This window comes from Meriones unguiculatus, chromosome 1 (assembly GCF_030254825.1).
Source record: "Meriones unguiculatus strain TT.TT164.6M chromosome 1, Bangor_MerUng_6.1, whole genome shotgun sequence".
Classification (NCBI taxonomy): Eukaryota; Metazoa; Chordata; class Mammalia; order Rodentia; family Muridae; genus Meriones; species Meriones unguiculatus.
Genome location: NC_083349.1, coordinates 158,218,580 through 158,506,937, shown reverse-complemented (window position 1 = coordinate 158,506,937; position 288,358 = coordinate 158,218,580). Strand labels below are relative to the sequence as shown.

Sequence of the window (288,358 nt, the reverse complement as noted above, 5' to 3'; positions counted from 1 at the left end):
TGTCATTAGTAAATTGCAGAAGAATTTGTGGAATGTCAGATTCCCAGGTAGTATCAAAGTCCCTCAGAGAGGAGCACATGTTACTGTCTTAGTCCCTAGTCCTTCAAATCACAGCATCCCTGGAGCACATGTTACAGAGAAGACACTTTCTCCTTGGGGCCTGGGGTCCCGAAGAGGGTTGAGACTTCCCCCAGATAGTCCAGAAACAGAGGTTTTCACACACACACACACACACACCCCCCACATTTCAGCAGTCAGGAAACAGTTAAACATCAGTAAGACTGTCCACAGAGCACCTAAAATGTCGTGAGAGAAAAGAAAGAGGAAATTTTCTTTAGAAATGTGTAGATTCTTGACTGCCTAGCAATAAGATCCTCAGTTCTTTCTTGAGAACAAAAGTAGGTCTTCCTAAAGAGTAAGTTCAGGTTTAAGCCTCTTTTTGTCTCTCTGTCTCTGTTTATCTCTCATTCCCTGTCACAGTCTCTTTCTCTGTCTCTCTCTCTTTGTGTGTGTGTGTGTGTGTGTGTGTGTGTGTGTACCTACATGAAGATGTGCTAGTCTAGTGCTATCTAAACCTGAGGAAAACGCTTATATTCTTAAGTGCTGAGTCTAAATCTAAAAGCTGTATTTGCTAACTATGGAACACTTTCTTTCTGGAAGAGTAATTCTCACACAGCTATAATACGTCATTTTTTACCCTAACCATTCATGTTCCATGGTCAAAGGAGGCTGCCAGATATTCTGTAGTCAAACTCACAGTCTTAGGAAGTTATTCAAGATACAAAAGTGGTGTTTTGAAACTTTGCTAGACAATCCTATAAAAAATGATTTTATAGTATTGTATTTGTTAGGAAATATAAAAGATGTGGAGGTTACACGCGGGTCCACAAATCACACCACGAGATCGGTTCCACTCGGGAGGTTTATTAAGGGAAGGGGGGTTACAGAGAGGGAGATAGAGGGAGAGAGAGAGAGAGAAAGGGACAGAGAGACACAGAGAGAGACAGAGCCAGAGAAAGAAAAGAGGAAGGAAGGAAGAGAGAGAGAGAGAGAGAGAGAGGCAAAGGGGAGGGCCCCCGTTCTCTTATAGGGTGACCCAGGGACATGCACAGATAGCTTAGGTGTCTTCACAACTGCCTGATATCAAATCCCTTGGGGCTGGCCATAGAAGTGCCTGTTTACTGATCCCAACAGTATTTCCCTGTTACTTTAACTGAGTTCTCTAACAAAGCTTCCAGATGCTTGTTTCTTATAAAGGAGTCTCATACTTACATTTTAATGTGTAGGCTTAAGGTTATCGTGTAGTTCAAATGCTGATTTCTATAACCCCCATATCTGGTTGTAGTCCTTGTTCTGAGAATTTCCTGTTTCAGTGTTGTATAAACACTGCTCCCAATAGTCCCCTGATATGCCAGTAAAGCAGCTTACAGACAATCAGACAATCGCTGAGCATGGGAGAGAATGCGGGCTGGACTTCCTACCAGCTGGGGATGGAGGAGTGAGAGGAGGAAGTAAGGAATTCAGCCCCAGGAGAGGTCCAGGCAACATCAGGAAGACTAGGAAGATTCAGCTGGAGCAAGGAAATCTACAAAGTGCAAGTATCTCTGGGATGTATGGTGGGAGGAAAACAAGATAGCTTAAAGGGATAAGAATAGAGTAATAACTGCTCAGTTCTTGTGCTGTCAAGCTTGTTAAAATAATATGAGTGTCAATCCTTTGTGTGATAGATGCGTTAAAAGAATACGTGGGTTAAGAGAGAAACTGAAAAACAAACATAATTTTATAAAAATAACTGTAACATTAACCTGTCTTTTGAATGTTTGATTTAGTGTACCTAGCTCCCTTAAAATAATGAAACTTCCTCCTATGTGTAAACAGGAGTGTTCCCTGTAAGTTACCCTTCTTGTTCTCAGCCCACAACAGCTCCATTTGTTGCTGATACATTGGCAAGAAGACACTTGGGGCATTGTGGAAAATCTCTGGCTGCAAGGAATATTCATTCCTTTCACCCAAATCCACATATAATTTTTATATTAATCTTCTACTTCCTCCTGCTCTTTTTCTTCAGTGTTCTGAAGCCCCTGTTGCTTTTTCTAGCTTCCTTTGCACTCCTGGTCATGTGACTAGCCACTAGCCCAAATGACTGGACATAGAAGAAAACACTTGTTCTAGATTACTTCACCTCTATTGTACTACAATCTTTACCTTCTACTCTTACCTCTCCCTTCATCTCTGCACAAGAGAGCTGGATATCCCTCCTAAACAGAATTGACTAGCTCTCAAAGACAGTCAGTTCCACTCACTCACTCAACTGCTGGATCCATCTGTACACTGAGGTCCAGAACTCTTGTCCCCTCATCATTATGGATCCACACTCCTCTCAAGCTACATCTTTGCATAAAGACTGACTCCTTCTCATGTCTTGTACCCATGGCAGACCTCCCAAGATGGCTCTGCATTTTTCAGCTTCTTACCGTCCTCTATTCTCTCTGTAATCCTAAATAGGAAGCCACCATTTTTTCTTTAACCTATTAATTCTACTGTTGTTCTCCGTGTTCTGACCCAACTCATCGCTGTCAAAACCCATAGCCCTTGAAGACTTAATATAAATCCTTTTCCCAACAACTATTAGGGACCCTATCTACGGACACCTACCTCTTATGACTACAATCTGTGTTTCCCACTTCAATTCCTCTCCTTTCCCTTCCACATTCCTGGGCAATCTCTCAGTTTTACTCTGTAATCAAACCATTCCCTTGAAGCTCTTTAACTTTATAGAGGTTTCTCTAAGAGTACATGACATAGAATTAAGCAAAAATTCTCCTCCTGCTACACGAGATCCACCTGATTTATTCCCCTTACAAAAGCCAACTTCACTCCCACTCAGTAGGAAACAGACAGATGAACATGGCACTCATTCTCTCCTCTTTGCTCTCAAGGTCTGAAATAAATGGGTCTGTGGAGCACTGTGGAGCATGCCTGTAATTCTAGCACTCTGGGAGGCAGAGGCAGGGGAATCTCTGTGAGTTCAAGGCCAGCCAAAGCTACACAGAGAAACCCTGTCTTGAAAAGCAAAAACAAAAACAAATAAAACAAACAAAACAAAAAAGGTAATAGCCCAGAAGCTTAAGGTGAGCTAAAAAACTGGGGCAGGAATTTTGGTATGTTCCTATCACCTACAGGCTGCTAGGCTTCGGGAAGCTCCTAAGAAGTCTGAAATGGTGTGGCCTCCTAAACCAAGGACACAATGAGACACATGATTCTGTCTGCAAGCTTCTAGAATATGGGAAGCTCCTGACAAGGGAGCCTAATGGCATGATCTCATCAACTAAGGAATCTCCCTACTATCAGAGGAATATCTTTCCTCATGACAAGGCCACACCAAACTCTGTTGGTGATTACAACTTTAAGACCACAGGGGAAAAGACCTGTGGATGGAATCTTCCACCCCAAGAACCTTGTCTGCCCATAAAGCTCCTCAAAACCATTGTGCCATGCATCATGATCCTTATTCCCATGGTGAAACTATTGCTCCTCATTGTTCTGATTAAAGAATAATCTATGCCTGTTGAAAGTCAGTTGTTTTTCTTTCTTTTATTTCCACATTACCTCAGTCAATTCCAATCTCACACCAGGTCTGTGGAAGTTGCAGGAATTAGAAAGGAAGGTAACTTGTGGGGATGGGAATGATTGAGAGGGAGAATAACTGAGTTCCCAAGGAAAACTCATTGGTGGAGTAGCTGGTTCAGTAAAATTTTGCAATCTATAAGAATTGAGGTTTAATGAAAGGAAATTAGATCTTTGGGTATATGCTTCCAAAGAGTATATTGGGAATTTTACACTCTCACTCTAGTTCTCACATTCATGCCCTCTCACTCTCTCCTCACCCTTGCCCTATCCTTCAGTAGATCTGATAATCTGAGACAGCCACTAAATAACTAATAAGGAGATGGTATATACTGCATAGATATCAGCCAAGAGGATGATTCCCATTCATATAGGATGAATGAACATATAAAGCTATTCAAAATAGCACATGATTTAAAACTCATCAGCTGATTATTTCTTCCATTTTCCTGTAATATCTTGGACTGAAATTAATGCAGGTCACAGAAAATATGGATTGGGGGAAGAATATATAATATATTACATTGATTTTACATTTAACTTATAATGGGTTTTCAATAACAACTTAAGTGAAATACATTTTAAAGTTAATTTTAGTTATCTATTCATGCTTCATAAGTCTAGATCCTAGAAAGTTTTAAGTAACAAATATAAGTTATGTTAAGTTCTATTGGGTAGTATTGAATTATATATTTCTTTTTTCATAAATTTGAGTATATTGTGGAAATACAGTCATTGGATTGTTATAGATATAAAAAGTATACCTTTCTGTTGAACTTGGGCGATCACTTTGTGGTTAAATTGATGACAATGATAGCATGAAGACCTGAGTTCTCGTGGCCAAACTTGGAAAACAGCTAGCCTGAAGAATACCATGGCTAACATCAAAGAGACTTATTTCAAACAAGGTAAAAAGCAAGGACACCCGAGGTACCTTCTGGTCTCCACATCATTATGTGGCATGTATGTGCCTACACACACATCTACAGACATATCACATACACATATACACACACATACACACACATGCACATTCTACTGTGCCACATCATTATGAGCTCAGAGCCGCTTTTTCTTATCCAGAAAATGAGTTTGGACTAGGCTTTATAAACCCTAAAGTGTGGTTAGAAGTCCTAGTATGTCTTCAGGAATAGCAGAAGGATGGGTGGTATTGGATCCTTTTGGGCTTGCTATTTGTCTATTATAACATGCCCATAAAGCAGAATGGATCTGAATAATATACACCCCTAATGTATATGCACAGTCCCACCCTATAAGGCAAGTGGTCTATATACTCCTGAGCAATTAAAAAAAAACAAAAAAACAAAAACCACAAAACTGAAGCTCAGATAGGCTGCATAGACTGTCCCTCGTCACACAGCAGCAGATGTCCAAGTAAAAATTTTAGGTCAATCAGACCCAGAGCTCAGAGAATGCACCAGTCTCCAGAAAACTCATTCATTTGTAAGTGTATGAACTGTTTTTATCTTGAAACATGTTTCACACACACACACACACACACACACACACAAACACAAACATGGGATGAGACAACTTTGTACATGGATTCAATATGTAATAATCATGGTAGGTAAATAAACACTTCCATGTCTTCACATACCAGTCCATTCTCTATGCAAGGAAGAGAATCATGTGTAACCTTGTATATATATTCATATGTGCACATGTAGGAAGGTGTGAGCATGTGATGTAGAGCATAGAGGTCAAACAACAGTGATGAACCAGTCTGCCTTCATCTTAGGCTTGAAAGTCATCTTATAGTAGAGATAAACTCAGTTCGTTCCCATTTATGATTAAATCTCTGTTTCTCCAGGACTGGACTATGCCGCTTGTAATCTTAACTAAAAATGGTTCTGTACTGCCTTTTCCGGGAAATTTCAACCATGCCTGTGTTTCAAAAGGTTATTATGGTCACCTGTTGTTATGACTACTTCACCACCACCTTGGTATCATGTCTGTGTTTCAAAAAGTTGTAATGACCATCTTTCAGCTCTATTTTTGTTTCAAGGATTGTTTTAACCACTTTGTTATGTTCTGCTTCGGTAACCCACCTATTTTGCCCACCAAATTCCCCATTTGGAAATCCCCTACTCCTGAACTATAAATACCTTGTCTTCTTTGTTTCCAAAGTTGACATCTCAAATTTCACCTTAAGGGAAGGCACCCCATGTATTAAAAAAAAAAAAGGCTTGCTTTAATTAATTTGGCCATGATGACGTGAGTCAGAGGTCTTTCTCCTCCCATATTTGGGGTTGACAACAGCCTGTAGGACTTCTTTCTTACTTATACAATGTAAGTTCTAGGAACAAAGTTGGGCAATAAACCCCATTTCTGCTCTGTTCCAGAAGACAGATTTGTTTGAATAAGTTGGTGAGGACATGCAGTATTCATCTGTCTGGCAATAAGCTTCTGGCAGATTATTGGTAATCATGACACTTACCTGAGGAGCACTGTGTGGTTTAAATACTCCTAGAATTGGACAGACACACCCAAAACCTGGAAGCTCATTTTCCTCAACTTGACCATGAGATCCACTTTTATTGAACACAGACTAGGTGGGGTTATTGAAAAGAAATATTAGTAAATATATTCTGATTATCCTTTTCCCTTCCCCAGCTCTTCCCTGATCCTCACTCCTCCCCACCCAAAAAACTCTAGGCACTAATTTTTTATAAGATGATAACACAAACAATTACAAAAAAATAAGAAACTGACACACACATACAAACACAAAAACAAGACCAAAAGAAGAAGCAGAAGCAGAAGAAGCAGAAAAAGAAGCAGAAACAGAAGAAGAAGAAACAGAAGGAGAAGAAGAAGAGGAAGAAGACAGTAAAACAAAACAAAATCCCCAAAGATAAAAGAGCCAAATGGACTACAAAAATACCATTGAGGTGTGTGGTGTGTGTGTGTGTGTGTGTGTGTGTGTGTGTGTGTGTGTGTTGTGTGTGTTGTGTGTGTGTTGGCTAAGTACCTCTGGGCATGGGAACTACTGTGAATAGACCCCGTGAGACTCCATTGAAGGAAACGCCCCCTTCTGCATGCTGGTAATGATTGCAAGTAGCTTTTTAGTTAGTAATGGGAGCCCATACCAACTTCTCCTCACGGTGCTGGGACCCCATCTGGCTTGAACCTGCACAAGCTCGTGGATGCTGCCATGGCCTCTATGATTCATGTGTGTATCAGTTCTATTGTATCTGGGAACTCTGTTTTCTTGGAAAACTCTGTTTTCAGCCACCACCTGTGGCTCTTAGAATATTTTTGCCTCCTCTTCTTCATACATCCCTGAGCCTTGAGGGAGGGGTTTAATGAATACATTCCATTTAAGAATGAGTATTTTAAAATCTCTCTTCAATGCACATTGTCCAGTTGTGGAATTCTATGTTAGTTCCAAAAAACTGAAAAGGAAAACAAAAGGCTTCTCTCACAATGGCTGAGTCGAGGCACTGAAATGTGGTGTAGCTGAATGTCGTTAGGAGTGATTATATTGCTATGTTCAGACTAGGCTTTAATCTCACCAACAGCTTTGCAATGACAATCCATCTCCTCCACTCTCCTGAGAGAACAATAAAGTGGCATCTTAAGAACAAAAGGACAGCTCAGTTACTAATGCCGCTTCTGGAGGCAGGGGCCAACTTTCAAGTAGGGTTACAACATTCCTGCTGGCTCCAGTGAGCTGGAGGTAACAGAAGTTAGAGCCATAATGTCTTCTCAGATTATGCAGGCTGTGGGGCTGAGATGTCTCAAAAACTATTACCTATTGGGTGCAGCTGAGTGTTGAAATGCATGCTACAAATACTGAATTCAACTCCCATAATCTCATTCTCTCTCTCTTCTCTCTCTGTTTCTCGCTCACACACATACACACACATGATTTAATTTAATTTTTAAAATATTTTATTGTATATACTTATTGTGTATGGTATTGTTTTATGTAACAATATTTTTATACAGTTATATACTGTGTGTTGTGCAAATTCCCTCTCCACAATACTTCATCTCTCATTTTTAATGTCCGCCATCTTTTATTACCTTTCTTCATTTCTCTAGCTCAGTGGTTCTCAACTTCCCCAAAGCTGTGACCCTATATTCCTGTTCTCCATGTTGTGGTGACTCCAACCATAAAATTATTTTTATGTCTATTTCATAACTGTAAATTTTATACTGTTATGAATTGTACTAAATATCTGCATTTTCTAATAGTTTTAAGCCGCCCTGGTAAAAGGGTCGAATCGACCCCAAAGAGGTCACAACCTACAGGTTGTGAACCAGTGTTCTAGGGTTTTATTAATTATTCATATTCCATGCATAAAAGTTGGAACATGTCACAACTATCTTCCTGGATCTGGCTTTTACCTATTTCCTCTATTTCATCCTTGTCAAACAAAAAAGATTTCTTGAACAACATCTTTGTTGGAGGGGTTCCTTCTTCTATGTGCAAGATTCAAAGCAATGTGATTAAAAAAAAAACAGACAAGAATTCCTTTATAGTGAGGAGACAGAGCCCAAACAAGCAAACACATAAGCACAGTCACTTCAGATATAGCTAACTATGAAGAAAGGAATGAAAACTAGGCCACGGCAGTGATTAATAAAAGTAGGAGCTTTGCATAGGGAACATAGTGTAGTCAGGGACACAGAACACATCTGAGGATGAGGAATGATCAGATGACAAAGATTTTAAACCCATGACACACCTGGAGGAGAACATTGCTGAAAATAGCAAGCACAGAGTTCCAGGTGTAGGTGTGTTCTTGTAGCTAATATGATTGAAGAACAGGGACTGAGAAAAAAGAAGCAAACGATCAGAACTGAGATGGGATAGTACTTTTGAGATAAAAACTCTATCTCAATTTTTATCCTCAGAACTTGAAATTTTTGTAAACTGGAGTGTTGATGTACATACGGATAGCTGGATAAATGAATAGGGTGGGTGGGTGGACGGATGGATGTGTGATTGGGTGGGTAGATGGGAGTATGGGTGGGTGGGAGTATGGGTGGGTGGATGGATGTATAGATGAGTGGATATGTGGATGAATTAATGGGTAGATGGATGAATAGCTAGGTGGATGGATGTATTCATACATGCATGCATGAATGAGCAAGAGGCAGGAGTATCACAAGTTTGAAGATAAGGTGAGGACATAGTCTTTTCCAAAATAACAACTTACTACTCTTAAAATTATCATGCTGAAGTAATATATACATAAACAAAAGAGTAAGGTAATGCAACGGATACATGAAAACATTCAATAAAATATAGTTGAGGAGAAATAAGGGTTATTCCAAGGAGACTCTGGAATACTTTGGGTTAAAAAAAATGGGCTACTTGGAGCTGGCAGTATGATTCAGTATGCAGAGGTGCCAGTCTGTAAGCCTAAAGATCCGAGTTCAGATCTTACAAGGCAGGGGGAGAGAACCAACTCCAGAGAAATGTCCTCTGATCTCCACATGCAGGCCATGACACACATATACCTATACTTAACAAAATAAACAAATAAGCACACATGTATTAAAAATGATAATTTACTTCATTTGTATGGTAAAAAATAATTAGTTCTCAAAGATATGTGTGATGTATTTGAAAAATGGGGCCTTTGGGAAGTTACAGGGATTAGATGAGGCCATGAGGGTGGGTCCATCATTGTGGCATTTGTGACTTTATAAGAAGAGGAAGAAATATTCATGCTGGCATGCTTAATCTGGCTCATGATATGATGCTCCGTACCAAGATAAGATTCATCAAAAGATGGGCTCTGAAAGATACTACTGATCAAGGAATCAAAGCAGAGGCTGAGACTCATAGCCAAACTTTGGGCAGAGAGCAGGGAATCTTATGAAAGAAAGGGGAGATAGAAAGACCTGGAGGGACAGGAGCTACAAAAGGAGAGCAACAGAACAAACAAACAAAAACAAACAAACAAACAAACAAACAAACAAAAACTGAGCCCTGGTGGCACTGAAGAGAATGATACCCCATCCAAAGACAATGCATGGAGAGGACCTAAAACCCCAGCTCAGACGTAGCCCATAGACTCAGTCTCCAAGTGGGATTCCCTAGTGAGAAGAGTAGGGACTGTCTCTGGCATGAACTCAGTGGCAGGCTCTCTGATCACCTCCCCCTGGGGGGGCAGTGCAGCCATGCCAGGCCACAGAGGAAGACAATGCAACCAGTCCTGATGAGACCTGATAGTCTAGGATCAAATAGAAGGAGAGGAGGACCTCACTCATCAGTGGACTAGGGAGGGGTATAGGGGGAGAAGAGGGAGGGAGTGTGGAATTTGGAGGAGATGAAGGAGGGGGCCACAGGGATACAAATTGAATATATTGTAACAAATGATAAGGAAAAAAAGGAATAAAAAGGCTATCATTGAAAATGAGAGATGGAGCATTGTGGAGAGAGAATTTGCATGAAATTTGTATGAAAATATTGTTAGATAAAACAATGCCATAGAAGTACACATAATATATTTTTTTAAATGTGTGTGTGTGAGAGAGAGAGAAAGAGAGGAGAGAGATTCTGGGAGTTGAATTCAGTGTTTGTAGCATATACTTCAATACACAGCTGTATCCAGTAGGTAATGGTTTCTAAGATATATCAGCCCCCCAGCCTGCAGGATCTGAACACTGCCTCTGACTTCTGCTCCCTCCAGCTTGCTTCAGGATGGAAAACAGACTGTGGAGGTTGGTTCTCATGCCTGAACCTGGCAGCTGATCTCACGAACCCATGGGTACCTGTCTTCTTGGGAATCCAGAAAAACTATAGCAAGGTTCTAATACCCAATCCGGGCCTGGGAACAGGCGATGGAATCTTTTCAAGCCCTGCCCAGCCTGGAGGGATTAGAGCAATTGTGCACATTTGATATCAGTGGAACTCAGCCACCTGGATGCCCTACCCTGGGAAAGGAGTGTCTATGTGCCTACAAACAGGAAGCTGGGCTGGGGTCAAAAGAAGGCTCCTGCATCTTCCTGATGTGGTGAATGGCCAGCCTGCAGCAGGACCCCGGCAGTGGACAGCAATGGCTGCTGGCCCTGCTGCTACTGAGGCTCCTACTACCCACAGGTAAGGGTCTCCTGACGTCTCTGTCCTTGGGGAAGGAGGGAAGCAGTGCACAACAACTCAGGCTCATTCTCTTTCAGCCATAATCTTTACCCTCACTGGATCTCCATTTCCAGCCAGTGCCACCACCTGCCTGCTACTTCCCTGTGTCTTCAAACATCACATCCGAAGGAGTCCACACTACTCTCTCTTTTGTTTTCTCGCTACCTCATATTCCACATTTATTTATCTGCTTGTTGTTTGATCTCTCTTAACTTATGAGCTGCATAAAGACAGGGTTATAGATTTGTCTAGAGTAAATATTTTTATTGCATAGGTGGGAATGAAAAACATGGTGGTCAAAGACTCACCTTTGGGGGTTTAATTTCATCATTGGCTTTTACTGACTACAATGCCCTCAATTACTGACTCAGTCATTCTAGGCCTCTGTGTTCTTCACTTGTAAAATGTACATGATAGTCATGTGGTATATTGGGAATATTCAATGGAATTGTTCAGATCATGGCTAACAATTTATTACAGTTATTAATGCATATTCATTATGACATTTTTATACATGTGTATAACATATTTTGGTCATATTTGCCATACCTCCTACATCCTTTCTCCATGCTCTTCAATTCCTTATCCACAGAGAGGCTTACCCTGAACCAGTCTTCAGTCCTATTCTCCTATTCCTCCTTCAGTCTATTCTTCCTATTACTCACAGGAAAATCATCCATGTATGGAGGGCCAGAAGTCGGAAGAGGAAGTGTTACATACAGATTCCTGGGTCCTACTTACTGATTCCAGATTTTTCAGAAAATACCTTGAGCATATCTCTCATCCATCTGCACTTCAGTTTCTTCACCATTAAAATGGGCTTGTTGGAGACTAAGGAGAGAGGTTCAGTCAGTGCTTGCCACATAAGTATAAGGACCTAAACTCTATTTCCAGCAACCACCTGAAAATTTGGGCTTTATAGTATACACTTGTAACCCCAGTGATAGTAAAGCAGAGAAAGAGAGTCCCTGGGATTAACTAGCCATCACATCTAGTGAACCAGAGAACCACAGGTCCTAAAGAAAGACCGTCTCAAAAGTGAAAATGGGTAACACCTTAGTAATGGCACTGTTTGGCTTCTGGCTTCTATATACATACTACAAATGGACTTGTGGATGTTAGGGGTATAGCTCAGTGACAGAGCACTTCTCTGGTAGGCAGGAGTTCAATCTTTAGCTCATCAATCAATCAATCAATCAATCAATCAATCATCATATGTTCCAGGTGTTTTACCACTAGATGTACAGGTAAAATAATAGCAGAATCTCAATGAGATATTTATCTGTACACATATTCATAGGGATGTTATCCACCACAGCTGAAATCTAGAAGAAACTAGTAGCAGCTTTCTTTCTTTCTTTCTTTCTTTCTTTCTTTCTTTCTTTCTTTCTTTCTTTCTTCCTTCCTTCCTTCCTTCCTTCCTTCCTTCCTTCCTTCCTTTCTCTTCTTCCCTTCCTTTCTTTCTTCCTTTCATTTCTTTCTCCCTTCCTTTCCTTATTTATTTATTTCAAAACTTTCTCCAAAAATTCTGAGTGTGAATGTATTAACTACAAAATTCCAAGGAAAACGAACAAATTTTTAAAGGGGTAGAAGGAATTGAAAATACTTCCCAGATCTTATGACTTGACAGTTTTAATTACTATGTATTAGGAGGTTTCCTACAAGCCATTGTTCAGCAGTTTAATGATAAATGTGATGGGGGGAAAAATAAAGAAGTACCAAGATCGACATCTGGCTGCAATTAACCTGGTGTCACTGGCTGATTTCTCCGGACACAAATTTGGCAAGAATGATAAAAAGAGAAAGTACAACCTAACAGATGAATGTTATTTTCAACTGTTATGCTTAAAATCTATGCTCAGCCACATCTTCATTTTTTTTTTCCTGAAGCCTAAACTCCAAAAGGCCCAACTTAATTCCTGCCTTTTCGTTCTGAACTAAACTTTTGCTTCTACGTAACAGTGTTTTTCTTCCCTATTCTTTTCTTTGTTTTTGTCACTTGCATGTATAAATACATAAATACAACTTGACAAGCCACTAGTGTCACTCATGTGTATATGATTTCAGGGCTGACCACCTATCAAAAGGATCATCCCTGGATGGTTGAGGCTAGTCTGTCAGCAGTCATTAATTGCCTGTAGATCTTCTTCTATGGGTGGAGCCTTGTGAAACTCCCCCATTCACACTGGCATCTCAACTAGCGTTATAATTGTGCAAATCTTATTTAGGGGACCACCTCATCGAAAATTCATGGTGCAGCTTTTCTGTCTTATGAAGGGAACACTATCTAGCAACAGACATCCTTGTCCTCTGGGTCTTACAGTCTTTCTGCCCTACCTTCCCCAATTTTCTCTGAACCTTCCAACTACGATTTGTAGTGTACATGTCTTAACTGGAGCTTCCGACCCCGTGTCCACTTCCTCTCTGCATTTTGAGCAGCTGTGGATTTCTGTAATGGTCTCCATCTGTTTCAAAAAGAAGTTGCTTTATGAAGGATGAAAGCTACACTTTCCTGTTAGTATAAGAATAAACACTAAGAACGTGGTTAGAAATTACTCTGGTTAAAAAAAAAAACGGCATTAGCTGCAGAGACTGATGAATCAAATGAAGACCATGCATGGAGAGGACCTAGATCCCCTGCTCAGATGTAGCCCATGGGCAGCTCGGTCTGCATGTGTGTTCCCTAGTAAGCGGAGCAGAGGCTGTCACTGGCATGAAATCAGTTGCCTCCCCTGGGTGAGGTGGCCTTACTAAAGAAAGAGGATCCAGGCAGTCCTGTTGAGACCTGATAGGCTAGGTTCAGATAGTATCAGTGGACTATGGAAGGGACAGAGAGGTCAGAGAAGTAGGGAGGGTGAGACTGGCAGGAGATGAGGGAGGGGGCTTCAGCCAGGATACAAAATGAATAAATTGTAATAAATAATAATATTAATAATAAAGAAAAATCAAAAAGGGAAAGAAAATGACATTACTATGTGCCTCTCCAGATTCCATGGCCTCACCTGCCATGGGTAGTTGGCTAGGTTTACAGTAATAAGCATACATTTTCTTCTATTGATTGAGCCTTAAATCCAATTATTCAGATGTCAGTTACCCCAAAGATAGAAATGCCACTATTGCACCATTAGGAGTGTCTTGTTGTGCTTCATAAGTGTTACAACTGGTTCAGACTATTGAGTGCTTTCCTCACTTGGCATATACATACCAGTACTAGTAGCCCACACCCTCATGGACAAGGCTTCCTTGCCAGCTCAAGTTTGATTCATTCAATTACTGTGTCTGTAGTGAAAGGCAAATCTTCAGCAATAGGCATGACGTTTACATTCTGGGAGGTAATCAAGGGCAACATCATTAGCCTGTATGTTTTGGAGGTTTCTTGGACTCTTCTGACCAACAGCTACCATAGCTAATACTGGAGGTTTTGTTAGCCTGTGGCTCCTGTGAGAAGCACTATCATCTCAAGTGGCATAAAATTATATATATATTTGTATATATATATATATATACATGTGTGTGTTTGTGCACATGTGCAATTATATTGTATTTTATATATTATACTTATATATAATTATACAACATACATAAAACTTTAGGTAAATATACTAATCCCTATGGCATTTTCAAATATCCTCAGTATTTTTATCTCTCCTCCCTCCTATTTCTTTCTCTCTCTTTTTAAAACAGGGTCTCACGTAGCCCAGGCTGGCCTCAAATTCGAATTCACTGTGTAATCATTAATGATTTCTGCTCCTCCTGTTAAGAGTTAAGATTATGGTCATACACTACTATGTATTGTTTATGCAATTCTTGGGCTGGTACCCAAGGATTCTTACTGTGCCAGGTAGGCACTCTACCAAATGACCTATATCCTCACTCTACAGTAGCCACCAAGCAACAGTTAACAGATGGACAAACAGATATGATAGATCCACACAAAACAAAAACAAAAACAAAAAACAAAAACCCATCACTTAGCCTTAGAAAGGAAAACAATCAAGGCACACAGTAGGATGTGGATGGACTTTGACAGAATCTTCAGTTAAAAGCACTCCAAGAGTGTGTTCAGGAGAGGTCTCTAGTGTGGCCAGATCCACAGAGAAAGGAAGTAGAATTGTTGCTGGGGAAACTAAAGTTCACTGTTTTGTATTCACTAATAAAAATATGTTAAAACATACTTAAATGGAAGCTTGAAGGGAGATTTGACAGAGTGTGAGCGCCAGGAAGAGGGAGACAGAGGCAAAGTCACACGTTCTTAGCTCCGAGAGGTCAGAGAACTGGCAAGAGAGGGAGTGTTCAAGATGTGCTTATTAATGTCTAGCTGCAGATTTGGGTTCAGAGGGCTCCTAATCAGTCCCAGGAATTGGTATACAGTGTGGGCAGAGCTTTAGTTTGGGCAGATGAGAAAGTACTGGAATGGGTGGTGATAGCTGTGCAAAACTGTGAACACACTCACTGCCCTTGTACCACAGAGGCTGAATAGTTGACACAGTAAATAGTACAGCCTACATATTTTTATCTAATTAATGAATTAATTATTACAATTTACTCACTTTGTATGCCTGCTGTGAACCCCTCCCTCATTCCCTCCCAATCTCACCCTCCCTCCCTCTTCTCCCCCTATGCCCCTGCCCTAGTCCACTAATAGGGGAGGTCCTCCTCCCCTTCTATCTGACCCTAGCCTATCAGGTCTCATCAGGACTGGCTGTATTGTCTTCCTCTGTGGAATGGCAAGGCTGTACCCCCTCCCCCAGGGGGAGATGATCAGAGAGCCTGGTACTGAGTTCATCAGGAGCTCCAAAAGATGACCAACAGAACCAAAAAAAAACTGGGCCCTGGGTGCCCTGCAGAGACTGATATCCCAACCAACAACCATGCAAGGAGAGGACCTAAAACCCCTGCTCAGATATAATCAATAGATTCAGTCTCCAAGTGGGTTCCCTAGTAAGTGGAGCAGGGGTCTGACATCCTATGTATTTTACCACGATTTTATTTTATGTTATTATTTTAGTTTCTGAGAGAGGCTGTCATATAGCCCAGGCTGGTCTCTAAATCAGAAAAAATGACCTTGAAAAAATGACTTCTGAACCTTCTGCCTCTTCCTTTGGAGTTTTGGGGTTGCAGCTATGTATTCACCACACAAGGTTAAATTTATTGTAGTTTTTTAAAAATAAAATATTGATTCAGGATTAGAGTTTGTAATAAACCTTCTCAATCCAATTGTCCTAGCAAAGATTTTTCCAATTAGGTATTGCCCCATAATAACATAATAATACTAAAGAGCAAACCCAAGCAAAGACATTGAGTGGCTTGCCTTGAGCCACACAAGATTTGAATTGAAACCTAGGCTATGTCTTTAGCTGTCTTGGGACTCTCTCTCTCTCACACACACACATCATTTTCATAGTCAGCAGTTGTAATCACCTGCACACATGTTATAAACATTAGCCCACATTAGCCCTTGTACAAAGGAATTGATAGCATTTCTCTGTCACAGCTTGTTCTAGATTCCCCTGGCTCAGTGCTGACTGTGTGTGTGATAACTACCTTTATCTAGAAGGAAAATAATTTTTTCATGGTGGGAGGAGGAGGTAGTTTGAAGAAAGGTACTTACTGAAGTGAGATTCTTAGCCTCTGAATTGCCTCCAAGACCCTCATAGATCAGCTTCCTGATTGCTAGGATTGCTATCATTTGCTACCACATATAACCATTCTTTCTTGTAATGGGTTTTAAAATTATTATTGTCTGTGTGTGTACAATATGTGTGTGTGTGTGTGTGTGTGTGTGTGTGTGTGCAGGAGCCATAGTGTATGTGTGAAGGACAGAATAAATCTTTATAGAGTCTGCTCTTCCCTTTTACTTCTATTTGGGGTCCATGGATTGAAGTCAGACATGCAGGCTTGAGTGGCAAGTTTCTTTGCTTGCTGAGCCATCCAGGCACTATGATTTTTAACTTGTATTTGTTCAGGCTTTGGCAACTCCTTGAGATTCAGCAGAACATAGTAAATATAGAACATAAAAGGAAGAATTGCTGAAAGCTTGATTTTTTAATTTTATTTTTTTAGCATCCAGAGGCACAGCAATGCCCTTGCCTGACTAATTTTCTGTAGAGAACCAGGAAAACAAGGATTTTAGATGTATGGCAACTGAGATTTAAAGGTTGTCATACACCTAAAATCCTTGTTTTCCTGGCTTCCTACAAAAAAATAGTTCAACCAATGGAACACACACATTCTCTCTCTCTCTCTCTCTCTCTCTCTCTCTCTCTCTTTCTGTTCTCTCTCTGTCACACACACAATAATAATTTAAAGACCTGCTTGCTTTAGGGTTAATGTTGACAACATATTCAAAAGACTCTATAATGTGAAACATAAACTGGTCTCTTTCTTCAAGCTTGTCTCTATAAATGAATGAATTACATTTGTACTTACCATGACTACAAACACAGTTCTGAGCATATTAAAGAATTTGATCATTTATAAGATAGCCGATCATTTATTTATATGTTTTAATTACATTTAACAGTTTACAAGTAACTTTTACAAGAATAAGGTTTCACAATTTTATCTCTGTTCAGTTTGAGTCTTAAAAATTATAATTTTGATTGAAGCTCTTTCGTATGAAAATTAATTTTAAACCATAGATACAGTCCACAAAGAGACTAAGAACACACACACACAAACACACACACACACACACACATTCTTTTGAAATGTATATAATTTACCTTTGTTCATTCAAATGCTGATTTCTCTACCCTGTTATCTGGTTTCAATCTGGACATCGAATTATTCTAAGCATCACCTGTCTCAATTTTGTGTAAATATGCCATCATTTTTTCTCTATATTGTCAGTCAGCCCCAATGTTGTGCAATGGAGAGGATGGAATGGGACATCCTGTGGGAGGGGGGAAGGCAGAGAGGAAGCAGCAGGAGAGGCACAGAGAATCGGCAGGAGAGATGGACCGGATCTAAGATATGACTAAAATCAAGTATAGTGGGTGAAATCTGAACGGTAGGAAACTATGTGGGCTTGGAGCTTTAGGATGGAATAACTATTGCCCAGCATTATGCTCTAGGTTAATTAAATAAATCCCCCGTCTCTGTATGGTGATTTGGGTCTACAGCTGGTTTAGGACTAAAAGATATATCAATAATAAATATTAATAACCACAACAAATGGCTTCCAACTAATCTAATTATCCACACCATTCAAATCATTCTTTAACGTAATTTGGTGGGGGAAATAAGCTCCCAGTGATACAACCCAAACTTAAAACCTACCAACTCCCTTCTGTCTCTTTAAGACAGACTCTTAAACAGGCCCTGGAGCAAAAGACAGCCTACTGTGGGCAGACCTAAGACTTAACATAACAAAACTGGCTACAGTCTAACAGGAGGGGTACAAAACAAGGCTTCCTTAAACTATGACTGGCTCAGAGCAACAGCAACAGCCAAGGCTGGAAGAAAAGGAACTGCAGTCATACTGACCTCTAAACAGAGTTTGGCCTGAAACTGCAGCTAAAATAAAAAACGCCATGGCAGAGGATGTTTTAATCCCTTTTGGCTTTGTTTTGGTTGTCATAGTCATGGATCTGGTTGCAGTATGTTTAATGCTGATGGTTCTTCTCCATGCCTTCTCCAAGAAAGTTCAAGGAGAAAATGGGGGAAAAGCCAAGGAATGGAATACTAAGTTACAGACAATAGAAAGGGCACTCTTCCTAATAAAAATTAGATTAATAACAGCTAAAATTCAAAGCTCTCTGGTTACAAGATGCTTGTCAACTCTTTCTGGTAAGGGTCCGCCAGTTCACTGAAACATCAACTAAATTCCAAAAAATAACCAACTGGGCTTTGCTTGTTACAGCATAAATTGGCACAACTGACCCAAAACTTAAACTTTTCTTGTCTCTTTGCTTGGTTTTCATTTAAAGGCTTTGAGTTACAATGATATGGATTTGAGAAAAAATATTTGAACAAGTTGGTGAAGGCACATGCCTTTAATCCCAACACAAAGTAAAAATAAACAGGCAGATCTCTAAATTCGGATCAGCGTAATTTACATAATTAAAGCCAGGATGGCAATTCCTGCTGTTTAGCCACTTCCAGAGATACTCTAAGATTCAAAATGACAAAATTTTCCTTAAGGTTACCATTTAAGTTCTTTTTTTCTTAAGTATGTCCTTACTGTTCTAAAGATAGATCCACATCAATTTAAAGTTTATGCAAAGAGAGATGATGTCACACTTCTCTAAAAAGGTGAGCCAATCTCAAAAACTGATACTTCCACAGAATTGGTATAAAAGGCATTTTTGCTTAAGAAATATGTTCTGTTGGTCAATGTAAGGACTCAGTATTAGCCTGGGAGACAAACACGCAAACTGCATGCCTCCCATGTCAAAAAACTTTTAAATGCTAACCAAATTAAGGTGTCACACTGTTCTGGAAGTGGGCTTATCCTTTTTAACATGAGACATTTTCACAGGGAACAAATGTTGGTCATGCCTGATGCAAAAAGGACACATTTCACAGGAAACTTACAAATGGTAAAGTACATGCCAACTTGGTTAAGTCCTAAAAACTCAAAAGTTATAATTCATATGTTTAAAAGGCAGAGCTGTCCATCCCATATCAAAAAGGGAACAAACCAAAGATAGCGAAAACAAATATAAAAACCTAGGTACAAGATGCCTCGGAGATGCTTTAATACTAAAAATAAAAGGGAGTTTATGTAAAGGTTGGCTATAAAGGCATCACTGCCCATTCTATATAAAAGGCAGCAAAGCTCTTTTTCTATGAAAATTACTTTTAAACCATAGATACAGTTCATAGAGAGATTAAGAACTTATACACACACACACACACACACACACACACGGGTATATACATATGTTTACATGTATATATTCTTTCATATTATACTTTTACAAAATAGCAGTCTTTTTGTATGACTCAGTTATTTTGAATAGCTAGCATTTAACAAAGTTATCAGAGATATAAGTGATTAAACATACATCCTTAAATCAGATTTTGTTAACATGACTAGGTCATCATACCTTAGAAATTTATATGTGGCATGTTGTAGGAAGCTGAGTTTACTTGCACATGGATTTTTTACTATTAACATTTTTTGTTGTTGTTTTTAGGTTAACCAGAATCAAGAAGAAGTATTTAGAGAATTAGACATTCATAACTGCATTTAGCCATTTTAACATACACACACTCACACACACACACACACACACACACATATATATATATCATGAGACATAATACTAACAAATAAAACTCATCATTTACTATATGAAAAATCTTTTAGAGAAGATGTTAGGCGATGTTTGTGGCCATTATTTTGTATACATAACAGGTTTTTGTTGTTGTTGTAGTATAGTTGGATCTTTTTCTGACTTTTAGCCAATACACCAAGAAAACCTTGTGGTTTCATATACATAGGTCCTAGTTAAATGCAACCAGCTGGGAGGAATGACTGGCTGCTCAGTGAATGGCCAATGACCTTATCTAGCTCTTCCTTATTTGAGGAAATATTAACATTTGACATGTGAGGTTGTAATTGTTTGAAGCAGGCACAGTTGGAGCTCTGAGGACGGCCATCGTTTAGCTTAGAAGGTATTACACATTACCTTAACAAGAGAAGGCTGAATCCAAATTACACACATAGAGTGATGCTACAAATTAATGTTACCTGTGTTTGTAGTGTAAAACCATCAGGCCTTGTAAGCTTCCAGGTTAATGTCACAGAAAACACAGGGCAGCCTTTATAACTTATGTAGCATGCAGAGTTTTGTATCACAGCCATTGTTAAATTTATGTTTACCTCACTTAGAAGAATTTAGCTGAGGAATCCCTGTTAAAACTATGATGTTGGAGTTATTTTTGAAAGATTTTAGGCAGAGGGTTCCTTTTATCCTTTTCATGTATGAGTGTTCTGTTAACTAGTTTTATCATAGACATTTTTTATACCATGAAATAAGATAAATTATAGTGGTTTCTATTGGAAATAGTTTACCTCTTGGTTGTTTTAAAGTGCACAGATAGACACTTCTATACCATGACATAAACATTTTACTTTTTAGCTGTTTTTAAGTATATAATGTCTTCAGGGGTGGGATGGGGGAGCTTTTTAGTAAAATAAAACAATCTGTGACATTTTTTATACACAAAAGATATTTGAATCTCTGCATCCAATGACGTACATCTGAATAAACAGTTTGTGTATTTTTGCAGGTGGGGGCAATCTACCAAGTCACTGAAAAGCAGAAATAAAAGAAAAAGCATAGGTAAAGAAGTCCAAGAACAAACAAAAACAAACCAAACCAAACCAAACAACAACAAAACTTCCTATTTACCCTAAGTTAGGGAAAACGATAGAAGCAGTAGGCATTAGGACCCAGTGTAGATTGTATCTCTAGTTTTTATTTGAGTTGTATTATGTTTGGACTGGACCAGGCTATAAGCTGGAGCTGAGTGTCAGGAATCAGAAAGGTTAAAATGAGCTGGGGGTAGGGGGTACAATGTCTTCCTCAGATCATTTGCTGTTTCCTTTCAGAAGGTTGTTTAGATCTGTAAGAATGCCAAAATTGAAAATTTCAAAAATTGGGCCAGGGATGGCCATTATAAGAGTGCTATGGCCGGGTTTGAGCAGGTAATTGAGTTTGGTGAGCTGAAGCTCACTGAGAAGGAGCTTTCTGAGTCCTCAGTCATTGGGCTGAGGTATCTGTCTTTCTCAAAACAAAACATCGCAGAGCTCAAATTAGGCAACTACTTGCCAATGGGGCTTGATTCTCTCATAAAGATGATTTTTTCACTGGGTTATTAAAAACTGCTAGGCCATGCAGACCCTGTGAAACAGCCATGTCAGGCATGGATTAGTGAGTGGGAGTGAGTCAGAGCTGGGCTGCCAGGAACTTTTATAAAGTCCAGGCCTCCAGCGCCTCAGGGCTCAAATTCCAGTGGAAGCAGAGACAAATAACAGGACCTATATACAAGGCAAGATGATTCTAACAGCACTCAAGGCCTAGGGAAGCTTCCTGTGAAAGAACAGAGTGGAAGAGAAGGAGGGGGAATGGTATAGGAAGAAAATGAAAGAAAAAAGAAGAGGGAAGAGAGTTTAAACTGGGCGAGAAACAGGGAGAATGAGAAGGAAAGAGGTGAGAGAGAGAGAGAGAAGAGGAAAGAAGAGAAGAAACAGAGATATATGTGAGGGAGAACATCCAACAGGAGAGAGGTTAGTTAGAGAGGAGAAGGAGAGAAACAGAAAAGGAGAAGGAAAGATGAGAGTTGTTGGTCAAAGGGGAATATTTTGAGTGAGAACAAAGGTTTTGAGAGATACAGAGATTCCTAGAGAAACTGAATAGATAACTGGAGAGTGCAGGGGATATGAAGAATAGGAGAGAAGCATAGAGGAAGAAATTTTGAGAGAAAGAGCAATTTAGAGAGATCTTAAAATAAATATACTGGGGCTGGAAAGATGGCTCAGCCGTTAAAGGCTTGGCTCACAACCAAAAATAGAAGAAACATACTGAAGAATGGTTATAGGGAGAGTGAAGGAAAGAGACAGAGGAAGAAGAAAACACAATTCAACTCTATATGGGAAGGGCAAAGACAAGGTTTCAAAGAGAACAAAATGCAGAGGAGAAAAAAACTGTGGGAAACAGAAGGGGAGACCAGGAATTGGGTAATATTAAGGAAGAGACATAGAGGCAAATAAACCAAGACTGGAAAGAGGAGGGATGAGAAGGTAGGAGGACTTAGGATGCAATTCAGTGTGGAACCATGGTCCTGATGGCCATTAGAAAAGAACCCTTATGTTTATCCCTGGGTAGGCCTCGGAGACACTTCTTGCCTCCAGAGATGCCTATACTCCTCATACCTATACTCACACACACAGAATTTAGAACTAATGAAAATAAAGAAATCTCTTTTTTAAATGACATAAAGTTCCAACCAGCCTTGGCTCACACAGCATACATGTTTGGATGTTTTGTTTTGTTTTTGTGGAATAAAATTTATGGAAAGGCAAAATATTCACCCAGATTGAGTATCTCCAAGAAAAATGGGGAATCAGAAGAAAGGCTTCAAATTTCCAGAGCACAGAAGGAAATTCAGAGAGGCTCTGTATTTTCAAGCTCTGCATCAGAAGAACTCAGAAAATGTTCTGAAAATTTTAAATAACATTGCAACAATAAAAATAATACAGACAATGAACCAATGATTTGCAACTTGAGTTTAATCCCTGGGACCCAGGGGCAAACAGAGAGAACTGACTTGAGCAAGTTGCCCTCTGACCTCCACGAATATGCTGGCACCCACACATTCTCTCTCACACAGACATTTTTAAAAAGGTTGTTAGCTGCAGGAGAGGGCCTGAGAAGGTCCCTGTGCATCAGCATTTGTCTAGCCTGCAGAAACTCTGAGTTCTTTCCCCAGCTCTGTTAAAAAATAAGATTAAGTCTACAGGAGCACGTATAAATATTAACTAAAGAGCTGATGAGATGCCTCTGCTGCAAAAGGTGCTTGCTATGTAGCCTAGGCCAGCTTCAATAACGATCCCAAGCAGACCCTTCATTCAAGATCTTTCTGCCCTAGCCTACCAAGTGATGGGATTCCAAGAGTGTTTTTACCATGACAACTTTGATGGTATCTTTTTTTTTCTTTAAAAATTATCAAATTAAAAAAATGTTTATCACTGGGAGAAGAAGAGCCTATGTCAAAACACATGTGTGGAAATGAAAATGTCAGTTCCCTCTTTTCATCTCTATGTTGGTTTCAGTAATCAAATTCAGGTCATCCAGCTTATGCAGCATGCATTTTTGCCCACCGAGCTTCAAGATGGCTGGACTATAGTTTGCGTGTGGGTGTGTGAATTATTTACTTATTTGTTTATTGCTGTTATTCTTAAGTGGTACATACATGAGAATAACTTGTGAGTCTCATTCCCTCCTTTTACCACCCGAGTCTTAGGAGTCAAAGTTAGATCATTAGGCTTAAAAGCAAGTGTCTTTACCTGATGAGGTGTTTCACTGGCCCAGCTATAGTTTTTATAGTTCTTTTAAGGACTCCCTTACATTACCCCTGCATGAAAATTCTAGTTCCTGGTTCATTCCTTCAGAAAGGGTCTGTGGGTGATAATGTTACCATATGATGGGGTTGCTCCATGGTGATTATAAGTGACACATAGTGGTTAGTGACTGTATTAATCATAAGTATTACTCATGTTTAGAAAAGAAATATGTCTGCAGCGGCTCATTTCACTGCTCATTGTTGACATTGTAATATCTGGTGCTGACAGCTTGACATTTATATTTAAAGGTAATCCTCTCAATAGCTCCAGGATAGACAGGGCCATGAGAGGAGAAAAGAGGAAGAAAGTAGGCCAAGAGGATCAGGAGAGCACAAGAGGACCAAGAGAAGCAGGAGCAGAACCAAGAGCCAAGAGAAGAGCCAAGAGAGCATGTAACCAAAATGGCTGGTCCATGTAGGTTCAGAAGCTAGCATAAGGGAAAGAAAGCCCAGCCCTTGGGCTGGAGAGGTTTAGGGTAGGAGGAGGGATGAGAAGTACTGGGAGGAGCCATAGATACTGAGTAAGACTTTTCCTGGGTTTCTTTGAGACTTAACAGTCAGATCCTCTGGAGTTGGAGCTATTGGTTATGAACAACCTGATATAAACACTGGGAACTGAAATTACGTTTTCTACAAAGCAGTGTGCATCTTTAACCACTGAGCTACCTCTCCAAACTTTGTTTTCCTAGTGCTGGGGATGGAACCCAGGGCCTCATGCTTGCTAGGCTAGGGCCATGATATTTACCTAAATCCCCATTCTTCTGTCCTTTATACAGATATTTTGCTCACTAATTTCTGAAATCTCTTATTATGTTGTGTAGGGGATTAGTTATTTTTAAAAAGACATTATTGGGACTGGAGAAATACTTAATTTTTTTTCTTCAAGCATAAAGACCTGTGTTTAAGCCTCTAAACCCATGTTTAAAAATGGTGAGGGATGATTCATACTTGTAATCCCAACACAATAGGGTCAGACACAAATGAATCCCTAGGGACCACTGACCAACCAGATGTGACGGTTGGTTTTAATTGTCAGCTTGACACATGTATAATTATGCGGGAGATGAGGAATTGTCTAGATAGCATGGGCCTGTGAGCATACCTATGAGGAAATGAATTGTTTTATTTGACGTGAGGAGGCTCAACCTGTGTGAGTAACACATTCCTTTGGGTTGGGCCTCTATAGGAGGAAAAGGCTAGCTGAGCACTTACAAATAAGCAGTAAGTAAAGCATTCACTTTGGTCTCAGGTCCATATATCCAGAAATGATCTCATGCTGGACTATAGAAGGACTTCTGGCAGTTAGATAAAAGCCCAAGTCAACATTCCTTAGAGACTTTTGAAACGAGTTCTCATATGCCAAAAGGAGTGTAGCATATCGAAGCCTATGCTGGCCTCCAGGCTCTCCTTATCACAAGTGTCTGTTGTACATTTAACACTCCCATCCTGCCCCACCCCAACTCCTCCTCCTCATAACCAACATGACTTGTCCACCTCTCTCTCTCTCTCTCTCTCTCTCTCTCTCTCTCTCTCACACACACACACACACACTGTGCTTTATTATCTATCTCTTGCAGTCTCCACTATACCCTCCTGCTTCCCTAGCCCTGGCCGGGTCAAATCTGCTTAAGTTTTGTCTGCTCTGGACTCCTCCAGGAGCCTCTGAATATTGTCTCTTTTCTCTTAATAGTGAAATGGTCATGCCCACTGCATTATGGCAGTTTCTTTTCTGTGCCCCCTCACATACACATTTGTGGCATGATATGACCTGATGTCTCAAGCTTCTGCTGCTTTGATTTTCCTCAGTAATGGGATATAACCTGAAATTTTAAACCAAATAAGCCCTTTATTCTCTAAGTTGATATATTTTTGTCTGGACATTTTATCACAGCAACAGAAATGAATCTAAGACACCAGTTTGGCTCCTTTTTCAGTGGGAGACCACACTTCAAAAACAAACAAACAAACAAACAAAAACAAAAACAAAACAAAAACCTGAATGAAATAAATTCATACAGCTTCTGCCTTCCTGCCTGAGAAATGACATCTAAGGCTGTCCCTGAACTCTATGTGCAATGTATACATGATCATGATCTCCCACATATAAACACACAAATATAAATGCTAACACACACACACATACACAAACACACACACATGAGAACACAGAAATCAATCCATTGTATAACTTGACCGATGCTGGGTGTCTCAGTGTGAGAGAAATTGATTCACTTAATCACTGCAAGAGTATCATAAGTCTGATTTTAGTAATTTATTTCTTTGAGAACGATGCAGTTATGGGACAGATAACTAGTACTATGCTCCTAAGTGACACAGTATGGGTAGACCAGGCAGTTTGTGTGCAGACTGTCGGACTGTGATTTTTGAGTCTATTTTACTCTGTGAGACATCCTGGTAGGGAGTGAGTACTTGACTGAGAGTGATTGTGTCTGGGTGTGGACTGTAGGTCTGGGACAGGTGGGTCAGTGTGAGTCACTGCTGCCACAGACCATTAGTATTAATGATATGGGAATTTAATTTCTTACACTCTCTTCCTTGGAGATGCTGGCCCCTTGGGTTTCAAGAAGGGGGACAACTTGAGTCCCAGTGACCCTGAACAGCTGAAAGCCCTTTGTCTGCAGACACTGGGTGGTGGTCTCAGGTTTAGCATTCTCAGAATGAGTACTTGAAACCCAACCATGCAAAACACAATTATGCTTGTTACACACCTTACATTTTTTTCCGCCTCGTGCTTACAAACATTTCCTTCTTCTTTGTGTGATGGGGTTGTACACTCAGAAGATAGACATCTACCTTGGAGCTGGTGAAATGGCTCACTCAGCAGGTATAAATGATTACCTGAGCACGATACACAGAACCCACACAATTAATAATTCCTGGAAGCTGTGCTCTGATCTCCACATGTGCACAGTGGTATGTGAATGTGTGCACACACACACACACACACACACACACACAAATATACAGAGAGAGAGGAAGAGAGAATAAAATGTAATTTTAAAGTAAAAGTGAAATTTCATTTTAAGAATCTATTTGTCTAGAGGACCTTTTGATGTCCTTAACACTCTGAAATGATAACTATTTGACATCCATATTGATGGTGCTGATCTAATCCTGACATATTGTAAACCTATCTCTGAGACGCCTTTTTATAAAGAACAACAAGACGAACATGTATAGAACAGCATTAGGAGTCTATTAAAACTTTAAAATATATTTTCAGGCCTAGGATTGACACATAATCAACGGAGTCATTGCTAACCATGCACAGAGCTGTAGGTTCCGTTCCCACAAACATGAACTAGATGTGTTGGCACAAAGCTGTAACCCCAACACTCTATAGAAAGAAGTAGGACCAGTAATTGAAGGCCATTCTCTGCTACATGGAAAGTTCAAGGCCAGCATGTGCTACATGAGACCTTCTCTCTCACAAAATATTTCTTGAAGATGTTTATATGGCTAAGCATGTTGTCACAGTTTAAATACTTGTTCCCAACTTATTTTGATCACTGTGAAACCTTTCAAAGTTGGACCTAGCTAGTCTTAATAGGGTAATGATGGATTTCTAAGATCAAAGTCAGATCATCAGGCCTGGGTGCAAGCTTTTTTATTTACTGAACCATTTCAGTGACCCTAATACTTGATTTTTTAATTAGCTTATAGAGGGTGAATGGCCTAACCTAGTTTGTAGGGACAAGCTCTAACCCTAATCATTCTGGTAACAAACTGAACCATAGATACACTTTCCAAAAGCAATGAAATGCAGTGGTTTTTGTTGCTTTGCTTTTGTGGATATTTATGTCTTGTCAAAGGACAATCTGAGAGAGTCACTTTTATCTTCATACCTCGCTTTTTGCGCCTTATTCCAAACTTCGCTCACCATAGCAGTTCAGAGGTTATATAATCACCTCCAGCTTTTTTTTTTGCCTTTTAAAAATTTAATTATTTTTATTTTTATTAATTGCAGTTTATTTACTTTGTATCCTCCCATACCTCCCTCCTTCCTCCCCTCCTAATCCCACCCTCCCTCTTCCCCACCCAGGTCCCTCTCCCAGTCCACTGATAAGGGAGGTCCTCCTGCCCTTCCCTCTGATCCTAGTCTATCAGGTCTCATCAGGATTGGCTTCATTGTCTTCCTCTGTGGTTTGGTAAGGCTGCTCCCCCTCAGGCTAAGGTGATCAAAGAGCAGGCCAATCAGTTCCTGTCAGAGACAGTTCCTGTCCCCATCACTATGGAGGCCACTTGGACACTGAACTGCCATAGGCTACCTCTGTGCAAGGGTTCCGGGCCATCTCCATGAGTGGTCCTTGGCTGGAGTATCAGTCTGAGAAAAGAGCCCTGGGCCCAGACTTTTTGGATCTGTTGCTGTCCTTGTGGAGCTCCTGTCCTCTCCAGGTCTTACTATCTCCCACTTCAGCTTTTTTTTTTTTTTTTTAACATGGGTTCCAGGAACTGAACTCAAGTTCTTAGGCTTATGTAGCCATTGCTTTTACCCACTAGTCTATCTCACTGTTCCTTGTTTTTTGTCAGTACAGGGTCTCATGTAGCTCAAGCCAGTTTTACTGAATTTTCTGATCCTCCTGCCTCTGCTTCTCAAGTGATGGTATTATAGGCATGTACTACCATGTTTGGTTTATGCAATGCTGGGGATGGACCCCAAGACTTCATGTATCCTAAGCAAGTGTTCTACTACTGATCTACATGTTCAAAGCCTCTCTGACGTTTATTGGAATTGTTTTGTTGTTGTTGATGATGATGTTGTTTTTTTTAAAAAATTTTATTATAATTTATTCACTTTGTATCCCAGCTGTAGCCCCCTCCCTTGTACCCTTCCAATCCCACCCTTCCTCCCTCTTCTTCGTGCCCCTCTCCAAGTCCACTGATAGGGGCGGTCCTCTTTCCCTTCCCTCTGACCCTAGCCTATCAGGTCTTATCAGGACTGCCTGCATTGTCTTCCTCTGTGGGCCTGGTAAGACTGATGCCCCCTCAGGGGGAGATGATCAAAGAGCCTGGCACTGAGTTTATGTCAGAGACAGCCTCTGTTCCCCTTACTAGGAAGCCAATTTGGAGACTGAGCTATCATGGGCTACATCTGTGCAGGGGTTCTGGGTTATCTCCATGAATGGTCCTCAGGAGCCTATCACAGAGGGCCTCTGAAAGACCCTATCCAGCAGGGTATTAAAGCACATGCTGAGACTCATAGCCAAACTTTGGGCAGAAGTTTGGGAATCTTATGAAAGAAGGGGGAGATAGAAAGACCTGGAGGGGACTGGAACTCCACAAGGAGAGCAACAGAACCAAAAAATTCTGGGCCCAGGGGTCTTTTCTGAAACTGATGTTGATTTTTTAAGAAAGCTTTTTAAATGGCTTGGCACTCACTATGTATCCCAAGCTCAGTTAAAGCTCACAGCATGTATCCTGCTTCAGCTTCATGAACGGTGGAATCACAGGTATACAAAACCACACCCAGGTTGAATACTCCTTTAAATGATGGTAAAAGTAATTACAATCAGGAAGTGACACCAATAATTAGAATAACGGTATGCAGTGTTGAGCACTGATTACACTGTGTCCTTAGTAAACTGTGTTAATTGTCTCCCTAGACTATTGCAGTAGAGAGGAATGAACACAACATTCATATAAATCCAACCACTACGAGGTAAAAAGTATTCATTACAAAACAAATCATGTCTGCGCCAGACATATAAAGACTCTTTCTCGTCCCTATTTCCTAAATGATGCAGTTGGTATAATCACATAGCTTTTCATTGCCTCCAGTATTATCTCAGCAAGAGTAAACTCTATGCATAGATACATGTGATAAAGGCAAGTGATATTCTATTTTACATAAGGAAACTGAGCTTATACAGCGTTTGCTGTCTCCAGAACATTCTGAAATCCGTATCTGGTGAACAACAAAAGAAGACTGACTATACAGTGTATGAAGAGAGAGGTTTTTCATTTTTCTTTTCTTTTCCTTTTTTAATTCTAGTGTAGAGTTTCAGCTACAAAATGGCAATTCATTTGTGGTTCTTTCATTTAATAACCTCTATTTCTATTTTAGCTTTAATTATGTATATGTGTGTATCATGTTTTTGAACATAAGGACAGGTAGGTACTCATGGAAGCCACAAGAAAGTATCAGGTTTTATGGAGCTGGATTTACTGGCAGCTGTGAGCCACCTGACATAGGGTGATGGGAACCGAACCCAGGTCCTCAGCAGGAGCAGCAAGAACTCTCAAACGCTGAGCCATCTTTTACCTCCATATAACCACACTTAAAAGATAAACAACAACAACTCCCCTGATTCTTATGAGGATTGGGCAACCTGAAAAAAAAGTTAAAACTACAGAATTTAGGGCTCATGAGATGGCTCACAGGGTGAAGGTGTTTCTTTCAAAGGGCTGATGGACTGAGTTTGACCCTTAAGTCTTTATATGATGGAAGAAGACAACCAATCAAAGTTGTCCTCTGATTTTCAAATAGGTGCAGTGCCATGCCTGCACCCCCACACATTAACACAATAAATAAACACACAAACAACGAATCTTAAAAGTTACAGAATTAAGGAAAGGCAACAAACTAGGGTATCAGACAAGCCTAAGCTGATTGTTGTTAAAACCCACGCTTGATTTTGCCCTTTTGTCACCTTTTGTCAGCAGTTGCCATGGAAAAACAAGACAATTTCACCCTGTTTTGGGTTAGGGTCTCAGAAAATTGACCACACGTTCTGGAGCACTTGAGAAAAGCAAATGTACTGCTGTAAGCAGGTGCAGCATTGTAACTGATTCAAAAGGCCAAAAGGAACAGCCAGTCCCACTAGATTTTTACACTGTTTCTCCTCCCCCATAAGCTAAATGCTCAGAACTGGAACTTACATTCTTACGTGAACTGAAAAACAAAGAATAAAACATAACAACAACAACAACAAAACCAAACAACAAACCAACCAGCCAACCAGCCAACCAACCAACCAACCAACCAACTGAACAAACAAAAAACAACTTAAAAGGAACACTATCGTTTTATTTAAATTTATTTTTTATAATTTATTCACTTTACAACCCAATTGTAGCCCCCTCCCTCATCTCCTCTTGGTCCCAGCCTCCTCTCCCCTCTTTTCCCCTGTTCCCCTCCCCTATTTTTCAGAAAGAGGAAGCCCTCCTCCCCTACCATCTGACCCCAGACTATCAAGTCTCCTAAGACTGCTGGCATCCTCTTCCACTGTGGCATGGCCTGGCAGTACGCCTACACACACACACACACACACACACACACACACACACACACACACACCAGGGGGAAGTGATCACTATTGTAATTTTTTATTATTATTATTTACAGTTTATTCACTTTGTATCCCCCCATAAGCCCCTCCCTCCTCCCCTCTTGATCCCACCCTCCCTTTCCCTTCTTCATGCATGCCCCTCCCCAAGTCACTGATAGAGGAGGTCCTCTTCTTCTTCCTTCTGATCTTAGTCTATCAGATCACATCAGGAGTGGCTGCATTGTCATCTTCTGTGGCCTGGTAAGGCTGCTCCCCCTCAGGGGGAGGTGATCAAAGAGCAGGCCAATCAGATTATGTCAGAGGCAGTCCCTCTTCCCATTACTATGGAACCCACTTGGACACTGAACTGTCATGTGCTACATCTGTGCAGGGGTTCTAGGTTATCTCCATGAATAGTCCTTGGTTGGAGTATGAGTCTCTGGGAAGTTCCCTGTGTTCAAATTTTCTGGTTCTGTTGCTCTCCTTGTGTGGTTTCCGACCTATCCAGCTCTTACTATTTCCCACTTCTTATATAAGATTCCATGCACAAATTTTTAAGAACTAGATTAAGCTTTGAGTTCATGCTTTGAGGTTAGACAAAAGTTGTCAAATCTGTTGAGAATCCACAGTAAAGAGAGCTAACAGTTCCCTATTGAGAAGAGTAATTGGAGACAAAAGAGATGCAAATTGAGTCTGAAGTTTCTAACATTTTACAGGTAAATGTATTTTTGAAAGAAAAATAGCACATTTCTCTTAAGGTTCCCAATAGGGAACAAAGAAGACAGTACCTTAGTGCTCATCAGTAACAAAGTAGATTTCAAAATCACCTGGCCCAGGAGCAAGAAGAGAAAGATTTGGGTAATAGAAAGTAATTGCAGATGGGAACTTCCTGCCTCTCAGTTTGCTGTGGAAACAATGACCAATCATGAAACCACCAGCTTCTCCATTTCTCAGCTATGTGCCCAAGATCTTAACCTTTGTGTGCCTTTATGTGTGGTTTTTTTTGGCCTATAGGGTATTGCCCTGCAACAGGAACTGTGCTTTGCAAATGTTTAATTTTAAAAATGTTTTCCTCTTAGTCAAGTTTCCAGCATCTCAATGTCCACTGAAGCCATTAATCTTTCAAGTAAAGAGCTCCGTGTGTGTGTGTGTGTGTGTGTGTGTGTGTGTGTGTGTATGGTGTTGACAAATTCCATGATATGAATAGTAGATACAACTCAGTTAGTAGAGGACTTGAGTAGCATGCATGGTTCAGCCTCAAGCATCATACACAGGGTATGATGGCTCACATCTGTAACCCCAGTGTTTCAGAGGTGGGAGGAGGAAGAGCGGAAGTTGAAGGGCAGCCTCAGCTACTTTGCATGTTTGAAGCCAGTTTGAGCTACGTGAAATTCTTTCACAGAAAAAGAAAAGGAACGAAGGTAAAGAGAGGAAAAGCAAAACAGGAAGAAGAAAGGAAATCTATGTTAGGGGAGGGCCAAGAAAAGATTTATGGAAAAGCTTAAAGCTTTCTATCACAATGAGAGTTTTCCTTCTGAGCTCCAATATCTGTCAACCTGCTCCACACACACACACACACACACACACACACACACACCCCACTACCACAATCACCACCTCCTCTGCCACCACGGCGGCCACCACCACCACCATTACCACCATCACTACCATGTGCTGAGTCTATAGTTTGCAAGATCTGTAGTTGTTTGCCTGAGAAATTTCTTTGCTCTATATATGTGGAAATGATATTTGCCGACATTGATCAGTTATTACATCTACTCTGTACATAACTGCTTGTCCATTGCCCTGGGTTTAATTCTGTCGGCCTGGATATGCCAAGGCTTATCCAAGATGTTGGCAGTTTCTCAGATATATTTATATAAATGTTTCTCAACATACCATGGGGCTACATCCTAACAACATCATCATACACTATAAATATTCCAAGTTAAAAAAAAAAGCACTTTATATGGCTGAGGTAGGTGAGTAGGGAAAAGAAGAGACTTTTGAGAGGTTTCATAGTTAACGTGAGGTGTTGAGGAGATGGCTTACTTGGTAAGAGCTTGCTGTGTAAGCACAATGACATAAGCTCGGATCCTCAGCACTCGTGTAAAAGCTGAGCATTGTGATTTAGTCCTATAATCCTAGCACTTGAGACTGTAGGATCCCTAGGGCTTCCTGGCCAGCCTGGCTAATCCACTGATTTCCAGGTTACATGAGAGAACTTGTCTCAAAAATAGATAGATAGATAGACAGATAGATAGATAGGTAGATAGATAGATAGATAGATAGATAGATAGAGTGGGGAAGTGACTGAGGAAGATACTCAGTATTAACTTCTGATCTCTACTGATACACATACCTGCTTGTTGTCTACAAGTACCTTCACATACAGGTGCGTGCAGCACACACAAAGATCAACATATGAAAGAGCTAATGAAAAAGAGAAGAACTGGAAACCCTTTCACATCAAGGCTGATACTGAGCATAGCATGCATAGAAAAAGCTCCTGCTCTGTGACTGAACCAAAGTCTGTCATGCCAGAATGGAAAAGTACTGACCATTTGTACAGAATTGTACGGGCATAAGCACCTGAAAGTCAGAGCTGGAGCCCTCCAGATCCAGATGTCCACCTATGGTACACTGAGCCTCTCCAATGGCATGGCTTACCATTAATACTGTACAGTATTAATTCTTTCTTTCTTTAACAGCAGTCAGGGATGGGGCAAAGACACAGCTCAGCTCAGCAGTCTGGGCTGTTCTTTTCAGAGAACAGTCAAGGCAGACTGGGATTTAAAGCTTCAGTACTGGAAAGAATTTTAAAATGAGCCAGTATGAAGCAGAGTTGGTGATTTTTATTAAAGATAGATATATAATATCATCTTAAGAATGAGTGTTAATAGAGAAAGAGGAGCACTTGGAGAGAAAGGAGGACACATTTGGGAGCACTTGTGTGGATTTGCCTGGGAAAGAGAGAGAGAGAGAGAGAGAGAGAGAGAGAGAGAGAGAGAAACAGACAGACTGACTGACACAGAGCGACAGAGACAGACAGAGAAGAGAGAAAATAGGACAAATTTAGGAGAATATGTATGGGATTCCCTGAGAAAAACAGAAAGACTCAGAAACTAAGACTATGCCATAAAGTAGACAATATTACAATGCTTTATTGGTGGATCACAAATTACATTAAAAAAATTTAAGAAACATTTTTTTTTCTTATCTTTCACCCCCTTCTATCTGATTTGAAGTAAAAACCAGGGGTAATAGGGTTGCAACAGGGTTTAGGGTATGTACACTTCAAAGGGGGTTTCTGGTAAGGTTCATAGAGAATTGCGGCTTTAAGTTGAGAAGCTAGAAAAGCCTTAAGCATCTGTTAATACTGCTAGAACTCTTCCTTCTGAGATGGTGAATGGATTCAGCCTGGCTCCAAGGTGAGGGACTCCTCTCTTTTCTGTTGTCTTCATAATTTTTGATGCTTCTTTTTCCTGTCTCATCATGATCCTGAGTCTCACAGGGACCTTAGTTTCTTGCCTGCACCCATGTCTTCAAAGATTATTATTGAAGAGGCTTATGTTACCCTGACCTCACATCTGAGCCTCAACTTGCATGTAATCAAAATGTGTCTCCTTTCTGAAAAAGCATTTTTGTAAGGTGTTTTACAGAGTAATATATTCCTCTCTCCATGCTGGAAAAGGGTCTCTTTGTGCAACAAACAAACACACAAATAAACAAATCTTGTCCTGCACTTGGTGTGATATGATAGCAGCCTTTTGACTTTAAAAACTGTACAATGCCTTGTTTTCATACTGGTAGTCATTCTGAGGTTCTTGATCAGCTAAGTAAAAGACTCACTATACTCTTAATTGGCTTAATAAGTGTCCATGGTGTGTAACTTTCTTTCTTGGATTGTTCCAATCATCCCGAACATTGCGAGCCTAGGAAAAGTCTTCCATTTAAATTGCAGTTTCTACTGAATGCATATTGCTTTTGCAGTGATGCTGAATCCAAAGCATTGAGACTTGAGCCATCCTAAGTTCATCACCAATAACACTCTGGCACTTACTACCTGTGACATTCTGGTGTATCTGCTCTCCATGACTCAGTTTCCCTACCTGTGAAGTATCTGAGCAATCACTTAATTAATTGGTTATGAAAATGACTAAATGTATAAGATAAGAATTATATATATGATACATATATTCATCTAGAACATTGTTGCAAAGTTTCTCAAATGTACAGTGGCATTAACCACTGTTATCTAGGGATACAAATATCTTAGGAGCTAGATGAATTTAAAATTTTAATACATTGTGTGTGGGGTGTGTATGTGCATGTGTGTGAGCGTGTGGGTGCTTATATGCCATAGCACACTTGTGGAGGTCAGAGAACAACTTTTGTGTTAGTTCTTGGCTTTTACCATGAGGGTTCCAGGATTGAAGTCAGGTCATCAAGTTTGATAACAAGTGGCATTATACAGTGACTTCACCAGCTCATACACACACACACTATACATGTATATATATATATATATATATACACATGTATATAGACATAAATATAGACATATATACATGTATATGTATATATTACACATAATATAGTGTGTAATATATCTAATATGTATAATATATATTACAAAAATATATTATATATTACAAATTTGTTACAACTATGTTACAAAAGGGATCACTCATACTTTAAGGCCCTAGTAAACCTCAAACGTTATTAAAAAAATTTTACTGAAGAAAAATAAAAAAGGTTGAAGAGAAAAGAAAGAAAAAATATGTTTCACCTTCAAGTACTTCCTTGGGCAATGGTTCCTATAAGCTGATTACATTTCTCACATTACTTTGGCTCATGGCCATGTTTACACAGAACTTTTATTTACTACTAAAGCACCTTAGAGAAGAAATGCAAACATCAGCCTTTCTAAAGCTGTCATTTCTTTCTTTCCTTTCTCTCTCATTTCCTCTTTAGTTCCATCTGGTAGTGTCTCCTTTCACTTTGGGTGAGAGATATACAGGCTTTCACATCGTGTCAAGGAAATATCCTTTTTAGGCATTCTGATATGCATGTATAACAAAACAGATTAACTGAAAAAGAGTGTGATTTTTTTTTAAGTTTCATATGAATAAAAGATTCATTGAAAATGAAGAATCCAAGGAAACATGAAAGCCTGTGTTGTGTGTACATGGCCCTCTCTCTCTCTCATTCTTCTCTCTCATTCTCTCTCTCTGTCTCTCTCACTATCTCTGTATGTGTGTGTGTGTGTGTGTGTGTGTGTGTGTGATGAGGCAAGAGGTCATCATTATTCTTTTTGAGGCAGGGTGTCTTTACCGAACCTAGAGCTGAAAGATTCAGCTCAACTAGCTAACCATCAAGCCCCAGAAATCCTACTATTTCTCTTTCCTCAGCATTGGAATTATAGGCAAGTACAGCTGGAACCTGGCCTTTACATATGTTCTGGGGATCAACCTCAGATCTTCCATGCTTACACAGAAAGTACTTCACCAAGTGAGCCATCTTCCCAGGCCCAGACTGGGCATTTTTTCAGGTGAAATCTGAGGAATATGTGGATAATCATTTAGAAAAGCAGCAGGTCACAAAATATGACCCCATGGTAATAAAGTTGAGAACCTTTATAAGATCTGTTTCTACAAATTTTTCTTTGTGTCCCTGTGTTTTGATATGAAGAGGGTACTTTCAGAATATAGAAGATGAAATAATTTAGAAAGAGCCTGATTCTTGTCTCAGTTAGAGTTACTATTGCTGCAATAAAATACCATGATATAAAAAGCAAGTTTGGGAGGAAATGATTCATTTCATTTACACTTTCATATCAGTATTCATCACTGAAGGAAGTCAAGACAGGAACTCATAAACAGGGCAGGAACTGATGCCGAGGCTATGGAGGGCAGCTTCTTACTGGCTTGCTCCTCCTGGTTTTCTCAGTTTGCCTTCTTACAGAAGCCGGAATTACCAGTCCATGCGTGGCTTCACCACGATGTGCTCGGCTCTCCCAATCAACCATTAATTAAGAAAGTGCTCCACAGGCCTGGCTACAACCCAGTCTTATGACGCCATGTTCTCAACTGAGGCTCTCTCCTCTCTGATGACTCTAGCTTGTGAGAAGTTGACATAAAACAAACCAGGATTACTATAGGCTCTGAGATTGATGTGATGTATTGCTGGTAGGGCTATACATGGACTTCAGATTGTCGGTTAACTTCCTGAATATGAAATGATCGAGTGGGGACTGTGTGTATACCCTCGCCTAAAATTTAAGGGGTAAGTTGATTCTCAAGTGGATCTATTATGCTCCCAATATTATACACTTCTGCTCTAGATTGCGTACATTTATGACCTGGATCAGTTCATATTGTTGGAGCGATAGGATGTACCAAAGTTGATAGAGTGCTTGCCTAGCATGCAGAAAGCCCTGGATTCAATTCCCAGCACTACGTGAGAGCATCATAGTGGTGTACACTGTTATACCTGGGGGGAGGGTGGTAGAAATATTTCCACAACTGCCTGATTAAGCAGCTTTATTTACAGGGGCACAAGTGACTGGCCAAACAACCTCCTTACCCTAAGTTGGGATTTTAGAGCACAGCCCCTCACTGGCTTGTGAGGTCCTTTTCATGGGGAAAGGTTAGGGATGACAGAAAACAGGTATCAAGGTGCCTGTTAGCACCTGGACAGAAGAGTAGGGGTCTCAGGGCTTAAAGCTGCCTGTGGGGTGGGTAGGTGTGATAGAAGATAGCTGTTGGGATAATTGGCTTTAAGAAAGGAGGCAATAAAAGTAAGTACAAAAAATACACCATGTGGAAGGGGAGTCATAAAGGTCTCTGGAAAGATACATTTCCAGAAGGCAAAAGGGCAATCATATATCACAAGGCAAAAGGGTGGGCATACATCACAGGGTTATAAAATCCATGCAGACTGAGAAACATGTTTTATAGGATACATTAAGCTTAGGAAGTAGAAACCTGCCCCTGTAAGGTATTAAGACTAAGTAAAAATATATAACAATGTGGCTCCTCAACAACAATGTGGCTCCTGTTTCTGTTTCACAGCATCTATAGTCCCAGTGCTCAGGAGTTAAAGGCAGGAAGATTAGGAGTTCCAGATCATCCTCAGATACAAGGAAGACATTTTTAATATCTAGCCTTGTTGCTGTTCATAATACCTGGAAAGGAAGAAAGAATATCACTGACATCTGGTATGAAGAATTAAATCTATGAATACTCTTTAAGCATCCTGAATACATAAAGGGCCTTCTAAAGCCAAGATTAATTGCTCCAAAATAACACTACAAAAATTAGCCTTTATGGAAAACAATGTGAATACATACAAAGGAACTGAAGTAAGTATGTTGGAAGGATAGTTGCTCTCATGTTTACAGAAACACTTCCTAATAAAGACATAAAATAAACCCAAGTGCCCAGCCAATAGATGAATGGAAAATGAAAATATTGGATATGGACACACAAAAAAAGTTTTGAGCCATTAAATAATAATAATAATAATAATAATAATAATAATAATAATAGACCAGAGAGATGGCACAGATAGGAAAGATGCTTTTGGCCGAAACTGACAACCTCAAAATTTTCTCTCACTTCAACCACACGTGCTGTAGTATGCACACTCCTACTATAACACAATAAATAAAATGTAATAATTAAAAATTAAAATGCGTTCACTTGAATCAACATGATAAATATGAAGGAGATTACATTTAGTAAAATAAGCCAGACAAAGAAGGACAAATCTCACAGCCTCTCACTTGTGTGTGAATTGGAAGGGGATTGATTTCATCTATTGATAAAAGAACAGAGGCTGCCCGAGGTTTGGTTTGGGCATCCTTCACCACTTGAGAATAATAATAATAATAATAATAATAATAATAATAATAATAATAAAAGATACAGATACATTAAAGGAATAAGTTTTAAAAGATTTACTCCACAGCACAACTATAGCTAGTATTAATTATATTCTATTATTGATTTTGTTTCATTTGTTTGGTGAGATAATGGCTTTGTATATGACCTAAGCTGGTTGGTTATATACAACCAGCTGGTCTAGAACTCACTATATAGCTCAGGATTTCCTGCCGTTTTCTACTTAGCCTCATTTCCAGATTATTGGAAAGAAATCTGTGCCCTCCACTGCTCTCTCCCACTGTCTCCATGCTTTGATAAAGAGGGACATATTTGAGGTGTCAGTCTGGGAGTTGCAACCCTCCTATCTCAGCTTCTCAAGAACTGAGATGAAGGACCATGCATGGAAAGGACCTCGACCCCCTGCTCAGATGTGGCCCATTGGCAGCTCAGTCTCCATGTGGATCTTCTAGTGAGGGGATCAGGGGCTGCCTCTATCATGAACTCAGTTGACTGCTCTTTGATCACTTGTCCCTGGTGATACGGCCTTGTCAAGCCATGGAGAAAGAGGATCCAGCCAGTCCTGATGAGACTTAACAAGCTATGGGCAGTTGGCAATAGTGGACTAGGGGAAGGGGATAGGGGGAATAGGGAGGGAGGGTGGGACTGGGGAAACTTGAGGGAGGCGGTTTCAATAGGTATGCATAATGAATAAATTGTAAGGAAAAAGTAACAATTAAAAAAAAAAAGACAAATTTGTACTCTTTTGTGTGTGTGTGTGTGTGTGTGTGTGTGCTTTCTTTTTTTAAAATTTTTTATTTTAATTTTTTTTTGTGGTTCTTTTTTTTTTTTTTTTCAATGTAGTTTATTCAGGAACATTGAACAATCCTCGGACCCCGGGGAAAGCCAGCCCACAGCTTAAATAGCCTCTGGGTAGCCAACCCAGGCGTGCCACGGGGGCAATGCAGATAGACTCTCCAAATAGCTAGGGAATATTTTTGAACATATAAGAGTAAACCTGTAAAATTAATCTATTCTTTTAAGTACAAATGCCATTTGTGTGTGTAATGATAATGTGTAAATTAATCTTTTTCTTTTTTTAAGTGAGAATGTATACTATGAAGAAATTGAAAACATTCATCTCAAATTGTCTTTTCCTGTGATTTTATTTAAAGAAAAAAAAACAATGCAAAAACTCACGTTTGTATAGCTATAGATCTTGGAAATAAAATTTAATTTCAGTAAAAAAAAAAAAAAAAAAAGAACTGGGACTACAGATGCCCACCACCATCCCAGTAAACGCATTGTATGTTTTTAAAAACAGATGGTCTCACAATATCAATGGTGATGCATATGAACACATATGTCCATAGTAATGTACATTTGAAATAAATCAAATAATGTAAGTATGTACACACATGCATGTGTTTTTCAAACATATATTATATGCAACAAAAACTACTATTTTGTTATTCACTTTGACTTTTTAGTTTTTAAATTATTATTATTGTACTATTAATATGATAGTATGCTTTGCTTTATGTGTATAGGTGAGTTCCCTGTATGTGTGTCTGTATATCACATGCATACCTCGTACATGGAAAGGCCAGAAGAGGACTGTGAAGCCCCTGGAACTGGAGTAACAGATGGTTGTGAGCTGTCATATATACACCAAACCCATCCTGAATCAAACCCATCTTCTCTGGAAGAGCAAATTTAGGTTCTTGTGTTTGCATGTCTAGTGCCTTATCAACTAAGCCACTTCTTCAGTCCTTTCAACTACACTATAACAAAATGTTTCTATATGAATAAAAGGTAAATATTTGTGTTTTTCCAGTACTGAGAAATACCAGAAAGAAGAGCAAAATCAGGTCCAGTGAAGGATATTCCCAGGTCACTCAGTAAATGGTGGAACTGGGAATGGTCAATAGTTACTTATGCATCTAGGATTAAGATGGCTCTTTGTTTGCAATGTTGGATGTCTGTCATGTGACGACTATGAGGGATTGCCCCCATTTGTATTAAAATTCCTAAATTTATGAAAAAAGTACATAGATCTTCTTTTCCTTTCTCTCTTCTCCCCAGGAGGAATTGTATACTTGGACTCTGGTACTGTGCAAGGCCTCTTTACAACTACAGGAGTCCTGGGTGACAATCATGCGCCCATGTCTCAGCCTTTAATAGAGGGATTGTACCCTGATATGCTCTACTCTGGACGACCACCAACAAAATACTCACTGCTCCAAGTGGGAAACATGAATGGTTCATCTATGGATGGCAGCAAACAGATGAACCAGAGAAAACTCATCAGAAAAGCGGGATCCAGCCCACTTTCTCCAAAGTCATCTGGAAAGCCAGTAGTCCCCATGATACCATGGAAGCCAGGAACCAGAGACCAAGAATGGGATCCAGGAGGCCAGAGACCTCAAGAGCATCCCTTTCCACAGGATAAGCTATACTCAGCACTCTCATGGATAAGGCCTTGGCCAGACTCTTTCTCAAGGACCAGACAAAGTAAGTGCTTGTTTTTTACTTTTTCAAGTAGACATTTTTGATATTTAATTTTTTTAGCCATAAATTTATTTATTATAAAATTTGTAATATTAACCATTGGTAGAAAACTTTAGTATTTTTGTTTTCTTTTCTTCCTAAAAAAAAAAAATCTCAGCATTTAAAGTAGCAGGAAAGTTTCCTTTACTTTACTTTCTAATATCATTTTTGTACATGTTTAGTTTTGGTTAACTCTCCTCTCCCCAATCTCCCTTCCTCCTATGCAATTTCCTTTATTTTTAATATGTTTTTAATATTTTTATATGACATGTTCTATTCCTAATACTCTTCTGCTTTTCTTCCTGAAAACCTTTTACCATTTCTCTGGAAAACTTTCTGGCTTCCTGGGAACTACACACACAATTTAATATAATATATAATATTATATATTATAACATTATTATATAATATATGATATAATATTTCATCAAATATTATATATATTATATATTATATATATTATCTAAGATCTATTATATATAATAGATATATATTCAAAGTCAAGATTATATATACATAATATATATAATATAATTATATATATAATATATAAAAGTTAAGATGCGCATTTGAGAGAGAACATATGGTATTTGTTTTTATGAACCTGGGTAGGCCCACTTACATTTTCCTACATCTTCTGAAAATTTCATAGTTTTTGTGGCTGAGTAAAATTACATTGTATGTTTACTATTGTATTATTCATTCATTAATTGTTGGACATTTAGGCTGATTCCACTTTCTAACTTTCATAAATGAGTAGCAGTAAACATGGATTATTATTGTATATTACTGGTATAAAATAATCTGTTCATTGTGACGTTTTCATAGATATCACCCTCTCTTATATACCTCTTACATCTTTTCCTGGTTATTTTCATTTTTACAAATAATTTACTTTTAATTTCAAGACTTTTTTTTTGTAATTCTAGATTTCACATATGAAAGACATGCAATGTTTGTGTTTCTGAGTGTGGCTTATTTTATTTAAAATGATGAACCCCATTTTCCTACAAAACTTCCAAACAACCAATTTAATTTTTATTTAACAAAATAAATGTGCTTACTATATAAGTGTATCAGCCTGATGTTTTGAAGTAGATTGGTGATTCACTTCATGATGGAGCACATTCTGAAACATGCATCTTTGGTTTCATTGTGTGACCATCACAGTGCACACTTGATTAATTACTACTTGTGACTATTTTTTTTTCCTTTGAAGTGTAAAATTTGGGGTTATCTTTGAGTTCAAAGCAGGCAAACTCTAACTCAGGAATTAGGAACTAGGGTGCTCATGGTCACACAAAATGACTGCTAAAATTCAGTAAAATTCATGGACCATAAAGGGTGAATTTTATAGTTTGATTATAGACTCATAGTTGGGAATTCATGAGAAGGAGAGAGGGCAGAGTTCCTGTACAGAGTTGCAGGCTCCAGGAAGCTGAGGACCATCTACTCCTAGTGCAGGAGCTTGTTACAGGACTTGGGGTAGAAACTGGGTGTGGCACAGGGACTGGGTTGAGCTCGTCAGTCTAGTTGGCTGAGTAATGCGGTGTCCAGTGCATCTCTCAGTTTGTGTCACATTTTCACATACAGCTTCCCAGCAGAGATAAGAGACAAAATGAAACCAGGAACCAGAAACACTCCTCTGGCATTCCTGTCCTCCAGCAAGGACATTCTGAGAACTGCTGCTTTGCAGTCCCTTCCCCATCTGAGCTATTTTCATTCCTTATTCTCAACAACAGGGTCTCACGTGTCACAGGCTGGTCTCAGATTTGTTCTGTAGTTAAGGATGGCCTTGAACTTTTGGTCTTCCTGGATCTATGTTCAAAGGACTGGGAACACTACCGTTCCCAGTTTGTGAGGTGTTAGGGATGCAATTCGTGCTAGGCAAGCACTTTACTAAATGAGCTACCCGAATATCTCTCCACATGTTTAATTTAAATTTTTATTTTAAATAACATGTATGTGTTTGTCTGAATGTGTGCATACTACTATATGTGTCTACAGTGGTCAGAGATATCAGATACCCCCGAAGCTAGATTGACAGTTTTAAACTACTTGGTGTGGTTTCTTATATCAAAATTTATATCCTTTGTAAGCAGTGCACTCTCTCCGCTACTGGTACATCTCTCCAGGCTCAGGCACGTGGTTTCTCAATGTAACTGAGAAACGATGTTATATTAGTCAGGGTTCTGCAGAGGAATGGAACTCATAGAATTGGATTTACTTGACTGTTCAACAGAATGTCATTAAGCTAGTCCAACAGTAGCTGTCTACCAACAGAAGGTCCAAGAATTCAGTAGTCATTTAGTCTACAAAGCTGGGTGACTCATCTTATGGTCTTCAGTATGCTAGAATCCAGTAGTGGGCTCTAATGCCGGTGAAACAATGGACTTGCCAGCGAGATGGAGGGCAAGCAAACTTCGAATGGAAACTCCCTCCTTTCATAGCCTTTACTTAGGTTGCAACACAAAGGTGTGTCCCGGATTAAAGATAGATTTTTCTACCTCAAAAGATCTGGATTAACAGTAGGTATTACTACTTCAAATTATTTAATTAAGATAAAAATCCCTCAAAGATGGACTTGGGTTTTAGTTAATTCAAGATGTAGTTATGTTAGCAACCAAGACTAGACATCACAGATGTAAACAGAGATATATGAGGTTACTGAAAGAGTTACATGGTCTCTCCCTCCCTCCCTCTCTCTCTCTCTCTCTCTCTCTCTCTCTCTCTCTCTATATATATATATATATATATATATATATAGTCAGACTGGTGACCTTGAATTTTTACTCCTCCTCCCTCAGTCACCCTCCTAACTGGGACTACATGTGTGTTCAATAAGCTTTTATTACTGTTGCTATTGAAACAATTAAGCATATATGTACAAATAGAATGGCATGTGGCATATATCTGTATTCCATTGAGGCAGGGTGATTCTAAGTTTGAGACTAGTCTAGGTTACATGAAATCCTACATTAAAAAAGAAAGATTAAAATAACAAGGGCCTGAAAGATGGCTCAGAAGATAAAAGTCAATTGCCACACAAGACTTAAGTTTGATCCCTAGAGCGTACAACAGAGAATTGATTTCTGAAAGCTGTTCTCTGACCTCTACACGTACATACACATACCACCACCTCCACCCCATCACCCATCACCAATCAATAATAGTTAGAATAGCAACTTTTAACCTGAGCTGAGAGATGGCTCAGAAGTTAAAGCACTTATATGCAAGCATGAAGATAAGAGTAAGATTTATAGCCCCAGAACTCTATGGAAATGGCAGGTGGACACAGAAGCCACCTGTACTTCCAGCCTTGAACGGTAGGGCCGGGGGATCCTGAGAACAAGGTGCCTAGCAAGACTCACCATGTCTGTGAGCTTTGTATTTGACTGAGGGACCCTCCCTTAATGTGCAAGGCGGACAATCACTGCAGAATGATCCCCAACATTAATCTTTGATCTCTGCATGCATATCCTCACATGTACTTGTGCACCCATAGAAAACAGAACCAACACACATGAAAACATGAGAAAAGATAAGTGAACTTAAAAACGATGAATGATATGATATAGAAAATAGAGGAGACCACGAGCATAGAAGAAAAGTTTTGCTAGTTGCTCTTCTCCCTTCACCATGTGGATTTCAGGATTCGAATTCGGGGCATCAGGCTTGGCAGCAAGTGCTTTCTCCTGCTGAGCTATCTCACCAGCACTACAGGACACTGTTAGGTGAGGCTTGATTACACCACAAACTGGTGAAGAATGTGTTCAGATATCCAGGAGAACTTTTCAACTCCTTTATAATCTTTTAGGACCAGCGTGCTATATTTACTCCTCCACTGACTGAAACACTGTTACAGGAGCATGACTGTGCACACACACACACACACACACACACATACACACACCGGATTGACTAAATCTAGCTATTTCGCATATACCACAGTGTGCTGGTTACTTTTCTTCTTGCTGTGACCAAATGCCTGACAGAAGCAGCTTCAGGACAGACAGGTTTATTTTATCTCACGGGTGAATGGGACAGTGTATCTTGGTGGGTAAGGCCTGGAAGCAGGACTTTGAGACAGCTCATCACATTGTGTTCATAGTCAGGAAAGAGAGGTTGGGGAGGAGTTTCAGAGAAAAGGTGAGTTTCAGCTTGCTTTCTCCTGTGGATGTGTTTGTGGGAGTATATCCCACACATGAACAGGTGCCTGGGGCTGCCAGATAAAAGGATCAAATCCTCTGGAACTGGACTTACAGGTGAGAGTGAGCCACCCAGTGTGGGTGCTGGAAACTGAACTCCATTCCTCTGCAAGAGCAGTATGTATCCAACAGATGAACCTTCTCTGCAGGCCCCAGTCACTGAAACTGAAGCTGCTCTGATAAGCAACGCAACAAAAGGGGAGTGCCATGGATGAAAGAACCTTTTAGATATTTTCTTCCCAGTGTTTAAAGTCTCCTCATTCTTTGTTTTTCTCCTCTTTCCCCTGTTCTCCCTTCCTAGTCTCTCTCTCTCTCTCTCTCTCTCTCTCTCTCTCTCTCTCTCTCTGTCTGTCTCTCTCTGTGTGTGTGTTGCCCTGATTTGTATGTACCATGATGACCATGTGATCAGAAGTCAACCTGGACTGTTAGAACTACCTCCACAGCTGATGGGAGCTGAAATCACAGGAACTTATGCCGCTATGCACAGCTTTTACACAGATTGTTGTCTTTTTTTCTGTCCTAACTAAAGTTATTAGGCTCAGATGATGGGACTTGGCAAGGCTAACAGGCTCTTTCTACATCTAGGTCAACTGAACAATCAAGTAATTGTGAAAAGCAGAAAAAAACCCCTTATTCAATGTAGTCACATTGGGAAAAGGAACATAAAAGTCCAGTGACATCTTGCTCAGAGACCTGTGAGGTGAAGTTTAGATTTAAATGGAGAGGAAGTGAAGGAAAAACTAAGCTGCACTGGTCAAGATGTTGTCTATCCGTGACCATCATCTCAGCTCCAGTCTCTCTTGTAAATCGGTTTTAAAAGTTGTTAAAGATGTATGGAATCGTTTTCCAAAAGACTGCCTTCCCATCTGGCTGACTCTACTCGTAGCCTTTTTCTTCTCTCAGTTTGAGAATCCTCGAGAAATTACAGTTTTGAGCACACATCATTTAATAGTCTAACCATGCAGACCAGCGGGTCATTCTTTGGTGGTAGGTTCCTGAGAGAAACGACCAAAGAATCAGAAATAAAGAGGATAAGCACTGTGGGTTGAAGAGGCCTTTCTTCCCTGTTTTCATTGATTTCGTTCACTTCTTTCTTCCTCTGCTCTTTCTCCTTCAAAGTTACTTTTTTAAATACTGAATCTCACTATGCTGCTCAAGTTGTCCTTGCACTAGCTATGTAGCCCAGGCTGGCCTTGAACTACCAGTTATCCTGGTTTACATTCCTGGCTTCTAGGAACATGGAGCTGGCCAGCCAGTGTAGGCGTATCAGTGAGCTCCAGGATCTGTGAGAGACCTAGTCTCAGAAATTCAGCTGGAGGATATACAGAAAGATACCCTGCAAGTCACTACCTCCTGGGATGAATGTCTTCTTAAAAAGAGCCTCTTGGCCTGGGATCTTCTGGCTTATTTCCACAGAAACACTTCCTTGGAGCCTTTCTCAGCTACTTCTGTGAACATATGGGATTAGCAGACTGTCAGACCGGTACCTAAGCTGACAGATACTCACAGGCATGACCAGGAGACATTGAAAAGCAGTAGAGGGTGACTGCCATCAAACTCACTTTGCAGCAGGAAAAGATTCTCCTGTCATCTGGGAGCTGACACAAAATCTCAACTAGGGCTACAGAAAGTTCAGGCTGAGCCCTGTCCTGCCAAACATCAAGAAATGAACTTGGCATTGGAGATAGAGATCTAGCAGGACACGAAGCATGAACCCCTCCTCATCTCCTTTGTTTCCCAGATCAAATGATGAAGGAAACCTATCAGTCCTGTTCCCACCAGCTTCCCTCACTTATTTGCTCAGTTGTTCAGCAAATATTTATTGAGAACCTGCTGTATAACCATGCATATGCAGAGACCAAAGATTCACGGGGAATTATGAAGTTAGAACATCTGTCTTCTCGGAGGATTATAATTTAATATAGACTGTGAAAGAAGAGGGGAAATGCTGTGAGTGGTGTATGCTATAAATGGCATTCATGAACCCATTACAGCTGTGGTTATTCGCCAAAGACCTATACAACATTTATCAAAATAACTTGCCCTTGCTCCTGAGTAAATAACCCCATTCATGCTTTGGCAAGAAACTCTAAATAAATTCAATATATCACACACAGAAAGAAGAGATGAAAGAAGGACAGGATGGGGACTTGACCCAAAGAATTGAGGAAGAATGAATGGAGGTGGGTGATGGGGAGAAGGGAGGTGGGAGGGAGGGAGGGACCTTGAGGACAGGAGGGAGGAGAAACTTCAGTCAGGATGTAATTTCCCTGAAAGGGGAATCCGGGACTGTCTCTGGCATGAACTCAGTGGCTGGCTCTTTGATCACCTCTCCCTGAGCAGGGAGCAGACTGACCAGGCCACAGAGGAAGATGATACAGACAGTCCTGATGAGACCTGATAGGCTAGGGTCAGATGGAAGGGGAGGAGGACCTCTCCTATCAGTGGACTGGGGGAAGAGAGGAGAAGAGGAAAGGAGGACAGGATTGGGAGGGGATGAGAGAGGGGGCTACAGCTGGGATATAAAGTGAATAAATTGTAATAAATAAAAAATTTTTTGAAAGAACAGAAATAAAGGCTAAAAAAACCACAAATTTGAAGTAGGAAGAGTCTTCTTGACAAGAATCATTTGGTGGGATTGAAAAAGATGGGAGAAAGTGTAATAAGGGTGAAAATGATCAAAAAATTAACCTATATGTGTATAAAATTGTTAAAGAATAATCAAGTAAATAGAAAGAAAGGATGTATGGATTTGAGAGAGAACATGGGAAAAGGTGGAAAGAGAAAAGGGAAAGAAAATATGATATACTTATATTTAGATTTCCCAAACTTAAAAAAAAAATTAAAAGGGAGATAGGAGAATAGCCTACTCTACAAAGTACAAAGTATCTACAAAGTACAAAGAGGCTTTGTACTTTAATATAACAATTTTCTTGGAGTTAAAAATCCCAGTGAATCTGCTAAAGAGAACATGCCATCCTATGATTTAGCAATCTTATTCTTGGGTATCTACAGAAAAATAAGTCAGGATGCCCCCCCCCAATTTTTTTTATTTACATGATTATTTCAGCATTTTTGACCACAGCCAAGATATGGAATCTAACTACCTATGGATGAATAAATGGAGATGCATGTATAAACACACACTAGAACATTATTAGGCCATATAAAAGGAATAAATCACTACCTACGGCGCTATATACTTGCTGTTCCAGAATTCAGAAAGAGACAAGATTTCAAGTTCAAGCATCTTGGATTATATAAACTAAACTAAACTACCCATTGATATCTCTAATATACATACAGCACAAATGAAACCAACAGTCATGAACATATATAAATTTGGAGAGCCTGATACATAATATGGATGAACCAAAACGTCATTTTACTTAGGCATAGGAAGAAGAATATTATACTATTCTGCTTACATTGTACAAAATAAATAAACAGAGCAAAGAGTGAGATATTCATTATGAAGGCTGGATAGATGGCTCATCAGTTAAGAGTGCTTCCTGCTCTTCCATGAGTTTGGCTTCCAGCACCCATATTGGGAGTCTCACAAGCACCTGTAATTTCATCTCCAGCTTATCTGATGTCCCCTTTTAGTCTCTGTGGGCACCTGCACACACCTGGCATATTCCCTCTTTTACATAAATACACACACACACACACACAAACACATTCACATACATTTAAAAAACTTAACCTCAAGAAAAGAGGATTGGTTGCGAGGATCTGGGGTAAGAAACAACTTTCTTATATGTGTATGTGTACACATATGTGTGCAGGTAGAGGTTAGAAGTAGATGTTTTTCTATTGTTCTATGTATTTTTAAAAAATTTAGATTACTTTATGTATCTATATATCTACCTACCAACTTATTTATATCAATCTACCATCTTTCTATTTACCGTCTATCATTTATGTATTTATCATCTATCTATCATTTATCTCTGTATCAATATCATCTATCTACCTATCATCATCATCGTAATCATCTCTGTGTGTGTGTGTGTGTGTGTGTGTGTATGTGAGGGAGAGAGACACAGAGAGAGAGAGAGAGATTACATTTATGGAGGTTAGTGCACAACCCAGGGCTTCGTGAATACCAGGTAAGGCCTCTACCAAATGAGCTACAGCCTCAGGTCCTCATCTCCTTCATGTTATGTTTTGCATATACCTTCTGATACAGTGTGTATTCTCTGGATTTTGGCATATGGTTCTGATATAGTCTATGGATTTTGAAATGATACAGTCTGAGGGTCTTGATCAAGTCTGTTGTCCTTGAAAGTTAAAGAATTAAGAGGCAGGAAAAATATGAAGTATATCATGTAGCAGCAGAGAAACCTCAAGCACCTTAGACAGAATCAACCATTGAAGGAAGGTGTTCATCGGAGCTAGGAGACACACATGCAGCAGATGCACAGAGAAAAAGACCCTGTGCAAAACAGAGCGGGTACTTGAAAGGCTGAAAAATTCAGACTTTTCTGTTGGGCTGAGAGTTTTCAAGCCTCTAAAGAGTCTTCATCTTTAAGGTAGGATTGTCAGTTTGAAGACAGATAAGATGGTTGATTGGTTTGCGCTATGGTATGTAATGTCCTGATTCACATAAAAGCTCCTAGAAAAAAAAAAAAACTGGCTGCAGTAGTTCAGTCCTCACTTCTTTCTCTTCTTCTTCACATCATCACCAATTACTCTGCCATGCATCGGACACGTTAGCTTCTTGAGACTGATGTAACAAAATAGTCCTGGGTAAATTTTTTGTCTTTTGAGATCATATTTACACTTGATAAAATGCACAGATATCAAGTATACACATGCCACATTTGGACAAATACCTAACACAGCCCAAGCTCCTGTGGAGATACAGAATACCAACATCACCACAGAGAATCATACATGTTGTCTTCTTTTTTTTTTTTTTTTTTTACCACAGAAGACCTAATGTTTAACCAGAAAAGTTCACATGTTAAACATGTCCAACTCAACTATCTGTTTTTTAATGGTGCAAATGGAACTTGGGTTCGTACCTGCTCTATGGGCATTCTATCACTGTGCCATGTTCCCAGCACTTTACTGTGGAATTCTATGCAGGAAATCTGCTAGCTGAGCCACATTCCCAGCTCCTCACTGGAAAATTCTAGTCAGGAGCTCTACCTTCTGATACACACCCTAAGCCCCTTACTGGGGAATTCTAGGTAGGACCTCTATCATTGAGCCACACCCCTAGCACCCTGGATTCTAGACAGTAACTCTACCTGGTGATCTACAACCTCAGTCCCTTACTGGGGAATTCTAGGCATGAGCTCTACCTGCTGAGTCATGCTCCCAGGCCCATTCTAGTTATAGGTAGGTGTTCTACTGCTTAGCCATACTTCCACATCCTCAGTGGCGAGTCTAGGAAGTTGCTCTACTACTGAGCTACATTCTAACCTCTTTTGTTACTGTTCTTTTTTAAAATTTTTACATAAGTCTCTGTAGGCTGCTTATGCTGAGCTTCTCACGCTTTACCTTGAACCTTCTGGGTTGCTGAGATACAGAAATGGGTCATTATGCATAGCACTTCCCTGTTTTACAGCTGGATTTTGCTTTGGGTCAGATTCTACACTTCATGTGTATAAATCAGGAGATCCCAAATGTAAGGTTTCTTCTTCTTCTTCTTCTTCTTCTTCTTCTTCTTCTTCTTCTTCTTCTCTAGAAAGATGACAGATTAGGGTCTGGAAACAGTTTGTCACTTCTGCAGAATGGAGTGAGACTCACATCTTAAAGATAGAGGCAGAGGAAGCTCCTAAATATCCAACAAAGCCTAGGAAAGATCCCTCTATCCAACAGCAGAGAAATATCCAGCTGGAAATGCTGATAGTATCAAGAAGCAGAAACCCAGATGTCAAGAGACATTCAATCTTCTAACTCTCCCCACCTCTAAAAATGGCCAGACCTTTCTAGGTTTGAAACTAAGTAAGCCTAGGCTCTATGCTGGGTTGTACATACCACATACATGATTAGCAACCATGTGTCAAACTACACCAAAGTGGCATAGAAAATGCACATATAGTCAATTTTACTTGCTTTCCCAACAATATTTACCTTCCTTTTTTATCTCCATTAATTTATTTATTTTTAACTATTTGTTTATTAGTTTTGAACCAGGGTCTCATTAGGTAGAAGAACAAGAGTGTCCTCCTGCTTCTGCCCGGGAGTGCTGAGATTAAAGGCATGCATCAACGTGAAGTGGTTTAAAGAAATACTTAAACAATGTATTTTGGGAATTTTCATCCCTAACTGTCCCTCTCAGTCTTTCTCTGGAACCCTTCTTTCTAATACACCTTCCTCTTTTTCCTCCTCTTCTTCCTCCCCTTTTTCTTCCTCCTCCTTTTCCTCCTCTCTCTCTGTCTGTCTCGCTGTCTCTCCCCTCTCTGTCTTAAACAATGAGCTTAATTCATTTTAAAAATTAGGTTAATGAATGGCTTCAATTGCATGTGCCTAGGTGTGGGATTATGTTCTAGATCAGGGGTCATTTCTCAGTGTCAACATCTCTGAAGAAAAATGACTCCTCCCCAGCAGCCACGAACTACCTCAGCATACCCACACCTCTACATGCTGCTTCTCATTGTACGTTTTTACAGTCCAGGGTCCATTGCCCAAGGAATGGTCTCATTCACAATTAAGATAGGTCTTTCCACATCATTGACTATAATCAAGATAACCGCCCCGCAGGTATTCCCCCAAGCCCATCTCCCAGATGCTTTTACATTCTCTCAATTTAACAGTTAACAGTAATTGTGGCATACATTTATTGTGTGTCAGGTGTTCTTTGGTGGATCCAAAATTTAGAGTATATAGGAAGGCAACACATACCTGATCATATTGTCAAGCAAGCACCTTGTACACGTTCCATAAGCCCTCTGTTGATGACAGATAACCCCACCTCTTATTTTCCTCCTTTTCAGATATACATAGAATTTATGCATAATAATATACAATAGTAATATTCACAGTTGAGTGTGTAGCATAAAGCATTTACCCATACATCTCATAAAAATATAAAACCGTAAGTTGTTTTGGCAACAGCGAAGCAAGTTTTGTTTTCTTTCTTGGGGAAGCGTACAAAGCTGGGAGAATCATTGCGTTCATAATCACAGCTTTCAAAGTTATGCATCAGAGTAAGGGTTGGAGGCAGACCTGGTACAGGACAGAGCCTGATCCTAGGCATGGCGCAGAATGTAAGTTCTACTTTAGGCAAGCGAGGGAGCACCTACCTGTTCAAGGCAGGCGTTAAAGCAAGCTGGAGACTTCAGGCTTGAGCCTGAGAGTGGTGAGAAGGCAAAGAAGAATTTGTGCCAGGGGCGGGGGAGGCTAGTTTCGCATTTTTGAAAGGTCAACAAAGGTGTTGGCTGGGTAAAGAGGATCTCAGATAGGTCAGGGTGTTGGCAAGCAGTCACTGTCCACAAAGACAATTCTCAAAATCAGAGCAGAGAGGATGGTGTGAACTCGGGTGATGTGGCAGGTAGCTCAAGAATCACTCAGATAGGTCTCAAAAAAAAAAAAAAAAAAAAGAAAGAAAGAAAGAAAAAGAGATCCCTTAAAAGAAGAGTGTGCCCCTGAAAGCCTGGTTGTGGTTTTCTTCAAATATTTACTTTATACATTAGAGTTCCCCATTACCACCTTTCAAGGAAATCCCAAGGGTTTCAGATAATTTGATCCAATGGATATTTTTGTTTGTAATTACTGCTCTTTTGTTATTTTATTGTTAGTTTTAAATTTACTATATATTGAAACAATGTTTCATGTAGCTTGTGGTAGCCTCAACCACATCACGTTGCAGAGAATGGTCTAGATACCCTCTTTCTCTTGCCTCCACCTCCCCAGAACTGAGATGACAGCCTTACACCACCACATCTAGTTTATGCAATCCCAGGATGTCATTCTTGCACGGGGGCTATGCTAATCTGTGTCTTTCCAATGTTAGTAAATGTGCTACCTCTTTTGTTATGTTATTGGTCTCTATCTATGCTGCCCAGACTGGTCATTTTTGTTCTGTTTGTTTGTATTTTTCTGAGACAGGGATTTTCTGTGTATTTTTGGCTGTCCTGGACTCTCTTTATAGACCAGGATGGACTCGAACTCACAGAGATCTGCCTGCCTCTCCCTCCCAGAGTACTAGGATTATAGGCATGCACCCTCTCCCAGCTCAGACTGGTCTTAAACTCCTCAGTCCTCATGTGTCACAACCGCTTGATCAGCTAGGCCTATAGGTAAACTTGCTTGTATCAATCTTATCAAAATGTTTGGCATCTGTTGGGTGCCACAGACGAGGGATGTAACCTTTAGTAAGACAGATTCAGTCCCTGGTCACTTTAAATAGATGGAGACAATAAAGGATAATGAATGATAAAATAATGACACACATAGAACACTGGTGTGTTCCAGGAAGGAAGTAAGACAGCGAGACAGCAAGTGCTAAAGAAGGAAGGAAGAGCAGAGCTCTCTGAGGAGGTGATATTTAATGTGGAGGCTTGAGCGATAGAAAGTTCCAGATTTATAGAATGTCAGTCAAAGTTTCAATATGTGGGAAGATCTTAAGATATTAATGATTTGGAGGGGAAAAAGACATGATAAGGAGTAAAGAGAAACACTAGATGTGAAGATCCTGAGATGGGGAGGGGAGTATATATGCATGTGTGTGAGCGGCAAGTAAAGACCTGAGGTTTGATGCTGGGAATCATCAACCTTCCAACTCAGCCATTGAGAAAGTGTCACTCAATCAAATCCCTAGCTCACTGATGTGGCTAGTCTTTCCCCATGCTGGTTGGGGTCTAACCTCACATTCTTTCATGATTAGATAGTTTTAAAGGAACCGTCAAGAACAAATTGAGGAATGGGGAAAGAGGCCATCTATTCTGATCCAGTACTTTGTGAAAACAAACGTTTTACTGGGTGGGGGATATTAAAGGTAGAGTGATTTATGGAATATTGGCCCTTGATGAGCTGCTGCCTTTAATAGGGGGAAATAAACTTTCATAATAGGCCCACAAACATACACTACTATGCACAGTGGTTTATTTATTTATTTATTTATTTATTTATTTATTTATTTTTTCTGAGTGGATTCTGAAGATCAAATTCAGGACTCCATTGAACAGCAAGCACCTTACCATTTGAATCTTCTCCCCAGCCCATCTCCTGGAGAGTTTTGAGGGTGAAATGAGATCACAGTTTGGAGCAGAGAAAGATGGGAAGTACCCAGGGAATATGTACTTTAAATATTTAAATGAAAAATGTCATTTAAATGAGCCAGGGTTCAGTGCCAGGGTATCTTGGCATCTCTTTTTACTGACATTTGGGGTTGGATGATTCTCTTCATGAGAGGTTGTAATTTGCATCTAGGATGTTAATCCCTTGACCCTGATCTCAATCCACTACATAACTTCAATGTTCCTCTTCTTTCAGTGTGACTACTCCAGGCATTTCTAAATATCCCCAGGATAGCTCAGGTTGGCCTTGAACTCACTGTGTAGTTGAGGATGACTTTGCATTTCTGATCTTTCTGCCTTCGCCTTCTAAAACCTGCAGATGTATAGCTCCAATCCCAGTTTATAGAGTACTGAAGTTGAACCTACAGCTTCATATGTGCTAGCAAGTCCTCTATTAGCCAAAATACATCTATTGCCATTGAACATTATGTGAACACAAATTCAGGAGGCAATTGCGTAGTCTTGAGTTATATAACTTCTGTGTGGTTTGCATACAGAACATCATGGGGATTCAGTGAATCAGTAAGTTTTGTGAGGGGTGTGGCTCAGAGGAAATATTAAATAAGTGCCTTTTGTTGAAGCTGGAATTTAATGTCCAAGGCTTTGGCTCCTAGTATTCTTTTGTTTCCCTGCTGCCTTGTATCCCACACTTGGTAAACATTATTACAGTCATAATAGTAGTTATTATGGAGCTCAAGATATCCTCATATTCTCCATCATTCTCTCTTGACTTCTCTGCCTGACATTCTGACCTTTATTCATTCTTTTGTGGAAACTCACTTCACAATACTTCTTAATAGCTTCCTCTAACTCCACCTTGCTTGTGTGGCATTGAAGTGGGGGATACTTCCTTGTCTTTGAAATCTGCTTCTTCCACTGAATGACAACACTATGAGAATCTTTTCCTTCTTTTTTCAGTTTTATCACTTGATTTGAAATTTAAATGTTAGTTCTCATCTGTCCACCACATTGACAGTAGATTCTTTTTTTTTTTTAATGTGGTAACAGGAACATAGTTTACTAAACTATAGAATTTGGTGAATCCTTAATTTCTTTATGTTTTTAGACAAAACCATGTGGATACTGTATGGGATATTCCTTATTCCTTTGGTCCAGACAGATTTTTTTGAGCCTGTATCAATGTGCACATTTGGAATCCCCATATCTATCCTGGTAAATTATTTTGGATATATTTGATGCTCAAAAGGCCTACTTCTTGAAACCCTTTCCATGTATGTGTTTGACCAAAATACATTATATACATACACAAAATGTTTAAGTGACAAGATTGATGTGCGTGCACTTGCATACACATATGTACTCCACACACACACACACACAGAGGCGGGAGACTTTCAGGAGTGATACCTATAATTCTAACACTTGGCATGCAAAGGTACTAGAATTGTCATGTATTTGAATGACTGTCTGTAATTTTCAGTGAGGGACCAGGCAGGCAAACTTCTGATCTAGAGCCCTCCAGCTAGAGGTTGGAGGCATGGCTTCGTTGAAGAGTGCTTGCCCAGCTTTCATGAGGCACAACTGCCTATGGAAGAGGGGAAATCCCAGCATAGTGAATGACTAGAAATTATTTATAGCACCTAGTAGGTGCTCAATACACAGTAGTTGTTACATATCATAAAATCAAATCCATTAATCTGACCTGATTGCTCTGTATTTAAAAGAGTTATCTTATTTTTAATTGTGTCTGTGATGTGTGTGGATATGTGCACATGAGTGGAGTGACTGTGGAAGCCAGATGAGGGCAACAGATCCACTGTAGCTGGAGGTACAAGAAGTTGAATTACCTGACATGGGTGTTGGGAACTGAACCAGAGTCCGGCATGCTTTTTTTTTTTTACATGAGAGAGGGCAGCTTTTGGACTTGGGACACGATGACTGACAGCTGATAGTATGTGAGAGCCCTGTGGTTCCATCTTAGAGAAAGTGCTAGGACTGTTTAAACTCCCCAGTGCTGGCGTTGGGCGGGTGGCTCAGAAAGTAAGAATGCTTGCTGCACAAGTATGAGAACCTGAGTTAAAAGCCCAGGTAGGAATCCCTAGAGTGCGAGTAAAAAGCCAGGCATGGTTGTGTGTGTGCGCGCCCTCAGCATTGTAGAAGCATAAACAAGAGGATCGCTGGGCAATCTGGCTGCCAGCCTAGCTTCAGGTTCACTAAGAGAGCTTTCTTAAAGATAAAGGTATGGAGCCAGAGACCTACTGTCCTCTGCTGGCCTTTGCAATGCATGAGTACACGTGTGTGTAACACACACACACACTCACACACACACACACACACACACACTCACACACACACACTCACACACACACACTCACCTCTGGTGCTGACAGGGGAGTCTGGGTCAGAGGCTTTGACACTGACTTGAACATCCTAGTGTTTAAGGGGCACAGTTGTCTCATCTATCAGTTTGGAAGGTAATTAAACAGAGTGATCACCAAGGATTCCCAATGGCTTGGCTTCTGCTTCTCTGTGTTTGCTTTTGGGGGATGGGTGCCTTGGTAGGGACTGAGGTTAAGAGTTCAGGCAAAAACCAAGCTCAACTCTTTCTCCTGCTTCTCCTTTTCTCTACCTGCAGCTCCTGTATTCTCTTTGGAAAACCCCCTTCTTTACTCCCACCTCACCTGGTGCAGCCAATTCCAGCATGCCCTTCCACGATGGGTTCTGAGATATCCGGTTCCTGAGCTGATTCTCCATGCACTTCTATGTTCAAGTCTGAGGTCTCATACTGACTGACTGGCTACAGTTCGACCCTGTACTTGTTCATTTGTCCATAACCCTTGATGAGGGTGTCAAAATTACCAAGACTATAAGTGGCATAAGGAGGGCACGCAAACACATGGCTAAATCTGCAGGAAATTTGCAATAGGATGGTGACCTCAGGGACAGGAGGCAGAGGTTCCTGATAAATGTGGACCTTATGAAATTTAGTTTCAGGTACAAGATGTAAGAAAGTCTGAATCCCAAACTCTGACATCTTTACTCTGAGCATCTGCACGCACCCTGCCTCTTGGAGATGGGTGATCTTAAACTCACCACAACTGGCTAATGTAAGGCTGGAAAGATGACGATCCCCCAAGTGCCTGGACAAGAGGACAGAAGGATCAAGGAAATCCCATTTCTTGCCATATTTCATTTTTAACAAGAAATTGAGGAAGGAGTCTGAAGAGATAGCAAAGCCAGTAAAATGTTTGCATTGCAAGTAGGAGAACCTGAGTCAACGTTTTGGAAACCGCCTGTAAAGCCCTGTGGTGTGCTCACAGGATGTTTGTGTAGTTGTGTGGTGGGCTGTGCACTTGTAATCCATATGCTGGGGAGATGGAGACATACAGATACCTGGTCAACCCATTTAACCACATTAGTGAGCCCCAGGCTAGTGGAAGACTATCCAGATGGCTTAGTGAGAAAACACAGTTGTCATCAAGCCTGTGGACCTGAGCTTGATCCACAGAAGGAAGCCACGTGTTTAAAGGAGAAAACTGACCCCACCTGGTATGCGTCCACATGCACACACATATTAACAAGCAAACAAATAATTACATGTAACAAAATAATTAAAAATTTTGGCAACACTGAGGGGTTCAGAGATCCAACATTGTTTTCTGGAGTTCACACATAGATACACACAGCAGCACATGTATAGATAAATGAACACTCCCACACGAAACCAAGTAGAGGTCTCACCTAGAAAAATCAGAATACCCAAACCCAAACCTCCTGCTGGACTCTATTTTTTTCTTTAATTTTCATGTTTTATTTAATGTTTATGTAAGTGGGTGTTTGTCTGCAGGCATGTCTGTGTACCACTTGTTCACGGAGGCTAAGGCTGTCAGATCTCCCTAAACTAGGGTCATAGATGTTGTTAACCACTGCGTGGGTGCCAGAATTGAGCCTGGGTCTTCTGGAAGAACACCCAGTGCTCTTAACTACTAAGCTGCATCTCAGCCCCCTTGCTGCACTCTGCGGCCCTTTGCAAGCCTCCTGTCTGTCGGGATCGGCTGAGCTGCTCGGCTCAGAAGTGATACATTAGAGTCCCCGGGTAGTGGCAAGGCAGGGATCATGGTCCAGACAAAAGAAAGCAGGGTGGCTGTTGTGGGCTACTAAAAGACTCAGTCTTCATCTCTCCAGGCAACTAGGGAGTTCCCACCCAGGAATGCTGCCTCCCCTGCACTCCTACACATACCGAACTCAAGAGTACTCTGTAGGAGTTGTACCTTCCCCAGGGGAGGGTCCATCCAACTCATGTCTGGTGGTACCAGGCTCTAGGCAAAAGGTTTTTAGGTAGAATGTGGGAAAAAATTTTGAAAAGGATAGATGTGTACCAGAGGTCTCTCTGTCCTTCAAACTCAGATAGATTAGTGTAGATATTTTGGCTTAACACCAGAGTCAATCTTTGCTAGGGGCAGTGGTTTCCTTAGATCTTGTATTGGTCTATAAGGCGTTAGTCACTGTATGGTCTCTGGATAATGCCAAGTGACCTTTGCCAGAGGTGGCTTCCCCGTAGGGCAGGCCCTGCCCCTCCTGGGGAACCGAGAAAGGTGTGTCCTCTGCACCCTCCCTGAAGCTAAGCTGGGGCCGGATCATTCTGGGTTGAGACTCAGAGGAGTGAGAAGCAAAGCACAGCACAGCCAGGCAGGAGGATGGGACAGGAGGGACTGGCATGCTCTGCTCATCGATGCACGCACCTGCTGACTCTGGCTGCCAGTTTTCTGCTCACCTCTGGGTCAGGTAAGAAGGACTGGACTGGATAGACTCTGGGAGGAGAGGAGCAGGCACCATGGATGTTCTGGCTTTTGAAAGCCCCTCCAGAGGGTTGTCACTAGCAGCTGGGATCACAACTATCCATAGAGAAGTCCCCATCATAGACTCAGGCACTTCAATTTAGGTACACCTAGGTCCCTGACATCTCATGTAACAGAACTGAAGGACAAGTCAGACTGAACCCAGTCAGTGAGTGTACTGAATAACCAGAACAACAATAGAAATTTGAGGAGAGACAAGTGCAGTTCAGAGAGGGACATTTCTGAGTGTCTCAGCAATAGCTGTATATATGATTTCAGGACCTTCAAGGCTATTTTACCTGCAACAATTTGAGGTATCAGGAAAAGTTGGTATTGGTGTATTCCTTTTTCTCAACCATAGAATTTTGTCTTCAGAAAACAACTTGTCTTAGACATGTTGCAGTTATAGTTAGAAGAAAGCTGGTAGATATAAAATATTTATGGAGGAAAATCCATACTTAAATATACAACCCAGGAGATTGGATTTGTGGCACAGCTCATTAGCTATTTTGAAATCTCTCTCTCTCTCTCTCTCTCTCTCTCTCTTTGTGTGTGTGTGTGTGTTGTGTTTGTGTATTCATATGCCCTAGCACACATGTTAAGGTCAGAGAACACCCTCAAGTATCAGTTGCCCACTTTCCACCTTGTCAGAGACAGGGTCTCCTGTTCATCCTCTGCATACAGCAAGCTAGTTAGTCCAGGGGCACAGCTGTCTCCATAGTGTTGGGAATGCAGGCATACACTGCTCTACCTCGCTTTATTGAGTTCTAGGGATCTAAACTCAAGCTTGTATTGAAAGTGCTTTACCCACTGAGCCACTTCCCTGGCTTCATGGTAAGTATTACAACTATTTTTAATTACATGTATTCGTTCATTCATTCATTCATTCATTCATGTATAATTCATTATTTATTTATGTTTATTTATTTCTGAGGTTTGTATGTGTGTGGTTTGTGTGTGTGTGTGTGTGTGTATGTGTGCACATATACCATGATGTCACATGGACATTAGAGGGCAACTTGTAGAATTCTGTTCTCTTCTTCTGCCATGTGGGTCCTGGGGTTCAAAGTCAGAGCATCAGTTTTGGTGGTAAGCTTCTTTGCCTGCTGAGCCATCTCATCATGCCACATTAACTATTTTTAGCAAGCTTGTTTGTGCTTGGTTGAAATGGGTGTACAATTCCTCTTGCAGGTGGTCTTGTCAATTATCTGGAAAACTCCTGGGTGTCTACAAGTGTGAAATCAGAACCAGGGCAGTGGTGGAAGCAGGGTTCCTTTCCTTCATGGTGTCCCTACTCTTTGCAAGCCGGCTGTTCCACTCAGAGAGAGCCAGGACCAGGACACTCTCTTTTCTCTGTTTTAAGTAAATACTCTCTTTGAAGCCACCAGATAAGGCTGCATTTTCTGTAACGATTTGGATGAGTTCACAAACTGCTGTTCTGAAAAATCCTCTGGGCTCTGGGTGCATAGGACCAGGTACCCTTTGTTCACTAACTCAATCACAGCCTTATTTTGTGATAACTTTATAGAACCCAGGGCTTTTAGCAACTAAGAGAATCTCTCAGGGAGGACATGGAACCAGGCACAAGCCTGAGCCCCCTCAGGACTCTGTGATATTCCATCTGATGGGCAAGACAAATGATCGCCAACATTGGAGGTGCAATGCTGAACCAGTGACTTAGAAGCACTGAAGATGGGGAAGTACGCCTCTGCCTCACGGTAGCTCTGGGACTGGCAGGGAGCTTTTTAGCCGTGGTTCTTGCCAGGAGGAGAAGGCATTACTTTCAGGGAGACTAAGTGGGCAAAGGCACGAGTCAGCAACTCCCACTAAGTCTATTTGAGTAGATTTGGTGAGATGAGTGTAGCGTTGTGTGATATGAGCATTCAGAGGGTAGAGTACAAACATAAAGGCATTCTAAGAACCTCTCCCAAGACCTGTTTTTGGGTCAAAAGGATGAATTTTTTCATGTCTGTGGATCATTTAGGGAAATCTTGGGTCATGTTGCCTGACCATAGGAAAGGGCTTTAACCATGTGAACACTGAGCAGAAAAAAGCCTAACCTTTCCAGTATCTAAGGTATAATGAAGGTTGTGCAACACAGAGCCCTCAATACACCCAGACACCTAAGTGTCAGTTCAATTATTCTTTGTTTGGTACAAAGACATCTCCAAACCTCTGAAGAGGCGGGGGCAGGAGATCTTCAGCAAAATCCAAAGGTGGTCCTGGCTCCTTCTTTCTTGTTCTCTCCTTCCCTAACCCCAACTCATCTTAGCTAATATTGAGTCATTCAAGTCCTGGCAGCCAAGAGACCCTTGCAAAGCTTTGCAGTTGGATATCTTTGTGAGGCCATCAATCACACAATGCCCTAAATAAACAGATGCTGTTTAACTGCTTTTGTCGCCAAGGCTCATTCAGGGTCTGATTCTGATGGCTGTTGGTTTGGACAACCCCATTTCTGTCTCAGGGAAGACAGGTGGCCTGGGTGATAAGCAGCTGACACCTCCCCGAAACCTCCTGCATTTCCAGTTTTCAGGAAAAGCTCCTCAGGCCCTCTCCAAGGAGTTTCCTGAAATCAGTCCTGACACCCTTCAGATGTGAAATACTAGAAATGAATCTGTTGGGCTCTGAGTATGAAATCTGAGTCTATTGCTGTCAGGCAGAGTGAAAAGTCAGGTGCAAGTGATTATAGAGCATTGATTAATATACTGCTTGTTGTTACCAGTTAGCAATTAGAGTGCCTTGAACAAATCTCATTGGCTACAATACAGATGCTAGACAAAGCTATTATACTGTATCATTATACTATTAATTATTGTTAACTCACTGTGTCTCATTTATGTTCAATGTTATCATGTCTCTGTGTAGAGGTGAAAAAAATCCATAATGTTTTATACGTTTTGGTAATGCCTGTAGTACTGAGTATTGACTTAGAGTCTAAAAAGATCCCTCATGGATAAGAGGGTGTTATCATCCCATATTGGATCTGCAGGTACCTGCTGGGATTCCCAGATTCTTGTAATGTGGACTAAGAATTGGATAGTATCTTAGTTACTTTTTTATTGCCATGACAAAACATTATGGTCAAGGCAACTTATAAAAGAAAACATTTAATTCGGAAGTCAAGGGAGTTAGTGTCAAAGACCATCATAGCAAGGAGCCTTGCAGCAGGCAGACACGGCACTGGAGTTGTAACTAGAGTAGTAATCTTGAGACACCACCGTGAGGCAAAGAGTGAGGGAACTGGAATGGAGTGGGCCTTTGAAATTCTGAAGACCACCCCAGTGACAATCCTCTACAAATAAGGCCAAACATTTTAATCTTTACCAAACAGTCCACCAACTAGGGACCAAGAATTCAAATATATGAGCCTATAGGGCCTATTTCTCATTCAAATCACCATAGACAGGAGAGAGACATGAATGGTGGCAGAAGCAGAAAGAGGTTATTAAGAAGGAATGCACAAGGTAGGAATATTGGATCAGTATTAACTGCCTTAGCATAAGCAAGGGACCTTGAATACAAAGTCTCAAAACTTGTGTTAAAACCACCACAACAAAAATAGTATGAATATGCCCGTTACTACAGCACAGTAAGACATGGGTGCAGGAGGCTGGGGCTTGCTGGCTGCTAGCCTAGCTTACTAAGAGACCCTGTCCCAAAGGAATAAGGCATATAAGAGGACACCTAACATCCTTTATGGCCTGTGCAATGTACTGACACACATATGTGTACATACATGAAATGTACACATAGAAGAAAGACAAACAGAAGAAAGAAAAAAGAAAGACAGGAAGGGAGGGGGAGATAAGGAAGAAAGAAAGAAAGGAGGGAAGGAGGAAGGACAGACAGGCCTATAAGAGAGAAAGTGGACCAGAATTGAGAGGAAGGTTGAAGCTCAATGGCAAATGCTGCATGAAGGACTGGCACTTTTATATAGCAGCATCTACATATCTTCCATTACATGTTTGCTTTTATAGTGGTAGTTGTGGTAGTCCAGTATTCTGCCTCACCCAGAGGCTTCTTGTCTTAAGCATTTTATTGATTCCTTATGAATTTTGCATTATGCACCTCGATTCCACTCATCTCCCATTCTCTGTGCCCTTGCAACCTCTCCCCAAACAAGCAAAAAACAAACAAAATCTTTCTATGTAAGCTGTAGTAAGACACCATTTTGCCCAAACAGCTTTTTTTTCCTTTTTCTCATATTTATTAGTTTGTTGAGAATTACATACAATTACATACATATATACATACAATAATTATATATATAATTATATAGATAATATTCAACACTTCTTCCGGTTGCCCCCACTTTATCCCCTTGCCACACCCAGTTTCCCTACCCACTCAACTTTGTGTTCTTTTTAAAATACATATTTTATTTTACCCATCAAGCTCAGTTTCTGCTGCCTTTATATTCTTGGATGAGTGGCTTTCCACTGGGTGAGTGGCCTTCCTCTGGGTGAGTGGCTTTCCACTGGAGCACAGTTGACCACACTCTTTAAAAAAAACAGTAAATTTACTCAAATAAGGATATTTCAATGTAACAGAAATGAAAAACATCAGGAATCTATATACAATAAAAGGCGAATATAATTAGCAAACTCTATGGAAATTTTCATTAATAGAAACATTAATAGATATATATTTATCTTTTTTCCTTATGTAACAATAACACACAGAGTCTGAAAAAATAAGAGTTGCTGAATACTTCTCAAGTTTACCAAACAGTATAGAATATATTTGAACAATGACCTTCTACGTGAATATATGCCCTGATTTAATTCCGTGAAGTTACTGTGCTACAAGTGTGGTTTCTCTTGTTTTATATCAGCTTATCAAGAGTTAAGGTATTTTATACATAGTATCAGTGTGGAAAGAATTTAATGTTTATTGTATACAGTTATACTTTAAACTTTCGGTCTTTTCTATATTAAGAAAACAGTTGCATATATTTAAGCATTTCTTTATATAACAATTCATGAAAACTAGCATTTGTTATTTCTAGTAATAAGTTCTGTCTCATTTTTTGCATACTATAAATGATATTATTATGTAGGATGACATTAACACCTTGTAGTTCATAAACAATGTTACAAAGCAGCCATATAAAGGCTGCATGCAACAAAGGCGGTGGTCTTAGTACACATTTGCCTCATTGAAGCTGAAGGTGTTCTTTTGGATAGTTTTCATCTTTTATGTGCAGCAGATGGTTAGGATCTCTTTTTAAAAAATAATTTTATTTATTTAGTCTGCATTCTGATTTCAGCACACCCTCCTTTCTCTCCTCCTGGTCCTTCCCTCCCTCTTGACAGCTTCCCCCCCTTCCTTATTTCTCAGAAAAGGGGAGACTCACCCTCTTGCCAGCCTACCCCAGATCATCAAGTCTCATCAGGACTGAGTGCATCCTCTTCCCCTGTGGCCTGGTAAAGCAGCCCTGCTAGGGGAAAGTGATAGAAAAGCAGGCAATGGAGTCCATGTCAGAGACACCCCCCCCACACTCTGCTTAGTAGGGAACCCACATAAAGCCTGAGCTGCCCATCTGCTACATCTGTATAGGCGGTCCTAGGTCCAGTCTATGCATGTTCCTTGGTTGGTGTATCAGTCTCCATAAGCCCCTCTGGGCCCTAGTTAGTTGGCTCCATTTGTCTTTCTGTGGAGCTCCTGTCACCTTCAGGTCCTCCTATCCTTGCCCCCACTTTTCCACAAGACTCCCTCTGCTTCAACCAATGTTTGGCTGTGACCCTCACCGTCTGTTTTGCTCCACTGCTGGGTGGAGTCTCTCAGAGGACAGCTATGGTAGGCTCTGGTCTGTGAGTATAGCGGAGTATTGTTAATAGTGTCAGAAGTTGGCTTTCTCCCATGGGGTGGGTCTCAGATTGGGCCAGGCATTGGTTGGACATTCCCTCAATCTCTGCTCTATCTTTACCCCTGTGCATATTGTAGGCAGGGTAAATTTTTGAGTCGAGGTCTTTGTGGGTGGGTTGGTGTTCCCTTCCTCCATTAGGAGTCCTCTGTAGTTAGAGGGTGGCCTCTTCAGTCTCCATGACCCCTGCTAATAGGAGTTTCATATCCTCCCAGAATCCTACCCTCTCTTAGGTGTCCAGCTTGTCCCAGAGATGAACCTGCCCATGGTTTCTCTTCTCTCTGCAGACTCTCTGCCTTTCTGCCCGGACTCTCCCTAGGTCTGATTTCCACCTTCATTTCTCTCTGCATTCCTTGTTCCCTCTCTTCAGCCGTGGCCGCTGTCTGTTCTATTTTTCCTTCTGAATGAGATTTAAGCACCTTCCCTTCAGTCCTCTTTGTTACTTATCCTCTGTGAATTTTAGTATAGTTATCCTGCACTATATGGCTAAAATCTGCTTGTAAGTGAGTATATACCATGTGTGTCTTTCTGGGTCTGGGTTAACTCACTCAGATGATCTTTTCTAGTTTCATCCTCTTAATAAATCATCCCTATTTCTATGTTGCTGGTTTAATTCTTTGTTCTGGGACATGAGAAACTAGTTGCCTGTGAATTTTATGATTTCCTTTTTTTTTTTTCCAAAAATAGCTGAGTAGTATTCCATTGTATAAATGTACCACAATTTCTTTATCCATTCTTCGGTTCAGATACATTTAGGTTGTTTCCCAATTCTGGCTATTATGAATAAAGCTGCTATGAACATAGTTGACCAAGTGTCCTTGTTGAATGATAGAGCATCTTTTGGTAAAGCTGGGTCTTGAGGTATAGCTAGCTATTCCCAGTTTTCTGAAAAAGCACCAGATTGATTTCCAAAGTGGTTGTACAAGTTTGCAAACATTCATCGTATTGAGTGATTTTGGTCTAGTTTGAGGACTCTAGCTTCTGCCCCGCCATCAATATTGGATCCTCACTGGGACTTCTCTTGGATACCCTGTTGTTGCCCTGTGTTATGGAGTTCTTGCTGCTTTGTTCTTCAGGACCAGCCCCTTCAAGTACTCCTAAAGTTCATAGACAGTGTGGATGTTGGGCCAACTTGAAGCTCTGGATCTGGGACTGGGTGCAAGCTTGTTTGGTCAGCCTGACAGCTCTCCCTCTCTCACACAAAAGTACAAGCCCTTTTGCACCCATGCCACCTGGGCCAGCTCTTCAGCACTGCTTAGGCAAGCTGCCTGCTTATTGATCCCAACATTCCTCCCTTTTTGTTTTGTTAAAAAGTGAGGAGCCAGGAAGGGGATAATGGTGGGGGAAGCACACAGGGATGACTTTTGCTCTTCAAGCTACTTCCTGTGATTAAGGGCGTTGTCCTTTTCGGGATACAGCTGGTCCCCACCATCGGGGTCATAGTCATCTGGCTCTGTGGGCAGAGGTTGATAATCCTTTAAGAGTAACTGATTAATGGTTTGGTTAGAAATTTTTTTGCAGTTGTTGTTGGAAGAATGTAGAGAGGAAGTTAATTAAGCAGGGTGCAAAAAGCAAAAGCAGAAAAACTAGCATGAGAGGTGAGACAAGGGGCAGAATCCATTTCCATATGGGACTCTGAAAGGCCCAAGAGCTAGAGGCCTCAAGCTCTTCCTTTTGTTTTTGCAAATCTGTCTGGAGTTGTTGGATTTTGGCCTTTGCTATACCTGACTGGTTGACATAAAACAGCATTCCTCCTGGAGGAAGAGGCAAAGGCCACCTTCTTTAGCTGTGAGGAGATCCAATCCACGTTGGTTTTGAAGTACTACTGCTGCCAGTGAGTCAGTATGTCCTTGGAGGGTTAGTATTGTCTGAGCCACTTGCTGGAGGTCCTGGATAAACTGGGAAGAAAGCTGATAATACAAAGTTAGTGAGGTGGCTAGTCTGTTCCGGTCAATAGAGCTGCCATGATTCCTGCAAAGCAGCCAGCAGGGGAAGGATTTGAATTGCCCTCTTCTCCTGCTGGGCAGCTTTTGAGTCCACGACTGGGATTGGTAGGGGCTCTCTTTCGTTTATCACCCCCAGCTCAGGGAAGAGGAGTACCAGAGCGCAAACTCCTGACCAACAAGCAGGCAGACGATGGTAGACCTGAGTGCCACAAAGAATCGAGATATTATTAGCAGTAGGTCATTGGGGCTGAGATGAGGTATCAAGGATTATAGTTTTATTATAGTCTAAGGAACTTAGCATTCCTACAGAGTGTGTCTCAGATGCCTCGAAACAGCTTGCCATGCCAAAGAGAGTGATATGAAAAAGGTAGGGGGTTATGGCAACATCAGTCAGGGCAGTTAGTGAATGGTGAAGTGAGGTTGCTTGACAGAGTCACTGCAGAAGCTGTCAGCGGTACCTCTGACTTGGTCCCCTGTGGTACACATAGCCAGCAAGCTTTAAAATGGCCTGGTTAGGTCACATTAAGGAGCTTGTAGGCTGAGGTCAGTGTCTGAAGTAGGAGATGAAATGACAGGTTTGTGTTATTCATGATAGGGATGTTAGAGAGGTAATGACCTTAGAGGAGTATTTAATTATCTTTTCTACTTCTCCCATTCCCAGATTTTGGGTAATTGGGACATATTTTCTCTGGATATGGATAGTACTTATCAGCAGGTTGGGTGTGTAGTGGGGGTAGAGTTTTCCAACGACCCCTGCTTCCCATGTGGCATCCCCCGGGTCTTGGATGGATAAGTAGAGGGTCTTTTGATACAGGTGAAGGAGCTTCTTTTGTGCTGGTGAGTGGATTTGGCAAGACCAGTATGGGCAGCCTCCATATCTGTCTGGCCATTTTTTTGCAATAATCCTTTGTTTGATCAAAGATAAAGCAAACAAAAATTCTATCAAATAAGAGGGAAGGGATAGAAGTGGGGGTAATAGTTATTTCAACCGGCTCCCGACAGCCTCCCATAGAACAATTTGTCGACCTTATTTGGAGAGATTGTTTATTATCAATGATGGTTTCTTGAACCTCAAATCTCTATACATAGGGATTACCTTAAACAGAAATAGGCAAGAGCGAGAGGAGGAAAAATACATATCCAATTCAGTAGGGTCAAACACCGCTCCTGTGGTGAGGCCTCATTCTTCTGGAACTGGAGACAGGGTGGTTGATCTTGGTGTCTTTTGGAGCTTGAGGGAGCAAGGTCCCATTGGAGTTGATATGTAGGAAGGGGCATTATCTTGAGGAGGGGGGTGAAAGGCTTAAGGTGGGATAGATGAATCCAGCGAGGGAAGCCCTCAAGCTTAGCAGCTGTGGGGGTCACAAGAATCATCTTGAAAGGGCCCTGCCATTTAGGAGAAAGAGTTGGGGAACTTTGGTTTGGAGGGGAGAGAAGGACCTGGTCCCCAATGTTAATAGGAGATGGACAAGGGTTAATGTGTAGCCGTGGTTAATAGTGGTTCAGTAAAGACCCATAGAAGGGAATGGAGATGACAGAGTAAAGGAGTAAGTAGGTGATCAGGGAGAGGAGAGGATTTAGCTGAAAGACCAGGAGTTAGGACCGGTCTCTCATACATAAGCTCAAAAGGTGAAATAGACAGAGGTTTTTTTTTTTGTGGGGAGAGCTCGCAGCCTGAAAAGAGCAAGGGGGAGGAGTTTTACCCAATTGAGGTGAAGCTCTTACGATAGTTTAACAAGATTTTTCTTTAGGGATTGATTAGTTCATTCTATCTTTCCTGAGGACTGAGGACAGTATGAGATATAAAAATACCAAAGAATGTTAAGGGCTTTAGATAAGGTTTGGGAAATCTGAGAAGTGAACTCAGGGCCATTATCTGACTGAAGGGAGGTAGGAATTCCAAAACGTGGGATAATCTCATGGAGAAGGAGATCAGAAACTGTCTGAGCTCTTTTGTTAGTAGTGGGGAAAGCCTCCACCCATCCCGAGAATGTGTCCACCAAGACCAGGAGGTACTGGACACGTTTGACTGCTGGCATGTGGGTAAAGTCAAGTTACCAGTCCGTCCCAGGGAGAGAGCCTCTAGCCTGGTGGGTAGGAAAAGGGGGGCTATGATACCCTGAGTTAGGATCTGGGGTCTGGCAGATCTTACAAGAAGCAGTAATGGTCTTTAGGAAGTGCAAGTCCTCAGAGGTAGGCTTCAGGTGAGCTGTGATGAAGTTAGACAAAGCTTGACTGTTAGGATAAATGAGCTGGTGTAGATAGGACAGAATCTGACGAGTGTCAGGAGAGGGCGGGGGAGATGTGGGTTGTAGTGTAAGGATATTTTGTGGTGGGAGGGAAGAATCTAGGCCTTTTAGGGCCGCAGCCTTAGCTGCCTCGTCAGCCCTGCTATTCCCTTTGGAAACTATGGAATCGTCCATCTGGTGGGACCTGCAGTGGACTATTCCAATGGCTGTGGGAAGGTGGGAGGCTTCTAGCATGGCCATAATTTGGCCTGCATTGGTTACTGATCCTCCCTTTTCTATAAGCAACCCACGCTCTCTCCAGATGGCAGCATGGGAGAGAAGAATATGAAAAACATATTTAGAGTCTGTATAGATATTAAGGGATTGTTCCTGGGCTAATTGGAAAGCTCAGGTAAGAGCTCTTAGTTCGGCCTGTTGATTAGTGGTGTGGGCAGGGAGGGCTTGCGCTTCAACCACCTCAGTACCCAACACTATGGCATAACCTGCTTTTCGAGGTCCCTTGTGTACAAAGGAGCTGCCATCTGTGTACCAGGTATAGGCAGCCTGAGGCAATGTGCCCTCCTGTATGTGTGAGGGGTGGAACAATAGTTCCTCTAAAGTTTCAGTGCAAGAGTGAAATGGGGAATAGTCAGAGTTAGGTCGAGAAAGAAGGCTTGAAATATTAAGAGGTGGGCATGGTTAGAAAGTGAGGGTAGAGTCTTCTATTAGCGCCACGTGGAGGGAAAGGACCCTGGAAGGAGGTAAGGTTTGTAAGCTTTTGTATGTTAAAGGTGAGACAGATTGTGAGAAGGGAAGACAGTAATAGGTGACCTTTAGTTTTTTTGACTCTCGAATAAGGAGCTCTGCAGCTGCTAGGGCACAAATACAGGGTGCCTATCCCTGGATTGTCAGGTCTAATTTTTTTGATAGATATGCTACAGGTACAAAGGAGGGTCCCAATTGGTGGCCAAGGGCTCCAAGGGCATAGCCCTCTTTTTCTGTTACATAGAGGGAGAAGGGACGGGTTAGGTCTAGAAGATGTAAGGCCAGGGCCTCAAGAAGAGCCTGTTGGAGCCTCCAAAAGGGCTTAGTAACAGGTTTTAGAAGGGGTTCATGCAAAGGGCCTAAGCTGCCTCATATAAAGGGCAGGCAAGAAGGGAAAAGGAGAGGACCCAGGACAGTAAGAAACCGGCCATTCCCAGAAACGATAAGATTTCTACTTTATTAGAGGGAACTGCCAGAGATCATATTAGGTTTTTTCTGTCTAGGGTGATGCCCTTGTGTGTTGGGGTTATTGTTAGTCCCAGGTAAGTAACCTCAGAAGTGGATAACTGGACCTTGGAGGGTGAAACCCGATAGCCCCTGCTGGATAGGAAATTTAGAAGAGCAGAAGTGTTAGTTTGGCTAACTTGTAGGGATGGGCTGCAGAGGAGAAGGTCATCTACATACTGTATAAGTTTAGATTTAGGGAGAGATAAGGATGGTAGATCAGAGGCTAGGGCCTGGCCAAAAAGATGTGGGCTGTCCCGGAATGGAATCCCTGGGGTAAAACAGTCCAGGTAAGCTGAGGAGAAACCAGGGTGTCAGGGTCAGTCCAGGTGAAGGCAAAGATATTTTGTGACTGGGTATCTAAAGAAATAGAGAAAAATGCATCCTTGAGATCCAGAACTGAGAAATGGGAAGTGCCTGAGGGGATAGTGGATAGGAGGGTATAAGGGTTAGCTACAACAGGGTGGAGAGGAATGACTGCAGAATTTAGTAGCCGGAGATCTTGAACCAAGCGATAGGTTCCATTGGGCTTTTTAACCGCGAGGATGGAGGTGTTAAAAGGAGAGGAAGTGGGGTGGAGGAGTTTTTTTTTCTTAGAAGGTCAGAGATAATAGGCTTAAGTCCCCTAAGACTCTTAAGAGGAAGTGGGTATTGAGCCTGAACAATATACCAGGTGGGGTCCTGTAGTTGAATGACTACAGGAGAATGGTGCCTAACCACAGAGGGGTTTTGGATATCCCAGACTTGGGGGTCCACTTGAGAGGCTAGTAAGGGAAGCGATGTGTTAGAACTGGTAGGTAAGGTGGCTAGGAGGAGGAGGAGAGAGGACGCTGGCGAGCTTGGGGTCAAGTGGATGGTGGAGTAAAGGAAATAGAGGGTCCTACTTTGGCTAAAAAGTCCCTTCCCATTAGGGGAACTGGACAGGATGGCATACTAAAAAGGAATGAGTCAAGGTAACTCCCCTAAAAATACAATTAAGTGGTGGAGTCTGGCAAGGCTGTCCCTCTACCCCTACAATAGAGGAACTACAAGAGGTTGGTCCCCAATACTTCGTTAGGACCGAGTAAGCAGCTCCAGTGTCCACAAGGAAGGAGATGGCCCGCCCTGATACCATGATAATTACCCGTGGCTCCCTGTTAGTGATGGCAGTGGTCGGGTCAAGGGAACCCAGGCACCTTCAGTCGTCTGTAGCCAGGCCTAGGATATCGGCCGGAGGGCGATCTGGGAGTGATGCCCCCATATCATGGGAGAAATGGTGGCAATCAGCACCCCAATATCCCTCTTGGTGGCATTTTGGACATGGCCCTGGTGGCTTTCAGGGGTTAGGGCAAGCCTGGGCCCAGTGATCCTTCTGATCACATTTGGGGCAGGGGCGTGGTGGTTTCCTCGTGTGACAACTCCGGGCCAATGACTCATTTGACCACATGTGAAACAGGGACCCAATGGTCCTCGTGCCTTAGAAGGCAAGGGAGCCTGGGTAATGGCCGAAGCCAGTCGGATGGCCTCGGCCAGCATTTGTTATTTTTGTCTGCGGGCTTTTTCATCTCTCCCATGGAACACCTTAAAGGCCAGCGCTAAGATTTCTGCCTGTGGAGTCAGAGTCCCCTCTCTAAGGATTTAAGCTTAGCCCTGATTTTGGAGTAACTTTCGGAGAAGAAATAGGTCATTAGGAGTTGTCTGCCCTCTGTACTTTCGGGGTCTAGATTAGTGTGTTGTAAGAGAGCCTTTGTAAGGCGCTCTAAGAATTGAGATGGGTTTTCATTTTTGTCCTGAATGACCTTCTGGAGCTTTTCATAATTAACTAGCTTAAGGGCAGCCTTGCGGAGACCAGCCAGAAGGCAGGTTGAGAATTGATCTCTGGTTAAAATGTGTCCAGGAGTATTGTAATTCCACTGTGGATCCTGGTCGGGTAATACCTCAGCTCCAACAGGGTGTGAAGTATTTGTTTGGTGAACCTCATCTGCATGCATTCTAGCCTGTTCCCAAACTCTCCTGGGTTCCTCAGGTAATAGGTTATTGGTAAGGGTCATATAAATATCATGGAAGGTAAGACTATAAGGTTGAGTGAGATATTGAAATTCTTTAATGAAGGTAGAAGGATTAGAAAGTAGAACTTTTTACTTGAGAAAGTTCAGTTAATGAGAAGGGAACGTGCACCCTAATTAAGCCATTTATACCTGCTGCTTCCCATAGGGGAAGGACTGAGGTTGGCTTATGCTGAGTAGAGGGATTGGACTTTGCTGTAGAACACGGATGGGCTTCTCTTGAGCATGTTCCGTTTGTTGTATGAATGCCAGGTGGAGTATGACTTCCAGTTTTTCTCTGCCAATTGGCTTCCTTTATATGTTAATCTTGTATATTTCTTCAGTTTCTATTCTCCCACAACAGTATGGGTACGTTTGTAATGAGTGCCTTTCTCTTCCTGGAAGTTCTCAGTTTTCATTCCTGGTAGAATACCTTCACTTTGCTCACATGGGGAGTCAGTCCTTAACTCTCTGCTTCCAGGGCAGACAGCAGGACAAGTTGCTGCTTTTACGGAGATCTCCAAGGCCGCAGATACCTTTGTGAATTTAGAATGAGCCAGCAAGTGAGAATGCAGGGCAGTGACAAGTAGTTCTGTCTATTGTCTTCAGGAGGCAGATGGGTTTAACATTCTCCAGGCTCTCTGAACCCCTTCTCCTCTGTGCCTGGAGGCTGCCCAAGAAGGTCTGATCTCATACTTCTGTGGATCTTGACTTTCCTACTGAAAAGACAAATCATAGAATGCAGCAGGAAGGTGGGGTGGGTGAGCTTGATTGTTGGGTGTCCCAACACACTCCTAATCTTTCTTCCCATCCTCATCTAAATGCTTGCAATTGCTTCTGTCAGAGATCTGTTCTGGATTTTTGTCAGTGGTGTTTGCAACTCTAGCACCCTTCCACACTTCTAAAAAACACTCATTCCCACAATAATCAGTTTTTCTCCATATCCACAGAGGAATGGATCCAGGATGCTCTGGAATGGTAAAGTCACTTTTATAAAATGCTGTTGCTTTAGCATGGTCTACTCATATTCTCCCAGATATTTTTAATCCTCTCTAGACTACTTACAATATCTATTGTAATTCATCTGTAGCTGTAAGTGAGCTATAAATGGTTGTTACAAGGTGGTGTTTACAGACAAATAAGGACAAAAGCCTGTACAGTGTCATAAAAATATGCTTCTTTTTTCTAAATATTTCATCTTATAGTTGGTTGAATACAAAAATGGGGAGGAGTACATATGATAAAGTTATAGATACAGAGTGAAAGAGATGTTGTGAACTTAAATTTAAATATATCAGTGTTCATGTATGAGTGTGCATTGGTAAATATAGTGTGTGCAAATATATGCATAGACAAAATAGTTACAATATATGCTATATATTAATATATACAATATATCATATATTATATATGAGATATATTAATTTTATATGGTATATAGTAATATACATATCATCTATATCACATACATACATATACACACATGTATGTATATCAATACAATATATCATCATATACACATATATATATATCATATATTGATATGTATATACATGTATGTATATAAATATACATATATATTATTGAAAGAGTAAAGAGTACTACTGCAGACCTGCAGGAGGAGGGAGAGTGGAAGGAAAAGGGGGCAATGTATGGTAAATAGGAACAAAGCACAATAATAAGCATGAATGCAACATAAAGCATTACAAGAAAACAACAACAACAAAACAAAGACAAAAATACAGATGACTTTTAAAGAGAAGAGCAGATTCAGACTCTTGATCTCCCTTCTACATTTCTGACAGTTCCTTATTGATGATTCTACTTTCCAAAAAATAAAAAGGAGAACCTTGTTCTGTGATAGGCACTGTACTAGAAGGAGCCGGGATAATGATAGCAGACATTAGAAAGGGTGGTGAAGAATGCTTGGTGCCCTTCTGGAGGATTCAGGCTTGGCTACAAGCATCCACATCAGGCAGCCCAGAATTTCCTATAAATCCAGCTCGAAAGGGAACCAGCCCCCTCTTCTCGCTTCATGTGCACATACCCTCACACCAACATCTACATACACCCATAAATATCAATAAAGTAAACTCTCTTGTAAATTATAGTAAATAGTAAATATACTCTTAAATCTATTCTCTTTGAATATAGCATTTCAAATGCTATACTATTTATGTCATTTACATACATTTTTGATTATTTATCTTCAGCTACTTATAAAACCCAACACAATATAAACTTTAGTCTATATTGAAACTTAATAAAAATTCTTCCATTTGCATGAAAAAGTACAATAAGTTATGACAATTACCCCAGTGCAGGCAGCAGGTGGCTGATATAGCTACATTTTGAATTCAAGCAAAATAGCCCTAAGATTCCCAGAGATAGAAATTCTAACTGAAGACACCTTGTGGTGATCTCCTGGTGATAACTTCACACTGCAGAGAAGCAAAGAGATGGATTGTAAGAGATGGTTAGCAGGGGATAAGCTGTGATGACAAATTCAATAAAATGTAACAGTTTCTGAAGACTGAGCTCTTTGGTAAGGTATGTATTGAAAGTTGTGACAAATTTTGCCTATGTGTATGGAACAACTTGAAAGTTCTTTTTAGTTATGTGTAAACAGATTATGTATACAACCAGTCTCCAATATAGGTGTGTTCTACATCATTGGATTACATAAACAATGGATGGAAAGTATTTGGCGAAAAACATATCTACTGTAAAAGAATATAGAGGCTCTTTCCCTTGTCATTAGAGATCAGCACAGTGTAGCAATTGTGTCTTTACATTTTAGTTTATATAAGTAACGTAGAAATAAACCCTACAGAAGAGTATCTGTGAGTTCTATGTACAAAGCTATAGCATTAAGATTATTTTTATCATTTTTGTGTGTGTGCATATGCATGTGTGTATGCACACATGTGTGCGTGCGTGTGTGTGTGCACTTGCATGCGCATGTGTGCATATGAGTGTAATGTCCACGGAGGGTGGGAGAGTAGGTCAAGTTCCCTGGAACTTGAAGTTTCCCTGGAGTCACAGGAGGTTGTGAGCCACCTAAAGTTGATGGTAGGAACTGAACTGAAGTCCTCTCCAAGAGACTCCATAACCACCGACCTATCTCTCCAGCCCTTAATCTTCTGCATCCTATACAAATAACTAGAGGATCTGTGGATGTTGATATCTACATGAGACCTTGCAATGTGATATTTTAATGTGTATATGCATATATATATTTAATCACTGAATCATGTACTTAGTTTATGTCTGTCATCACACCCAGATAACATTTTAAAGCGGCATGAACATTTAAATTTTCTTCTCAGTTTTAAAATATGCAAGACATTGTTATGTATAGTCACCATGTTGTAGAGTGGCTGGTTTGTTTCGGGAGACAGAATCTTGATACATCTCAGTGCCCTGAGAGTCCCTCTATAACCCATGTTGTCTTCAAACTCAGGAAAATCATCCTGAATTAGCTTTCTGAATGCTGGTATTAGTTGTGTGAGCCACTGTCTTAATTACATTTCTATTGTTTTGATTGGACCCCATGACCAAGGCAACTTAAAAAAATGTGTTTCAGAAGGTTAGAGTCAATGATGGTGGAACAAGGTCATGGCAGCAGGAACAACTAAGAGCTTACATCTTGATTTGCAAGTAGGAGACAGAAGCACACTGGGAATGGTACAAGTTTTTGGGAACCTCAAAGATGGCTCCAGTGTCATGCCACCTCCAATAACAGCATACTTTTTAATCCTTCCCAAATAGCTTCACTAATTAGGGAGCAAATATTCAAACATATGAGCTTATCAGCATCATTTTCACTCAAACCATCACATCACATTCCACTCCCTGACCCCCATAGGCTCAAGCCATCACAATTTGTAAAGCCTTTAACCCAACTTCAAAAGATACCTCCTGAAGATCTTTTACTGTAGAGAATTGTTTTAGCAATTCTTAGAGAATTGTTTCCTGTTGTTCCATATGAAGGTGAGAATTTTTCTTTCAAGGTCTGTAAAGAATTGTGCTGGTAATTTGATGGGAATTGCATTGAATCTGTAGATTGCTTTTGGTAAGATGCTTTACAAAAATCTTTTTTTTAAAAATTTTTTATTTAACTTTTATTAATTACACTTTATTCCTTTTGTATCCCCCCATAAGCCTCTCCTTCCTCCCCTCCTGATCCCACCCTCCCCCCCTTTCTGCATGCATGCCTGTCCCCAAGTCCACTGATAGGGGTGGTCCTCCTCCCCTTCTTTCTGATCTTTTTTTTTTTTTTGTTGTTGTTGTTGTTCTCAATGCAGTTTATTCAGGAACCTTGAACAATTTTCTGACCCTGGGGAAAGCCAGCCCACAGCTTAAAATAGCCTCTGGGTAGCCAACCCCACTGTGCCTCTCATGGGCAATGCAGATAGGTCCACATACATGGAAGCAAGCCAGATCCTCAGCCTTAGCCAAATATGGAGTTGTTTGTGACAGAGAGCACTCACCATGGGGAAGGTGGAAGGCGGAAACCAGCTCCATCTTTAAGGCGCGGCTTTACACAGCTCTCTACAGTTTCCCCTTTTTGTTTTAGATGCATCAGGCAAGAGTAGAGGTCTGATCTCTGATATTAGAAATAAATTGGGACTTTGTACCAATGTTCATTTAGGTGTCATCCACCCAAAGAGCATCAGACCCGTCCGATACCTTTTTCTCAGAGGCAGGACCTGGGGCATCAACCTGCATGCAATCAGACATGCTCTTCTCTGGGTCGAAAGCGGCTGACCCTGAGTGCAGTGCTTAGCCTCGCATCCTGAGCATAACATTTTATCTTTTTATGGTAGCCAACCATGCTTGGGGAGACTGTCCTGCTTCAATGGCTGTAAAGGCCTGAATGATCATGGCTGAATTACACTGTTGTGAGACTCTAATCTTGCATATATACCACAGGTAAACCAAGGAGACCAACACCAGAAGGCCTGCTAACGCTCCCATGCCCGCCCATTCCTTCAGATGATTCATGGCTGCAGCAATCCATGATGATAATCCTGTGGCTAGTCCTGCATCCACTCTGGTAGAATTTGCCGTAACAATGGCCACTCTCAGCTGCTCCATCATAGTATCGAATTCTTCAGTCCAATTACCTAAAATATAGCTAGACAATTGTTTAGACAGATTTGCAGCACGGGAAAAATTCTCATATTGTATGCTAGTGACACAAAGTCCAGCATACTTCCATTGACAGCCAAGTTGAGCGATTTGCCATAGGGTATCAATTTGCTTCTGCAAGAGGTCACTCCTCTGATTGAACACCATCAAGTCTCCTTTTAGTTGAGCATTAATTCCTTTTTGTATATCTAAAGCATGAGCTACATTGGCTAAAAGATTATTTAGGGTCTGAGCAGTCTGCATAGTATGACTCATGGCTAATGCCACGGTGGTAGCTCCAACATCCGCCAATGAGATGGCAGTAACAATGGCGGCTGTAATTCCAAGATCCCTTTTCTGTCTGAAGAGAGTCATAGCGTGAGGGGCATCAACGGGCACAGGCACCCAGCGAGGCATGTGAGTAACCAGGGCATACCTAAATTCACTAGCATTCCAGCATTGGGCAAAAAAGCAAGTATCATTACCACAATTACTTGGCTCTATCTGGCTAACAATGAATAAAAATGGGGGATATAAACAAACAGGTGTGGACTTATAGGAAATGTTATGAGAAGCCTTAACCCCCTCGTTGGAACATCCTGCATCAGTTCTAGAACTAGCAGTGGTGGTGTCCGAGGTCTGAGTAGGTTCAGGAGACCATTGCCCCCAGGGGCGAGACATGCTCCATGTAAATTGACCAACTCCATGTTTTCCTCCACTTTTGAAAGTCATTTAAGGTTCTTAAATTATCTTTTCTTTTTTTTAATTTTTCATCAATTACACTTTATTCATTCTGCATCCCCCATAAACCCCTCCCTCCTCTCCTCCCAATCCTACCCTCCTTCTCCTTTCTGCATGCATGCCACTCCCCAAGTCCACTGAGAGGGGAGGTTCTCCTCTCCTTTCTGATCTTAGTCCATCAGTTCACATCAAAAGTGGCTTCATTGTCCTCTACTATGGCCTGGTAAGGCTGCTCCCCCCCAGGGGGAGGTGATCAAAGAGCAGGCCAGTCAGATTATGTCAGAGGCAGTCCCTCTTCACATTACTATGTAACCCACTTGGAGACTGAGCTGCCATGGGCTACATCTGTGCAGGGGTTCTAGGTTATCTCCATGAATAGTCCTTGGTTGGAGAATGAGTCTCTGGGAAGTTCCCTGTTCAAATTTTCTTGTTCTGTTGCTCTCTTTGTGGAGGCCCTGTCCTCTCCATCTCTTACTATTTCCCAGTTCTTACATAAAATTCCATCCACTCTGCCCAACAGTTGCCCATCAGGCTCAGCATCTGCTTTGATAGTCTGTAGGGCAGAGGCTTTCATTTTTACATATGTTGCCAAACCAACTGTTACCATATCCTGAAGGGTTCATGGCTGTATTGTTAATGGATTTTCTCCCCCAGGAAACTGCATAGCTACCATGGAGAAAACTTCCGTCAGGACCAGCTTGGTTTTTCTTATGACCAACGTGTTTTTCTGTTTGTTTGTTTGTTTTATTTTGTTTTTCAAAACAGGGTCTCTCTGGATAGCCTTGATTTTCCTGGACTCATTTTGTAGACCAGGCTAGCCTCAAACTCAGAAAGTTTGAGGCTCCCTGAGTGCTGGGATTATAGGTGTGAGCCATTGGGCCAGTTGTTTTTCTAGGTATTTTTGGTCTCTTATCATATAATTTTAGATGATAGTTTATATTTTGGGGGGATTTTCTAATCACCTGTTCTAGATCACAAATAAATGACAAAGAGACTTATGAGATTCATTAATCAGCTTTAGGCTCAATGACTGAGCAGATATGATCTAGTCTAATCCTCTAAACTAGCCTGGCTACTTCCCAGCCACATGCACCAAGTTACTCGTCATATTGGTCTGGCCTGAACTGTTTCTGCTCCATCAGACCACATCTTTACATCATGCCACATTTTTCTCCACATCATCTTCTTTATTCTCTCTCTTTCATCTTCTCACCTTGTGGTCCCTACCTGAGACACCAAGACTGGGAATGGAAATTCTGCCTACCTATCATCTCTGCTCAGAATTGGCTTTCCATCTTCTTCTTACCAATCAGAGATAGTTGGCGTACAACTATCATTGATCAGTGTACAACATTGATCACTGTACATGACAATAACTGTGTCTGGACTGCAACCAGATCTCAGGGCCCCCAATACAGAAGTCCTATTGCTCCTGAATTGTGAGGTGACGTCAGGTTTTGACACGTTTGAGAATTCAGAAGACATAAATTAACAGTAATATTTTCTTTCTTTTTTCTTTTTCTGTTTTCCTTTGAGTTGGAGTTTCTCTGTTTAGCCTTGGCTGCACTGGACAGTAACATTTTCAAAGAGACATATAGAAAGTAAAGTCAAAATTGCAAGATTCTGTTTTTTAATCAGTATTATTCTTTTGACAACTTCATATATGTATTAAGTACATTCTGATTACTTTTCTACCCAACCTCTTTTATCTCTTCCCCATCTTTATGAACCATTCCTGCCCTATTTGACCCTTTTCCAGATTCATGACTTCTGGTTTTGTCATATAATCCATTTAGCTTAGAAGTTTCCACTGGAGCTTGGTGTGGGAAGACCTATTTGGATCCCAGGGACCTTGTTAAAAATCAGGTGAGAACATGTACACATCTGTAACCCTAACACTAACACAGGTTAGCAAGACAAGGATGACCAAGGGGATGGCTAGACACCAGGTTAGCTCAAGTTTCAGTAAGAGACCCATTTTGTGGGAATGAGGTGGGAAGTAATGAAGCAGGACACCCGGTGTCTTTCTCTGGTCAATTTGTGGACATCCATGGGAGTGTGCATCTGCAACACATATTTTTCATATACCACATACATACACAGATGCATATATGCACATATATATACAATATAGCTGGAGCCTGATGGCAAAGACTCTCATTCTCCCTGAATCTGTTAGCAGTAAATAATTCATCAGTGGGGGGTGGTTTCCCCTGAGCATCTCCTCCTTTGATGCTTGACTGTCAATTGGTCCATTCTTGTACACACCCAGTAGAGGATGATGCCACATTTTTATCCTGCAGTTTAATAGTTATACTACTACCACTACTACCACTACTACACACACATACACACACACACACACACACACACACACACAAACAATATAAGACATTTAGGCACAGACCTCAAATATTTACTTTGAATATGTCATCATGATTCAAATAATAGTATCAGGAAGCCTTAGCATATAAACTGCTCTGGAACTGCCAGTGCCTGGATAGTTCGTGGTGCTTTATTTGTATTTGAGTGCTTGGCTTACTGCTTCTTGGACAGGTGAATAAAACCGGGATGTTAGAAATACATGGGATAGTACTTGTCCTCATCAATCCAGGTTCAGAGACAGAGATAGCATTGGCTCACAAATTATATGAGAAGTAGCCTACTGAGGATAAGATAGAAAACCCCAGAGAAATCACAACATGACCAGATACAGACAATGACTCCTGCACCCACCTATAGCTTTCCATTGAACATATCTTCACATCTAGAACCATAGCCAAATCCCTGCTAATATTTCACCAAGAAAAAAAGTCAGCCCTATACTTTATGATGGTTTCTTAAAAGGATGTAAGGTGAACATATCCCAATGTGTGTTTTGTGTGTGTGTGTGTGTGTAGAGTAGTATTTCTTTATCCATTCATTTAGGTATATTCCATATATCATTAAATAATGAAATTCAAGCTATACATGGTAATATTATAATTCTAATACTTGAGAGATGAGAGAGGAGGATCTGGAGTCTGAGTAAGTCAGGGCTACATCACTTGTCCGGGCAAACCTAGGATCACAGCAGGGATCATTCAAGAAAGAAAACAGAAATACATAGATAAGTGTAGGGAATGAAGAAGAGAAGAAAGAAAAAGAAAAGAGAAGGATGGAAAAGAAGGCAGAGAAGATATCCAATGATGAAATAGAAAAGTAAAACAAAACAAAACAAAACAAAAATGAAATGTAGAAAAGCCGGAAGGAAGAATAAAAGGAAAGAAAAGCTAGGAATTATGTCACCTGTAATAACATTAAGGATATGGAAGACATAATGCAAAGACAAAAACAGGCACAGAAAGATAAGTAATGCATTATTACATATTTCATCATATATGTGGAATGTTGAAAGTCAAATTTAAAGCAGTAAAAAGAATGGAATGGAGATGATGGAAGCCCGAAGATGGGAGAGAATTTGACCAGTCAGTATGGGGCACTAGAATAGCACAAATCTTTCACAGATACATCATCCAACAGAAATGCTAGTCTGTAGTACAGAATATAAAATCCTACAAATATGTGGGCAGTTTAGCTATATTGTATATATGTGCATATATACATAGGTGTATGTATATGGTATATGAAAATGTGTGCTGCAGATGCACACTTTTATGCATGCCCACACATTGACCAGAGAAAGACACCGGGTGTCCTGCTTCATTACTTCCCACCTCATTCCCACGAAATGAGTCTCTTACTGAAACTTGAGCTAACCTGGTGTCTAGCCATCCCCTTGGTCATCCTTGTCTTGCTAACAAGGATGTGTTAGTGTTAGGGTTACAGATGTATACATGTTCTCACCTGATTTTTAACAAGGTCCCTGGGATCCAAATAAGTCCTCATGCTCCTGCAACAACTGCTTCTACCCACTGAGTCACTGACTCTGCCCTATGTGTGTGTAGGTTTTTTTCTCCGTTTCATGTGTGTTTATATACATGTGTACATGGTGTATGAAAGTACATCTAAGCTTCTTTTGTATTTGTGTATGTGCATGTGGAAGCCTGAGATTGATGTCAGGATTGATCCTGAATTCACGTACCACCTGTTCATTGGGAAATTTCTCCATCAAACCCAAAGGTCTTTGATGTAGCTAGTCTTCCTAGCCAGCTTTCCCCAAGGAGCTCTGTCTTTACTTTCTGGGGATGGAATTATAAGCAGGTGCTGAGTCATCTCCCTAACCATAGGTGTTTTTTTTTTCCTTCTTTCTTTTTCTTTGTGAGAGAATTAACTGTATAAATACACCTCCCAGCAAAATCTAAAAAAATAATTTTTCAGGCATTCATGTACCATAAATGTACAAAGAGTATGTTTAACCTGTTACAAATTGAAAACTTCTTCAAACTGTCTCATTTTTTTTAAATGTGTTTACTACTGTATTTACTATTTGAGAATTTTCTACATGGAAATTATATATTCACGGTTCACTCCTGCTTCCAACTCCTCTCAAACTTTTTTATTATGTTCGCTTTCCAACTTCATGTCCTTTCCTTCTGTAAATAATCATTTTGTATTACATTTATTTTTAGATTTTATTTAGTGTGTGTGTGTGTGTGTGTGTGTGTGTGTGTGTGTGCATGTTACAATGTGCCTGTGGAGGTCAAAAAACAATTTTCAGAAGTCAGTTATTTTCTTTCACTGTGTGTATATCAGGAACCATGTTCAGTTTATCAGACTTGGCAACAGATGAATATATCTGTTGAGTCATCTCTTCAGCCCCTCTCCTTTTCCTTCTAGCATTTCTTCTCTTTTCTTTTTTGAAGAACTCAATGAGTCTACTTTATGCTGGCTCTATGTGTAAGGCTGTAGGGCCAACCATCCAGTGAGGCACAGACAACCTAGCAGGGGCCACATCCCTGGAGAGACACATCCCTGGAGAGAACTGACTCTCTCTTACCAATCCACAATCAACTGTCAATAAGTTTTTGGCTCTCCCACCCATTCTGGAATGTATTTGAGTTGATTTTGTGTAAGTCTTGTATAAACCAACAGATTAGCCATGAGTTCATGAGAACAATGGTCCATTATACCCAGAAGACATTGTTGTATAGTTCTGGTTCTTACAGTCTTTCCACTTCTTAGTCTAAGAGGATCCCTGAACATTACAGAGAGGTAGTATGATTTAGGGCTGAATGCTCCCTATTTATTTATTCTCTGCATTTTAAACTTACCTGAATTATTTTTTATAGTTGTTAGGTTATAAGTTTTATTTATAAGCCATGTTTCATGCAACCTCACCTGAGAAATAATACAATTTTATAAAGATTATTTTAATACATGCTTATATAGCCATAGAAATGGTAAGCAAAAAATGTTTATCTCCAAACAACATAAATGTAGTCCAGGAAAAAATTTCTCCTATTATATGAATATAAAAAGATATGATTAATATCAACAATAATATTATTCCAATTAGCTTATAGGTTTAAGAAGGTATATAAGGCTATTGCTGAGAGTATTATTGGATTATCCTTTTTATAATTATTTATTATTTGTCAATACTTTACCATGTCAAGTAAACACAAACCAACCTTGCTTTCTCATGTAGCATCAACATCCCAAGGATCACCTAGTTCTAGCCCATCTTTGGCTTCAGTGTTCAGTGCAACACCCCAGACAAGCACAAGAATGTGGGACACAAGCACACCAACAGAGACTGCTTCAACTTTGCATCAGAGAAGTAGCATTCCTTCAACTGTGGCCACTCTGAAAGGCACAAGAAACTCACAGGAAGCAGTGATCAGCATGCAGGCTACCAACTCTGCTCCCCACATATCATTTGAGTCTGTTGTACCTAAAACCACAGGAAAGAGCGCTGATTCTACTTCAATGAGTACATCTAATTCTACAAGGGCTGACACCCATATTGGAGTTGCATTAAATAGTACCCCTCTGTCAGACACATCCACCACTGTCTCTAGGGCAGAAACAAGCTTACCTGAGATGATTTCAACCACAGAACACACTCATAAAGTTACTGAAGTGCTCTTTACTAATTCTGTTCTTGTACCCAGAACAGAATCTACTACTAGCGGCACTTCTTCTCCAAGCACTAGTCAGCCAACCATGTCAGAAGAAACCTTCACTGGAATGTCCACTAGGCTTCCAAACTCTACTGTCAGTACAGAAACTAACACTAGTCAGATCAGACGTTTTTTGGGGTCCCCAAATATGACCTACTCTCAAGGTACACCAGCAATTTCCTCAGTGCCAGGAATGTCCTCTAGTGTCTCACAGAATTATCCACTCTTAGAGACATCCATTCTTCTCAGCACAAGTCAAAGCATCCCAGCCAGGACAAACACCTCACCACTGGAAGATACGAGCAATGGAAGTTTAACCAAGTTTTATGACTCCAACACCATCACAGAATCAGAAGAAATATCTACCAGCCAGATTGAGGATTCTGAAGTGACATCAAACATTGTCCACTCCTTCGAAACATCAACCATATCTTCAGTGTCAGATAATCGCATTAGTATCACTCCAAAACCCACAATCACAGAGACATCCACATTTCTAAGTCAAGGTTATGAAGTCCCATCAATAGCAACTTTTCCAACTCTAAAAGGAAGCAAACTTGCCAGTTCTTCAGGATATCTTGATGCATCTACTTTAAGTTCCCCTGTTACTTCTGCAATAGAAAAAAGCACCCCCTCTCCCAGTTCTGTGGTCTCTGTCCTCATCACTTCTAAGGAGGCAACCACAACCAGGTTGAATACACAGTTACATGATTTGTTTACTTCAGTTCCAAATAGGACCAGCAGTACCCATTCCAACCAAGAGGCTGCCCAGGTCACCAATTTTTTACAGACAAGCTCTGCTTCCTCTGTTAAATCGGAGACAATTGCGGAAGTCAGCATGTCCCAATCCAAATCTTCTATCACTCCTGCATTGGTTTCATCTAAAACTGCATTTTCAACCATGTCCCAGCATCCCTTAGTGGATAGCACAGTTTCTGTTTCACAGCCAACATTTTCTGATGCCTCTGAAATTGTGACTGACACAGCTTCTGTCCTGAGCCAGTCACTTCCACAAACTACTATTCTTGAAGAGACCACCTTTCCCACAGCACATCATCCTGTTTTTTCTCGATTAACCCCTAACATGTCTACTGGCCTCTCCATTTCAGAAGCCATCACAGTTGGTAGACTCTCCGCCAGAAGCCCGCTTTCCTCCTCAGCATCAGAAGATGCACACACTTCTGTAAATTCAACATCAACTATGAATGGGAAAACTACACCTTCACCTGTTACTTCTGTATCTCAAGGACAAAATATCTCCTCCCTTGATTCTGGGACTGCACTTGTAACTTCAATTCAAGAGATGACCTCAGGTGGAAAAGACACAAGTGTTGCTTCTGAGAGCACCTCAATTCAAAGCCTGGTTACCATAGGACTTTCAGCTACAGGTTCTTCATATAACAGAAGAAACTTGCAGACAAGTCACATTTCCTCAGAAAACCAAGCAACTAGAGCAGAAACTGATATACCTGGAGTGCAATCCCAGGGCACTCTCCTAGTTAATCCAGTCCCATCAATAATGACTGTAACTATGACCACACAAAAGAACTGGGACACAATTTCCACATCAATGCCCTTATCTAACCCTGCACATACAGAAACTCAGAAATCTTTATCCCCAAGTTCAATAGAACAGGAAACCGCCATGCCTGAAGATGCCGACTTGATGACAATACATAGTTCTAGTCTTATTACAGTGCCCACTAGCACTTCCACTGTGCTTTCAAGAACAGAAGCTAACTCAACTGATAGAACATCCATTTCAAACTCTGTATTCTTGACAAAGACAAAAGACACCTCAATGGAAAATACCTCTAGTGTCTCTACTCTTTTTTTTCCAAACACTGACATCAGTCAAGTAATTAATACTCGAGAATCACCCAACATTACCACTCTTTGGAACGCATCAGAAACTACTGCTCATACTGGGGCCATCTCTACTGTAACTCAGACATTTTTACACTCAGAATTAACTCTTCCCAGCAGTTCTGAGTCATTGTCATGGACAGACTCTTCACTCCACGAAGCAATTTCCTCTGCAAATTTTGCAGAAACTGGATCTGGGATAACATCATCTTCTCCTGCTACTTCTCCATCAAAAGGACAGAGTCTCCTCTCTACTGCTTCTGTAGCCACCAAATTCTCTTCTGGGGAAACAACTACAAAGGACCTAGACACAAACTTAACTTCCTTTACAACTTCATTTCCAAGTTGGAGCAACAGTGAGCAATCCACTTCACAGAACACTAGAACCTCACAAAAAACTTACACTTTCACCACAACTGAAGTAACCACTGTGGATACAACCACTCCTGGACTCCAGTCCCAATACACTGTATCATCTGAGACTGTTTCACCAGATGGTACTGACTCTTTTTTGTTGACATTACCAACAAAGATTTTACCTTCTGCTTCTTCTTTATCACCACAGAGCTCAAACTCCACATTTCTTCCTAAGACTTTATTCCCCACCTCTGAATTTATTAAGACAACACATACATTGAGCAAAAGCTTGGAAACTGGAACAAGTGTGCCTCCAAATTTGAGCAGCACCTCCCATGAAATGTTGGGCTTATCTGAAGGTACTACTGACACAGAAAAATTTCATGCTTCCTCAAGTTTCACAGTAACCAACATGAAGACCATTAGTGTGGGACAAGAGCTAAGCTTGTCTATTCCAATACCCTCTGAATCACCCAGGGACACCTATACAATGGGCACTTCATCCTCCAAATCATTGTCTAACCATTTAGAGACTACAAGATCTGATACTGAGCCATTTTTCCATTTGACTTCTGGATTGAGGGACACAAACATAACTTTACAAACAAGCATACCTTCAGCTTCTGTGTCCACTCTCCTTTTGCCAAGTTCTGAGACTGATGGCCCTTCTGCCATGAACATATCAACTCCATTTCAGACTCCACCTTCACAGTTTACTGAAGTGCCAGTAGAAACAATTTCTGTCTTAAATCCTTCTTCATCTACTGTAGAGTCTACTGAGATAACATCCTTCCCAGGATACAATATTACTCTGCCTTCACCAGAAAGTACTCATGTTTCAAGGACTGATATGCTGCCTTCAGCTGAGACCACTTTGATTGGCACAACACTTTCACTAACAAAGGAGATGGCTTCATTTGCCACAACTGTCATTCCAAAAGACAGTTCAGCTGTGACTTCCAGCAGTCCCCATTCTATAACCATTGTGAAAAAACTACCTTCATCAACTTCTACACCATTGTCCTTTCCAGCTTCCACTACCACTGACTCAACAGCTAGCTCAACTCTCCAGAGGATTACTACTCCTTCAGGTAATTTACAAACAAAAGGTAACAGTGTTATGATACTGAATGGCAGCTCTCAATATTCCATGGTCATGTTTAGAATCTTGAAGCCTAGAACCTAATGCATTGAGATAGCTTTATCACCCTTCTTGAAAAACCTGATGACTAAGAATGATGACTTGGGAAGGGTGATAAGTGCTTTTCAGATTGATAAGGAAAAACCCACTGTTCCTACATCCCCATTTACAGAAAGGGGAGGATCATAGGCAATAGCCCCTTCTTATGAGGTAAGGAGAAGATTAAGAGTTCATTATTGTGTTCATATTTATTTATGATTGCTACAGTGACCAATATTGAATCATAAAAGTTGTGCAAATTAATGAATTTCACTCTGGTATTCTCACACATGCTAAAACAATGCTCTCAATCTCTCCAATTCTTACTAAGAATTCTTCCCACTCTCTTCTCTACCTTCTCCTAGATTCCTTCCACTCCCTTTGCAGTCAAAGTTCTGTTTTTAGGTCTTTCATTTGTTTGTTTCCACGTGTTATAAATTCCATGATATTTATTGTGCTGTCTGCCTAATTTTGTTCAACACAATTATTTCTAGTTCCTAAAAATGACTTTATTTCATTCTTTTATATGGCTGAGTAAAAGCCTACTGTATATGGTATAAGTTTTCAAGTTCAGCCACCTGTTTAATAGCATAAGTCTTTTTGTGTGTGTTACTGGAGATGGAATCTAGGATGTTGTACATGTGAGGCCAGTGCTTTTCAGATGACCTCTACCCTCTACCCCCATGCTGGAAGCTTCTTTAGCAAACATTGGTTGAACTATTAATATCAATCAGTTCTAAGAATAGAGCTAGGCATAGGCAAAACATGGAAAAATAAGCAAGGTCAAGAGTAAGTGCTACAATGTAATAGATGTTCTAGTGTAATTATTAGTGATAATTAATGATGATGATAATGACAGGCTTACACAGCAATTATTTCAACGTTAAGCACTGTTTCATAGGTGTTTTAATCTTCACTGAAATATTATTTGTGGGTAATGTAGTTGAGATACCTAGAAGATGTGAAATAATTTTCTCACTATCATAAAGTTCAAAGTGACAGAACTAAGCTAAGAGTTTACCCAGGTGTGCTTGGTGCATGCCTGTTACCCTAGCACATGAGGAGCTGAGGCAAAAGGAACCTGAGTTCAAAGAGACCCCATTATATAATGAATACATGTCTAAAAATCCCAAGAGGTAAGGAAATAGCATAGTGCCAGAACACTTTCCCTAGCATGGATAATGTCATTGTTTTGATCCCCAGCACCCCCCAGACAAAAAAGAATTCAAACTATACCAGAGTAGAAATTCATGTTCTTAACAACTAATTCAAACAGGAGCAGTTAAAAATAAGAAAACACTTTGTACAGATGTTCATTTAGGTGTCATCCACCCAAAGAGCATCAGACCGTCCGATACCTTTTTCTCAGAGGCGGGACCTGGGGCATCAACCCGCATGCAATCAGACATGCTCTTCTCTGGGTCCAAAGCGGCTGACCCTGAGTGCAGTGCTTAGCCTCGCATCCTGAGCGTATCATTTTAGCTTTTTATGGTATCCAACCATGCTTGGGGAGAATGTCCTGCTTCAATGGCTGTAAAGGCCTGAATGATCATGGCTGCATCACACTGTTGTGAGACTCTAATCTTGCATATATACCACAGGCAAACCAAGGAGACCAACACCAGAAGGCCTGCTAACCCTCCCATGCCCGCCCATTCCTTCAGATGATTCATGGCTGCAGCAATCCATGTTGATAATCCTGTGGCTAGTCCTGCGTCCACTCCGGTAGAATTTACTGTGACAATGGCCACTCTCAGCTGCTCCATCGTAGTATCGAATTCTCCAGTCCAATTACCTAAAATATAGCTCGAACATCTGTACAAAGTCCCAATTTATTTCTAATATCAGAGATCAGACCTCTACTCTTGCCTGATGCGTCTAAAACAAAAAGGGGGAACTGTAGAGAGCTGCGGAATGCTATGCCTTAAAGATGGAGCTGGTTTCTGCCTTCCACCTTCCTGATGGTGAGTGCTCTCTGTCACGAACAACTCCACATTTGGCTAAGGCCGAGGATCTGGCTTGCTTCCATGTATGTGGACCTATCTGCATTGCCCCCGTGGCACGCCTGGGTTGGCTACCCAGAGGCTATTTAAGCTGTGGGCTGGCTTTCCCCGGGGTCCGAGGATTGTTCAATGTTCCTAAATAAACTGCATTGAAAAAAAAAAAATAAGAAAACACAAAAAATTCTGGAATTATGGTAGCCTAAGGAAGGCAAGATTTTAGAGAGAGATTGTAATCTCTGTCAAATACTACAGAAATTCCGTGTTGACATAGAGTGAAAGGTATTTTGGTAACAAGGGGATCCTCAGAAGATAGATAAGTGAAGCACAGGGGACTAGACTTAAGCCAAAGTGACATGCATGTAAAAGGGAGATATTTTGCTAGGGTTTGTTTTGGAGGTTATTCCATATGATTTGACACATGTATTTTATTCTTAACCCGCACATGCAGCCCTTGCTTTATATATATATTGGAGGCCCAGGCTGGCCTGGAATTCATTCTGTAAATTAAACTGACATTAAATATGAAATAATCCTGCCCTAGCCTTCTACACAGCAAAGATTATAGATATTATAATACCACCAGACCTGACTCAAGGGAGAGTTTCTGCCTTTGAATTTAACATGCTACTAGAGTTACGACAGAGTCAAAGAGAAGAATAGAATACTATGCAATCATGACAACTGAAGGAATAAAGTGCCCGGTGAACCCAGAAATAAAATCACACTTCCAAGAGAGCAGTTAAGTACAGCAAAAGACCTTTTAGGGATACTATCCTTGTGAAAGAATTAGATTTTATTTTGTGATGCAAGTCCAGAAATGTCCTTCAGCAACATTACTACCTTATTTGGCAATCTCTAGAGAAAGTGTTTTTGAGTCCTTATATGGATAGGTTGAGCAAGTCACATGAAAGGTAGAGATATTTGAAATCATTGACTCACTTTCTCTATATATTGTCTTTCTATGCCACTAAGTGAGCCTCAGACTCCTGATTCTTCTGACTCAGCATCCTGAATGTTTGGATTTCGGTCTACAGGACCATACTTTATTTTGATTTTAGTTGTTCATTCAAACTGAGGTGAAATCAAATCAAATCAAAGTATAAGAAAAATTTTAAGTATAAATGGAAGAAAGTGAGGGCAGACAGAAAGTAAAAAGTTGAGGATATTATTTATTTGGTAGAGTTCTGCTTAGTATCACCAGGCTCTTGGTTCTACCTCCAACATTGCATAAACTGTGCATGGTGATACACATCTATCATTCAGAACTCAGGAAGAAACAGGAAAATCAGAAATTCAAGGTTAGCTATGTATAAAGTCTGAGGTCTGCCTGGGCTGCATGAGACTCTCTTTTTAAAAAGAAAGTACAAAAGAGACAGAGACAGACAGAGAGAGCAGGAGGCAGGGACGGGAGGGAAATAGTAAAATTGACCATAGAAATCAAAGGGTAAAAGGAACAAAAGACTGTTAGATTGCAAATAGTCAACATAATGGACAAATTGATGCATTCATAGGGTGGTTATGGATGGAGGAACTGGCTAGTCATCCTTTATAGCTGCGGATCAAGGTCACTGTCACAGACTGTAGGAAAAGAATGGCATGTACTCAATGACATGATCAATTTAGATGGTGTCTTTCTTGAAGAGATAGTTACCTGCTTTGACTCTGTCGTAACTCTAGTAGCATGTTAAATTCAAAGGCAGAAACTCTCCCTTGAGTCAGGTCATTATTATCCACGTGTACCTGTGTTTCATCCAGGCATAATTAATCATTATCATTTTATATAGCCCTTATTTACATAAATTTTAAATACATATACTACATTTTAAAACACATATTGAAGTAAAACCTGGTGGTTCTGGGCAGTAATGCTTACACAAGCAGCTAAGACAGTAAGATTGGGTGTTTGACAATAACCTGGATAATAATGAGAACCTGTCCAGAGTATAATTGAAAAGAAGAGCTGGGGATGTGGCTCAGTGATAGAGTACTTGCCTAGCATGTACAAAGCTGTGGTTCTATGCTCTCCACCAGAAGACATGAGTTACTTAATTCACTTACTAAAAATATATTAAAAATTTAAATTATTGACAAAACTTTCAAGACACTTTATTCTGTATACTCTATACTATTGTATACATACAATATACCACTAACATATTTTATTCTGCATGTTAGAAATTACTATAGATGGTGACTATAATCAAAACACTGAACAATTTTCCCAAAGACTAATAAAAAGAAAAATAAAAAATTAATGTTTGTATGTCACTGAGATGGTTCTGTTGGTAAAAGTGCTTGTCACCATACCTCTCAGAATCCACACAGTAGAAGAGAATTGACTCCCATAATTGTCCTCTGATTTTCTTATGCATGCCTTCACATACACACACACACACACAAACTAAAGAAAATTAACAAAAATAATTTTAATTGCTATTGCTATTACACTACATCCTATTTCCATGATTCAGTTTTAAAAGTTTGCAATGGAAACGTACTGATACCATACAGAAAGCTTTATGGAAGAGGCAATATTTGAATTTGGCTATAAAAGATGAAAAAAGTTTGTCACAAAGGAACAAGCAGCTAATAAGGACATTCTGCATGTAGATCAGAGCAATCCATTACAGCCCAGAGAGGAGTAAAATCTAGGAATCACAGCATTTAAACTTTGCTCATTGTAAAATAGAGAAGAAGAGATGAAATGCCAGATGTGAGGGAGGAAAAAATGAATGTTTCAAAAAGCCTTGTTATTTCTGGGTGTCCTTTATCAAAATTACAAAAACTCAAATGTGTGGTTCCTTCTTTGAGCCATGACATGTGTAAACCTGTTAAAGGCACTGAAAAATCCTGCTTCAAAGAAATTTGTTTAGCTTTGTTCAAAACCATAATAGTTTCCACTGGAAGGTTCTTAACCCATGACAGTGCTGTTCTTTCTGCATACTTAAGAGCTGACATAGGGTGGAGACGCGGCTCACCTGCTATAGAATTAACTCATATGCATGAAGAACTGAGTTTTATCTACAAAACTACATAAATTCGGCTTGCCGATGCATGCCTGCTATCCCAGCACTCTGGAGGTGGAAAGAGGAGAACCAGACATTCAAGATCAACTAGAGATGCATTATACTTTTGAGGGCAGCCTGGGCTATGTGAGGTCTGGTCTACAATAAACATATATCTGTGGCTATAGCAAGGGGTCTCTTTACTCTGTAGCTTGATAACAAAGCTTCCCACATTCAAAAAAGTGTATTCATTTTTATGCATATGAGTGTTTTGTCTGGATGTATGTTGCACACCAACCACATGTCTGTGGAGGCCTGAAGATGGCACCTGATCCCCCTGAAATGGAATTACAGATTGTTGTAAACTGCCAGGTGAGTCCTGTGAATTGAACCTGGGTCCTCAGAGGAGCAGCCAGTGCTCTTCCTTTTGTTCTCCCTCAGGGAACCCAACTTCATATCTTTTCTTTAAAAAAAAAAAAAAAAAGAACTCACTGAGTTCAGTTAGTGCTGCCCCCTGCTCAGGGCACAGAAACATCCACTGGAGCATGGACAACCAACCAGGGACACAACCCTGACCAAAACGTCAGCCTCCCCTGGTGGATCCTTTGATGCCGCCTACACTTCCCACGAAATCGTCTTATACCGTGTCTTCTCTCACTCTTCCCACAGAATGCTTTTCTCTTGCTTAAAATTCTGTCTTGTATTTCAAACTGTTTAAAAACTTACTTTTGACATATTAGACAAAATTTGACATTTGTTTTTCTGAACTTAGTATGGTGGCTAGTTCTGTCCATTTTCCTGAAAATGATGAGACTGTGCTCTTTACAGCTGCTTAATAGTACATCGTGTATATATACATTTTTGGTACATCCGTCCCTACGTGGACAGCTAGGCTGAGTCCATATATTCCTTTCATGTACAAGGCCATAATAAACATGAAAGTGTAGATATTGCTTTGACATGGGGACCTTTTTATTTGTTTTACGTATACCCAAGAATGACATGGCTGCTGTAGTTTTTTTTCTTTATTATTATTATTATTATTATTATTATTAATTACACTTTATTCATTTTGTATCCCCCCATAAGCCCCTCCCTCCTCCCCTCCGGATCCCACCCTTCCTCCCCTTTCTGCATGCATGCCCCTCCCCAAGTCCACTGATAGGGAAGGTCTTCCTCTCCTTTCTGATCTTAGACTATCAGTTCTCATCAGAAGTGGCTGCATTGTCATCTTCTGTTGCCTGGTAAGGCTGCTCCCCCCTCAGGGGGGGTGATCAATGAGCAGGCCAATCAGATTATGTCAGAGGCAGTCCCTCTTCCCATTACTATGGAACCCACTTGGAGACTGAACTGCCATGGGCTACATCTGTGCAGGGGTTCTAGGTTATCTCCATGAATAGTCCGTGGTTGGACTATGAGTCTCTGGGAAGTTCCCTGTGTTTTTCTTGTTCTGTTGCTCTCCTTGTGGAGTTCCTGTCCTCTCCAGCTCTTGCTATTTCCCACTTCATACATAAAATTCCATTCACTCTTCCCGACAGTTGGCCATCAGGCTAAGCATCTGCTTTGATAGTCTGCAGGGCAGAGGCTTTCAGAGGCCCTCTGTGGCAGGTTCCTAGGTTGTTTCCTGTTTTCTTCTTCTGGCTTTCAGAGGCCCTCTTTAGCAAGTTACTAGGTTATTGCCCGTTTTCTTCTTCTTCTGATGTCCATCCTCTTTGCCTTTCAGGATGGGGATTGAGCATTTTAGTTAGGGTCCTCTCTTTTGCTTAGTTTGTTTAGATGTACCGATTTTAGTGGGTTTATCCTATGTTGTATGTTTATATGAGTGAGTATATACCATGTGTGTCTTTTTGCTTCTGGGACAACTCACTCAGGATGATCCTTTCCAGGTTCCACCATTTACCTGCAAATTTCATGATTTCCTTATTTTTCTTTGTTGAGTAATACTCCATTGTATAGATGTACCACAATTTCTGCATCCATTCTTCAGTTGAGGGACATCTGGGCTGTTTCCAGCTTCTGGCTATTACAAATAAAGCTGCTACAAACATGGTTGAGCAAATGTCCTTTTTGTGTACTTGAGCCTCTTTTGGATATATGCCCAGTAGTGGTATGGCTGGATCTTGAGGAAGCGCTATTCCTAGTTGTCTGAGAAAGCGCCAGATTGATTTCCAGAGTGGTTGTACAAGTTTACATTCCCACCAGTGGTGGAGGAGGGTTCCCCTTTCTCCACAACCTCTCCAGCATGTGTTGTCACTTGAGTTTTTCATCTTGGCCATTCTTATGGGTATAAATCTCAGGGTTGTTTTGATTTGCATTTCCCTAATGGCTAATGAGGTTGAGCATTTCTTCAAATGCTTCTCTGCCATTCGATATTCCTCTACAGAGAGTTCTCTGTTTAGCTCTGTTCCCCACTTTTTAAGTGGATTACTTGGTTTGCTGCTTTTCAGCTTCTTTAGTTCTGTATATATACTGGATATGAGTCCTCTTTCAGATAAAGGGTTGGTGAAGATTCTTTCCCAATCTGTAGGCAGTCGCTTTGATGACAGTGTCCTTTGCTTTACAGAATCTTTTCAGTTTCATGAGGTCCCATTTATTGATTGTGGCTCTTAGAGCCTGTGCTGTTGGTGTTCTGTTCAGGAAGTTTTCTCCTGTACCAATGAGTTCTAGGGTATTCCCCACTTTTTTTTCTGGCTGATTTAATGTATCTGTTTTTATGTTGAGTTCTTTGATCCACTTGGAGTTCAGTTTTGTTCAGGGTGATAAGTATGGATCTATTTTTATTTTTCTACATGTTGGACCAGCACCATTTTTCATTTTTCTACATGTTGGTCCAGTTGGACCAGCACCATTTGTTGTAGATGCTATCTTTTTTCCATTGTATAGTTTTGGCATCTTTGTCAAAAATTAGGTGTCCATGAGTATGTGGGTTTATTTCTGGGTCTTCTGTTTGGTTCCATTGATACACTGTTCTGTTTCTATGCCAGCACCATGTAGTTTTTATAACTGTTGCTCTATAGTACAGCTTGAGATCAGGGATGGAGATACCTCCAGAAGATCTTTTATTGTAGAGGATTGTTTTAGCACTTCTGGGTTTCTTGTTGTTCCATATGAAGTTGAGAATTTTTCTTTCCAGGTCTATAAAGAATTGTGTTGGCAATTTGATGGGAATTGCATTAAATCTGTAGATTGCTTTTGGTAAGATGGCCACTTTTACTATGTTAATCCTGCCAAGCCATGAGCATGGGAGATCTTCCCATCTTCTCATATCTTCTTCTATTTCTTTCTTCAGAGACTTGAAATTTTTTTCATACAAGTCTTTGACTTGCTTGGTTAGGGTTATACCAAGGTACTTTATGTCATTTGTGACTATTGTGAAGGGTGTTGTTTCACTAATTTCTTTCTCAACTCTTTTGTCTTTTGTATACAGGAGGGCTACTGATTTTTTTGAGTTAATTTTGTATCCTGCCACTTTGCTGAAGGTGTTTATCAGCTGTAGGAGGTCCCTGGTAGAGTTTTTGGGGTCACTCACATATACTATCATATCATCTGCAAGTGGTGATAATTTGACTTCTTCCTTTCCAATCTGTATCCCCTTGATCTCCTTCAACTGTCTTATTGCTCTAGCAAGAACTTCCAGCACTATGTTGAAGAGATATGGGGAAAGTGGGCAGCCTTGTCTTGTCCCTGACTTCGGTGGGATTGCTTTAAGTTTCTCTCCATTCAATCTGATGTTGGCTATAGGCTTGTTGTATATCGCCTTTACTATGTTTAGATATGTGCCTTTTATCCCTTATCTCTCCAATACTTTAAACATGAATGGATGTTGGATTTTGTCAAATGCTTTTTCAGCATCTAGGGAGATTATCATGTGGTTTTTTTCTTTCAATTTGTTAATATGGTGGATCACATTGATGGATTTCTGTATATTGAACCACCCCTGCATACCTGGGATGAAGGCTACTTGGTCATAGTGGATAATATCTTTGATGTGTTCTTGGATTCGTTTGGCAAGTATTTTGTTAAGTACTTTTGCATCAATGTTCATAAGGGAGATTGGCCTGAAATTCTCTTTCTTTGTTGAGTCTTTGTGGGGTTTAGCTACCAAGGTGACTGTGGCTTCATAGAATGAGTTTGGTAATGTTCCTTCTGTTTCTATTTTGTGGAATAGTTTGAAGAGAATTGATGTTAGCTCTTCTTTGAAGGTCTGGTAGAATTCTGCACTGAAGCCATCTGGTCCTGGGCTTTTTTTGATTGGGAGACTTTTGATGACCGCTTCTATTTCTTTGGAGGATATAGGACTATTTAATTGATTTACCTGGTCCTGATTCAGCTTTGGTAAGTCAAATCGATCAAGAAAATTGTCCATTTCATTTAGATTTTCAAATTTTGTGGCATATAGACTTTTGAAGTAAGTCCTAATGATTGTTTGGATTTCCTCAGTGTCTGTAGTTATGTCCCCCTTTTCATTTCTGATTTTGTTGATTTGGGTGGTGTCTCTCTGCCTTTCAGTTAGCTTGGCTAAGGGTTTGTCTATCTTGTTGATTTTCTCAAAGAACCAGCTCTTGGTTTCATTGATTCTTTGATTTGTTTTATTTCTTTCTAATTGATTGATTTCAGCCCTGAGTTTGATTATTTCCAGCCATCTACTCCTTCTTGGTGTGTCTGCTTCTTCTTTTTCTAGGGTTTTTAAGTGAGCCATTAAGTTGCTTGAATGTGCTGTCTCAAATTTCTTCTTGAAGGTACTTAGTGCTATGAACTTTCCTCTTAGCACTGCTTTCATTGTGTCCCACAAGTTTGGGTGTGTTGTGTCTTTACTTTCATTGATTTCTAGGAAGACTTTAATTTCTTTCTTTATTTCTTCCCTGACCCAGCTGTCATTTAGTAACAAGTTGTTCAGTTTCCATGTGTTGTAAGACCTGGGGTCTCACAGCTCAGGAGTTCAATCGCGCCCTTCCCAGAAACTCCCCCAGACCAAGACTCATTGCAAAAGCAAGAGGTTTATTAACCATTGTACAACGGAGTCACCCCTGCCGGTCAGCAAAGAGTGGCACCAGGAGACAAAGGCCTTTAGGTTTTTAAAAGAAAAATTGCGGGAAATTTGAAGTTGCAGTTTTGGCAATTTAGGATTGGATGAGGAAGTTATAAAGTAAGATAATTGGTTAGTCTTAGGTGCTCAAGCTTGGCCAGTCCTGCCAAGTGTGGATGCAGCTGCAATTTAAGTGGGGGTGGTTAGCTCATCCTTGAAGATTAGGGGCTACAGACTTTTGGCTGGAGGTCAAAAGCTACTCAGAAGAAGTCTAGGTTTGTTGCTAAGAAACGCTATCTCAAGGACAAGGGTCTGGTCCTTCTTTTGCTGAGTGAAGGTCATTGCTTGCTTGCCCTTTTTTTTATATCTGTCCTCACAGATAGGGTCACATTCCTCTGTTCTCTGGAAAGGTACTAAGAGGCTTTAGCTTAACCTGGACCTAAAACTCAAAACTATAGGCTTTAGAAGACATATAGGTTACAAAGTTAGTCTAACCCTTTCATTTCCCCCTTCTCCTTGTAACTGCTTCAATCATGAAGCAGCTGCAGAGTGAGAATTTTATTTTAAGAAAAAAAGTTTTTTTTTCTTTTGACTCAACATTTCAGCCTGTAGAATGGGACAATGGGCCGATGACCCGTCTTCTGGAATTTCTTCATGCTGATGATTGGATCGTTGATATCTCAGTTTGAAAGAGGCTGAAATACTGGTCAAAAGTTGGGGAGAGTACATGGGTAAAGTTTACTAGGAGCCAGTCAAAGGCTGGTCAATGAGGCAGTCCTTAACAGTCTCTGCTTAGTTGATCCAATTGAAGAGACAGGGAGCAGTCATGTCAGCTTCCAACAAGTCCAGATTTCAGTTTGCAGTCCAGAGTCAACCAGGTGAAAATCTGCTGAGACAAATTCAGACTAGAGACAGAAGTTAAGATTTGTCTGTTAAATGGAAAAAGTGAGGAATCCCAACAGCAGGGAAAAATTCTTCTGGGATCCATTTGAGCTATGCCAGAACTAGGTCTCATGACCTTTTTATTTTTATAAACTCATATGAATTTTTGGTACACAAAAGGATATATATATATATGTGTGTGTGTGTGTGTATTAAAAAACTCAGAAAAGTAACATATCAGCAAATCTAATACAGCAACATTTTGAGAGTAACAGGTAAAAACTATATCCAACAGAATTGGTACCAGTCAGCTCTTTGTTTTATATCTTTTATAAACAACTTAAGTGTGTCCATGTGGCAGCCTTTTTGGAGTTAACGGCATCTGAGCAGCGGAACTCAGCCTCTTGGCTATTTTCCAAAGTCCAGTCTCTCACAGCCCAACCTTGGTGGTCTTACAGCAGACTGTTCTGACCCTGAGAAACTCTGTGCAACCATAGTAACCAGACAGTAGGCTCTGTGCAACCTTGAGTAAACCCTCCTATATTTTGGCTAAGTAAAATTGCCTTCGTGAGAAACTGCTTGTACTTTTTTTTTATTTAAGTGTTAACCTGACATCCATTAAATTGACACTTTGATCAGTATGTAGACCAACATTTTTTAGATTTTTATAACCTGAACTCCTATATCCTCAGACCCTATATAAACTTTATATTTTTTTTATTTATCTATTATTATAAGACATTGACAACTGATGTAAAGCCTGTGAGCAGGGTAAATCTGTTTTTTTTTTTCTTTTACACAAAAGATATAGTACCTATTAGTTTTAACTAACTAATGAACTGTCCAATGAGCTGATAGTGAACCTAACTGTCTGCTCTTTAGCTGCCAAGTTACTGTTAACTAAGCCTAGCCTTTTAGCCTAGCTGTCAATGTGATCAGAGACCTGAGAAGGATAAATTATGAGCTAAGTAAATGTACCAATCAAAATGACAGAGATGAGTAGTTAGTCCATCACCTAGGCAGTGTCCCTGGCTCATGTGGTCTCCTGGCTTTCTGAGCAGAGGCAGTCCAGCCATCAGGCATAGAGGATGAGAAACTGCTGCTGTGGAAAGAGGCACAGGAGAGATTGACCTCACCTTGCCTCTCACAATGTGAGACAATGGCTCTTCAGGTGTCCCTTGCTTTGTCCGTAGTTTAGGCTGGGCCCTAGCAGTGGGCCAGTTGGGGCAGTATTGCCCAGTGGTTAGCATACCACAATCCAGAGTTGCAGTCATCTGTCGTTGTTCAAATCTTCTCGGAGACCTTGGGGAGCTACTGCCAGGATTTTGGGACTTTTTGACACAATAAACTTACATATGTTAAAATGCCATATTCATCAGATCTCTGATAAGCTTGAGGGCCAGCATATCTGAGTTACTCTTTGTTTTTATCATCTGTTTTAAACTGTGTCCTATAAAACAGAATGCTATTTAATCTAGTTCCAGCATATTTTTGACAAGTATGTTTTAGAACTATATATTTTAAGACAAATAGGCAAACTTTATAGTTACCCATCCTAGGCTTAACCTTAAAAAAAACCTATACAAAGACACTAGGTAGAGATCAACATCTTAACCAACTGCAGTCATTAGCGTAGCTTTAAGTCTGCTCTTTCTGAACTAAAATTAAAGTAAACCTTTTAATCAGATACAGTTTATAGAGGGGCTAGTAAATCTTGCTGATCCTACCACTTTGTATTAAAATTGAACAGTAAAAAGCTTTGCACTTAACACTAATTAGAGGACTGAACATAACTGAGAGACCTAAACAAAATGGTGGTAAACTCATGTCTCCACCCTCTTTATCTCCGGACCAGCATGGCAGCTGGCCACGTGTAACTGAACTCAGCTGGAAGTCCTAAACAAACATGGCAGCAAAACTACAGCTTCATGTGCTCTCTATCCCTGAACCATCATGGCAGCTAGCCATGTGTTAGCACAGGCTGTGACTGACAATACCAAACATAGCCATTAGGTGCTGTTGATGATACAGCAAACACTGTGGCGCATCCATAATCCCTCACAACCAAAAGTTTTAACATAGTGATCAAATAAGTTTTAGAACCAACTGTATAACAGAACAGTACAGAACACTTTTAAACTGTATGAATTATTTTAGCCATACCAAACCTATCAGCCAGAATTTTTTCCCCTTAAAAGAGCATAAAAAACATTTTGTAATGAAGAATCACCAGCTTTTTAAATGAATTATAAGATATTTAAATACAGTTTTTTTTTTTTTAAATCATATTAACTCTCTGGCTTTTTATAATACATCCACTAACCTTCTGCAACATCCTATATACCTTCAGGTTTTTAGCTTTCTTTTTCTGGCTTAACCGACATTTTTGCTTTAGACAAGCTATTTTTTTTAATATCTCTTGCTCACTCTCTTTTTTTTCAGACAACAGAAAAACTCCCATTAATTTTTTTTTGTTTTTTAATTTTCCCAAGGGTTGGGAAACTGTTTTAAGTTTGTTGTTAGACTGCCCAAGAGTTATTGCTTAAAAAAAATCTGATAAACTGTAAATGTTTTATCCTCTTAAACATCTAAACAATTTTTAAAACTCGTCCCTGCAATATCAAAGCAAAGTATCTTCTTTAGGAGTGAATTTATAAAGCATAACCATAATTTTAAAAGTCGAAACCAGATTTTAAGACCAAAATTTATCAGTGAAAACAACCCAACCTTCAGAACCAATATCAACTTAGAATAAGACTTTCTTCTTATCCTAAAAGGAAATAAAATCATTTTGACTCAGAGATTTTGCAACCTTTGTTCTTTTCCTGAGCCATACCATGTGGCAATTTACATTGTTGTTATTTAAACATATGCATTTATAGACCCTACAAACACATAGTCACATATACGTGTTTTAAACAAGAATTTGAATTTAACCTTAAAACATACCCAATTATTTTTTATCATATTAACCATTTAAGACCAGTTTAAAACAATCATATAATGGCCATATATTTAAACAGACAGACTCAGCTGCAATTCTAAACATTACAGCAAGTGCAGTTTTTTTTCCTAAATTACTGTTTGATCTGTAAGTTGCAAGCCCCCTAGGTGGGAGGAGGGAAGAGAGGAGCAAGAGGGCGTGGTGAGCTCCTGCTGCTCACTTCCCTGCTGAGCTGGCATGAAGGCAAGGGGGAGGAGTTTTTCCTCACTCTCGGCAGCCAGAGCAGCTCCTGTCGTGGAGCAGCTCTGGTGCCAATCCCCGCCTAGTCATGTCTAAAGACTTCCACCTAGCAAGCCCATGAGCCTTGCCTGCTCCCTTGGCTCCCTTGTGAGCTTTACTCTAGCTTACCTCCCCCGTAGGTCCTGAACCTGCTTTCTGGCTGGGCCTCTCCCCTTCCCCGTGCTCTTTGGCTGTCCATTGCAACAAGGGGCCGCATCAAGCTCATGCCCTGCTGGGTGTGCATTGTTATACCACAGATGCTCAAGTGCCTGAGCACCGCCTGCCCAAGCTCCAGCCTCAGCTCCACATGTCTCCCCAGCCACCCGAAAGCACTCCCTCCTTGGCTCCCTCAGGAGGGAGAGCACACTGCTTGGTGTCCTGCCATGCCGCCATATGCACTCCCAGGCTGAGAACTAGTTCTAATTTTAACTATCCTCTGTCTGAATTTTCATCAGTCCAAGTCTACAAAGAAACAGACACAGAAAAATACATACATACATGAGAAACACAGGATTTAAATTGCTGGGGGAGCAGAATCTCTCTGCTCCTCCCTGTTCACAGAAAGGAGCAAGCTGAGTGTCCTACAGGATGTCCTATGGACTTGGCATTAATGACATGTCTGTGTGCCTTAATGAAACCGTTCCAGGCGAGTGGCCTTGAACCATTCAGGGGACTTGAACCTCTTCTACAGATGCTCTCGAGCTAGACCATCTCTCTGTCAAAAGAGTCAGAGAGGCAACAACAACAGAAACACAAAGAATCAGGCAAGTAATCAAACAAGGACACCCTTGTGAGTGGTACCACAGTGCTCTGATAGAACGGCTGCCTGGTGGCGGTCGTTCTCTACGAAAATCAGACGGGAGGAGGACCGTCTCAGATCCAACCTCCCAAATGGAAATTGGGGCGTCCCCCAGTTCCCAGTCAAGTGATATTCTGACAACGTCTGTCAATCGCAATGACTGATCAGATGACCAAAAAGGTCCAGATAGGCGCCTAAACTGAAACAGATTGGTACTACAGAAATCTAATTGAGAGGCTGCCTCATGGCAGCCATCTCTGACAAGAAACAGATTGGTAAGACAGAAACAGACTAACCTGTTCCGAGCTCGACCTCCGAGTTCAGTCTGATGAGGGTTGGGGAAGGGGCACGCCCTTTCCCCGCCAATGCACCAAAAATGTAAGACCTGGGGTCTCACAGCTCAGGAGTTCAATCGCGCCCTTCCCAGAAACTCCCCCAGACCAAGACTCATTGCAAAAGCAAGAGGTTTATTAACCATTGTACAACGGAGTCACCCCTGCCGGTCAGCAAAGAGTGGCACCAGGAGACAAAGGCCTTTAGGTTTTTAAAAGAAAAATTGCAGGAAATTTGAAGTTGCAGTTTTGGCAATTTAGGATTGGATGAGGAAGTTATAAAGTAAGATAATTGGTTAGTCTTAGGTGCTCAAGCTTGGCCAGTCCTGCCAAGTGTGGATGCAGCTGCAATTTAAGGTGGGGGTGGTTAGCTCATCCTTGAAGATTAGGGGCTACAGACTTTTGGCTGGAGGTCAAAAGCTACTCAGAAGAAGTCTAGGTTTGTTGCTAAGAAACGCTATCTCAAGGACAAGGGTCTGGTCCTTCTTTTGCTGAGTGAAGGTCATTGCTTGCTTGCCCTTTTTTTTATATCTGTCCTCACAGATAGGGTCACATTCCTCTGTTCTCTGGAAAGGTACTAAGAGGCTTTAGCTTAACCTGGACCTAAAACTCAAAACTATAGGCTTTAGAAGACATATAGATTACAAAGTTAGTCTAACCCTTTCAGGACCAGGTATGAGAAATAAAAAGTAAAGAAATAAAGAAGGCAAATGTAATAGCTGGGACTAGGCGGTCTTACGTAAGCTGATGACTTATACCAAGCAAATCTATTAAGAAGTACAGCATCATATACTGTTTGTAAGGAGGGAGGGTGAAATGGCCAAAGTCAGCAGAGAGTTAAGTCAGACAATGTACACAAAGAGAATATGTGATACCTCAGATATAGCCGTGTGAGGGTTGTTAACCACGATCCAGCAATAAGAGTCAGGTTCACAGAAACTACAACCTTAACTCCTTCTAGGCACTGGATTAGCAGCAAACTGGCCTTGCTCAGTCCATTACTCCTCAAGGACTACTTACTCACAGAACTAAAGTTCCCTTTGTTCTTTTATCAGGCCCTCTGAGAAAGTCTTGGGTTGGTCTGGCTTGCCACATATGTCTGTGTACCACTTGTGTGCTTGACAACCACGGAGAGCATTAGATACCTTGGAAATTGAGTTGCATGTTGTTGTGATCTGCCATGCTGATGCTTGATGTCAAGCTCATGCTCTGGAAGGGCAACCCATGCTCCTGGCTATTGAAAAATTGTTTTATCTCCAGTTTTTTAAAGTTTTGCATATTTTTATCTTATATATCTAAGATATTTGCCTGCATGTGAGTCTACACCACATGCATGTCTGATGCCATGAAAGTAATAAAAGGCATTCAGATTCTTGGAACTGAAGTCATGGATGGTTATGAGTCACTACATGGGCACTGTGAACCACAACTGGCTTTTTTGCTGTTGTAGTGGTTTTTCCTCCTGGCTGTAAGCTCATGGAATAATGATTCATAAGACTAAAAATATATTTATACATATCTAAGCTGTATAGCTAGGCTCTTCTCTAACTAGCTCATAATTTAAAACAACCCATTTATTCTAATCTACATTCTACCATGTGGCTGGTTACCTGTGTCAGGTATCATGTGTCTGTTCTCCTCATGGGTGACTTTCCCACGCCTGACTATATCTCAGAATCCTTTCTGCCTGCCAGATGTCACATTCTACCTATGCTATAGGCCATAGGTTTTTAAATTAATAGGCAATACATCCATATAAAACACAAAATATTCTTTCAGCATTCTGCAAAAGCAGAAGGTGCTCCTAACCACAGAGCCATCTTTCCTGTTTTATGTTTGAAGTTTCTCAAAGAACCTGCATATATATTTTTTTCTGGAGTGGATAGACTCAATAGCTTATATTACCACCAACAGTATGTAAGTATATAAGCATTTGTTTTTCTGCTTTGTACATAAATGTCACTTTGACTAAGATGAAAGGTAATATAGGTGTAGTTTTGCAATTCTGTAATGGCTAAGGATGTTGAGCATCTTCCCCATAGCCTTAATGAGAGGCCAGGTTTTAGATAGCTTCTTTGGAGACTTTCAATATTTATATTTTTTTACAAAGTTACCATAAAAGCAGACTTATTGATTTTATTCTGTGCCTGAAGCATCTTAAGTGGGTATCTTAAGATGCAGTCTTTGAATCTAAGACACAGAGCTATATAGTTTCTCCTAAGGGGGGAGTGATCCGAGGAAACAATGGAATGTAAGACAAAGAAGAGAAGAAAAAGAGGTCAGTTCAAGATACCTTCATGTACAGATTCTAGTTTGGGTCAAAATATTTACAGGCATGCTTCACTATGCCCTGATTATGTAGCTCTACATATTGAACCTAGGACTCCATAATGCTAGGTAATTGTTATGCCCAATGTACTACCTGCCCAGCCCAGGTGCACTCTTAAAAGTATAAAGAGAACAGTATTGTGAAATGTTAGGTGTCTTCCAGAGAAATATCTTCCAAAGAGTATCTAATCAAACTTTGCTATTAAACATTGGTTTGAACAAAGCCAAAAAAAATTCATTTACATCCACATCTCTAGTAAAAAAGACAAAATCAGCACAGGACTGTCACATTACAGAGCCAAAACTTTCAAATGAACGACTCATTTCACCTCTTTCAAATCAAAGGAGATACAACCTTATCTTCTTTCACGTCTGCATTTATTCACTCAGTACTTTGAGCTGAGTGTATATCACATATCAAGAAGTCAAACATTAATAGATATTACCAACCAGGACTGCTGAAAATGAAAATTGTGGTAAGAAAATTAAAAAATAATAAATTCCCAGTAAAAGGTGGATTTAAGATTGCTCAAAAAATGATGAGAAATATTGGTGATAGATATATCAGGAGGAAGGAAGAGCTTAAATTTGGACAGAACAGAAAATAGAGGAGAACAAGGATTGGATTAGTGTAGTCACATATTTATGGAGAAGTTACAACCCAAAGGGATGCAAGAGGGCTAAAGCTGAAGATGTAGCTCACCTGGTAGAGTACTTGCGTAGAATTCACAGAGCCCCAAGTTTCCATCCTTAGCAAAATAAGACCTGGAGGGGACAGGAACTCCACAAGGAGAACAACAGAGTAAAAATAACTGGGCCCAAAGAGGCCTGCAGAGACCAATACTCCAACCAAGGACCATGCAGGGATTGGACCTAGACACCCTGTTCAAAGGAAGCCCATAGGCTGTTCAGTTTCCAATGGGTTCCCTAGAAAGGAGTACATGGCTGTCTCTGACATGAACTCAGTGGTTAGTTCTTCAAACACCTTCCCCTGAGAGGGGAGCAGTCTTGCCAAGCCACAAAGGAAGACGGTGCAACCAGCCTTGATGAGACCTGATAAGCTAGGGTCAGATAGAAGGGAGGAGGTCCCCCCTTGTCAGGGGACTAGAGAAAGGGCATAGGGGAAGAAGAGAAGGGGTAGAAGTGACAATGAGGAGAAGAGGGAGGGGGCTGCAGTAGGGACACAAAGTGAATAAATTATAATAAATAAATATGAAAATACAATAAAATAAAAACCTAAGTGTGGTGGTGGATGTCTCTAATCTCAGTACTTAGGCAGGCAGATCAAAAGTGTCAGAACACCCTGAGCGACACAGTTAGTTTAAGGCTGGCCTTGGGAAAAGGAGACCCCCATCTCTCATTTACACACACACACACAAACACACACACACACACAAACACACACACACACACACACCACAGCAGAAAATTTAAAAAGCAGAACTCATGAAAACAGATGATTAATGTAGAAAAATTCAGAGTACCTTTTGCAGCCCACACTGTGCCACCAATGTCCCAGGAAAACAGCACTATATAGGCACTTCTCCCCCTTCCATTACGTAGGTAAAAATGAAAGAAATGCCTACACAGAAAGGATAAACACTTTTACAATTTGCAATTTATATCTCAATTTACAGATCAAGCTGCATATGGAACAGTAGGAGCAGAAAGCACTGACACAGGAACTACAAATCTGGCTGGTTTTTCAAGTCAACGTGATACCACAGCACCATGGACGGCACATCCACATAGAGAAGAGACTTCAGAAAATCAAGCTACAAACATCTTGACTAATATTCGAGACATGATGCCATCAGTGACTCTGAACCACACGTCGTCTGAAACACAGACTACAATAACATTGGTCACAAATGGTGGGAGACAGCCCACTTTATCACTCTCAATACAGCCTATCTCTCCAGGTATAAAAGCAGTGACACCAGACCTACTCACTAACTTGGACACAGAAAGCTCTACAGTGACTGCTACTATGCCCGTTTCTCCTGGTCAAACAGCAACTATAGCCCCATTGGTCACCCATTCTGAAACAGAAGCTATTTCAGGGGTTCTAATTACAACACTTCCTTCTAGTGTTCCAGAAAGTTTGACCACACCAACTAACACTGCTTCTGAACCAGAAACCTCCCTTTCACTGGCCACCCATGGAGAACAGCCCAGTTCTGTCATGTCTACTCTGCCTGTCACTCCAGAGCTAACAGAAGTGATGTCATCATTCAGCCCTAGTTCTGGTACAGAAGGCCATTCAGGGACTTCAACTCTGGCTGCTTCTTCAGGTCAACTTGATGCGACAGCACCATGGTCCACCAACCCAGGAATGGAAGAGACTTCAGGGCATCTAGCTACAAACGTCTCGACTACTCTCCCAGACATGATGACCTCAAAGACTCTGAACCACACTTCTCTGGATACACAAACCAGAAAATCACTGGTCACACAGGGTGGGGGACAGCCCACTTCATCTCCCTTTACTCAGGCTGTCTCTCCAGGTATAACAGCAGTGACACCAACACTGTTGAGCAGATTGGGCAGAGAAACCTCTACAGCTGCTTCTACTCTGCCTGTATCTCCAAGGGTCACCCATCCTGGAAAGGAACCTATTTCAAGTGTTCCACACACCTTATTTACAACTAGTGTTCCAGAAATTATGACCTCACCAGTGCTTATTACTTCTGAACCTCATACAACAGTTTCATTAGTCACCCACGTTGGGGACCAGCTCAGTTCAGCCATGTCTACATTGCCTGTCTCTCCAGATAGAACAGAAATACTATCATCACATGTCACCAGCTCTGTCACAGAAAGCCTTTCAGGAACCTCAACACCCAGTGCTTCTCTGGGTCAGCCTGCAACCACATCCACAGGATCCATCCGTCCTGATAGAGAAGAGACTTCATTGGTTCTATCTACAGGCATCTCAACAAGTGCTCCAGACATGATGACATCAATGACTCTGAACCACACTTCTTCTGAAACAGAGCACACAACATCATTGGTCCCAACTGGTGGGAGACAACCCAGTGTATCTCTCTCTACTCAGCCTATCTCTCCAGCTGTAACAACAGTGACACCAGACCTATTCACTAACTTGGACACAGAAAGCTCTACAATGACTGCTACTATGCCCGTTTCTCCTGGTCAAACAGCAACCACAGCCCCATTGGTCACTCATTCTGAAACAGAAGCCATTTCAGGGGTTCTAATTACATCAGTACCTACTAGTGTTCCAGACAGTTTGTCCACACCAACTAACACTGCTTCTGAACCGGAAACCTCCCTTTCACTGGCCAGCCATGGAGAAAAGCCCAGTTTGGGCATGCCTACACTGCCTGTCACTCCAGATCTAACAGAAGTGATTTCATCATTCAGCCCTAGTTCTGGTACAGAAGGCCATTCAGGGACTTCAACTCTGGCTGCTTCTTCAGGTCAACATGATGCCACAGCACCATGGTCCACCCACCCAGGAATGGAAGAGACTTCAGGGCATCTAGCTACAAACGTCTCGACTACTCTCCCAGACATGATGACCTCAAAGACTCTGAACCACACTTCTCTGGATACACAAACCAGAAAATCACTGGTCACACAGGGTGGGGGACAGCCCACTTCATCTCCCTCTACTCGGCCTGTCTCTCCAGGTATAACAGCAGTGACACCAACACTGTTGAGAACGTTGGACACAGAAACCTCTACAGCTGCTTCTACTCTGCCTGTATCTCCAAGGGTCACCCATCCTGGAAAGGAACCTATTTCAAGTGTTCCACACACCTCATTTACAACTAGTGTTCCAGAAATTATGACCTCACCAGTGCTTATTACTTCTGAACCTCATACCACAGTTTCATTAGTCACCCACGTTGGGGACCAGCTCAGCTCAGCCATGTCTACATTGCCGGTCTCTCCAGACAGAACAGAAATGCTATCATCACATGTCACCAGCTCTGTCACAGAAAGCCTTTCAGGAACCTCAACACCCAGTGCTTCTCTGGGTCAGCCTGCAACCACATCCACAGGATCCATCCGCGCTGATAGAGAAGAGACTTCATTGGTTCTATCTACAGGCATCTCAACAAGTGTTCCAGACATGATGACATCAACGACTCTGAACCACACTTCTTCTGAAACAGAACAAACAACATCATTGGTCCCAACTGTTGGGAAACTACCCAGTGTATCTCTCTCTACTCAGCCTATCTCTCCAGCTGTAACAACAGTGACACCAGACCTATTCACTAACTTGGACACAGAAAGCTCTACAGTGACTGCTACTATGCCCGTTTCTCCTGGTCAAACAGCAACCACAGCCCCATTGGTCACCCATTCTGAAACAGAAGCCATTTCAGGGGTTCCAATTACATCAGCTCCTACTAGTGTTCCAGATAGTTTGACCACAACAACTAACACTGCTTCTGAACCAGAAACCTCCTTATCACTCGCCACCCATGGAGAACAGCCCAGTTCTGTCATGTCTACTCTGCCTGTCACTCCAGATCTAACAGAAGTGACTTCAACATTCAGCACTACTTCTGGTACAGAAGGCCATTCAGGGACTTCAACTCCGGCTGCTTCTTCAGGTCAACCTGATACCACAGCACCATGGTCCACCCACCCAGGAATGGAAGAGACTTCAGGGCACCTAGCTACAAACATCTCGACTACTCTCCCAGACATGATGACCTCAAAGACTCTGAACCACACTTCTCTGGATACACAAACCAGAAAATCACTGGTCACACAGGGTGGGGGACAGCCCACTTCATCTCCCTCTACTCAGGCTGTCTCTCCAGGTATAACAGCAGTGACACCAACACTGTTGAGCTCGTTGGACACAGAAACCTCTACAGCTGCTTCTACTCTGCCTGTATCTCCAAGGGTCACCCATCCTGGAAAGGAACCTATTTCAAGTGTTCCACACACCTCATTTACAACTAGTGTTCCAGAAATTATGACCTCACCAGTGCTTATTACTTCTGAACCTCATACCACAGTTTCATTAGTCACCCACGTTGGGGACCAGCTCAGCTCAGCCATGTCTACATTGCCGGTCTCTCCAGATAGAACAGAAATGCTATCATCACATGTCACCAGCTCTGTCACAGAAAGCCTTTCAGGAACCTCAACACCCAGTGCTTCTCTGAGTCAGCCTGCAACCACATCCACAGGATCCATCCGTCCTGATAGAGAAGAGACTTCATTGGTTCTATCTACAGGCATCTCAACAAGGGCACCAGACATGATGACATCAACGACTCTGAACCACACTTCTTCTGAAACAGAGCACACAACATCATTGGTCCCAACTGGTGGGAGACAACCCAGTGTATCTCTCTCTACTCAGCCTATCTCTCCAGCTGTAACAACAGTGACACCAGACCTATTCACTAACTTGGACACAGAAAGCTCTACAGTGACTGCTACTATGCCCGTTTCTCCTGGTCAAACAGCAACCACAGCCCCATTGGTCACCCATTCTGAAACAGAAGCCATTTCAGGGGTTCTAATTACATCAGCTCCTACTAGTGTTCCAGATAGTTTGACCACAACAACTAACACTGCTTCTGAACCAGAAACCTCCTTATCACTCGCCACCCATGGAGAACAGCCCAGTTCTGTCATGTCTACTCTGCCTGTCACTCCAGATCTAACAGAAGTGACTTCAACATTCAGCACTACTTCTGGTACAGAAGGCCATTCAGGGACTTCAACTCCGGCTGCTTCTTCAGGTCAACCTGATACCACAGCACCATGGTCCACCCACCCAGGAATGGAAGAGACTTCAGGGCATCTAGCTACAAACATCTCGACTACTCTCCCAGACATGATGACCTCAAAGACTCTGAACCACACTTCTCTGGATACACAAACCAGAAAATCACTGGTCACACAGGGTGGGGGACAGCCCACTTCATCTCCCTCTACTCAGGCTGTCTCTCCAGGTATAACAGCAGTGACACCAACACTGTTGAGCACGTTGGACACAGAAACCTCTACAGCTGCTTCTACTCTGCCTGTATCTCCAAGGGTCACCCATCCTGGAAAGGAACCTATTTCAAGTGTTCCACACACCTCATTTACAACTAGTGTTCCAGAAATTATGACCTCACCAGTGCTTATTACTTCTGAACCTCATACAACAGTTTCATTAGTCACCCACGTTGGGGACCAGCTCAGCTCAGCCATGTCTACATTGCCGGTCTCTCCAGATAGAACAGAAATGCTATCATCACATGTCACCAGCTCTGTCACAGAAAGCCTTTCAGGAACCTCAACACCCAGTGCTTCTCTGGGTCAGCCTGCAACCACATCCACAGGATCCATCCGTCCTGATAGAGAAGAGACTTCATTGGTTCTATCTACAGGCATCTCAACAAGTGCTCCAGACATGATGACATCAACGACTCTGAACCACACTTCTTCTGAAACAGAGCACACAACATCATTGGTCCCAACTGGTGGGAGACAACCCAGTGTATCTCTCTCTACTCAGCCTATCTCTCCAGCTGTAACAACAGTGACACCAGACCTATTCACTAACTTGGACACAGAAAGCTCTACAATGACTGCTACTATGCCCGTTTCTCCTGGTCAAACAGCAACCACAGCCCCATTGGTCACTCATTCTGAAACAGAAGCCATTTCAGGGGTTCTAATTACATCAGTACCTACTAGTGTTCCAGACAGTTTGTCCACACCAACTAACACTGCTTCTGAACCGGAAACCTCCCTTTCACTGGCCAGCCATGGAGAAAAGCCCAGTTTGGGCATGCCTACACTGCCTGTCACTCCAGATCTAACAGAAGTGATTTCATCATTCAGCCCTAGTTCTGGTACAGAAGGCCATTCAGGGACTTCAACTCTGGCTGCTTCTTCAGGTCAACATGATGCCACAGCACCATGGTCCACCCACCCAGGAATGGAAGAGACTTCAGGGCATCTAGCTACAAACGTCTCGACTACTCTCCCAGACATGATGACCTCAAAGACTCTGAACCACACTTCTCTGGATACACAAACCAGAAAATCACTGGTCACACAGGGTGGGGGACAGCCCACTTCATCTCCCTCTACTTGGGCTGTCTCTCCAGGTATAACAGCAGTGACACCAACACTGTTGAGAACGTTGGACACAGAAACCTCTACAGCTGCTTCTACTCTGCCTGTATCTCCAAGGGTCACCCATCCTGGAAAGGAACCTATTTCAAGTGTTCCACACACCTCATTTACAACTAGTGTTCCAGAAATTATGACCTCACCAGTGCTTATTACTTCTGAACCTCATACCACAGTTTCATTAGTCACCCACGTTGGGGACCAGCTCAGCTCAGCCATGTCTACATTGCCGGTCTCTCCAGACAGAACAGAAATGCTATCATCACATGTCACCAGCTCTGTCACAGAAAGCCTTTCAGGAACCTCAACACCCAGTGCTTCTCTGGGTCAGCCTGCAACCACATCCACAGGATCCATCCGCGCTGATAGAGAAGAGACTTCATTGGTTCTATCTACAGGCATCTCAACAAGTGTTCCAGACATGATGACATCAACGACTCTGAACCACACTTCTTCTGAAACAGAACAAACAACATCATTGGTCCCAACTGTTGGGAAACTACCCAGTGTATCTCTCTCTACTCAGCCTATCTCTCCAGCTGTAACAACAGTGACACCAGACCTATTCACTAACTTGGACACAGAAAGCTCTACAGTGACTGCTACTATGCCCGTTTCTCCTGGTCAAACAGCAACCACAGCCCCATTGGTCACCCATTCTGAAACAGAAGCCATTTCAGGGGTTCCAATTACATCAGCTCCTACTAGTGTTCCAGATAGTTTGACCACAACAACTAACACTGCTTCTGAACCAGAAACCTCCTTATCACTCGCCACCCATGGAGAACAGCCCAGTTCTGTCATGTCTACTCTGCCTGTCACTCCAGATCTAACAGAAGTGACTTCAACATTCAGCACTACTTCTGGTACAGAAGGCCATTCAGGGACTTCAACTCCGGCTGCTTCTTCAGGTCAACCTGATACCACAGCACCATGGTCCACCCACCCAGGAATGGAAGAGACTTCAGGGCATCTAGCTACAAACATCTCGACTACTCTCCCAGACATGATGACCTCAAAGACTCTGAACCACACTTCTCTGGATACACAAACCAGAAAATCACTGGTCACACAGGGTGGGGGACAGCCCACTTCATCTCCCTCTACTCAGGCTGTCTCTCCATGTATAACAGCAGTGACACCAACACTGTTGAGCACGTTGGACACAGAAACCTCTACAGCTGCTTCTACTCTGCCTGTATCTCCAAGGGTCACCCATCCTGGAAAGGAACCTATTTCAAGTGTTCCACACACCTCATTTACAACTAGTGTTCCAGAAATTATGACCTCACCAGTGCTTATTACTTCTGAACCTCATACCACAGTTTCATTAGTCACCCACGTTGGGGACCAGCTCAGCTCAGCCATGTCTACATTGCCGGTCTCTCCAGATAGAACAGAAATGCTATCATCACATGTCACCAGCTCTGTCACAGAAAGCCTTTCAGGAACCTCAACACCCAGTGCTTCTCTGAGTGAGCCTGCAACCACATCCACAGGATCCATCCATCCTGATAGAGAAGAGACTTCATTGGTTCTATCTACAGGCATCTCAACAAGGGCTCCAGACATGATGACATCAACGACTCTGAACCACACTTCTTCTGAAACAGAGCACACAACATCATTGGTCCCAACTGGTGGGAGACAACCCAGTGTATCTCTCTCTACTCAGCCTATCTCTCCAGCTGTAACAACAGTGACACCAGACCTATTCACTAACTTGGACACAGAAAGCTCTACAGTGACTGCTACTATGCCCGTTTCTCCTGGTCAAACAGCAACCACAGCCCCATTGGTCACCCATTCTGAAACAGAAACCATTTCAGGGGTTCTAATTACATCAGCTCCTACTAGTGTTCCAGATAGTTTGACCACAACAACTAACACTGCTTCTGAACCAGAAACCTCCTTATCACTCGCCACCCATGGAGAACAGCCCAGTTCTGTCATGTCTACTCTGCCTGTCACTCCAGATCTAACAGAAGTGACTTCAACATTCAGCACTACTTCTGGTACAGAAGGCCATTCAGGGACTTCAACTCCGGCTGCTTCTTCAGGTCAACATGATACCACAGCACCATGGTCCACCCACCCAGGAATGGAAGAGACTTCAGGGCATCTAGCTACAAACATCTCGACTACTCTCCCAGACATGATGACCTCAAAGACTCTGAACCACACTTCTCTGGATACACAAACCAGAAAATCACTGGTCACAAAGGGTGGGGGACAGCCCACTTCATCTCCCTCTACTCAGGCTGTCTCTCCAGGTATAACAGCAGTGACACCAACACTGTTGAGCACGTTGGACACAGAAACCTCTACAGCTGCTTCTACTCTGCCTGTATCTCCAAGGGTCACCCATCCTGGAAAGGAACCTATTTCAAGTGTTCCACACACCTCATTTACAACTAGTGTTCCAGAAATTATGACCTCACCAGTGCTTATTACTTCTGAACCTCATACCACAGTTTCATTAGTCACCCACGTTGGGGACCAGCTCAGCTCAGCCATGTCTACATTGCCGGTCTCTCCAGATAGAACAGAAATGCTATCATCACATGTCACCAGCTCTGTCACAGAAAGCCTTTCAGGAACCTCAACACCCAGTGCTTCTCTGGGTCAGCCTGCAACCACATCCACAGGATCCATCCGTCCTGATAGAGAAGAGACTTCATTGGTTCTATCTACAGGCATCTCAACAAGTGCTCCAGACATGATGACATCAACGACTCTGAACCACACTTCTTCTGAAACAGAGCACACAACATCATTGGTCCCAACTGGTGGGAGACAACCCAGTGTATCTCTCTCTACTCAGCCTATCTCTCCAGCTGTAACAACAGTGACACCAGACCTATTCACTAACTTGGACACAGAAAGCTCTACAGTGACTGCTACTATGCCCGTTTCTCCTGGTCAAACAGCAACCACAGCCCCATTGGTCACTCATTCTGAAACAGAAGCCATTTCAGGGGTTCTAATTACATCAGTACCTACTAGTGTTCCAGACAGTTTGTCCACACCAACTAACACTGCTTCTGAACCAGAAACCTCCCTTTCACTGGCCACCCATGGAGAAAAGCCCAGTTTGGGCATGCCTACACTGCCTGTCACTCCAGATCTAACAGAAGTGATTTCATCATTCAGCCATAGTTCTGGTACAGAAGGCCATTCAGGGACTTCAACTCTGGCTGCTTCTTCAGGTCAACCTGACACCACAGCACCATGGTCCACCCACCCAGGAATGGAAGAGACTTCAGGGCATCTAGCTACAAACGTCTCGACTACTCTCCCAGACATGATGACCTCAAAGACTCTGAATCACACTTCTCTGGATACACAAACCAGAAAATCACTGGTCACACAGGGTGGGGGACAGCCCACTTCATCTCCCTCTACTCAGGCTGTCTCTCCAGGTATAACAGCAGTGACACCAACACTGTTGAGCACGTTGGACACAGAAACCTCTACAGCTGCTTCTACTCTGCCTGTATCTCCAAGGGTCACCCATCCTGGAAAGGAACCTATTTCAAGTGTTCCACACACCTCATTTACAACTAGTGTTCCAGAAATTATGACCTCACCAGTGCTTATTACTTCTGAACCTCATACCACAGTTTCATTAGTCACCCACGTTGGGGACCAGCTCAGCTCAGCCATGTCTACATTGCCGGTCTCTCCAGATAGAACAGAAATGCTATCATCACATGTCACCAGCTCTGTCACAGAAAGCCTTTCAGGAACCTCAACACCCAGTGCTTCTCTGAGTCAGCCTGCAACCACATCCACAGGATCCATCCGTCCTGATAGAGAAGAGACTTCATTGGTTTTATCTACAGGCATCTCAACAAGTGCTCCAGACATGATGACATCAACGACTCTGAACCACACTTCTTCTGAAACAGAGCACACAACATCATTGGTCCCAACTGGTGGGAGACAACCCAGTGTATCTCTCTCTACTCAGCCTATCTCTCCAGCTGTAACAACAGTGACACCAGACCTATTCACTAACTTGGACACAGAAAGCTCTACAGTGACTGCTACTATGCCCGTTTCTCCTGGTCAAACAGCAACCACAGCCCCATTGGTCACCCATTCTGAAACAGAAGCCATTTCAGGGGTTCTAATTACATCAGCTCCTACTAGTGTTCCAGATAGTTTGACCACAACAACTAACACTGCTTCTGAACCAGAAACCTCCTTATCACTCGCCACCCATGGAGAACAGCCCAGTTCTGTCATGTCTACTCTGCCTGTCACTCCAGATCTAACAGAAGTGACTTCAACATTCAGCACTACTTCTGGTACAGAAGGCCATTCAGGGACTTCAACTCCGGCTGCTTCTTCAGGTCAACCTGATACCACAGCACCATGGTCCACCCACCCAGGAATGGAAGAGACTTCAGGGCATCTAGCTACAAACATCTCGACTACTCTCCCAGACATGATGACCTCAAAGACTCTGAACCACACTTCTCTGGATACACAAACCAGAAAATCACTGGTCACACAGGGTGGGGGACAGCCCACTTCATATCCCTCTACTCGGGCTGTCTCTCCAGGTATAACAGCAGTGACACCAACACTGTTGAGCACGTTGGACACAGAAACCTCTACAGCTGCTTCTACTCTGCCTGTATCTCCAAGGGTCACCCATCCTGGAAAGGAACCTATTTCAAGTGTTCCACACACCTCATTTACAACTAGTGTTCCAGAAATTATGACCTCACCAGTGCTTATTACTTCTGAACCTCATACCACAGTTTCATTAGTCACCCACGTTGGGGACCAGCTCAGCTCAGCCATGTCTACATTGCCGGTCTCTCCAGATAGAACAGAAATGCTATCATCACATGTCACCAGCTCTGTCACAGAAAGCCTTTCAGGAACCTCAACACCCAGTGCTTCTCTGGGTCAGCCTGCAACCACATCCACAGGATCCATCCGCCCTGATAGAGAAGAGACTTCATTGGTTCTATCTACAGGCATCTCAACAAGTGTTCCAGACATGATGACATCAACGACTCTGAACCACACTTCTTCTGAAACAGAGCAAACAACATCATTGGTCCCAACTGTTGGGAAACTACCCAGTGTATCTCTCTCTACTCAGCCTATCTCTCCAGCTGTAACAACAGTGACACCAGACCTATTCACTAACTTGGACACAGAAAGCTCTACAGTGACTGCTACTATGCCCGTTTCTCCTGGTCAAACAGCAACCACAGCCCCATTGGTCACCCATTCTGAAACAGAAGCCATTTCAGGGGTTCTAATTACATCAGCTCCTACTAGTGTTCCAGATAGTTTGACCACAACAACTAACACTGCTTCTGAACTAGAAACCTCCTTATCACTCGCCACCGATGGAGAACAGCCCAGTTCTGTCATGTCTACTCTGCCTGTCACTCCAGATCTAACAGAAGTGACTTCAACATTCAGCACTACTTCTGGTACAGAAGGCCATTCAGGGACTTCAACTCCGGCTGCTTCTTCAGGTCAACCTGATACCACAGCACCATGGTCCACCCACCCAGGAATGGAAGAGACTTCAGGGCATCTAGCTACAAACATCTCGACTACTCTCCCAGACATGATGACCTCAAAGACTCTGAACCACACTTCTCTGGATACACAAACCAGAAAATCACTGGTCACACAGGGTGGGGGACAGCCCACTTCATCTCCCTCTACTCAGGCTGTCTCTCCAGGTATAACAGCAGTGACACCAACACTGTTGAGCACGTTGGACACAGAAACCTCTACAGCTGCTTCTACTCTGCCTGTATCTCCAAGGGTCACCCATCCTGGAAAGGAACCTATTTCAAGTGTTCCACACACCTCATTTACAACTAGTGTTCCAGAAATTATGACCTCACCAGTGCTTATTACTTCTGAACCTCATACCACAGTTTCATTAGTCACCCACGTTGGGGACCAGCTCAGCTCAGCCATGTCTACATTGCCGGTCTCTCCAGATAGAACAGAAATGCTATCATCACATGTCACCAGCTCTGTCACAGAAAGCCTTTCAGGAACCTCAACACCCAGTGCTTCTCTGAGTCAGCCTGCAACCACATCCACAGGATCCATCCGTCCTGATAGAGAAGAGACTTCATTGGTTCTATCTACAGGCATCTCAACAAGGGCTCCAGACATGATGACATCAACGACTCTGAACCACACTTCTTCTGAAACAGAGCACACAACATCATTGGTCCCAACTGGTGGGAGACAACCCAGTGTATCTCTCTCTACTCAGCCTATCTCTCCAGCTGTAACAACAGTGACACCAGACCTATTCACTAACTTGGACACAGAAAGCTCTACAGTGACTGCTACTATGCCCGTTTCTCCTGGTCAAACAGCAACCACAGCCCCATTGGTCACCCATTCTGAAACAGAAGCCATTTCAGGGGTTCTAATTACATCAGCTCCTACTAGTGTTCCAGATAGTTTGACCACAACAACTAACACTGCTTCTGAACCAGAAACCTCCTTATCACTCGCCACCCATGGAGAACAGCCCAGTTCTGTCATGTCTACTCTGCCTGTCACTCCAGATCTAACAGAAGTGACTTCAACATTCAGCACTACTTCTGGTACAGAAGGCCATTCAGGGACTTCAACTCCGGCTGCTTCTTCAGGTCAACATGATACCACAGCACCATGGTCCACCCACCCAGGAATGGAAGAGACTTCAGGGCATCTAGCTACAAACATCTCGACTACTCTCCCAGACATGATGACCTCAAAGACTCTGAACCACACTTCTCTGGATACACAAACCAGAAAATCACTGGTCACACAGGGTGGGGGACAGCCCACTTCATCTCCCTCTACTCAGGCTGTCTCTCCAGGTATAACAGCAGTGACACCAACACTGTTGAGCACGTTGGACACAGAAACCTCTACAGCTGCTTCTACTCTGCCTGTATCTCCAAGGGTCACCCATCCTGGAAAGGAACCTATTTCAAGTGTTCCACACACCTCATTTACAACTAGTGTTCCAGAAATTATGACCTCACCAGTGCTTATTACTTCTGAACCTCATACCACAGTTTCATTAGTCACCCACGTTGGGGACCAGCTCAGCTCAGCCATGTCTACATTGCCGGTCTCTCCAGATAGAACAGAAATGCTATCATCACATGTCACCAGCTCTGTCACAGAAAGCCTTTCAGGAACCTCAACACCCAGTGCTTCTCTGGGTCAGCCTGCAACCACATCCACAGGATCCATCCGTCCTGATAGAGAAGAGACTTCATTGGTTTTATCTACAGGCATCTCAACAAGTGCTCCAGACATGATGACATCAACGACTCTGAACCACACTTCTTCTGAAACAGAGCACACAACATCATTGGTCCCAACTGGTGGGAGACTACCCAGTGTATCTGTCTCTACTCAGCCTATCTCTCCAGGTGTAACAACAGTGACACCAGACATACTCACTAACTTGGACACAGAAAGCTCTACAGTGACTGCTACTATGCCCGTTTCTCCTGGTCAAACAGCAACCACAGCCCCATTGGTCACTCATTCTGAAACAGAAGCCATTTCAGGGGTTCTAATTACATCAGTACCTACTAGTGTTCCAGACAGTTTGTCCACACCAACTAACACTGCTTCTGAACCGGAAACCTCCCTTTCACTGGCCACCCATGGAGAAAAGCCCAGTTTGGGCATGCCTACTCTGCCTGTCACTCCAGATCTAACAGAAGTGATTTCATCATTCAGCCCTAGTTCTGGTACAGAAGGCCATCCAGGGACTTCAACTCTGGCTGCTTCTTCAGGTCAACATGATACCACAGCACCATGGTCCACCCACCCAGGAATGGAAGAGACTTCAGGGCATCTAGCTACAAACATCTCGACTACTCTCCCAGACATGATGACCTCAAAGACTCTGAACCACACTTCTCTGGATACACAAACCAGAAAATCACTGGTCACACAGGGTGGGGGACAGCCCACTTCATCTCCCTCTACTCAGGCTGTCTCTCCAGGTATAACAGCAGTGACACCAACACTGTTGAGCACGTTGGACACAGAAACCTCTACAGCTGCTTCTACTCTGCCTGTATCTCCAAGGGTCACCCATCCTGGAAAGGAACCTATTTCAAGTGTTCCACACACCTCATTTACAACTAGTGTTCCAGAAATTATGACCTCACCAGTGCTTATTACTTCTGAACCTCATACCACAGTTTCATTAGTCACCCACGTTGGGGACCAGCTCAGCTCAGCCATGTCTACATTGCCGGTCTCTCCAGATAGAACAGAAATGCTATCATCACATGTCACCAGCTCTGTCACAGAAAGCCTTTCAGGAACCTCAACACCCAGTGCTTCTCTGGGTCAGCCTGCAACCACATCCACAGGATCCATCCGCCCTGATAGAGAAGAGACTTCATTGGTTCTATCTACAGGCATCTCAACAAGTGTTCCAGACATGATGACATCAACGACTCTGAACCACACTTCTTCTGAAACAGAGCAAACAACATCATTGGTCCCAACTGTTGGGAAACTACCCAGTGTATCTCTCTCTACTCAGCCTATCTCTCCAGCTGTAACAACAGTGACACCAGACCTATTCACTAACTTGGACACAGAAAGCTCTACAGTGACTGCTACTATGCCCGTTTCTCCTGGTCAAACAGCAACCACAGCCCCATTGGTCACCCATTCTGAAACAGAAGCCATTTCAGGGGTTCTAATTACATCAGCTCCTACTAGTGTTCCAGATAGTTTGACCACAACAACTAACACTGCTTCTGAACCAGAAACCTCCTTATCACTCGCCACCGATGGAGAACAGCCCAGTTCTGTCATGTCTACTCTGCCTGTCACTCCAGATCTAACAGAAGTGACTTCAACATTCAGCACTACTTCTGGTACAGAAGGCCATTCAGGGACTTCAACTCCGGCTGCTTCTTCAGGTCAACCTGATACCACAGCACCATGGTCCACCCACCCAGGAATGGAAGAGACTTCAGGGCATCTAGCTACAAACATCTCGACTACTCTCCCAGACATGATGACCTCAAAGACTCTGAACCACACTTCTCTGGATACACAAACCAGAAAATCACTGGTCACACAGGGTGGGGGACAGCCCACTTCATCTCCCTCTACTCAGGCTGTCTCTCCAGGTATAACAGCAGTGACACCAACACTGTTGAGCACGTTGGACACAGAAACCTCTACAGCTGCTTCTACTCTGCCTGTATCTCCAAGGGTCACCCATCCTGGAAAGGAACCTATTTCAAGTGTTCCACACACCTCATTTACAACTAGTGTTCCAGAAATTATGACCTCACCAGTGCTTATTACTTCTGAACCTCATACCACAGTTTCATTAGTCACCCACGTTGGGGACCAGCTCAGCTCAGCCATGTCTACATTGCCGGTCTCTCCAGATAGAACAGAAATGCTATCATCACATGTCACCAGCTCTGTCACAGAAAGCCTTTCAGGAACCTCAACACCCAGTGCTTCTCTGAGTCAGCCTGCAACCACATCCACAGGATCCATCCGTCCTGATAGAGAAGAGACTTCATTGGTTCTATCTACAGGCATCTCAACAAGGGCTCCAGACATGATGACATCAACGACTCTGAACCACACTTCTTCTGAAACAGAGCACACAACATCATTGGTCCCAACTGGTGGGAGACAACCCAGTGTATCTCTCTCTACTCAGCCTATCTCTCCAGCTGTAACAACAGTGACACCAGACCTATTCACTAACTTGGACACAGAAAGCTCTACAGTGACTGCTACTATGCCCGTTTCTCCTGGTCAAACAGCAACCACAGCCCCATTGGTCACCCATTCTGAAACAGAAGCCATTTCAGGGGTTCTAATTACATCAGCTCCTACTAGTGTTCCAGATAGTTTGACCACAACAACTAACACTGCTTCTGAACCAGAAACCTCCTTATCACTCGCCACCCATGGAGAACAGCCCAGTTCTGTCATGTCTACTCTGCCTGTCACTCCAGATCTAACAGAAGTGACTTCAACATTCAGCACTACTTCTGGTACAGAAGGCCATTCAGGGACTTCAACTCCGGCTGCTTCTTCAGGTCAACATGATACCACAGCACCATGGTCCACCCACCCAGGAATGGAAGAGACTTCAGGGCATCTAGCTACAAACATCTCGACTACTCTCCCAGACATGATGACCTCAAAGACTCTGAACCACACTTCTCTGGATACACAAACCAGAAAATCACTGGTCACACAGGGTGGGGGACAGCCCACTTCATCTCCCTCTACTCAGGCTGTCTCTCCAGGTATAACAGCAGTGACACCAACACTGTTGAGCACGTTGGACACAGAAACCTCTACAGCTGCTTCTACTCTGCCTGTATCTCCAAGGGTCACCCATCCTGGAAAGGAACCTATTTCAAGTGTTCCACACACCTCATTTACAACTAGTGTTCCAGAAATTATGACCTCACCAGTGCTTATTACTTCTGAACCTCATACCACAGTTTCATTAGTCACCCACGTTGGGGACCAGCTCAGCTCAGCCATGTCTACATTGCCGGTCTCTCCAGATAGAACAGAAATGCTATCATCACATGTCACCAGCTCTGTCACAGAAAGCCTTTCAGGAACCTCAACACCCAGTGCTTCTCTGGGTCAGCCTGCAACCACATCCACAGGATCCATCCGTCCTGATAGAGAAGAGACTTCATTGGTTTTATCTACAGGCATCTCAACAAGTGCTCCAGACATGATGACATCAACGACTCTGAACCACACTTCTTCTGAAACAGAGCACACAACATCATTGGTCCCAACTGGTGGGAGACTACCCAGTGTATCTGTCTCTACTCAGCCTATCTCTCCAGGTGTAACAACAGTGACACCAGACATACTCACTAACTTGGACACAGAAAGCTCTACAGTGACTGCTACTATGCCCGTTTCTCCTGGTCAAACAGCAACCACAGCCCCATTGGTCACTCATTCTGAAACAGAAGCCATTTCAGGGGTTCTAATTACATCAGTACCTACTAGTGTTCCAGACAGTTTGTCCACACCAACTAACACTGCTTCTGAACCGGAAACCTCCCTTTCACTGGCCACCCATGGAGAAAAGCCCAGTTTGGGCATGCCTACTCTGCCTGTCACTCCAGATCTAACAGAAGTGATTTCATCATTCAGCCCTAGTTCTGGTACAGAAGGCCATCCAGGGACTTCAACTCTGGCTGCTTCTTCAGGTCAACATGATACCACAGCACCATGGTCCACCCACCCAGGAATGGAAGAGACTTCAGGGCATCTAGCTACAAACATCTCGACTACTCTCCCAGACATGATGACCTCAAAGACTCTGAACCACACTTCTCTGGATACACAAACCAGAAAATCACTGGTCACACAGGGTGGGGGACAGCCCACTTCATCTCCCTCTACTCAGGCTGTCTCTCCAGGTATAACAGCAGTGACACCAACACTGTTGAGCACGTTGGACACAGAAACCTCTACAGCTGCTTCTACTCTGCCTGTATCTCCAAGGGTCACCCATCCTGGAAAGGAACCTATTTCAAGTGTTCCACACACCTCATTTACAACTAGTGTTCCAGAAATTATGACCTCACCAGTGCTTATTACTTCTGAACCTCATACCACAGTTTCATTAGTCACCCACGTTGGGGACCAGCTCAGCTCAGCCATGTCTACATTGCCGGTCTCTCCAGATAGAACAGAAATGCTATCATCACATGTCACCAGCTCTGTCACAGAAAGCCTTTCAGGAACCTCAACACCCAGTGCTTCTCTGGGTCAGCCTGCAACCACATCCACAGGATCCATCCGTCCTGATAGAGAAGAGACTTCATTGGTTCTATCTACAGGCATCTCAACAAGGGCTCCAGACATGATGACATCAACGACTCTGAACCACACTTCTTCTGAAACAGAGCACACAACATCATTGGTCCCAACTGGTGGGAGACAACCCAGTGTATCTCTCTCTACTCAGCCTATCTCTCCAGCTGTAACAACAGTGACACCAGACCTATTCACTAACTTGGACACAGAAAGCTCTACAGTGACTGCTACTATGCCCGTTTCTCCTGGTCAAACAGCAACCACAGCCCCATTGGTCACTCATTCTGAAACAGAAGCCATTTCAGGGGTTCTAATTACATCAGTCCCTACTAGTGTTCCAGACAGTTTGTCCACACCAACTAACACTGCTTCTGAACCGGAAATCTCCCTTTCACTGGCCACCCATGGAGAAAAGCCCAGTTTGGGCATGCCTACTCTGCCTGTCACTCCAGATCTAACAGAAGTGATTTCATCATTCAGCCCTAGTTCTGGTACAGAAGGCCATCCAGGGACTTTAACTCTGGCTGCTTCTTCAGGTCAACCTGACACCACAGCACCATGGTCCACCTCCCCAGGAATGGAAGAGACTTCAGGGCATCTAGCTACAAACATCTCGACTACTCTCCCAGACATGATGACCTCAAAGACTCTGAACCACACTTCTCTGGATACACAAACCAGAAAATCACTGGTCACACAGGGTGGGGGACAGCCCACTTCATCTCCCTCTACTCAGGCTGTCTCTCCAGGTATAACAGCAGTGACACCAACACTGTTGAGCACGTTGGACACAGAAACCTCTACAGCTGCTTCTACTCTGCCTGTATCTCCAAGGGTCACCCATCCTGGAAAGGAACCTATTTCAAGTGTTCCACACACCTCATTTACAACTAGTGTTCCAGAAATTATGACCTCACCAGTGCTTATTACTTCTGAACCTCATACCACAGTTTCATTAGTCACCCACGTTGGGGACCAGCTCAGCTCAGCCATGTCTACATTGCCGGTCTCTCCAGATAGAACAGAAATGCTATCATCACATGTCACCAGCTCTGTCACAGAAAGCCTTTCAGGAACCTCAACACCCAGTGCTTCTCTGGGTCAGCCTGCAACCACATCCACAGGATCCATCCGTCCTGATAGAGAAGAGACTTCATTGGTTCTATCTACAGGCATCTCAACAAGTGCTCCAGACATGATGACATCAACGACTCTGAACCACACTTCTTCTGAAACAGAGCACACAACATCATTGGTCCCAACTGGTGGGAGACAACCCAGTGTATCTCTCTCTACTCAGCCTATCTCTCCAGCTGTAACAACAGTGACACCAGACCTATTCACTAACTTGGACACAGAAAGCTCTACAGTGACTGCTACTATGCCCGTTTCTCCTGGTCAAACAGCAACCACAGCCCCATTGGTCACTCATTCTGAAACAGAAGCCATTTCAGGAGTTCTAATTACATCAGCACCTACTAGTGTTCCAGACAGTTTGTCCACACCAACTAACACTGCTTCTGAACCGGAAACCTCCCTTTCACTGGCCACCCATGGAGAAAAGCCCAGTTTGGGCATGCCTACTCTGCCTGTCACTCCAGATCTAACAGAAGTGATTTCATCATTCAGCCCTAGTTCTGGTACAGAAGGCCATCCAGGGACTTCAACTCTGGCTGCTTCTTCAGGTCAACCTGACACCACAGCACCATGGTCCACCTCCCCAGGAATGGAAGAGACTTCAGGGCATCTAGCTACAAACATCTCGACTACTCTCCCAGACATGATGACCTCAAAGACTCTGAACCACACTTCTCTGGATACACAAACCAGAAAATCACTGGTCACACAGGGTGGGGGACAGCCCACTTCATCTCCCTCTACTCAGGCTGTCTCTCCAGGTATAACAGCAGTGACACCAACACTGTTGAGCACGTTGGACACAGAAACCTCTACAGCTGCTTCTACTCTGCCTGTATCTCCAAGGGTCACCCATCCTGGAAAGGAACCTATTTCAAGTGTTCCACACACCTCATTTACAACTAGTGTTCCAGAAATTATGACCTCACCAGTGCTTATTACTTCTGAACCTCATACCACAGTTTCATTAGTCACCCACGTTGGGGACCAGCTCAGCTCAGCCATGTCTACATTGCCTGTCTCTCCAGATAGAACAGAAATGCTATCATCACATGTCACCAGCTCTGTCACAGAAAGCCTTTCAGGAACCTCAACACCCAGTGCTTCTCTGGGTCAGCCTGCAACCACATCCACAGGATCCATCCGTCCTGATAGAGAAGAGACTTCATTGGTTTTATCTACAGGCATCTCAACAAGTGCTCCAGACATGATGACATCAACGACTCTGAACCACACTTCTTCTGAAACAGAGCACACAACATCATTGGTCCCAACTGGTGGGAGACTACCCAGTGTATCTGTCTCTACTCAGCCTATCTCTCCAGCTGTAACAACAGTGACACCAGACATACTCACTAACTTGGACACAGAAAGCTCTACAGTGACTGCTACTATGCCCGTTTCTCCTGGTCAAACAGCAACCACAGCCCCATTGGTCACTCATTCTGAAACAGAAGCCATTTCAGGGGTTCTAATTACATCAGTACCTACTAGTGTTCCAGACAGTTTGTCCACACCAACTAACACTGCTTCTGAACCAGAAACCTCCCTTTCACTGGCCACCCATGGAGAAAAGCCCAGTTTGGGCATGCCTACTCTGCTTGTCACTCCAGATCTAACAGAAGTGATTTCATCATTCAGCCCTAGTTCTGGTACAGAAGGCCATTCAGGGACTTCAAATCTGGCTGCTTCTTCAGGTCAACCTGACACCACAGAACCGTGGTCCACCTCCCCAGGAATGGAAGAGACTTCAGGGCATCTAGCTACAAACATCTCGACTACTCTCCCAGACATGATGACCTCAAAGACTCTGAACCACACTTCTCTGGATACACAAACCAGAAAATCACTGGTCACACAGGGTGGGGGACAGCCCACTTCATCTCCCTCTACTCAGGCTGTCTCTCCAGGTATAACAGCAGTGACACCAACACTGTTGAGCACGTTGGACACAGAAACCTCTACAGCTGCTTCTACTCTGCCTGTATCTCCAAGGGTCACCCATCCTGGAAAGGAACCTATTTCAAGTGTTCCACACACCTCATTTACAACTAGTGTTCCAGAAATTATGACCTCACCAGTGCTTATTACTTCTGAACCTCATACCACAGTTTCATTAGTCACCCACGTTGGGGACCAGCTCAGCTCAGCCATGTCTACATTGCCGGTCTCTCCAGATAGAACAGAAATGCTATCATCACATGTCACCAGCTCTGTCACAGAAAGCCTTTCAGGAACCTCAACACCCAGTGCTTCTCTGGGTCAGCCTGCAACCACATCCACAGGATCCATCCGTCCTGATAGAGAAGAGACTTCATTGGTTCTATCTACAGGCATCTCAACAAGTGCTCCAGACATGATGACATCAACGACTCTGAACCACACTTCTTCTGAAACAGAGCACACAACATCATTGGTCCCAACTGGTGGGAGACAACCCAGTGTATCTCTCTCTACTCAGCCTATCTCTCCAGCTGTAACAACAGTGACACCAGACCTATTCACTAACTTGGACACAGAAAGCTCTACAGTGACTGCTACTATGCCCGTTTCTCCTGGTCAAACAGCAACCACAGCCCCATTGGTCACTCATTCTGAAACAGAAGCCATTTCAGGGGTTCTAATTACATCAGTACCTACTAGTGTTCCAGACAGTTTGTCCACACCAACTAACACTGCTTCTGAACCAGAAACCTCCCTTTCACTGGCCACCCATGGAGAAAAGCCCAGTTTGGGCATGCCTACTCTGCCTGTCACTCCAGATCTAACAGAAGTGATTTCATCATTCAGCCCTAGTTCTGGTACAGAAGGCCATCCAGGGACTTCAACTCTGGCTGCTTCTTCAGGTCAACCTGACACCACAGCACCATGGTCCACCTCCCCAGGAATGGAAGAGACTTCAGGGCATCTAGCTACAAACATCTCGACTACTCTCCCAGACATGATGACCTCAAAGACTCTGAACCACACTTCTCTGGATACACAAACCAGAAAATCACTGGTCACACAGGGTGGGGGACAGCCCACTTCATCTCCCTCTACTCGGGCTTTCTCTCCAGGTATAACAGCAGTGACACCAACACTGTTGAGCACGTTGGACACAGAAACCTCTACAGCTGCTTCTACTCTGCCTGTATCTCCAAGGGTCACCCATCCTGGAAAGGAACCTATTTCAAGTGTTCCACACACCTCATTTACCATTAGTGTTCCAGAAATTATGACCTCACCAGTGCTTATTACTTCTGAACCTCATACCACAGTTTCATTAGTCACCCACGTTGGGGACCAGCTCAGTTCAGCCATGTCTACATTGCCTGTCTCTCCAGATAGAACAGAAATGCTATCATCACATGTCACCAGCTCTGTCACAGAAAGCCATTCAGAAAGCTCAGCACCGAGTGCTTCTTTGGGTCAGCCCGCAATCTCATCCACAGTGTCCATCCCTCCCAATAGAGAAGGTACTTCAGAGGTTCTATCTACAGGCATCTCAACAAGTGCTCCAGACATGATGACATCAAGGACTCTGATTCACACATCTTCTGAAACAGAGTGTACAACATCAGTGGTCACATCTGGTGGTGGACAGCCAATTTTATTTGTGTCAACCTCAGCTATCTCTCCTAGAATACCAGAAGAAACACCAGTGCGATTCACATTATTGGGCCCAGAAATCTCTACTGTCACTTCAACTCTGTCTGTGTCTTCAGGTCAGCCAGAGACTAGAGCTCCATTTGTTACCCGTCCTGGAAATATAGCCACTTCCTTTGTTCTGCCTATCTCCCTCTCGTCTAGTGTTCCCAAAATGATTTCCTCACCAACTTTTGTTCCTTCTGAACCTCATAACACAATTTCATTAGTCACTCATGGTGTTCATGTTGTGGAATAGCAAAGTTCAGTCATGTCTACTCCATCTTTTTCTCCAGGTATAACAGAAATCATCTCACCTCAGGTCACTAGCTCTGGCACAGAAAAGCATTTAGGGACTTCAACTTTGAATGTTTCCAGGGGTCAGCCTGAACCCACAGCTCCATTGGACACCCATTCTGGAGTAGAAGTGACTTCTGGGAGTCTAAACACACCCTTCCCATCTAGTGCTCCAGATAGGATGATCTCAAAAACTCAGAATCACACTTCTAATATACAGACCATAACATCATTTGTCACTCATGGTGGTGTCCAGCCAAATTTATGGGTGTCAACTCAGGCTATGTCTCCAGATATAACAAATATGACACCAGTACTATCCAGTGACTTGGGCATAGAAAGCTATTCAAAGACTTCCCCTCCTGTTTCTTTAGGTCAACCAGAAACCAGAGAACCATTGTTCACCTATTCTGATACAGAAGCCATTTCAGTTGTAGCTATTAACATTTCAACTAGTGTTCCGGACATGATGACCTCACCAAGTCCTCTTCCTTCTGAACCTCATGCCACAGTTTCTTTAGTTACCCATGGTGAACAGTCCAGTTCAGCCATTTCTATTCTCCCTGTCTCTCCAGATATAACAGAAATGATATCATCACTGGCCACTAGTTCAGGTACTGAAAGACATTCTGTGCATTCATATCTGGCTGTTTCTACAGGTCAACCGGAAACCTCAGCCTCACTGCTCACCCACTTTGAAAGAGGAAGTACTTCAGTAGTTCCGTCTACAACCATTTCATCTAACGTTCCAGACGTCATTACCTCAAAAACTGAGAGTGAAGCTCTTACTGAAACAGAGACTATAAACTCATTGTTCATGAATGCCACTACACAGCCCAATTTAAGCATGTCCACCATGACAGTTTCTCCAGGTATAACCAAATTGACATCCTCTCTGAGTACAAACTTGGGCACAGATATCCATCCAACGACTTTAACTGTGGCTTTTTCTCCAGGTCCAGAGTCCACAGCCTCCTTGCTAACTCATTCTCAAAGGGAAGCCACTCTAGGTGTTTTAACTTCTACCATCTCACCTACTATTTCAGACATGATGACCTCACCATCTCCTCTTACTTCTAAACCACATAACACAATTTCATTGGTCACCCCTGTTGAGCGACATTTTAGTTCAGCCTTGCCCACACTAGCTGTTTCTTCTGGTGTTACAGAAAACATTTCATCAGAAGTTACTAGCTCTGTCACAAAAAGTCATTCAGCATCTTCAACTCAGGATGCTTTTCCAGGTCAACCAGAGACCCCAACCTCAATGGTCACCCCTCCTGAAGGAGAAAACACCTCGAATATTCTAACAACATCCATCTCATCTAGTGTTGCAGACTTGATGACCTCACCAATTTTTATTCCTTCTAAAGCACATACTACAATGTCACTGATCACTCATGTTGGGAGGCAACCCAGTCCAAGTATTTCTACTCTGGATATCATTCCTAGTGTAACAGAAACAAAGACATCAGTGGCCACTACCTCTGTGATAAAGACACATACAAGTGCTCCAACTCTGGTTGTTCTTGCAGATGAAACAGATACCACAGCCTCATGGGTCACCCATTCTGGAAAAGAAGCCACTTCAACAGTTTCCAGTGTCTCTACTATACCTGGCAATATGGAAAGAACGGAAACAGGGACCATTCTTTCTGTCAAGACTAGCACACCACTTCCCAGAACAAATCCCACATTTTCTTATAGTGAATCAGAAATCACTTCCTCAGCTTCAGGGGTAGAGACAAGTTCAGCCAGGATTTTTTCATCTAGTGCTTCTGAAGAAGGAGCCTCTTTCTCCATCCACACTAGTAGTGAGACAAGCACAAGCATTCTAACTGTAACCCCTTCTCCTGTATCACCAAGCAGCACAGAATTATGGGCTTCCAGCCCTTCAGCAAAATACTCTCTGACTATGTCCTCTAGTGCCCCTGGTGTCCCTACAACTAGTAAATCTAGCACTGCAACTTCACAGAGCATAGAAACTTCACCATCTCTCACTACACTTAGACTTTCAGATTTTGTCGCTAATGTCACAAGCCCCAACATGACCTTGATACCATCAGAGTCTTCAAAAAGCCCACTTCCTGACCTGGAAACTGCAAGTAAACCCACTCATTTAGCCGTCACAAGTTCAAGACCCACTGAGACTAAGACCACAACTACAGTACATGGAAGTTCTTTTGCCTTTCTGACCACATCTAGAATGTCCACATGGTCGCCTGAGAGTGTGACTTCAAGACAAAGTAAGCATAAGTTTTATTATTGTGGTAATATATAATATATATGTCCATAATGTAAGTATTTTTCCTTTGTATGTTTTAGGTGTATGTCCAAATCAGAACTGTTGTGTGTACAGTGTTATTCAACCACCACCCCTTTCAGTTTTCAGGCAGATTTTAGATTCCCCTTTGTTCTCGGCTTGCCAGAAATTCAGTTCAGGACCTCACATACTTTGCCAGAAATTCAGTTCAGGACCTCACATACTTTGCAACTGCTATACAATGAAGCCATATCCACAACCCTCCAAACAATTTTAATCATGCCAAACTAAAATTTTGTATACGTTAGGCAATAATTCCTCATTCTACATTCCTCCCAACTATTAGTGATTGCATCAGTTTACTTTCTATGTGCTGTATCTGTTAGCAGCTCTTACACAGATAATCACAGCTACAGTAAGTTCAAGACTGCAACAGTTATGCCATACTTTGAAGACACACTTTCATAACACATAACCCCTTCCTTTGACTCCTGTATTTTTTCTGTGCCCTCTTCCACAATGTTCCCTGAGCCTTAAAATGAGTAAACCATTGATTTTTTAAAATATATTAATATATTCATTTACTTCTTTATTTGTGTGTGTGTGTGTGTGTGGTGTTTACATTTAGACACAAGAAGAGAAGAGCAGGCATTTTCCTCTATCACTCTTCTATTCCCTTAAGCTAAGGTCTTACACTGAACTTGGAAGTAGACAGGCAGTGAGGAATCCCCAGAGATCCTCCTGTCTCTACCCACATCACTATTCTGGTATGGCAGATACACATATGGCCAAACCCAATTTTTGTTGTTGTTGTTTGTTATTTAATTTTATTTTTATTAATTACAGTTTATTAATTACAGTTTTAGTAATTACTTTGTATTTCAGCTGTAGCCCCCTCCCCCTTCCTCCCAATCCCACCCTTCCTCCCTCTTTTTCTCCTATGCACCTCCCCCAGTCCAATGATAGGGGAGGTACCCCTCCCCTTCTATCTGACCCAAGTCTATCAGGTCTCATCAGGAGTGGCTGTATTGTCTGTGGTCTGGTAAGGCTACTCTCCCCTCAGGTGGAGGTGATTAAAGAGCAGGCCACTCAGTTCATGTCAGAGACAGTCCCTCTTCTTATTACTGGGGAACTCTCTTGGACACTGAGCTGCCATGATCTACAACTGTGTAGGGGTTCTAGGTTACCTCCGGAATGGTCCTTGTTTAGAGTATCAGTCTCAGAAAAGATCCCTGCACCCAGATTTTTTGGTTCTGTTGCTCTTCTTGTGGAGCTCCTGTCCCTTCCTTTCCTTCCTGTCCTCCCCCTTCTTTCATAAGATTCCCTGCACTCTGCCCAAAGTTTGGTTATGAGTCTCAGCATCTTCTTTGATATCCTGCTGGGTAGAGTCTGTCAGAGGCCTCTGCGGTAGGCTCCTGTCCTGTGCCCTGCTTTCTCCCTCTTCCCTTGTCCATCCCCTTTGCCTTTCTGAATGAATATTGAACATCTAACTCAGGGTCCTCCTTCTTGATTAACTTCCTTAGGTATACAGATTTTAGTATGTTTGTCCTATATTATCATAATATCCACTTATATACCATGTGTGTCTTTCTGCTTCTGGGATACCTCACTCAAGATAATCTTTTCTAGATCCCACCATTTGCCTGCAAATTTCATGATTTCCTTGTTTTTAATTGCTAAGTAGTATTCATTTGTACATATGTACCACAATTTCCATATTCATTCCTCAACTGAGGGACATAAGGGTTGTTTCCAGCATCTGGTTATTACAAATAAAGCTGCTACAAACATGGTTGAGCAAATGTCCTTGTTGTATACTTGAGCATCTTTTGGATATATGCCTAGGAGTGGCATAGCTGGATCTTTAGGAAGCACTATTCCTAATTGTCTGAGAAAACACCAGAATGATTTCCAAAGTGGTTGTACAAGTTTACATTCCCACCAGCAATGGAGGAGGGTTCCCCTTTCTCCACATCCTCTTCAGCATGTGATGTAACTTGAGTTTTTGATCTTAGCCATTCTGATGGGTGTAAGGTGAAATCTCAAGGTTGTTTTGATTTGCATTTCCCTGATGACTAAGGATGTCAAGCATTTCTTTTAGTGTTTCTCTACCATTCTATGTTCCTTTATTGAGAATTCTGTTTAGCTCTGTACCCCATTTTTAAACTGGATTACTTGATTTATTGCTATTTAACTTCTTGAGTTCTTTATATATTCTGGAAATTAGCCCTCTGTCAGATATAGGGTTGGTGAAGATCCTTTCTGAGTCTGTAGGCTGTCATTTTGTTCTGACAGCAGTGTCCTTTGCTTAACAGAAGCTTTTCAGTTTCATAAGGTCCCATTTATTGATTGTTACTCTTAGAGCCTGTGCTGTTGGTGTTCTGTTCAGGAAGTTGTCTCCTGTGCCAATGAGTTCAAGGCTATTCCCCACTTTTTCTTCTAACCTATTAAATGTGTCTATTTTTATGTTGAGGTCTTTGATCCACTTGGGCTTTAGTTTTATGCAGGGTGATAAGTATGGATCTATTTGCATTTTCCTACATGTAGACATCCAGTTAGACCAGCACCATTTGTTGAAGATGCTATCTTTTTTCCATTGTGTGGTTTTGACATCTTTGTCAAAAATCAGGTGTCCATAAGAGTGTGAGTTTATTTCTGGGTCTTTTATCTGATTCCATTGATCCACTATTTTGTTTCTATGATAGTACCATACAGTTTTTATTACTGTTGCTCTATAGTACAGCTTAAGATCAGGGATGGATTAGAAGATCTTTTATTGTAGAGGATTGTTTTAGCAATTCTGGGTTTCTTGTTATTCCATATGAAGTTGAGAATTTTTCTTTCATGGTTTGTAAAGAATTGTGTTGGTAATTTGATGGAAATTGCATTGAATCTGTAGGTTGCTTTTGGTAAGATGGACATTTTTACTATGTTAATCTTGCCAAACCATGAGCATGGGAGATCTTTCCATCTTCTGATATCTTCTTCTAATTCTTTCTTCAGATTTGAAATTTTTTCATACAAGTCTTTGACTTGCTTGGTTAGGGTTACACCAAGGTACTTTATGTCATTTGTGGCTATGGTGAAGGGTGTCGTTTCCCTAATTTCTTTCTCAGCTCTTTTGTCTTTTGTATATAGGGAGCTACTGATTTTTTTCAGTTAATTTTGTATCTGGCCACTTTGCTGAAGGTGTTTATCAGCTGTAGGAGTTCCCTGGTAGAATTTTTAGAAGATATACTATCATATCATATGCAAATAGTGATAATTTGACTTCTTCCTTTCCAATTTGTATCCCCTTGATCTCCTTTAACTGTCTTCCAGAACTATGTTGAAGAGATAAAAGACAGCCTTACCTTGTCCCTGGTTTCAGTGGGATTGCTTTAAGTTTCTCTCCATTTAATTTGATGTTGGCTATAGGCTTGCTGTATATTGCTTTTACTATGTTTAGATAAGTGTCTTGTATCCCTGATCTCTCCAGGACTTTAAACATCAATGAATGTTGGATTTTATCTAATGCTTTTTTGGCATCTAAAAAGATTATCAAGTGATCTTTTTCTTTCAGTTTGTTTAAATGGTGGATTACATTGATGGATTTCTAAATATTAAACCATACCTTCATACCTGGGATGAAGCCTACTTGGTTATAGTGGATGATATCTTTGATGTGTACTTGGATTCAATTTGCAAGTATTTTACTGAGTATTTTTGCATCAGTGTTCATAAGAGAGATTGGCCTAAAATTCTTCTTCTTTGTTGGGTCTTTGTGCAGTTTAGGTATCAAGGTGACTCTAGCTTCACAGAATGAAGTATTGGTAGTGTTCTTTCTGTTTCTATTTTGTGGAATAGTTTGAAGAGTATTGGCATTCGCTCTGCTTTGAAGGTCTGGTAGAATGCTGTGCTGAAACCATCTGGCCCAGGGCTTTTTTTTTTTTTTTTTTTTTTTTTGAATGGGAGACTTTCGATGACAGTTTCTATTTCCTTAAGGGATACAGGACTATCTAATCAATTTCCCTGGTCTTGATTCAGCTTTGATAAGTGGAATTGATAGAGAAAATTGTCCATTTCATTTAGATTTTCAAAATTTGTTGTGTATAGGCTTTTGAAATAAGACCTAATGATTGTTTGGATTTTCTCAGTGTCTGTTGTTAGGTTCCCCTTTTTGTTTCTGATTTTGTTGATTTGAATGGTGTCTCTCTGTCTTTTAGTTAGCTTGGCTAAGGGTCTGTCTATCTTGTTGATTTTCTCAAAGAACCAGTTCTTGGTTTCACTGATTCTTTGAATTGTTTTATTTGTTTCCAATTTATTGATTTCAGCCCTGAGTCTGATTATTTCCAGCTGTCTACTCCTCTTGGGTATGTCTGCTTCTTTTTTTCTGTAGGGCCTTCAGGTGAACCTTTAAGTTGCTTGTATGAGATATTTCAAATTTCTTCTTGAAGGCACATAGTGCTATGAGCTTTCCTCTTAGCACTGCTTTCATCGTGTCCCATAAGTTTGGGTATGTTGTGCCTTCATTTTTATTGACTTCTAGGAAGTCTTTGATTTCTTTCTTTATTTCTCCAGACCCAGCTGTCATTGAGTAGCAAGTTGTTCAGTTTCCATGTGTGTGTAGGCTTTTTGATATTTTTGTTGTTGTTGAGGTCTAGATTTAGTCCATGGTGGTCAGATAGGACACAAGGGATTATTTCAATCTTCTTGTATCTGTTGAGCAAGCCCAATTTTTAACATGGGTGCAGAGGATTTGAACTCAAGCCCTCATACTTGCACAGCAAGCCCTCTCATAAAACTCTCTTCACACCCCCAATAGCTATGAGCTATTTATTAAAAAATTTGAAATAAGATTTTTTTCTTTTTCTTCCATTTTTGAAACTATAAAATAATTGTATCATTTTTCCTTTCCCTATTCTCTCTCCAAATCCACCCATAAATTTCTCCTTGATGTTTTTCAAGTCCATTGCTCTGTGTTTTAATTGTTGTTATGAACATACGTACAACATGATAAACATATATATGTATATATATGTATATACTTCTAAATACAACCTACTGAGTCAGTGTAATGTAGGTATATTTTAAGTACTGATATTTTGGTATTGTGCACCAAATTTGTGTGTTCTTTCCTGTTCCACTATGAATATTACCTGTTTTTCTTTGTGTAAGACTGAGGACTTGTGATCTTTGTCCATTATGTTGTCATTCTATTGTCCTGGCTTAGCTTATGTTTAAGCAGTCTTGGTGAGAATTTTGGGGTGGAGCTTCAAACATTACTAACACACACAATCTCACAGCATACTTCCTGGTCCTCTGGCTCTTAAAATCCTTCTGTCCACCATCTTTTTCAATGTTCTGTGAGCCTTAGGCACTGGAATATTTTGTAGATGCAGCCAAAATTCTGCCTTTTTATTGGTTATTTTCTTTGAAATTCTCTCTGTTGCAAAAACAAGTTTCCTTGTCATAAGACATTTCTCATAAGACAAATGTTTAGAATTTTGTTTGGGATCATACTGGTTTAACAAGTTGGTGGTTGTGTGTTTTCCTGGGTAATAGTTTCCGGTACTAGGTTTCCAGTACCAAGCATGATTTACCTCTTATTGAGTAGGTTGTAACTCTAACTAGAGAGCTATTGGTTACCACAAAGTTATCCATGCCACTACTTCCCCCATAAAGTTATTGTGCAGTGGTTGTAGTTGCTGCAGTTCATGGGCATTATAGCTGGGTAGCACAGCTTGTTGCTTTTCTCCTTGAAATCTTTCACAGTGCCTTCTGGTACCATGAAAGCTAGTCTTCAATGAGGAGATATCAAATCAACTACAGCTCAGGATTTTCTGGGCCCTGTGTCTGAAGGGCATGATGTCTTCAGCAAAAAGGGACTCACACATCTCAGAGCAACCAAAGGCAATAGCAATTGGTATCTGCTGAAATATTTCCATGCTCATTTTTGATTCTGTTTATCCAAGTACTCTCTTTCTTTCGGTGAGTTAGACCAGGGACTTTCTATTTTGTTTATCTTCTCAAAGAACAAGACTTTAGATTTGTTGAGTGTTTGTATTGTTTTCTGTTCTGATTTTTATTATTTCTAGTTGTCAAGTAGGGTGGGATGTAGTTCTCACTTTTACGACATTTTGAGTTGCATTATTAAGTCTTTTTTTTTTTCCTCTTTCTGATATTTTTAAAAGTAGGCATATAGAGCTATGTGGGACTATGGGACTGTTTTTACTGTCTCCCAGCTGTTTTGTTGTGCTGTTTTCATTTTCATTGCATTTCAAGACATCTTTTTATTTCTTTCTTGTTTTCGCCTTTGAACCACTTGTCATTCAGTAGTTATTTAATCTCCGTGGTTACGTACTTACTAGAAATTTGTTTGCTATACATTTTACATTTTATTGCATTGTGATCAGAGAAGATATGAGTTATTTCAATTTTTTTTTTAATTTTAAAAGGTTTGTTTTATGTCCCAGAATGTGGTCTATTTTAGAACTTTCCCATGTGCTTCTAAAAAGAATGCATACATATATATTCTTTGGTGTTTAGAGTGGCTATCCTGTAAATATTTGTCAAATGCATTTGTTGTATCATGTTCATTAATTCTGATGTTTCTCTGTTTTTAATCTGAAAAACGTGTATATTGGACCAAGTAGAGTAGTTAAATAACCCATTGTTAATGAATTGATGCTAGTCTGTGTCTCTAAATCCAGAGTAGTTTTTTGTTTGTATGAAATTTAGTACCCCAGGGTTTGGTGCTTATATGTTTGGAATAGTAACGTTTGCTTGGTTAACTGTTCCCTTTATTAGAATGAAGAGTCATTCTTTATCACCTCTGATTAATTTCAGTTTAAAGTCTATTTTGTCAGATATTAAGATAGCAATGCCTGTTTGTGTCCTGGTCGGATTTAAAAATGTAAATTTTTTCATCTTTTTACTCTAAGATGTTGCTTATCTTTGAAACTATGATACACTTCTTGTAGAGAACAGATAGATGGATTTTGTTTCTTGATCCATTCAGTCTCCCTGTGTCTTTTGAATGGAAAATTAAGGCCATTGATATTTAAAGTTATGATTAAAATTATTAAAATATGTATGTTAATTGTGGTCTTCACATTGTTGAGTTTGGTGGTGGTTGTGTTTTCAGTGGTACTTTGTACTTGTATAATTATGGCTTCATATTTCTTTCCATAGTCTCTCTGCTATGCTAATTCCTATATTTAGTCTGAAATAATTCATCAATTAGTCTGAAATAATTATGAAAATGAATTATGAATTCATAGCTTTGGTTTGTTGAATGTAATTCTTTTAGGCTATGTATATTGTGGAGAGTTTTTCTGTCTTCTTCAGTTATGGCAAAACATTTTGCTGGGTATATCTTTCTAGCCTTTCTATCAAAATCTTTTAGAACTTGCAATGCATTATTCCAAGGTCTTCTGGCTCTCAACGTTTCCACTGAGAAATCAGCTGATATTTTAATGGGTTTTAACTTGTAGTTTTTTTTTTTTCTCTTGCAACTTTCAATCCACTTTCTTTGTTATGTGGATTAGTGTTTTAACTATAATATGCATAAAGATTTTCCTTTTTGGTCTTTTATATTATGCGTTCAGTGTGTTTCTTGAATCTGTATAGCTTTGTCTCTCTTCGTTTGGGGAAGTCTTCATGTGATTCTATTGAAGATTTCTATAGAATTGACTTGGAACTCTTCTCCCTATAGTTCAAAGGTTTGGAGCTTTCCTGGTGTGCCTTATTCTCTTTCTGTCCTTTTCATTGTTTGTTTGTTTTCATATTCCTTGCTTAGTTTGTTCAGATTTTCTCCATTTTGAGCCCTAATATTTTACCTTTTGATTGATTCATTCTATGTGTAAGCTTTTCTTGGAATTTTCTAGTTGAGTCATTGGGCTTTCCATTTTCATCTTCATTTCAGTTTGAGTCTTTATCAATGTTTATACCTTCTTGTTGAATTTGATTTCCAACTATTAGATTGTCTTCTTCATGTCTTGGGTATCACTGGGATGTTTAGTCTCTTTAAGTATCTCCCTCTCTCTTCTCCTCCCAATCCCATTCTCCTTCCCTCTTCCCCAACTGTGCCTCTCCCCCAGTCCACTGATAAGGGAGGTCTTCCTCCCCTTCCCTCTGATCTAGTCTATCAGGTCTCATCAGGAGTGGCTGCACTGTCTTCTTCTGTGGCCTGGTAAGGCTGTTCCCCACTCAGAGGGAGGTGATCAAAGAGTTAGGGCAATCAGTTCATGCCCTATCCCCATTACTATGGAGGCCAGTTGGACACTCCATGTAGCCATAGGCTACCTCCTTGCATGGGTTCCAGACCATCTCCTAGAAACTAGAAAAGATCATCCTGAGTGAGGTATCCCAGGAGCAGAATGACACACAGGGAATATACTCACTCATAAGTGGATATTAGACACAAAATAAAAACATACTAAAATCCATATAGCCAAGGAAGCTAATCAAGAAGGGGTGATTTTTTTATTGGCAAATATTTATAGAAGACTGATAGGTTTTAGAGAGAACATACTAGTTTGATCTTTTATATTGTTTGTATTTTTGTGATGAGATCTGAGCATGTACACTTCTTTGGTTAGTTCTAAGTCTGATATGGTTAGAGAAGGAGAAAGGTGAATGGGAAGGGGGTTGGGTCTAGGGTGAAAATGGCTTTAGTGTAATGAAGTTAGATGGGCAAAGCAGATTACAGATTGTACCTCCTGGTTTAAGATTTGAGGGTGGAGTTAGATCTAGCTGAGAGAAAAAGATTGTCTATAGTATGAGAGGATCCTGTAATTTAGGAATCAGTAGGAAGAGTTCAAGGGAAGTATAGAGATTGATTTTGATGCAGGCAAGGCTGACCAGACTAGGCTAGATAACTCTATGCAGGATGCATGCTGGTGTGGCAGGTTGGGGAGGGTTCATGAGTGAAGAAGATCAGGTAAACTCGTGGGTTTAGACGCTAGAGAAGGATTTGGAAGATCTGTCTGGTTGGTGTTTTGGTTATGTTCTGTTGCTGTGAAAAGACATCATGACCATGGCAACTCTTATAAAACAAAGCATTTGGTTGGGGCTTGCTTACAGTTTTAGGAGTTTAATCCATTATCATTGTGTCAGGGAGCAAGGCCACATGTAGGCAATTGCTGGAGCAGTAGCTAAAAGCTACATTTTGATCTTCAGAGGGAGAGACTCTGGGTTTGGTATGATTTTTTGAAACTTCAAAGTCATCTCCAGTGACACACTTCCTCTAACAAAACCATACGTCGAAATCCTTTTCAAATATTGTTACTACCTGAAAATTGAGCATTCAAGCTTCTATTAAAACATTTTTATCTCCTGAACATAGAACTTAGTTCCGTTATGCTTCCTGGCCCTCTCTTTCTCCTCAAACTAAACACATTCTGTATTTTTTTTCTTGTTTGGATTGCTCTTTTTATTGTAGATCTGCATAAGAGTGACCACTGATAACCATAACAGTCACTAACAGGCTACCTGGAAATCTCCTCAATAACAGGCTACCTGGAAATCTCCTCAATAACAGGCTATCTGAAAATCTCCTCTGCTTACTTCTTTAATCTCAAATGCTTCAATTTAGCCTTAGGCATTTTTATTTTTTTGGACAAAGGTGGAAAGCAACTACATTCTTCACCAAAACATCACAAGAAGTCTAGACCACTTACTAATATTCTTCTCCTCTGAAACTTCTTGAGCAAGCCACCCACATATCACATTGCCCTCAGCACCACTGTCTTCTACGATTCTACTACTAAACAGGGCTCTGTTAAGCCCTGTTTAAAGTGTCCAACTAATTTTTTTAGTCCAAGGTCCAAAAGTCTCATGTTTATGGTCTCTCTCTCTCCTCTAGCAACAAGTATCTACCCAGAATTGGTGTCACTCACATTCAACTTCACACTTACCAACCTGCCTTATACAACAGAAATGGGGATCCCAGACTCCTTCCGCTTCAACCTAACAGAGAAGATCTTGAACCAGCTGGTAACGTGCAACATGCATACCACAGTTTACCTTTCTTCACCTCACCCATTCTCACAGACCTCTCTCACCCATCTTTTTGTCTTACCTGCAGCTCCAGTCTTTGTTCAAGAATACCAGCATTGGTTCCGGTTACTCTGGCTGCAAACTGACCTTGATCAGGTGATCCTTCTTTACTTTATATCATGGAGGACTTCTCCATCACAGGCAAATTCATATGGAGTTCGAGATAGGAGAATAAGAACAGAAAGGCAAATAGTATAAAGGACTGAGGCTCTCCAGGCATTCAGACATGGGAGGCACTCTTTTTGATTCAGTGCCTGAGAGACAGGACTTCCTGAAAGAAGGGGCTGCTCATGGAACTTATTTGCATGAAGACAGTTGTATGAAGCACTGAGGCTCACTGATCAGAAAAAAGTGGTATTGAATCACTTAGCAATAATAGAATGCATTATCTCATGCCAACTCTGTGACTTAGCAACCGTGACTTTCTTCCTGACAAAGTTGCACTATGTGGAGAGGGAAGCTGTTGCAAAAACCTGAAACCATGCATAAACCAGGTCAAAGAAACTATTAAACTCTACACAGAGGCTAAAAGAGCCCAGTAATGAAGCTTTAGCTTGACCCTGGGGAACTTGGTGGAAGCTTTGTACAGATCATGATACTTGAACCATACTTTGACAGTGAATGTATAGTAATCAGAGGAAACACAGGAAAATAAATTCTTTCATAAGTGGTTCATCAGAAGAAATGGGAGATGTAAAAGTTGAGAGTGAACTCATGTTACTCTTGCTTCTCTTCCTCCTTTTTACACGTCCTCTTTTTTTGCCCTCCTCTTTCTTCTCTTCTACCTCTTGCTTCTCCTTTTCTATCTCATCCTCTCCATGGAAAATCACTGTGATGGTGAAGAGTAGAGTGTAGCAGAGTAAATGAAAAATTAATGAATAAAAAGTAAATAAAGAAAAAGATTAATTAATAAAATAAAAGAAAAGAAGAGAAAAAGAAAAAGAAAAGAGGGAAGTATGTTATAAAGGAGAGGAATGGAGGAATGAAAATGATAGATAAGAATGGAGAAATGAGTTAGAAAAAAGTAGAAAGGAAGAATGGGAAAAAAGAGAAGGAAGATGGAAGAAAGAAATGTAGGAGTTGGGAAGGGATCCTCTGGTAAGTGTTCTAAGAGTCTTGCAGTAATTTTGAACATTATAATAAAAAGAGCTGGTCATTGACATGATATATGTTAACTAAATAACTGAAAAACTTGGGCAAGAGAAAAAAGTGAACAAACTTTTTCTAGAGGTTACTTACTTTACAAAGTAGGAAAACTAAAGAAAAGAATGGAACTAAGAAAGTAGACATGGTCTATTGAAAAGACCTAAATAAAGCCAGGAAGGACCCAAATTAAAAGAGATACTCAATTCTCTCGTATCCCTAAATGAAGCATTCCCGTATTTCCATCACTCTAGGTCTGAAAACAATGGGGCAGCCACTGGAGTGGACACTATCTGCATTTACCATTCTGCCCCAATGAGTCCTCCTCTGGACAGAAAGCAGTTATATCAAGAAGTGACACAGCTAACAAATGGTATCAGCAGGCTGGGTCCCTACATCCTAGACAAAGACAGTCTCTATGTCAATGGTGAGTATTTGTGTAAGAGAGTTCTCTTCCTCTGTTAGTTTTCATTGCTATTAACAAAGTAACAGAGACCAAGTTGAAAGGAGAAAGTATTTAGTGATTTAAAAGTATTTAGTGATTTAAAAAAAATGTCAATAGTCTCAAGGTTGGACAATATTTTACATTCTTTAAGAATTTCTTGTAACCCTGGTACAAGGCTAATATTTCTTACATGGCTAATTTTGAAATGTTCAGCCCACAAAAGAAGGCCGAGTCCTTTCTTACTTTACTTCTTAGGATTAAATATTTACTCCTGTTCCTCCTTTTCTTCTTCTTTCTGTTTCTCTTTTCTTCTTTCTGATATCTTTGTGATTCTCCTTCTCCTCTTCCTTTTCCTCTTATCCATATCCTTTTCCTTTGCATGTTCATCATCTTCCTTTTTCTCTTTGCCATTCTTGCTCTTTTCCTCTTCTCTGTTTCTCTTATTCCTCCTCCTTTTTTACCTTCTCTTTCTTCCCTCTTTCTTTCTTCTTTGCTGCTATTCATTTCTTTTACTTGTACCTCTTTATTTTCCTATAACCCATCTTTCTCCCCACTTCCTCCTCCATTACTGCTTATCATAAGACCTCACTTAGATTGGAAGAAGATGGGGGAAGTTGGGAATGATAGATGATTCTAGGCTTCCCACTTGCCTGGGAGTGTCTTCATGCTCCTTTCCTCTCATCATAAGAACTTAATTCCAAGGCTTCTTGAGGCCTCTCAAACAACTAGAGCTTCTGAAACCATTGCCACCCTTAATAAATACACACTGAATAGTGACTGTTGACATGGTGCCAACAGTAAAGCTCACAGGAAGGCTACTGCCAAGAACAAAAACATTAACAGCAGCTTATGTTTGTCAAAATGATCCTGTATGATGACAATTTTGTAATCATGTTAAGCTTATGAAAAACTTTGTTAATTGTTACACTCCTTTTTACTGAGAAACATTCTTTCAAGGTGGAAACAATTTGCCTAAGATAATATAATGATTATAATGCCAGAGTAAGGATTTCACCTACAGACACTCTTGAAAACCTCAGGTAACATGGTGAACCATTCAAACAGAGCAAACTCCAAACATCTGGACCAGCAGCCTTTAGCCTAATAATCTAACCTAATTCATAGTTAGGTATTTCCTTCTCTACATCTACTTGGAGATTACCTTTCTATAATATGAAATATATATCTCACTATATTACCTAAAGCACATACTGTTTTTTATCCAGAAGACACCTTTCTGTTACTGTGACAAAATACGCTGGTCCAGAAGAAGTAGACATCTGCAGCAAAATAGTATTTTCTAGATATTACAGGTATATAGCACACATGAACTCACAGTGGTTGTGACTGCATAGACATGACACTGAACAAAATAACAACAGCTGAAATGCAACCATGGATGGAGAGTCAAACTTCTGTTGTCCATGCACATGTGGGTGCAGGACCATTTACTGTGACATGGTTGACTCAAGAACCACATCCATACAGAAAACTGACTCTTATCCTTAGCATCCATCAACTGTCAATAGTGCCTCAAGTAGAATTTGGAGCTGCTGAGTTCCTCTCCCTTGAAAGGAAGGGTTTATTCTGGCTTACACTTCAAGTTACATCCCGACATGGCAGAAAGGCAATACAGCAGTAGCTTGAAGCAACCAGTTGAATCATATCTACAGTCAATATGTAGAGGGGGGGGGGAGAGAAGTAATGTTACTCAGCTAGCTTTCTGCTTTCTTTATGCTTCAGGATATGTGCCCAGGAAATGTAATTACCCAATTACCTCAATTAAGCTAATGGGATTACCTCAATTGATCTAATCAAATAATCCCTTTCAGGCATTTCAATAGGCTAACTCAATTACATAATCCTTAAGGCTTGTCTTCTACGACACTTTGACTTTCAAGTTGACAAATTACAGAAAGTATACTACAAAATTTGGACTAACACAAAGTATTTTTCTACAGTATGAATATTGTTGCCTGACAGAGTTGTTTTGTGTGATGATTGACAAGCCAGAGAAACCCTCCAGGCTTTAGTGTTCCATTACAGAAATGGATGAAAACAGATGTACAATTACTTTGAAAGTCAAAGTAAACAATACAGAAATAATTGGAAAATTTCAGGGCTTTGCCTAGATCTGATCTGTATTTTCATTTCTTAAAATATCAGAAATGTAATCCATGATTGAGAAAAGTAGTCATGGAAAGTTCTTTTCGTAACCTCCTCCTCTTTTTCTTCCTTCTGTTCTCCTTCCTTCTCTTTCACCCTCCTTTCCCACCATATCTTCTTTACCCTCCAGAGAAATAGTCAGGGGTAGTTCTTTTCTTAGATTTCTCCACCTTCTCCTCTTTTTTTCTCCTGTTGTGCATCTCACAGGTAGGTCAGATGTAGTATGCACAAGGCACTAGATTCAATTCCCAACACACACACACACACACACACACACACACACCTTTCTTCTCCAGTTTCTGTTGAAATCCAATTGAGAATGAACTAATGACAAGATGAAGCTATATTATATAAATGCAGATAAATGCAGGTTTATTGGGAGCAGTAAGGAAGGGGGAGGAGGAGGAGAACACACACGGGGAATGGAGAAAAGAGCGCAGCAAGGGAGCAAAAGAGGGAGAAAGGGTGGGAAGGGGTCTATGGAACTAAGATGTCTGGATTATATAGTGAAGGACCTTTGGGAGAGAGGCCCCCACCCCTAGGTAGAGGACAGGGTATGGCAGCCATATTTAACATTCCAGCCTTTGTTGATAATAAAAGGATAATGGGCAAAGAATCTTTTCTGGCTACTTCTGGCTGGCATTGGAAGCATTGATTTTTGGGGGTAGGGCAAAAAGCTGGAATGTTGGCCAAGTCCCAAGAGCAGGTTGTTCCATTTGCTATTCAGGATCTATGAGACAATCTGCAGCTAGAAAACTGCAGGTCCAGCTGATTCAGTCTATGAGGCTTAGGCCAGAGCACGTGAGTTCTGGATGCAGCTCTTGAGGAATCAGGATGCTGGAACATATACATGTTAGGGGAAAAAGGTAAAGTTAAGGAGTTTAACTTTTAGGCCAATGGACTTTTAGGCCCATGTTCCTAGTATTTGGGAGAGGGGAGTCCCAAAACCAGGAGAGGAAGCTCAACCTCTGGAATAGGCAGGCTGGGAAACAGGCTGTTGATTGGTAGTACTTGTCTGGAACCTGAACCTGTGGATTCCAGTGGATCTCCTAAAGCTTACAAGAATTTTTTTAAGTTTTCAAAAAGAGACAAATTGGCTCAGGAGACACTTTAAAATCTGATTAATGTTAAAACTCTGAACAGTCTGAATATAAAAACAATAGCATAGTGGGGGGAAGAGTTTTTATATGCATGAAATTACTTTCTTATCACCAACCTTAAAACACCTCCTAAGACCCTCAAACACATCAGAAGCTCAGACCTTACATAAACTATGTTTTTGAGAGGACAGCTGAAGCCTTGGTTTCTGCTGTTAACCTGATCTTCAAACCTATCAGAGAGCTGAGAATAAACCACAGCAGGAAGCATAGTCCAAGTGGCCTATGTATATTGACAGAGGTTTATCCATTATCCAGATGGCCCTCCCATTAGGCTCCTTTGGTGTCAGTGGCTCTTGTGGGCACAAGTCCTAGGGCAGCATTGCAGCATCACTCTTTGGGTGCTGGGCCCAGCAAATCTCAGAGGCTTTTCCATGGAAGAGGAATTTGGGAGAATGACCATCCTTATTTTTTTCTAAGTAAAATGGGGCAGTCATCTCTCCGGGTGTCTGTCCTGTTTGTCCACAGTTCAGGCAGGGCCTTATCGGCAGAGCAGTTGGGACAGTCCTGCCTAGTATTACAGTATCCAGGTAGAGTCATCTGTCATTGTGCCCAAATGTTCCTGGAGGTCTTGGGTTTAAATAGTACCTTTAAATGTACTATTCTGCAGATTTTCTGATAGATTTTGAGGACCATGATCTATTAAGTACAGCTGAACCAAACAAGCTTTGATTGTATAGTTACCCATCCTAGGCTTAACCTTGAAAACAAAACAAGAGACTAGGTAAAGCTTAATCAGTTTTTGTAGCATATATTTCTGTAAACATATTTAAATACATGTAAATTTATTTAATTAAATATATTTAATATGTAAATATATGCAAATGTGTTGTAAATATATTTCTGAACTAGTATCAAAGCAAAACTTTGAATCATAGATACAATTCACAAATTGGCAATCCTGCTGATCCAATCACACTGCATCATTACAGAGTCAACAGCAAAAGCTTAAAAGGTGGGCAGGAAGCCATACCTCCAATCTCCCTTATCTTAAACCAACGGGGCGATCAGCGGCTTGTTTTAAGTGATCCACAGAGGGAAATTCAAAACTGGATCACTGGTGCTGCACCACCCAGCCCAGCCCCTGCCTGCCACTGTCTCCAACCCGCTGAGACCTCGCTTGGGTGTGGGGTTGAATCAGGATGGGGTAGGGAGAACCTGGAGCCTAGTGTGCAGACACAGCCTCAGCAAGGGGAAGAGGGGGAGAGGTGAAAGCACACTTTGCAAAAGACCTGGACAGACAGTTTGGAAAATTCCCGCAGACACCCAAGAGGTGTCTGATGATCAGTTTTAGAGCCAGAAGTACCCATTTTCCCAGCCTTTGCTGGAATCCCAAGATTATTGAAAGTGGTGTCCCAAATCAGTAATCTGGAATTGGCATCTTTGGTGATGAACAGAAGTCTCTGAAATGTCAGACTACCTCGGAACACAGACCTGGCTTTGTTCCGGATGGACTCCTCTCTCCTCAAAATGTCTTCACAGAAGGGCCAGGGGGTGGGCGGTGGGGTTCATGAGCCCTGGAAGAGACGCCTGGTACCTCCTGACAACAGCTGGGGGACAGGGCACTTACTGAATCAAAAGTTGTCTCAGGTGAAGAGGGAGGTGGGGGCATGAAGTGGCTCCATGAAGTCCAGCTTGTGTGGCTCAACTTCCCCTCGAGCCACAGCACCAGACGATCTGTTAAATAAAACAGATTGAGCTAATGGCGAGACGAAGCTATATTATGTACATGCAGGTTTATCGGAAGCATCGAGGGGGGTTGGAGGAAGGGAAGCACACTCTGGGGTGGTGAGAGAGAGCAGGAATGGGGAGAAAGGCGGAGAAAGTGCAAAAGGGGGCTACAGAACCAAGATGCCTGGATTACATAGGGAAGGGCCTCTGGGAGAGAAGCCCCACCCCTAGGTAAAGAGCAGCATATGGCAGCCACGCCCTACAGTCTGTAGGACTTTAACAATATGCATATGTATATGCTTACGGATGTATGTACATGCTTGTGTACATGAGTATAGGTATTTGTGTTCCACAATACATGTGTGGAAGTCAAAAAACAACATTGGGTGTTAGTCCTTGCCTTCTCCTTGTTTGAGATATGGTCTGTTTATTGCTCACCACCATATATTTCAGGATAGCTGGCCCAAGAACTAATGGAGATTCTCCTGTCCCTGTTCCCCATCTCACCATAGGACACCGAGTTTAGAGACACTCAGGCTACATGTCCAACTTTTTTGTGGGATCTAGGCATATGACCTCAGGTCCACACACTTGTATTATTGTTCTGGTTTTATTTTTGTAACTGTTAAATGCCTTTATCAAAGCAATTTTAGGGAAGAAAAATGTCTATCTGTCTTAGAATTTCAGGTCACATTGAATCCTCCAGAAAATTCAAAACAGAAGTCGAAGTCAGGCCTCCTCTTCCTCTTTCTTTTCCTCCTCCTCTTCCTCCTGTTTCTCTTCCTTCTCTTATTCCCCCTCCTTCTTCTTCCCCACCTCATCCTTTTATCTTTTATTTTTTGTTGTCCTCTTCTAGAAAAATAGTCAAAGAAAGTTTTTTTTTTTTCTTGGCCTCCTCTTTTTCCTCTTTTTCCTACTGGTGTGAAGTTCAGAGGCAGAGACAGATAGCTTGCCTAGCATAGGCAAGGCTATAGGAATGGAGATATATGTACAACCTATGCTATAGGAGATATAAAAATGTATCATAGTGAATATCACTTTAGTTTCAATATATATATATATATATATATATTGCTATAATGATCTGGTTACTCTAGCCCTACACTCTCTCTTACCTCACTCCTACCCTTTTTCTTACTACTGTCTCCTTACAGATATCATTCCCACATTCATGGGTTTTTTTTTTGTTTGTTTGTTTGTTTTGTGATCCACTAATTTTAACCAGGGCCATATGTGCAGCTTCACCCAAGTTTGAGACTTTCCATTGGAAAGTGGGCTTACCATCTGTTAAACAACTGAAAGTAAAGACTATCCCTACCCCTAAAAGTATCAGCTACCAAAAGTTTATCAAGGCTCTACGAGCCTTTCCTTAATCTATGGTTGGTGTTGACAGGCCCAGTGTAGGCAGTCATACTACTGTGAGGCTGTATTATCAATAACTGTGTCCTGCCCTGAATTGTTAAATAAAAGTCACATGTATTTATTTATTTGTGTGTGTGTTCATATATGTCGTGAAATGCATGTTGATGTTAGAGCAATTCTGTTGGAGTCGGTTCTCTCCTTCTTCCATGAGAGTCTGAAGTAGTAAATGCAAATGGACAGGCTTGGTGGCAAGTACCTTTATCCAGTGAACCATCCAGCCTTATTATATTGTTCTATTAAAATTAATGGAGATGATATTCATCATGAATATTAACTTCAGGACAAGGCACATAATAAGGAACAAGTAAGATTCAGCCATTATTGTTTCTATCTAAATATGAGAATATTTCATAATGACTTTGACTTCCATGTCTACCCTGTTCTTCAGCTCTTTGTGGTTACTAACAGTCCTTTATTATTACCCTTTCTTTCCTGTCCGCAGGGTATAACCATCGGTACTGGACCTCTACCACCACCAGTGAGTAATCAAAGCAGTGATATCCCAATATTTTCAGGACCTCTTCTTCCCTAGAGTCAACACCAGAGAAGTGAAATGTTTATCTCTTATAGAGTTAATTTAATAATATTACATCCCCCAAGTACTCCAGAGAAGCTCCATCAACCCAAATTTTCCACAACCCCTATTCCAAGCTCTACAGCTAAGGAACATATCTCTACAATCTATGATACCTCAACACTACTTTTGTATGGTGTCTGTTCTCCATTCAGCCTGTTCTGCACTCTGATTGCTTGGGCCACCACAGACACTAGTTTGCCCTCCTAGTACCATAGCCTTGGTCCAACCACAGGGCATTTACTTTACATTAGCTGTTTATGGAGACCAACTATCTCTGATTTCTCAATTTCCAAGCCTTATCTCATGGATCAGAAAGACTTTCTCATACTACTTTATATTAATAGTCCTTTATTTACATTCAAACATGGCCAATGGCTTTTTTCACTCATCATCATAACTTATTCCTTGTTGTTTCTTCTATGAAATTTACTTCTATTTCATTTATTAATATTGCAAATATTTATTACCTACTTCAAACTACCTATTTATAGGTTGAATAGTTTAATTCATGTATGAAGCAATCTGTATCTGTTCATATGTGAATTCCATTTAAATATTAGAAAAGTATTATAGATCTTAGACAGGATTGTGATTATTGTCCTTTCTCTTGACTTTTTCCCCAGATGTAGACATAGTTTCTAATAAGATGATAGGTATCTGGCACAGAGGGCTTGATTTATATCACAAATTCTGTGAAACTGAAGCCCTGAAGCAGGTTCAGGGCACAAACACACAACCTATGCTATAGGAGATATAAAAATGTATCATAGTGAATATATCACTTTAGCTCCAAGAATAAATATCTTTGTCTGGAGAAATGTATTATTGGGTAAAAGCATTTACTATAGAAAGTCAGGTGTAAGCACATGGGACTGTATCCCCAGCATTATGGGAGGATCTTTGGGGTTAGCTAGATGCAAGCCTACCTCCAGAATCAGTGAGACCCTGTCTCAAGGAAATAAGTCAGAGAGTGATATAGGAGAAAGTCTTTTCCTAGCCTCCATGAGTTTCTAGATACAAGCATCTGCACACACACCTTGCACATATAATACACACATACAGCATACTTATATTTTCACACCAGTAAGTAAATAAATGAATGAGTAATTAACTCATACCTATGCTGTCTTATACATTATATAAACAGTCGAAATATATTAAGTGACCCTGGTGTAGTGAGCAGATTAGTGGGCTAACAAAAATACAATGTGTCCATGCAGTTGGATATTAACAGCCAATAAAAAGGAAATTCTTGCATTGATCATAGATTATACTGAGAATATCTTCACAAAAATGCTGTATAACTTTCTCGTAACAGAGCTATATACTAGTAATATACACATAAACAAAAAGGACCAGTAGAAGTTGCTGCAGGTTAGGGAAGGACAATTCCTGCTGTTTGATTATTGAGTTTTAGTTTTAAAAGATGAGAAGGTCTTGAGGACTGGTTACACAGAAGCTATATGTAGCCATCACTTTGACTATAACAGCCAGTCAAGGTTACAGTGTATACTCCTCACTTCTCTTTTTTGTTACAGGTACACCTCCATCCCTGGTACCCTTCACCCTCAATTTCACCATAACCAACCTACGCCATATGAAGGGCATGGGATCCCAAGGATCTGCAATATTCAACAGCACAGAGAGGATCTTGAATCGCCTGGTCAGAACTCTCTCTGACTCCCTCTGTGTTATCTCAGTCTTGTAGGCTTTGGCTCTTAAGGTCATCTTCTCTTTTTTCCACAGCTCCAGCCCATGTTCAGGAAGAGCAGTATTGGGCCTTTTTATTCTGGCTGCAGACTGATCTCTCTGAGGTAAGAACTCCAGAGTAGACATGGAGGGCATACAGAAGATCACCAGGGGCTGACTCCTATCTCACTGCTCCTAGTGTTAGGGGCAGGAGGACACCAACTCCTCTCTAGTCCTTTCCTTTTCAGAATAGGAAGTGTGGACTCCTTTCTCTTTCAGGAGACAATGATGTGTAATTCTACTGAGCATTTCCAGTTAATTTTTCTTATAATTTTATTTCTGTTGCTATGATAAAATACTCTGACAAAAAAAGCAATATGCATAAGGAACTATTTGGCCTACAGTTCTAGAGTACAGTCCACCATGTGGAGCATTTAGAGTGGAAAGGGCTTGAGACAACTGGTCACATCTTAGTCATATTCAAGAGTAAGAGAAAATTAAGGCACCCATTTCCCTGCTGCCTGCTTGCGAACTTCCTTCATTTTACAGGCTCAGAACTGGTGCCATTCACAATGGTCTGAATCTTCCTACAACAATGAACAGGCAAGAGGCATTTTCATAGACTAGCTGACAAACTGACCTTATCCAGAGAATTCCTCATTAAGACTTTTCCTAGCTGATGCCCCTCAGTTGAGGAATGGTTACAGAAATAGTGGTACATCTACACAATGGACTATTACTCAGAAATAAAAAACAAGAAAATAATGAAATCTGCTGGCAAATGGTGGGAACTGGAAAAGATCATTCTGAGTGAGGTATCCCAGAAGCAGAAAGACATACATGGTATATACTTACTCATAAGTGGATATTAGATATATAATATAGGATAAACATACTAAAATCTGTACACCTAAAGAAACTAATCAAGAAAGAGGACTCTCGCTAAGATGCTCAATCCCCATTCAGAAAGGCAAAGAGGGTGGACATCAGAAGAGGGAGAAAACAGGGGACAGGATAGGAACCTATCACAGAGGGCCTCTGAAAGGCTCTACCCTGCATGGTATCAAAGCAGATGCTGTGACTAATAGTCAAACCTTGGGCAGAGTGCAGGGAATCTTATGAAAGAAGGGGGAGATACTAAGACCTAGAAAGGATGGGAACTCTATAAGGAGAGCAACAGAACCAAAAAGTCTGGGCACAGAGGTCTTTTCTGAGACTGATACTCCACCAAGGACCATTCATGGAGATAACCTAGAACCCCTGCACAGATGTAGCCCATGGCAGTTCAGTGTCCCAAGTGGGTTCCATAGTAATGGGAAGAGGGATTGTCTCTGACATGAACTGAGTGGCTGGCTTTTTGATCACCTCCTCCTAAGAGGGGAGTAGCCTCACCAAGCCACAGAGGAAGACAGTGCAGCCACTCCTGATGAGATCTGATAGACTAGGATCAGAAGCAAGGAGAGGAAGACCTCTCCTATCATGCACTTGGGAAGGGCCCTGGGTGGAGAAGGGAGAGGTAGGATGGGAGGAGCGGGGAGAAGAGAGGGAGCTATGGGAGGGGTACAAAGTGAATAAACTATAACTAATAAAAAGAAAGAGAGAAAAAAGACTTTTCCTAGCTAACTCCAGTTTGTGTCACATTTACATTTAAAATTGGCCATTATAGGTCTGAAAATGGTGACTCATTTCATGCATAAAAATAAGCCACAGTGCTATGAAGAAATATATCTGTATCAACCAATAAACTTAAGCCAGTTGAAATTTTTACCTTATTTGCAGATTCCTTTTTTCAACCCCGTTGTTACATTTCTATTTTTAGGGCATTTGCGGTCATGTTATAGATGTCATATACAGTATAGCATAAATACTGACATGTTTAGGGTCTATGTCCTTTTTTCAAAGACATTAGTTCGCTTATTCACTCTCTAATTCATTGTCTTCTTCTGCCACGAAGGACATTAATTCATCAGTAGCCCCACATCTCTTCTCCCTCAATGAAAATTTTCTGAACCTCAACCTTAGAATCTTCATTTCATCATCTTTGTCACTTTTTCTTGCTAGGCCTGAGAAAGATGGAACAGCCACTGGAGTGGATGCTGTCTGCACTCACCACTCTGCTCCCATGGGCTTTCAGCTGGACAGAGAGAAGCTGTACTGGGAACTGAGCCAGAACACCCATGGTGTCACCCAGCTGGGATCCTTCACTTTAGAAAAGGACAGTCTGTACATCAATGGTGAGCAACCTTGTGGAACCAAAAGCTGAAGCAGAGAATGCTACTCTAAGAGAAGTGGGCTTTCTGCTTAATCACAGGACCCTTCCTATACACAATCCTAAATCTGCGGAACCACCAAGTGACTGAACAGCACACATCAACCTTGGAGTAACCAAGTCCTTCTCTTTTCTCTGCATCACTGCATTATGAAGGCATTATCTGAACACCTGTGTATCCTACAAAAGCCTTCTTCTACCACATCAAGGACCATCTCTGGCAGAAGCCAATGGTGGTTCAATAGTGGTTCCAATCTAAGGGTGTTTGTTGTTATGTGTATTGGTTTTTTTTCATTTGAGATACATTATGCTTATCTATCTGAAGCTGGCCTAGAGCTAACAATGCAACCTGCCTGGTCTGTTCTTAAACTGGTAACTCTCCTGCTTCAACCTCTCGTAAGTGTTGGGCTTAGCAGTATTTCCTCATATGTGTGTATCTCATATATCTGAGGAACAAAAATGTTACTATCATTCTTGCTATGCATCTCGCCATATTCTCTGAGCCTTAGTTCCATCATAAGCTTTCATGCGAAACTTGAATTCACCAGGAGTGGTGGCTCACGACTGTAATCCCTGAGTTTGTCTTGTATGTTCAGGAGTCTTGGTTTGATTATTAGTGCATTAAGGAAGATAAGAGAAGGTAAAGAACAGAGAAGGAAAGAGAAGGAGAAAAAAAACCAGAAGAAATTGGAGAAGCATTTCTCAGGTGTGGTAGCCTCTGTTCACAATCATAACACTTCAAAGATTAGATGGAAGGTTTTGTTTGAGTTTGTGCTCATCCTGGATTACATAGAGAATTCAAGGCCAGCCTCAGCTGCAGAATAAGACTCTATCTGAAACAAAACAAAGATTCCATCTCAACCCAAAGTTGGATCTATCATTTCCCTCCCCATCCATGCCACAAAGTCCCCGATGGACTTGGAAACAACAGTTTATAAGTGAATGTGGTAGAAACTGGCATGTATTTGTTTTACCAAGTAAATTGTAAATTCATGAGAACAGAGATGGTTCTCTTGATGACACCAAGACTTTAGGTGTTGCATTGTGTAGATTTGAAGTCTCAGCTGGAGAAAGGACTGATGGGTGTCAGCTATGTATTAAACATTTCTGTCCCTGCATCCTGATTTTCTCCTCTTTTCATTGCAGGTTTTTCACATAAAACAACCTCGGCTTCGACTCCCCACAGTGAGTACTTAAAAGCCTGATGGATGGATTCCTCATACCCTATGGGAACAGCAGCTGATCTATCTACCTATTGAGTCCAAGGTCATGAAAGAGAAAAATAAATTAAAAGCTGGAGGCTCACACCCACTATGTCCCAATTTGGGAAGCAAAGATGCTCTCTGGCGACTTTCATGTGCTACTTCTAATGCCATTTTTTACTCCAATCCTTTTCTTCTCAGCTCCTGTGACATCCTTTGTGTCTTACACAGAGACCTCCACCACACCACCCATCCACACAACAGGTAGGTCACCTGAAAGACAGGACTTTGGAGATGATGAAGACAACTCAGAATGAGCCAGGCAGGGAGACACACACCTTTATTCCCAGCACTTAGGGAGGCAAAAGCCAGGGGGATTGCTATAAATATAAGGACAGCCAGGATACCAGGAGACCAAGGCTACACAGAGAAACATGTCTCAAAAAAAAAAGTAACTCAGAATGTTAATGGGTGCTTATTGGTCTGAATTTTTCATAGGCAGGAGATAAATGACCCTCAAATCTCCAGTGCTATTAATCTTGGACAACTCATTTATTCTCTCAGGGCCTCAGTTTCCTCAACTTCCAAATGATATATTTATTTAAAACTTCACACTAAGACTGAAGTGGTCACTCTTTAATCCCACCACTTGTTGCTCAGTAGTGAAAACTTTACATTAATATACCCAAGCTCAGGGTTTTCAAGTACTTTAATTTGTGTGTATGTGTGTGAGTGTGTGTGTGTTCTGTGTTGTGTGTAGATATTTGTGCATGCATGCATAGATGCCACAGATGAATGATTAATGTCTTACTTAATTGCTCTCCATGTTCTTGGGTGTTGTGTGTGTGAGTGTGTGTGTGTGTGTGTATGTGTGTGTGTGTGTGTGTGTGTGTGTGTGTGTTGATGTCTACCTAAACTATTGCTTATCAGTTCAGCTTGACTATCATCTGGCCAACAAGTGTCAAAGAGCCTCTTGTCTCTGTCTTTCCAGTACTGAGATCACAGTTACAGAGTGTAACACCACACTCTGCTTTTTACATACTTACTGAGATTCTGAAATCAGGTCGTTATTTTGTGACAATCACTGGACTGACTGAGCCATCTCCACAGCCCCTTAGTTTTCAACAGAAGAAAACTGAGAACAGCATAGACCTGAGAAACGCCAGGTGGTGTGATGGTCTGGACCATGGACTGGCTCTATTTCATCTGAGGTGTAGAATCCCATCAGCACCCTTCTCTTACCTTGTATTGGCTTTCCTGAGGTTTGTGGAAGAGCAGACACCATCTTTATCTCATTATATTCTCTTGTTTTACATCATTGAATGTGCAAGGGTTGGAGGCTCAAGGGGAACACAGAGGCAGGTGGTGACTTGGGAAAAGAGACTTTTTAGAAGGCTAGTTAGTACTAGTCTTCTACTGGACAGACAGCATTGTGGTGGTTCTGAGTGGAGATCAGGCATGTAAGGCAGAGTGAGGATCCTTTCATATAGATCTCAGAGAAGGGAGGTGATTTCCTGTATTCAGGCTGATGCCTAATGTGAGGGAAGAAGGGACCTTGCATTTCCAGGAAGGAATGTGTGGCTCTTAGGATGTGGAGGAAGTGAGCAGGAGGGGCACATAGAGTTTCAGGTGTAGCAAGTATATGGGTTGAGTCACCACTAGTAGTGCTCTAAATGTTTTGAATGTGACATCCTGAGTTCAGAGACCTCCTGGAAATGGGGTTGGAGTGATGCCTGATACTCTCTTGAAATGACAGAACCTGAGGGGATTACAGATTCACAGACAGTGGGCTAGAGAGATAGCTCAGAGGTTAAGAGCACTGGCTGTTCTTCTAAAGGTCCTGAGTTCAATTCCAGCCAACCACATGGTGGCTCACAACCATTTATAGTAAGATCTGGTATGCAGGCACACATGGAGACAGAAAACTGTATGAATAATAAATAAATAACACTTAACGTAGAAACATAAAAACACACAGTTCCATTACAATGACTGTAAGAAAGAAGCTGCTTGAGGTGGGTAGAGCCTGAAGAGCAGTGTCGTCTGGATTCCAGCAAAGACCTTCTAATTCCAGAGTATACTGATCAGTGAACACTTTGGAAAATTGAGAAATCTCTATGACATGGACCTCATCATGGTCTCTGAAAAGGCATAAAAGAGGAAAGGCTGGGGCTGCAAAAACTTGGTTTGACTCAGGCTCTGCCATTTGGAGATTGTATAAGTATGTAATTTACCCTTGGCTCAGATCTATCAAATCATCTTCCTGAAGCCATTTCTCACCAAATTTGTATCTTTAATTTAAGAAAGGCATATAAAACAAAACATGACCCCAAAGTAACATACATATTTCTACAGATAATTTTCTCCTCTCTTGTGTGCATGTGTTAGTGTGTGTGTGTGTGTGTGTGTGTGTGTGAGAGAGAGAGAGAGAGAGAGAGAGAGAGAGAGAGAGAGAGAGAGAGAGAGAGCATACACGCATACACAGGGCAGAGCAGGATGGCTTATATGTATGGACATATGACAGTGGATGCTAAAGGCCAAACTTAGGTATTATTTTTGTGCATCATGAACAGTTCATTTTGAGACAAGATGTCTAGCTAGGCTTGACCTCCCTAAGTTGGAGAAGCCATTGTAAGTGAACCATAGAAATACACCTGATACCACCTCCCCAACACTGATTCAGAACTGTGTACCACAGCAATCTAGCCTTTTTTGGATAGATTTGGGATCATGCCCTGGCACTGATTTTTGACTTTAGTGATTAAACTATCTCCCTAGCCCACTCTCTGCCTTTGAACATATTTTTAAATTATTTTTATTTGTGGTGTGTACACACAGAAATGCATGTGCTTGAATCATGAGTGTTGAGATCAGAGGACAGCCCAAAAAGAATTGGTTCTTTATTTCTACTGTATGTGTCATGGGTATCAAACTCAGCTCATCAGGCAAATGACTTTCCTAATTTATATCACATAACCGAAATCCTATACCTTTATTTAAAAAAAAATCAATAAGTACATGGGTTGCAGAACAGCAAGTGTGTTAAGTGAATACTCAAACAAAAAAGATGTTTCTGTGAATTTTACCAACACAGGGTCTGATGTGTTTAGTGTCTGAACTGTGGTGTAGTAAAACCCCATAGAGAAATCCCAATCATGCCCAGAACATGACAAATGGTGCTTGATCTACTCACTGTCTTCCCTGGGAAAGATGGGTTGTTTGGGGGAAGACACTGCAGTGCTGGTAGATGCCCAAGTTTACAGAGAAACCAGCCTCTCAGAATATCTTTCTCCTACCCCTACTGTAGTGCCAGTCTCTCCTCTAGTGCCTTTCACCATCAACTTCACCATCACTAACCTCAAGTATGAGGAGGGCATGAGTCACCATGGGTCCTGGAAGTTCAATGCCACTGAGAGAATCCTACAAAGACTGGTAAGGGCTCTGTGCAGTAGATGCAGAATTCCCCTCAGAGGTAAGCCTCACCTATCAGCTTGGGCCACACCCTGCAAGAAGGCCACGCCTACCTCAACCTTGCTCCACACATTCCAGCATTGTATAGAGAGGCTAGCTCCAAACCTCTCAAAGACAGTCTCTAGAACTGTTCCCTCAGTTCTTGTATTGACAGCCTTCTCTTCCCCACAGCTTTGGCCTTTGTTCAATAAAACCAGTATCAGCCTCCTATATTCTGACTGCAGACTGGCCTTGCTCAGGTAAGTCCTAACAAGAACCATCCAGAGATCCTCAGGGTGTCCCAGACTCAAAGTGTGCTTGGCCTCCTTCCTTTTGTCCTGTCAGTACTTTGCCCATGTGGGTAAATCAGGAAGCACTGGATGCAGCAGCCAATGTGTCCCCTAGTCATATAAGCTCCACTTCAGTGACCCCCAAAGCCTGAAGACCATCATTAGGCTGTTGAACTTTTCTTGTTCATCCACTCTGAACTCCCACCTTCATTCCCTCATAGTGGAATAAAGGGGAACTTCCTTGGAGCTTTGAATTCTGTCCCTAGAAATTCTTTTACTGTATGTTATAGTATCACTTCCATCACTGTGATAAAAATAACCTGAATAAAGTCAAAGTAGGGGGAAAGTGGTTTATTTTAGGTCTAAATTTCAAGTGATAGTTCATAATTATTTTCTGGGAAGTCACAGCTAATCATTGATTGAGACAGTCACATTTCAGCCACAGCCAAGAGAAGAGAGAAATGAGAGCAGGAATACTCTCTCACTTGTCAGCTTAATTCTCCCTTTTTACACAGTCCAGGATCCCCTGCCTAGGGTTCAGTGCTGACTACAGTGGGCTAGGTATGTCTGTATTAATTACCTTCATTAAGATCTTTCCCCACAGGTGGACCCAATGTGGATAACCCCTCAGTGAAACTCTCTGTGTTGGTGATTCACGTAGACAGTGAAAGCTAACAAGCATGGCTTTAATGTGTTTCCTTTGCTTTGCTTCCAAAACCCACATCTGTCTTAAATATGAACTGTCTCTTCCTCACTCATGAGAATGTAGATGAGTGTCTTGCATTCAATAGAAAAACAAAATCTTTACTCTGTCTGCTCAGGTTCACAGAGTGCTAGAAGTCAGTACACTCAGAGAACCAAAGACTGATGTAAAACTCTATAGTAGTCTGTCACACGTCCCACCACTGCTCTTCCTTCCTCTCCTGCCCCATCATCCTAAAATGCTTTCTAGACTACCTCTCTCTCTCTCTCTCTGTCCTGATTGCTCAGTTTTTTTCTTTATTTTTCAGCATTTATTACCATATCTGAATGTCCTTTGTACTTAAACATTATATAAAAACCCAGATTATATTCAGCTTCTTATTTTCATTATTCACTTTTTAACTATTGAAAGTCTTTTATCCATTAATTAATTCATTTATTAACTTTATATCCTGATTACAGTCCCCCTAAAACCTCAACTGCCAGTCTCAGCCTCAAACCCTCTCCCTCATGCTCCCCTCTCATCAGTAAAAAGACATCCCCCAATCATGGATACCAAATTAACCGTGACACATCAAGTTGCAGCAGGACAAAATTAATTCTCTCTCACCAAGGCCAGACAAGAAAGTCCAGCTAGGTGAAAAGAATCTAAACACAGGCAACTGAGTCAGCGATAGCAACTACGCCAATTGTTAGGGGTCAGTATGTTTACCAAGCTGCATATCTCTTCAATATTTGTATGGCCTCTAGGTCCATCCCATGAATACTCTTAGATTGGTGCTTTAGTCTCTATGAGCTCCATGGGCCCAGGTTAGTTGGCTCTGTAGGTCTTCTTGTAGTGGTCTTGACTCCTCTGGTTCCTCAATCATTCCTATTACTCTTCCACAAGACTCCCCAAGTTTGTTCTACTGTTTGACTGTGGGTCTCTGCATCTGTTTCCATCAGCTGCTGGATGAAGCCTCTGAGAAGACAGTTATGCTAGGCTTCTGTCTACAAGCATAGCAGAGTATCACAGATAGTGACAGGGGTGTTGGCTCTCTCCTGTGGGGTGAGACTCAATTTGGGCCAGTCATTGGTTGGCCATTCCCTCAATCTGTGCTTCATCTTTTTTTTTTTTTTTAGGCTTCAATATTGTTTTAATTCAGGCTTAATAAATATTCAGTGGCAGGAATTGCATAAACTGGGTTATAGAAACTTGATTGTTAATATTGATTTCTAGAAGACCTATAGGTATATCAGTTTCTATATCAGTTTTAAACAATGTTAATCAAAGATAATTCTACAATTGCTTTTTTTTTCTTTTGTGTGTATATGTTTTTATTTTTTAAATTACACTTTATTCACTTTGTATCCCCCATAAGTCCCTGCCTCCTCCCCTCCCATTCTCTGCTCCATCTTTAACCCTGTACATATATACATAAAACAAATCTTGGGTCAAAGATTTTGTGGGTGGATTTGTGTCACCCTCCATCCTTTGAGAGTCCTGTCTAGGCAATCACTTTATCATCATTCTTCTCAACTGTCTTTCTCAGGCCTGAGAAAGATGGAGCAGCCACAGGGGTAGATGCCATCTGCACTCACCATCCAGACCCGACTGGAGCTGGAATAGACAATGAACGGGTATTCTGGGAACTGAGCAAGCTGACCCAAGATATCACTCAGCTGGGCCCTTACACCTTAGACAAGAACAGCCTTTACATCAATGGTGAGCCGTGGCCCTCTGTGCTTCAGTGCAGAGCATACATTTCCCCTCCCAGCCTCCACTTCTTCACCCTACTTTCTTCTCACTCTTTCATTATCTCTTCAGGTTATACACATCAGATCCTCTCCATCTCATCTACAAGTGAGTATTCTGAAGCTCACTAAGTCTCTCCTATGCTGTAAGGCCCAGCCCCCACAAAAGAAAAAGAAACAAAACCCCATCTTCTGCTTTTCATCCCTGAAGCCCCTCTCCAACTACAAGTGCACCAAAATGTATGTCCTAAAAAGCCTTAAGTCAGGCTGTAGTTATAGCTCAGTAAGGTGCTTGCCCTGGGAATGGAGTTTGATCCATAGGAGCTACATAAAAAGCCGGGCATCGTCATACATGTTTTTTGTTTCTTGCTTGTCTGTTTGTTTGTTTGTTTGTAATCCTCACTCTAGAAGGGGTACACATGAGGAGACTTTGGGTTTTCTAGTCAGCCACCATAACTGACTTGGGGATTCATGGGTCCTCAGAAGGACATTAAGTGGGTGTACTGGGCACTGAGCAAGCTGACCAATGTTACTGCCCAGCTGGACATATAGACTTTGGGCATAAAACACAAAGTGGACAGTGCTTGAGGAAGAACAATGCCAGAGGGACCAGAGAGATGGGTTGGACCTTAAGAGCATTAGCTGGTCTTCTAGAGCACCTGGGTTCTATTCCCGCTGCCCTCATGATGGCTTACAACCTTCTATAACTACAGTTCAAAGAACAAGATGCTCTTTTTTTAGCCTCCATGAGAACTTGGCATGACATACTACATAGAAACACATGTAGGAAAAACAGTCATAGTACACACATGAAACAAAATAATTCATAAAAAGGACATCAGCTGTTGTCTTCTGGCTTCCATACACAAAGCCTTGCATGTGCACACATGAGCACGAAGATGAAAGTTTCAGACATGCATACTCCCATCCTTTCAAAATGAAGGAATTTTTCACTCTATTCTTCAGCTTCTGTGGTGACCACCGTTTCCAGCAGGATGACAACCCCTGTCTCCAGCCCCACAGGTAAAAATGCTCTTTCAAAGCATGTTCTTAAATTGCAGCAGGCAAAAGGAGGGTTGGACTGGGCCGGTGACACATCCCAAAACAGCCTAAGACTGACTCTTGATGGATCTCACAAGGGAGTTTCAATTTCCCTGAGAATTCCTTAGATGTCAGACCCAATGTCCTAAGCCATTCTCAAATCTCATGAAATCCTATATTATATGTCTATATGAGTAAATATATACCATGTGCATCTTTCTGCTTCTGGGACAACTCACTCAGGATGATCTTTTCCAGATCCCAACATTTACCTGCAAATTTCATTATTTCCTTGTTTTTTATTGCTGAGTAATATTCCATTGTGTAGATATACCACAATTTGTGCATCCATTCCTCCATTGAAGGGCACCTGGGCTGTTTCCAGCTTCTGTCTATTACAAATAAGGCTGCTACAAACATGGTTGAAATTAGGAATAGTGCTTCCTCAAGACCCAGCTATACCACTGCTAGGTATATACCCAAAGTTTGCTCAAGTACACAAAGGGATACTTGCTCAACCATGTTTATAGCAGCTTTATTTGTAATAGCCAGAACCTGGAAACAACCCAGATGTCCATCAATGGAGGAATGGGTACAGAAATTGTGGTATTTTTACACAATGGAATACTACTCAGCAATCAAAAAGGAGGAAATCATGAAATTTGCAGGCAAATGGTGGGATCTAGAAAAGATCATTCTGAGTGAAATATCCCAGAAGGAGAAAGACAAACACGGTATATACTCACTTATATAGACCTATAAGATATGATAAACATAATGAAATCTATACACCTAAAAAAGATAATCAAGAGAGCAGACATGGGGTAAGATGATCAATCCTCGTTTAGAAAGACAGATGGAATGTGCATTGAACTTATGACAGGAGTCTACTGAGCGCATCTGCAAGACTCTAACTAGCAGTGTTTTCAAAGCAAAGACTCATGACCAAACCTTTGGCAGAGTACAGGGTATCATAAGAAAGAAGGAGAGTTAGTCTGATGGGGAAAGGATAGGAGCTCCACAAGGACCAAATATATCTGGGCATAGGGTCTTTTCTGAGACTGACATTCAACCAAGGACCATGTATGGATATAACCTAGAACCTCTGCTCAGATGTAGCCTGTGGTAGCTCAGTAACCAATTGGTTTCCCAAAGTGAGGGGAACAAGGACTATTTCTAACAGGAACTCAATGACTGGCTCTTTGGCCTCCCCACCCCCCAAGGGAGGAGCAGTCCTATTAGGCCACAGAGGAGGGCTTTGCAGCCAGTCCTGAAGATACCTGATAAAACAGGATCAGATGAATAGGGAGGAGGTCCCCCCCTATCTGTGGACTTGGAAAGGGGCATGGTGGAGATGAGGGAGGGAGGGAGGGACTGGGAGGGAATGAGGGATCGGGACACAGCTGGGATACAGAGTTAATAAAATGTAACTGATAAGAAAAAAATAAAATTCAAAAAAATGGGGAAAAAAACCAAACATGGTTGAGCAAATGTCCCTATTGTGTACTTGAGCCCCTTTTGGATATATGCCTAGGAGTGGTATAGCTGGATCTTGGGGAAGCACTATTCCTATTTGTCTGAGAAAGCACTAGATTGCTTTCCAGATTGGTTGTACAAGTTTGCATTCCCACCAGCAGTGGAGGAGGGTTCCCCTTTCTCCACAACCTTTCCAGCATGTGTTGTCCCTTGAGTTTTTGATCTTAACCATTCTGATGGGTGTAAGGTGAAATCTTAGCGTCGCTTTGATTTGCATTTTCCTGATGGCTAATGAGGTTGAGCATTTCTTTAAGTGTTTCTCTGCCATTCAATATTCCTCTGCAGAGAGTTCTCTGTTTAGCTCTGTACCCCATTTTTTAATTGGTTTACTTGATTTTTTGCTGTTCAACTTCTTTAGTTCTTTATATATACTGGATATTAGCCCTCTGTCAGATATAGGGTTGGTGAAGAACCTTTCCCAATCTGCAGGCTGTCGTTTTGTTCTGAGGACAGTGTCCTTTGCTTTACAGAAGCTTTTCAGTTTCATGAAGTCCCATTTATTGATTGTTGCTCTTAGAGCCTGTGCTGTGCTCTGTTGGTGTTCTGTTCAGTAAGTTGTCTCCTGTGCCAATGATTTCAAGGGTATTCCCCACTTTTTCTTCTAAGTGGTTTAGTGTGTCTGGATTTATGTTGAGGTCTTTGATCCACTTGGACTTTAGTTTTGTGCAGGGTGATAAGTATGGATCTATTTGCATTTTTCTACATGTAGACTTCCAGTTAGACCAGCACTATTTGTTGAAGATGCTATCTCTTTTCCATTGAATGGATTTGGCATATTTGTCAAAAAATCATGTGTCCATAAGTGTGTGGATTCATGTCAGGGTCTTCTATTCGATTCCATTGATCCACCAGTCTGTTTCCATGCCAGTACCATGCAGTTTTTAGTATTGATGCTCTATAGTACAGTTTGAGATCAGGGATGGAGATACCTCCTGAAGATCTTTTACTGTAGAGAATTGATTTAGCAATTCTGGGTTTCTTGTTGTTCCATATGAAGGTGAAAATTTTTCTTTCAAGGTCTGTAAAGAATTGTGGTGGTAATTTGATGGGAATTGTATTGAATCTGTAGATTGCTTTTGGCAAGATGGCCATTTTTACTATATTAATCCTGCCATGCCATGAGCATGGGAGATCTTTCCATCTTAAATCTGTACATCTAAAGAAACTTATCAAGAGGGAGGACTCTTGCTCAAATGCTCAATTCCTAACCAGAAAGGCAAAGAGGCTGGAAATCATAAGAAGGAGAAAAGGGAACAAGTCAGGAGCCTGACACAGAGGACCTCTGAAAAGATCTGCCCTGCAGACTATCAATGTAGATGCTGAGACTTATGGCCAACCTTTGAGCAGAATGCAGGGAATCTTATGAAAAAAGTGAGAGACAGTAAGATCTGGAGAGGACAGGAACTCCACAAGGAGAGCAACAGAACCAAAAAATTCGAGCACAGGGGTCTTTTCTGAGACTGATATTCTAAGCAAGGACTATGCATGGATAACCTAAGACCCCTGCATGGATGTAGCCCGTGGCAGTTCAGTATCCAAGTGGGTTCCACTGTAATAGGAACAGGGACTGTCTCTGACATGAACTGATTGGCCTGCTCTTCAATTTCCTCCCCCTGAGGGGGAAGCAGCATTACCAGGCCACAGAAGAAGACAACACAGCCACTCCTGATGAGACCTAATTGACTAGGATCAGAAGGAAGGAAAAGAAGTCCTCCCCTATCAGTGGACTTGGGGAGTGGCATGTATGCAGAGGGTGGAGGAAGGGAGGGATTGGGACAACAGGAGGGAGAGAACCACAGGGGAGATACAAAGTGAATAAAGTGTAATTAATAAAGAAAAATCCCTCATGAAATATGTAGATGGTGTATGGCTTTAAATCCCTTCCTAACCTATTAAAAACGCCAAACCAGAAGGAATTCTAGGTGAGAACTGAAGTGTATCATGGCCAAAAAGTATGAAAAAGAAGTAGCTCAGCAAACCATAAGCCTTACAAGCATGAGGACCTGCATTTTATTTCTCAAATCCGTGTAAAACTGCCAGGTGTGGTAGTTGGCACTTGTAATTCCAGTACTTAGAGGCAGAGATAGGCAGATCCAAGGAATTCACTGGAAGGATAGTCTGGCATAGGTGGTGAGCTCTAGGCCAATGATAGTCTATGTCATGAAAAGAAGATGTATTCCTGAGGGTGAAACCCAATGTTAGTTCTCTGGCTTTCACATCCATGCACATACATGTACTGTCATATATGCAACATTCATATTGAGATTCCATTAAAGATATTGTCACAAAAAGAGAAATGCTATATGATTTTTATCATAGCAAAGATATACACTAGTAAAATACACATAAACAAAAAGGACCAGTAGAAGTTGCTGCAGGTCAGGGAAGGAAAAACCCTGATGTTTGATTATGGAGTTTTAGTTTTGGAAGATGAAAAGGTCCTGAGGACTGGTTACACAGAAGCTATATGTAGCCATCACTTTGACTATAACAGCCAGTCAAGGTTACAGTGTATACTCCTCACTTCTCTTTTTTGTTACAGGTACACCTCCATCCCTGGTACACTTCACCCTCAATTTCACCATAACCAACCTACGCCATATGGAGGGCATGGGATCCCAAGGATCTGCAATATTCAACAGCACAGAGAGGATCTTGAATCGCCTGGTCAGAACTCTCTCTGACTACCCTGTGTCATCTCAGTCTTGTAGGCTTTGGCTCTTAAGGTCATCTTCTCTTTTGTCCACAGCTCCAGCCCATGTTCAGGAACAGCAGTATTGGGCCCTTTTATTCTGGCTGCCGACTGATCTCTCTGAGGTAAGAACTCCAGAGTAGACATGGAGTGTATGCAGAAGATCACCATGGGCTGACTCCTATCTCACTGCTCCTAGTGTTAGGGGCAGGAGGACACCAACTCCTCTCTAGTCCTTTCCCTTTCACTGGGAAGTGTGGACTCCTTTCTCTTTCAGGGGACAATGATGTGTGATTCAACTGAGTATTTCCAGTTATTTTTTCTTATAATTTCATTTCTGTTGCTATGATAAAATGCTCTGACAAAAAAGCAATATGCATAGGGGAACATTTGGCCTACAGTTCTAGAGTACAGTTCTAGAGTACAGTTCACCATGAGGAGCATTTAGAGTGGAAAGGGGTTGAGACAACTGGTCACATCTCAGGCGTATTCCAGAGTAAGAGAAAATTAAGGCACCCATCTCCCTGCTGCCTGCTTGCTAGCTTTTTTCATTCTTGCGGGCTCAAGATTGGTGCCATTCACAATGGTCTGAGTCTTCCTACATCAATGAAGAGGCAAGAGGCATTTTCATAGACTTGTTGACATACTGACTTTATCCAGAGAATTCCTTATTAAGAGGTTTCCTAGCTAACTGCAGTTTCTGTCACATTGACATTTAAAATTGACAATATTGGTCTTAAACTGTTGACTAATTTCACACATAAAAATAAGCCAAAGCGCTATAGAGAGATATATCTCTATCAATCAATGGTTGAATAAGACTTAAGCCAGTTTTTCAGATTCCTTTTTTTGCCACCATTGTTACATTTCTTTTATAATGAGGGCATTTTTAGTCATCTTATAGATGTCCAATTGCAGGATAGCACAAATACTGACATGTTTAGGATATGTATCATCTTATTCAAAGACATTAGCTCTCTTTTTCATTGTCTTCTTCTGCCACAAAGATAATAATTCATCAGTACCTTTCTTTTCTTCTCCCTCAATGATTCTTTTCATAACCTTAACCTTAACAATCTCCATTTCATCAACTTTGTCGTTTTTTCTTGCTAGGCCTGAAAGAGATGGAACTGCCACTGAAGTGGATGCTGTCTGCACTCACCACACTGCTCCCATGGGCTTTCAGCTGGACAGAGAGAAGCTATACTGGGAACTGAGCCAGAACACCCATGGTGTCACCCAGCTGGGATCCTTCACTTTAGAAAAGGACAGTCTGTACATCAATGGTGAGCAACCTTGTAGGAATCATAAGCTGAAGCAGAGAATATTACTCTAAGAGAAGTGGGCTTTCTGCTTAATCACAGGACCCTTCCTATACACAATCCTAAATCTGCGCAACCACCTGCTGACATAACAGCACATATCAGCGTTGGAGTAACCAAGTCCTTCTCTTTTCTCTGCATCACTGCATTACAAAGGCATTATGTGTACAACGGTCTATCCTACAAAAGCCTCCTCTAGCCACATCAAGGACCATCTCTGGTAGAAGCCAATGGTGGTTCAATAGTGGTTCCAGTCTGAGGCTGTTTATTGTTATGTTTATCGTTTTGTTTAAATTGAGATATATCTTGCTTATGTATCTGAAGCTGGACTAGATCTAACAATGCAACCTGCCTGGTCTGTTCTCAAACTGGTAATTCTGCTTCAACCTCTCTTGAGTGTTGGGTTTAGCAGTATTTACTCATACCTGTAAATCTCATATCTCTGTGGAGCAAAAATGTCACTATCATTCTTGCTATGCTTCAGGCCATATTCTCTGAGTCTTAGTTCCATTAGAAGCTTTCATGTGAAATTTGAAGCCACCAGGACTGGTGGCTTATGACTGTAATCCCTGAGTTTGTCCTGTAAGTTCAGGAGTCTTGGTTTGATCATTAGGGCATTAAGGAAGATAAGAGAAGGTAAGGAACAGAGAAGGAAAGAGGAGAAAAAAAAAAAACCTCAGAAGAAATGAGAAGCATTTCTCAGGTGTGGTGGCCTCTGTTCACAATCATAGCACTTCAAAGATTAGATGGAAGGTTTTCTTTGAGATTGTGCTCAGCCTGGATTACATAGAGAATTCAAGGCCAGCCTGGGCTGCAGAATAAGACTCTATCTGAAATAAAACAAAGATTCCATCTGAACCCAAAGTTAGATCTATCATTTCCCTCCCCATCCATGCCACAAAGTCCCTGATGGACTTGGAAACAACAGTTTCTGAGTGAATGTGGTAGAAACTGGCATGTGTTTGTTTTACCAAATAAATTGTAAATTCATGAGAACAGAGATGGTTCTCTTGATGACACCTAGATTTTAGGTGTTTCACTGTGTAGATTTGAAGTCTCAGCAGAGGAAGGACTGATAGGTCTCACCTATGTCATAACCATTTCTGTCCCTACATCCTGATTTTCTCCTCTTCTCATTGCAGGTTTTTCACATAGAACAACTTTGGCTTCGACTCCCTACAGTGAGTACTTAAAAGCCTGATGGTTGGATTCACCACACCCTAAGGGAACAGCAGCTGATCTATCCCCCTACAGAGTCCAAGGTCATGAAGGGGAAAAATACATTAAAAGCTGGAGGCTCACACCCACTATGTCCCAATTTGGGAAGCAAAAATGTTCTCTGCTGACATTCGTGTGCTACTTCTAATGCCATTTTTCACTCCAATCCTTTTCTTCTCAGCTCCTGTGACATCCTTTGTGTCTTACACAGAGACCTACACCACACCACCCATCCACACAACAGGTAGGTCACCTGAAAGACAGGACTTTGGAGATGATCAAGACAACTCAGAATGAGCCAGGCAGGGAGACACACACCTTTATTTCCAGCACTCAGGGAGCAAAGTCAGGGGGATTGCTATAAGTATGAGGACAGCCAGGATTCGAGGAAAGGCAAGGCTACACAGGGAAACATGTCCCTGAAAATTAAAAAAAATGAAAAAACAAAACCAAAAAAACAAAAAAGTAACTCAGAACATTAATGGGTGCTTATTGGTCTGTGAATTTTTCATAGGCAGGAGAGAAGCGACCCTCAAATCTCCAGTCCTGTCAATCTTGGACAACTCATTTATTCTCTCAATGCCTCCATTTCCTCAACTACCAAATGATATATTTATGTAAAACTTCACACTAAGACTGAAATGGTCACTCTTTAATGCCACCACTTGTTGCTCAGTAGTGAAAAGTTTACATTAACATACCCAAGCCCAGGGTTTGCAAGTATTTTAATTTGTGTGTATGTGTGTGTATGTGTGTGTGTTTGGTAATGTCTAGCTAAACTGTCGCTCACTAATTCAGCTTGACTATCATCTGGCCAACAAGTGTCAAAGAGCCTCTTGTCTCTGTCTGTCCAGTACTGAGATCACAGTAATATAGTGTAGCACCACACTCAGCTTTTTACATGCTTACTGAGATTCTGAAATCAGGTTGTTATTTTGTGAGACAATCACTGGACTGACTGAGCCATCTCCACAGCCCCTTAGTTTTCAACAGAAGAAAACTGAGAGTAGCATAGACCTGAAAAATGCCATGTGGTAGAAGGTGATGTTCTGAAGTGTGGACTGGCTCTATTTCATCCAAGTTGCAGAATCCCAAAGGCACCTTTCTCATTCCTTGTATTGAACTTGCTGAGGGTTCTGAAAGAGCAGTCACCATCTTTATCTCATTGTTCTGTTGTTTTACATCATTGAATGCGCAAGGGTTGAGGCTCAAGTTGAACACAGAGGCAGATGGTGATTTAGGATAAAGGACTCTTTAGAAAGCTAGTTAGTACCATGGAGGGATAGCATTGTGGTGGTTCTGAGGCGAGATCAGGCACATGATGCAGAGTGAGGATCCTTTCTTAGAGATCTCAGAGAACGGAGGTGATTTCCTGTATTCAGGCTGATGCCTAATATGAGGGAAGAAGGGACCTTGCATTTCCAGGAAGGAAAGTGTGGCTCTTAGGATGTGGAGGAAGTGAGCAGGAGGGGCACATAGAGGTTCAGGTGTAGCAAGAATACAGGTTGAGTCACCACTAGTAGTGCTCTAAATGTTTTGAATGTGACATTCTGAGATGAGAGACCTTCCTGGAAATGGGGTTCGGATAATGCCTGATACTCTCTTGGACTATAGGAACCTGATGGGATTACAATTTTACAGAGGGTGGGCAGGAGACATGACTCAGAATTTAAGAGCACTGGCTGTTCTTCTGAAGGTCTTGAATTCAACTCCCTGCAACCACATGGTGGCTCACAAACATTTAGAGTGAGATCTGGCACACAGGCGCCCATGCAGGCAGAATACTGTATAAATAATAAATAAATACATCTTAAAATAGAAACAAACAAATAAACATACAAAAAACACAATCAGTTCCATTACAGTGACTGTAAGAAAGAAGCTGCTTCAGGTGGGTAGAGCATGAAGAGCAGTGTGGTCTGGATTCCAGCAAAGACCTTCTACTTCCAGTGTATACTTATCACTGAACACTCTGGAAAATTGAGATCGCACTATGACCTGGACTTGTTCATGGTCCCTGGAAAGGGGTAAAAGAGAAAAGGCTGGGGCTGCAAAACTTGGTTTGACTCAGGTTGTGCCATTTGGAGATTGTGTAAGTATGTAATTTACCCTTGGCTCAGATCTATCAAATCGTCTTCCTGAAGCCATTTCTCACCAAATCCATGTCTTCAATTTAAGAAAGGCATGTAAGATGGAGTATAAGCCCAATATAACACATATATTTCTTCAAATAATTTTCTCCTCTATTGTGTACATGTGTGTGGATGTGTGTACATATGTGTGTGTGTATGTGTGTGTTTGTGTGTCTATGTCTGTGAGCATACACACATACACAGGGCAGAACAGGAAGGCTTACATGTATGGACATATGACAGTGGATGCTAAAGGCCAACCTTAGGTATTATTTTTAGGCATCATGAACAGTTCATTTTGAGACAAGATGTCTAGCTAGGCTTGACCTCCCTAAGTTGGAGAAGTCATTGTAAATGAACCACAGAAATCCACCTATTATCACCTCCCCAACACTGACTCACACGTGTGTACCACAGCAATCTGGCCTTTTTGTGGATAGATTTGGAATCATGCTGTGGCACAGATTCCTGACCTTAGTGATTATGATATTTCCCTAGTCCACTCTCTGCTTTTAAACATATTTTTAAATTATTTTTTATTTGTGGTATATATGCACATTAATGTATGTACATGAACCATGAATGTTGAGATCAGAGGAAAGGACAAAAAAGAATTAGCTCTTTATTTCTACTGCATGTATCATGGGTATCAAACTCAGCTCATCAGGCAAATGACTTTCCTAATTCATATCACATAACCTAAATCCCATACCTTTATTTTTTTAAAAAAATCAATAAGTACATGTTTTACAGAACAGCAAGTGGGTTAAGTGAATACTCAGCCAATAAAGATGTTTTTTAGAATTTTTATCAACGCAGGGTCTGATGTGTGTACTAAACTCCATAGAAAAATCCCACTCATGCCTGGAACATGACATATGGTCCTGGATCTACTAACAGGTTTCCCTGGGGAAGATTGGATGTTTGGGGGAAGACACTGCAGTGCTGGTAGATGCCTAAATTACAGAGAAACCAGCCTCTCAGAATATCTTTCTCCTACCCCTACTGTAGTGCCAGTCTCTCCTCTAGTGCCTTTCACCATCAACTTCACCATCACTAACCTCAAGTATGAGGAGGGCATGAGTCACCATGGGTCCTGGAAGTTCAATGCCACTGAGAGAATCCTACAAAGACTGGTAAGGGCTCTGTGCAGTAGATGCAGAATTCCCCTGAGAGGTAAGCCTCACCTAGCAGCTTGGGCTACACCCTGCAAGAAGGCCATGCCTACCTCAACCTTGCTCTTCACATTCCAGCATTGTGCAGAGAGGCTAGCTCCAAACCTCTCAAAGACAGTCTCTGTTCCCTTAGCTCTTGTATTGACAGCCTTCTCTTCCCCACAGCTCTGGCCTTTGTTCAATAAAACCAGTATCAGCCTCCTGTATTCTGACTGCAGACTGGCCTTGCTCAGGTAAGTCCTAACAAGAACCATCCAGAGATCCTCAGGGTGTCCCAGACCCAAAGTGTGCTTGGCCTCCTTCCTTTTGTCCTGTCAGTACTTTGCCCATGTGGGTAAATCAGGAAGCACTGGATGCAGCAGCCAATGTGTCTCCTCGTGATATAAGCTCCACTTCAGTGACCCCCAAAGCCTGCAGACCATCATCAGGATGTTGAACTTTTCTTGTTCATCCACTCTGAGCTCCCACCTTCATTCCCTCATAGTGGAATAAAGGGGAACTTCCTTGGAGCTTTGAATTCTGTCCCTAGAAATTCTTTTACTGTATGTTCTAGTATCATTTCTATCACTGTGATAAAAATATTCTGAATAATGTCAAAGTAGAGGGAAAGTGGTTTATTTTAGGTCTAAATTTCAAGTGATGGTTCATAATTATTTTCTGGGAAGTCACAGCTAATCATTGATTGAGACAGTCACATTTCAGCCAAAGCCAAGAGAAGAGAGAAATGAGAGCAGGAATGCTCTCTCACTTGTGAGCTTAATTCTCCCTTTTTACACAGTCCAGGATCCCCTTCCTAGGGTTCAGTGCTGACCACAGTGGGCTAGGTATGTCTGTATTAATTACCTTCATTAAGATCTTTCCCCACAGGTGGACCCAATGTAGATAACCCCTCAGTGAAACTCTCTGTGTTGGTGATTCACGTAGACAGTGAAAGCTAACAAGCATGGCTTTAATGTGTTTCCTTTGCTTTGCTTCCAAAACCCACGTCTGTCTTAAATATGAACTGTCTCTTCCTCACTCATGAGAATGTAGATGAGTGTCTTGCATTCAATAGGAAAACCAAATCTTCACTCTGTCTGCTCTTCACAGAGTGCTAGAAGTCAGTACACTCCGAGAACCGAAGATTGATGTAAAACTCTATAGTAGTCTGTCACACGTCCCACCACTGTTCTTCCTTCCTCTCCTGCCCCATCATCCTAAAATGCTTTCTAGGCAACCCCCCTCTCTCTCTCCCTTTCTTGATTGCTCAGCTTTTTTCTTTATTTTTCAGCATTCATTACCATACCTGAATGTCCTTTGTACTTAAACATTATATAAAAACCCAGATTATATTCAGCTTCTTATTTTCATTATTCACTTTTTAACTATTGAAAGTCTTTTATCCATTAATTAATTTATTTATTAACTTTACATCCTGATTACAGCCTCCCTAAAACCTCAACTGCCAGTCTCAGCCTTAAACTCTTTCCCTCATGCCCACCTCTTTCCTCAGTAAAACACCTCCCCCAATCATGGATACCAAATAGCCCTGACACATCAAGTTGCAGCAGGACAAAGTTAATTCTCTCTCACCAAGGCCAGACAAGAAAGTCCAGCTAGGTGAAAAGAATCTAAACCCTGGCAACTGAGTCAGAGATAGCAACTACGCCAATTGTTAGGGGTCAGTATGTTTACCAAGCTGCATATCCCTTCAATATTTGTATGGCCTCTAGGTCCATCCCATGAATACTCTTAGATTGGTGCTTTAGTCTCTATGAGCTCCATGGGCCCAGGTTAGTTGGCTCTGTAGGTCTTCTTGTGGTGGTCTTGACTCCTCTGGTTCCTCAATCATTCCTATTACTCTTCCACAAGACTTCCCAAGTTTGTTCTACTGTTTGACTGTGCGTCCCTGCATCTGTTTCCATCAGCTGCTGGATGAAGCCTCTGAGAAGACAGTTATGCTAGGCTTCTGTCTGCAAGCATAGCAGAGTATCACAGATAGTGACAGGGGTGTTGGCTCTCTCCTGTGGGGTGAGACTCAATTTGGGCCAGTCATTGGTTGGCCATTCCCTCAATCTCTGCTCCATCTTTTTTTTTTTTTTTTTAGGCTTCAATATTGTTTTAATTCAGGCTTAATAAATGTTCAGTGGCAGGAATTGCATAAACTGGGTTATATAAACTTGATTGTTAATATTGATTTCTAGAAGACCTATAGGTATATCAGTTTCTCTATCAGTTTTAAACAATGTTAATCAAAGATAATGCTACAATTGTTTTTTTTCTTTTGTGTGTATATGTTTTTTTTTTTAAATTACACCTTATTCACTTTGTATCCCCCATAAGTCCCTGCCTCCTCCCCTCCCATTCTCTGCTCCATCTTTAACTCTGTACATATGTACATAAAACAAATCTTGGGTCAAAGATTTTGTGGGTGGATTGGTGTCCCTCTCCCTCCTTTGAGAGTCCTGTCTAGGCAATCACTTTATCATCATTCTTCTCAACTGTCTTTCTCAGGCCTGAGAAAGATGGAGCAGCCACAGGGGTAGATGCCATCTGCACTCACCATCCAGACCCGACTGGAGCTGGAATAGACAATGAACGGGTATTCTGGGAACTGAGCAAGCTGACCCAAGATATCACTCAGCTGGGCCCTTACACCTTAGACAAGAACAGCCTTTACATCAATGGTGAGCCGTGGCCCTCTGTGCTTCAGTGCAGAGCATACATTTCCCCTCCCAGCCTCCACTTCTTCACCCTACTTTCTTCTCACTCTTTCATTATCTCTTCAGGTTATACACATCAGATCCTCTCCATCTCATCTACAAGTGAGTATTCTGAAGCTCACTAAGTCTCTCCTATGCTGTAAGGCCCAGCCCCCACAAAAGAAAAAGAAACAAAACCCCATCTTCTGCTTTTCATCCCTGAAGTCCCTCTCCAACTACAAATGTACCAAAATGTATGTCCTAAAAAGCCTTAAGTCAGGGTGCAGTTATAGCTCAGTAAGGTGCTTGCCCTGGGAATGGAGTTTGATCCATAGGAGCTACATAAAACGCCGGGCATCGTCATATATATTTTTTGTTTTTTGCTTGTCTGTTTGTTTGTTTGTAATCCTGACTCTAGAAGGAGTGCACATGAGGAGACTTGGGGTTTTCTATTCAGCCACCATAACTGAATTGGGGATTCATGGGTCTTCAGAAGGACATTAAATGTGTGTACTGAGCACTGAGCAAGCTGACCAATGTTACTGCCCAGCTGGACATATAGACCTTGGACATAAAACACAGAGTGGACAGTGCTTGAGGAAGAACAATGCCAGAGGGACCAGAGAGATGGGTTGGACCTTAAGAGCATTAGCTGGTCTTCTAGAGGACCTGGGTTCTATTCCAGCTGCCCTCATGATGGCTTACAACCTTCTATAACTAAAGTTCCAGATGACAAGATGTTGGTTTTTTATTTTTTTTAGCTTCCATGAAAACCTGGCATGACATAATACATAGAAAAATATGTAGGAAAAACAGTCATAGTACACATATGAAACAAAATAATTCATAAAAAGGACATCAGCTGTTGTCTTCTGGCTTCCATACACAATGCCATGCATGTGCACACATGAGCACGAAGATGAAAGTTTCAGGCATGAATACTCCCATCCTTTCAAAATGAAAGAATTTTTTGCTCTAACACCTGTAAACTTTTAATCTTCAGCTTCTATGGTGACCACCATTTTTGGCAGGATGACAACCCCTGTCTCCAGCCCCACAGGTAAAAATGCTCATTCAAAGCATGTTCTTAGATTGCAGCAGGCAAAAGGAGGGTTGGAGTAGGCCAGGGACACAACCCAGAACAGCCTAAGACTGACTCTTGATGGATCTCACAAGGGAGTTTCAATTTCCCTAGAATTCCTTAGATGTCAGACCCAACATACTAAGCCATTCTCAAAACTCATCATGAAATATGTAGATAGTGTGTGGCTTTAAATCTTTTCCTAACCTTTTAAAATGGTCAAACCAGAAGGAATTCTAGGTGAGAACTGAAGTATATCATGGCCAAAAAGTATGAAAAACAAACTCAGGGCAAAAGAAGTAGTTCAGCAAACCACATGTCTTGAAGCATGAACACCTGCATTTTATTCCTCAAACCCATGTAAAACTGCCAGGTGTGGTAGTTGGCACTTGTAATTCCAGTACTTAGAGGCAGAGATAGGCAGATCCAAGGGATTCACTGGAAGAATAGTCTGGCATAGGTGGTGAACTCTAGGCCAATGATAGTCTATGTCATGAAAAGGAGATGTATTCCTGAGGGTGAAACCCAATGTTAGTTCTCTGGCTTTCACATCAATGCACATACATGTTAACATGCACTGTCAAATATGCAACATTCATATTGAGATACCATTAAAGAGATTGTCACAAAAAGAGAAATGCTGCATGGTTTTTTCATAGCAAAGATATACACTAGTGAAATACATATAAACAAAAAGGACCAGTAGAAGTTCCTGCAGGTTAGGGAAGGACAAACCCTGATGTTTGATTATTAAGTTATTGATTATTGATGTTTGATTTGGAAATGAAAACATCCTGAAAACTGGTTACACAGAAGCTATGTGTAGCCATCGCTTTGACTATAACAGCCAGTCAAGGTTACAGTGTATACTCCTCACTTCTCTTTTTTGTTACAGGTACACCTCCATCCCTGGTACACTTCACCCTCAATTTCACCATAACCAACCTACGCCATATGGAGGGCATGGGATCCCAAGGATCTGCAATATTCAACAGCACAGAGAGGATCTTGAATCGCCTGGTCAGAACTGTCTCTCACTCCCTCTGTGTCATCTCAGTCTTGTAGGCCTTGGCTCTTAAGGTCATCTTCTCTTTTTTCCACAGCTCCAGCCCATGTTCAGGAACAGCAGTATTGGGCCTTTTTATTCTGGCTGCAAACTCATCTACCTGAGGTAAGAACCAGAGTAGACATGGAGTGTATGCAGATGATCACCAGGGGCGAATCCTAACACCCTGATCTTAGTGTTAGGGGCAGGAGGACACCAACTCCTCTCTAGTCCTTTCCTTTTCAGACTGGTAAGTGTAGACCCCTAAACCTTTCAGGAGACAATGATGTGGGATTCTACTGAGTATTTCCAGTTATTTTTTCTTGTAATTATATTTCTGTTGCTATGATAAAATACTTTGACAAAAAAGCAATATGCATAGGGGAACATTTGGTCTATAGTTCTAGAGTACAGTCCATCATGAGGAGCAGTTAGAGTGGAAAGGGGTTGAGACAACTGGTCACATCTCAGCCGTATTCAAGAGTAAATGAAAATTAAGGCACCCATCTTCCTGCTACCTGCTTGCTAGATTTGTTCATTCTTGCAGGCGCAAATTGGTGCCATTCACAATGGTCTGAGTCTTCCTACATCAATGAGCAGGCAAGAGACATTTTCAAAGACTTGCTGACAAACTGACCTTATCCAGAGAATTCCTCATTAAGACTTTTCCTAGCTAACTGCAGTTTCTGTCACATTGACATTTAAAATTGACAATATTGGTCTGAAACTGTTGAATGATTTCATACATAAAAATAAACCAAAGCCCTTGGAGAAATATATCTGTATCAAACAGTGATAAGACTTAAGCCAGATATGCAGAAACCTTTTTTTACCACCATAGTTACATTTCTTTTATAATGAGAGCATTTTTAGTCATCTTATAGATGTCATATTGCAGGATAGCACAAATACTGACATGTTTAAGATCTGTATCATCTTTTTCAAAGACATTAGCTCTCTTATTCATTGTCTTCTTCTGCCACAAAGGGAATATTTCATCAGTAGTCCCTCTTCTCTTCTCCCACAAGGATTCTTTCCTGAACCTCAAACTTACAATCTACATTTCATCATCTTTGTCACTTTTTCTTGCTAGGCCTGAGAAAGATGGAACAGCCACTGGCGTGGATGCTGTCTGCACTCACCACTCTGCTCCCATGGGCTTTCAGCTGGACAGAGAGAAGCTGTACTGGGAACTGAGCCAGAACACCCATGGTGTCACCCAGCTGGGATCCTTCACTTTAGAAAAGGACAGTCTGTACATCAATGGTGAGCAACCTTGTGGAATCATAAGCTGAAAGAGAGAATATTACTCTAAGAGAAGTGGGCTTTCTGCTTAATCACAGGACCCTTCCTATACACAATCCTAAATCTGCATAACCACCAAGTGACTGAACAGCACACATTAGCCTGGGAGTAACCAAGTCCTTGTCTTTTCTCTGCATCACTGCATTAGGAAGGCATTATCTGAACACGTGCATATCCTACAAAAGCCTTCCTCTACCACATCAAAGACCATCTCTGGCAGAAGCCAATGATGGTTCAATAGTGGTTCCAGTCTGAGGCTGTTTATTGTTATGGTTATCGTTTTGTTTAAATTGAGATACATCTTGCTTATGTATCTGAAGCTGGCTTAGAGCTAAGAATTCAACCTGCCTGGTCTGTTCTCAAACTGGTAATTCTGCTTCAACCTATCTTGAGTGTTGGGCTTAGCAGTATTTACTCATACCTAGAAATCTCATATCTCTGCTGAGCAAAAGTGTCACTGTCATACTTGCTATGCATCTCGCGATATTCTCTGAGCCATAGTTCCATCAGAAGCTTTCATGTGAAACTTGAATCCACCAGGAGTGGTGGCTCATGACTGTAATCCCTGAGTTTGTCCTGTAAGTTCTGGAGTCTTGGTTTGATCATTAGGGCATTAAGGAAGATAAGAGAAGGTAAGGAACAGAGAAGGAAAGAGAAGGAGAAAAAAAATAAAAAAAAAAAAAACAGAAGAAATGAGAAGGATTTCTCAGGTATGGTGGCCTCTGTTCACAATCATAGCACTTCAAAGATTAGATGGAAGGTTTTCTTTGAGATTGTGCTCAGCCTGGATTACATACAGAATTCAAGGCCTGCCTGGGCTGCAGAATAATACTCTATCTGAAACAAAACAAAGATTCCATCTCAACCCAAAGTTGGATCTATCATTTCCCTCCCCATCCATGCCACAAAGTCCCCGATGGACTTGAAAACAACAGTTTCTGAGTGAATGTGGTAGAAACTGGCATGTGTTTGTTTTACCAAATAAATTGTAAATTCATGAGAACAGAGATGGTTGTATTGATGACACTTAGATTGTAGGTGTTTCACTGTGTAGATCTGAAGTCTCAGCTGGAGAAAGGACTGATGGGTCTCAGTTATGCCATAAACATTTCTGTCCCTACATCCTGATTTTTTCTTGTTTCATTGCAGGTTTTTCACATAGAACAACCTTAGCTTCGACTCCCCACAGTAAGTACTTAAAAGCCTGATGGTTGGATTCACCACACCCTAAGGGAACAGCAGCTGATCTATCCCCCTACTGAGTCCAAGGTCATGAAGGGGAAAAATAAATTAAAAGCTGGAGACTCACACCCACTATGTCCCAATTTGTGAAGCAAAGATGCTCTCTGGTGACATTCATGTGTTACTTCTAATGCCATTTTTCACTCCAATCCATTTCTTATCAGCTCCTGTGACATCCTTTGTGTCTTACACAGAGACCTCCACCACACCACCCATCCACACAACAGGTAGGTCACCTGAAAGACAGGACTTTGGAGATGATGAAGACAACTCAGAATGAGCCAGGGAGGGTGACACACACCTTTATTCCCAGCACTCAGGGAGGCAAAATCAGGGGGATTGCTGTAAGTATAAGGACAGCCAGGATTCGAGGAGAGGCAAGGCTACACAGAGAAACATGTCACAGAAAAAAAAAGTAACTCAGAATGTTAATGGGTGCTTATTGGTCTGTGAATTTTTCATAGGCAGGAGATGAATGACCCTCCATTCTCCAGTCCTGTCAATCTTGGACAACTCATTTATCCTCTCAGTGCCTCAGTTTCCTGAACTCCAATATGATACATTTATTTAAACCTTCACAGTAAGACTGAAATGGTCACTCTTTAATCCCACCACTTGTTGTTCAGTAGTGAAAAGTTTACATTAACATACACAAGCCCAGGGTTTGCAAGTATTTTAATTTGTGTATATGTGTGTGTGAGTGTGTGTATGTTTGGTAATGTCTAGCTAAACTGTCGCTCACTAATTCAGCTTGACTATCATCTGGCCAACAAGTGTCAAAGAGCCTCTTGTCTCTGTCTGTCCAGTACTGAGATCACAGTAATATAGTGTAGCACCACACTCAGCTTTTTACATGCTTACTGAGATTCTGAAATCAGGTTGTTATTTTGTGAGACAATCACTGGACTGACTGAGCCATCTCCACAGCCCCTTAGTTTTCAACAGAAGAAAACTGAGAGTAGCATAGACCTGAAAAATGCCATGTGGTAGAAGGTGATGTTCTGAAGTGTGGACTGGCTCTATTTCATCCAAGTTGCAGAATCCCAAAGGCACCTTTCTCATTCCTTGTATTGAACTTGCTGAGGGTTCTGAAAGAGCAGTCACCATCTTTATCTCATTATTCTCTTGTTTTACATCATTGAATGTGCAAGATTCGAGGCTCAAGGGGAACACAGAGGCAGATGGTGATTTGAAATAAGAGACTCTTTAGAAGGCTAGTTAGTACCATGGAGGGATAGCATTGTGGTGGTTCTGAGGCGAGATCAGGCACATGAGGCAACGTGAGGATCCTTTCTTAGAGATCTCAGAGAAGGGAGGTGATTTCCTGTATTCAGGCTGATGCCTAATGTGAGGGAAGAAGGGACCTTGCATTTCCAGGAAGGAATGTGTGGCACTTACGATGTGGAGGAAGTGAGCAAGAGGGGCACATAGAGTTTCAGATGTAGCTGGTATATGGGTTGAGTCACCACTAGTAGTGCTCTAAATGTTTTGAATGTGACATTCTGAGATCAGAGACCTTCCTAGAAATAGGGTTGGGATAATGCTTGATACTCTTTTGGAATATAGGAACCTGGTGGGATTACAATTTTACAGAGTGTGGGCAGGAAACATGGTTCAGAATTTAAGAGCACTGGCTGTTCTTCTGAAGGTCTTGAGTTCAACTCCCTGCAACCACATGGTGGTTCACAAACATTTAGAGTGAGATCTGGCTCGCAGGTGCCCATGAAGGCAGAATACTGTATAAATAATAAATAAATACATCTTAAAATAGAAACAAACAAATAAACAAAACAAAAAAAAAACACAATCAGTTCCATTACAGTGACTGTAAGAAAGAAGCTGCTTCAGGTGGGTAGAGCCTAAAGAGCAGTGTGGTCTGGATTCCAGCAAAGACCTTCTACTTCCAGTGTATACTTATCACTGAACACTCTGGAAAATTCAGATCTCACTATGACTTGGACTTGTTCATGGTCCCTGGAAAGGGGTAAAAGAGAAAAGGCTGGGGCTGCAAAGACTTGGTTTGACTCAGGTTGTGCCATTTGGAGATTGTATAAGTATGTAATTTACCCTTGGCTCAGATCTATCAAATCATCTTCCTGAAGCCATTTCTCACCAAATCCATTTCTTCAATTTAAGAAAGGCATGTAAAATGGAGTATAAGTTCAATGTAACCCATATGTTTCTTTAAATAATTTTCTCCTCTCTTGTGTGCATGTGTGTGGATGTGTGTACATATGTGTGTGTATGTGTGTGTTTGTGTGTCTATGTCTGTGAGCATACACACATACACAGGGCAGAACAGGATGGCTTACATGTATATACAGTGGATGCCTTTAGCATATATGACAGTGGATGCTAAAGGTCAACCTTAGGTATTATTTTTAGGCATCATGAACAGTTCGAGACAAGATGTTTAGCTAGGCTTGACCTCCCTAAGTTGGAGAAGCCATTGTAAATGAATCACAGAAATCCACCTATTATCACCTCCCCAACACTGACTCACACGTGTGTACCACAGCAATCTGGCCTTTTTGTGGATAGATTTGGAATCATGCCCTGGCACTGATTCCTGACTTTAGTGATTATGATATCTCCCTAGTCCACTCTCTGCCTTTAAACATATTTTTAAATTATTTTTTATTTATGGTATATGTGCACATTAATGTATGTGCATGAACCATGAATGTTGAGATCAGAGGAAAGGACAAAAAAGAATTGGCTCTTTATTTCTACTGCATGTATCATGGGTATCAAACTCAGCTCATCAGGCAAATAACTTTCCTAAATCATATCACGTAACCTAAATCCTATAAATTTATTTTTTTTAAAAAAATCAATATGTACATGTTTTGCAGAACAGCAAGTGGGTTAAGTGAATACTCAGACAATAAAGATGTTTTTTAGAATTTTTATCAACGCAGGGTCTGATGTGTGTACTAAACCCCATAGACAAATCCCACTCATGCCTGGAACATGACAAATGGTGCTGGATCTACTCACTGATTTCCCTGGAGATGATGGGTTGTTTGGGGGAAGACACGGTAGTGCTGGTAGATGCCTAAATTACAGAGAAACCAGCCTCTCAGAATGTCTTTCTCCCACCCCTACTATGGTGCCAGTCTCTCTTCTAGTGCCTTTCACCATCAACTTCACCATCACTAACCTCAAGTATGAGGAGGGCATGAGTCACCATGGGTCCTGGAAGTTCAATGCCACTGAGAGAATCCTACAAAGACTGGTAAGGGCTCTGTGTAGTAGATGCAGAATTCCCCTCAGAGGTAAGCCTCACCTAGCAGCTTGAGCCACACCCTGGAAGAAGTCCACACCTACCTCAACCTTGCTCTTCACATTCCAGCATTGTGCAGAGAGGCTAGCTCCAAACCCCTCAAAGACAGTCTCTGTTCCCTTAGCTCTTGTATTGACAGCCTTCTCTTCCCCACAGCTCTGGCCTTTGTTCAATAAAACCAGTATCAGCCTCCTGTATTCTGACTGCAGACTGGCCTTGCTCAGGTAAGTCCTAATGAGAACCATCCAGAGATCCTCAGGGTGTCCCAGACCCAAAGTGTGCTTGGCCTCCTTCCTTTTGTCCTGTCAGTACTTTGCCCATGTGGGTAAATCAGGAAGCACTGGATGCAGCAGCCAACGTGTCTCCTCGTGATATAAGCTCCACTTCAGTGACCCCCAAAGCCTGCAGACCATCATCAGGATGTTGAACTTTTCTTGTTCATCCACTCTGAGCTCCCACCTTCATTCCCTCATAGTGGAATAAAGGGGAACTTCCCTGGAGCTTTGAATTCTGTCCCTAGAAATTCTTTTACTGTATGTTCTAGTATCATTTCTATCACTGTGATAAAAATATTCTGAATAATGTCAAAGTAGAGGGAAAGTGGTTTATTTTAGGTCTAAATTTCAAGAGATTGTTCATAATTATTTTCTGGGAAGTCACAGCTAATCATTGATTGAGACAGTCACATTTCAGCCACAGCCAAGAGAAGAGAGAAATGAGAGCAGGAATGCTCTCTCACTTGTGAGCTTAATTCTCCCTTTTTACACAGTCCAGGATCCCCTTCCTAGGGTTCAGTGCTGACCACAGTGGGCTAGGTATGTCTGTATTAATTACCTTCATTAAGATCTTTCCCCACAGGTGGACCCAATGTAGATAACCCCTCAGTGAAACTCTCTGTGTTGGTGATTCACGTAGACAGTGAAAGCTAACAAGCATGGCTTTAATGTGTTTCCTTTGCTTTGCTTCCAAAACCCACATCTGTCTTAAATATGAACTGTCTCTTCCTCACTCATGAGAATGTAGATGAGTGTCTTGCATTCAATAGGAAAACAAAATCTTTACTCTGTCTGCTCAGGTTCACAGAGTGCTAGAAGTCAGTACACTCAGAGAACCGAAGACTGATGTAAACTTCTCTACTAGTCTGTCACACGTCCCACCACTGTTCCTCCTTCCTCTCCTGCCCCATCATCCTAAAATGCTTTCTAGACTAACTCTCTCCCTCTCTCTCTCTCTTTTCTCTCTCTGTCTGTCCTCATTGCTCAGTTTTTTTCTTTATTTTTCAGCATTTATTACCATATCTGAATGTCCTTTGTACTTAAGAATTATATAAAAACCCAGATTATATTCAGCTTCTTATTTTCATTATTCAATTTTAACTATTGAAAGTCTTTTATCCATTAATTAATTTATTTATTAACTTTACTTCCTGATTAAATCCCCTCTAAAGCGACAACTGCCAGTCTCAACCTAAAACTCTCTCCCACCATGCCCACCTCTCTCCTCAATAAAAAGAATTCCCCCAATCATGGACACCAAATAGCCCTGGCACATCAAGTTGCAGCAGGACAAAGTTAATTCTCTCTTACTAAGGCCAGACAAGGCAATCCAGCTTGGGGAAAATGATCCAAAGGCAGGCAACCGAGTCAGAGATAGCAACTACGCCAATTGTTAGGGGTCCCACATGTTGACCAGGCTGCCCATCCATTCAATATGTGTATGGCTTCTCGGCCCAGACCATGAATACTCTTAGATTGGTGCTTTAGTCTCTATGAGCTCCATGGGCCCAGGTTAGTTGGCTCTGTAGGTCTTCTTGTGGTGGTCTTGACTCCTCTGGTTCCTCAATCATTCCTATTACTCTTCCACAAGACTCCCCAAGTTTGTTCTACTATTTGACTGTGGGTCCCTGCATCTGTTTCCATCAGCTGCTGGATGAAGCCTCTGAGAAGACAGTTATGCTAGGCTTCTGTCTACAAGCATAGCAGAGTATCACAGATAGTGACAGGGATGTTGGCTCTCTCCTGTGGGGTGAGACTCAATTTGGGCCAGTCATTGGTTGGCCATTCCCTCAATCTGTGCTCCATCTTTTTTTTTTTTTTTTTTTTTTTAGGCTTCAATATTTTTTTTTAATTCAGGCTTAATAAATGTTCAGTATCAGGATTTACATAAATTTGGGTTATAGAAACTTGATTGTTAATATTGATTTCTAGAAGACCTATAGTTATATCAGTTTCTCTATCAGTTTAAAATAATGTTAATCAAAGATAATGCTACAATTGCTTTCATTTTTTTTGTGTATATATTTTTTATTGTTTCTAATCACACTTTATTCACTTTGTATCCCACATAAGCCCCTCCCTTCTCCCCTTCCATTTTCTGCTCCATCTTTAACCATGTACATATATACATAAAACAAATCTTGGGTCAAAGATTTTGTGGGTGGATTTGTGTCACCTTACTTCCATTGAGAGTCCTGTCTAGGCAATATCTTTATCATCATTCTCCTCAACTGTCCTTCTCAGGCCTGAGAAAGATGGAGCAGCCACAGGGGTGGATGCCATCTGCACTCACCATCCAGACCCAACTGGAGCTGGACTAGACAATGAACGGGTATTCTGGGAACTGAGCAAGCTGACCCAAGATATCACTCAGCTGGGCCCTTACACCTTAGACAAGAACAGCCTTTACATCAATGGTGAGCCGTGGCCCTCTGTGCTTCAGTGCAGAGCATACATTTCCCCTCCCAGCCTCCACTTCTTCACCCTACTTTCTTCTCACTCTTTCATTATCTCTTCAGGTTATACACATCAGATCCTCTCCATCTCATCTACAAGTGAGTATTCTGAAGCTCACTAAGTCTCTCCTATGCTGTAAGGCCCAGCCCCCACAAAAGAAAAAGAAACAAAACCCCATCATCTGCTTTTCATCCCTGAAGTCCCTCTCCAACTACAAATGCACCAAAATGTATGTCCTAAAAAGCCTTAAGTCAGGCTGCAGTTATAGCTCAGTAAGGTGCTTGCCCTGGGAATGGAGTTTGATCCATAGGAGCTACATAAAATGCCAGGCATCATTGTACATGTGTTTTGTTTGTCTGTTTGTAATCCTGACTCTAGAAGGAGTGCACATGAGGATACCTGGGGTTTTCTAGTCAGCCACCATAACTGAATTGGGGATTCATGGGTCTTCAGAAGGACATTAAGTGAGTGTACTGGGCACTGAGCAAGCTGACAACTGTTACTGCCAAGCTGGACATATAGACCTTGGACATAAAACACAGAGTGGACTGTGCTTGAGGAAAAACAATGCCAGAGGGACTTGAGAGATGGGTTGGACCTTAAGAGCATTAGCTGGTCTTCTAGAGGATCTGGGTTCTATTCCAGGTGCCCTCATGATGGCTTACAACCTTCTATAACTACAGTTCCAAAGGACAGGATGCTCTTTTTTTAGCCGCCATGACAACTTGGGATGACATACTACATAGAAACACATGTAGGAAAAACACTCATAGTACACACATGAAACAAAATAATTCATAAAAAGGACATCAGCTGTTGTCTTCTGGCTTCCATACACAATGCCGTGCATGTGCACACATGAGCACGAAGATGAAAGTTTCAGACATGAATACTCCCATCCTTTCAAAATGAAAGAATTTTTCGCTCTAAACACCTATAAGCTTTTAATCTTCAGCTTCAATGGTGACCACCACTTCTTGCAGGATGACAACCCCTGTCTCCAGCCCCCCAGGTAAAAATGCTCTTTCAAACATGTTCTTAAACAGCATCAGGCAAAAGGAGGGTTGGAGTAGGCCAGGGACACAACCCAGAACAGCCTAAGACTGACTCTTGATGGATCTCACAAGGGAGTTTCAATTTCCCTGGGAATTCCTTAGATGTCAGACCCAATGTCCTAAGCCATTCTCAAAACTCATCATAAAATATGTAGATGGTGTGTGGCTTTAAATCATTTCCTAACCTATTAAAAAGGTCAAACCAGAAGGAATTCTAGGTGAGAACTGAAGTGTATCATGGCCAAAATGTATGAAAAACAAACTCAGGGCAAAAGAAGTAGCTCAGGAAACCACATGGCTTGAAGCATGAAGACCTGCATTTTATTCCTCAAACCCATGTAAAACTGCCAGGTGTGGTAGTTAGCACTTGTAATTCCATTATTTAGAGGCAGAGATAGGCAGATCAAAGGGATTCACTGGATGGATAGTCTGGCATAAGTGGTGAGCTCTAGGCCAATGATCATCTATGTCATGAAAACGAGATGTGTTCCTGAGGGTGAAACCCAATGTTAGTTCTCTGGCTTTCACATCCATGCACATACATGATAACATGTACTGTCATATATGCAACATTCATATTGAGATACCATTAAAGAAATTGTCACAAAAAGGAAATGCTGCATGGTTTTTTCATAGCAAAGATATACACTAGTGAAATACACATAAACAAAAAGGACCAGTAGAAGTTGCTGCAGGTTAGAGAAGGACAAATCCCTGCTGATTGATTATTGAGTTTTAGTTTTGGAAGATGAAAAGGTCCTGAGGACTGGTTACACAGAAGCTATATGCAGCCATCGCTTTGACTATAACAGCCAGTCAAGGTTACAGTGTATACTCTTCACTTCTCTTTTTTGTTACAGGTACACCTCTATCCCTGGTACCCTTCACCCTCAATTTCACCATAACCAACCTACGCCATATGGAGGGCATGGGATCCCAAGGATCTGCAATATTCAACAGCACAGAGAGGATCTTGAATCGCCTGGTCAGAACTCTCTCTGACTCACTCTTTGTCATCTCAGTTTTGTAGGCCTTGGCTCTTAAGGTCATCTTCTCTTTTTTCCACAGCTCAAGCCCATGTTCAGGAACAGCAGTATTGGGCCTTTTTATTCTGGCTGCAGACTGATCTCTCTGAGGTAAGAACTCCAGAGTAGACATGGAGTGTATGCAGAAGATCACCAGGGGCTGACTCCTAACACCCTCCTCCTAGTGTTAGGGGTAGGTGAACATCAACTCCTCTCTAGTCCTTTTCTTTTCAGACTGGGAAATGTAGACCCCTATCCCTTTCATGAGACAACCATGTGTGATTATACTGAGAATTTCCAGTCAACTTTTCTTATACTTTTATTTCTGTTGCTATGATAAAATACTCTGACAAAAAAAGCAATATGTATAAGGAAATATTTGGCCTACAGTTCTAGAGTACAGTCCACCATGAGGAGCAGTTAGAGTGGAAAGGTCGTGAGACAACTGTCACCTCTTGCCCATATTGAAGAACAAGAGAAAATTGAGGCACTCATCTCCCTGCTGCCTGCTTGCTAGCTTTTTTCATTCTTGCAGGCTGAAAATTGGTGCCATTCACAATGGTCTGAGTCTTCCTACATCAATGAACAGGCAAGAGGCATTTTCATAGACTAGCTGACAAACTGACCTTATCAAGAGAATTCCTCATTAAGACTTTCCCTAGCTAACTGCAGTTTCTGTCACATTGACATTTAAAATTGACTATATTGGTCTGAAACTTGTTGACTAATTTCACACTTAATAATAGGCAAAGCGCTGTAGAGAAATATATCTGTATCAACCAATGGTTGAATAAGACTTAAGCCAGATTTGCAGATTCCTTTTTTCACTCCCATTGTTACATTACTTTTATAATGAGGGCATTTGCAGTCATGTTATACGTGTCATATTGCAGGATAGCACAAATACTGACATGTGTAGGATCTGTATCATCTTTTTCAAAGACATTAGCTCTCTTATTGTCTTCTTCTGCCCCAAAGGACATTAATTCATCGGTAGCCCCACATCTCTTTTCCCTCAATGATTCTTTTCTGAACCTCAACCTTGCAATCCTTATTTCATCATCTTTGTCACTTTTTCTTGCTAGGTCTGTGAAAGATGGAACAGCCACTGGAGTGGATGCTGTCTGCACTCACCACTCTGCTCCCATGGGCTTTCAGCTGGACAGAGAGAAGCTGTACTGGGAACTGAGCCAGAACACCCATGGTGTCACCCAGCTGGGATCCTTCACTTTAGAAAAGGACAGTCTGTACATCAATGGTGAGCAACCTTGTGGAATCATAAGCTGAAGCAGAGAATGCTACTCTAAGAGAAGTGGGCTTTCTGCTTAATCACAGGACCCTTCCTATACACAATCCTAAATCTGCGGAACCACCAAGTGACTGAACAGCACACATCAGCCTTGGAGTAACCACATCCTACTCTTTTCTCTGCATCACTGCATTACAAAGGCATTATCTGAACATGGGTTTATCCTTCAAAAGCCTCCTCTAGACACATCAAGGACCATCTATGGTAGATTTCAATGGTGGTTCAATAGTGGTTCCAGGCTGAGGGTGTTTGTTGTTATGTTTATTGTTTGTTTTACTTGAGATACATCTTGCTTATGTATGTGAAGCTGGACTAGAGCTAACAATGCAACCTGCCTGGTCTGTTCTCAAACTGGTAATTCTGCTTCAACCTATCTTGAGTGTTGGGCTTAGCAGTATTTACTCATACCTAGAAATCTCATATCTCTGCTGAGCAAAAGTGTCACTGTCATACTTGCTATGCATCTCGCGATATTCTCTGAGCCATAGTTCCATCAGAAGCTTTCATGTAAAACTTGAATCCACCAGAAGTGGTGGCTCGTGACTGTAATTCCTGAGTTTGTCTTGTATGTTCAAGAGTCTTGGTTTGATCATTAGTGCATTAAGGAAGATAAGAGAAGGTAAGGAACAGAGAAGGAAAGAGAAGGAGAAAAAAAAAAAAACCTCAGAAGAAACAAAAAGCATTTCTCAGGTGTGGTGACCTCTGTTCACAATCACAACTCTTCAAAGATTAGATGGAAGGTTTACATAGAGAATTCAAGGCCAGCCTGGGCTGCAGAATAATACTCTATCTGAAACAAAACAAAGATTCCATCTCAACCCAAAGTTGCATCTATCATTTCCTTCCCCATCCATGCCACAAAGTACCCGATGGACTTGGAAACAACAGTTTCTGAGTGAATGTGGTAGAAACTGGCATGTGTTTGTTTTACCAAGTAAATTGTAAATTCATGACAACAGAGATGGTTCTCTTGATGGCACCTAGATTTTAGGTGTTTCACTGTGTAGATCTGAAGTCTCAGCTGGAGAAAGGACTGATGGGTGTCAGCTATGCCATAAACATTTCTTTCCCTACATCCTGATTTTCTCCTGTTCTCATTGCAGGTTTTTCACATAAAACAACCTCGGCTTCGACTCCCTACAGTGAGTACTTAAAAGCCTGATGGTTGGATTCCCCATACCCTATGGGAACAGCAGCTGATCTATCTACCTATTGAGTCCAAGGTCATGAAAGAGAAAAATAAATTAAAAGCTGGAGGCTCACACCCACTATGTCCCAATTTGGGAAGCAAAGATGCTCTCTGGCGACTTTCATGTGCTACTTCTAATGCCATTTTTTACTCCAATCCTTTTCTTCTCAGCTCCTGTGACATCCTTTGTGCCTTACACAGAGACCTCCACCACACCACCCATCCACACAACAGGTAGGTCACCTGAAAGACAGGATTTTGGAGGTGATCAAGACAATTCAGAATGAGCCAGGCAGAGTGACACACACCTTTATTCCCAGCACTCAGAGAGGCAAAAGCAGGGAGATTGCTGTAGGTATAAGGACAGTCAGGATTCCAGGAGAGGCAATGCTACACAGAGAAACATGTCTAGAAAAATAAAATAAAATAATAAAAAAGTAACTCAGAATGTTAATGGGTGCTTATTCGTCTGTGAACTTTTCATAGGCAGGAGATAAATGACCCTCAAATCTCCAGTGCTATCAATCTTGGACAACTCATTTATTCTCTCAGCCTCAGTTTCCTCAACTCCCAAATGATACATTTATTTAAACCTTCACACTAAGACCGAAATGTCACTCTTTAATGCCACCACTTGTTGCTCAGTAGTGAAAAGTTTACATTAACATACCCAAGCCCAGGATTTGCAAGTATTTTAATTTGTGTGTATGTGTGTGTATGTGTGAGTGTGTGTGTGTGTGTGTGTGTTAATGTCTAGCTAAACTGTTGCTCACTAATTCAGCTTGACTATCATCTGGCCAACAAGTGTCAAAGAGCCTCTTGTCTCTGTCTGTCCAGTACTGAGATTTTAGTTATATCGTGTAGTACCACATTCTGCTTTTTACATGTTTACTGAAAATCTGAAATCAGGTCCTTATGTTTGTGAGAGAAATACTGGACTGACTAGGCCATCTACACAGGCCTTAGTTTTCAACAGAAGAAAACTGAGAGTAGCATAGACCTGAAAAATGCCATGTGGTAGAAGGTGATGTTCTGGAGCATGGACTGGTTCTATTTCATCCCAGTTGCAGAATCCCAAATGCATCCTTCTCATACCTTGTATTGAACTTGCTGAGGGTTCTGAAAGAGCAGACACCATCTTTATCTCATTTTTCTCTTGTTTTACATCATTGAATGCGCAAGGGTTGAGGCTCAAGTTGAACACAGAGGCAGATGGTGATTTGGGATAAAGGACTCTTTAGAAGGCTAGTTAGTATCATGGATGGATAGCATTGTTGTGGTTCTGAGGAGAGATCAGGCACATGAGGCAGAGTGAAGATCCTTTCTTAGAGATCTCAGAGAAGGGAGGTGATTTCCTATATTCAGGCTGATGCCTAGGTTGAGGGAAGAAGGGACCTTGCATTTCCAGGAAGGAATGTGTGGCTCTTACGATGTGGAGGACATGAGCAGGAGGGGCACATAGAGTTTCAGGTGTAGCAAGTATATGGGTTGAGTCACCACTAGTAGTGCTCTAAATGTTTTGAATGTGACATTCTGGGATTAGATACCTTCCTGGAAATGGGGTTGGTGTGATGCCTGATACCCTTTTGGAATATAGGAACCTGATGGGATTACAATTGTAGAGACAGTGGGCAGGAGACATGGCTCAGGGTTTAAGAGCACTGGCTGTTCTTCTGAAGGTCTTGAGTTCAATTCCCTGCAACCACATGGTGGCTCACAGCCATTTCAATTGAGATCTGGCATGCAGGAGCCCATGCAGTCAGAATACTTTATAAATAATAAATAAATAAATCTTAAGATATTTTTAGGCCTCATGAATAGTTCATTTTTGAGACAAGATGTTTAGCTAGGCTTGACCTCACTAAGTTGGAGAAGCCATTGTAAATGAACCACAGAATTCCACCTGTTACTACCTCCCCAACACTGACTCACAAGTGTGTACCACAGCAATCTGGCCTTTTTTGGATGGTTTTGGGATCATGCCCTGGCACTGTTTCTTGAATTTAATAATTAATTTATCTCTCTAGTCCACTCTCTGCCTTTAAACACATTTTTTAAATTATTTTTTATTTGTTGATTGTATGCACAGAAATGCATGTGCATGAACCATGATTGTTGAGATCAGAGGACAGCCCAAAAAAGAATTGGCTCTTTATTTCTACTGCATGTGTCATGGGTATCAAACTCAGCTTATTAGGCAAATGACTTTCCTAATTCATCTTATATAACCTGAACCCTATATCTTTATTTTTTTTAAAAGAGTCAAAATGTACATGAGTTACAGAAAAGCCAGTTGAGCTAAGTGAAACATGGACAATAAAGATGTTTGTTGGAATTTTATCAACACAGGGTCTGATTTGTGTAGCGTCTGAACCATGGTGTAGTAAACCTCATAGAGAAATCCCCCTCATGTTTGGAACATGACAAATGTTCCTGGATCTACTCACTGTCTTCCCTGGGTTGATGGGTTGTTTGGGGGAAGACACTGCAGTGCTGGTAGATGCCCAAGTTTACAGAGAAACCAGCCTCTCAGAATGTCTTTCTCCCACCCCTACTGTAGTGCCAGTCTCTCCTCTAGTGCCTTTCACCATCAACTTCACCATCACTAACCTCAAGTATGAGGAGGGCATGAGTCACCATGGGTCCTGGAAGTTCAATGCCACTGAGAGAATCCTACAAAGACTGGTAAGGGCTCTGTGCAGTAGATGCAGAATTCCCCTCAGAGGTAAGCCTCATCAGCTTGGGCCACACCCTGCAAGAAGGCCACACCCACCTCAATCTTCTCAACTGTCCTTCTCAGGCCTGAGAAAGATGGAGCAGCCACAGGGGTAGATGCCATCTGCACTCACCATCCAGACCCAACTGGACTTGGAATAGATAATTGCTCCACACATTCCAGCATTGTGCAGAGAGGCTAGCTCCAAACCTCTCAAAGACAGTCTGTTTTCCCTTAGTTCTTGTATTGACAGCCTTCTCTTCCCCACAGCTCTGGCCTTTGTTCAATAAAACCAGTATTAGCCTTCTGTATTCTGACTGCAGACTGGCCTTGCTCAGGTAAGTCCTAACAAGAACCATCCAGAGATCCTCAGGGTGTCCCAGACCCAAAGTGTGCTTGGCCTCCTTCCTTTTGTCCTGTCAGTACTTTGCCCATGTGGGTAAATCAGGAAGCACTGGATGCAGCAGCCAATGTGTCCCCTAGTCATATAAGCTCCACTTCAGTGACCCCCAAAGCCTGCAGACCATCATCAGGCTGTTGAACTTTTCTTGTTCATCCACTCTGAGCTCCCACCTTCATTCCCTCATAGTGGAATAAAGGGGAACTTCCTTGGAGCTTTGAATTCTGTCCCTAGAAATTCTTTTTTTTTCTCTATTATTCTAGTATCATTTCTATCACTGTCATAAAAATACCCTGAATAAAGTCAAAGTAGGGGGAAAGTGGTTTATTTTAGCTCTAAATTTCAAGTGTCAGTTCATAATTATTTTCAGGGAAATCACAGCAGCTAATGACTGAATTTGTTATGTCACACTCACAGTCAAGAACAGAGAGAAATGAAAGCAGGAACGGTCTCTCTTGTACTCAGCTTGACTTTTCTGTTTTTGCACATTTCTGGATCCCCTGCCTAGCTTTCAGTGCTGGATGCAAGGGGCTAGGTACTCCTATAATAATTACCTTCTTTAAGATCATTCCCCATAGACGTGACTACAGGTTAACCCAAAGTAGATAAAACCTGTTTGAAAGTCTTCATAGAATTGACTTAAATTGACAGTTAAAGCTAACAAACATAGACTTTAATCTTTTCCTTCCTTTTGCTTTAATTTCTAAATCCACTTTTGTCCTAAGTATGAACTCTCTATTCCTCACACCATAAAAATGTAGATTAGTGTCTCGCATTCAATAAAGAAATCTTTACTCCATGTTTGTTTAGGTTCACAGACTACTGGAAGTTAGTACACTTGGAGAATCTAAGCCTAATGTATCACCTCCATATTAGTCATCTCATTGCCCCCTGTTCCTTCCTCTCCTGCCTTGTTATCTTAAGATGCTTTTTTTTACGTCAATATTATTTATCATCATTCTCCTCAACTGTCCTTCTCAGGCCTGAGAAAGATGGAGCAGCCACAGGGGTAGATGCCATCTGCACTCACCATCAAGACCCAACTGGAGCTGGACTAGACAATGAACGGGTATTCTGGGAACTGAGCAAGCTGACCCAAGATATCACTCAGCTGGGCCCTTACACCTTAGACAAGAACAGCCTTTACATCAATGGTGAGCCGTGGCCCTCTGTGCTTCAGTGCAGAGCATACATTTCCCCTCCCAGCCTCCACTTCTTCACCCTGCTTTCTTCTCACTCTTTCATTATCTCTTCAGGTTATACACATCAGATCCTCTCCATCTCATCTACAAGTGAGTATTCTGAGGCCCACTAAGACTCTTCTATGCTGTAAGGCCCAGCCCCAAGAAAGAGAAGAAACAAAATCCACCATCTACATTTCATTTCTGAAGCCCCTCTCCAACTAGGGATGCACAGAAATGTATGCACTAAAAGCCCTCAGTCTGGCTGGAGGTACAACTCAGTAATGTGCTTGTTCTGGTACTGGAGTTTGATCCCTAGTAACCACGTAAAAATCTGGGCATCATGGGACACACTGTAGTGCTGACTCTACAAGGAGTAGACCGGGGCAGCCTTGGAGCTTACTGGTCAGCTAACCTGTGAATCGGGGATTCACGGGTCCTGTGGCCTCGGAAGGACAATGAGTGGTTGTAGTGAACACTGAGAAAGCTGAGCAATGATCGCACCCAGCTGGGCCTTATTCCTTGGTGTAAATCACAAAGTAGACAGTGCTTGAGGAAGAGCGATGTGTGTGTGTGGGGGGTGCTGAAGAGATGGCTCAGTAGGTAAAAGTTCTAACTGATGTTTTAGTGGACTTGGATTCTGTTGATGGCCCACAATCATCTATAACTACAGTTCAAGGGGATCTAATGCCCATTTCTGGCTTTCCTAAGCACCAGGCATGGATATGGTGCGTAGACATGCATTAGGCAAGACACTCATAACATATAAAATAACTTAATTTATAGAAAGTATAATTCCAGATGTTGTCTTCTGGTCTCCATATGCAATGCAGCACATGCGTGTACTTACACACTAAAATGAAAGTTTCAGACATGCACACTCCCCTGTGATTGCGTCAAAATGAAAGGATTTCACTCTAAACACGTGGTAGACTTTTAATCCTTCTGTGGTGATGTCCATTTCCGGCAGGATGACAGTTTCTGTCTTCAGTCCCACAGGTAGGAATACTCTCTCAAAAGGTGTTCTTGTCATTGCATCAGGCAAAAGGAGGGATGCACCAGGTGAGGCATCCACCACAGCCCAAGGGTGACTCTTGATGGATCTCCCAAGGTCTTCTCAGTTCCCTGAGGATTCCTTAGATATTAGAGCCAATAGCCTGATCAATTTTCTAAAACTCATTTAAGAAACCTGTAGGTGCTTTGTGGCGTTGAATCCTTTCCTAACCCTTTAAAGCAGCCAAAACAGCAGGGCTGCTATGTGAGAACAAAAGGTATAGTGGTCAGTGTGTCAAAAACACACCCAGGGACAGAGGAGGTAGCTCAGTAAACCACATGCCCTGCAAGCATGAGGACCCGAATTGACTCCTCAAACCCATGTAAAATTGCCAGGTGTGGTAGCTAACACTTACAATTCCAGTACGTGGAGGCAGAGATAGGCAGATCCACAGGACTCAGGGGACAGATAGTCTGGCATAAGTGGTGAGCTCTAGGCCAATGACAGTCTCTATGCCAAGCAGAGTAGATAGCATTCCTGAGAGTGACACCCAAGGTTGGTCCTCTGCCTTCACATGCATGCACATATGTATGAACATGCACTGTCATATATAGACATATTCACATTAAGAAAAATCAAAACAGGTCTAATGTACTAGCACAGCCTTATAGATGCTGAGTGCCTAGAGAACACAAACTACAGTATATGTCCTGTGTTAACAGTGGGCCCTGCCACTTACAGATTGTATGACTTGGGGGCAAATCCTTAGTAATTTGCTTCAGTTTTACATTTGTATTCCATTTTCATACTACTTGCATTGCATTATAAAACTTTCTCCAGTCAAGCAATTAATCTAAGTAAAGAACTTCAAACACGGTCTGACATACACACGGCCACATATGGACTAGTGGGTAAAATGACCTACTGGGTAAAGATACCAAACATGATGAACTGATTTTTATTCCTGGGCCCTACATGGTAGAAGGACAGAACCAGTTCCTGATTTTTTTCAGATTTTTACACTCATGATTTGGCATACATACAAACAGTTATCAATCAACTAATCAATACCAACACATAGCTCACTGAAGAACGGTTGACTTCAGAAAAGCCTGGGCTTTCAGACGAAACTTCAGGAAGGCAGATATCCCCACACATCAATCTTTTGTAATTTAGTTGAAGCTGGTGTGAGGTCTCCATTCCATGGAAACTGTGTTCCCAACAGGAAAAGTCTCCTCAGTGCAAGAATATGAACACAGCTGACACCCCAAGCTGAAGTTCAGAGAGAAACAAAAGCCTTAGTGTGTATCTTTCTCCCACCTCCTCTGCAGTAGCAGGCCCTGTCCTGGAACATTTTACTATCAACTTCACCATCGTTAACTTGGAGTTTGAGGAAGACATGAGTCACCCTGGATCCAGAAAATTCAATATCACTGAGAGAACCCTGCAGAGTCTGGTGAGAGTCCTGTACATTGTGACTAGCACAAGTATAAACCATATCTACCTGCCATCCAATGCCCCTGAAAGAAAACTCTATCCTCGACCCCAAAGAGGAAATCTTGCAAGAAGACATCACCCATCTTAGCCTAAGCTCAAGGATGAAATGTTTCAACCCCTTGCCAGCCTCACTTTAACTGCACCTCTCCCTGTTCATCTCTCCTCAATCCTCTAACCTTCTTTCACAGCTGAAGACCCTGTTCAAAAAATCCAGTGTCGGTTCCCTGTATTCTGGCTGTAAACTGGCCTTGCTCAGGTGGGTTTTGGAATGTGTAAATGGGGTGCCAGACCTAAAAACACACTCAGTTTCCTTCTTCTTGCTGTCCATCCATATGGCTTTGGTTCTGGTGAAATGAAGAAACCTTGACACAAGATGTCTTCCTAAGCTACTATCTCTCCCCACACCCAGTAGACCAGCATCACAATTTTAAGTGTTCCTGATTATCCTGTCTGAATTCTTCCTCCCATTTTCTGCCTTTGGAATAAAAGGATGTTGCCTTACACATTCAAATTGTGTTCTATGATTGCTATGAAGAAAAAAAAAGTGCCTTTTCTATTTCTTGTTCGTCCCAAACCAAGTTGTTTTGTCTTGGATATATGAGCTCCTCAGATCCCAGGACATGAGAGTGGAAAATTGAGTCATGTATTTGATAAAAACTCATAATTCCATGATTTTCACTGTCTCAGTCTAGTAGAAATCAATGTGCTCAGAATCAAACTCTGGTTTCCTGTATCTTTCAATCTTCTTTTTTTACTTTTTTAAAAAAACTGTTTTTTTTTTTAAATTCATCTGTGGGTTTGTGTATGTGCATGCGTGTGTGTGTGTGTGTGTGTGTGTGTGTACATATGGATACCCATGTGTAGCCAAAAGACAATTTATTAGTATAACTTCTCTTTTTCTACCATGTGGGTCCCAGGGATGAAACTCAGGTTGTCAGGACTGGTGACAACTGCCTCCACTTGTTGATCTGTCTCTCTGGGCCTCTAACAACTCTGGTTACTTCCTTCCCTGTCCCAGAATTTCAGGATACATCTTTAAGGAATCCATTTATTATCTACTATCTCACCTGTCCTTCCCAGACGTGAAAATGATGGTACAGGCACAGGAGTGGATGCTGTCTGCACTTACTACCCTGACCCCACTGGCCTTGGACTGGACAAAGAGATGGTATATTGGGAGATCAGCAGGCTGACCTATGATGTCAACAGGTTGGGCCCTTACACTTTGGACCAGAACAGTCTCTATGTCAATGGTGAGAATTGGGCACTTTCACTTTGTTGTAGTAAGAGTCCACACTTTTCTCCTCTCTCTTGTCTCCATTTCAAATGCCTTGCTTTCATTTTCTGGGCAGGTTACACACATCAGATCTCGACTACCACCACCCAAAGTGAGTATATTCAATTTTCATAAATCTCCACCATACTTATGATTCCCAGGTCTTTGGAATGCTAGAAGTCAAAGGCCTAATCTCCATTTCACAAAATTTTTGAAACTTTTCCTGGAGAGACATGATACACAAACATCTGTTTATCCCAGATAGGGAACTGATGATACACCAAAATAGCAATTACACTATGATCTATCTTGGGTAACCAGTGAATTTATTAGGGTTACTCACTGGAGCAAGGAACACCCAAAGACAGCCTCATCACCCATAGCCACCCTAGAGTGGGTGACACCTCACAAGGGCTGCAACTTTGGAGCCCTCGGCTTGACTTGCAAACAGCTCAACCAGGTCAGAGAGTCCCTCCAAGGCATCTCATCTGGTCAGTCTTTCCCCTTAAAGGTTTCTCAGTGCTTCTATAACCTCTCAAGGATCTTCTAGTTTTAGCTTTCTCAGACTTGTAAGTTTAAGTCTGAGTCTCCCCTCTCCTTTCTGGGATAAATGTTTCAATTAAGAGGAAATTGCTAAACAAACCTACCTCATCTCTAGCCTGCCATAGACAGAGACTCAGAAACAAAAATAAGTCAAACATCTACATTCTCTCCCTGATGTCTCCAAGCTAATGATGTTTCTACTCCAATGATCTGACAATTTACCTCTGCAGCCTCTGTGATGACCACTGCTTCTACCGGAATGACAAGCAACCCCCCCAATCCAACAGGTAGGGATTCTCTCTCAAGGTGTTTTCAATGATTCTAGAATCTTTAGAGTCAGAAAAGGAGGTGGAGGAAGTGACATGTTTTGCAGGCGCCCAAGGCTGACTCTTGAAGACTGTCACAGGTTCTTCCCAAGCCACCAAGAATTCTTTTAATCCTATGTAGTCCCTGACAATCCGAATCTCTGGTACATGTTTCTGAAACTTATCCATGGCCACTGTCTTCTAAATCCTTTCCCAGCCGCTAGATGGATATCTGGAAGGAGGGCTGTTGCCTGAGGCTAGATATCTAGGGTGCAATAACTACTGTGCTACCAAACATCTTGGCAAATGATCAGATCCCTAGTTTATCAACTGAGCAATCCACCTCCAGCTTGCTTAAAGGACTCCTTTAAGCAGATAAGTTGTTATTCTGGATAATTCTTAATGACTATATTCCTTAATATAAATGTGTATCAGGTTCTTTACAATGTGTAAAAATTATAGTCATATTTGTGTTTTTTTTTATTTTGGTTTTATTTTGAGACAGTGTTCCTCTGTATAGCCTTGGCTGTCCTAGACTCACTTTGTAGATCAGGCTGGTCTCAAACTTACAGAAATCAACTTATTTTTCCCTTCCCTGAGAGCTGGTATAACAGGCATGTGCCTGGCTTTTAGTCATACTCCTTTGTCAGAAGATTTATCCAAAATTGATGAACTATGATGACTTACTCATCAATCAATGAATACTATATTTCCAGGTGCTTGTTTCTACCCCATATGTAACATTTTTTTATTGTGAGAACTGTGAAAATTTTCAGAATTGTAGATATGCTTCAGCGGGTGTTGTTGAAAATATTTGACACAGGACTAAATGTTGTTTTTTATTAGCCTTATGATTATCACAGTGGTATTATTTAACCTGCTATCATAATCAATAAGACACAAACACCTGTTAGATTTTATAATTGCCTTATAACATTTTGGGCTGGGCAGATAATCCCACCTACACTATGTCAATAACCTCCCAGCCCCAAATCCATGCCATCTGCCTTAACTATTCCACCCATAATCTTATAAATACTTGCTTATATTTTTCATTTTGATGTTTCTTTTTATGCCATTCCTGGAGTCCTTTCTCCTGGACCATGTAGTTTTTAATTCTAACCCATCATGGTGTCCTCCTTCTTCCTCTCTTTCTGTCTATCCATCTCCTTCCCATGATTCTTGGGTCCCTCAAAGCCCAGGAACCTTAGCCAATCCTACTTCCTTCCACCCCGCCCAAGTACAAGCCTTATTAACCAACAAGGAATAATGTCTTGGGATAGGGCAGTAACCAGATCTAGAGGGACAGTGATTAGCATCAAAATACAAGCACTAGACCAACCCCCAACAAGGGAGTAAAAGCTGCAACCCTGAGTTCAGTCCCTGGGTCCTACATGGTAGAGGGAGAAAAAAATTCTCTCCATATGCACGTGCTCACACAGATGTGCATATATTGCCCCAACACACAATTTTTAAAAGGTAAAAATGCAAAGTTGAAAAATTATCAGCAGTATCTCAACTTTGGGCAAGGAAAATCCACCTGTTACACTTTGGAATTTAATTTATGCTAGCAGGGATCAATACCATATGGTGATGTAAGCACCCTCTCCCCATTAATTGCTGTGCTAAATTATCATGGTTCAAAATCAAAAGGCTTGTCTACAGATATAGCTTACCTGGTAAACTGCTGGCCTTGACATTCATGAAATCCTAAGTTCCACCTCCAGCAGCACTTAAACTGGGTGTGCTAGTGGATGTCTATAATCATAGGACTTAGATGATGGAGTCAGGATGATAAGAAAAAATTTTCATCCTTTACTACATAGCTACAACATAGACACTGGCATAGGCTCTATGAGGGTTTGTCAGAAAGAATTATAGGATTTATGTAAAAATATTGAAATACTGTGCTTGAAAATGTCAATAAAATAAAGGTATTCAGAATCTAACACAATAGCATAAGCTCACATATGTTAAAAGAATAAGCAATATATAAATACTACAATAGTATGTCTGGTATTGAAGTTAGGTTTTGAGATTTGGGCAAATTATTTAACATTACATTGGTTCAAGTTTTTTTTATTTACATTCATTGAATGCTTAATTGGTGTGTGTGTGTGTGGTATTTACATCATTATAAATAAGTCAGAAGACAACTTGGAGGACTGTTTCTTTGTCCATCTACCTACCATGTTGGTTTCATGGATAGAACTCAAGTCATCAGGCTTGGCAGCAAGTAGCTTAAACCACTAAGCCATTTTTGGCAGTCCTCGTGGTGTTGGGTTTTGAATTTGTGAAATGGATATCATAGTAACTCTACTTGGCCCACAATAACAAGTCTATTATATGTAAGCTCTTTAAATAGAATCACACACATGAATGAGCAACATATATGTTTCTTAATAATAATAATGATGATGATTATGCTGATATGGTGTGATAGCTGAGTTCTAAAGTGCTTTCCTTCCAAGCTTGAGGATCAGAGTTCAATTCCCCAGAAACCATGTTAGAGGGAAAGGGAGGAAGGGGAAAAACAGAAAAATAAAATAAAAAGAGTAAAAATAAGGGGAGAGAGGAGGGAAGGATGAAAAGTATAGAAGGAAAGGCAAGTGTTAGTTCATGTACTTGTACTGGTTCCTGGGAGATTCTTGAGAACCACTGGAACTCACTGGACATTCATCCAATCTAGGCTACCTGATCAATCCTCAGCCAATGAAAGACCCTGTCTCAAAAAAAGCAAGATGGACAGTTTCTGAAGAAAAACTTCCTAGTTGTCATCTGTCATCCACATGCGTACACTCCCACATGCAATGTCCCCAAACATGTGCACATGGACACACATTTGTATACACACACGTGCACACAAACATATGTACATGTACTCCATCACAGATATATCCAAACACACTCTCTCTTCCACACACACATGTAATCAATGATAAGCAGATGCCAGAGAACACATTTTGTTTAAACAAGAATTCAAAATGGAGAGTGCTTATATGATATTTTTAGCCTTCTGTAAAGTCAGATTATTTCCTTTCTGCTTGATGGTATCTTTTTGCCAATCTAGAGTAACTCTATCCATCCTTGGTACCTATCAAGAGAGGCTGATGTTTGACTCTTTCTACAAGGAAACTGTCTACTTTGGAAAAAAATCTCCTTCTGAGTAATAGAAGACACATGTTGGTGATAATAATAATAATAATAATAATAATAATAATAATAATAATAAGTTAAATAACTCCAGAGCATGAGTCTCTGACATTCCTACTTACCTCCTGCAGTAGCAGGCCCTGTGCTGATGCCTTTTACCATCAACTTCACTGTCAGTAACCTGGAGTATGCAGAGGGCATGGGTCACCCTGGATCCAGGAAGTTTAACACCACTGAGCGAATCCTGCAGAAACTGGTGAGACACCCAGTCCAGTATATAATGGCCCCCACACAGACAAAAGCTGCACTCACCAGTCTATGTCATGAGCAGGAAGGAGGCCCCAACTACCTCATACAAATGAAAGGCCTTCACATGGATAACAACTTGTTCTTCTCACTTTTTGCTCTACCCTTAAATCTTCAGCATAGCTCTCATGCCTCTCCCCTTTCTCCACAGCTCAGGGTGTTGTTCAGTAAAACCAGTGTCGGCTCCCTGTACTCTGGATGCAGACTGACCTCTCTCAGGTGAGACCTTATAGTAATAGGCTTGGGGCTGCAGAGATAGTTCTGTCAATACAGTGCTGGCTGGCTAATCATGACGACCTAAGTTTGATCCCCAGCACCCACTGAAAAAGTCAGTCACGACGACCCATCCCTGCACTGGAGAAGTAGATGCTGGAAGATCCCAGTGATTGATTAGACAGTCAATCTAGCCAAATCAGTGAGTCTCAGGTCTCACAGTGAGAAACCTATCTCAAACAAAAACAAAAACAAATGGATGGCTCCCAAGGAAGAATAAACACTCTGACCTCCATGTGCATACATAAGCATGAACACAGACAGATATATGCATGTTATGGATTTAAACGTTTTTGTTTTGATCCCAGGATAGGAAACTGATTCAGACTGTCTATAGTAGCAAACTCTGAGAGGCTCTGAGAGCAAACTCACGTAGGCAAACTCATGAAAGGGGCTCTTTTCCAGCTGCAGATAGTTCAAATCTGAGGAGTTTGGAGAGGGAGTAAATGCCAGGGCCTGAGACAAAGAGGGCTCCCTCACCCTGCTGCTCCTGATTGCTGTTGATGCAGCTGGATGAGAAGTTGAAGATACCCTGAATTGAGGATTGGACTTGCCCTAAGGAACCCGATGACCCTAGCCAGCAGGAAGTAGCTAAGAAAAACTACTATGCCCCTTCTCCCCACTAACCTCCTTTCTCTCCTACCCAGTGTTGGGGTGTTGGAAGGGGTTGGGGTGGAAAAGGAAAGAAAAGGTATAGTTTTTCTTAGCTACTTCCTGCTGACTAGGGTCATTTGGTTCCTTAGAGCAAATCCAATCCTTGATTCAGGATATCTCCAGTTTCTTCTCATCCAACAGCAATCAGGAGCAGCAGGGGTGGGGGAGTACCAGCACCCTTCTTTTCTCTTGGAGCCCTCTTTCTCTCTCAGGCCCTGGCATTTATTCCCTCTCCAAAGTCTCAGATTTAAACTATCTGCAGCTAGGAAAGAGAGCTTCTCAGAGCCTGCATGAGGTAAATAGTTTGTTGTTGCTGTGGACCATCTGAATCAGTTTCATACCCTACAGCTGGGATCAAAACAAAACATGTTTACATGCACAACATACATGCATGCATTCGAGCACACACATACACACACCCTACAAGAATGGTCTTTCCTTAGGAAGTTCTAGGCCAGCTTAGTCAGCTTGCGCTCTGTGTTTACATCCTTAGCACTGGGGAATTTAGGACTCATTATCTCCAGTATCACATTACCTCCTGATCATACCATTTGTCCTCAGCTGTTCCCAAAGCCTGCAACTCCCACAAAATCCTAATACTCAGACATTCTTAATTCTTTTCTTTGACTTTGTAATAAAGGAGAATCGCAGGGTTAGGTTTTAATTTCTGTGCATCGAACTCCTCTTAAGACAAAATGATATTCCATTTGCTGTAATTCCCAGTATTTGTTTTCATCTATTATAAATAAAACATCCTCTGACATGAGGATGTAGGTTTCAATCTTGCATTACATTTAATGTTTCACGCCATGTCTGCTCAGGGCTGAAAAGTTTCAGACCTGGAAAAGTAGATAAGGTGCCTATTTAATATGTCAAAACAGACCTGGCCTCCAGGTTCTCCCAGCATCCCACAGTCCCTACCTGTTACAAAGTATGACTGGCATTCCTCACCCTCTATCCTGAACTTTCTAGCCCAGGGACTGGGCTTCTCTGACACCATAGGCTTTTCTCTATATAATCCAGACATTTTTTGAGCATGCTCTCTCTCTCTCTCTCTCTCTCTCTCTCTCTCTCTCCCTTCCTCCCTCTTTGTCTCCTCTCTATATATGCATTTCTCTCTCTCTGCATTCTCATGCTTTCTCTTTCTCTCTCTGTCCTCCCTCCCTGTCTGCATGGTGATTTTCCCTGGCCCCATTCCTTGGGACGAGTGAACCTGCCTGAGTGCTGCCCCAATAAACCTGCCTTTATACTTTAATTTGGCTCAATTGGATTTATGCATAGGCAGAGAAGCCATTCACCAGCCACAAGGTAGCTAGTGCAAGTTAGTGCATCGGTGCATTCCCAAAGTGTAAGCCTGACTTTTCAGCAATATACCAGATGTTCCATTTCTTCTGGCCCTTTTCCTTCCTCTACCAGACACCTCTGGATGGGTCTCTAGATAGTTCATTTAATGTCACTCTCCCTGCCTGTTTTTTCCAGGCCTGAGAACAATGGAACAGCCACAGGAGTAGATGCCATCTGCACCTACCACCCCAACACTTCTAATCAAAGGCTAGACCGAGAGCAAGTATACTGGGAGCTGAAAAGACTGAACAATGGTATCATGCACCTAGGGCCCTACACCCTGGATCAGAACAGTCTCTATGTCAATGGTGAGCTATATACTTCAGCGTCACAATTCTCTTCTCTCACACCCCTTCTTTCTCAATACTATCTTATTTTCACTCTTTTTTTCATTATCTATGTAGGTTATACCCAGCAGACTATGGCCACTACCCAAACAAGTGAGTATCCTGAGTCTTCATTATTCTTTGCTAAACCCCTGAGCCTGAATCTTTATTCCATGCCTGCAACTTACCTTTATTTAGGGATGACCGAGAAGTTATCACTTCCTTCATTCTCCTAATGGATGGGGTTTCAAAGCAAAATACTTGATTTTTTTTTTTCAGCATCAGTGATGGCCACTGTTTCTGGAGGAATGCCAAACACTTCCCCCACTCCATCAGGTATGGATTCCCCTCTGCTTAGATTCCCCTTAGTCATTTAAAAGATAAGCAGAGGGCTGGGGCTGATGAAAAATGCCAGAGGACACAGAGAGATTTCAGAGGGTCTTTCAAGGTTCCTGAGCAATCTTTGATTATCAGATACTTACCTAGAACCCTTCGTCCTAAAACATCCTCTAGAACCTGTTTCTGAATTCTTTGGCCCTTGGATTCTACATCATCCAACATCCATGACAAGGGTATATTCCATCAGGGCTAGTTGCTGAGAGTATTTATTTAGTCTGTAATAGTTGAAGTTTGAGGAACTAGCACATTCAATGTTCAAATTTCTGGTTTATCAAATAAACTATCAGTCATGAGTTTGTTTTAATAACAGTTTTTGGCACTGATGATGTAGTTTAGCTGTCAGCATGCTTGGTTAGCATGCACAACCTCCAACCAGCATCACATAAACTGAATCTTAAGTTTGTGCTTGAAACTTGGGAGGTGAGGAAAAAAGGTCAGAAGTTTTAAGGTCACTCTTGGCCACAAAGAGAATTTGAGGTTAGCCTGGGCTACACAGAGCTAGTTTAAAAAAAAAAAAAAGTAAGTTGATAAGAGGTTATTCTTGCTAATTATTAGTATGCCATCAGTATAAATGTGTAGTTTCTTGACCACAAAAGTATAATTAATCATAACTTTTCAGCAGAATTTTAAAGGTTTGATTTGTCTAAAATCTATCAACCCATCATTTCTGTGTTTCCTGCATTTCTTTCCCACCTATTCTGCAATATTTTATTTGTTAAAACTGCCAAAGGTACCAGAAAGGTTTTTAAATAGAGCAAGAAAAATCCATCTGTTCACCACTGGGATTTGGTGCTTGTAAACAACTTGTATTGTTTGACCACAGTAGTGTGAACTGTAAAATCTGGTGACATACAAGTTTGCATAAGTTCCTCTTCCTATCTCTGTGACAAAACAGGCAACAAGAAGCTACTTTGGGGAGGAAGGGTTTGTTCTGACTTGCCATTTGAAGTGCGTAATCTGTCATGGCAGAGAAGGCCTAGTGGTGAGAGCAGGATGACTCTCACTGCATCTGAAGTCAGGAAGTAGAAAGGAAGTAGAACTGAGCTCACTTACCCCAGCAAGGTTCCACATCCTAAAGGTTTGACAATTTTCCCAGGCAATGGAAACAGCTGGGGACCAAGAATTCAAACCCATGAGTTTTGGGGCAACATTTTTCATTCAAACTACAGCAAGATTCCTGAAACTTAAATGGCTACGATTGTCATATCTTGAAACTCAGGGTTTGTGTTGAAAGTGTCATGGAGAAACAACACTTGAAATGTTGAAAATATAAAAAGATGGAGCTGAGGATTCAGAGATTCAGAGGGATGCTTTTCCAGGAAACCCACACTCACCTTTAACCCCAGTTGTAGGGGATCCATTGCCCTCTCTGGCCTCAACAGGCACTTATAAATATATGACAAGCATTCACACACACACAACAGATACATAAAAATAATTTAAAAGTATTTAAAAATATGAAAAGAATCCAGATCTAGAATAACAACACAACCTCTCATCTAACAAGTGAATAATAAATTAATGTTATAAGAAGTAGTATGGTTATTATTTATATTTAGTCCACATCTTAGTGGCTGTATGAACTGGGACAAATTATTCAGCTTCCCATTGGCTCAGCTACATCTGTGAAATAGGAATTTCATTAACATACCCTAATCCTATTAAGTGAATTAAGACAGTCTCACTAGACTTTTCACATTTTAAAAGATAGGTTCTCACACAAAAGCTATAGCTCATCGATTCAATTAGGCTGGCTAACAGGTGAGCTCCAGTGATCCATCTTTCTCTGCCCCTTCAGAGCTATGGCTACATACCTACACAATAGTGCTTGCCTTTCTTCTTCCCCCTTTTAACATGGGTGCTAGAAATCCAAACTTAAATTTTCATGCTGTGCAGCAGTCACTTTACCAGTTGATCTATCTTTTTGGCCTCTCATTTATGAATTTTTTCTTAGTCCTTTCAGAGGTGGACTCACTAGTTGGTGGACTTCTAGCTAAAAATTAGTTTATGTAACAATTCAGTTATGAACAGCTGCTTAATTTCCATAAGAAACCAACCGACCAGCAGGTGGGTTAAGAAACATTTTTCTTGAGTAAAAGAAACGGAATTGGTGGTCACCTGCAAATATACAGATGTCTCAGCTACTTGACTGTTGATAAGGAAATCATCAATCACCAAGATTAGAAACCATGAGTCACTTTATACTGATTTTGTGTGATCCTGTCTATTCACTCTCCACTTTTTATTATAACAGGATGACTGTCAGAATGTCCTGGTTTCCCCCATGGTGGGATTAACGTAATTTACTACTCACAGTGTATGAGGGTTTCACATTGTAACACGACAGTTCGTTTTCTTGATGACCACCATTCTGAGAAGAGTGAAATGGAATCTTAGTGGAGTTTATTTACATTCTTCTGGCTGTTTATATTTGTGCTAATAGATGATTCTGTTGTAACACTCCTTTGTGTGTACCCATAAGACCCTAGGTCAACACGGCACAGAGAAACTTGTACATCAGTGTTTATGCAGTACTTTTTTATAATATCTGAGTTTTGGAACCAAACTCTGTGTCTACAGACAAATAAAGGGGTAAATAAAATGTGCTACATATACACAATAGAACATTTAGCAATAAACAATAAGTTATCTCCGTTGTAGGAAAATGTAATTGGCCATACATTCTGAATTGTTAGTCTTAGAAAGAGAAATATCTTGTTTTCTCTCATTTATGGGTCTTAGATTACATATGTGTTTATATATAATTGCACATGACTAGATGACAAGAAAGTTAAAGTGTTACTGTCTTAGGGAATGGAAATAATGAGTGAGAGAGGAGCAGAAAAGCAGAAGGAAGTTAGCTGTGTGAGGGAAGCATGTGCTTCAAGCACATTATAGGTTTGGGTGAAAGAGCCTCACATAACCCAGCACAGTAAAATAAAAAAAAATAAATAAATAAAGGAGAAAAATAGATTTACATTATAAAACTCAGAAGCCAGGGGTGAGTGTTAGCTTACAGAGAGCCCCACTAGCCTGCCTTACAGGGTCCTGGCAAGAAAATATGTTGTGTGGCATATTAATCATTATTATAACAGTGGCTACAAGCATGGTAGCTATCTGGGGGATAAATATTCTTCCATTCCATTTAAATGTGAACTTACCTGTAAATGGCAATCCTACTTATTTTTGGTGATTAAGTTGAAGCTCTGGTGAGGTTCTCCCCCCATACCCAAAAAAGAACCTGTGCTTCCTACAGGAAGAACCTCCTCAGTGCTTGAATATGCGCATATTTGTTGCCCAGAGAGAAACAATAGCATGGGCTTGTATCTTTCTCCCATCCCCTCTGCAGTGACCAGCCCTGTCCTGTTGCCTTTCACAATCAACTTCACCATCATTAACCTGGAGTTTGAGGAGGACATGGGTCGCCCTGGATCCAGGAAGTTCAATATCACTGAGAGAACCCTACAAAGCCTGGTGAGAGCCCTGCTCACTGCATCCAGCCCCATCTACCGGCCATGCCACACACCTTAAAGAAACCACTGCCCACTCCATCCTGACTATACATATGCAATTCCAAATCACCATTTCCTGCTTAGCCCACCTCACTTCTGTTCTTTTTATATTCCTCCTCCTCACCCCTCTCCTCTTTCTCCACAGCTCAGGCCCTTGTTCAATAAAACCAGTGTTGGTCGATTGTTTTCTGGATGCAGGCTGACCCTGCTCAGGTGAGTTCTTAGAATAGCATGCTAGAGTTGCTTAAAGTGCTCTCAGACCAAGGATTGTGTTCAAACTTCTTCCTGCACTTCTTCTGCATATCTTACATGCAGGAGAATTCAGGAAGCACCCTGAATGCACCAAATGTCTCCTTATTCTACCACTTTGTCTCCCAAACCATCAACAAAATTGGAACCTCCTTCTGTTCATCCAGTCTGAATTCCCTCCTTCCTCTCCTTTCTTAGAAGCAAAGTAACATTTCCTATGGACTTTATAAAGTTGGCCCATATGATTGCTCTGAAGACAAATATGCTCTTTCTCCTCACTAATTTTGACCTTCAGTGCTCCAGATATTATTCTTCATATGTATTATTTATGACTTCTCCCATAACATACAAGCTTATTAGATTCTTGTAATTGATAGAAGTTATTGATTCACTGTCTGCTCAGTGTCACACTGGAGGTTAAAAAGGTAGAAAATCTACAACTGGCTTTGAAAGTCTCTGTAAGATCTCTATCTGATATCAAATCTCTCTCAAGTCTCTATCAGTCTCTTTCTATTTTTCTGAACCCTTCATGTGTTTTTCCGGCATCTCAGGATCCCCCTTAGGCAATCATTTTATCATTATTTTCCTCATTTACCCTTTCCAGGCCTGAGAAAGATGGGGCAGCCACAGGTGTGGATGCCATTTGTACCTACCACCTGGACCCTGCAGGCCACAGGCTGGAAAGTGAAGAAATATATGGGGAGTTGAGCAGTCTGACCCAGGATGTCACCCAGCTGGGCCCTTATACCCTGGACCCAGGCAGTCTCTATGTCAATGGTGAGTACCGCCATCCTTGCTTTGCTATATTCAAGAACTCACACCCTCCTTTCCCAGGCCTCCTTTTTCTCAACTCTACTGCAGTTTTAAGCTCCTATATCTCTGTAGGTTTCACACCAGATCCTGACTACTACTCCCAGAAGTATTTCAGGTTCCTTAATTTTCTACCACTATACCCGGCTCCTTGAAACTAAAGAGAGCAAAAGTCTACTGTCTCCATTTCATTGGTCACCTAGCTTCCAGCCTGAGATGATCAGCAATTTAAACCCTACCAGACCCAGACTGGGACACCCTTTGAGGTGTCTATAGCTACACAGATGATGTCTTTACTCCAAATAGATGTCTCCCCCCGCCCCGTGTCTGTGGTGAACATTGTTTTTTCAGGTATACCAGCTCCCATCTCCAATCCTATCAGTAAAATTCTCTCTGAAAAGGCTCTGGTGGCTCTTGGAATCACAGGAGGCAGGAGAAGGGGTGGAGAAGTATGTCCCAGAGGACACCAAGGTTGACCCTTGATGGTGATAGAGGATCTTCACAGGTCTGAAAATTCTCAGAATAACATCCCCCACCCCAGCCTCCAGCCTCCAGAGCCATTCTCTGGTGCATGTTTCTTCAAACCCTTGGAAGAGTAACAGACCAGTTAGCCAAGAACAAATTTGTAAAAGAAGCAATGTATTAAACATCAGCTCATGAATTTATCAACCTGCTAATTTGACCCACTTGACCAAATGACCAAGAAGTCTGTGTGAATGTGTGTGTGTGTGTGTGTGTGTGTGTGTGTGTGTGTGTGTGTGTGTGCATGCTTGAGTGTGCTTATACTTGTGCAAGGCAGCGGTAAGTCTGTGTTGTTTTTCGTCAAGTGCCATCATGAAGCTATAGAGCTGGTGGGTGATTCAATAAATAAAGTACCTGTTACTTAAGCCTGAGGACCAAAATTTGGGTTTCCAAAACCCGCTTAAAAATCGGGGTGAGCACAGCAGCTTCCTGTAATCCCAGAACACAAGGGGTGAATACAGGAGCTCCTTGGAACAAACTAGAAAACCAGACCAGTAGGAAGGGCAAGCTCTGGGTTCCCTCCATGTGACTCTGCCTTTATATGTAAGATGGACTATGATTGGAGAAGACACCTGCTATCAACCTTGGGTCTCTAACACATGTACATGTACCTACACCCACATGTATGCAAATATACATACACACATAAATATGCCCAACAGATAAACTGTATGGATCTAAATGCCTCTGCTTTTTTTCAGAAAACTCTGACCCAAGGCTTTACTCTGAGCTGACAATTAATCTTGTTTGAAGAAATTAACCCTAGTCATCTGGGCCTCCTCCTCTAATGGGCATGCTCCATTGAGCTAACCTGGTAGTGATGCATAGCTAAAGCTATGTACAGCTGCTATGTTGTGGCATGAAGGCCTTTGGACAATTAGTCCAAAGCAGTGATAGAGGCATGTGCAGTCTACCAGTGGCTACACAACTGAAGAACATGTCTTTACCCTGCCCCCACCCCCCGAAACCATTACTTGCTAAAAAGCTCCTCAGAAAGGGATGGACTCGATGAGCCCCTCTTCCACCCTTGCAGGAATTTTTTATAGGTACCAGCTGCTGTGAGTGTAAGTGCAAGCAGCCACGTGATGTACTGAAGACAACATTCTATGGAGCTGCTTCTCATTTCTTCTTTATTTCCTTTCCTCTCCCCTTTCTGTGATGCTCTCTGAGCTTTGGAGGGAGGAACTATGGATATTCTGCTTATATCTAAGCACCAACAGTTTTTCTTAGCACTTTGACTAGTATGGGTCTCTGCAGTAACTGCTGTCTGTTGTGAAATGTGGTACCTTACCAAGACTGAGAGTGCATTGCTCTTAATACTTTAACTGCCATAAGTGTTTAGTTATGATTATTTGTATCATTCAAAATAAAGCTTTTTGTTTATTTCTTTGTTTTTAATTCTGGAAGAGACATCTTGAACTATTGTCCTAGGTATGAATACATGGATGCCAGTGATATGAATATAGAATACATCCTAAACCCTACATCTGGTTTCCATATGACTAAGGACTTGATTTCTCTTCTAATCTAATTGCAGCTTCAAACTCTCTTTTGCTGCTATGCACTCTTAACTTCACCATCACCAACCTACCCTACACGAAGGACATGTGGGTCCCAGGATCTTCCAAGTTCCACAAAGTGGAGAAAGCCCTGCAGCTTCTGGTGAGACTTCTGCCCACCTCCCTTGCCTCACCCACTCCACCTTTGGTCCTGCTTGCTCTTTCCAGCGATACCTGGCACCTGATTGTCCCACTCACCCACTCAAGCCCTATCCACTTCTCTTTCTTGTTTTACTTACCATCAGCCACCCATATCCCTTGTGCCACACCCATTGGTACCCTGTCTACTCATTGCCTCACCTACTTAGGGCTCACCTATTCACTCACCTACTTAGAGCTACACCTCTCCCTTGCCTGGCTCACTGGTGCCCTATCCACCCACTGTATCCCTGTCTTCTTCCCCCATTCACTGGTGTCTTTTCTGCATCTTACAGCACAGTCCACCTGTCTCTAGTTCTATCCACTGATGGTTGTTCCACCCATTCCATCCATACCCATGTCCCTCTGTTACAACAGCAACTAATGCTCACTCAGGTTATGTTTGTAATACTCATGGATTCTCCATCTAACTTTTCCAGATCTTCTCGCCTTTTCTTGCCCTATCTACAGAATACCTCCCCCTGCTACCCACTTGTACAACTTATTCACTAAAGCCCTGCTCAGCACCTTCCTATCTTGTTCTGCCATTTGTTTCAACCCATATTTCTCTGTGACCCTACATGGTGCCCTGCCCATCCCTCTCAGCCCCACCTACTTTTCCTGCCTTTCCCTCTCGTGACCTGCCCACCTCCCTTATCCTATCCACTGTTGCCCCAACTACCTAATTGTACATCTCACCTTCTGCTTGCCCCCTCCCATTCACTAAGGTCACAGCCACAATCCCCGTCCCCTTGTCCCACCTATTGATGCTCACTAACATTCTGGTGTCCACCCTCCTGTTCTGGGTCCTCCCATCTCTCTCTTACCATACCCACTTATTGCTTGTCCATTAATTCAAGACATGTTCACCTACCTTTCCTCACCCCTTTACTAAAGCCCCACTAAGACCCCCATCTTGCCATGCTTTCTGGTATCTACCACCACTTTTTCCAGCCTTGATCACCTCTTTCTTGCTTCATCAACTTATGGTCTGACAACCCACTCTATCCATGCCTTTATCATTGATGACCTACCCAGCTCCCTCACCATGCCCACAGTTGAAGTTTTCACCCTCCTCCTCCAGCCGTAACAATGTCTTGATTCCCAACCCATTCACTAAACCTCCCTTCAATCTAACACTGCCTGTGTCTCCCTCTTCTTTATTCTGCTGTCTGCCCACATCTCTCACATTGCATCAGTACTGGGCCCACCCATCCCAACCCTTCCTACTTTTTTCTTACTACACCCACTGGTGCCTCTTTCAACTCTCTTACCCCCATTCACCCCTTTCTTGTCACACTCACTGAAGGCCCACTAACTCACTTTAGCCCTGTCTACCTTGCCCAACATTCCCATTGAAACCCTGTCCGCTTACCTTTACTGCCCTGCCACTGGTTCACACCCACATTCTTTGTTTTCACACTCATAAGTGCCATTGCTACAAATGCTAACTGGTCTACATGTCTACTGCCTTTTTCACCCATTCAATCTACACACATCTCCTCCTGCCACACCCACTGTTGCTTCAACCCATCCTTTGCAATATTGCACTTTTCTCTTGCCCTCTTCCCCTTTCTTCTATTCAGACTCTATATTTAACTGAACCCTCTCTCTTTTTCACAGCTCAAACCTTTGTTCCAAAATACCAGCATTGGCCTATGGTATTCTGGCTGCAGACTGACCTCACTCAGGTGAGATGGATAGAGACTACCCAGGAAGGCATGGTGAAGCTTCACTTTTCTATGACCAGGTCTTCCTTTTGTTTTCAGCCTTTTTGTAGCCCAGATTCTATTCTTTCTCATTCTTCTGTACGTCATTCTCCCATGTAGTATATTTTAGTTTCTGTCACTGAAACAAGCAAAACAAAACAATAAGTCCTGAAACAACTTACAAAGGGAACATGATTTTGTTTGAAATAGCTAGACTTGTAAAGATTCAGTATGTATCTGAGCATGACTTTGAACTTCTGATTCTCTTGCCTTCACCTCTTGAGTGTTGAGGTTTTAGCTGTGTGCTACCAGGCCCAGTGTATATGGTGCTAGAGTGATGTGATGGTGTCCAGAGTCTCACAGACAATAATCCAGCACTCTACCAGAGCTACATTACATACCTAAGAGAAAAGATTTGGAGGCATCTTGATCCATAATCAGGTGGATACTTGCTTTTGGTTTGTGGGAAAGCAGCAGAGCTGAATTGATCATGTTCAGAACAAAAACAAAAGACAGAAACAGGCCAGAGTCCTATGCTTTACTTGAGGACACACCTCCAAATGATATAAAGACCACCCCTCGGCCCCTTCTCTCCAACAATCCCCACTTCCCAATAGAACCACCATAAGCATCATGCTTGTGCAGTGTGACTATCTGGGAGATATTTAAGATTTAATTCAGCACAGTATTTCTTGATAACTTGTTTGGATGTTCTTCCCAAGGAATTGCAAATACTCCTATGCCCTTAATTAAAGCCCAGTCCTCTCCTAATTAGGAAAGTAATCCTCCTTAAGTAAGCATACAGCTTTGGGAAAAATGAACATAGATAGTGAGGGAGGAAGGGAAAGCCTTAGCCAATCAAATCATCCACATCAATCCTGCTAGTCAATGGAATAACAGATGTCACATCCAGATGGTCCTCACATCCCAGCATGATATTTCTTAAGAATAAAATGGCAAAGAAACTGGAAATTACAAATGAAATTCTTTCATATGTGACCTACCCTGATCCTTTACAAAAGATGCTCTACAGCCTTTAAGGACAGTCCAAGACACATTCAACTGTTCCTGATGGTTCACACACAAGCAGTTAGTACATGCCAGACAATAGGGTACAGGACAGAGAGATTGCCACATTAGCATTATTATGGGTGGCTCTTCTGCATACAGTAAGATATTTGACAGTATTGTATTAGTCAGAGTTGTCCAGAGGAAAAGAACTTATTGGTAAATGCCTATTTTAAAGGGGATTTATTAGGATGGTTTATAAGCTTCAAGCTGAGTTGTTCAGCATTGGCCATCTGCACCCAAGAGAGACTGAGAGCCCAGTAACTGCTCAGTCTGTAATAGTAAATGCCTCAGCCAGGTATTGGTGGCCTGGAGGACAACTGGAAAGCTGCACATTTCCAGTCTATGTTTGAAAGCCAAAGAAGCTGGGGTTCTTATGGCAAACAAGGATGAAAGAAGTAACACTGATAGCAGCTTCAATGCGGTAATGAAATTGTTAGCAAAATACAAAGACTTCCTTATACATGGGTTGCTGCTAGAATGTTCCAAAACATCCAGGGTGGATCTTCTCATCCTAATTAACCTAGTATACCTTCACAGACATGGCCAGAGGCTTGAATATGAACAACTGGAGAGCCTGTTAAGTTGACAATATTAATCATGTATCTCAGCCTCTGGAAGCCTAACTAGATACATTAATTACCCCATCTTCTCACCTTAAAGCTATGACAACTAAAAATATCCCTTTCACATCACCAAATATATTTTGGGTAGGGTACAATTTACATGTGGGTTAACATTATAAGGTTCAATGTTTTCTTCACATAACCTTCTGAATGTTTTCAATGTAATAAGTATTATCCTCATTGCACAAATGGAAAAACCAAGGTTCAGAAAAGTTAAGAAACTTGCCTATCACTGAAAACTCCCAAATGGTAGAGCTAAATAAAAATCCTGTCTACTCAGATCCCATATTTTTCTCTATTTCTATTTTCTAATATTATAAAGTTTAAAACAAAATAAAAGTAATTTTGGAAACCACAAGTAAGTGATTTCATATAGTTTGTATGACTATTAGTACATCTTTTTTTTCCTATCTTTTGTTTCCCACAATATATTCTGATTTTGTTTTTCCTCCCCCATATTTTCCCATCTCCTCCCCAGCCCCCTACCCATCCAAGTCCAAAACATTTTTTCTCTTTCTTTAGAAAGCAAACCAGCAGATAAAAAACAAACTAAACAGATTTTTAGAAAAAGTGAAAAAGCACAAGAAATGCACATACAAACTCTGTAAAAACACAAAATTGGACACCATAATATACAAGTGAAAGGTCAATAAGATTTTTTTTAATTTTTTAATTTTTTTACTATTAATTACACTTTATTCATTTTGTATTCCCCCATAAGCCCCTCCCTCTTCCCCTCCCGGCCCTACCGTCCCTCCCTCTTCCTCATGCACGCCCCTCCCCAAGTCCACTGATAGGGGAGGTCCTCTTCTCCTTCCTTCTGATCTTAGTCTATCAGATCACCTCAGGAGTGGCTGCATTGTCATCTTCTGGTCAATAAGGTTTTTAAAATGCCCACAAATAACTGCAAAAACTCTGCAAAACACCACAGAGTTCTTTTTTGTTGTTGTTTAATTTATTTAATTAAGCACTTTACAAACTGATTGCAGCCCTCTTCCTTCCCCCCTCTCAGGCCTGTCCTCATGCCCCACTTCCCTTACTGCCCCTTCTTCTTGCGGGAGAGAACCTGCCCTTAGGTGTGGCTTGTATACCCAATGAGACTCCATTAGAGAAAACTAATTTTTCTTTGCCAACAGTTGTCAGTTGGAAATTGTGGTTTGGTTAGTGATGGGATCTGGTGTCTCTTTCCCCATCTCAACACTGAGACACCTCCTGGTTTGGCCCTGGAGAGACTCTGTGTATGCTGCCATTCTCTTTGAATTCATGTATATGTCAGTCCTGATATGTCTGGAAGACACTTTGTTCCTGGTGTCATCCATGCCCGCTGGCTCTTAAATTCTTTCTGCCTCTTCTTCTGCATAGTACTGTAAACCTCAAGGGGAAGGCTTTGTTGCCAACATTCTATATAGGAATGAGTGTTCCAAAGTCTCTCATTCTCTGTACAGAAATCGAGTTGTGGGTCTCTGTATTAGGTCCTATATAGACTGAGATTCTTAGCCATCAGAGCACAGTCATGGAGGGGTTCCATCTCATGGAGTGGGCCTTAAATTCAATCTGATAGCACTTGATTACTCCCACAACATTTGTGCCACATTACACCAGTGTATCTATCATACAGCGTACAGGCAGGTTACCATGGTGGATCTCAGGTTTTGTAGCAGGAGTTGATGGTTACCTTTCTTCTCTTGTAGTGTAAAAAGTACCTTCCAATACCATGATCACTAGTCAGCAAGAATGAGGACTCAAGGAGGGCACCAGCACAACTCCATGTTTATTGAGATATGAAAATGTGGATTCAACAGTAGGGCCTTTCTATCAGTTTGTAGAGAGTAATCAATAGTCTTTGTGGGGCTTCATGGGGGCTCCTTTGGTCAACCACTTTATTAGATGTAACTCATTCCTGGTACTGCGAGTTTCACTTGGAGGCAAAAGATGTCTAGTTGGGACATTGTCACTTTTATTATTTGGTGACTCCACTTAGATATTTTGCATGTATGTATATATTTTAAGAAGGTTCTAAAGTAATAGGTTTCCTAATGATGCTTCAAATGTCCTTAGTGTTTTTCCTCTCTCCACATACAGTCCCTTAGAAGCCCTTTTTTCTTCCCCTCCAGTTAAATCCTCCTATACCAGCCTGGCCCCTGTCTGCCATAAATATATATTCTATTTCCCCCTTTCTTAGGAGATTCTTTCCTCCTTCACAGTCCCTTACTCTATGCAAAGCCTCTGTTGTTAAACAAATTGTAGCATGCCTGTGAAAGGCTTAAAAGCAAAAATCCACATATAAAACAATAGAGACACATTTGTCTATCTATGTCTGGGTTATCTCGTTCAAGATTTTTTTTCCCTACCTCCATCCATTTAATTGAAATTTTCACAATTTTACTTTTTTAGCAGCTGAATAACATTCTGTTACCTAAGTTACTATATTTTTCATATCCATCTGTGATGGACATCTAGGCTGTTTTCCATTCATAGCTACTGTGACTAGAACAGTAATTAGCATGCACGAACAAATGTGTCTGTAGCTGGTCTTGGGATCTATGTCCAAGAATAGCATAGCTGAATCTGGAAGTCATTTTATTCCAAGCTTCCTGGGAAACCGCCATGCTGATTTCCATAGTGGCTGCACAAGTTTTCACTCCCACCAGCAATAGATGAGTGTTCCCCTAACCACACATTCTCAACAGCATGAATGGTCATTTTTTCTTTATTGATCTTGGCCATTCTGTCTGGTGAAAGATGATATATCAAAGTAGTTTTCATTAGCATTATCAATTTACGTATGTTGAACCATCCCTGCATCTCTGAGATAAAGTCTATTTGATTATGTTGGATAATCTTTCTAATGTGTCCTTGAATTTTGTTTGCAAGTATTTTACTGAGGATATTTTTCTTCTATGATAATAAGGGAAGTTGATCTAGAAGTTTTCTTTATTGGGTCTTTCTGTGGATTAAGTATCAGGGTAATTATAGCCTCATAAAAAGAATTAGGCAATGTTCCTTCAATTTTTATTTTTCAGAACAATTTAAAGAGTAATGGTATTACTTTCTTTTTGAAGGTCTGGTAGACTGCTGCACTGAATCCATCTGGTCTTGGGCTCTTTTTTGTTGCTGTTGTTGAGAGACTTTCATTCTTCTATTTCTCTAGTTGTGTGTTTGTTTAGATTATCTGTTATTTGTTTAACTTTGGTATTTGGTAGATAGGTAGATAGATAGATAGATAGATAGATAGATTTATCCATTTCTTTTAGGACTTCCAGTTTTGTGGTTTTTAAAGTATGTCCTTGTGAGTATCTGAATCCTTACTTTTCTGTTGTGGTATCCCCCATTTTTGTCTCTAATTTTATTAATTTGGATCTTCTCTTTACATATTTTAGTTAATTTGGCTAAGGGTTTGTCTATCTTATTTATTTTCTCGAAAATCCAACTCTGCTTCTTTGGTTCTTTATATTGTTTTTATGTGTTTATATTTATTTTATTTATTTCATATATCAGTTTGCTTATTTATTTGCATTTACTCCTTTTGGGTATTATATCTTCTTTGTGTCCTAGAGTTTTCCAGTGTGCCATTAACTTGTAATATAAGATCTCACCTAAATTTTCACATAGGCACTAAGTGCTATGAACTTGCCTCTTAACACCAACTTCATTTTGTGCTATAACTTATGGTATGTTATGTTTTTATTTTCATTCAATTGTAAAGAATTTTTAAATTAGTGAGCTATTCAGTATCCATGAGTTTGTATATTTCCTGTTGTTTCTGTTGTTGTTGATATCCAGTATTAAACCAGAGTAGTCAGATAGGATGCAGTGTTTTATTTCAATTTTCTTATATCTGTTGAGACTTGCTTTATGTCCCAGTATTTGGCCTGTTTTGTAGAAGGTTCCATAAGCTACTGAGTAGAAGGTATATTCTTTTGTGCTTGGGTGAAATGTTCTGTAAATAGCTGCTGGTTCCATTTTATTTATTATGTTATTTAACTCCAACATTTCTCAGTTTAGTTTTTGTCTAATGTCTATAGGCGATAATGGGGCATTAAAGTCAGCCACTATCACTGTATGTGGGTCAGTGTGTGGTTTTAGACACATTGGTCTTTTTTTTTTTATGAATCAGAGAGCCTTTGTGTTTGGTGCACAAATGTTTAGAATTAAAATGTCCTCTAGGTGGGGTTTTCCACAAAGTTTTTTTGGTGAGTATATATTGTCATTCCCTGTCTCTTATGATTCTGTTTTCTATTCTAATCTGTTAGTTCATATCTTTTTACTGGGGAATTAAGACAACTAATATTGAGAGTTACCAATGAGTGATTTTTATTCATTCTTGTTATTTTGTCGTTATGGTGTGGGATTTTTCTCTCTGTTTGTATTCACTGGTCTGAGATTATTTATTTTTTGTTTGTTTTGGGGAGTGATAAACTTTTTTAGATTGAATTTTTTTCTACTGGCACATTATTTGGATCTGGTTTTGTGGGTAGATACAACCTAAATGTGGCTTTGTTTTTCCATCTATTGTCATTGGGTTTAGTAGTTTGGGCCAACATCTGAAGTCTCTTAGAGTTTTTAGAACATGCCCAGACTCTTTTGGCTTTTAGAGTCTCTATTGAGAAGTTGAGTATTATATTACTAGGTATGTCTTTATATGTTACCTGGTCTTTTTCCATTGCAGATTTTAATTTTCTTTCTTTGTTCTGTAGGTTTAGCGTTCTGTTATGTGTTGTGGGGAGATTTCTTTCTTAGGCCCTGTCTTTTTGGTGTTCTGCATGCTTCCTGTATTGGATAGAAAATTTTTCAATGGTTTTGTTGAAAATATTTTCTGTGCCTTTGATTGGAATTTATTTTTCTTCCTCTATTCCTATTATTCATAAATTTTTGGTCTTTTCATAGTGTGTCAGAGATGTGGCTTAGTTGGTAGAAAGTTTGCCAACATGCTTTGTCCAGCATCAGACCCCAGGGTTTGATCTATCATGGCATGTTGCTACATGCCTGTAATCCCAGGACTGAGGAAATGGTAGCAAAAGGATCAAAAGTTCAAGGCCATCTTTACATATGTAATGAGTTTGCAACTAGCCTTAGGTACATGAGAAAATGTCTTTTAAAATGGGGGGATGCAAAGTGAATAAAGTGTAATTAATAAAAAAAACTGAAAAAAAAACAAAAAAATGCACAAAAATTAAATTCATCTTACATCTTCCTCCTACAGTGCTGATGTAACCAGAGAAGAAATTGTCCCATTGCACTCTTAGTCTGGAGTTATATAAATTTTCTGTCCACCTTGAGATCCGACTGTGTACCATGTGCTCTTTTTAGATCTCTGAAAACTTAATCTCATAAACTGTACCAACATGATAATACTTTTGATAATTATATTTTTAGTACTCATACCAATTATTGCAACACATACTCACCAATTATTTGAGAGTGTTGTTATTTTTCTTGGTTGGCTTGCCTTGTGGTACTCATATATCTGGGAAACCCACAGCTCTGAGGACTCAAATGTTGTTATTTTCTTGTGCTGGCCTGCCTTCTGGTCCTCAGATGGAAGGGTGTCCATCTGGAAGGCTGAAGCAAAAATTTCCACCATGGACAGCTCCCGATGAGGAACTGCAACCATTTTGTCTCCTGCCTCCGCAGGAGGGGGATGGGGCTGACTACCCTGAGGTTGGAAGGGGAACTGGGAGCAAGCCACTTGCTACTATGTATTTAATTGGCTCCTAAACTTAGTTTTGGAGGAGTGCAGTGGGCCATTCAGATTCCCTGCTGCCCTACGGTGGGAGGGGCAGCAGTGAGTCACCACAGCTTGTGGGGCATCAGATGGATTAGGGTGGCCTGCTGCCTCTGCTTGGTGGGCTGCCCCATGCCTTGGGGCAGGTTGGGATGGCCCAGACTGGGGCGTTCACTGCCCTGGGCTTGGGGTGGCAGGTTGCCTTAGCTCTAGCCTTACAGAGAGTATCAGCAACTCTTCCTTGTAATTTACGTATGGATTAGCCAAGTTCTTTAGAGGGATAAAACTGATTGAATGGCTTTATTAAAACAGTCTTTATTAGATATGTTTACACGATATAGGCTGACTAGTCCAACAATGCCTTCACACAGGAGAGAATACAGTAGCTATAAGTATTGCATGAGAATACATTAGCTATGAGGCTGGGTATACTGCAGGTCTCAGTGTTGCATTGAAGGCTTGGATGATTCCAGAAGAGCCTGTGGTCTTTAAACTGTGTTGCTAGCATGAAGAAATGAGCTTCTAATATCAGTGTCAGCATACCAGGGCAGCAACCGAATAGATGTACTAACCAGTGATTTGCAAAGTTGGGCAAGAAGCAGCATTGTTCTTTCCATGAACCTTTTTATACCTAGAGTGCTGCCAGAAGGTGGAGCCCATTTTGGGGAAGGCTCTGACCCCTTCCAATAATCCTTTCAGGAAATACATTCACAGATCAGCCTAGAGTACTGTCTCTTAGTTGATCCCAGAATCAACCAAGTTGACACCAAAATTAACTGTCACAACTAATGTTCACAAATTTGATCTGGGTCACACATGCCAGTACTCAATCTATTATCTTGTTGTTACTGTTTTTATGCTCTTTTAAAAGACTTACTTTTATTTTGTGTGTATGAGTGTTTTTCTGCATTTACGCCTGTATATCACATATATACCAGGTATTTAAAAAAGTCAAAATAGGGTCCTGAAGTTATAGGTTGCTCTGAAATGCTATGTGGGTGCTGGGAATTGAACCTAGATCCTCTAGAAGATCAATGAGTATTCTTAAGAACTAAGCCATTTCTCTAGCCCCTGTTGTTTTTTGTTTTTAAAGGTTTATTTTTTGAGGAATCATACACATACATAGTGTTTTATTGTCATACTCACCTCTCACTTTCCTTCCCAAATTACCTCAGATATATCCCAAATATATCTTGCTGAGCTTTATTTTCTCTCGCTTTTTTTTTTTTAGTTTTATGCCTCTATGTCCAATTTCTACTGCTCATATGTGCATAAATGTGGGGCCGTCCATTGGCATATGAGCAACCTGCTAGTAGCCATATTTATCATCAGAGAAAAAAAAATTACTGTTCCTCCTCTAACCACCATCAACTACCAATAGCATTTCAGCTAGTGATGGGACTTTATGAGGTCCTCCCCATCCGTAGTAGAGTAGTGACTAGCTTGATCTTATGCATAGTAAAAGAACCAGATGGCATCACTATGTCCATTTTATAGATAGAAAACTGAAACTAAAAGAAAATATTGAAGAATTTGGAAATTAGCAAAGTACAGGAATTAAGGAGGAAATGAGAGATTGCAGATCATACCTGGAAACAGGTATATTATGGCCAGAAAATTCTAAAAAAAAAAAAAAAAAAAAAAAGAAAGCAAGAATATCAGGTGGAAAGGACCTAGAAAAAGGTAGATGCATGCAGGGAAGAAATACTCAGCTTCAACAGAATAAAGATCATGTGAAGACATGTTGTCTTCATTCATCAGCTTATAGGGACCATGGAAGAGTTTCAGCAGACAGCTAACAAGATTTCCCTTTAGGAAGAGAACAGGTTTTCATTATAGTAGTGGATCATAAAGTACAAGTGAAAAGTACCAGTGAAAGTTGGGTTTAGAAAGTGAAAGTGGAGCCATTTTTTTCACACTATAATGAAGACAGCATGATGAGTCTGATTCACAAGCACCCCACAATGGTCTAAAGTTTTCTCCTAATGCTGTCAGAGAACCTCATTCAATGTGCCACATTGACTCCAGTCCTGATTCCTCCATCCAGTAGCTAAGGAAGTTAGAGTAGCCACCAAAAAGTTGATATCTGATTTTTATCTCTACCAGTATACTCATTTCCACAAGCCATTTTCTGTAGTGTCTTCAGGACCACAGCATTTATCACTACTCAGTGTACTTATCTTCTCTATCTGAACTTTCCAGGCCGAAGAATGATGGAGAGGCCACCAGTGTAGACATGGTCTGCACTTACCATGCAAACTCTGTAGACGCTGCTCTGGGCAGAGAGCAATTGTACTGGGAGCTAGGACAGCTTACTCACAACATTACTCAGCTGGGTCACTATACCCTGGACCAGAATAGTCTTTATGTCAATGGTAAGTTGTGGTCATCTGAACGTTGTTATAGCTAACCCCAAATTGTCCCCCTCAAGGAATATTCTTTATTTCTTCTCTACATGCATCTCTAATCTCCTCACTCTCTTTTATTTTGTTTCTCACTGTAGGTTACACACTCCAGGCTTCAGTAAACAGTCCCAGCAGTGAGTATTAAATCCTTCACATTACAATTTAGAAGAATCACCATGCCCTGACCATGTAGTCAGTTTAAAAATTTGAATGGAAGAAGTCAAGTACACAGACTACGACGTCCTTGAAATCACAGCTCACTGTAGTTGTGTGCATAATGCTATATTTCTTTCACAACAGAGAAATATTCCAATTTATAGTTTGGTGAATGAGTGGAAGAAATTTAAACAATTTAATAGAATTATAAATAAGATTCTTGACTGAAGACATCCCCCTTTAAGCTCTGTAACTTCTCATTCTTTCTCATTGTGTGTGTGTGGGGGGGAGTGTTAAGTTGTATGCCTGTGCAATGTGTTCACAGAGGTTCACTTGCATGTATTTACATGCATGTGTAGGCCAATAGTTGGCCTGATGTGTCTTCCTCTATTATTCTTCACCATCTTTCTGAGACAGGGTCATCTATGCTAGCTAGCTAGCAAGCTCCAGGAATCCAACTGTCTTCATAACCCCAATGCTAGGATTACAAGTAGATGCCATAATGCTAGCTTTTTTCATGTGTACTGGGGTACTAAACTCAAGTCCTCATGCTTGTAGAACAAGCAGTCTTTCCACTGACTCCCAAATTTTTCCCCTGACTTCTAGCACCAGATGGTCTAGGAACTGCTGCTCATAATTAGTGAGCCAAGGATACTCACTCATTGCTGTACTTTCCAGTGAAATATTTCCAGAGTCAGGACTGTGGCCTCAGGCTCTACCTGCCCTATGCTGATTACCAAACACGACTCAAAATCTCTTTTTCTTCCTCCCCTACAGAAGGATCACCCTTGGTGACATTTACCCTCAACTTTACCATCACCAACCTATTTTACAAAGAAGATATGCAGCCCCCAGGCTCTAGAAAGTTTAATACCACAGAAAAGATCCTGCAAAGCCTGGTAAGTCCCATTTATTTTACAACAGCTCTGTTCACTTCATTCCTGGCTGGCATTCTCTCTATTTCCATCTTGCTTTCTCCAACACCCTTTCATAGCCTGCCAACCAAACTCCATCACCACACACTTCTCTCAGAACTGTCTCCTCTCTTGTTGAATTAATATTAACTGATTCACATAATTATTAAGGCACATGTAAAAGAAATTAATTATTTTATTAATACTAATAGTGTTGGTTATTAATATGGCTGCAGTTATTCCTTAACCTGTTATTTTACAAATAAAAGACACAGACCTGTTCAATCTTATAAGCCTTAAAACTCTGGAGCTGGACAGATATTAACCCTCTAAGCTATCTTGTCTGCTCCCCAGCAAAAATCCCAATAAATACTTGAGCATGTTTCCATTTGGGCTGCTTCTGCTCCATCATCCCAGTCCTCAGTGCAAGCTGCTCTAGGCTATGTCTCTTGGTTACCCCATGGCCACATGTCCCTTTTTTTTCTCCTCCTCATGATTCTTCTGTGAGCCCACAAACCTTCACTGCACCTACTTCTCTCTTGCCAAGCCCAGTTTGTACACAAATTTATTTAACAACCAGGGATAATTTGGTAGGCAAGGTTTACACAGTGTCATTTTGGATATATGAGAATTTGCTCAAGGGACAGTAAGGATCTTGGGAGACAAACAATTAACATTTGAATACATAGTAGCTCCATGTCAACCCCAACATCCCTGACCCCTTCTATCTTTCCCCAATTCCCTTCCACATCCTACCCACCAAACTCCAGCTCCAAACATCTCTGACCAGCCTGCCAGTCTCTATCCTATCTAATTTCAGCTCCACATGCACATCTTCAACTCTCTTCTACCTCATTCTAGCCAAACTCTGGTGTCTGACCCCTGCCCCCATCTCAAACATTTCTCTTCAGGCACGTCCACTGTTGTTTAGCTATGTCTAGCATACTCCAGGTCTGTCCACCTTTCTCCATACTCATACTCTCCAACCCCACCATTCTCACTCATGACTACTTAACTTCAACCTTGCCTACCCCATCGGTTCATCCCATATGTGTTCTGCTCATACCCACCAACACTCTGCATCACCAATGAAAGACCACTTCACCAAAGAATAAATGCTATCTTAGATCCCTCATGCCATTGCCTCACCTTCTACTCTCTTTTCTACAGCTTGGACCCTTGTTCAGGAACACCACTATAAGCCCTTTGTATGCTGGATGTAGACTAACGTTGCTCAGGTGAGTCCTGAACACATAATCCCAGTGCTGTCTCTGTGATTTTAGGCCCACCAGTAACCCTACTTCCTACTTACCTCTTTCTTTCAATGTCCTCAGTTCAGATGGAAATTCAGGAGTGAGGGGCTTCAGAAAATACATATCTTGATACAACCACTTTCCCTTGCAACTATCTCAAATCCCTGAAGAGCCCACCACCAGAGTAAGATACCAACTTTGGGCACATTTTTCAGATTATTTTCTCTCTTTCACAAGAAGAGCCATTACCTCAGATTCTCAATTCTGCTTCCAAGGTTGCTCTAAAAAATGCACATCTCACTTGCACATCCATGTTTATTGCTTCTCTGCTTTCTGTAGCAAGAAAATGGAACCAGTCCATATATTTAACAACAGATGAGTGTATAATGAAATGGTGATATATGTAATGGGATTTTATTCAAATATAAACAAAAAAATTATGAAAATTTCCAGAAATGGATATATCTAGAAAACATCCAATAGGGTGACCCAAATACAGAAAAGCAGCACTGTATATTCTCCCTCATATATGGACCCTATTCCATAATGTATACGTGAATCCATGTAAACAAGCCTAAGTGTGGGTAAAACCCAAAAATGTAAAAAGGAGACCAAGGGAGGATTACAATAAATGATAAGGAAAGATGGGTCATGGACAAAAGGATCCCTGAGGCATGAAGGACAAAAAGCAACTAAAAGGAAGAATACAAGGGATGACTGAGGTGAAAGGGAATGGGAGTGATGGGAGGAGAACCACAAAAACACACTGTGTTCAATTATTACATAATACATAATATTATATTTATTAATTCTAAAATGTTGAAGATGGTTTAGTGAGTTAAAAGCACTTAATTCTTTATGAAGGGACCCAAGTTTGGTTGCCAGCACCAATGTCAGGAAGCTCACAACCACCTGTAAAGAGTTTCAGAGAATCTGACACCTTCTTCTTGTCTCTGTGGGTACCTAGACATGTTTGTGGACACACACACACATACATACACACACAAATAAATCTTTCATATTTTGGTTAAAATTAAAATAATAATAAATAGAACAAATATTAAAACAAACAAAATAAATGCATATCCAGTTGCTTCATTTTTATAGCCAGAAACTACCTGTTTTTAAACAATGAGCTAGATCTCCTGTGTACATGCTATGAAGATGTATTTAACGTCATAAAAATTTAATGACATTTGCCCCTCTCACTAGCTCTTCTCAGTCTGGGTTCTACAGGGAGATCCTGTCTCAACTGTATGGGGTATGAATGTTGCTTGCTGGTAGAGAACTTGCTGCTAAGCTTGATGCCCTGGGTCAATTTCTAGCACCAAAAAATATTTTTTTGTTTTTTTGTTTTTTTTTTTTACTTTTTATTGATTCTTTGTGAGTTTCACATCATGCGTCCCAAGCTCACTCATCTCCCATCTCTTAAAATATGTTTTTAAAGAGCAAAATTTTCAACATAAATATGTTACTTATTGCTTATTATTTTATGTGTATGGATGTTTTGCCTTCAATGAATGAGTGCACATGAGCATGCATGCCTGTGTGTGCTCGCTCGCCTATGTGCAGGCATGAGTTTGCATATGGAGGTGTGTGTGCAGGTGAGCCTGTGTGGATGCATGTTTACATGTATGGAGGAAGGACAATGATTCTGTCTTCCTCAGGAGCATGCACCTATTTTTTTAAATTAAAAACATTTTTAAAGATAGGGACTTTTACAAGCCTGTCACTTACAAGTAGATCAGGCTAGCAATGCTACCTGACGAGTGAGATCTAGGATCTTCCTATTTACACTTCCTCAGTGCTGGGATTATGAGTGCATGCTGCACTTTCTAGCTTTTTAAGAAACAGGTTTAAGAGATTGAACTTGGCACCTATAAGCACTTTTTTCAATTGAGCTATCTCCCTAATTCTGTTTATGAGTATTTCAGAATTGAGACATGTTGTAGTGCCTTTCCAGCCTGTACTCCTGACTACTTCATTTCCTAAGAACTGTTCATGTAGTCAGGGCCCTCTGGCTTTCTTTCTTGAGTGTGGGAGAGAAGCTTTTCAGCATCACTGAGTACTCATTCCAATAATTCTGACAACTATTTATGATTGTCACTTTTACCCTCTCTCCAGTCCCAGGAAGGATGGAAAAGCCACTGGAGTGGACACAGTTTGCAGCTATTACCCTAACCACACAGGTCATGGGCTGGCCAGAGAGCAACTTTACTTGGAGCTGAGCAATCTGACCTATGGTGTCACTCAACTGGGCCCCTACACTCTGGATCAGGACAGTCTCTGTGTTAATGGTGAGGGGATGAGAATTAAGTCATTTTTCTTGTTGCTTTAACAAAAGGTCTAACAAGCACAACTTAAGGAAAGGAAGGTTAATTTTGGCTCAGGGTTTGAGAAAAGATACACTCCTTCATGGCACAAAAGGCATGGTCAGAGAGATAGGAATGCTGGTTTTCACTTTTTTCTTCTTTTTTATTCACTCCAGGACCTAAAGCCATGGAATGGTACTACCCATATCCAGGGAGGGTCTTTTCTGCTCCTTTAGGCTCATTCAGAAAAGCCTTCACAAACATACACAGGAGGTGTATTTCATAAGTTCTTCTAAATCTCATCAAATTGACAGTCAAGATAAGCATTCATGGCTGCTTACCTTTATTGCAGCTCTGCAAGCCACATGTATTTCTTATGTCCTTCCTATCTGGTTGCTCTGCTTTTATTCTTCCATGTGTGCAGCTTATAACCACCAGGTCTTGGTCACTACCTCTAGTATGATGAGGTTTCAGAGGTCTGAAAATCTGAAAATTTCTACTATATACAACCTAGACCTTAGAAGTGGAAGAGTCCATGAACCTACTATCTCTACACACACCCCCTTACATTCATCCTTGAGTGAGTAGAGATCTATTCCCTGCCATTGCCCCAAATATAAACACTTCTTCTCTGGAAAACACAGAATAATGAAGTTCCCAACAACCAGCAATGCTTTCTCCCTAATTTTTATGCTAGGAGCTCCTACTTCAACATGAAGTGTTATGTTTGAATGTAGGTTTCTTCTTCCTGCTTGGATGAGCTATGAGGCAAAATCTCTGCATCTAGCTCAAACTAATAGTACAGTCCACAAAGCTTCTTTTCTTCTGAAGTTAGGCAGTGCATTTGATGCTTAAGGATGGGAGCTCAGGCTTTCCATATGTAAAGACATATGTACATGTGTGGGCACATATATGTGATGTTGTATGAACTTATGTTTGTACATGTACATGGAGGCCTGAAGCCAATATCAAATGTCTTCTTTGTGTTCTTTCCACCTTATATATTGGGGCAGAGGTCTCTTGCTGAAGCTTGAGTTCATTATTTTGCTTAGTCTCCCAAGCCAGATCACGACAGGGATTCCCTATCTTGCTTCCAGCATGCTAGTAATTTAAGATGGTCTGTGACATAGAGCTTGGTTTATGCCAAAAGTTGCCTTTTGTTGACAATCTGTGTCTTTCCTCATCATTTTTCCATGTTTCTACAGGTTACATGCATTCAGCCTCAGGTGCCATTCTGAATAGTGAGTATTGCAGACTCCTACATGTCACTGGCAGCCTCCCTTCTCCTAAAACATAAGAGACGCTGAATGGGCCAATCTGTTCTTCTATTATCCACTTTAAATGGGCAGAAGTTCAAGAAGTTTCAAAGAAATATAGACTGAGATGGGGTTGGTAAGAGTCACCCACCCTCCCCAAAGCACAAAACCCAAGGGTGATACTAAATTCCAAACAATAGATGTCATAAGGGAAAACACAGATTCTTGGATATAGTCACCCTGGCTGCTGTCATTTCTTAAAGATTTATCATAATTTGTATTTCATTCCTCATGTTATTTTGTTTTGTTTTGTTTTGTTTTTATCTCAATACCTATCACTACCACATCCTTTCCAGTTTCCACTGTGGCTCTATCTTCTACAAACAGTTCCACAGGTAAGACACAGTACAAGCTCTTATTGGTACCAATAAGGTAAGTGAACCATTTTTTTTCTCTCAATGCTCATCCATCTTTCCAGTGAAGATACTGCTTTTTATTATTCAGCTAAGTTTCTCAGGGTCCAAATTCTCATTCCAGTCACTACCACATAAGAGTTCTTGACCATTGGTCTACACATCTCATAGATATTACTCAGGTCTCTGTGACCACTGATTTAGTTACTTTTTTTCTGTTATAATGATAACTAGTCTGATCAAAGCAACTCAAGGAAGGAAGGTAGGAAGGAAGGAATAGAAGGGAGGGAGGGAACAAATGAGGGAGGAGTAAATGAGTGAGGAAGGGCTTTTTTTTCTCAGTTTAAGGTACAATCCATCATAGGGTAAAAGCACCAGAAGCTTGAAACAGTTGGTCACATCACAGTCACAACGGGAAATCAGAATCGCAAATACATGCCAGTGCTTGGTGCCCTTTCTCCATTTTATTCAGTACAAGCTGCCCTGTCCAGGGAATGGTCCTGTTCATAATTAAAATTTGTTTTCCCACATTCATTGATATAATCAAGGTAATCTCTCACAGGTATTTTAAGAGGCCCATTTCCCAAGTAACTCTAGAGTCTGTCAACTTGACCGTTAACAGTAACCATCATAATCACTCATCCTGAACATATAATTGTCCTCCAATCTGATCATTCTTCTCATCATTACCGAAGACAAAGACAGAGTTCCAGCTTTCACCTCTCCTCTCACTCACATCCTACATTCAATGATTACCAAATCTCATCACTTGTCTCTTTGGGAGCTCTCTACAACCCCTCCTTTCTCTGTATCTATATTATTTAGACTTTATTGAGATCAGCATTTTTTGTTAGGCACACTGCAGTAGCCTTGCTTATGTCTTCCTAATGTCTTCTACATAGCAGCCACAGCATTCTTGATAATGCAATTATGTCCATAAAATTCTCTTCTTACAAATGGCATTTGAGTCATTCCATTTGTTCTGCAAGTAAGATCCAAAGCTTTGTCTTATTTATCCATTGCCTCTCTGTAATAAGCTCAGGAGATTCTGCCATTCCCACACCTCCACTTCTCTCTATCCGTGGTAAAATAATTTTAAGTTTCTTTAATGCATCGTACTTTATCTTTCTGCATGCTTTCCCCAGACTACCTAGAGTATTCTCCTTATTGTTTAGCTTCTAAAATCCCTTAGGCTTGTTTTTTTTGTTTGTTTGTTTGTTTTTGTTTTTTTTTATATCACATATGAAATAATGCTTTTCCAAAGAGCTTTTCTTAGTCATTGGATGGGTCACTCTCATGATTGTTCTACCTATCCTGCTACTAATTTTTCCTGAAGTGTAATAGTTCAGTAACTTCACTGACTTGTAGGAGATGATGCCCTATTCGTCTTTGGACTTAAATAGTTTATCACAGAACCTTTAACACACTAATCATCCCTTGATGAATGAAGAAAGTTTCTAATTCTAGTGTTTTAGCAGATCGGAAATGTCCCCTGCTTCAAATCCTATTAGTCCAACAATGCTACGTAGAATTAGAAGCAGCATTGGTCATTGCCAGTTCTAAATCTGGATATTTCTATCTTCCATACTCTTATAGGAAATATTAGTATCACGGTACCCATAGCTCTCAACTTTACTATAACCAACCTACACTATTCAGAGGAGATGACACACCCAGGTTCCTTGAAGTTCAACTCCACCAAGTCAATCTTACATTATTGGGTGAGTCCTTCCAAGAATTCTTACAACTCCTGGAGAAGGCCACATCTATGGCTTTTCCTAACTCTGTTTTTTGTTTGTTTGTTTGTTTGTTTGTTTTGTTTTTTAATTTTCCATCAGCTTGACACTTTGATCAATAAGACCAGCATTGCCCCACTGTACTCCGGTTGCAGACTGGCTTCATTCAGGTGAGACTGCTGAGGTAGAGTGGACTGTTATGAGACATCCTGCAGAGATCATGCACTTCTAACATCATTTTTTAGCATCCACCCTTGCACTAACACTTTCTTCTTGTCCAGATAGAGTTTAGGTTTATCAGTCAGCAACTTATTAATAAGAATTTTAGAAAATTTAAGTGATATTCTAATTAAAATGAGGGTTCTCCTAGAAGAACTGAATATCCTGTATAGAACGTAAGTAAGATATTTTATAAAGGGTTGTGGAGATGTGTCACTTGGTATAATGCTTCTCAAAGATAAATGGAAAACTAAACTCAACCCCAAGAGCTCACATTAAAAACAAAAAAGCTGGGTGTCATGGCAAACATTTGTAATCCATCTGTAATCTGGCAAGATTAGACCCTGATTTGACAATATGAGAGAACTGACTCCTTAAAGAAAGGCAGATCATTGGAGTTCAGCATAACCTAAGTGGCAAGCCTCAGGTTGCAATGAATGAGCCTATCTGAAACTAATAAAGAAAAAAATGCAGAATGCAGGGCTGGGAAGATGACTTTGTGTGTAAAAGCGTTTGCTGTGCAAGTTTGATGACCTGAGCTTGATTCCCAGAACGAATATACAATGACAGATGTGGTGGCATGCATCATTAATCACAGTACTTCTACAACGAGGTGGGGGCAGGCACCCAGGAATATCCCCAAAGCTTAACAGCTAGCTGGCCTGAAGTACGTGTGCAGCAGAAACAAGAGAGAGCCAGGTTCAATGTGAGCCAGTAGACCCCTAGAAGCTGTTCACATATGCACTGTTGCTTGCTGGAGCCCACTCCTGTGCACTGTGTGTGTGCATCTATCCCACACTAATGGGCACACACACACGCACTGATTTCTGATCCCAGTGTCCAAAGGCTCAAATGAGATGATGGAGACCCACTTTTAAACTTTATAACAACCTGCTTCATGATCTTTAGCCTTCTCCCTTCTGCCCCCTCCTTTCAATGCCCCAAGTGCTCAAGAACTGACCTCAGTACTCCAATCTTTCATGTCCTCCTGACAGGTCTGACAATAATAGAGCAGCCACAGGAGTGGATATCGTCTGTACCTTCCACTCTAACCCCATGAGTCCTGGGTTAAACCAAGATCAGCTGTTTTGGGAGTTGAGCCACGGGACCCATGGCATCACCCGTCTGGGCCCCTATACCCTGGATCAGAACAGTCTCTCCATCAATGGTAAGAGTCTATACTTAAGCCATGATCTTTCTCACGCTTGGAGTCTTAGCTTTCGCTAAAGTATTGTCCAATTCATCCTTCTTTCTAGAATGATCTTTATTCCATTTTCCTTCCTTTTGTGTCTGGATTCTGTCTCTATTGTGATGATTCAAGAACACTATGTGGGACCGGTTAGAGTCCATGCACAGGGATCTGGAAACCATCAGCATCACACAGTTCCACTTCTTCTCAGTTCTTTGGCTAACACCAAGAATGACACATTCATAGCAATACTGACTAGATCTACCCACCTTCAATCTCAATGCCTAGTTAGTTATCTCCTGCACAAACTTTCCTTTCCTGCCTCTTTACCTCTGCTTTTAGTCCAAAAACTCTACACTCTCCTTTGCTCTTAATCCTTGATATTCCTTCCTAAATCCCTCATATTTTCTTTCTATGCAGGTTACAGTTTTGGAGCTGCAGCCCCAACAACCACCAGTGAGTATCTCTGGCTGTCATTGTCTAGGTTTGGTCTCCACTTTCAGGGACCTCCAAAACAGTGTTTTTTTACAAAGAGAATTTTTCAGTCATTGCTTGGATTTTATAGTCCTCTCCTACTAGATTTCTCTTCGCTGGCCAAAGAACTGGGAGACTGTGCTCTATCCATCTTTGAATACATAATACATGGAGGCTATTGCAGAACCTTACAGATATACACCATGCGTGTTACTTGCAAGAATGAAGAAAGGAGTGTCCTGATGATGTGGGTGTTCTGAAATAGCCCTTATTTTAGATCCTGTTAGTCTCATGGTGTCCCATGGTTGGGTCTGGAAGGAGCTTTGCTTGATGCTTTGTTCCAGGCTGGGAGCTTCTCTCTTCATCTGCTACTCAATAAATGTTCTATGGTGACACTGATCACTCTCCACTTTACCATTACCTACCCCCCACCCCCATAAACACAGCTCAGTTATATAAACAGTATCCTTCTCACCTGGCTCCTTTGGTGAGGAAGTCTTAGGCACAGACACCATCTCTTGCCACACTGACTCTAGCATGGGTTCCATTTTAGTTCTCCACAAACTTGACTTTGTTGTCCTTAAGAGATAAACTGGGCACAATAACATTTTGTAAAGATTTATTTGAGCAAACAGTAATGTGTGATATGGGAAAAAAACAAATCAAAGGTAGCTCATGTCCTCCAAATGAAAGCAATGGAAAGCTAATCATAGATAAATTGTAAACAAAGCCAAGAAAGTACTTGGTTATTTGCAACTATGGTTATATAGTTCTTATTTGGTTGGTCCTAAACCCCTTGTTGAAAAGTTACTGGGTGACCTCTAGTTGATTGAGATAGTTTCATTTTCTTTCTTTTTTTTTTTTTACTTTTTCTCTTCTCTCTCTCTCTCTCTCTCTGCATGTTTTATGTTGAGATTGACCTAGAATAAAGAGGGAAAGAAAGAAGAAGAAAGAGAAGTAAAGGGAAGGACAGGGAGAGATGGAGAAGAGATGGGAGGAGGAAGGAAGAGTAACAGGGAGAAGGAAGAGGGAGGAAATAAGACAGAGGAAGGGGGAGGGGGAATGAAGATGAAAAGAGCCTGAGAAGTAGAAAGGAAGGAAGCAGAAAGGGAGTGTAAAAAACTGAATGAGTCAGAGGAAGAGACAAATAGAGAAGACATAGGAAGAGGAAAAAGAGTAACAATAAGAGAGAGAGAGAGAAGAAAGGAGAAGTGGAACAAGCAAAAATGAAGAAGAAGGAGAGAAGAAAAAGAAACAGGAAGACGATAGAAAGGAGAAGGAAAAGGAAGAGAAGGAAAAAAGGGAGAAATGGTAGGAGAGTGGTGAAGGAAAAAGAGAGAAAGAAAGGAGAAAGAGGGGAACAGGCAGACATTAGGAGCCAACAGTCCTGCTTGAACAGTTATACGAGCCTTTCCCCTCACAAAACCTAAGACCTGTGTTTTCACTGACCCCACGTATGTGGAAGGTAGGAGTGTAGAAACGTTCTATCAGGATTTCCCACATCACAGCACCTTTAACTGGCATCTACAGTTGCTTTCATTAACAAGTCACCTGCGGATTTACTGACTTACCCACTATAAGCACATTAATCCCCCTATCCCCATCTATGTACCATCATATCGTCTTTAGCTTTCTCTCTCCATCCGAACAGCTGGGGAAGTCAGGGAGGAGATGTTCACAGTGAACTTCACCATCAACAACCTGCGCTACTCAGCTGACATGGGCCAGATTGGCTCCCCCAAGTTCAATATCACAGATACACTCATGCAGCACCTGGTGAGCTACCTGCTTCCCTTCAGGCCCTTACATCCCCCTCCTATTGGGCACACTTGCCTCTAACCAGCTCTGGCTTCCTTCTTTCTCTGCAGCTCAGCCCTTTGTTTCAGAGAAGCAGTCTTGGCCCCCTATACACCGGCTGTAGAATGGCCACTCTACGGTAAGACACATTTTCCACCTCCAGCTCCCCTCTCCTCCCTTACCTACCCACTATCCAACTTGAGAGGACTTGGAGCAGTGATAACTGGGACTCTTAGGATTGAAGTGCACCTTTCTGTTTCGTCTGTTGGTGAATTTATGATACATTCTTACCAAGAATGTATAAGACCCTTGTTTTGATGACAGCATCATAACAATATTGAACTGTTATAAGTTTTAAAAAAACTCTTAAGGATGGATTAGTGGGTGGTGCAAGCCTTTAACCAATCATGTGGAGGCAGAGGCAGGTCTCTCTGCAGTTGAGGCCAGCCTGGTCTACATAGTGAGTTCCAGGACAGTCGGAGCTATGTAGTGAGACTCTGTCTTTAAACAAAGCAGAACAACAACAACAAAATCAAAACCAGGCTGGCTGACTGACGTGAGCTTCTAGATATATTCTGCCCAAGTGCTGGGATTACAACATTTGATCACACTGGGCTATTTTTTTATATTGGTGCTTAAGAATTAGAACTCAGGCCACAGAGGAAGAAAATGCAGGCAGTCCTGATGAGATTTGATAGGCTTGGGTCAGATGGTAGGTTAGGAGGTCACCACCTTTCTGAAGATTAAGGGAGGAGGATGGGAGGAAGAGGAAGATAGGGTAGGACAGGGGGAGGTATGGGAAGGGGCTACAATCAAGTTATAAAATGAATAAATTTTTAAAAATAAAATAAAGATAAATTACAAAAAAAAGAATTAGAACTCAGGTCCTCCTTTTCCTCCTGCTGGGTTGCTTTGTCCAGCCTTGACATAAGTTTGTGCCTAGTCTTATTGCATCTTGTTATACCATGTTTAGTTGATATCTTTAGGAGGCTCTTTTCTGAAGGGAAATGGAGGAGCAGTAGATCTGGGGGAGAGAGGAAGAGGAGAGGCAGGCTTTGAGGAGTAGAGGGAGGGAAGGCTGTACTCAGGATAGATTGCATGATAGAATAAATAAAAAAAAAAGAAAAAAAAAGATCTCAGGTCTTCTTGTTTGTGGAGTAAGCATTATTATCCACCAACTCATTTCACCCTTCCTTGATTCTTTTTCAGTTACAGTACAATATATATGACATAAAATTTACCATCTATATTAGCTTCAGATTACTTTAATGAATTGTTTGTTATAATTAACTTATGAAATCATTTAACAGACTCAACATGTGTGGACAGTGTTCTTCAAAGGCCCATCTGTTAAACACTGAAGGAGGGATGGGAATATAAAAGAAGAGAAAGAAGTATATGGGAAAGAGGAGAAGGAAGAGGGGAAAGGAGGAAGAGGAGGAGAGGAGAATGTTATATGATACTTTTATCAGGGATATATGGAGGAACGTCTGTTCACCCCAGGAAAGGAAATGATGCCAGATGAAAGTCACTATATAACTGAAATCCCACTTGGTAAACCAATGACTTTGAGAGATAATTTAGGAGTGTAATTGAAGGGTTACTTATAGAATCATGGACAGCCCAGAGGCAGTCACATCACTGCAAGTCTAGCCCAACATGAATAACAATTCATAAAAGCTTTGACACTGGAGCTCTTTGTTAAACATGAAAGTGGAGAGAGGAGTCTAGTGAACCTGGTACATTTCGGAGAATTTCTGATACATCTGCAGTCTTTATTTTCTGATTTACTGAGGTTTCCTTTAAAACTTTGAGTCTATAATGAGCTTCCAGATTGAACAGAATGTTTCAACTATAAAGAAATTGCTACAAAACAGAGAAAAGGAAGAGGAGGATTCAAAAGAGAATGAAGACAACTATGGAGGGCAGGGGAATAAAAAAGAGCAGAAGAAAAGAATCGGAAAGAAGAGGGTAAAGCATAAAAAAATAAGAGCAAGAAAAGAAAGGGGAAGAAAGGGGATTGAGATAGAAAAGAGAAGAGGAAGGGGGAGGAAAGGAAGAGGAAGAAGGGAATAACAGGAGGAGATGAGGAAGAAAAAAAGAGGTGAAGAGGAAGAAAAGGAAGTAAAACCAAAGTTAGGATAACTTTGTAAGTAACCTAAGGAAGCATGCAAAGAGAGAGGCTTTTAGGCACAAGTAACCACAAGTCTGGAGATCCTGATTTGTGAAAGTGAGAGGGCAAAGCAGCACATGGCATGAGCACAATCAGACTGTGGGCTATGAGTTGTGTAGAGTGACCTCAGATGGAGAGGCAGCAGGCAGTCTGAATCTCTTCACTGTGTACTTCTTTCTCCCCAACTCAGGTCAGTGAAGAATGGTGCCCAGACACAGGTAGATGTCCTTTGCACATACCGTCGGTTTTCCAACAGTCTGGGACTGCCTGCCAAGTCAATTTTCTATGATCTAAGCTGGCAGACCCATGGAATCACCCGGCTGGGTCCTTATTCCCTGGACAAAGACAGCCTTTTCATCAATGGTGAGCATTTTCCAAACCCTCCTCTCGCAAACTGCAAAGGTTGCCAATTACCAGTTCTTTAGGGAGATATTTGTATTCTAATACATTCTCCCATTGGAAATCACTACCTATATCCCAAAAAACCACTACTTGGCAACTTGATTCTCAAACTTTAAAGTTTTGAATCTAAGACACGAGTCTAGTTATCATTGTCAACATGATATAATAGGCAATATTTCACACAAAAAAATTATTCCTCTTGGAGAAATCATGAGTATACATTTGTCTCAAAGCCTAATTTTTTTTCTCGCTCTTGCTTAACTTCTGGATTAACTTCTGTCTTGGATTGTTCTCTTATATAAGGACGAAAAGGCAGGCATCAGTGCATGTAATGGCCTAAGCTTCAGACACTACATATTAGCATAAAACCAAGAAAGGACAGATTCTAAGAGGTACGCCCTGTATGGCATTTTAAAATGAAAGGCATGGCCATGGAAAAACTGGTCAGAACAGTCCCCTCATTCCCTTTCCTTTCTTTCCCTTATTTATCTCCTCCCATCTTTCTCCACTCCTTTCCACTTTCCCTTTCCTCCCACATTTTCTTCCAAGGACAGATTCTTAAGAGGTATGCCCTGTATGGCATTTTAAAATGCAATGCTAACCATGGAAAAACTGGTCAAAATAGTTCTTTCTTTCCCCCTTTCTCCCTTACCTTCCTTTTTCCCCATGTTCCTCCTCTCCTGTCCACTTATCTTTTCCTCTCACCCCCCCCCCCCTTTCTCTTCTTTTCATTTTCTACCTTTCCTTCTATCCTTTCTCCTTTGTTCCACTCCCCTCCCATACCACACTCTTGCCTCTTCTCCCCAACATGGAAGTTGTGCTTGGAAACTCACATTTAAGTATCACCATTACCTCAGGTAGTGGTTACAGTTTTCATTTCTGTCAGCAAATACCTGACAGTATCAACTTAAGAACAGCTTATTTTACTTTGCAATTCAAGGAGATCAATCTCATCATGGAAAAAAAAAAAGTACAAGGGTGAGAATTACTTGATCACATAGCAGGGAACAGGGACAGATAAATGTAAGTCCTCTGATTGCTTTCTCCTATGTATTTAGTCACATGGAGCATCTCACAGTTAAGACAGATCTTTCAACCTAGCCTAGAAACTCTATTGCAGACACGCCCAGACATTTGTCTCCTAGTTGATCTCCTAACATCAGTCAAACTGACAACTAATATTAACAGTTACACCCAAATATGAAAGAAAGGAGACAACTTGGACCCACATTACTCTCATTTTACCAAGGAGAAAAACTGAAGCAAAGAGAGTGAAAGGAATGTGCCCCCACTTTGATATTCCAGTTTACATTCATTCCTTCACTTTTGTCACTGAGGAAACTTGTTTTGGATCCATCTTCTTAAATTGCACTATTTAAGTGCATCACTTTGTTTTCCAATCAACATTTAACAAAATCTACTATAAACTAGATCTTATCCCTGGCACCAGGAGCAAATAATTTTCATTTGTGCCTTGTCCCCATGTAAACTGCAGTGGAATACAGCCTAATTTGTTCATTACCATACTCGTCATTTGGAAATGGGGTACTACTAATAGTAAGTGTTCAGTAAACAATAACTGGATGAACTGAGGTAGAGCAATAGGAAAAACAATGATGCCGATAACTGCATACATGTAGGGGTGTATATAAACATAAACCTCTTGTTGGACTCCTGCTATTGACTAGTTCGGAAGAGTTAGATTTAATTGAAATAACAAGAAATTGTTCATGATGACAATTAAGTCAGATCCAGGCACATGACTAGATTTTCAGTAAGTATACACAGGAATGTATCCAAAATGGGGTCCCACATAGACCAAGGCATGGTGTAAGGAACCACTCTTCCACTTATGCATGAATTTTGTTTTCTAGGTTACAATGAACCTGGTCCAGATGTACCTCCTACAAGTATGTATCTCAATTACTAAGCTTTTTGACCTATGTACATCTTCTTAGTCACAAAATAGCATGCTTCAGAACAAACCAACCTCCCCAAAGAGGCTAAGATCTTAGTAGATGAATAATGTTGAGTCCTTGGCATCTTTTTTGGATCTTCATATCTAGCATTGGATTTCTGAAATTTTCACATGTCTTTGGGTTAAAGAAAACAATTTGAACAAGAGTTACAGGGCTAAGGTCAGATGTAACTGTATAGTTTATCTCTTCCATTAACAAAAGCTATTGGCATCCCAGTAGGGACTTCATTGTCGGGTCATAAATTATGATGACTGCTTAAATAGTTTGGGGTAAAAAAGGTCTTTTTAAAATCAGTACTTTGTTCACCTATCTTTCCAGCTATCCACTCTTTCCTTTGCTGTAGGCAATCCTATTCTCTGATTCTACAGTCCATCCACCACCCATCCATTCATATATCTACACATTTTATTGCTTATCCTCCTATAATATTTTTATTCTTTCTGTTTTTTTTTTCTTTCTATAGCCAGTCACCTACTTCTCCATTCGTTACTTCTGTACTTTGTCCTTAATTTCCTCTTTCTATTTGCCCATTCATCCATCTATCCACCCATCTTTCTTCACATCCATCTCTGTATATTTACCCATATATATGCATCTATCCATGAACCCAGCATACGTCTGTTTCCCTCCATTCTTCCATATAGCCACACATTTTCTTTTGTCCAAATGTCTGTTTGACACTCATTCTCTCTATCTTCCTTTCATGAAGTATCTGTATGTTTCTCTAGCCACCCTGTGAACAACCTAGCCATCCATCTTCCTATAAATCCATCCATCCATTTACCTTCCTATCACTCATTCACACCCTGCATCTGTCTAGTTACCTGCCTATGCCATGTTCTTTCATTTACTTATACTTTTTCCCTTCTGCTTTGCTTCACTTTTTCAGACTTTCTATTTTTATTCTTCTTGAATTCTGCTTTGATCTATCCTTTACAATTTTTCTTTACAATCACCTTTCTATTTTCTGCATTCACATCCACCTGGACTCTTTGACCAGACTCTTTCCTTTCACTACCCTCATTATTTTATTAATTTAATTCATAGGTTTTTCTCAATCCTCCACTCATGATTATTCTTTCCTTTACTTCTGTAGATGATTTTTCTGACTTGAGCCAATATAATAATAATAATAATAATAATAATAATAATAATAGCTCCTGTCAAGGAGCTCTGCCCATGTCTGATGCCATGCTTTTTTCACAGCTCCAGAACCAGCCACCACCATCTTACCTTCCCCATCGACATCTCTGCAGCCAGAGTCCAACACCGGTACTTGGGGGAACCCTTTTACTTTACTTTTACTTGACATGAATCCCTTGTCCCACAACTCCAACAGTAGCCACTTGAACACTAGGAAACTTAAGATGTGAAAAGTCCAGTGTCAAGTTCATCATTGCAAGCACAAAGATCAGACTAGCAATTAAGTGACATGCCAACTCTCATGCAACCACAATGTTTGTGGGGTAGACAGACATTCACAATACAATCGGGGGTTTTAGAGGGAGATACAGCTTGCATAATAAAGAGGAGAGATTTATGGAGAAAAATATCCCTGTACTGATATTCCTAGAATGAGTAGGAATGATCCTGATAAAAAGGGAATGAAGTTTGGGTGGAATGGAAATTACATCTGCAATGACCCACTCATCAGAACTGTATGTACATTCAGATAATTGATTGGACCCTGGTTTGCACAAAGAATAGGGCTTAACACAGAAAGTATAGTTACTAAAGGCCTAAGGTCATAAAAACAAGATTGGTATTAGCTACAGTGCTAAATTAAGAAGCTTTAGTTTAGGAAGATGAATAGAAGAATCAGTGAGTAAAGTATTTTCACACGAACATAAAAACTAAAGTTCAAATTCCCAGCACCCTTGTAAGTATTGGATAATCATGACATACCATATGATAGAGAAGATTATCTTATCAGAGCAATCTTCCAGTCTTGTCCCAAGTAAACAGTCAGCTGTATTTACCCTTCTGTCATCTTCCAGCTATGTGGCACCACCTTAAAACTGTCACAATCAACTTCACCATCTCCAACCTTCCATACTCAGCAGACATGATCAGTGGCTCAGCCTTGTTCAACACCACTGAGAATGTTCTACAGCACCTGGTAAGACCCTCATCCTGAAACGCCCCTGAATTCATCTTCATTCTCTACTCAATTGTTTACTCCCTTTTCTCCTTTTTTATCCACAGCTTGGACCCTTGTTCCAGAATGCCTCCTTCAACTCAACTTGCAGATTGACTTCCCTCAGGTGATTCCACTTCCATGTAATTGCCAGGAATATTTATCTGTTCTTGTGGTATTCTGCCATTTTCTTCTTCCTTCCTTGGTGTTTCTATCTCTATCAGGGCCTCTCTTGAATCTCTATACTATTTTCTTTAAGGCCTGAGAAGAATGGAACCTTCACAGGTGTGGTTACCACCTGTACCTACCAGCATGACCTTACTCATCCCGGAATGGACATACAGGGTCTATACTCAGAACTGAGCCATCTGAGCCATGGGGTCACTCAGCTGGGAAACTACACACTGGAGGAGCATAGCCTCTATGTGAACGGTGAGCATGGTTTGTGGTTTTCTATTTGGTGTTCTCAGGTATCCTTTATTTTCTTTCTACTCTCAAATGTTTCTGATGGTCTTTGTGTAGACCAACTGTTTCCACGTTCTTGGTTTCTGTTCAAATGATTGAATAAGCACAAAACAAAAAGCATAGTAAGGTAGTCTATCTCATTGTGGACAAGGTCATGAAGGAGAGACACCTAAATGCTAGTCTTCAGCTCCCTATCTTTTAATCCATCCAGAAATCTAGGCCATAGGGCAGTGATGCCCAGAGTTAGGGTAAGTCATCCCTCTTGTGTTAACCCAATCTTCACCATCATACTGAGAGTTTGTCTCTTTGGTGATACTACATTGTCAAAGTGACTGTTCATAGTAACCATTATACCCAAATAAGGTGTGCACCAACAATATCTTAGATCTTCCTTACTCCTCTTTTAAAAAAGAAAGAAATTAAAACAGTGGGTATGAATGGAACCAGCATACACCTAGAAAAAATGAAGTTTGTAGCTGATCTAAGTCTTGGTGTCCTAAATTTATTTTGCATCCTTTTATTTCAGCCACTGAAGGGACCTATGTATGTTTTCCCTCCCAAAAACGCACAATTTATATGCCTAATTGTGTTGCCCAGTCATTATTTACTAAGAAAATACTGAAAGGCAGACCTTATTCCTGGCACCAGAGATGAATAAGTTTTATTTGCACTTCACCTGAAAGTAATCTGTAGCCCATTTTATTCCACTATTCTTCAAATAGAAATGGAAAGAGACAAATGGCAAATAATAATAGATAAAATATATTTATTCCCCATATACCTGTATGTATGGGAAAATAGATGGGTGGACAATGGCATAGATGAAAATATATCTTTGAGGATTGATGTATGAACATAAATTTTCTGGAAGGCTCTTCCTGGTAGCATGCTAGAGAACTTGTAGGAAATGGTTAGGTGAGGAAAATTTTCCTCATGATATCTAAGTAAGATTCCAGAACATTGGTAGATACTAAAAAAGTACTCACAATAATGTGTATCCATTTCAACATGGAATACATCATGATGTATGAGATCATTCTGTGCCTTGCATTTATGCTTGACTTTTATTTTCTAGGTTATAATGGACTTGGTCTGGACATACTTACTACAAGTAAGTATCAAATCATACTAATTTGGTGTTGGTCCAAGCTATCCTCCTCAATTACAAAGGAAGCTTGCCCCAAACACAACCCAGTCTCCTATGTGGAGCCAAGGTTTTAGTAGCAGAAAGATGAGCCTTGGATTAGTGAATTCTCCATAAAGTTTCAGCTTGGAGGAATAAATATAAATAAGAGATTATTACTTATAAAAGAATGATAATGCCAGATAGCAATTGTTTTTACTTTTTCTTTTATTTTCAAGATTATTATATAATTACATTTATGTATGCATATATATATATATATGCAAGTAACAAAATGTATATATATATGTGTATATATACATATACATATACCTATACCTATATATATATATATTTCTAAATACACCTGCTCAAGTATACTTGTTACTTGAATCTGTGTTTTCAAGACTGTTTGATATTACATAAACTATTGCTGTGTTCTCCCATGGGAATGACTATTTCTCTCACTCTCATTATTCCCTAGTTATCTGTAATTCTTTGTGTAGAGCTGACATCCCGTGGGCTTTTCCTTATCCACCTTGGCATGTCTATTGTTGTCCTGGTACACCTCATGATTATTCAGTCATGTTGGTGAGACTTTCTGGATGCAGCTTTTGGAATTACTGAAATGTGGCGTCTCATAGCAAACTCCCTAATCCTCTGGCTCTTACAAACTTTCCCCTGACTCTTCTGCAACGTTTCTCCAGCCTTGAGTAGAGGAGTTGTTTTATAGTTGTATCCATTGTCATTAGCACTGGGTATCATCACTCTACATTTTGACTGGCTGTGGTTTTCTATAATGGTCTCTGTTACAAACAGAAGATTCTTCGATGAGGAGTAAGGACTACACTTTAAATAGTAATTCTTTGTTTATGTCTATTATAACTCAAACTGTCATAATCTTAGCAAGGGCTTCATTGTTACCTACTGAGATTGCTACTTAAGTTGTTTTGGATAATATGTTACACTGTTTCATTCCATGACCCAATCACCTATCTTTTTCTGCAACCATTCTTCCATTTTTATAATTAATCCCAAGACACCTCATTTTCAACCAATCATCAACTAATTTTCCAGCCAGGTCTGTTATTTAATTTTCATTTTCCACCTTTGCTCATACTTTCCTCCATTTTCTTTGTGATCAACCATGCATGCATCCATAATAATGCCTTTTTCTTGTTTATTCTTTATTTCTTCCATCCATTCATTTACCCATCAACCCATCTACCTGTCCACACATCTAACAGCATATAGAAACATACATCCACTTACCTACCTACCTCTCAATCTATCAGTGCATTAAACCATCTAAACATTCACCCATTTATTACTTTAGTATATACATATATCCACTTATTTATTTTTCATTTCATTTTCTTGAATTTCCTCCTTATTTCTCTTCTCTATGTATCTACCCAACCATCCATTCACACATAAATGTATCCACCCCTACATCCCACCACCCACTTATCCATTCATTCTACCCCATGCATTCATCCACTCATCCACTTCATTCTTAACTCTACCTATCCATCCGTGCACCCACTCACCCTTACAACCCCGCATTTATTCATTTGCTCACTCATCCAATTATCATATTCATTCACTTATTTTTGCTCCCTTCGGTATTTCTTATTTCTAGCGTTTTAGTCCTCCTGAAATATTTTTGAAGCCATTTATCATTAAAGAATTTAGGACTTTTAGGACATTTAGGACTTTTCTTTTCTGGTTTTAAATTGATGAACTGCACACAATTTTTATTGCCTTAGTTAAATCTCATTCACAAACTTAGTTATCCCTCTACTCACACAGTCACTCCTGTTTATGGTCCACTTGTGAATAGTTGGTCTAGCTTGAATGACTACTATAAAAGCTTCCTTGACTGTGTGGGGACTCTGATTATCACTGATGACAGCCTTTTCTATAGCTCCTGATCCAAGCACCACCACCCTGCCTTTTATTTTGACATCTCTGCAGCCAGGATCCACTACAGGTATTTGGAGAAGCCTTTTCCTATACTTGATATGAAGTCCTGTCTCACACTTCCACCATCTAACTTACATAAATCCTGGCAATCCAGAGTGTGAATATCCAGTGCCAGGATCATTATTACAATCACAAAGATTAGACCAGCATTTCAGTCAGATGCCTGCCCCTTTTCAGCTCCCAGGCTTCTGAGATAAACAGACCATGACGTTTCACTGAGGGGTTCTTGGGAACTGAGAAGCACCTGACCCAATATAAGTGGGCGGAGGACATTCTAGAGAAAACTTCACCTGAACCGAATCTCATAGGTTAAGTAGAAATAATACATAAATTGTCATGCTTTGATGCCATGAAGGAAGATTCTAACAGGGTGGGCTCAGTGGCTATTAAGAGTGACTGAGAAACTTGAGGAATTTCATTTCATTTTCTTGAAGGATGAAGCTTCCCAGTGGTGGCTCTCCCTGTCCACCCCAGAACCCATAGGTCCATAATGTTAGACACAGACTCTATTAGTAACTAAAGTTTGGAATCATAAGAAATCGTACTAAATGAGTCATGACTGTCAAATCAAGAAACATGACCTTGACACTGAAAGCCCAAAGGGGGGCATAGGTTGTAAGAACACTGGGGATGTCCTCCTGTGTTTTTCATTTCATAACTACTTTTCTGGCATTCATCATAGAAAAATCCACTTAGACAGAATACACAGCGAGTCTCATAGGGAAGTCTAGATATTAGAAGATAAGACCTAATATGTTGTGGTGAATAAGATGTCACATCTAAGGAACATTCAGAAAAGGAAACTGGTGTGACATGGAGATGAGATTTTCATCTCTGAGCTGGATATGTGCAAGAACAGCTGGTGGTATAGTGGGAGATAGAACTTGATGAGTAGAGGAATTTTGTGTATTACCAGACAAACGCTGTCTCTTCCTGTCTTCCTACAGCTGTGGGGCATCTCCTAAAGACCTTCATGATCAACTTCACTATCTCTAATCTTCCATATTCAGCAGACATGAGCTATAGCTCAGCCACATTCAACTCTACTGAGAGTGTTCTACAGCAACTGGTGAGACCCTCATCCTGGAAACTCCTTGTGAGATAAACATCCTGTACAAAATACATCCACCTCTTTTCTCTTTTTTCTCTCCTTCCTCCATAGCTTAGACCCTTGTTCCAGAATATATCCTTCAACTCAAGCTGCAAACTGATCTCTCTCAGGTGAGGCCACTTCCTTGTCATTTTTCAGAAATTGCTATAACTATTTTGATCTTTCTGCTGTTTCCTCTTTTCTTTGGACTCTTTTCCACATTAAGATATCTCTAGAGTCTCCACATATCACGTTTTCAGGCCTGAGAAGAACCACAACTCCACTAGTGTGAATGTCATTTGTTCCTACCAACATGACTCTGCACAGTCTGGGCTGCACACACAGGATCTGTATTCAGAGCTGAGCCATCTGACCCATGGATTCACTCAGCTGGGCAACTATACATTGGACAAAGATAGCCTCTATGTGAAAGGTGAGCATGGTCTTGGTTTTTTTATGGAATGTTATCAACTATTTTTAATTTTTCTACTCTTTTCAAAGTCAGTGATCTCTTTCGAGATCAGTTGCATTCATGTTCTTACAGTCCTTTTTAAGAATTTTAGAAGCACCCACAAATAACATTGGCAAGGAAGTAAATATGGGTGGTCCCATTGTATCCCAAGTCAGGAAGAAAATAGATATAAATACTGGTCCTTGTCTTTTATTTTATTTTATTTCATTTCATTTCATTTCATTTCATTTCATTTTATTACAGTTCAGGAACTTTGTCCATAGAATAAAGCTACCAAGAATGAGAGTGGAGTGACATACTTTATTTCAACCAAATTCAAAATCCCCTCACACAATGCCCAGAGTTTTATCTCCTTGGTGATTCTATGTATTGTCAGGTTAAATCAGTATTCACCACTGTGTACAATGATGTTTATCCCAACTACTCTCATTTTAACACAGAGAGAAACTAAAGCACATGTAGGTAAAAGGACCTGCCCACTCTAACATACATTGATCTGGATATGAGTTCTAATGTTGCAAGTTTACTTCAGGTCCTTTAACTTGGCCATTGCAGGGACTCATGTAGGATTTTTCTAATAACTTACACAATTTAAATCCATCATTGTATTGTTCACTCAGTCTCTTAGGTATGGTTTCTATTGCTGTGCTGAAACATCAACGCCAAAGAGCAAGTTGGGGAAGAAAGAGCTTATCCATCTTCTACTTCCATATCACTGTTCATCATTGAAGGAAGTCAGGACAGGAACTCAAACAGGGAAAAATCCTAGAAGCAGTTGCTGGTGCAGAGGCCATGGATGGGTGCGGCTTATTGGCTTGCTTTCTATGTCTTGCTCAGCCTGCTTTCTTATCGAACCCAGGATCACCAGCCTAGGGATGGCACCACCCACAATTGGGTGGGCCTTTCCACCATCAATCATTAAGAAAATGCCTTACAGCCAGATATAATGGAGACATTTTCTCCTCCTTTCAGATAACACTAGGCTGTGTGGCAAGTTGACATAAGACAAGCCAACATACTCAGCATTTTCCAAAAATATTCATTATAATAGAGACATTATGGTTGACACTAGGAAAAAAATAAGTGACATAAGCACTTTGTCCCAGTCTAAGCTGTAGTGGAACATTCAGTGTTTCGTTCGGCTCTATATTCTTCGAATGGAAATGCAGTACCACACATAACAACTTCCCAATAAACTTATATGAGATGAATATAGAGTGTGAAAGATGATGGTATAGGCAGATGCATACAAATACGGTGATAGTGATACATGAAAATAAGTCATGTAAACACACTTTGAAGGAAGCATAATAGAGATGCTTGCTTAGGGAAGAGTTAGATCCAGTTGAAATACCAGACCATTCTTCCTAATGTCAGTTAATCAGATCATAAGACATCAGTAGATGCTCAGTTAGTTTATAAACTGATACATATTTACCTTGTTTCCACATGGACTAATGAAATGCATGATGCTAAGGGTTGTCCATCACATTTCCCTTATATATTGGTTTTTGTGTGTTGTTTTTCTTTCTCCAGGTTACAATGAAACTGGTACAGAAGAACCAACCACAAGTAGGTATCCCAACTTAGCCTGCCCTAGGTCTTTGTCCCCTTTTTTCTACCCATTTTTAAAGGAAACTTGTCCTAAACCCAAGCCAGTCTCTTGAGTTGGGCCAATGTCTCAGTGTAAGGAGGATGCAGAGCTGTTGGCCTCTTTTTGGAAGTGAAGCTCTAGTGTTTGATTTCTGAATTTTCTTCAGTCCTCTGAATCGGAAGGAAAAAAATCCTGTGGAGTTATTAAGCTGAATTAATGCAGAGACTGCAGTGTATATTACCTAAAATAAATGCTAATAAGGATGTAGTAGAGGCTTCTTTGATAAGTAACAAATTCTGATGGCTACTAAAGTGTTTCGGTAAAATGGTGCACTCATTCAGCATCCTACTCATCTATCTTTCCAGCTCTCCATTCTTTCATTTGCTAGTTACTCTTTCTCCAGAACCACATTTTCATCCATCCATCCATCCATCCATCCATCCATCCATCCTCTTTTCCATTCTACTGTATTTATTTCTCCTATCATTCTTTCTCTACTCATCCTTCTAGCCCTTCACCCATCAGCCATTTATCCATACACTCACACTGCCGTCCTTTTCCCCATTTGCTATCGGGTCCTTTATTTCTTAATAATTCCCTCTTTTAAACACACACACACACACAGACACACACCTACTCAGTCACCTACATACCTGTTTATTCACCCACCTACCCACCCACTATACCTCCACCCACCGTGTATTCAGTACCTATACATCTGTCAATTCATCCAGCCATCTACCTACCTATATTCTCTGATCTATTGGTCTGGTTAGCATTCATCTTCATTTTTTTTGTCTGTACATCTACTTATGTACATGTTTCATCTATTCATTTGTATATCTATCTACTATTTAGTCATCAACCCTTTACCATCCTGCTCTGCAACCAATATGTCCATCTATCCATCCACCTATTCACCTACCTATTCGTTTATATACCTACATGCACTCACCCCCTTTTTTATCATGTTCATTTACTTACTTACATTTTATTTGTTCCCCCTTTTCTTCTTTCTATTTCTCCAGATATTTATTATTATTAAATTCTAGGCTGACCCTTCATCTTTCTATTCTTTCTACTTATCTTTTTAACAATTCCATTAGTGTCTTCCAATTAATTTGTCCTCCTTTATAATCCTTTCTCCAACCAACCACTCTCACTATCTGAGTTAATTTCATTTACAGGCTTTTCAACCCCACCATTCACCCACTGTGATTTGAATTCCTTGTGTATATTATCCACCTATGAATGGCTTGTGTTTGACCTTAGACTATTGCTCCCTGGGCTTCTCTAACTACATTGGATTTTCTATCCTTGATATCTCTTTCCACAGATCCTGAACCTGCAACTACCATGCTGCCTTCTCCATCAATACTTTTGCAAACAGAATCTACCACAGGTATCAGATGACCTACTTCTATCTTTATAAGATTCCCTGTTCTACACCTCCAACACCTGACTTCTCTATGAGATCTAGACACAAGTGCTATAGCCAGAATTACAGACAGAAAGATCATAGTAGTAATTCAATCAGTTGCCCAGCCTCATACAACCACCAGGAGTGCAAGATAAATAGACCATTAGAGTACAGTGAGGAATTTGATGTGGGCATGCAGCTCAAATAATATAGAGAGTAAGAGCTTTCTAGAAATATTTCAGCCTAATGTGAAGCTATCATTATGAGTAGGAGTGATCCAGATAAGTAACACAGGAAGTGTTGATGGAAATTATTCTAACAACGAGGGCTCATTGCCCAAGCAAAACATAGTATACTGAGAGTATTGATGGAAGTTTGGCTCCCATGGAGCATAAAATTTATCTCTCAACATAGCCTTTGCATTTCTAGTCCAGAGTCCGGAAAAACATGATGGACTCCAGACTGATAAGCAATCAAAACTAAGAGGTCATGAGAAACCACCTTGAAAAGAGCCTTGAAATATCCCAGAAGGAGAAAGACAAACACAGTATATACTCACTTATATAAACCTATAAGATATGATAAACATAATGAAATCTATACACCTAAAAAAGATAATCAAAAGAGCAGACATGGGGTAAGATGATCAATCCTCATTTAGAAAGACAGATGGGATGTGCATTGAATGTATGACAGGAGTCTACTGAGCGCATCTGAAAGACTCTAACTAGCAGTGTTTTCAAAGCAAAGACTCATGACCAAACCTTTGGCAGAGTACAGGGAATCATAAGAAAGAAGGGGAGTTAGTCTGATATGGAAAGGATAGGAGCTACACAAGGACCAAATGTATCTGGGCACAGGGTCTTTTCTGAGACTGACATTCAACCAAGGACCATGGATGGATATAACCTAGAACCTCCACTCAGATGTAGCCTGTGGTAGCTCAGTAACCAATTGGTTTCCCAAAGTGAGGGAAACAAGGGCTATTTCTAACAGGAACTCAATGACTGGCTCTTTGGCCTCCCCACCCCCCAAGGGAGGATCAGTCCTGTTAGGCCACAGAGGAGGGCTTTGCAGCCAGTCCTGAAGATACCTGATAAAACAGGATCAGATGAATGGGGAGGAGGTCCCCCCCCATCAGTGGACTTGGAAAGGGGCACAGTGGAGATGAGGGAGGGAGGGAGGGACTTGGAGGGAATGAGGGATTGGGACACGGCTGGGATACAGAGTTAATAAAAGGTAACTGATAAGAAAAAAATAAAATTAAAAAAAAAAGAAAGAAAAGAGCCTTGAATAACAAATCAAAATGCTTAAACTGGACACTGAAACTGCACAAAAATCCATGAGTTGTAGAAGCGATGGGATAGTCCCAGTGAGATTTTCTTATGAGAGCACTCTTCTAAAGTTCAGCATAGTGCAATTCTGTGGTGGCACATGCCTCTAATCTCAGCCTTTGGGAGACAGAGGCTGGCAGACCTCTGTGAATCTGAGAATAGTCTGGTCTGCAAATCAAGTCCAGTACAGTAAGGGCTCTATTGTAGAGAGAAACCCTGTTTCAAAAAAACAAAAACTGACAAACAAACAAACAAACAAAAAACAAATAAAGTTCAGATAGAAAAAGTCCTTTAGACACTATATCTTATGAGTCTGGTAAGTTGTTAGTATGGATAAGAGAAGATGCAGTCATGATGGGAATGTACAAAGTATTTTGGGACCATTCAGAAAGGGGAATTGGTGTGGAGATGAGATATTAAGGTTGCAGCTTGGATGAGTACCGTGGTACCGGGTAAGACACAAGGAGATGTGACTGATGAATGTAGGGTTCCAGTCTGGTCCCAGATAAACTCTTAGTTGTACCTCTACTCATCTCTTTTAGCTGCGGGGCCTAACTTGAAGACTATTACAGTCAGCTTCACCATTTCTAACCTTCCATATTCAGCAACTATAAACAATGGCTCATCTGTGTTCAACTCCACTGAGACTGTTCTGAATCAGCTGGTGAGACCCTCATTCCAGTAGCTGCTGTTTGGATAAAACCAAAAAGCTACCCACTGTATCCAAAGTTTACTTCCCTCATTCTCCCGATTTTCCTCCCCAGCTTGAAGCCTTGCTCCACAATGTTTCTTTCAATTCAAGTTGCAGACTTGATTCCTTCAGGTGAGTCCAGTTTCTGTCCATTTTCCAGGAATCTGTAATTGTTAGCCCTCTGCTTGATTCTTCCTTATTTTGGTTCCTATCTACATACAAACTTTCTAAAATCTACACTCCCTCTCATTCTAGACCTGAGAAGAATGGAGCAGCCACTGCTGTAGAAGCCACTTGCAACTACTATCAAGATCCTGTGCATCCTGGGATCGATATCCCAGGGCTTTACTCGGAGCTCAGCCAGCTGACTTATGGAATCACCCAGCTGGGCAACTACACACTGGACAAAGACAGTCTTCACGTCAATGGTGAGTATGATCTGTGGTGTGCTGTGGGATGTGTCTCTGTGGAATCGGTTAACTTTTTTTCTAAATCTGTCAATATTAATGATAGTACTGTCTAGACCAGTTAATTCTTAGCACATTGTTTCAAGAATTCAGGAAGCATGCCGTAGTAGTCCTGCAAGGAGGTAGATGTGTATGGCCATATTGTGTACAAAGTCAGTAAGCAAAGGGATAGGAATCCATCTGCTGAGTGTCTTTTCTACTTTTTGTTGAATCCAAGAATATATCCCAATTTTTATAATATCTACATTTATTTATACTTGGCTTTCCATCCTAACTAACTGGATATATAAACTTCCTTGCAGATATATTCAAACAATTGTCAGTTTGATGACTCTAGGTACTGTCAATTACCAAACTATTTTAACCACAATACTCCAGAAAGTGGGCAAGGAGATATAGTGTATCTACATTACTCTGAATTTAACAAAAAGCACAGAGCTAAAAGGGGATTTGACTATTCCTACACTGCATTTTGAGTAATCTAAATTTTGAAAGGCTACATTTTATATCCAATCTGTTTCACTTGGCATTTCAAGGATTTGTATATAATTTCCATCCTCTTTCCCTTTTATATTCAGCATTTTTCTATAAACCATTCATTATGCCCGATACACAAAACAGATAACTTTCATCTGTACCTTTTCCTAATGTGAACTGAAATGAGGGCACAGACTTTTCTTTCTTTCTTTCTTTCTTTCTTTCTTTCTTTCTTTCTTTCTTTTTTTCTTTTGTCTTTTTGAACTATATACTTCAAATGAAAATTGACTACTACTCATAGTAAATTCTCAATAAGTATATTCTGTATGGATATGTATTGGTAGATCAGAAGGCAAGATGATGATGTGTATTAATACATATTATTATGGAATTGAGGTGTGAAAATGTGTTTTGTAAAAACCTGTTGGAAACAGCCTAGAGATATGGAAAGAGGTGGAACAAGTTGAAATACCAAAAAATTATTCTCCAGGATAATTTAAGTCAGATCACATTACATGAATAAATCTTCAGTAATATATACAAAGGTGAAGTGATGCCAAAGCATGCTGTATCCCTTTCTTCATTCTCCCTTCCTCTTACATGTCTTTTATTTTCTAGGTTATAGTAAACCTCATCCAGAAGGACCTCCTACAAGTATGTATCAGTTTAGCTCGACATAGGTCTTGGTCTACACTTTTCTACTCATTTCCAAAGAAAATTTGCCTCAAACATAAGTCAATCTCTTCATGAGGGCCAAGGTCCCAAGAGAAGCAGGTGCAGAGCTTTTGGTCTCTCCTTGAAACTTCAGCTCTCATGTTGGAGTTTTGAATTTTCCAAACTGCTTCTTGGTTGTGTAAACATATTTCTAAAAATATACCATACAGAATTATGGGGTTTAGTTTATATGGCAGCTGTGTAAGTTATGTCTCCTAAAGCAAAGTGCCACCATTAAGGGCTTCATTATCAAGCTACAAAGTGTAATGACTGAGTTTTTAAACTAAAGTTGCCTGCTCTCTTTTATTTTTCCTAATTTGTATCAGTTCTGTGAGAGTTTTGCACAATGAGTTTGTGTTGCTACTGCACCATTGAACATGCCTTACCAGGCCAGTCATTGGTGTAGCTCAGAGTTAACAGTTGAATATGATCAGTGATTTCCTCCTCTACAAGCATTCTTAGCACCTTCCAGCATTCTGAAAGCTACCAGGATGGATGAAGCGTCCAGCTGAGTAGCAGATTTATTTCTCCATGTGCTGTGACACAAGTGTGTGGTGTCTTAAGCAAAATGGATCTAACCAACAAGTTCTAGGGAGTAAGCAAAAGCATTGGCAAGAGCCAATATTTGGGAGTCTATGGACATCATTTGCCAACAACTTCAAAAGGAATATTCTGCTCCTAGTGCTGGGGTGTCATTAGTCATCCTGGGGTGTCTAGTGGGGCATTTTTGCCCATTATATTGTAACTCCATTTAGAATGTTTATATGTGTGTATGCATGTATTTTAGGAAGCTTCTACAGTAGTAGAATTCCATCTGACTTTTTAGAATTCCCTTAGTGTTCCTCCCTCTATTCCCGTTCTACCCGGTCATCCTAACTCCTCCATTTGACCCTTTCTGTTCCATTATTCCCTTTCAACCCTTAATATCACCAAAGCTCATTAAATGAAACACAAAAATCTAAAGATTTAAAGCTAACATCCACAAATAATACAAAATATATACTGTTCATGTATCTGGCTCCAGTCATTCATAATGATGGTTTCCTGCTCCATCCGTTTACCAGAACTTTTCAAACTATACCATTTTATGGAATTTATTTTTATCTTATTTTCCTATCTCCCAACTCCTCTCAGGTCCTCCCACTTCCCTACTCACCCAAATTCATGTTCTTCTCTCTTTCCTCTCTTTTCTTTCTTTCTCCCCAAATTCCCAAAAGACAAAAATAAAAACCAAAACCAACCAAACAAAAACAATAAGATGAATAAATTCAAAACAAAATAAAATGCAAAAAGAATCTCATACTAAAATAAAAACCAAAAAGGGGGGTGGGAATAGTTCACTTTGTGCTAACCAACTATTTCTGGGCATGATACCTGCTCTGGATATAGCTGATATACTCAGTGACACTCCATTAGAGAAAAACTACTTTTCATTTCTAGCAGGTACCAATTACAAATAGCTTCTTGGTTAGGGGTGGAATTTAGTGTCCACTTTCCGTTAGTGCTGTAATTTTGTCTGGTTTGAATGTATACGTGTCAGACAATTGAAGATGACTCCAAGGAAATAATATCTTCCAGATACAACAGGACTGATACATATATGAACTCACAGACACTGAGATAATTGTATTATTCTCACCAGCTTAACAATATTGTATAGTGCACTGGATTTTATAGTAGATCTATTTTCAGCATTATTAGAAGCCTCCACGCTTAATTCTGTAGTGGTTACACCCCTACTAGAAGTGGATAATTGTTCCTCTTCCTCAAACCCACTCCAGCGTTTGTTTTTTGTTTGTCTTGTGTTTTGTATCATTGCCATTTTGACAGAGGTAAGATGAAATCTTAAAGAAGTTTTAATTTTTTCCAGTGTTAGGGATGTTGAGCATTAAAAAAAAATGTTTCTCCACCATTAGTATTCCATTTTGTGAGAATTCTCTACTTAAAGCCAGGCATAATTTTAATTGGGTGATTTTCTTTATGTTTAATTTTTTTAAATATTTATATACTATAGACACTAAACCACTTTCAGATCTAGGGCTGGTAAAAATTTTTGCAATTCTGTAAGCTGACTCTGCACAAACTATTTTTTTTCTCTAGGGAAGTTTTTAGATTAATGAGGACCTGTTTATTAATTGTTAGTTTTGAAGACTATGATATTCTGTTCAGAAAATCCTCTCTTGTACCAGCATGTTCAGTGTATTCCTCACTTTCTCTTCAATTACATCATGGTACTAAGGTTTATGTAAACGTTGTTTAATCATTTGCAGTTGAGTTTTAGGTGCCAAAGGACTCTTCATTATCTATCTTTCCAGCTTTCATTTTTTCTAGCCACTCCTTCTCCCATACTAAATTTCCATTGTTCCATCCATCCATCCATTAATTCATTAATTCATTCATTCACCTATCCAATGATTCTCCTGCCCATTCTATTGTATCTTCTTTGTTTGTTTTGTCTCTGCTTCCTTTATAAATGATTGCAAATCCTTTTCATCAATAAATCTCTTTTAATGTCCATTTGCCAGTACATATTTTATTTTGTTTTTTCCTTTACCCATTTTACGTACATCTCCTGTCCTTTCATCGGTGACACAACTGCCTATATGTTCTTTCATCACCACCTGTATGATTATTTACTTATCTGTCAGCTACTACCTATGTATCTCTCAGTCCATCCAGCTGTTTGCACACCTATTACTTATGTCTCCTTAGCTTCCTAACATTCATTTTTTAATATTCATTTAACATTCATCCATTCATCCATGCATCCCATCCATCCATCCATCCATCCACTATCCATGCATTCATCCATTGTCTATAGATACATAAGTTCTACTGTCCATTCTAATTTACTTTCTCTATTTTTTTCTGTTTACTTTATTCATGATTGCATTCATTTACTCATATATGTTTCAGTAATATATCCCTATTAATGTTCCTGTTTCAGTTCGTATATTACTTCATCCTTTTTCTTTTATACAATTTTATGTACATCCACCTGTCCTTTCATCTGCAACACAACTGCCTATATGTTCATACATTAACCAGCTGTAAGATCATTCACCCATCTGCCAACTACTACCTATGTATCACTCTGTTCCTCCAGCTGTCAGCACACTTATTTCTGATGTCTGCTTGGCTCCCTAGCATTCATTATTTATCTTTCTGTATTCTGTGAATTTATATACCAATTCGTATGCCAATCTAGGCATGCAGTACCTTTCTACTCATCTATCCATGCAGCTACCCATTTAATTGATATTTTCAACTACCCTTCTATACATCTGTGCTATAATCTGCCCATTGATATATCTACACACATAGGAACATACACAGAAAAACACACACAGTTGTTTACTTAGCATCAAGTTCATTTACATAGTTGTTCTTTCTTTTCTCCTTTCTTCTGTCTTCAATTTCTCTTTGATTTGATTCTTCTTGAATTCTGATTTTGCCACCATTTTATATATCCTTTCCTTGCATCCAACCATTTCTATTTTCTATCTTCCTTATTCATCTACATTCTTTGTTCATTCTTTTGCTGATCACTAACCTCAATATCTTGCATTAATTTCATTCATAGACTTCTTCACACCTCCCCTCACCCAACCATCCTTCAGGCTTATTCCAAGATCACCTGTGAATGGTGTTTCTGCCTTTGACCAAAAGCTTCTCTCACTATGGAAAGTCTTTGTTGTATGTAGAAAGGGAAAGGCTTTCTGAGAAAGAGTCCTCCTGATCTCAGTCTCTCAGATGAGTAAAATAATCACAGATAAATGAAGCATGAAATGGTTGTGGAACTGAGGATTTCAGCAAAGACAATACTTTTTACAGCTCCAGAGTCACCTACCACTACTCTGCCTTCTCCATCTACATCTTTGAAGCCAGAACCTACCACAGGTATCTTGGGATCCCATTGCCTATTTCTGATCAGATGCCCTGTTCCACAATTCCATCCTCACAAAGCTAGGAAATTAAGCCCAGGGTAGCTCAGGGTCATTTTCTCATTCACTAAGATGAGACGAACAATTGAGTCAGATCCTTGCTTGTGGGAAAACAGAACGCTACATTACTTTGAATGCTTGTGGAGATGGTAACAGGCATATAACATCAAAGAGAAAATTGGAGTCTTTCTAAAGAAAATTGCTTCTAAACTGAATCTCTCAGGATGAGTAGGAGTGATACAAATAATTGAGGCATGATGTATTCCTATAAGTGAAGGTTTCAGTTTCAGGGCTCAGTAGTCACCAACAATATAGTCAGTGGAAAAAAATTGAGAGAAATTTTATTCCCATGAATCATAATGTTCAACTTCAAGGAAAGCCTCTATATGTCCTGCTCAGTACCTACTGGATCATAGTGGAAGACAGTATAGATGAGTAATTGAGACTGGAATTCATGAAAACATGGCTGAATAGTGTTGTATTTTGGGTTCTGTTGCTGTGATAAACATTATATTCTAAGGCAGCTTGGGAAAGTATGAATTTATTTCAGCAAACATTTACATGTCCTAGTCTATATTTAAGAAAAGCCAAGTAGGAATTCAAAGCTAGAACACAAAGAGAAGACCTACAGCAGACCATGAAAAGACAGTGCTTACTGGTTTGCTGCCAGACTCATATCAGCTACCTTTTTTGTACAACCACAGCCCACCTGTCTACTAGTGGTGCTGGTTGTAGCTGAATGGGTCTCCTACATCAAATAGCAGACAACAAAATTCCCCATAGATATGTCCACAGGCCAATGTGATGGAAGCCGTTCTTCCATTCTTCTTCCCAATTGTGACAAATTAAAAACCAATATGAGCCACAACAAGTGCCAAATCTTCAAGTGTATTCTTTTTTTTTTTTTTTTTGTATGATCTTTTCTTTTTTTTTTTTTTTCAATGAAGTTTATTCAGGAACCTTGAACAATCATCTGACCCTGGGTAAAGCCAGCCCACTTTAAATAGCCTCTGGGTAGCCAACCTCAGCATGCCATGTGGGCAATGCAGATAGGTCCACATACATGGAAGCAAGCCAGATCCTCAGCCTTAGCCAAATGTGGAGTTGTTTGTGACAGAGAGCACTCACCATCGGGAAGGTGGAAGGCGGAAACCAGCTCCATCTTTCAGGCGCGGCATTACGCAGCTCTCTACAGTTCCCCCTTTTTGTTTTGGACGCATCAGGCAAGAGTAGAGGTCTGATCTCTCCTTGGTTTGCCTGTGGTATATATGCAAGATTAGAGTCTCACAACAGCGTAATGCAGCCATGACCATTCAGGCCTTTACAGCCATTGAAGCAGGACAGTCTCCCCAAGCATGGTTGGCTACCATAAAAAGCCAAAATGTTACGCTCAGGATGCGAGGCTAAGCACTGCATTCAGGGTCAGCTGCTTTCGACCCAGAGAAGAGCATGTCTGATTGCATGCGGGTTGATGCCCCAGGTCCCGCCTCTGAGAAAAAGGTATCGGACGGGTCTGATGCTCTTTCGGTAGATGACACCTAAATGAACATCGGTACAAAGTCCCAATTTATTTCTAATATCAAGTGTATTCTTGACAGTGAAAATACACATGGAACCATGGGTAGTAATGGACCATAGACCTTAATTAGAGATTTAATTTTAAAATACTACCCCAGTACACAGCATAGGGCATATCTTTGCACAGGCCATCCAATGAATCTGCAGGAATAATATACTGGTCACAAGAAGATAATACCTAAGCTATCATGCAGAAGGAAGAATTCATTCAGAAAAAAGTGTCTGTGGGATGTGGAGTGAAGACTTTGTGCAGGTTCTGACCTGACTGGACATTCTAGGATGTGGGGAAATACTGGAAGAGAAGAGAAGTTGATGAGAACAAGATTTTACTCTGGGATCATGCAAATCCACAGTTGTATCTCTTCTCTCCCCACAACTACAGAGTACTCTCTGAAGAGTCTTACCATCAACTTCACCATATCCAACCTTCCATATTCATCAAATATGAGCAATGGTTCAGCTATGTTCAGCTCAACTGAGAGTGCCCTGCAGCACCTGGTGAGAACCATATCCCAGCAGCTAAGGGGATATAAATCCCATAGGACCCCTTTATCTAACCAACACCTGTTTTGCTTTCCCTTCTCCTTCCTTCTCCACAGCTTGGACATTTGTTCCACAATGGCTCCTTTAACTCAACGTGCAGATTGGATTCCCTCAGGTGAGTCCACTTCATGTGCATCTGCCTGAAATGACCATTGATTGTTGTTACCATTCTCATACCCCCTCCTTCTTTCTGGCTCTGGTCTGCATTATGACTTTTCTAAAGTCTCCACCCTCTTCTCTTTCAAGACCTATAAAGAATGGAACAGCCACTGGTGTGGAAGCCACCTGCACCTACCACCATGATCCCACATATCCTGAGATGGACATCCAAGGGCTGTACTTGCAGCTGAGCAATCTAACCCATGGAATCACCCAACTGGGTAATTACTCACTCGACAAGGACAGTCTGTATGTCAATGGTAAGTGTGCTCTGTGGTTTCCTATAGGATGTCCTTTTATATACTCTCCATTTCCAGAGTTCTCTGTGTCCTATAATCCAAAGTGTTTGATGTCTTGTCTTTCTCTCTTTTACACTCATTTTAACCATAAAAACTAAAGACAGGAAAGGAGATTTTCCAACAAGTTTATTTCTAATCAGAATTTTGATGATTTAAGTTTTCTCCATTCACTGTAATTTGGAAGTTGTGAGATACATGTACAGTTTGATCTCTCATAAATTACACAATTTATATGCTTCATTAACTGTCTACTCAACAGTGCCAGGCATGTAAGCCCAACATTAAGCTTGACACAGGAGATGAATTAGTTATATTATTCTAGTGTAAACTACAGTGAGGCATTTACTTATTTCAGCACTCTGTTCTTCAAAAAGAAATGTAGTAACCACATCCACAAAGTACTCAATAAACATTAACTGGATGAATTAATAGAAAAGAAGGGAAGAGGACAATTCAGATGTTTTTTTTTTGTTTTGTTTTGTTTTTGTTTTTATAAGCAATGAGGCAATACATATTAAGAGAGAGCGCCTCCTGTTAGGAAAATACTCTAGAGGAGATAAGGGTGTTTTGGATCTGGATGAAATGACAATAAATCCTTCTTCATGATCACATTTATGTCAGGTCTTAGAATAGGAGTGTGTATTAAATAAGTATATACCAATACATGCATCCAGATTTGTCCCACATATACCAAAGCATGGTGTGTGAGGCCTTACTTCTCTTCCCCTTATGTGTGCTTTTTGTGTTATATAGGTTATAATGAACATGGTGCAGAAGTTCCTACAGGTATGCATCAGTTTGTCCTACCAAGGTCTTGGGCCATACATTGCTTTTCACTTCTAAAGGAAACTTGCACTAAACACAAGCCAGTCTCTTGATAGTACCTGTGAATATTGAAAGAAAAATTGCTGTCCTTGGCCTCTTCTAGTAATTTCAGCCTAAATATTAGACTTCTGATTTTTCTTCACTCCTCTTGTTTGGTGAAATATATTTATACAAGTGTTGCCTAAGAATTATGGGTGCTAAGTTTAGCTGAGTACTGTTGCTTATGTCTTCTAAAACAAATAGGTGTCCTCTAGTAGACTCTTCATTATTAAGTTGAAAATTCTGATGGAATTTTAAGTGGATTTGTCAAAATTTTTTATATTCCCTTTTTTTTAGTGGCCCATTCTATCTTTCTAGCTAATTTTTTTTCATTTTTCTACTCATTCATCTTCAGATACTATCTTTACATCTATCTGCCAATCATCTATCCTGCACCCATTTTTTTTTATTCTTTTCATGTCTTACCTCATTTCTTCTGTTTTCCTCATAGTGTTCATCTTTTAATCTATTTTTCACTTCCTGCACCATCCAACAATATTTCAACCCTTTGCTCTCTCTATCTACCTACATATATACAACACATATATATACACATATATGTGTAACCATTCATATATTATATATATATATATATATATATATATATATATATATATCCATAACCATTTATCCAGATGGACAACCATCCACCAACTGTCAATTTGTCCATCCATCTACAAATCCACGTTCTTCTGTTCATTTGCATGCTTGAAATTACTTCTTTCTACCTTTCTTTGTCTGTATATCTGTCCATCCATCCATCTATTCACCTATTATCTTTATTTATGTACCTATTCATAAATACACCCACTAATCCATATGTATAACCATTTATCTGTAAATATGGCAATCTATCTACCAATCTACCAACGTTCTCTGTCCAGTTATCTTCGTGGTATTTGTTCCTCCCAACTTGTTCTTGCTCTCTATTCATTCATCCATGCATCCATCTATCCATCTATCATTCCTTGTATCCACCCACAGATATCTTTTCATCCATCACCCATATAGCCATCTATCTACACATGCCCATCTATCACTATGTTCATATATTTACCTCTTATTTCTTTTTATTATTTATACAGTGTACTGCCTCTATGTGTGCCTGCATACCAGAATAGGGCACCAGATATCACTATAGATGGTTGTGATCCACCATGTGGTACTGGGAATTGGACTTAAGACCTTTGGAAGAACAGTCAGTGCTCTGAACCTCTAGCCCCTACCTATTATTTCTTTCATCTTATCTTTCTTCATTCACTCTATTTTTATTCTTGAATTTGTTTTGAATATCCATTTTTCTCTCATCTTTTTATTCATGCATTCATCTCTTCTACATATTTTGACTTCTAGTCCATCTGGCACATTTGCTTGCCCTTTTCTGCTATCTATTTCACTATCTTGAATAGATTCAATTCACAGACTCACCCTCTTCATTAGATCAATCACTCTTTCCTATTCTATTGTTTGTGATCCACCTGGGAATATTTTCATGGCTTAGAGCACTGATGGAAGGTTCTCTCATCATATGAAGTCTCTATCCATCTTAACAATAATCTTTTCCCAGCTCCTGGGTCACCCACCACCATCCTGCCTTCTCCATCAACATTTGTGCAAGCGGAACCCACAGTGGGTATGTTGGAGCTCTTTTTCCTACTAGATAAGATTCCCATTCCACACCTTCACTGCCTAACTTCCTCATGACAGATAGCCTATCTGTAATTCTACAACTTGGAAAGTGAAGAAAGCAGGCCCTCACCAAAGTTGACCGTTAGTCTAGTCAATAATGTAAGCTCTGGTTTGAATAAGAGACCCTGACTCAATATATAAGTTTGATAAGGATCAAGAAAATCATTTAGTATCAATCATTGGTCCCAACATTTGCATGCATGAACACACACATGTATATACACACATAGGCATATATTCCATATGCACATGTATACATATATACACATATGTACATATATATGTGTGTGAAACAAAACCACAGTAAAGTAAACTTGAATTTGATACTGAGAGTTCAAAGGAGCCATGAATAATCCTAGAGTTCAAGTAGACTTAATGATATTTTTATTGTATAAAATTTCTTTTCTTGGTGTGCATAGGTAAAATACTTTAGACATAGCATGCAATGAATATCTTAGGATGCTAGCATGTGCAAGAGAAGATAATACCTAGCTTTGATAGGAAAGCCGAAAGAATACATGTGAAGAATATTCAGAAAAGATAGTTGGTGCGACTTGAAGATGAGGAACTGTACAGCTTCTTACACAGTTGGGTATATTGTAGGTAGTCATATAATGGGAAAGAAGATGACCTGGTGAATGCAAGAGTTCAAGTTACTTCCAGGTAAACTATAACCTGTAGTTATTTCTCTTCCTCTCTTCCTGTAACTGTAGGGCATTTGAAGACTTTCACACTCAATTTCACCATATCCAACCTCCCATACTCAGCAGACATGACTGCTGGCTCAGCCCTGTTCAATTCCACTGAAAGGATCCTGCATCATCTGGTGAGATGCTCATTCTGATAACTCCTGGTTTGATAATGTGTATTTCCTCTTCCATTACCTCTTTCCTTACTTTTACTTCCCAGATTGGGTCCTTGGACCAGAACGAATCCCTCTATTCGGATTGCAGACTGGCTTCTCTCAGGTAATTTGACTTTTTGTCCATTTCCCAGAAATGATCATCCTTTATTGTGACTCTTTTGCTTGGTTCCCCTTCTTTGGGACATTTAACCATATTAGGGTCTCTCCAATGTCTCCATATCCCTTTCTATTCAGGCCTAGGAAGAATAGAACAGCCACTGGTGTGAATGCTATCTGCTTCTACCATCATAACCCTGAACATCCTGAGCTTGACACTCAGGAGCTGTATGCAAAGCTGAGCCAGCTGACCCAAGGAGTTACCCAGCTGGGAAGCTACACCCTGGAACAGAATAGTCTCAATGTCAATGGTGAGTGTGGTCTGTGCTTTGCTATGGAGTATTTCCAGGCATCCTTTAATTTTTTTTTCTATACCTGCCAAAGTTACTGGTAGTGTCCATCTGATCTTAGTTTTTCCAGGAGCTTGGTATTTCTTCAAAGAATAAAAAAAAGCACATACAAATAATTAAGTATCATGAGATTTAATTCAAAAGCAAAGAAAAAATATACAGACCAGATAAACTGCAGGAAGGCAGCAAGCTGAAGCTAGATTTGCTCAGGATCCTTAAGTCACTTTCTTGAGGCTCCTTTCCATGGGTCCTAGAGAAGGATGAATTGTTTGCAGGGTGGGTTGCAGATGGCTTCCTGTTTTGACTGTTAAGGGTAAGACATACAAACTTTGCTCATTGTGGCTGTACTTTCTAATGGTGCATTTTTAATCACATTTATGTCTACTCATGCATAGGCATAAAGTAGTAAATAGAGATTTTTTTTTCCTAAACATACTCATGCATTTAAAACCAGTTTGGTCTGGAATAGTATAGCAGCTCTAGCTCAAAAGGGGTAATTAACAGGTGCTAGCTAGGAAACTAGTAAGAAATTGTGATGATGAAGTAACTTATTACTTCATCTAGAAAGAACTATGTTCATAATTTGAGATAGGTGGGGTCCCAAGTTGCTAAGCTACTCTCACAAATGCCGCACCAATACTCTCCTTCCTATTTTCCAGGTTACACTCACCACACTGCAGGAACTACTCCTAGTGGTAAGTGACCTAATGCCAAACCTCCCTCTGCTACATTTTGAGGGAAAACCAACAGTCACTGCCCATTCAGTCCCTGCCACTTCAATCTCTGTGAGGCCTCATGGGCCCAGGTTAGTTTACTCTGTAGGTTTTCTTGTGGTATTCTTGACCCCTCCGGCTCCCTCAACCCTTCTACTCTTCCACAAGAGTCCCCAAGCTCAGGCTATTGTTTGGTTGTGAGTCTCTGCATCTGTTTCAATAAGCAGCTGGATGAAGCAGACAGAAGACAGTTATGCTAAGCTCCTGTCTGGAAGCATCTTAAAATATGTTTTGTTAGTGAGTTGATAGAATGTAAGTGTACAATTAAAATGTACACTTTGTGTACATTGCATAAGAATTTATGTAAGAATGTCAGGTCTTACAATCTGATTGGCCTGCTCTTTGATCACCTCCCCCTGAGGGGGGAGCAGCCTTACCAGGCCACAGAAGAAGACAATGCAGCCATTCCTGATGTGATCTGATAGACTAAGATCAGAAGGAAGGAGAGGAGGACCTCCCCTATTAGTGGACTTGGGGAGGGGCATGCATGCAGAAAAGGGAGAAAGGGTGGAATCAGGAGGGGAGGAGAGAGGGGCTTATGGGGGGATACAAAATGAATAAAGTGTAATTAATAATAACAATAATAATAGTAATAATAATAATAAAAAAGAATGTCAGGTCTTTATCTCATGGACTGGGTAAGCTATCATCAACAGTGATTGGTTGTTCTGAATCTGCATTTGCAATGACTATTACATGATCATATTCTATTTCCTTCTCCTTATAAACTGAAGTTAGCCCATATGTTGGGTTTAGAATAATACCTCTCCCTAAACAGTCAAAAAGAAAGCAGATGAGACCTGATAGATTAGGATCAGAAGGAAGGGGAGGAAGACCTCCCTATCAGTAGACTCGGGGAGGGGCACACATGAGGAAGGGGGATGAAAGGGTAGGATTGGGAAGGGAGGAGGAAGGTAGCTACAGGGGGGATTCAAAGTGAATAAATTGTAATTAATAAAAAAACAAAAATAAAAAAGAAAGCAGATAAATATTAAGAAAGACACAAAGACCCAACAAAAAAGAGAACTTCAGACCTATCTCTCTTATGAGCATTGATGCAAAAAATACTCAATAAAATACTTGCAAACCGAACCCAAGAACACATCAAAGATATCATCCACCACGACCAAGTAGGCTTCATCCCAGGCATTCAAGGGTGGTTCAACATATGGAAATCCATCAATGTAATCCACCACATAAACAAACTGAAGGAGAAAAACCACATGATCATCTCCTTAGATGCCGAAAAAGCATTTGCCAAAGTCCAACACCCATTCATGTTTAAAGTCCTGGAGAGATCTGGGATACAAGGCACATTCCTAAACAAAGTAAAGACAATACACAGCAAGCCTACAGCCAACATCAAACTCAATGGAGAGAAACTTAAATCAATCCCACTGAAATCAGGGACAAGGCAAGGCTTCCCACTCTCTCTATATCTCTTCAACATAGTACTTGAAGTCCTAGCTAAAGCAATAAGACAACTAAAGGAGATCAGGGGATACAAATCAGAAAGGAAGATGTCAAAGTGTCACTATTGGCAGATGATATGATAGTATGTATGAGCAACCCCAAAAATTCAACCAGAGAACTCCTCCAGCTGATAAACACCTTCAGCAAAGTGGCAGGATACAAAATCAACTCAAAAAATCAGAAGCCCTCCTGTATACCAAAGACAAAAGGGCCGAGAAAGAAATCAGGGAAACAACACCCTTCACAATAGCAAGTGAAAGACCTGTAAGTCTCTGAAGAAAGAAATTGAGGAAGATATCAGAAGATGGAAAGATCTCCTTTGCTCATGGATTGGTAGGATTAACATAGTGAAAATGGCCATCCTGCCAAAAGCAATCCACAGATTCAACACAATTCCCATCAAAATACCAACTCAATTCTTTACAGACCTTGAAAGAAAGATTCTCAGTTTCATATGGAGAAACAAAAAACCCAGAATCTCCAAAACATTCCTGTACAACAACAGATCATCTGGAGGTATCTCCATCCCCGATCTCAAGCTGTAATACAGAACAATAGTAAAAATACCTGCATGTTATTGGCATAGAAACAGAAAGGAGGATCAATGGAACCGAATAGAAGACCCAGAAATAAACCCACACACCTATGAATACTTGATTTTTGACAAAGAAGCCAAAACCATTCAATGGAAAAAAGACAGCATCTTCAACAAATGGTGATGGTCCATCTGGATGTCTACATGAAGAAAAATGAAAATAGATCCATATTTATCGCCCTGCAAAAAAACTAAAGTCCAAGTGGATCGAAGACCTCAACATAAAACCAGATACTCTAAATCAGTTAGAAGAAAAAGTAGGGAACAGCCTAGAACTCATTGGCACAGGAGACAACTTCCTGAACAGAACACCAACAACACAGGCTCTAAGATCAACAATCAATAAATCGGACCTCATGAAACCGAAAAGCTTCTGTAAAACCAAAGACACTGTCGTCAGAACAAAACGACAGCCTACAGACTGGGAAAGGATCTTCACCAACCCTATATCTGACAGAGGGCTGATATCCAGCATATATAAAGAACTAAAGAAGTTAAAAAGCAACAAATCAAGTAATCCAATTAAAAAATGAGGTACAGAGCTAAACAGAGAATTCTCTGTAGATGAATATATAATGGCAGAGAAAAACTTAAAGAGATGCTCAACATCCTTAGCCAGCAGAGAGATGCAAATCAAAACGACCCTGAGATTTCACCTTTCACCCATCAAAATGGCTAAAATAAACTCAAGTGACAACACATGCTGGAGAGGCTGTGGAGAAAGGCGAACCCTACTCCATTGCTGGTGGCAATGTAAACTGGTACAAACACTTTGGAAGTCAATCTGGCACTTTCTCAGACAATTAGGAATAGTGCTTCCTCAAGACCCAGCTATACCACTGCTAGGTATATACCCAAAGTTTGTTCAAGTACACAAAAGGGATACTTGCTCAACCATGTTTATAGCAGCTTTATTTGTAATAGCCAGAACCTGGAAACAACCCAGATGTCCATCAACGGAGGAATGGATACAGAAATTGTATTTTTACCCAATGGAATACTACTCAGCAATCAAAAACAAGGAAATCACAAAATTTGCAGGCAAATGGTGGAATCTAGAAAAGATCATTCTGAGTGAGGTATCCCAGAAAGAGAAAGACACACATGGTATATACTCCCTTATATAGACCTATAAGATATGATAAACATAATATCATACATACTATCATATCATCTGCCATATGATAAACCTAAAGAAGATAAACAAGAAAGAAGACCCGGGGTAAGATGATCAATCCTCACTTAGAAAGATAAATGGGATGGGCATTGGATGTAGGAGAAAACAAGAAACAGGACAGGAGTCTACCACAGAGGGCCTCTGAAAGACTCTACCTAGCAGTGTATCAAAGCAGATACTAAGACTCATAACCAAACCTTCGGCAGAGTGCAGGGAATTATATGAAAGAAGGGGGAGTTAGTATGACATGGAGAGGACTGGAACTCCACAAGGACCAAATATATCTGGGCACAGGGGTCTTTTCTGAGACAGATACTCCACCAAGGACCATGTATGGATATAACCTTGAACCTCTGCTCAGATGTAGCCCGTGGTAGCTCAGTAACCAATTGGTTTTCCCTAGTAAGGGGAATAAGGACTATTTCTGACGTGAACTCATGGCAGGCTCTTTGACCTCCCCACCCCCCAAGGGAGGAGCAGTCCTGCTAGGCCACAGAGGAGGATTTGTAGCCAGTCCTGAAGATACCTGATAAAACAGGGTCAGATGAAAGGAAACGAGGTCCTCCGCAATCCATGGGCTTGGAAAGGGGCAGGGAGGAGATGAGGAAGGGAGGGTGGAATTGGGAGGGAATGAGGGAGCAGGATACAGCTGGGAAACAGTTTATAAAATGTAACTAATAATAAAAATAAAAAAATAAAAAAGAAAGCAGATAATATTAAGAAATTGTTGATGAAACTAATGTTGATTATTTATTTGTTTTTACTCTCCTGCCTTGTTGAGATTTAAGTGCTGAATAACACTGTATGCAGCGAAAATGATCATAGTGATAGTTTGGTATAAGTATAACTTGTAAGTATAACCACAATCTAGTTAACACACGTCCGTGAAAATAGTTACTGAAAGGAAAACACAGATATGACAAGAAGAACATTTAAAATCCTTTCTCAAATCTAGGCCCAGAGACTAACACATATAATCCCAGTTCTCAGGAGCCTGACACAGGGAGATTGTCATTAGTACAAAACCAGCTTGGGCTACATAGCAAGTTCCAGGACAACTTTGATTATAGTGTAAAACTTTGGCTTGGTAATACAAGACCAAATCAAACATCTTCTATCAAAAGAGTTTAAGCATATATATAGAAAAGGGAAAAGAGAAAATGTGGGGAGGGAGGATGATAAGAAACTAAGAACGAATATCAGCATACATATTCAAGCCTGTATGGAAATGTCTGACTGAAACCACTTTCTTTGTACCTCATGAAGCTGAAAAGCTTCTGTAAATCAAAGAATACCATCATCAAAACAAAACGACTGCCTACAGATCGGGAAAGAGTCTTCACCAACCCTCTATCTGATAGAGGACTAATATCCAGTATATACAAAGAACTAAAGAAGCTGAAAAACAGCAAACCAAGTAATCCAATTAAAAAATGGGGAACAGAGCTAAACAGAGAATTTTCTGTAGAGGAATATCAAATGGCAGAGAAACACTTAAAGAAATGCTCAACGTCATTAGCCAATACGGAAATGCAAATCAAAACGACCCTGAGATTTCACCTTACACCCATCAGAATGGCCAAGATGAAAAACTCAAGTGACAACACATGCTGGAGAGGTTGTGGATAAGGGGAACCCTCCTCCACTGATGGTGGGAATGTGAACTTGTACAACCACTCTGGAAAGCAATCTGGCACTACCTCAGACAACTAGGAATAGTGCTTCCTCAAGACCCAGCCATACCACTCCTAGGCATATATCCAAAAGAGGCTCAAGTACACAATAAGGACATTTGCTCAACCATGTTTGTAGCAGCTTTATTTGTAATAGCCAGAAGCTGGAAACAGCCCAGATGCTCCTCAACTGAAGAATGGATGCAGAAATTATGGTACATCTACACAATGGAGTATTACTCAGCAATAAAAAATAAGGAAATCACGAAATTTATAGGTAAATGGTGTAACCTAGAAAGGATCATCCTGAGTGAGCTGTCTCAGAAGCAGAAAGACACACATGGTATATACTCACTCATATAGACATAACATAGGATACACCTACTAAAAACTGTACATCTAAAGAAACTAAGCAAGAGAGAGGACCCTGGCTAAAACACTCAATCCCCATCCTGAAAGGCAAAGAGGCTGGACGTCAGAAGAAGAAGAAAACAGGAAACAACCTAGGAACCTGCCACAGAGGGCCTCTGAAAGGCTCTGCCCTGCAGAGTATCAAAGCATATGCTGAGACTTATGGCCAACTGTTGGGCAGAGTGCATGGAATCTTATGTAAGAAGTGGGAAATAGTAAAAGCTGGAGAGGACGGGAACCCCACAAGGAGAGCAACAGAACCAGAAAATTTGAACACAGGGAACTTCCCAGACACTCATACTCCAACCAATGACTATTCATGGAGATAACCTAGAACCCCTGCACAGATGTAGCACATGATAGTTCAGTGTCCAAGTGGGTTACATAGTAATGGGAAGAGGGACTGCCTCTGACATAATCTGACTGGCCTGCTCTTTGATCACCTCCCCCTAATGGGGGAGCAGCCTTACCAGGCCACGGAAGATGACAATGCAGCCATTCCTGATGTGATCTGATAGACTAAGATCAGAAGGAAGGAGAAGAGGACCTTCCCTATCAGTGGACTTGGGGAGGGGCATGTATGAGGAAGGGGGAGGGAGAGTGGGATCGGGAGGGGAGGAGTGAGGGGCTTATGGGGGAATACAAAATGAATAAAGTGTAATTAATAGTAAAAAAATAAAAAAATTTAAAAAAACTCTAAAAAAGATTATAAATGAGAAAATTAATAAATATCATTTCATAATAAAAAATAAAAATTAAAAAAAATAAAATGAAAGACACACATTTGAAAGAAAAAAAACCACTTTCTTTGTACTATCTGTGTATGCTAAAGTATTAATAACACATACATATTAACTATAGCCACCATGTTTTACAATATCTTCAGGACTTTACCTTATAACAAAACCTTTGCATATTTAAAGTGTTATTATTCTTTTTTTAAAAAACGTACTTTTAAGTGGCACACAAAGACTTAACATGTTGCTAACAGGTTCCATGGAGAACATGTTTCTATACATTTTTGCACTGGGTAATGTTTAAATGATGTTAAATATATCTAACTCCCTATTTATCATTTCTTTATAGTACAAATAAAAATCCTTTAAAACCCTTTCCCCTTTCTGGAGTTTACAGTTCAATGTCGCTATTGGCAGTCACAATGTGTAACAATGCCAGAGTTTCTTGTGCTGATATAGCTGGAACTAAAGACAGCCTTTCTTTATTTTCTTCAATGACCAAGCCTCTGCTCATTGCCATTCTGCTCTCAACTTCTATTAAATCACTTCTAGACTGCAAGTATTTGTGAGACGTGTCCTTAAGTTGGCACAAATGAGAATTTATTCTTATTCTGTGGCATTACCCATTTGTCAGTTAATGAACACTTCAACTGAGAAACCACGCCTTGTGATCTTACACACACACACTAACACACACAGAGATAATTCATTGTCTCTATAAGATTGATTTTTTTTCCCATTCAGAATTTTTTTGGACATTGTATATAATAATTGCACAAACAATTATTCCACTTATAAGTGATCCCATATGATATGTGTATTTCCCTCTAATTTATTTCACATGACATACTAGACTGTAAACTGATTTGTGATCAATTTTAAATCAAGATCCAAGGTCTGAGCCATGTGCCTCTCGGGAAAAGAATCATAGATTCTTCCACGTGGCGTTCCTTTATGCCCGCGGGTCTCCTGTGAGCAACAGTGTGCTCTAGGTGCTCAGAGGAATGGTGAGACAAGCGGGGATTCCTGCAAGGGAATCCAACATGACAGAGTGTGCTTACTACTGTGAGAAGACATTGAACAAGATAGTTGTGTATACTTCCTTGAGATCTGTCATGTTGGGCTCCTGAAGCCTAAATGGGAGTTTTCTGGACAAAGTGGAAGAACATCCCAAAAAATAGAACATGAGTAAGCAAAACGAGATATATCCGAGTAATATAAACCTCTGTAAAATTCCAGTTTCCCCCTACTTTGGAATAACTTTGCATTTGTGTGCTCTCTATATCCCTAGCATGCATGCCTACTGTAGGTTCATTCTCATAGTAGGCAGAGGTTTTCTATGAAACTCCAGTCCTGTGCAAAGATCTTGGGGTTTTTCTTCCTCTTACTGTAGGCTATGTGCAGCAGAATATAACCATAGAGGGCAAGTACCAGCTAAACTTCCGCATCATCAACCGGAACCTCAGCAACACAGACCCCACATCTTCAGAGTGTATCACCCTAGAGAGGGACATCGAAGAAAAGGTGAAATCACTTTCTAATCTCCCACCTCTCCCTTCCCTGATCATTACCCTATCTGACTGACATGTGCCAAATAATCATTTCGATGGTTGAACCTCGCCAATGTGGTCCCACTTCTCTAGTGTTTTCAAAGGTGCCGGTGTAGCTGTGCTGTCTGTTTACCAGGCACACAAACTGATACTCTTAGAGGGGCACTATGAGGGATACTGAGATGGCTCACAGGGAAAGACACTTGCTGGGAAAATCTAAATAATGCCCTGAGTTTGATCCCTAGAACACAATTAAGGGTGGAAGAAAAGAGGTCCACAAAGTTGTACCCTGACCTCCAGATATGCATCGCACCATGAATGAACCCCACGTCATACACACAAAATAACAATAAACAAAAAATTTAAAGGAGTCATTATGTTAGCTTTCTGTTATGAAAAATACCTGTAGTAAACGGCTTACCAGAGAAAGGTTTGGTTTCCGAGGTACCAGTCTGGGCTCAGCCCTCTCTATTACTTTGGCCAGAAGTAAGGCAAAACAGGACTGGCAGGAGTGATATAAAACAGAGCTACTCCCACATGGTAGCTAGAAAGTAAAGAAAAAAAGAGGAGGAATCTGGGACAAAATCTCACCTTTCAATCACAATGAATTGTTTCCTTCAAGTAGACCTCTTCCCTGACAATTTCTACTACTTGCCAATAGTTCGTTTAACTATGAACTCCTCAATAGATCAGTCCATCAAGAGGTCTGATCTTTATTATCTAATCACTTCCTGTAAGCTGCACATTGCTACAGTAGAGATTGGGCCTTCAACAATCAAGCCTCCTCAAAGGACATTTCAGATCTAAACTATAGCAGCTATGGGGTACCTGGAGGGATACAGTAAGTAGGAGAAGAGCTAGTATTTGAACTGGGGTCTCCTTTGTTCCCAAAATTATACTCATTCCATTGTTTCTGGTGATCTCTTCACCCTCATAGAACTTCTAACTAACTCTCTCTACTCTTTCTTCTAGGTCACTATACTCTACACAAGCAGCCAGCTAAAAGAAGTATTCCAGTCCTGCCTGGTCACCAACTTGACGTAAGTTCTAAAGATTGAAAACTGCCTGGGTGGCTTCCATAGATTTAACAATAACAGGATACCTATGGGAGAACACTTTTTTTTTTTTTTACATAGAATTCAAAGTATAAATGTGATAGCTATATTTTTCCCAAACCAACCTCCCTGTTGAACGCTGTGACATATGGTCATCTCATTATATTCTCTCACAGGTCTCTAATGAGTTGGGTACAATGATCATATGAGAGAATCTGAGCCTCAGAAAAATACATTTCCTAAAGACCATAAACATGAGACTTAAGCCCTGGTCTTAGGGAAGAAACAAAGATGTCTGTTTGAGAAATGTTGGGTCACCAAACACAGGATTTGCAATCCTTCCCAAGTTCTGTGACTTTGATATGTGTTTATGTGTATACATGTGGTGTGTGTGAGTGGTGCATTCCTGAGTGTGCAGGTGCACAAGAATGGCAAAGGCCAACAAATAATGACAGTATCATGCTCCATCACTCTCCACCTTACTTCCTTGAGATGGGGCATCTCACAGAACCTGGAGTTATGCTTACAGTCAGGGAGACCCAGAAACCCTCCTGTCTGTCCTGGATAATGCAGGAGTTATAGGACTGTGTGCAGCCATGCCCAGGCTTTTTAAAGGGTGCTGTGGTCTAAGTGAGCGTGTTCTCATGCTCATGTCATAAGTGCTGTTATTCACTGAGCCATCTCTCCAGCTCACCTCTGAAATTTAATATAGGAATAATTATGGCAACACCTTCCATCAGAGTGATGGAAGCTACTTTTTAAGGATCTTAATACATATCAAGTGTTTAATATGTGTTGTTATTGCTACTGTATTTTTTCATCTTATTTTCTAGAAAACATATTTCCTAGAAAAACATTACCTAGAATTTCTTTTTTTTTGTATTTTTTTAATTTTTATTTTTTTCTTATTAGTTACATTTTATTAACTCTGTATCCCAGCTGTATCCCGCTCCCTCTTTCCCTCCCAATCCCACTCCCTCCCTCCTCTCTGCCCTTCCCCTTTCCAAGTCCACTGATGGGGGGGACCTCCTCCCCATTCATCTGACCCTGTTTTATCAGGTCTTCAAAGTCCTCCTCTGTGGCCTAACAAAATTTCTAAGGAATGCAGATAACCCCAATTCCTATGTTTAGATTTTTGCATCTTTTAAAGTGTCAGCTTGTTGTACTGCTAGCATTCAATGCTATCTGAATTCTTGTGGTCTCTGTTCCTAGATCTGGCTCCATGGTGGTCACTGTGAAGGCATTTTTTTCCTCTTATCTGGATCCCAGCCTTGTGAAGCAAGTCTTTTTGAATAAGACATGGAATGCCTCCTCCCACTGGCTGGGTGCCAGCTACCAGTTGACAGATCTGCATGTGATAGGTACAAATAGTGATGTTGGTTTCATAAATGGAAGCAATAAGGTCAATCGTGTAAAAGAAAAAGGCTTCTGAGTATTAGTGAAATAGGGGTGTAAAAGAGGTATTCTGGAGGTCCATGTGAATGGTTCCTGCCTATAATTCTTCCAAAGGAAGGAAAACTAGATCTCCATTAATCTATTAATCTATGGCATTAATCTATGGGTAGAGAAATATGAATTTAGAAGATAGTTTGATGCTATCTAAATTTAGCAGAACAATAGCAGTAGGTCATTGTTCTCATTTTTTTAAATGTGTATGTTAAGGATTTAAACTCAGGTCATCATGCTTGCTCAGTGAGCACATACTGACTGAGCCATCTTCTTAGCATCCAACATGTAAACTAAAATAAGTTGCCTGTATCCTTGGATGTTCATAATTAATAATGAATGGCTGATTTATTGCTGACAAATAATTGACATGGAAGTTCTCTCTCTCTTCCTCTCTCTCTTCTTTAAAGACATGACATCCATTATTCTGCCAATAGAAATACCAACAACCAGTTCCAGCTCTCAGCATTTCAACTTAAACTTCACCATCACCAATCTACCCTATTCCCAAGACATAGCCCAGCCAGGCACCACAAAACACCTGCAAAACAAGAGAAGTATTGAATATGCGGTGAGAATGGTGTTGCTTGTCCACTTCACTCCCAGGCAGAAACTGACTATGAACACTGGGTCAGTGGGTAATTTGGAGTTCCTGAGGAAATATTTTTATTCCCATTTATAAACTGAGAAGAACAGAGAGACTCAATAGCTAACAAAGGGTGCTGTAGTTATCAAACCCTGGAACAAGACATGGACTTGCATTTGTCAATGGAATCATAGACTGGGAAGTATACTTAGTGGTTGTCAAATTTCTTTGGTGTTGAAACCTGGAGTTCTGAACTAGAAAATATTGTTCTGTTTTTCAGCTCAACCAGCTTTTCAGAAACAGCAGCATCAAGAGTTACTTTTCTGACTGTCAAGTTTTAGCCTTTAGGTAAGTACCAATTCAGGACCTAATGACCCTGGGGACTTCTTGGCCTCAAATTCATTACATTACTGAATATGACCTTAAATTTCTGGTTCCCTACCTTCACCTCTGATATAGAGTGCTGAGATTATATTTGTGCACCATCAAACGTGAGAAATTACAAATGTGCAGACTCTTTCCTATATATCAATGAAGCCCCAGGGAACAGTCATGGGGCAGCATTTCCCTCTGGTGGTCTTGTCAAAGCTATCAGCCACACTGTGGATTCAAGTGGAGAGGAGGCTTGGGAAGATGGCTCCATAGATAAAATGCTTACCTTGCATGTATGGAGATCTGAGATTTGGATCCTTAGAACCTATAAAAAATCCTGGGATGGCCTCGTGCACCTGTTATCCCAGGTTTGGGCAGCAGGAGAGAAACTAAAATGATTCATTTTTCATAACTTCTTGATTTCTATTTTAGGGAAGATAACCCAAGAGATATAAAATTATTGCCTAAAAGCTAGCTTTTTCATAAAGTAGGAAGTCCAACTAGCTTCAAAACTTAGTTGATTTTGTGAATCCTACAAGATATGATGGTGATTGGTAAAAGGGGCCATGAAATCCAAAATGTAGAACTACAGCAAATATATGCATAGATAAAAAATAGCTTTTTTTTTTCATTCAAACAAATGAGCTTTTGTGTGACTAACTTGAATTTAGACATAAAATAGTTGGTTTGTGGATGAGCAGAATTGTCAAGAACTACCACATGGAGCCAGGCTTGCAGGCCTGTCTGTAATTCTTTTTCCAGGAGAATTGAGGTTCCAATTTGTGAGTTTAGATTAACAAAACAACATTTAAAGAATTGAAAAAAAAAAACTGAGAACTATTTTATTAGATGTTGGGAGAAAAACAACGGGTAGGCAAGGTGTAGATCCTGTCAGGTAGAGGGTGAAGAGGAAAGAAAATTCTACACATTTCGAATCAGGTTAAGCCTTAGACTAGGTCTTCAAGCAGTATAGGATGGGTATGTGCCACAGGGGCCGAAGGAAGTCTTCACAGAAAGATGAAAAAGGCACAGACTGCCAGGGTAAGCACTCACAGGCCTTTGGCTGACATTTAAAGAATACATAAAAAGGAAAAAGGCAACGGGTTTTAAAATTAGAACTCAGGAAAGCAGACAGTGAGGGTCTGTAAGTAACTTCATCATAACAGGAGCTTCTGGTGAGTATAAAAGCATTACTTTATTAAAAGGATCCTTGTTCTTATCTACTTAGCATTTCTTCAGATCCTGGCCAGGTGATTGACAGCCAGGTTGGATTAACTCTTTAAGAAGGTAGTTACATAATGTTCTTACCTTTGAGGCAGAACAGAATGCCACTGTTCTACCCAAGGTGCGAGGTAGAACTCAGAATTCATTCTTTTGACCAGAGGGCACTACCTTTGCCTTAAAGGACTTCAACAAAACCACAATATTGCCACCTTTCCACATGAATTTAAAATTTTAAAAAGCACAAACATAAACATGTTTTTTAGTGTTAACAAGGGAATCTAATTTTTAGATTTTTACTGTTAACTGTGGAATCTAAAGCTGATTATGAGAATGGGATCCATCTTCAATGGCCTCCACACATCCTAATGTCTGTCTAAGTATGGAAGACTAAAGCAGGAGGATCAGGGTTCAAGACTAACCTGGGCTATGTAGTGACACCCCATCTCAAATAAACAAACCATCGTTTGTCCCAAAGCTTTGTTTCCTTATCAGATTAAAATAAAGTGCTTCCAAGATTTGAGAGTCTCTCAGTCAATAAGATTCCTGAGTATATAAACACACATTTGCCACCAAGAATGATGACATGAATGTAACCTCCAAGGTGCACATGGTGGAAAGGAAAGAATTGACTCCTAAAAATTATCTTCTGACCTCAATATGAGCAATGTAGCACATGTGAAAACACACACAAAGTGTGTGAAAAATTGTTAATCATAATATTTTTCAAGGTTATCTCAGAATCTCACATGAGAAAAGATCTAGGCGCCCATGGTATTGTAGACCTTATTGTGATTATCATTCATTGTTGACTGTCTATATTTCTGAAACTAGATCTCCATGTAACTAAGTTCCTTGATAAATAAAGGTTCCCTCATGTCTTTTTACTTTTCTATATAATTTATTCACTTTCCATCCTGATTGTAACTTCCTCCCTCATCTTCTTCTGGTCTCATTCTCCCTTACTCTTCCCCGCCCCCTCCCTTCCTTGTTTTCACAGAGGGGAAGTCCTCCTCTCCCACCTGACCCCAGCCTATTAAGTCTCATTAGGTCTGCCTGCATCCCCTTCCTCTGTGGCCAGCCTAAGCTGCTCCACCAGGGGGAAGTGATCAAAGAGCAGGAATCAGCGTTCATGTCGGAGACTACCCCTGCTCCCCTCCCTAGGGAACCTACATGGAGACTGAGCTGCCTACTGGCTACATCTTAGCAGGGGGTCTAGGTCCTCTCTATGTGCAGTCCTTGGTTGGTGCATCAGATTTGCTTTTTTTTTTTTTTTTTTTTTTGTGGAGCCCTGGGTCTGTCTATCCCCTCACTCTTCCGCAGGACCCCCAACACTCTACCCAAAGTTTGGCTGTGAATCTTACCTTAGCATCTACTTTGATCCCCTGCTGGGTGGAGTCTTTCAGAGAACATCTATGGTAGGTTTCCATCCTGTTCCCTCTCTTCAACTGCATCCATTCTCTATTCTATTTTCCCTTCTGAATAAGAATTAAGCATTCTTCCTAGGGTCCTACTCATTTAGCTTCTTTAGGTATGTGGATTGTAGTATGGTTTCCCTGTATTTTATGGCTAATATCCGCTTATAAATGAGTATATACCATGCCTCATGTCCTTTTTTGATATCAAAGTATGTGATGTGTTTTTATAATTATCAGCCTGTGAAGGGAAGAAAAATTATCTGTAACAGTTTTTTATTGGGGGGGGTCGGGTAACAGACAGAGTTTCATTGTAGCTTAAGCTGGTTTCAAACCCCCATGTAATTGAAGATAATCTTGAACTCTGACCCTCTTGCCTCTACTCCAAAATGTAGGAATTACAGGCTTGAATTACCATGCCTGGTAAGGTTGCTGAAGGAGCATCTGTGCAGTGTCAACTAATGATGTTCTAAGTGGGTTCTCAACTCTTACTGCATTCTTTTGAAAAGGAAATTTGTATTTAATTTGTTTGGATTGATGCCCAAGTAAGGATGCAATTTAAAAGCACCTCAGGAAATTCTGTTATGAAGCCAGGGCTGAGAATTTCTCTTTCAAGTAGCAAAAGGAAAAAAAAGGGAGATAGAATGTTGTAGACAAAAGAGAAATTATTGAAGTCCAGGGCCCAAGAAAGCTAACATGGTCTAGAACTACACAATATAGACCCAGCAGCCTAGTCATGCTGTTCAGTAGAGTAACTTATAACTAATGAAACAAGTTAAGCATCTATTATATCGTGGGGTTACATACAGGACCTAGGGTCTCATGAATGCTGGGGAGATACTCCACCGTTGTGCCATGCCCAAACACAGAGAGCAATTGATTATCCCCATACCATTTGTGCCATTATTAAACCGTGAGAAAATCTTGTCAGACTGGTCATAATTGGAGCTCCCATGGATCACAGCTGAGTAAGACTGTTATTGACTCACTCACCCACCCCACCTGAAGCCTGCGCAGCACCTCCCAGTACTATAAAAGTTGGCCATTAGGCAGGAATCTTCCTGGTCAGTTCCAGCTTGATTTCTCCATACCCAATGAAAAAAGTATGTGGTACCTTCAGCAATGAGGTCTTAGCCTGGCTTGATCTTGTGTAAGCTATTTGTAGGCAACCCCAGCAACTATACGTTCATGAACGCAGTGGTCCCTTTATATCTGGAAAATACTGTTTCAGAGCCCTCCTCCATGACCTCTGGCTCTTACAATCTTTCTGAATTACACAATGATCAAAGAACCATAGAAGCAAGAGTATAATAGAGACGACTTATTTAGGCCTAGCTACATTTTTAGTATTCTGTAGCAACATGCTACAACTAATACCTATATCAGAAAGTGCGGGTGCAGAATGTCGAACTTGTTGGCCAAAATTCCCCAAGAAAGAGACTAGCAACAGGGCATCTATACTCAAGGTAGAGTAACAAACATCCTTCATACTTTGTGCCCTCTCAGGTCTGTCTCTAACAGCAACCACACAGGGGTAGATTCCCTGTGTAACTTCTCAACTTTGGCTCGAAGAGTGGACAGAGTTGCTATCTATGAGGAATTCCTTCGGATGACACAAAATGGTACCCAGCTGCTGAACTTCACCCTGGACAGGAAGAGTGTTTTTGTGGATGGTAAGGCTCCCTGGTCAATGTAGGCAGGGTGGCATTCCCAGGTTCTTAGCTAGATTTATTCTTTTCGTGGTAAAATTTGTGAAGTCTAATTGATTTTAATATTTGAATGAAAATGCTAATTGAAGCAAGGTTAGTACATGGCAAGCATTTTTAAGTATTATTTTAATTGGAAAGAATATAGTTAAGTTTAAGCTGTGAATTGTTACTTTATTCTGTCTACTTCTCAAAAGTTTTATTCAAAAATAGCCAGGCATAGTGATGCATGTCTTTTAAGTTCTCTGGAGGCAGAGGCAGGTAGATCTCTGGGAGTTCAAGGCCAGCCTTGTATAAATAGGGAGTTCTAGGCCAGCTAGCACCATATAATAAGATCCTGTTTAAGAGGAAAAAATTTAAATAAAAATAAAAGACTAAGGCATGGTTGGGGGCATATCTCTGTGGTACAGAACTCTCCTCCCATGTCCAAGATCTTAGAGTTTATGCCTAGCTTAAAAAAGCAAATCCCCCCTGGGCAGTACAGCCTTGCCAGGCCACAGAGGAAGACAATGCAACCAGTCCTGATGAGACCTGATAGGATAGGGTCAAATAGAAGGGGAGGAGGTCCTCCCCTACTGTGGACTAGGAGAGGGGGATGGAAGAAAAGGAGGGAGGGTGGGATTTGGAGGAGAGACAAGGGAGAGTGCCATAGCCAGGATACAAATTGAATAAATTGTAATAAATGAAAATGATAATAATTATAATTATAATAATAAAAATCTAGCCAGGCATGGTGGCACATCATTTTAACCCCAGTACTTGGAGACAGAGGCAGGAAGATATCTGAGTTCAAGGCTAGCCAGGTCTATAAAGAGAGTTCCTGTTTTGAAAAATCCAAAATAAATAAACAAGAAAAACACACTCACGTGCCCTCTCCATTTCATTTATTTCTAGGGTATTCTCAAAACAGAGAGGATGACGTGATGAAGAACTCTGGTAAGATTCAGGATAGCCCATGCCTAGAGCACAACAGGAAGCACCTTCTCTGTAACATTGTCATAAAGTGCTGCTCGCAGAGGGTCATGATGAAGGAGGGTCAAACCATGGCAAGCATTGATGAGGTAGAGTGGACAGACAGAGGGTTTTTGTCCTGTTTGAAGACCATACAGGAAGAAGTGGGATGTGGAATCACATGATATCGAACCACTGAGTGCTCTCTACAAGATTCATACTCATCTCAATCCACACATGGCTCAGAGAAAACTGCTAGAAGGGGACAATGGTTGATTCACTCCAGTATTTGTCTTCCCAGGTCTTCCCTTCTGGGCTATTATTCTCATCTGCTTGGCGGTACTACTGATACTCATCACATGCTTAACGTGCTGTTTTTTGGTAAGCAAGAAAGTGTGGAAGATGGCCCATTTTCTCAAGACTGAGTTTTTAACTTTTATACAGACAAGCCCCGTACAAAACTTCTTTGGTATAGGATGGTTTACATGAATTACAATGTTCTCAAAAAATGATGTAGTGCCAATGTAGCCATGTAAGCGTATTTAGTACACTGTCTAGAAGGTTTGTATGACATTGCATTCGTAAAATAAGTCCCTAAAGTTATGCAGTACATGACTGTCTATTATACATACACAAGCTCTTTGCTGGTGATAAACATTTTCTTCTAGATTGTATGTAGCTGTATTTTTTAAATCTCTCTTTTCTAATTCTAGTGTTATTGATACTCAGATTTAGTAGGTAGCCAAGGAAATTCATGAGTTTCAAATCCTCCACTTTCTGTCTCCCAAGTGATAGGATAACAAGCATGGTCCACCATGCCCAATATCTATTTTATTTTTATTTGGCAAAAATGTGTATTTGTATGAGTTGTAAGGTATGCATTAAGAAATTACTAAGTCAAGTAAATATCATCAAATAATTTTGTGGTGAATCCTACCTTGGGCATTTCTGAAATATATATTACATTAACTATAGTCAGCGTGTTCTACAATGGCTCTTAAAAATTCTAACGTTAGTCACAAATGAAATACAGACAATGATACAGAAAAATGAATAAAACAATAACTAGAAGGCCAAGACCAGTAATTGCTGGTGAAAATATGAAATAACAGGAACTCTTACTGAAAGCAAGTCGGATGTAGATTGGTCATTTCATTGAGAGTTACATTCACTTGCCACAGGATACAACCACCCCAATCCTAATAACTTATGTAAGAGAAATGAGTGTACCTATCTATAACACATGTGCAGGTTCAAGCCAGACAAAATTTTAGCATTGGAAAGGGGAGGCACAAACGGAGCCTCACTGCTAACCAATTGATACCTGCTGGTAAAAGGAAAAACCCTCTTTCTCTAATGGAGTGTCACTAGGTATATCAACCATGCTCCAGAGCAGGCCCTAGGGCCAGGAGTAATTAGTTGCCCAACACAGAATAATCTCCATTTGTTTTTTTGGTTTGTTTTGTTGCAGGGGGTGGAGGAAGCTTTTTGTGTTGTATTAGAGGATTTGTTTTGATATTTATTTTCTTTGAAAGAAAGAGAACAAAAGAGCATGAAGTTGAATGGGCTAGGGATGTAGAGAGGATATTGGAGGAGTTGGGGGAATGAAAACATAATCAAAATATGTCATATGTGAAAAGTTTTTTAAAGAAGAGAACACCTATTTAAAGTCTAGTGCACAAATGTGCATAGCTACCTTTCCAGTCCTAGCCAAACTAAGAAAGGAAGGAAGGAAAGAAGCTAGGGAGGGAAGAAAGGAAGGAAGAACTAAAAAAAAAAAAAAGGCAAACAAAGAACTCAATCTGAAAACAAACAAAAAACTTCAGTTTCCACCATTAGATATATGTCAAAAATTGAATGCTATTCAGCAATGAAAAATAATGAATTGACAGGGGTCTTTCCTGATACTGATATTCCAACCAAGGACTATGCATGGAGATAACCTAAGACCCCTGCACAGATGTAGCCCATGGCAGTTCAGTATCCAAGTGGGTTCCATTGTAATAGGAACAGGAACTGTCTCTGACATGAACTGATTGGCCTGCTCTTTAATTACCTCCCCCTGAGGGGGAAGCAACATTACTAGGCCACAGAAGAAGACAAGGCAGTCACACCTGATGAGACCTCATTGACTAGGATCAGAAGGAAGGAAAAGAAGTCCTCCCCTATCAGTGGACTTGGGGAGGGGCATGCATGCAGAGGGTGGAGGAAGGGAGGGATTGGGACAAGAGGAGGGAGAGAACCACAGGGGAGATACAAAGTGAATAAAGTGTAATTTATAAAGAAAAAAAAGAAATAGAAATAAGCACAGGGGTTTCTTGAAACAAAATTATTTTTACAAATGGCAGAGAAGGAAGAATTATGACAAAGCAGAACACAGAGAGGGTGAATGGATGTTTCTCATCCCTTTTCTGAGTGATGGTTCAGGGAGTTGTACTAAAAACTTACCAAATCATTTATTTCTTTTTGAAACAGAATTTTACTATATAGCCCTGGCCAGTGTTAACAATCTTCCTAACTCAACTTCCTAATTGCTGGGAGCAGAGACACATACCACAGTGCCTGACTAAATGATTCACGTTAAATTGTGGACTTTATTGTATGTCAGTTAATTCTCATTTAAGCCAGAAAAATGGCAGTGGGGAGGAATCACAGAAATCAGGCTGACAATTCGATGAGAAAAAATAATTGAGAGAAAAAAATTACAAGTAGTTAAGTGCTGGATAATTAGAAACATAAAGAGAGACATAGAATGGATAGATGTTTTGACAGATGTTAATTGAAAGAAGGATATACAGATGGCTGATAGGCGTATAGATAACAGACAATACATTATTAATACATGATAGATAAGAAGAGGACAGAATCATAATTGATTGCAAAATGATAGAAAATTCAGATGCAAGTAATAATAATAGCAGAGACTAGATTACTAATAGATGACAACCATTTTATATATGATACATGTTTAATGAATATTAATAAATTCAGAAAGGGAAAAAATATATGAGTGGAGTAATAATCCAAACTAGAGAAGGAAGAAGGGGCTTTAAGGGAGAAACCCAAACAGCATAAGGAAGAAGAGAGATAGAAGAAATACCAGGCCTTTGGCCTCGGCCATATTCTCAATTCCTGATGTTTCCTTTACCTGGTGGCTGGCTAATTCATTCTTATGGCTTCTCCTAACCCTTACAGGCAACTGTCTGCAGGAGAAAAAAGGAGGGAGACTACCAGGTTCAACGTCACCGCCTAGGTTATTATCTGCCTCACCTAGACCTGAGGAAGCTTCAGTGACTCCACTTGCCAGGGGTGCCTTTTCCCTATCAGGGTTAAAAGAATAAATAAACCACATTGGTCAAACTTAGCATCTGTGACTTTCTTGATGTGATCCTTGAGGATGTCCTGGGGAACAAAGTGAGAAATGTTCTTCCTTTGTTAAGTCCTGAAGGAAACTCAATTATGGTCAGTAGTCTCATAGTATGTAGTTCTTCAAAAACAGTAGAAGGGGTGAAATTAATTGTATTGCTCAATTTTCTTGCTGCTAATGCTAAATATATGATCAGAGAAACTTAAAGAAGGGTTTAGTTTGACTATGTTACAGGGGGATATAGTTCATTTATGGGGGGGAAAGGGTGATGGCTCTTGGAACCAAGTTGGTCATATTACACAGGCAGTTAGGAAACAGAATAGGAAGTGGGACAGGCTAGAATGTCTCAAAACCCCTGTGAACCTCTTCGTCCAGCAATTCTCCATATCTTAAAATTTCCACAATCGTCCCAAGAATGTAAGTGTTTGGAGAGACCAAGTGATTAAATATGTGAAAAAATAGAAATAATAGAAAACAACCTATGTTCAAACCATGGCATCTGTATAGCAACTGTCATGGTGTAAAATGAACACACCCCTTCAATGTGGTGTACCCTTTCTTAGTCACTCATTACATACCTTCACTCAAGTGAAAGCCTTCATATTAATATATGCCCCTTCCATTTCTCCACCCTGAAGCCGTGACCATCTCAAGTATCACTTAAACACATATTCTTTGAGCTTATTTTCTGTAAGACTTCAACACAAATCCTCGAGTCCTTACCCTCTCTCCTTGGGGAGTAGGTTTCCCCTTTCTCTACATCCTCTCCAGCATTGTCACTTGAGTTTTTGATCTTAGCCATTCTGATGGGTGTAAGGTAAAATCTCAGGGTTGTTTTGATTGGCATTTCTCTGATGACTAAGGACACCGAACATATCTTTAAAAAAAGAAAAAGTGGGGAAGAGCCTAGAACTCATTGGCACAGGAGACAACTTCCTAAACAGACCACCAACCAACAGCACAGGCTCTAAGATCAACAATTAATAAATGGGACTTCACGAAACTGAAAAGCTTCTGTAAAGCATAGGACACTGTCATCAAAACAAAAATGGCAGCCTACAGACTGGGAACAGAGCTTCACCAACCCTATATCTGACAGAGGGCTAATATCCAGAATATATAAAGAACTCAAGAAGTTAAAAAGCAACAAATCAAGTAATCCAATTAAAACATGGGGTACAGAGCTAAACAGAGAATTCTCTGTAGAGGAATACAGAATGGGAGAGAAACACTTAAAGAGATGCTCAGTGTCCTTAGTCATCACAGAAATGCAAAACAAAATGACCCTGAGATTTCACCTTACACCCATTAGAATGGCTAAGATCAAAAACTCAAGTGACAATAATGCTGGGGAGGATGTGGAGAAAGAGGAAGCTTCCTCTATTGCTGGTGAGAATGTAAACTTGTACAACTACTTTGGAAATCAATCTGGTGCTTTCTGAGACAATTAGGAATAGCGCTTCCTCAAGATCTAGGTATACTACTCCTAGGCATATATCCAAAAGAGGCTCAAGTACACAAAAACGACATTTGTTCAACCATGTTTGTAGCAGCTTGAATACTCCAAACACCAGTGAAAGACAGACCTAGTCTGAAGCACAAACTCCAGGAACAAACAGTGACGGTTATAGATAAGCAGATGGCCAAAGGTTGGCCTAAGAACACACCCAACAAAAATCAGGACATCATGGCTTCACCAGCAACTCCCAAAATTAATGGATATTTCAATTCATCAGAAACACAGGAAAATGATTATAAAGCTATGGTTATCCAGTTATTAGAGGCACATAAAGAGGAAACAAAAAAATCTCTCAAAAGAAATAGCCACACAAATGGATGCAAATAAAGAGGAAATGAACAAAGCTCTCAAAGAAAAAAAGAAACCTTGTTATATTATAAAAGAAGCATCACTCTAGAGACACACAAGACCAGCAATCAAAAGGGATATTTAAGGGATTTTAAATAATAAAACAAAACTTTATGGGATAAATTGACATTAAATTTTATTTAATTTTAAATTATTTAATTTTAAATAAAGTAAATTTAATTAAATCTATTGATTTACATTTAAATTCTAACACATAGGTATTTATGATCAAGTCA

General features: G+C 41.0%; 1 protein-coding gene across 1 annotated transcript; it reads left to right on the top strand.

The window, feature by feature from the left end:
• The first annotated feature begins 117,779 nt into the window (after positions 1 to 117,779).
• Positions 117,780 to 286,233, top strand: LOC110541929 (mucin-16-like). The gene is made up of 84 exons (XM_060382911.1): positions 117,780 to 130,082; positions 130,515 to 132,386; positions 152,564 to 152,688; positions 152,772 to 152,839; positions 154,776 to 154,948; positions 156,130 to 156,168; positions 156,387 to 156,449; positions 159,493 to 159,617; positions 159,828 to 159,895; positions 162,160 to 162,332; positions 162,435 to 162,470; positions 167,481 to 167,605; positions 167,688 to 167,755; positions 179,378 to 179,550; positions 191,342 to 191,380; positions 191,599 to 191,661; positions 193,988 to 194,112; positions 194,414 to 194,481; positions 195,525 to 195,697; positions 195,800 to 195,835; positions 198,050 to 198,174; positions 198,404 to 198,471; positions 199,296 to 199,468; positions 199,568 to 199,603; positions 200,265 to 200,321; positions 203,627 to 203,748; positions 203,950 to 204,017; positions 206,205 to 206,377; positions 206,474 to 206,509; positions 206,675 to 206,731; positions 210,144 to 210,268; positions 210,452 to 210,519; positions 211,160 to 211,344; positions 211,448 to 211,474; positions 213,425 to 213,549; positions 215,208 to 215,275; positions 224,915 to 225,087; positions 225,216 to 225,251; positions 226,054 to 226,172; positions 227,358 to 227,425; positions 229,565 to 229,737; positions 230,958 to 230,993; positions 233,018 to 233,142; positions 233,260 to 233,327; positions 234,372 to 234,544; positions 234,986 to 235,021; positions 236,691 to 236,815; positions 236,908 to 236,975; positions 239,200 to 239,372; positions 241,286 to 241,321; positions 242,597 to 242,662; positions 243,388 to 243,509; positions 243,596 to 243,654; positions 243,787 to 243,959; positions 245,068 to 245,103; positions 247,043 to 247,108; positions 248,049 to 248,170; positions 248,264 to 248,322; positions 248,452 to 248,624; positions 250,200 to 250,235; positions 251,594 to 251,659; positions 253,554 to 253,675; positions 253,776 to 253,834; positions 253,958 to 254,130; positions 255,265 to 255,300; positions 259,195 to 259,260; positions 261,265 to 261,380; positions 261,482 to 261,540; positions 261,672 to 261,844; positions 262,637 to 262,669; positions 264,315 to 264,380; positions 265,150 to 265,262; positions 265,346 to 265,404; positions 265,536 to 265,708; positions 266,407 to 266,442; positions 273,980 to 274,110; positions 275,109 to 275,176; positions 276,404 to 276,552; positions 277,048 to 277,208; positions 277,504 to 277,571; positions 281,738 to 281,904; positions 282,832 to 282,873; positions 283,190 to 283,269; positions 286,084 to 286,233. Exons 1-84 carry the CDS (start codon positions 117,944 to 117,946, stop codon positions 286,180 to 286,182), a joined length of 21,900 nt encoding a protein of 7,299 aa, XP_060238894.1. The 5' UTR covers positions 117,780 to 117,943; the 3' UTR covers positions 286,183 to 286,233.
• The last annotated feature ends 2,125 nt before the right edge of the window (positions 286,234 to 288,358 follow it).

Bases quoted from the DNA above. Each gene is read 5' to 3' on its own strand.
- LOC110541929 (XM_060382911.1), top strand. From the start codon at position 117,944: ATGACCTCACCAGTGCTTATTACTTCTGAACCTCATACCACAGTTTCA. The intron at 236,816-236,907 runs GTGAGCTACCTG...CTTTCTCTGCAG, and splicing joins ATACACTCATGCAGCACCTG to CTCAGCCCTTTGTTTCAGAG. The intron at 277,572-281,737 runs GTAAGTACCAAT...GTGCCCTCTCAG, and splicing joins TGTCAAGTTTTAGCCTTTAG to GTCTGTCTCTAACAGCAACC.